Source organism: Glycine max, chromosome 14 (assembly GCF_000004515.6).
Source record: "Glycine max cultivar Williams 82 chromosome 14, Glycine_max_v4.0, whole genome shotgun sequence".
NCBI lineage: Eukaryota > Viridiplantae > Streptophyta > Magnoliopsida > Fabales > Fabaceae > Glycine > Glycine max.
The window spans coordinates 703979-987034 of NC_038250.2; the positions used below are offsets into that span (position 1 = coordinate 703979).

Here is a 283056-nt window from a genome sequence, read left to right on the forward strand (position 1 = left end):
ATTTTAAAAAGTTGAAACAATTATTTGTTGCTTTGGCTTTTAACTTGATTTAAAAATTGATTTTGAAAGAATTAAAAGGTTAATTCAAACACACACAAAGAAATTCATTTTCAGATTCGAGTTTCACTCGTCGGTATCATCATATGCGGCAACCCAACAGGCAATAAGATAAGAAAAAAGTTTAATGGACACCATAACTCTTATGTAATACCTAAAAAGTTTAATGGAAAAAAATATAAGTATAATAAGATTTTTTATATGATAAGAAGAGAAAAATAAAAGGCATTGGTCAGACAGATATTTATATATATATCATTACTCAAAATATAATTTCTCTAATCCCCCATGTCGTTTTTAGATACCTAAAAAGACAGAAAAATAGAAGAAAGAGAAAGATAGGCTATGATAAGTAAATACAATATGGTAAGAGAAGAAATAGGAAAAAAATAATCATGGATGTCATGTTTACATGATTGGGGGGCTGTGAAGTGCAGGACAACAAATAATACTCTATTTTTATTTATATCATGTTATCACACGCATCACTTGATTCTTTGATAAGAAAGAAAAAAGAAAGAACAAAGTAAAAAATAGATAAGAAATATAATAGAAACAAAATTTTTGGTTTGAGAACAATAGTGAGAAAATAAAAAGGAAAATACTAGTATTTATTTATGCTCATTTTTAAGGAGAAATAAGATAGTGTGAGAGCCTGGTCTTTTTATTTCTCTTCCAACTTATTTCTCCTTTATAAAAAATTTTTATTTCTTATCTCTCTTTTGTCTTGTTTTCAATCTTTCTCCTATTTTCCCTCCATTTCCTTCCCACCAATCAGACCTATGCACTAAACAGTACAGAATAAGGAAGAATCAATTAGTGGGGTTGTGAAGTCCCCTTGGTTTCTTGAAGTCATTTTATACATCAATATTTCTACATCTCATGTTTACATGAATCTTTGAGGTCCCTTTTATAACTCTATTGCTCAAAAACTGTATTATTAAGGCGGATTTCCACTTATTTCTCTACTAGTCTTTTAATAATTCTCTATTCAAGTCGAAAAAACTGAAGAAAAATAAAGTAAAGACAGGTTCTAGTTAAAGAAAATAAGGAAAAGTAATTGCAGCTAATCATCTCTTTCACACAGTTCCACATATAGTATTATACTATTTGAATGAATAATTCTTGCTAGCTACTTCAATTTATTAAAAAACTACTATCTCCTAAATTCCAACAAGAAAAAAAGTTCATATTTGAATCAAGTCGTAAAGTGATCCATCCATTGTTCAAGTGCTCCTAGAAGAGTCAAAAGGACATAATTTCATATTGAGATAATGAAGCTGGAATGACATGGTCAGAAGTTACATTCCATTCTCAATCAATCTATGCCATGCGCGTATTTAAAGCCTAAAATTAAATATGAGGCAGAGAGAAACATCGAAGGTGCAGCCAGCAATATATATTAGTATATCAGAAGCAGGTCTATATATATAGCTAGGGTAGCTAAGGTATGCATTGCAGCAGTAGCATGCAGCAGCAGCTACGATATATCAGAAGCAGACAGAAAGACAGACCAGCAGAAGAAAAGCATTGTCAAGCATAGAAGCAGGAGAGACTAGGGACTAGAGAGCAGTAGTAGAGGCTACCACCATGCATGTCTCTACCCTCACTTTCTCCTTATTCTTTCCCTCTTTTAAATGCCCTAATAAAGAACTTGTCATTCATTTTTATCATAAGCTTTTAATTTCGTAACTGTTCATGCTTGTACGGCCTTTATATTTTTGGCTATTCTGCATAACTAAAACTTCAAAATTATTTTCCTGCTTACTTGCACTTGCGGCGTCTCTTGCATTTACACTTACGTAGTGAACAGTATTTATATAAATTAATAGAAGCATGTTTATAACCAACGACTCAAGTTTGGCACCATAATGGTGTACGTACTCCCTTGCAAACGCGATGATGATGTGATAAATAGTAAATGATGGGGTATTTTTAAAAAAAAATCACACGTGTGATCAACTTTAAATTTAGGTGTTGATTAGGTTCTTTTTTATTAGGTATAAATACAAATTTTGAGATTTCTGACAGGGAAGAAAACTTAAAACCTCTTCTGCCTTTATACATTTTTTTTCATTCGGTTCTTAATTATATGGAAAACATTTAGTTCTTATACATACCAATATAGAAGAAAACAAAACATAACAAAACTCATCTACAACAAATGTATACACTAGATGTCTCAGCAAATTTAATCACAAGTTTGGACCTTTAAAACGATGGAGTCTCCTGAAAAAAAAACACCAATGTCGTTTAGCACCCCAAAAATCAGATTGCATTCTCTCTCTTTTTTTTTTATCCTCCTTTAAGCTGACTTTGAAACATCATCTTGTAAAATTGTCATACTCACCTCAAGTTATGATAATATTGTTCAAAGCTTGCTAGTAAATCAACCTTCTTAATTTCTCATAAATCACTTTAACTATTAATTAAGCAAAACTACTTTTGATATACTCTCACTTACAAGTTCCTTGAGCCACCATGTTAATCACACCATGAAACTTGTCATGAGTTGCTTGTATTTTCTTCATTCATAACCACCATATCAAAACCAAGTAAAATCCAAACATCTTTGTCACATACTCAAATGGTTGGATAAGATAGCTTTACTCGATTGATATGGTGATTAATAACAGGTAATGAAATGTAACTTAACTACTAGCATGGAACAAGATATTATTAGCTTGAGATAGTATAAAGAATAGTATTAGACAGTTGAGTATAGGTGTTTTAATTTGGTTCTGTTTAGAATGGAAGAGAAAAAAAGGAAATTCAAAACAATGTAGTTTGATTTTGAGTGACAGCCATTAATTTCTTTTTATTTGATCAGGTTCTATTAAATAAACTTCCTTTAGTTAAATTTATAGGTCAAAAGTCATTATCAAATTTGCTCAGATGCGATGAACACGTGTAATATAGTAATAGACTCCTGGGAACCATGTTAAAAATAGTTTTATTTAAAAAACGGAACTTGATGAAATATAAATGTAGTTTTATTCCTCCAAGTTCAGTGGACAAAAAGATACAGTAATTAAAAATTATAAAAAATGGGTATCAAGTTGAACACCCGACAACATTTATAATTGACTATTGGAAGATCCAAGTGAACGCATGCATGCTAGATTCCCATGTTTTTGGACTTACTAAACTCTCAACATCTACTAGGTGCCTGCCTCGGCCTGTCTACTACGTAGAACAAATAGATAGTGACCAAGGGAGAGAAGGAAATATTAAATAATAATAATAATAACAGTGGTAGTAGTAGTAACAACAACAATGGATGTGAATTTTGTGAGAAAGATCGAAAGAGAGAGATAGGTACAAAAAGGAATGGGAAGTTAGAATGAATGAGAGCATAGTACTCCTAGTAATAATAATTCCTAAACCTAAGTCTAAGGCTAAGGATCCTGTACACCAAAATCCAATAAGTTAATGTTATTGTCATTGGAAGAGATAGCGACGTGTCTGTCATTGGCCACGAAGCTATTCAGCTCTCCAGCTCTGAGGCCAAGTGTGACACACAAGCGTCCTATGGCTTGCTCAATGTCCCAAACCCTCAAGGAAGGCGAAGGCGAAGGCGAATAGGTTAACGCGTAGCCAAGGTTCATGCAAGCCCACAAACCCTGAACCCATAATAACCGGTTCAACCGAAACCGACTCAACCGCTCCAACGTGCTCACTCGCCGAACCGTTCCCACGCCGTTCCTCTCAACCACCACATACGCCTCCTGACTCGCGTCCAGCGAACTCACCACGAACCCCGTCGTGGACCCCACGTCACGCAACAACACCTCCGGGTTCCGAAAACTGAAACACACCAACCTCGAACCCGTGCACGCCACAACATACTCACGCTCCGTCACCCGCACGCGCCCCACGGCTTCAACTAACTCCGTCAGCATATGCCACCCCATAACCGTTTCTGGATCCGTCAAAGAACCACCAACGAACACGCGCTCCTCGCTCCGCGCGTCCCATATCTGAAAAGCCCGCCCCGCTATTCCCGCGAACAGGCCCACCCACCACCGGCCCGTTCCAGCGAACCCGACCAGCACCCCGTTGTTGACAACGTCACCCTCCACGGCCCGGCGAGCTTGGCTGGGCCCAGGCCCGGGCCCGTTCACGTTATCCACGTAGATATCCCCGTCCAGCCTGGCGAAGGCAATGTTAGAGTTGAAGATAACAATGCCCGAGACTGAGCGTGAGAAAGGCCCGAAGAGGTGGCCGTGTAGGGACAAGAAGGTGGTGACGTGGGCCCGGGTTTCGAGGTCGAAGAGGCGCACGGTGCCGTCGACGAAGCCGCAGGCCAGGTGGGTGTCGGAGAGGGCGAGGCAGCGACAGAGCAGGTTCTGGAGGAGGTGGTGATCCGAAGGGTCAAACACCGGTGGGTCGAAAAACCTGTGTCTCCCTGTCGAGAAGTTCCTGGCCGTCCGATGCCAATACATGTACTCCAGCTGCCACGTGGCCCTCAGTCGATAGGTGCGTCGCCATATGCGTCTCGTGAGCCGCTGCCACAGCAGATCCGACCGCGACACCTCTCGCCACGTGGAACATACCTGCATGCACAATTTTTCAACCAACCTAGCTGTAAGTTAAAATAGCTTGCACGAGAGCTTGATTGATAAATTAAGCAAGTCCCTAGAATTATTTATCCAAAAATAGAAAGCAGAGAAATCGTTTTGTTTATAAAATCCTGTAGCATAAAAACAAAAGAATATGTATATTTGATTTTTGTGGGTTTTTTTTTTCTTAACTATAAGTAGGTAGTAATAGATGAAAAGGGTGAAGAGAGAAACTATTGAAGATGGCAGAAGCAGGTAGCTACTATTAGCTAAAGCTTGCAGAGAGCTACTCGGGACTAGAGATTATTTGCCTTCAAATGAAGCAATGCTTACAGTACCTAGTAGTAAATGGCTTCTCATTTAATCTTTATTTATTATTATGTCAGTGTACTTATTTTCAGTTAGATACTCTAGAATCTTAGATAATAATGACAACACTGCTATATGGCATGCCTTACGTATGAAATATGCATAAGCTCCTCCTAAACACAGAATTAAATTAAAGAATCCACCATGAGCTAGCTATAAGCTTGCACAATCTTAATTTGTAACAATGACAAGTCCATATAACAAAGTGCAATTTTTACATACTAGAATAAGCACAGAGAAAGATATTCCATGGATATACTATCTCATAGAGGTAGCCAAGTAATTGTCAAATGGGTCAAAAGGGTGAGCTAGGTTCGACTTGTCCAGCTAGAATATGAGTTATCTATCAACATGCCCTAGAAGAGAAAATTTAACAGAATAAATCCGTAGAAGGATTAAAATATACGACAATTTGAATTGAGAGTGGGGAGATCTAGCAATGAGTGAAAAGAAGACACAGATGACATCAGATCATGGCTTGTATACATGTGGTCCATGCCATAGCGGGGATACGGCAAAATAACGAAACTAGTCAATATCGTAGTTCCTGTTCGTGTAGGCATGTGTGTGTGTATAATGTAAACATGGGTATGAAAAGCGTGCTTCCCCACAAACATTTCAGTTTCATTTCCAAGAAAGGTGTGGCCAAGGGGCCTGTCTTGTTTCAAACAGCGAATCTCTAGTTCTATCCACGCACACAAGGACCAGTCCAAGCGCCCTGAAGGGAAACTTAGATTAACAAAATGAAGGAGGATTTTTTCTTAATTAAATACTGTGATTAAATGTGAAAAAATAAATTTTAAATATGGTTTGCATATTTAATAATAAAGGTACAGGTGAAATTCTTAATAAACAAAAAAGAATTTTTCATAGGTTTATATGAGTACTTTATACATTAATAATTATAATGTTTATAAGAGACGTTGGTACATAATTTTATCCAAAAAGATCCACCTTTATAGAGCTGTTATAGTTTTTAAGTACAACTAAAAAATATGCATGCCCCAACTCCCGAGTCCCAACTATGTTGTGTGAGTGGTGTGCAATTATTATTATCATAACCTATATAGTACACACCATATGATATTAGTATTTAATTTATTGGGAAAGAAAGCTAAAATTATAATAAGTGTGAACTTCTCAGATAGAAACAAAAGGAATGGAGTGTCGCCACGACAAGAATAGGGTTCCATGTGCCTTTTGGCATTACACAAATGCTGCTTTTTGACCGCATGTATACATGCCAGTTTAGATTATAGGATATTAAAGCAACGACTAATCACCGGTTATTTCAAATGTTTCAAACCTTGATTGAGACTAGAGAAGGTGCAAAGTTTATCCTGCAACCAAATGCAATTGGTATTTTCTATCAGAAAAAATATACTCCTATATTGTAACTAATAGAGTAGGAACTTTTTTATTTATCAGTAGGAAAATAAATACCAGAATAGGACGACACTCTAACTAAATAATGTAACTAAGAATCTCTTCTTCATTTGTGAGAATGTAATCAAAATTTATTTTTATTATTATTATTATTGTTGTTACGAATTAATGTAATTTCAAATCTATTTTCCAGATTTCGATTGCTTGGAAGTACATCGACTGACTAGTTTAACCAGACAAGCTTATTCTTTGAACACAAATGAATGATAAGAGAAAGCTAATTAACTTTCATACTATAGTTAACCTTCTATCAACTATCTTAATCTTAATAATATATAATATTATTAAGATTAAGAAAAAGAAATGGTGTGCTTCCGAAATGGTGTCCTTCCGAAATATTATAAATTAATTATATGCAACAAGCAGGATAAAAAAAAGTGTACATTATGAATGTTCCAACTATATATGGAAATGGTACACTTACAAGGACGCTAGGAATGAGACATAAATAACTATATATGCCTCCCTCCTAATGTTATTATTTCAGAAAGCAACTTCTTTTAAAACAAAGTAAAAAAGCTAGCATCCACATATTTTGAGATAGAAAGGCATGCAATGGATCTTCTAGCCTAGATAGCAGGGAAAAGCTCAGTCAAAAAGGATTCATGCCAAGAAAGGGAAACAGCAAATCGAAGCCAATGTAAGCCTTTTCATTGGTTGTGAAAAGGAGGTCCAAAACTAGACATTTTTGAAGAGGAAGAGAGAACAGATATTGGCAAGAAGGAAAAAAACACCCTTTTTTGAAAGGGACACACATTTAGTTTGAAAAAGACCCACGTAAAGTAGCTGCTTTCGCGGAACAGTTTCTTCTCGGATGCTTGAAAGCATCTTCAACTAAAACCTAAATCGGCACTCATCTCCCCTTATCCACTGAGTTGAATAATGTATGCCTCTCTAAAGTTTAAACAATACACAAAAAGAAAAAAAAATCCGAATAAATAAAAGAAACGGATATGATATATACATATAATATTATTAATTAAGTTAAATCCATAATGTCGATATTATTATTAAGATGAAATAAAAAGAATCAGCATCTGCAGGTTGCAATGCTAGGGTTCACGTCTGACTTGACCAATATTTTGTCTAGTTTCGGAACTGAAAAAGCTATCCGTTACGCATGCTGAAGATTCTACAAATCTTCATTTTAAGCAAACTAAGAATCCATCATCAGATTAAGTAAGGCAAACACAACCAACCAATATGAGCAATCATAAAAAATTTATCTTTTTTAACAACTCTCATAGCAAGCAAAAAAGTTAAATGGGGCTAAAGAAACTAATTAAGGGGATATATATATATATATATATATATATATATTAAGGTGGTCTTCAACCTTTACATTCGTACTCGTGAGACTTCACTCATACTTGTATTTCAAAGAAGAAGAGAGAAAAGTACCTACCTGAAATAAAATGGCAAGGGCAGAAGCAGCAGAAAGACGACCATTGTAGTTGGCAGCATCAAGGGCAAGTTGGGTGGCCAAAGCTTCAAGAAAAGGCTCAGGCAAGACCTCATTCATAGCACGTTGACGCTGAGAGGAGGAGGAAGAAGCTTCAAATTGACCACTACGGGTGGTTCTCCTCGTACTAGGGCCAGGGATATCAGGGGCAACAGCGTCATATGGGGTTGAAGAAGAAGTTGATGATGATGATGATGACGAAGAAGAAGTAGAAGACATGAGGGTGTGAGTGAAGTGTGGAGGCTATAAAAGTGGGGAAGGAGGACCAGACCAGACCAGACCGGAAAGGGAACAAGGACAAAAAGGTTGGAGATAAGGACACAAAGTGAGGGACCCAAAAGGAGGAGGTGTCTGGGAATTCTTCCTTATACTATCATACTATGTCTATGTCTTGTGTATCTCTAAATCTCTACACCTACCTACAACTTTAAAACCAAACCTCTGCATACACCATACACCTTTCTCCATCAAATTTGTACTATTCAATAAAATAATCATATCGTTATTAATAACAATATAATAATAGTAATAATATATTATTAATACTATACTATGCTTTTTACACTTATGATATTTGTGGTTTCTGGAGATGTTTCCGCACTGCGAGGACGGCTGTGGGTTGGTTTTTCAATCCAGCTATAGCAACTCAACTGGTGCCATGGTCTTCAGGTGTTTTTCAAATGCAACGTGGTGGTGGTGGTCCTCCTCCTCAAACTCTCCCTCTCCTCTACATTTATTTCTTTTTCTTGATCTTCTACTTTCTTTGTCTTCAAGTGCATTTTCGATTCGTCAAATTAGTTTATTGTTTTAAGCTCACTTTTCGATTGGTGGAATTTATTATTGTTTTTTAAACAAAAGTTGGCATGTGTCTAGATTAACTTATTTTAAAATTTTTTATGATTAAATTATCATGTGAAAGATCCCACTTGCATGAAAGTGGTTTTAGCCATGTATGTATAAATAATAATAATGGAATGGAACTGTTCCACTATTATTTGTTTTTTTTTTCTTGTTCACACTTCACAACACAATCATACTCCTCTTAAAAAAACAACCATACTTTGTTTTTGTAAATCATATAGCCTCTGTTAAAAATAAGAACATGTCATTTTTTTTTATCTCCAATCAATTTTTTTATAAACAATAAATATTTATAAGTAAGGATGATAAAATGACAACTCGACCCATTTTAGTTTGCTTGGCCATTAATCTGCCAAAAATTGGCTAGAATGGATTGTTTTATTTTTAATATACGGTTTGAAAAATAGAGCTTGCTCGGCTTAAGGGTGGATTAGCTGATTGACACGCAAAAGTATAATTTTTTTTTATAAAAACTAAAGAATATAAAATAAAATGATGTCCTAACACATAATACTAATTTCTAAACACAACACTACTTTCACAAGCCAAAACAAATTGATGGGTTGATACCTTTTTCTCAACCCATCTAAGAAAGTAGGTTCAATAGACTTTCTAATAGTCAAATCTATTTTGTCCCCCATACCTTGTAAAAAAAATAAAAAAGGAAATAAAGCATTTTTTTTCTTATAAGTTCAAATTAATTTATGTATAAAATTTTTTTGTTTAGAAGACAAGTTTCTCTTTTAGGTTAAAAATCGCTTATAATAAAATCAACTTTTTGAAAAGTTAAATGAATTTTTTTTCATTTTATCTTTAATTACGAGATAAAAAATTTATAAACCATTTTTAACTTATAATAGAATAAACTTATTTAATTTATTTTTTAGCTTTGAAGTATTTATGAAAAATTATCCAAATAAAATACAATTGTAGAATTTTATCACTGCCTTCAAATCTACAAGTAAATTCAGTTCAATAGATAAAGCGCATGTTTGTATTACAAAATTGCCGGCGGTGTTTGAGGCAGAATTTAAAAGAAACACCTTTATATTAATAATAATAAAACCTTACCTTACAAGGGTATTTAGCTTTTGCTTTCGTTTGTTTGGGAAAGAGAATACCAATGAGCTACAGAGAGAGAGTGTTAAAAAAAATACTGCTAGTAGCAAATGATAATCATTTCTCTTTCTAAAAATTATCCACTTTTTTATAAAATATTTTTTTTCACATATGGAACACTGGGTCGGAATTTAGATGTACCAAGGGAAGGTGAGATTCGACACTTATTCCCCCACTTTCGGTGGGAAGATTCAATGCAACTAACTTGAGCCGATCTTCACGATCATGAGCTAATAAATTTTAAAAAATAAAAGACTTAATTAAAAAATTTAAAAATAAAAAATCTAATTAATTTTTTTAATAATAAGAAAAATAAATTAGAGGGTCAAATAAATAATTAAGCCTAAATTAAACTAAGCTAATTATAAATTCATGAACAATTTGTTCTATCGTACTTAACTCTTATCATTAAGCCATAAACCTTAAACTTTAAATTTTATACTAATTGTAGTTAGTTTTTTTGGTTCGGCCTTTTCTTCTTGTAACAAAAAAAAAAAAAAACTAGTTATTACAACATAATTAACATATAACCCTATTTATTAAGTATATGATTAAGGATTTGATCTTAAGTTTGTTTATCAAATATATTTATTGAGAGAAGCTAATTTCTTATATTATCTCGAATGTAGGATCTTAATACCAATTCTTACAACATCATATGTAAAATTTGAAGTGATATGTTTAACAAGGATGGATTCTCATACAATTCATATGGTAATAGAGTGCAATATCTAACTATAGCCTTGCTTTCCACACTTGAGCGTCTTTCATTCCGAAAATTCCAATTAAGTTTTGCAACACTAGCGAACGTGGCCTTTTTCCTTTTAATTGTTTCCAACAGAGAAAATCTTGGATGGTGAGACCAATAAGCGCAAAGACAAAAGTGAGCGTGAATTTACTGTCCCTCATTTTTGTGCCACTATTATGACCAATACATATGATTTACAATAATTATTATCCGTTCACAATCGACTATCTAGAGTATAGAATCTATTGGTTTGGAAAAAAGTTATATCTTCCAATGATAGTTTCAATTTTATTTTTTTTATTGGAATTTTTTTCGGGTTTCAGGTTTTGATGTTGGAAGCACATGCATAACAGCGAAAAGATCAATAACTTTGCAACTCTTTGCTTTGAGTTTTCTTGAGTGTAAGTGCACGGACAGATTGAACTGGGGTTTCCTGATTTACTCTAATGCTCCTAATTTTTTTTCTGTACCTTATTTACTTCTATTGATCAGAATGAGGTTTCTATAGAATGTGTACATATAAATTATAACCTTTAGAAAGAAAAAAGTCTTGGACCTTTTTACTTATTCAGGTCCGTTATTGGACCTAGTCTCTTCACTTTTACATCATTAGAAAATCTTCGTGAAGTCAAGATTCTAATCCTATCACCTTTACCTTTTATTCTTTGAAACTTTTGAATAGAATAACATCTTTATCTTCTGCTCTTTGTCCCCCTGAAATTTCTATTGAAGGAGAAAAAGAATTTCTAGTTCCAACACTAAGGTTCCATTTGTCACTGCTGCCAATTTATATTATTTAATTTAATTTGTTTAAGGAAAAAATTACTATTTCACGGATCATTTTAGCTTTAGAGTTTGGAGTACCAGCTCCCTCTTTTCTTTATAATCTTTTTGTATCCTGGCCTCAAAGTTCTTATAGATACTCCATCCAAGCTTGACCTGCGTTCGAAAATTTCATCTCAAAAGAATGGTGGTGAACACCTAATTTTTCAAATATCATTCATCAATAAACGTCATATTTAAAAATTAGAATTTTTAAGTACTGTATAAATTCAAAAGAAAACAAGAATAGGTATATCCAATTGATTTTTTAATTTTATATTCTAGTTCTACGTATTCAATTGAATAAAACCCCTAAAACACAAAGTTACACAACGGAAAATAAAGATAGTGACCAAGGAAGTATATTAGAAAGTCATCCCTCAGCAGTTTTATCACCGATTTGTTTAAACTTATTTGTTAAAATAAATATTTATTTTAACAAAATAAAAAGATATTTTTTAATATATTTGTTTAAATTATTTTTTCTTAAAAAAGTAATTTTCTATTTATTTTAAGATTCACTTCTCAAAAAAGTATTTATATAAAAAAATATTTATTTTTAAGTTATTTTTTAAATTCATACAAATTTTATTTGCATGAATCTTGAAGAAACCCAAACCAATATCACATCAACAAGAGAAAAAACAAAATTAAATATCTCATCCTAAATACCTCCAAACAACGCACCTCATGCCCCCCTTCACATTCATTATTTTCTCGTGTCACAACTCATAAAAGTACATTTTGTTTCTTTTCTTTTTAGTATTTAAGTTTAAATACAATTTATATTATGAGTCCATATTTTTAAAAAAAAAAGGAATTTATATCAAATCCTCACTTCAAAACTTTGCAATGTTTCATAACTATTTTTTTATACTAACTATATTTTTCATGCCGAAAGATAATGTTCGAATCAGATGACATTATTACATGCAATAGACTCTTATAAATATCTAACACAATTGTATGTCAAAAACTTAGTGTGTATTTGGATTAAAGTTTGTGAACTTAAAATTGAATCAAAAATATGTAGAAAACTTAAATTTGTTTATTTTTAAAAGATGAATTTATACAATGACATTTATGTTTAGGTATTTCTTTGCTCAAAAGTATGTTTGACGAAATGAAACTTATTTACATAATATTAATCAAAATTATTTTTAAATGTGTAATTACTTAAAAGGATATGAAGTACAAAATTCATAATGTATTATTAAATAAGAACTAGTAATATATTGTTAAAAATAATCAATAAATCACTAAAAAATATTAACAATATTAAATAACTTGATTTATAAATAACAAGACTAACAGAGATTTTATTTTTTTGGTAATGATAGAGACTTTTGGTTTCATATTATATGTGTAGACATGGCTGTTTTTGTTTTTGTTTTGGGTCTCAGTAGTGGAATGGGGGTGCATTTAGTAATTTTGTGTTGATGGTTGGGTATTTTTCGTGTAACAGCTTTATATTGATGCTGATTAGAGTGTGCAACATTTAAAATTGGGCACACCGCACACCCACCTTATATGCATATACAGACTAAACAATAGACTGAAGGAACAATAATGAAAGATGACTGAAAAGAGAGAGGGTTAAAATTGGAAGTTAAATTTCATAAAGAGCCCCTACAGAAATTGAAGAAGCAAAACCAAAAGCAAAAGATTGGAGTCAAACTTAAGTGCAAGGCTTATTTTTAGGGGTTTCCAAACATCTGTTGAAACTGAGTTTTGTGCTCTAAAAGCATGTTTGAGGTTGCCCACTGAAGAACCAAACATCTCTTAGTATGTACTTGAAACTCATTTTCTAACACAAGTTCATGTCTCTGCATGTTGAAGACCTACTTAAGTGAAAGTTGCTTTTTCTTGTTTCCTGTTGGACATGAATCTCGATCATTGCTCCAAATGCATAAGCAAACATGTAATAAAATTTAAGATTGTTGATTAAACATAAGCAATCTTACTCTAATTGATGTACGAGTTTGGATATAATTCTTTTACTTTTAAATATATTGTTTTGGACCATTATACAGAACAACACTACCTACACATACTTATACATATACATCTTATATTTACTTAATATCTGACCCATACTTAATTTTACGGATTTTTTTAGTGAATATGTATAATTTGAAATTAATTTAAAATATATTATATTTTTAAATGATTAAATATTTTAAAAAAACAATTATATATTTTAAGCAGAATTTAGGAAGTTTAAGCATGTTCAGGGTTTCCACTTTTGTCTTCCTGATTTTCCAATTTTCTTTTCTCTTCGTTCTCTTGTTACAAATAGAAACGTTTAGGGAATTTTTGTAAAATGAATATTTACCCAGATTCAATTTTTCTTTAAAGTTTTTTAAAAAAGTAATTATTTTAAAATTAAATTAAATGTAATTTATTTTAAATTTAATTAATATAAGTGTTTGTTATTACCAACAAAATTTTAAGAAAATATATTCTAGGAAAGGAATTCAATTTTGGAAATACTTAAAAAAATTACATTTATTTCTTTTTAAAGAGATGAATAAAGATTTAAACCTTTGCCTCCCTCTCACAAAATATTTTTGCTGCAGTTATTTTATTTTTTGAAACAGGTTAAAATAAATATGAATATAATTACCCTTTTATTTTACTCGATATGCGACGAGTTTTTTCTGTATCTAAACTTTATTCTGTTGAATAAAGTACGGTATTGATAGAGGCAAATGCAGTCATGTGTGAAAAGTATTATTCTTTTTACGTACCCATCAAATCGTTCTTTCATTTGAAAAGAATCAAAATATGATCACTGGAGTCTTGACCACCGAAATGCATCTCGTGAGCAGCTTTCATAGCCACACACAAGTTACATGTGGGAAACAACTATCCACAATAAAGTTTAACGGTAAAAATAATTTTTTTATTTATTTCAACTCATTAATTTGATTTTTCTGTCATTTAATTTATCAATTGAATTTTTTGATTTTTTTTTTAATCTGACTATTTGAATCTCTAATCCCAAAATTAGATTAAGTATTAATGAATAACGTTGACTATCTACCTTCCTTCATGAAAACTCATTCTCCTTGTACCTCAAAACGACGATGAATCAGACAAACCTAACCCCAACCCTATCTATCACCCTATATTAAAATTCTCCACCAGTTTAACGAGAACCTTCGGTGCAATGAAGGTGGAGGTTCGAGTTATCTTCTGATAGATAACGATGTGATAAGATCATTTTTCCTCATAACAATAAGGGTTTGCTTTCCATAACCAGTAGCCAAGACCTGCGTCTCTCACTTCAGTCCTTGCAAGACTCGATTTTGCTTCACCAGAATCACCACAACAATGAGCACATACTATTTGCTGGAATTAGGTCTAAAAACATGGTAGCGTGGAATAGTAATAATAATAATATTGCTTCTAATGATATATGTGGTGGTGGAGGAGGAGGGAAGTTTGTGTTTAACGCTCCTTCGACTTTGATAGGGCTGGCGACGGTGGCATCAATGATGTTGGTATTTGGTCAAAATTATCAATGAGGGTTAAATTTCATACACCTTTTAAACATCCAATAAGATTATTCCACGGAATAGTCAACATTATCCATTAATAGTCAATGTCCAATTTCAGGATTGGAGACTAAATTGGTGAATTAAATTACAGGGAACTAAATTAGTGAGTTGAAATAAATAGGAGAACTATTTTTGTAATTAAGCCCCATAATAAATTACCATAATAAATTCCCTACAAAATTTAAATGTGTTGTTTTTTTTTTTTGCTAGAACGAGGTTTGGGTTATCCAAACCTGGTGACAATTTTTTTGACATTTTTTTAAAAAAATAGGATGCGTCTTCCTCACCTTCATTTTCATTGATCTCTTTTAGTTTAACCTATATCTTCTTTCACCTATTCGACCCTCTTCAACCTCTTTGACGTTATTCTTCATCTTTTCTCTCGTAAACCTTCACCTTTCATCTCCGAACTATGACATGATACAATTGCACAATAGAATATAGAACACAGAGCGGTTCTTTATTGTGCTCAATACAATACAAAAAAAGTTGTAGGATCATAAAGATCACAAAAAGGGAACATGGAGAACATAAAAATGCAGCAATTAAAGCACTTAATGTCCAATTCTCACATATCCAAAAGCATATTTTGGGGTTGTTGACACTCCTTGATGCTAGCAACAACATGGATAATTTGTACCGGCACTTGTCATTCCTTGCAGATGAAGACGTCGACAAACTTGGACCACCCCAACGCCGATGAGCTCCAGATCTGCAATTATATCAGGTTACAATTTGGAGGTGGACGGTGAATGTTTACGAGAGAGAAAATGAAAGTTCACAAAAGAGAAGATGACGACGAACGTCGAAGAAAGTTTAAGAGGTCGAAAAAGATGAAGGTGAAAAAGACAAAACCGTTTTTTAATGTAAAAAAAATTATCACATAGATTCGGTCCTAAGACTAGCTCCAAACCAAAAAGCAACATATTTAAATTTTATAAGAACGAAAAATATATCCAAAATTTTACAAAGACAAATTTCAAACCTTTTCATAATTTATAGGGATTAAAAACATATTTTAACCCGTATATATATAGATATGAAATTTATACAAACACTTATTTTTATATGAGTGTATTAATAAATTACATAATTAGTATATTTTTAAACAATCTATAGTTATAATTTGTCAATACAATTCATACTAAAAAAAATAAGTATTTTTAAACATTAACAAATCTTAAAGCATTTACTAATTTACACATATTTATTTTTTAATATGAATGTGTTAACAAACTACTTCATTCATGAAAAAAATTCACTCCATTTCTTTTATTTCTGTAGTCATTTATTTCTGTAGTCATAAAAAATAAATGATACTCTCCTTTTAACGTGTAACATGTTCATTTTATTTATTTTACCAAAACTTAAGTAATAAAAGAAATGAAAAGAAGAAAAAATGGAGAGGATATTACCCTGCAGTTAGTTGATGTATTATAAGATAGTTTTTAATTATAACTTATTAAAGTATTCATACTCAAAAAATAAAAAAATAAAAAATCTGTGTACATTAACAAACTCTTTACTCTGTATATATAATTTCGGAGGAGTAGATCCGTGCTTGAATTTAGGCTCCTTTTGTGATATTGTTCTTAAGTTTATAAGATTTTAAAAAAGTAGTTTTCAATTTCTAGTTTATATTTGCAATTTTATTTTTATAGTTTTAAAATCTTGTAGTCAATCTTATAATTTTATTTTTAAAAATCATTAAAAGAGTAAAACAAGACAAAAAATATTTAAGTTGTCATACCTTTGTGAGCTAAGCCCAAATCACAATTTTATTGAACCATGCTCAAATTTAATTTATGCTCAAATTTAAAGTTAAGTTTTGCATTTCATCAAACAAGTTAAGTTTTGCATTTCATGAATAAGATAAAATAAAACTTATATTCAATTCAAATTTCAAAAAAACGAGATCAAAATAGTGAAGAAATTTTTAAAATTGTTGTGGGTCTCATCCAAAAACATCTCTTCGCTAGTGTGATAAGAAATATAAAAAAAATTGTCTTGTTCTGTGCGTTGCTCTTTTTCTACAACCACATGTAGACAAAACAAAAAAAGAGAGGATAATTTGTCACTCTTGTCATCACAAATTATTTTATTAATAATTTATTTTTCTCTCTATAAAACCAAATAATAATAATAATAACATTTATTTTTACTATCAAATCACTTTAATTTAAATATTTATTTTCAATTTCATCATATTTCTCTTCTATCAAAATGGCTTCTCTTTTCATCCTATTTTTTTTTATCTATTTCTCTTTTTTTTTTCTTTTCATTTATTTTCTTTCATTCTTTTCTCACAACCAAACAAATCATTAAGGAACAATCAATACATCACATTAATCGAGATCAAGTTAGGTATGACTTAGGTGAAATGTAAATATGGCTACACGGAGTCAAACCAAAAAATCTACCCATATTCAAGGTTTGCAAAGTAATATCAAAGTTTTGTGAAATACCAATTTGCATAAGTCTTTTCTAGGTTAAGCCCAAATCGTTCCATGACCATATTAGGCTAAAAAAATTAAATTTATTTTGTGCTCGAGATTAAAGTTCAAGACGTAATTCATTGAGTGTGCTTCAAGTTAGGTCGTTTGCATGCTTGACTTGGGTCACAATTTATAACAAGTTGAGTTAAAAAGTCAAAATTTATTTTAGATTTCTAAAATGAGGTCTAAACGCACTAGAAACCTATTTTATTCGGACCTAATAAAAAAAGTCAAATTTAATTCATAATCAAAATTTAGAGTTGAATCCTATATTTTTCAACATGTGGATTAAGACAGAGGCCGAGTCAATTGTTTGAGCCTCTTTTGTCACCTTTTTATTAAATTGAATACTTGCAGGAGGTGGAGAGTGTGGACGAAAGTATCGAAGAAGATGCGATAATATCTAAAATGTTAAAGTTAGAATACTTTTTTCAAAAATTATTTTCACTCTTTTTTTACCCAAATATATTTTATTTTCAAATATAAATTTGAAAACTAAAAAACGAACAACTACTACAACCGCCACACAGTAAGATCTTAATTGTTTAGCAAAATTTTCTTTTTTTATATAATAGAATAATTATACCTTTTATTGAAAATGAGATTTTATTAAGTGATCTGAATCCAATTTTATTAAGGGGAATGTGATATTGGTATAAAAAAATTATTACTACATATTAAATACGATATCGGAGTTGTTGTGTGTGTAGTAGTGAAAAATCATAGGAGGGTTGGTTGGTGGTGGGGAGTGTCTAAAAAGATGCAATGCAAGGTGAAATAGGGAATTGAAGAAAGAAAGAATGGTGATGAGGTCTTAAATTCTTAATCACATGCGGAAAGAACAAAGAACAAGAACATCGAAGGTGGAGCCATGGCACAGCACAGCACAGCACAGCACAGCAGGGCTGGCTGGGAAGCTATGGCAGAATGTGACAGCCAAAAGCATGAGAGACTAGGCACTAGAGAGCAGTAGTAGCACTGTCAGCTTCTGTCTCTCTCATTCATACTACTACTATTATTTTGAGTATTGTTTAACAAATTTAAATGATTTATTATCTTAAGAGTACTACTTTATTAAAATTAACTTCTCCATAAACAAATAATGAGAAATTCTCAAAACACTTTTACTAATCAGGGTCTTCAAAATATAGTTAAAGAATTGAAATGACAAGAGTATTTGCTATAAAAATTATAAGAGAACACAATTTTTTTTTATCAACAATACAATTTTATGTATTTTAATAAAAATATTTAATTCTTTAACCTATATTTTTAAGATACTGATTATTATTTATCTTACTGTTAATCATAAAATGTATGAATCAGTTAGTTCAATATTTTCTAATTGGCAATTTAAAGTAACGTGGTGAAAGTATGAGGCTCATTAAAGTTTTCTCTTTCTTTTTCTTTATTCTTCCCTACTAAAATGACCATTAAAGTATTATTTGTAAATAAGAAATAATAAGATTTATTTTTTCGTCTGTGTATTGATATGAAATTGTCAAATGCTTTCATATGTTCAGAGTCATTTTCATATTTTCTACCCACAATGATAAGTTTTTGTCATATAGTGATAGTAGCATAGCTAACACTAGAATATTGGCGTACTATGACTTTCTATACGTTACGTTACGTAAACAGCACTCTTTTATTTTGTCATCAATGTATTTGTCAATTTAGTGGAAGTAGCATAGTTTTTTTTTTGGTTGGATCCGTGTATCACAGCTAAGACTTTTAATATTTATGATATCGGAGTACGTACTACAACTTCTACATGGTATATATGTAAAGAACACTGTTTATTTTGTCAAGATTTATTCGTCAAATTTGGGACTGTTTGTTATAAAATTAAGCAAGATTAATTTTGATAAAATTAATTCTAAGCTATTAAAATATATTAAATTATAATTTAACATTAAATTTTGGACTCACAGTGTGTTTGGAAACACATTAAAAATTGCAAAACGTTAACCCTAACATAATAAATAATTGCTTTTGCATCACTTTTAATGTGATTTTGCTCCGAACATGGATCTTTAAAGTGGAACCAAACACGTATTTAGTTTTTAAAAAAGATATCCCATTGTAAAATTGTAAAAGAATAAAACAAGAAAAACATAATATTGTTTTAGTTATTGATGATTAGTTTTATAGTTTCAACCAACAAAACAAATAAAGATAGTACTGTTTGGCTTCTAAAAAGTTACTATATAAACTTTGTACTTAACAAGAAAGTAATAATTCGGAGCCAAATTTATCGTACTCCTCGTTCGCATGACTAGAGAAAAAAAGATGAAAGATACATAAATTGTTTATACTATTCAATTCAATTCATGTTACAGAGTGAGGTACACCAAGTACAATTTTCACATACACAATGAACATTCAAAATCAGAACAGACAACAGACCAACACAGACATCGTATTGCAGTCCATACACAGAGAGAAGGCGAAGTCAAATGGGTCAAAGGTTTAGAGCGGTTTCTGAGCCTAAAAAATACTTATTATGATTTTAATTATAATTTTTTAACATTATATAACATTTTTAATCATAAATTAAAAATTATATCTAAAAGTGGATCTAATTCAAATGATTCAACAACATGCATTAGTTATTATAAACCTTTAATATTATCGATTTCTAAGGGTAAAAAAGTTAAAAACTATACAAAAACACCTTTGTTAAATTTTGGATGAATTTATTTAAACTTAAAAAAAACATTAAAATAAATATTTTTATCTAAGTGATTTTTTAAGTAGCAGATAGAATTTGTTTCATAAAATAAGGAAAAAATATTTTTTTAAGTAAAAATAATTTTAAAAAAGAAAATAAGTTATTTTATTAAAATAAACATTTATTTTAATAATAATTTTAAACAAACTCACCGTATAATAACAACTTACAATATTGCATGTTTAGATATATAATTAATAAAAAAAATATTTATTATATGATATATAGAATAAATAAAGGAAAAGAAACATTAAATTTATCAATCCTTCAAAGGTTTCACAACAATAAGTAAATTTTATAATATACGACATATATATATATATATATATATATATATATATATATATATATATTAAAAATGTATATTTTTAATTATAAGTCTCAGATGAGATAATAAATTAAGCATTCAATCCTTTAACATATATAAAGTGCGAGGGTGACAAATCAATTTTCTTTTTGGTGATAAAGGTGACAAATCATTTCATGCCCTGTGTATGTGTGGAAATTTCATGCCATTTTTTTTACAGTATGGAAATTTCATGCCTTAATGTGCGAGTTTTGTGGTTTGGCCTTATATTTTTATTTCGCTTTAAAAAATATTATGACTAAATTGCAGAAAATAATGAATTATCAATTTTGTTACTATGGTTTTATATTTATTTGACTAGGTTTAACTTATAATGTCACATATTTTCTTTAGTATTCTTTTTATTTAAATCAAACAATCCAGTCCATAACTTTAAGCTGTGGAGCCAATTACCATACATTGTGAGAATTAATTTCCATGGTATTTTTATGGGTATAATATTTTTAAGGTGTATTTATCAAATATTAACTTTATACTGAAAATTTAAGAAATATATTTAAATAACAACTACTAATTATTTTATAACTCATTTAAATATGACATTTCAAAAAATTAGTGCAGGAATACTGCCCTTCTTTGTTCGAGTGATTAGCCTGTTGTATCTACAGTTAATATATTCAGGATTCTAATATCACTGTTATTGATAGACAATCATGTCTTATTCTAATGTGGTTTCATCTTTGATTATGTATAGAAGATTATTTATTAGAAGATATCAATTTTCTTGAAAGATTTCACATTTTCAAGAATTTATTTTTAACTATGAAATTTTCTGAGTTAATATATATAAAGAGGGATTAAATTACATTGGTATAATTTTGATAATTATTATATCATTTTTATAACTTTATAGGATGTGATTTTTATTTATTTACTCATTGAATTATATTTATATATTATTAATATTGTTTGTGTCAAATTTTGTCAAAATTAAGTAACAACAAGAATGTAATCAAATAATTAATATTTTTGTATATTTTGAAATGTTTGTATTACGTCGATTTTAATTTATGTGAAAAAAGTAACAAATGATTTTTGATTGATATGAAAATTTGTATATATGATACGTGTAAAAGTAACTTTCAATTCAATAATGAGCTTTAAGAAAATATTATTCAGATGAAAATTATAAAATAGTATAATAATTGTCAAAGTTACATTGGTGTAATTTGATCCCTCCTCTCTTTATGTATATATAATTAAAATTTTATCTAATGAGAAAGTGATTTGTATATTAGAGAATAAATTATATTGATACTTTTGAGATTTTTTTTTAGATTGCACACTATTTTTTTTATCTCTAAAATACTTTAATTGTTTGAAAAATATTACATCATATATCTTTTTTAAAGAATTTTTTGCAAACATTAAAATAGCAGCCAAGTTATGTGTAGTTTGAAGAAACTTAAAGGGTGTGAATATAATTTACTCTATTAATATAAATAAAAATGAATTTATATCATACAATTATAAATAAAAAAATAAGATTAAAAACTTTTAAAAGTCAAATGATAACTTAAAAGGTATCATATTCAATATGAATAGAGAAAATAAGATTTACAAGAGCGATTCAACTAAAGGTGAATTGTCAAATTTTCAAACACAGATGAGTGATAAACAAAATTGATGATACAATACACATTGACAAAAAAAAGAAGCAATGTAACTTTTATAAAACTCACTAAAAAATAAGGGTGTGTACCTTAATAAATATTTGTGAGATTTGTTAAGGTAAACACTCTAATTTTTCAATATGAGCATGTTAACAAATTATAACCTAAGAATATCCTAAAATATACCAATTATGTAGTATCATGAAAGTCATATTTATAACAATTTGATGATAGTGTAAAACTATTTAACAATATTATTACATGATTATTAAAGTTTTTATCTCTTCATCTATCTACACAGATGTGCACACAAAAAATGCTCGTTGGCTACCTAAAAATCAATTGCTATAGGTAGTGAAGCGGTCGCTAATTTTCTTAGCCATTCAGAGACCGAACGTAGTGGTGCTAAAACCCAAATTGCTATTAGCAACTGATTTCTGATTTGCTTATACTGAATATTTTGGCCGCTAACAAAATGGTCCGTCATAGAGTCTGCGGTTGCTTCTACATTTTAATACTTGCAATTTTTATATCAGTAAATAAATATAATTTAGTAATATCTAAGTGTTTATTATCTTTTAATAAATATTCAATGTTAACGATATAAAAAACTAAGTTTAATAATAAGTTATATTTTTCAAGAATAAATTTGACACTAAGTTATAAAATTCAATAACTAATTAGTCATTAAGTTATATCAAAAATGTAAATCTCACACCTTTTACACATTTAAGGATTAAATTAAAATTTTTATTTTTTCAATAATTAAATTGTCACCAATATATACGTTTAAAGATCAAAATGATTATTTATATTTTTTTCTTTTTTAGATCGATATATTGTTCATTTCTTAACCATTATACATTTTATTAATTTATAATTATTTTTATATCTTAAATTTTTTAATTACCTTGTGTCGAGCTATAAATTTATAATAATATCTTTTATTTTAAAGTTTTAACTTGAATTTAACTATTTTATACAAGGAATTTAATAAAAATATCTATATATAAATGTGTGCCACTGTTTGTCTTTTCATATTTTCACTATTCCTCCCCTCCCTTCTCTCGTAAGTGATAAACTCTACTCTCGTAACAGCATGCATATGATATATTCTTTTATGTTTTTAATATCAAGTGAATGGTTTATTAAGTTACAAATGGATATCATGAATCAATTTTAAATATATATTTTTTTATCTTCAAAATGAAATATATTTCTAACTTACATATGATATATCATGTTATGCTTTAATATTGAATGAACATTTAACTTAATTTTTTTTTATCTCTTTTAATCTATCATTTTTTATATATTTAGTTCTAACTTGAATTTGAGTATATATATTTTTTTTAAATTATCAACAATTAAAACAGTAATATACAATAGAATCGTGATTCCAATGTGTAAAACATTAGCACACCCTTTTGTACAATAAAAACATGATGATGTAATGCTTTTAAGGTAGGAGAAAAAATATACAGGGGGTGGGGGGTAATATGAAAGCATGATTTCGTTGTACAGTGGAATCATAATTCCATTTTGATTTTGTTCTTGGAAAGAAGAAATGTATAACAGAATCAAACTTCTGTTTAATATTTTTCCACTGAAAAAAATGTATAACGGAAGTATCAAATTTTGCATAATAAAATCACGTATTTGTTGTGCATCAACAACACCAAAAATAACAAAATTGTGATTCCGTCATGCGAAATTTTACAACAGAATCATGATTTCGTTTGACCACAAACAAAAAATAAAATACCTAGCAACGAGTGTAAGGTGGGATGAGGAAGGATAATTTGGTAATTATACTTAGCTGATAGGGGTCAAGAGCAATTGGGCCAATGGTAGCACCCAATGGCGAATGATTGTTGGACGGGGATATTGGATCGCCCAATTAGGCCGTATAGAGCTGCTGTTTCCTTAATAGAAGATTTTTCAATATCTTTGTAACGCTTCCTTAAATCCCTTCTGACAATATAATTTAAATTCTACTTTTAACATGGCAATTCATATTATGTTTACTTATAAATAGTATTATAGTAATATTTCAATTATTTTAGATGATAAAACCTTGATGGAGGCCACCTTGCTCTGAGGTAAGTTCCATCCTTGATTATGAGGACGTGCCAAATAACATAGCGGAATATAGTCTTTTAGTCGCTCTAGTCATTATTTGCATTTTTGTTTCTGTCAACCATATTTAGCTGAAATTTGTCCAACCAAAACTTGGTCACCCTTGCAATATATTACTATAAAAGAGCATGCGTGTATAGTATAGTTAGTACGAAATAAAGAAACTTGTTTTATTGAATTGATTAACGAACTTTACAGCGTGATTGCTCATAGCGGGCCTTCTCTTCCGCTATTATTTACAAGCCACTGCCCAAAAATATATATCATGAAACACAAAAGCCTATCTTAGACGTGGAAGCAGAGCTTGATAAACTCTCCTGCGGTAGTAATGAGCTTCGCAGTCACCATTAGGATTTGGGGTACAAGAAATTTTTTGGGGAGGTGGTTGTGTTTAGATGACTGTTCCACTAGGAATTAAAGCATCCTTGATTACTGTGACAATCCCACTTTTTATGAAATACCCATCTGTTTCCCTTGCAGCTTCTTGGACATTGTCACTGTTAATAATCTGAGTATTGGAAACAAACCATAGATTAGATTTAAAATATCTCGTAACATGTCACATGAATGAAAACAATGTATGGCAACACAGTATGAAAAGAAAACATGGATATATTTAGTGAGAAAGCCATTTTTATCCCAATGAAGAGCAAATCCAAGTCATACAATTGTATATGAGTGATCATTCTCATGATAGAGACTAAAAGTTTTTTGAAGATAGATTATTACTTAAAGTAGTTACATGAATTTTTTTAAATAAGCACATGACTGTATATTTTAATCTTGATCATTCATGATAAAATCCAAGGGTCAACATTTATTCTTTTCTCAATTGATATGTCCACACAAATATATTGGAGACATATTAAATGAAAACTATTTTTTACTGTGAGAAATCAAATCTATAAATTTGAACCATACAACCAAATATAAATGATTAAGATTAAAAGTTAGTTAGTGTCACATGACCACTTAAAAAGTCTTAATTATTGTATCATTGTGAGAAATGAGAATATTTAACCACAATCACCAGATAAATTTAATGATTTAGATTGCATATTTAATTAGAAATCTACCATGATCTTTAATTAAATAGAAATAAAATTACACAAATTTTATAATTAAATATGCAATCAATATTAAAATTATCAATTATTGGACATAACCAACAACTTGTCAATCAATGTTAACATATAAAAGAGATAGTTTCTTAAGTGGTTTTGATACTGATCTTCAATCATAATTAAGTTTGACTTCAATAACCATCAAACCTTAACTGTGTAGGTTATTGAGGTGAAACTCCAATTTTGATTCACAAAACAATGCCAAAATCACCTAAAAGCTACTATGCCTCACCTGTTGTCTTGGGAAAAAATGGCTTAGAATGTAAAACAACGAACAAAATTGTATATAATAGAAGATGCTATAACCTTGACATTTTCCCCAATTCGAGCATTCTTGTCAATAATTGCCCTTTTGATATGAGAGTTCCTGCCTATACCAATTGGAACACTGCCTTTGGCAGCCAGAAACCTCTTATCAGCCTCCGTCTGGAACACAACAATCAGAAAACCAATGTTGCAGTTAGAACTGCTAGTCAAACTAAAGCCAATCCTATTAATCTTATCCACATGCAATTGCAAACTCACAATCGATGAATTCATCTAAGTCTTTCAACCACTTTGACATTCCTTGTTGGCTATTAAAACTTGGAAATACTAGGTGTAACCGAGCACAAGTTATTTAGCCACATTATTACCTCGTAATAATCTGCCCCCATTAATAACGTGTCTTCAATAATTGCACCTTCTGATATGCAAGATCGCAGCCCAACCACAGAATGGTGAATTTTGCAGTTCTATGGCACAAAGTATGGAATACAAGGTTAGTTTCCTATAAATAAATTAATCTCATTATATTTGACATCTTTGTTAAGAATTGTATAAATCTCATGTACAGAGCAGATCAGTAGAATGTGAAGGTTCTGAAATGCTTACCTTAATCACACATCCTTCACCAATAACACTATCAGTGACATCAGCATCAAGCATCTTAGAGGGAGGCAAATATCGTGGTTGGGTGTAGATTGGAGATGAACGATCATAGAAACTGCAATCAATATGCCAAAACGCATGAACACATAAACATCAGAACCACAAAACACTATCATTGAAATACATTTGTCAATATGATGGATATATCAAATAGGCAATTTACCTGAAGTCAGGCACAGGCTTTTTGGTGATTCCCAGATTTGCATTATAGAAAGCCTCGATTGTACCAATGTCTTCCCAGTAGCCATCATACAAGTAAGCTTGCACCTGTGAATACACACAAACATGCCGTACAATATTCTCAAAAAATTGCATGCTAAATTTACCATGCAAGAAAATAACAGGAAAGTTTTTGTAATATTAAACAACCGGAAGGAACACATACTCTCATTCCAATAGAAGTAGCACCAGGAATCACTTCACTCCCAAAGTCATTTGCACCAGGAAACTTCTCACGGAGCAGGTCTAACATCACATTTTTGCTAACAACATATATACCCATGCTAGCAATATAAGGCATTTCTTTTGCTCTCTCGTCATCAAGACCCAAAATTGTAGTATCAACCTAGAAAAGAAAAGTGGCATTTTTAAGCAATTGTTCAGGTAATAATTTCCAGATAAATAACAACATATAATACATCTTATATGGGCTTGCCTTCATAGCTTTCAACTGTTCTCCTTTTGGCTTTTCAGCAAATTCAATTATACGCCCCTCTTCATCAATCTTCATCAAACCAAATGCAGTGGCACGCGCTTCATCCATTGGCAATGCAGCCACAGTGATATCAGCATCAGTTTCCCTATGCGCTTGGATAAATTTCTCGTAATCCATTCGATACAAATGGTCACCAGCCAGAACCAAGAATTCCAAAACATTGTGCTCTTCAAAAAGCCACAAATACTGCCTCACAGCATCTGCAGTACCCTGCAATGATCACACCAAGTTTGTTAAAACATCAAATCAAGGGACAACAACAGTTATCATCGCAAGGTACCAAAATTTAGAGTCAAGGCAGTGCTGGCATTACCTGGAACCAATTAGGATTCTCAGGACTCTGCTGAGCAGCAAGAACCTCAACAAATCCCTCATTTTTGTAGCCACCCATGTTGCTTGCATAAGCACGAGAAAGGTGTCGGTTTAACGACGCAGAATTGAATTGAGTGAGAACATAGATCTTGGAGACATTGCTATTCAAGCAGTTGCTAACAGGAATATCAATAAGCCTATAGTTAGCTCCAAGAGGAACAGCTGGCTTTGCCCTCTTCTTGGTGAGTGGATAAAGCCGAGTCCCAGCACCACCTCCAAGTATAATGCCAAGCACACTCTATAAACATTTTAAATTGGAATCAGAATCAGAACCAGAACCAATCCACATCCAATACAAATATCACAAGATCAAAATTCAAACTATTGTGATCTAAAAAAAAAAATCCCTGTTTTGAATTTGATCCACAAATACACCCTAATAAACATATGATTGGGGATTTGAAATTTCTCACTAATTTTATGTTGTAACAATGGAACAAAGACAGAGACAAAAAAAAAAAATGAAGAAAGGAGGTAAACGAACTCTGCTAGCATCGGGATCAAGGCACGTTTGTGAGTTTTGGGAATCAGAAACTGCTTTAGGAGTAACGATAACTGGACTGCGACCTATTTTTGGTGCCAATAAAACTGAATCTGTGGGAATCTTGTCTCCACAAAGTTGTGATGCAGAGAAGGAAAGGCTGCGTGGAACGCTTTTTCTTCCCACAAAGGATGAACGGGAAGAAGCAGAACGTGGAACATTGAGAGAACCTATAGCCGCCATAGATGCCATTGCTATGTGTGTGTGTGTTGTGACTTGTGAGTGTCTCGGTTGAAAGAAACAAATAAGTGAGTGTGTGGTTCAGAATTGGTTTGTGACACTGTTAATATGAAAATGGTGTTGGCTATTATTATGTGCCGTATAGTGTAGATACTATTAGATACTTTGGTAGATGATTTTTTAATTTATTTAAAAAATTAAAAAATCTGTCGTTGGGGGAAAAATAACGACAAAGAACATTTTCGTAGGATAGAGATGCAAAATTGCAAGTGGAAGGAACGATTTCGCAATTTGAACCGTTCTTTTATTCGAAGGAGATGAAAGGGTAATTTCATGGTTGAATGACCACCGTTGAGATCACTTCAGATCTCGTCCCCATGCATCTGTCTCGGTCTATTCTATATCTAGGTATATTTGATTCTCAATTTTTAAGATTTTCTTTTTTCTTGAATGATTGGATTGTATTTGGGTTAATTCACTTTTTTTCCAACCAACTTAATTACGGCATTTGATTCTTTATTTGGATTTCGAGATTCTCATGAGCTTCCAACTGGTTATAATATTAATTTTTAGTTTGAAACTTACTTATATTTAAAGTTTTTTCATCTTTCTTAAAATTATATTTTTTGAAAATTAAATCTAGATTTTCTTCCACAAATTTAACTTATGTTTGTCAGTTGAGTTACACCCGTTAATTGGATTAAACCAATTTAATACTATTAGAATATGCTAATAAATATATATATATATATGTGGGTAGCTACAGTTTACTAAGTAAAACCATTTAAAATAGAGTTGCTTGCACTTGAAAAGGCTCGGTAATTATAGACTTATTTTATTTTATTTTTCCTCGTTATAAAACAATGATAAAAATGCTGGACCGACTTTGGGGCAAAAAGCCCAAAAAGTAAAAAGAAAAAAGCTAGGGCCTTAGAGTCATAAAGCCAGAAGGGTCAGCAAAATAAGCTAACGAAGCAAAAGGAGGAATGCTTTCAAAATAGTGACAAGAAATTATGTTAATGAACCTATATGACATTTCGAGGACTACTAAATTTGTTGAACCATATGGCTTTGAAGACAAATTAAAGAAGAAAAAAATAAGCATAAAGAAAATTTTAGATGGTCATTCATTGTATTTAAAATACAAAACAGCAGTTCGTTTGGACTGATAGTTAGTGAAATTGTTCAAGGCTTTCTCTGGCGTTTGGTGCTTAAGTGGGTAGTTAATATATGCAACACATTTGGGAATCATGTGATCCATATCCATTCTTCTTGCTAACCTGATTTGGGTGTCCCTTGTGGATGTGCATAGTCATTGTGCCCTTATCTTAAGGAGGAGTTTGTTTTAAGGAATATCATGTTTTCACTCTTCACTGTGAGAGTAAAAGTTACCTAAGACATAGGAATGTAACTTTGCTACAAATAAAAGATACTTCAAAATCTCTTTTCATAACCTTTTTAATAAAAATGAATTTCGTATTGCTAGAAATTAATAGAAGAAAATGGCATAAAACAAATGCCTCAAAGTTCAGGGTATCTATTTAACTAATGCTGGATGAGTGGATGAGTTTGTTTTATTATAATTGTCCTTAGTTTCTTGTAGTATATTGTTATTCAACATATATCACGGTTAACAAAAAAAGAGTGCCATAGCAAGATGATCACATGGTTGGCATTGCATTCTTGTACTGTTTCTTTAGCAAGATGAACCATGCACTGACTAGGTTGCCTTCTCATTTTCCACGGGAGCAATTGTATGCCACATAGGTATCACGGCTTCAATGAAAGGAATGGACTTCTCTGACATACACGAGCTTATACGGGTTGTAGCTTTCAAGCACGGACTTGAGGGGACTAGTGGGGGCTACAGCCTACAGAAGAAATATTAAATACTATGAGATTAACATGTATTTATATATAGTTCTGATCAATTTCTCTATAATATATTTAGATTTTTTAATTTATATGAAAATAATAATATTTTAAACTTATGTGATATGGGAATTAATGGGGACTATTATATTTCCTAACTACTTAATAATTTTTTGAGATGGAGGAATTGGTACACCTCTTGTTTTTTTTTTATATATATTATTTATGTAAAAAAATTTCTCATTTATATTTTCTTTTTGGTATTTCGGGTGTTATGGTTTTGGAACTTTGGATTGGCAGCAATTCAATTTGCTTTTCTTTCTTTAAAGGCCACCAACCATAGTAGGGTGGTAATTATTAAAAATGGGTGCAAAATTTCTTTATAAGGTATCTTGCTCGTGAATGCCATCAGTGCATTGATTAAATCCTTTCTTTCAATACAATTCCATGTTCAATTCACCTGTGTAGCACCTCTAGAAGGACCATTTCTTGAAGTTTTCAAGTTAAGGGTTGGTCATCAATTGTATGATACGATAATCGTTACTATCGAACTTTTGGAAGCAGAATGGAGGCATAGCTAACAAGGAGTGAAAACAATGACTTCTAGTGAATCGGTGATGCTAAGCTTGAGTCTAACTTTATATCAATTTTGTTACCGAAAGGAGTAGTTTCATAAAAGGTATCATTAGTTTTCTCAAAAATTAAGAAGAATGCGGGGCATATTTTCTTACTAAACTGTGTAAATTAAGTTTGGTGCAAGTTTTTAATTATGCCAAAACAAAGTTTAGTGAAACTTTTCTCTAGAATCATTGTTCAATTTGTAATGCTTACGTGCCTCACTCAAATAGTCCAATATTATTATTACATTTCAAAGGGAAAAGGGTTACGTATGGGAAAAGATGGGCAATAACAAGGCCCGTGTATATTTCATTTTATTTTATAAAAAAAGATTTTTTTTTTAACTTGGGAATATCCTTGGTCTAAAAGTAAAAGATTAATTTAATAAAACATTAAGATAGAACGGTATGAGAAGTGAGATTCACCAAAATTTATAATTTTTAGTATATTTATTTTAGTTTAAAATAGAGAAAATGTTAGAGATAAAGACTATTAAAGAGAGTTAACATTTTTCTTTATACGGTTGTTATTATTAGTTAATTTGGTGTAGTAGTAACTAAGATGTGTTTTTACTTAATGCATTAGATTTTAACTCTGTTGGACAAGAAAAAACTTTTATTTTTTTACAAGGTCTCTAATTGTTTTTTACTTTTATTAATTTTAAAAAGGCTCCACCTCAAATTTCCTTTGGATTAACTTATCAAAATAGAAGTTGAGGCAACTACTTCAGTTAATAACTAACATCTAATATCCAATAGTTGAGAACTTATGCCTGATATAACAACTGACAATTGATGACGGGTGATCGTTGATTTTTGACGGTTAGCCGTTGACGATTGATAAATGATACCCGACAGCTAATAGCAAACTTAGAATTGTTAGAACAAAGTTAGGATCCATTAAAATTAGGTTAGTGATTCAAGTGTTCAAGAAGGCGCAAATTGTGTGAACGCACGACGAAAGCAACAACATGACATGGTCAAATGCACTTCCCTAAAAAATAGGACAAGTAGGCATTGAAAGATAACTACTTCTTTTTTGCACAATAAGAAGAAAACATTGGCCAAAAACGTTAAAAAATGTTCAAGAACATCTTTCAAGCCCATTACCCATGACGGAAGCCATTCCTATAATTCTTTAAATATATTTTTGGTTCTTATATAAGTTAATATTTGTTTTTAATTTTAGTCTATAAATTTTTCTATTTTTAATTTTGATTCCTGTAAAAAACATTTATTCATTTTTAGTCTTTGTAAGTGTATATTTTTTATATTTTAATTCATATAAATACAAATTTATAAAGACAATGAATAAATTAAAATCTTATGCGGATCAAAATTAAAAAAATGTAAATTTTTTGAAACTAAAAATAAGCAAAATATTTTAAAAGAACCAAAATTAAAAAAAAAATTAAAAAAATAGAAAACATTAATTTATATAAACCAAAACCTTAAGCAACCTATAATTGCCATACTGACTTAGGCACCAGAGAAACTACTATCAACTGAATTAGTCATTTTTGGGATAGATGGTGCAGGCTCAACAAAGGTGGGCCCAAAATGGCTCAAAGAATGAACAAGGCCTAGAAGTAAAACAAGTTAATAAATTTTGAACATGGATAGCTATCATTTGTATGACATGCATAATTCTAAGTTATATATATATATATATATATATATATATATGAAAATTAAAAAAAGTACATATTTATAAACATCTTAATTTTTAAAAATAACAAATAAGTGCAAACAAAGTCGGTATTTATAAGCACCAAATCACATGTGAAAAGACAGGTTATTAATTGTTACATTGGAGCCTACATTGTTTGATTAGTTCAGCATTATTAACTCACTGACCCCACTCCGTGGTCCACCTCAGCTGCCACCATCTTTTTTCTTATTCTTATGTTTCCTCTTTTCTCTTTCGCACAAACACGTCTACGTAGCAATAAGCAATGACCAGAAAGGTGTCGAATTTCTCCGATCTGATCCAAAGGGTCACCACCTCCTGCTTCCTCCACCCATTCGACGATCACAGGTCTGACGTCGGCGACAGGGAAGAGGAGTACCACAGCGGCTCATTAGGAAACAGACACGAAGACGAAGATGCCAACGAAGAAGGTTACTACGGTGAAGAAAAAATGGTGATGGGTTTGAAGGTTTCAAGAGAGGAAAAGAAGTTGAAGAAGATGAGGGCGTTAATGGAGGAGGTGTTCGAAGCGGTATCGGCAATGAAGAGTGCGTACGTGAGCTTGCAGGAAGCACACTGCCCGTGGGACCCGGAGAGATTGAGGGAGGCTGACGTGGCAGTGGTGGCACAGCTGAAGAAGCTTGCTCTGTTGAGGGACAGGTTCCATGGGAGTGTGAGTAGTGTTGAAGAAGGCAAGGGTAGAAGGAGAGGAGGAGGGCATGCACCCTACGAGACACTACTCATGAAAGAGGATTTGCTACTTCAGAATCTTAAAGAGAAGCTTCAGTGTGCTGCCACCCTCTCAACTCATCAAAACAAAGCTCAGCCTTACACAAAGAGAAACCTTGCTTCCAATAGTCATATTCAAGGTAAAACAAATTAATACATCACAGTTCACTTTTGAAATGAAAAACTCAGCCACTTTCACTTTAAAATTGACCCAGGCGGAAAATGATTAGATGGGTCAATTCATCCAAGACACATATACAGTCGAGTTTTTTTTTTTTTTTTTATACGTTTATAATAAAAAATTTAATACAAGTCAGTGGTGTATTAAATGAAGATTGACATATATATATATATATATATATATAGAATCGTGTAATATTTTTTTATGGTGTAGTTTCAATAATTAATGAAGAGCAATCTGCTCATTTTAATTAGTAGAGTTTCTTAGGTGATTTATGTTATTCATATAATATATACAATAACACTTATTTATTTATTTATTATATTTTATATTTTTCTCTCTTTTTTTCTTCCTTGTAAAATTTGTTATGCAATTTATTGTAAAAAACATTTTTCTTTTGTATACATATATTAGAAAAAATAAAAATTGTGTTTGGTTAGCCAGAAAATTCAATTGGTATATATGTTAACTTTCTTGTTCAATGTCTAGAAAAAGAAAAAAAAAGAAGAGCATCTTAATTATACCAATTGCAACGTTTTGACATTGGTGTCATGAAATAGCGGCAGGGTTTGTAGCAGCACCATCCCCGCCAGAACTCTTGGAAGCAACAATGGCGCAAGTAAAGGAAGCATCAAAGTCCTTCACATCTCTACTCTTCTCGCTCATGCACGACGCACAATGGGACATGGATGCCGCAGTTCGTTCCATGGGAGCAGCTTCAGCCACCACCACCGACAAATACTATAATAATAAAAATACTTGTTCAGTAACCACCACCTCCACCACGGTCTCAACTCTTCATGCCAAGTACGCCCTTGAATCCTACATCTACAAGAAAATGTTCCAAGGATTCGATCACGAGAGTTTCTACATGGATAATAGCACCCTCTCCTCCCTCCTCAACCCTGCTCAGTTTCGCCGCGATTGCTTCAGCCAATACTGCCACATGAAGTCCGTGGACCCTTCTGAGCTCATTGGAGGAGTTTTAGCAACGTGTAATTTTGGGAAATTCTGCTCCAAAAAGTACCTTTCCATTGTGCACCCCAAGATGGAGGAGTCACTGTTTGGTGATTTGGAGCAGCACAGTGTAGTCTCTGAAGGGAAACATCCAAGGACTCGGTTTTACAAAGAGTTTTTGGGGGTGGCAAAGGGAGTGTGGTTGCTTCATTTGGTTGCGTTCTGGTTTGATCCTGTGCCAAGTAAGTTTGAGGCAAGTGCTGGAGCTGAGTTCCACCCGCGTTACATGGAGAGTGTGCTGAAATTTGCTGGTGGGACTGTGCCTCCTCGAAAGATTGTTGGTTTCTCAGTTAGTCCCGGTTTTAAGCTTGGAAATGGGTCTGTTCTAAAGGCTAGAGTTTATTTGATGGCTAGAAACTGAGGCTATATAGAGACTTAATTTAAGTGCTGTGTTTCAAAGTGATCAAATTAATGTTTGCTTAATTAGCAGGACTTATATGCAAAGTTGTGATACATTTGTATATCCTTTTAACTAATTTAATTTTCTTAAAAATAAATAATTAATCATATTAAATTTATCAGGTAATATTATTTTAAAATTATTATTATTTATTTATTTATTTAATTATTTCTCATTAAATATTTAAAGAAAAAATTAAATAAAAATATATAAAAAATAATTAATACATTTAAAAAATAGAAAAAAATCCTATAATTTTTTTTTATAAAAAAAGTCTTATATATAACCAACGATAACCTTATTGAAGTGATTATTACGATGCGGTTCATTCTCGAATATGTTATCTGTTATTGCAGCTAATACTTTTCTCCGAATATAAAAGGTAAAATAAATTATTAGTTCATTATACTAGTTAGCCGGACATTTTAGTGTTTGATATTTTAAAATCTTTTTGTTAGTTAGTTTTTAATTTTGTGAAATATATATCATTCATTTCAGTATTCATTTATGCAAAATGATTCTAAAATTAATTGAAATAAATGTTTTCTTTTTACAAAATTAAAAACCAGTGAAGAATTCTAAAAATCACATTGTAGCTTCACACACACACACATATATATATATATATACACACACACGTATATTATAAGTTAGTTGTTAGCTCAAAATGGTAGTCAAAATAATGATTTTAAATAAATGATTTTTTTATACTAAATTTAGCAATAAATGATGAAGAATTTTTAAAATCTCATAAATTAAAATATTTGACCTATACAGTTTAAGGATTTCCTCTCTCACTGGGCACTCAGTGTTTCAGCTATAACAAACAATCATTACGAGTTTTGTTGACAATGTACCCCACAACAACGTTGGATGAATAGAAAGATACTACTAATTATTGGGCCTTTTAAGATTCACGACAAACAGAATCTTTTAGTCAAACTGTCAAATTGAAAAGTTAATTAGTAGATGTTTTAAAATTACTATTCTTTTCGCAATTCAATGTTATCACAATTCAATGTTATCACAGAAGATCAAACTCACAAAGCAGTTAATGATACCCTTATTTTTTTATTTTTTTTGTTGTTGTGATTTTCTAGGAAAAAGTGAAATGAATTATCAAAAGTAACCAAAGATGTAATTTTATGGGAAATTTCATTATTGTTTTCATCGATTGTTCATCTCAAGATGGGATGGGACCATTCTGCTTCTATAATGTGAGATATAATTTTGAAACAGTAGATCCACTTGATTCGGTCGAGACCAAGATGAAAAGCGAAGTTACTGAAGAGGTTCGCTGCAATGGCCATATAATTAAATGTGTTACCGAATGGTAATTAATATATTTAGTTACTTGTCCTAAACAAATGAAATTATATAGGATTCTTATTAAGCTATAGTAGTGTTTCTTGCGTGATGAGACACAAGAGATGGTTCTGAAATGAATATCTTGATTTGCAGCATCTATTATTTAAGAGATTGTGATCATGATCTTGTACTTCGCACTTACATGAGTGTTAATATATATGTGAAAGGAAGGGTTCTCAAGCCATGGAAAGCATTAATGGATTGTGATAAGATAATTGAGTTTAGAGTAATGATACCTAAACACATTATTTTAAATATTTTTCCAAAAGAAACAAAAGCCAATGAAACTGATTATTTTTTTTACTATTTGTTTTATAATAGATTCATTTGAATAAGTTTTTGGTTAGTATTTTTAAAATCGAATAAATCCACACTTAATTGTTATTTTTAGGACTCGTGTATTTTATAGCACACTAATTTAACATTTTATTGTATTTTTTTGTTATCAAATAACAAATGACGACCAATGACAAATATTGAAGGGAAGGGGGTAGGGGGTGCGAACGGGAGAGAAGAGAAACGGGTGAGAAGGAATGGAGGGTGTGAAGGGACATAACTACATAAGTAATATAGGAAATTCAATAAAAAAAAGTGAGAGTGAAGATAAAAAATTATGGCATTGATACATTTAAATCAGTTTGTTATTATTATTTTTAATTATAAATTTTCCATTGTTATCATTGAAAAATATCATGTAATCCCCAAAATGATAATGCCTGCTAGTATTTCATAGCATCAATTTGGCTGCACAACTCAACAAGGACAGAGATTGAATTCACATTAACCAAACAAAACATTCATTGATTAAAAATTAGAAAAATATATAATATTACAAATTCCAAGACTTAAGATATACCTTGTATGTTTCCAATCTTCCTTGTCAAATGGATCGTGTATTTAATAAATATTGTTAACTTGACGTTATAAGATATCATGTTGATGATTTATTGTCCAACTTAATTACATTTTTTTGTCTCTTATGATATTGCAGTCGTGAGGGATTAAAATTAAAAGTGCAAGTTATCATGCATGATCCAATGCAATGTTAACAAAATTTTAAAATATTTAACTAAATATAGTTTGTTTTACAAAAAAAAAAAAAAGTAGAACTAAGTTACTCAGATAATAATAAAAAAACAGAATGGTAATGTTTATGAAAAAGCTTATTTTTTTAAAATGTGATTAGCATAATTAAAAAATATGAACTAATTTTAGAATTAACGGAAAAATAAACTAATTTTGTTTTTATTTGAATTCAGAGAGTATTGTATATGTTAACCCAATCTTCCTTATAATTAAATGAATCTTGTATTTAAGTACAGACAGTAAAATCAGATGATTAGAAGACAAAAATCAATTAAGTATTTAAGTGAATATGGTAATTGGTAATGGCGGGAATTAATTAAAGCAACGCACCGTGAGGAATGCTGCAGTATATAAAGGACATTCCATTTGGTCGTTATTCGTTCATTCGAAAACAGAAAGAAACCCTAATTAAGGAAGAAAGAAGATGGTGGAAGCTCGTCGGGTGCAAGGTTCAGTCCTGAAGCACATGGTTGAGGCCATAAATGAGATGTCGGTGAACTGTGCAAACTTCAATTTCTCCCGCGCTGGTTTCTCCCTGCTAGCCATGGACCCCACCCAAACGGCAATGGCGGAGATTTTCCTCCGCTCTGATACTTCTGCCGCACCATCTCCTTCGGCGTCAACCTCAACCACATGGCCAAGATCCTCCGTTCCGCCGCCAAAGATGACACCATCACCATCAAAGCCGACTATGGCGCCCACTTCGCCATCTTCATCATCGAAAGCCCTTGTACGTATAATACGTTTGTTTTCCTTCTCTCTCTTGTTAGTTTAAGATTTATGCATTTCCCTTTTCTTGATGAATGAAAAGATAGAACGTAAGCTAGCTTGCTGTTCTAAAGATTCGTGTGCTGTTGTGTGTGTTATAGCCCAAGACCTGATATCTCATTTTATGATGAATCTGGTGGATATAGACACTAAGCCCGTTCTCATTCATTCCGAGGCTCAGTATTACCATGCCATTGTTAAGATGCCTTCAGCTAAGTTTTCAAGGATTTGCACTGACCTCTCTATTTTTGGGGACACTGGTAATTCGTTCCTATATATATTTTTTCTCATTTCCATGCATGCATTACTTTGCGTTCATTTTCTTTGGCATGCATGTTTCTAATCCTTGCTGCTTCTTCATTCTTTGCAATTAATTAATTTTGTCATATGTGTGTTGCTGTATTTTAGTTTCCATTGAGGTTACCGAAGAGGGTGTGGGGTTTAGCACCAAAAGAGATATTGGGACTTCAATTATATTCTGCAGGCACAATACTTCCGTCCACAAGGTAACATGTTCACTAGCACCAAATTCTTTCATGAGGGTTAACGTTACAATAAGTAATTTGGGCTTATATTACTCTCTGTGAGATTAGAATGTGTGTATTTGTTTATGCAATTAATGCATACAGGCTGATGAGGAAGCTACTGCGATAGAGATGACTCAGACTGTGAGCTTGAATTTTGGATTGACATTTTTGAACAGTTTCACAAAGGCAACGCCGTTGTCTAATACAGTCACTATCTTTTTGTCGAACCAGCTGCATCTGCCTGTTGTGTTTCAGTACCAGATTGGTGAGAAGGGTCATCTTCGCTTTTACTTGAAGCCAATTAAACCTGAATATTAGGTGTTCTAATGGATTTTAAAGTCGGTTGTAGGAAGATATTTTGTGGGTTAACGAATATGGTACTCTTTTACGTTTTGTATAGTTGCATTCCTTTCCCTGACAACGTTATTTTCCACATTAATGGATATACATTTTGTAAAAATACAGAACATGACTGTGTTTGCTGGTGTTGATGTAGCATATTCTGTAGTTAAAAGGAATCAGGCTTTGATGTTGGGACTGCTTTACTTTGTCTTTAATTTCATGTCCTTTGTGGTAGGAAAAAGAGTATATATGTAAAGCACTTTTCAGTTTTAGTTTATAAGTGCTTTTCCACTTACCGCCAAACAGAGTAATCATAAACAATATCTAACTAATGGCACGTTTGTTTCGTAAGAATTCGGACGGATGGATGGAAAGAGCACCAGATTGTAAACTTCAAGTTTTAGTGTTTTACAATCGTTGTCACGTTTGAATTGTGCAAAATAGTGGAAGATAAAAGAATTCTAAGTGAAACCCACCTTTAAAAACAAGTTTCTATACTTGGGCAGAGAAGTGGAGAAGTAACTTTTTGTTTATACATTTATCAAATTAATTGTCCTTATTTTATAATATTTTTTAAGAATATTTATATTATTTAATTTTCATGGGGTTTTAAGGATTTTTTTTTCCATAGATATTCAAAATCATCTATAAAAAAAACTAGTTTCATTCATTCTCCCTTATGTGATGATTTATAACAGTTTTAAAGAAATCAATTACTTTATAGATATGATTGCAGTGTGCAGGCGGAGAGGAAAGGTTAGAAAGTTATACCAAGCCCAACTCCCCAAACGAAATTAGGTATAACACAAAATCACAAAGCAATGGAAATAGGGGTGTGTGAAATAAAAACTCACAAGCCGTGTAGTGAAGAAATAACCTTAAAAAGTATAATTAGTAGCTCAAGGGAGATGATATTAATTTTTTATAAACTTTTATTTTAAAGACTTAATCAATAATTTTTATTTCTTTTTATTCCTTCCGTCCTATTACATCACATTATTTATCATATTAATCTTTCTTTCTCTAATTCTCTCAAGTTTTCAATTGGTGTTTGGTGTAAAAAAAACTTTTTCCATAATGAAACGTAATGTTTGCAAGCTATATGGACTTCCATAAAGTTCACGGTTCCCAAGTGTTCGTACAAAAATTTTAAGAATGAAGAAAAATGCTACACAATAGAAGGGGAGGAGCGCCGAGGTTGCTGATAGTGACAACTATTCAATCCCTTGGTGTGCGGTTTTGATTCTGAAAAGGGTGGTTTTACCAATCTGGCTTCGCCATGCATGTTAGATGGGTGCCATTACTCTTCAACAACCACAAGATAGGTTATAGGTAACACGAAACTAGAACAAAATCATTACTCTCTATGGTCTCACACGAACATATAGAAACTGGAACAAAATCATCTATGAACATAAATGTCCCAATCTAGCTACATCCATAGAGATCGAGATAAAAGAGAGAAGTGTAATCAACATACGTAACATAAACTTAAATATGTTTTAAGTTTCTGTAAATATAATTATGTATAATTCTGGTTCTTATAAATTTTGTTACTTTGATATTCCTTACATTTTCTTAGTAATCTATTTTAGTCCTTACCATTTACTAATTTACTAAATTTAACTTAATGCGAAAAATGAAAAAGTGTTGGCACGATCTAGTTTGGTAATTAATATTTCAAAGGATATAAAAACTGTTCATCGGTGAAGAAAGGACTTAAAAAAGGTATAATTAGTAGATGAAGTTGATAATCGGATGTAAGGTTTGCACGTTTACCAACTTCCATAAATTTCAGGGTATTATCGCATGGCCTTCTGCACTATGTTATGTTAAGAGAACAAAAATAGCGAGTTAATCCTTATTATTGGGAAAAAAAATTACAAAATGTATAGATAATATTGGGAGAATTTTTTTTTGAAAACATTAATGCGAGGAAACCAAAATAGCCTCCCTCTATTGCTCATCACATATCAATTTAAATTATAAAGGCACAAAAAAGTAATAAGTATAGAATTAAAAAAAAAAAAAACTAATTTTAACCATTGTCTTTTTGTTAACAAATTAGAAGGAGAAATCTTTTTTTTTTTTTTAACTTTAATTACTTATGATGTTTGTCTTTATAGGACAAGTAAGTCCAATTTAAAAAGAAAAAAAAGTCCAATTTGATTAAAATTTGCATTCACCTGGCTTCATTTTCCGACTATACGTGTTTGTGTTTTAGTTACAGAGGAGGGTGTGAAGTTTAGCACGAATGGAGAAGGAGATATACTCTGGTGCAGGTACAAGGTAAGATCTTGTTATGTTTAGCACCAAACCAAATTCTTACTTACTGTGTACGAAATTCACCTAATAACAAATTAAGATGGTTAGGACTGCTATGACGCACAGGAAGTTAAACTTATTCTGTTTGAAGTCACTAAGGTGTCCTGTGAACTTGAACGACGCACTAGTGATCCCATGATGACCCTCAGAGCCCTAGAAGGAGCGCTAGTCGTCACCTTCATCTTGTTCAGTTCTAAAGACTGTTTAATTAATTTGTGTAGCGCAAGACATTATCATATCTGAAAATAAGATGAATATAGACGACGATACTGGGTAGTGGGTACCTGCAGCTCAATATTCCCGAGGCAGTGCCCATTCTTGAGATGCCTTCAGCTTAATTTTCATTAATCCGCTTCTATTTGGGACACTCGTAGTTTTGCTTCCTAGCTACTCCATTTTTCTCTATTTTTCTTTTTTCTTTCATTTTAATATTTTGTTATGTTGTAGTTAGCATTCATGTTACCGACAAGGGTACTCTCATGTTTAGCACCATTGGAGATTTTGGGATTTCAACTGTACTCCGCAAGCACGAGGTATGTTCACATGTTGACTAATTAATTAATTAATTGCATGTTTATAGTACACACTAGCACCAAATTGCTCTTTCTCTTTCTCTTGCATGTGGGTTTCTCAATTCACCTAATAACAGAATATTATGGTTAGGATTCTTCTTCGATCGATTGATTTAAACTGATGGGTGGAATTTATTTATTTGTTTATTTATGCAGCCTTTTGAAGTCACTCTGATAAAGATGACTCAGCCTGTGAGCCTGAAATTTGAAATGAGATGTGTGGACATGCTCAGGAAGGCAACGCTGTTATCTGATACACTCACCATCGATCAGCTTGTCAAAGGAGCTGCCGGCGGCTGTGTTTGTGTACAAAATTGCTGCCGAGATGGGTTGTGTTCGCTTTCACTTGCCGCTTTATTTTTTGCACACGTTTTCTGGATTTGATATAAAGTAGGACCTGGCACGAACAGTGTTTGCTGGGGTTCATGTGTAGCTAAAAGGAATCAAGCTTTGATGTTCTGTTGTTTTCTTGTCATTTGCGGTTGGAAAGCACTTTCTACTCTTGGTTTATAAGTGCTTTTCCAATTACGGCCAAATACAGTGAAAAGGCATCTTCAATCATGAATAAAATCCAAAGGCGTATATTTTTAAGCGCAAATACTAACAGAACAGTAAAGAAAGCATTGTGAATCTCCCTTGCTGTGATGAAAACCAAATACAAAAAAGTGTTGCCACGATCTAGTTTGGTAATTGTTTCAAAGGATGTCCATCGGTGAAGGAAAGGACTTCAAAAAGGTATACTTGGTAGATCAAGTTGATAATGGGACGTAACGTTTGCAAGTTTATCGACTTCCATAAATTTCAGGGTATTAATCTCTCTGCCTTCTGTACTCTGTTATGCTAAAAGAGAACAAACATACCGAGTTAATCCTTATTGAAAAAATATTACAAAATGTCTAGATAATATTGGGAGAAAAAAATATGAAAAACATTAATGCGAGGAAACCAAATAGCCTCCCTTTCTCCATTGCTCATCACATATCAATTTAAATTATAAAGGCACAAGAAAGTATTAAGTACAAAAAAGAAGGTAAAAATGATAAAATCTATCTAATGATAAATCAGGTCTGTAAAAGGAGGTGCGCTGGAACATAAGCAATGCGAAGAATTGGATGACTATAATCAATATCACTTACCCAGAACAATTTTAACTTCAGCATTAAATTAGTGCAAGTTTTTATCCCCTATAACAATAGATAAATAAACAGGCCGCACTATCTTGTACAGATTGTTGAATACTCGTTGAAACATTCTCCAAAGCCCAATAGCACAAAACGATCAAAGTTGAAGTAATGGCAATAGAACATCAGCAGTTGATGAATATGGTACAGTGATGAACTTCAACCACACGTATCAAACTTCAAGAAGAAAAGCATATCTTAAAGACCGATATGAAGAAAATTTTCATTCTTATTGCCTCCAATCTTCACTGGCATAAACTGCTTGATCTCCGAGCTCCTCCTCAATCCGAAGTAACTATCAAAATTCAGATGGTAACTGTTATGCTTTTCCTTCGTTTCACTTTACAAACGAGAATACATACACGACAAATATCAACTTCATCTCTACATGAGACTCAGCTATTGCTTTTAATATGCATTTTATTATTAAGAGAATCATATACAGATATTGCCATCAAGCCACATAGGGTGAGAAGCCTAAAGAGGAATAACATCTACAGATTACAGGTACTAACTAGTACGACTGCTATTGCAAAAAAACGACAGAACAAATTAGCATATTTACAACCAGCAATGAACAAAATTACAGGTTATAAAATCATCACTTAAACACTACTGATATCACAAATATACCACCTATCATAGAAAACTGCCACCACCTTTCCATGGGAGAGGAATTGGTGAGTTGACAAAATAAGTTTGGTAAATGAATTTTTTTGAAGTATTCAAGAATCATGACCATCATGCATGCAGTAAAACCATCAGCATAAGAATCAGATAGAGACCTGGTTGTACTTTTCTAGCCGTTCTCCTCTGCAAGGAGCACCTGCTTTAATTACACCAGAAGCAAGGCCAACAGATAAATCAGCAATGAAAGAGTCTATAGTTTCTCCACATCTATGAGATGTTACCACCCCCCAATGTGCTTCCTTTGCCAGCTTCACCACTTCAATGACTTCTGTAACAGTTCCTACTTGGTTGACCTAGATTACAATGGTAAATCACCACATTTTCAGTGTTTATTTTCTTCAATAAAAAAGAAGAAAAAGTACAGAGCAGTATATTTAAAATACCCTCCCAAATGATTTATAAAAATAAATAAAAAGTGGCAAAACTAAATTACAGGCAAGCTATGTTTAGATTTCTTTCTCTTTTACATAAACTAACTTTTTAATTTACGATCTTGTATTTCCATGAAAATGATATTTGTGGATATCCAACACCTCAACTTAGATCTGAAACAAGATTGCTTCCAGTCCATGAACAACTAAGTTTACTATTTATTATTAAAAAACAAAATAATATCAAAAAATTAAAACATGATAAGATTAAATTTGTCATTAGGCAAAACAAACACTTGAAAGTTAATTGAAGAAACAGCAAGTTACCTTAAGAAGAAGGGCATTACAAGCAGACTCAGTTATTGCTCTCTCAATGCGTTTTGCATTTGACATCAAGAGATCATCCCCAACTACCTGCAGAACCATTCAAAATGAAGGGAAACTATAAAAACAGAAGTTCCAATCAGTAGCCAATAGATAAACTTAGCATCTCGGTGGTAATATGCAAATAACCTTTCTAATGCTCACAACCCCAATAATGTGACAAAAGACAACAATTTTATATGATATTGTTTTTCCTCCCTTGTTCACATAGCCTGCTAATGAGTGAATATGGCATTGATACACTAACAATCAGTTGGTTATTATTTTCTATTAAAAATATCCATTGCTATCATTAAAAAATATCATATAATCTCCAAAATGATAAGGTATACTTCATAGCATCAATCTTCTTTGGCTGCACAAGTTAACCAGGACAGAGATTGAATTCACATTAACTCAAACAAAATATTAATGGATTAAAAAATAATACCTGACAAATCCCAAGACTTGAGATATGCTTGATATGTTCCCAATCTTCCCTGTCAAATGGATCTTCTATTGACACAATAGGGTATTCTACAAATTCAAAAAGAAAAATCCAAAATAAACACAAAGCATAGGCTAAATAATTTATAATGTCCCCCATCAGGAAAATACTAAGATAAACTGGTTTACCAGAGCATAGTTCCTTGAACAACTCTATCATATCCTCTGCTGACTTAAAATTCTGTCCAGACTTTTGAGGAGATTGGAAGTCCAGATCATATCTTTTACCTATATTAGGGAAAACACATATACACAACAGTAAAAACTGGTTAAAATTATTCTAAGGCAAAAGGTGCCCAAAAAGTACTAGGGGGTTTTAACACCATGAGATGAGGCAGGGTGCATCACAGAAAAAGGTGTTAGAGGCTGTTAGCAACTTAGCATTATATATTATAATATTTTGCAGCAACTTTCCATATAAATTAATTATCTAGTATTAATATTAAAAATAAAACATTAAAATGATAAACTATGACAATAAGTTGATAACAAGCTCTACAGATTAAAGTTCATAACAGTCGCTCATCATGCTCATCCTATTGGCTTTTTAATCTAACTCTTACAAACCCTTATTTTATCTCTCCCTTATTTTATCTCTCTGATTCTCTACAGTATGAAAACTCAACCAATCCAAAAGTGGTTACCTTGTAACACCCCCCCCCCCCTCCCACAAAAAAAATAAAAATTACCACATACTGGGTCACATAATACTTGTGAAACCAGAGTTGCCAGATTCAGAAACAAAGCTGAAATGACACCCCTAAATAGAATATAAAGATGACATATTACCATGGCCCAGGATGGTCATTTGTATTTATGTCATTATTGAAGTACTATTATCAAATAAGAGTGCTATTTTTGCATCTCTTAGAAAGACTAGTTTTATTTTGCTACGACAGCAAAAGATAATTAATGGTTCATATTTTCATAAATGACGCAGTTAGCATAGCACTGCTGCAACACAGTCTCTCATTACAATAGCTATAAGCAAAATAGTAAAGCAAGTATCACCAAATTCCATCTTCTTAAGAATCTAAAAGCACACAAGTGAGAGAAACTTAGAAATACCTATGCAAAAATTTGTAGCAGCAACATCAAGAGCTATCTTTATTTTCTCATTATAACCAGTTCTGCTAATGGCCTCCTTCACAAGATCCAGGGCTTCTCTAAAGCTGATGATACTTAAACACAGTCAGCTAAAAGGTAGAAGTAAAATCAAAATGCTTAATATAACAAGAATTATTTGAGTGGAAAAATACTTAATGTCACAAGATTAGCCAAGTGCAAATTTCATAAATATCAAGTGATTTTATATTTAAAAAACTATAATAGTTTGGTATTAAATCTTTAGTTGCTTAAAAATTTAGATAATTAGCTTCAAATAACATTAACAATAAGCAAAAGCAAATACATAAAATTAATACAACCACCCCTTTATATTAAATTTGATAATATATTCTCTTGAAAGTTAACTTAATCTATTAATCTACTCTCTCTTCTTTTTCATTTACAACCCATATTCTTTGGAATTAATTCTTCATATCATGCTTATAACTTTAACTTTTTTATATTTTAATCTAAACATCTTAGATTCTAGTTTTATATTTCACCTGAATTTAAAAATATTCATGCACATAGGACACTAGCTGGTTTTATTAATCTTAAAAAACAGATGTAATCATAATTCATAACATGCATTTACCATGTAGAAGAAAACATGGTAATTATAACATGCAGCAGTTCAAAATGTTGACTAAAAGAAAGTGCAAGTAAGATTAAGAGGCAAAATACAAATGAAATTCTTTTCATCACATATTTATCATAGATTTCAAAGGAACAGATAGATCATATCAATGTATCCAAGAAATCACAATAGACAGTAAGAGAAATTACAGCAGTAAAACCAGTAGTTTGGAGATATTTTTTGTTTTTCTTTCCTTTCTTCTAACATGGAGACTTTTTACCCCTTTTATATTATTCATTTAATGGTGAAGAATTGTACAGAAATTTGTGGTGCAGTGGTTCCATGTAATTGACCCCATAAAGTGGAAAGGCTTTATTGTTGTATTTAACAGTAAAGAATTTTCAAAAGCTGTAGAAATCCAATAAAAAGCTTGCCTGGAGATATTAGGAGCAAAGCCACCATCTTCACCAACATTACAGTTATGTGCACCATATTTTTCTGTAATGACAGCCTGCCCTTTTGTCATCAACAATAAATAAATGTATCAGCTTAAACACGATATCAGCAAGTGGCTATTAGGATTTTTAATCCATCATTGATCAAAAAACATATATATGGGCTGGGAAACAACAGATTGGATTGTCAAATCAATTAAAACCAAATACCACCACCGTAGGAACAGTAAGCAACAACAAAGGAAGACTAAAGTAGTAATAACATAGGATCTACCGATCTAAATCATTATAAGCCAGGTAAACGACAATGTAACCAAACTCAATGCAACTAAACTTGATACGTTTCTAGTTTGGAAACATTGCAATGAGTGAAATTATGAGGAGAAAAAAAATCCCTAAAGATAGAAAGTAAAAGCAATAGGATTGGGTAAAAAAAAGAAGAAATAAAGCAAAACCACCTTTAAGTGATGATAGGTTTCGGTGCCCATTCGCAATGCTTCCTCAAATTTGCTTGCTCCAATTGGGAGAATCATGATTTCCTAATAGGAATTACGTAAGAAAGATTTCATAATTAAAAGAGTTTAAATCACTATGAAGCAGAAGAAACACAGATTAAAAAGAAACTATATCTGTTTTTGCTTGCTCAGAAAATAAAGAACAGAATTAAACACAATAATAAATTGCAAAAGTTATGCCATAAATAATTGAACAGGTGTTAAAAACAACAAAAATAATTGAACATTTGTCATTTAATTTCACTGTTCATTAGTTTCTTTAGAGGAAAGGAACACATCCCTAATGGAGGTAAGATTATTAAAACACTAATGAGAATGTCTAAGAAATTAAACTTCAACAGAAACTATACCTGAATGGCCAGGTTACTCCCAGCATGTTTTCCACCACTTATGACAGTAAAGGCAGGAACAGGAAGTGTTGGGCTGGTTTTTCCAGACAGGTCAGCAATGTGCTTGTAAAGTGGAACCTGTATATTTTTGTCTTTATTTTCATGATATCATGACTCAAACATATATACTTATTTTCCAGATTAAAAGTTAAATGAACTTATAAAAATATTAATTGTTAAAGAGCCATGCCTCCTTTTCTGCAGCACCAGCTTTACAAGCAGCAATGGACACAGCTAATATAGCATTGGCTCCAAGTTCCCCCTGCAGAGAAAATCAGAAACAGAACAGATAATACACACACACACACACACACACACACACACATATATATATATAATCTTACAAAAATTCGGAGAACTATATTGCTAAGATGAATTATTCAAACATGGATGCGCTAGTATCTGATCGCAACAAGTGTTTGATATAAAAATCAATGACACCCACTGCCTTCATCAAGCTCTCCGAAGAATATAGAAGAAAGACAGTCACTAGGAATTATCTTTTTTAAAAAAAATATATTATGAACTTGAACCATTAAAAACTGAAAAGGAAACTAAGTATGCACATACTAAGTGAAATGCAAGTATGCAACTAATGCTTCCATAATATCTTGTATGAATTTATCATATTTCCAACAGCCAAACAAATTCTCCCACTAGCCTAAGTGAGCACTTTGTAAAAGAAATGGAAAATGAAGAGAGAAAAAATAGAACAGTGAAAATATATGGAGATGGAGAAGGAAAACTACGACCTTCACCACTTAGAGTTGTTTCCGAGTAGCAACCTAGCAAGCACTAACCCAATTGTATCCATCAACATAACTAAGAAAAGCTAAACGTTATGTATCCTGGACTAATGAAAAAGACAGTAAAACCATACTATAAGACTATTCAACCTTTTCATAGCATTTTTCCTAATCACTAACCAAATTCATTTGGAAATGTAAAATAATCAAAGCATTGAACAAAACAATATGTAATACGGTAAATTAACAGCCAATTGATTGAATTCATAGCAGGGAGAGAAAGAGAGAGACGTTAAATTACCTTCTTCTCAGTTTTGTCGAGGTCAATCATGGCCTGATCAATCTGCGACTGAAGCGTAGGATCCATACCGATCAACGCCTCAGATATTTTGTCATTGATATTTTTAACAGCTTTAGCCACGCCATTTCCGAGATACACTCCTTTGTCACCGTCGCGTAACTCAACAGCTTCATACCTGAAACGAATCATTAACAAACCAAATCGATAATTGAACGAGAGCGATTGAAAAATAAATAAATAAAAGGCTTACATGCTGGTGGAGTTGCCGCTGGGAACTGAAGCGCGGAACACGCCTTTGTTAGTATGCAAGTCGACTTCGACGGTTGGAATTCCTCTGCTATCGAGGATCTGTCTCGCCTTGATTTTCGTTATGACCGATTGCACAGCTTTTCTCATGTGATTCGACTGCGGTCACCGGAAAAACGCATGCTGAGAAATTCCGATGAGAGAAACGGGAAAAAAAATGAAAAGAGATGATGAGAGGTAGAGAGATACGATGAAGAGAACGGGATCGGAGGTTTTGGCCCTAACGGCGGCATTGACGGCATCTTCGAGTTTCCGGGAAAGCATGTGCTTGTCCAGGTAATCTTGCACTGACATTTCCACAATCAGCTGCGTCTTCTTCTACTCTCCAAATTCTCACTCACAGCTGAGAAGATGTGCGTGCCCTTGCTTTCTTCTTCTGCTGGGAAAACGAGATTCAACACTGATGCTGCTGCTGCTTTTTCTTCTTCTTCCTAGTGTAGCAGATAGCATAGACTAGAAAACCGTTCTTGTTAAACGTCGTCGTATAAGTATAAATAAATCGAGTTTACTTTTAAATTTTGTTTATTTCCTTTATTCCACTAAATTATAATTCAAATATTTAAAGAATAAATTGTCATATATAAAAAGTTAGTTTACATTTATAATAATTACCTTCAAATTATATCTACTCGTCATGGTTTTTAATTAATTTACAATAAAAAAAACTTTAAGCTAATAAAGTATAGAAATTAAACTCTACATTTAATAAGGATAATTCTAAATATTAATGCTGTTAAAAAAAATTGATACTAAAAGCCTTTTAAAAAACACAAAAATGCATCAATTTTCACAAAATTAAACGATTTATAATATGAAAATTTGTTTAGCTCTAGATCATTATGTGGTCGCGATCTTAAGCAATTTCCATATGGTGTATAATTGAGTTTTTTTAGTTTACACCAAAAAATAATAAAATTCAATTATATGTGTCGCGTGAAGTGAAGTTTGACCAAGATCATGACGGTCCGAAATTATATAATAATTACTAAAAATAATTAGTTTAAGAACTTACAAAAAAACTTTCATGTATCACCAATTAAAGATGGGAGTAATTAGCAATGTTATAAGAGCAATTGTAAGCCACAAATGACTTGATTAACTACTCTGATAAATTATTATGTTAACTCAAATGAAAATATAATGAAATTGGCAAGTTGCAGAGAATTTCTAGGAAAGGAGACAAATGATATCCGGTGGAATCATCCTTGATTTAATTTTAATGTATTCTGCCACAGTTCAGTACAATAAACCACAATATAGTAGTAATGGTGTTCGAACCATTAAACACGTTTAATCAATCAGTATGCCCCCCTTTACTATGCAACTACAAATGCACTAGATGAACCAGTAAAGTGATGAATTGATCCTAACAAGCCCTTTGCAGCCCCAAAATGTTTGATTCTGTATACACCAGGAGTTACATCCTGTGGGATTCTCCATTCTATGGTAGCTTTACTGTGAGAACTGAGTTTGAAAGGCCTAGACCACTTGAAGCGCAGGCAGAAATCATCATCATCATAAGCAGGAACCCAAGTATCCTTTCCTTGGAGAAATTCCACCAGGGAAAATGTACCTTCAGTCATAAGGTCGTTACGAGGGCACGCAGACCAGAAAGTAACAGACACCATGTCACCTCTCTTAAAGTTCGAGTTCTTGGGAACATCAGAGCTACAATCCCCAAACTTTACACCAATAGGGGTTGCATCCATCACAACTGGTGTTAATAAGCTTATTTGCTTATCAAGGAGGTCAGGGGGTTGTGGACCTGGTTCTACAGGCTGGCCACTGATGAGAGCACGCGCAAGCTTCGTAAACTCCTGAATGTAAGCACTCAGTGTGTGTGGACCGTACAGCGTGGAAGCACCCTGATAACATGAAAATTGAAGTTAAATAAAGCAGCACATAATGGTTACATCTCTTGCCAATATGAAGTTATGTTATTTGATGATAAGTTGCATCCCTAAAAATGTAAATTTCCACTAATGTTACATTTACTCTTGCTATAGCAATCTAAAAAGGTTTGCTGCATGCTTCATGTCTCTTTCCACAACACAACAGTTGTAACTGACCTCATATCTCTGCACCTGGTACTCTTCGTATGTAGTCACATACTGTGAATAAGTATTAGTCAACCCCGCAATAACAACATGAATGTTGCTACCAAAGCCTTTGCTACCACTTAGCACTGTCTTCACAGCGTCACGAAGACGCCTCCCAGCCATTGTTGTAAATTCTGTCAGAAGTAAAAACAATTACAGGAAGCATGAAGCACCCAAAGAAATACATAGGCCAGATTAGATTGTCTCACAATTCACAAATACTTGTATAAAAATATAAATATAGATCTGCAAGGAAAAAATATGACCATACAAATATATAATATAATAGCACAACATATTAAGCAACACATTTGGATTATATCGGATCTTAAAACATTTAGACACACAAAAATAAATAGTGAGAGACTCGCATAACTAAGACGCAGCCATCCTTTGAATTGAACCCAGTATTGTTGGAATAGACATCATCAAAATATTATGATCCCAATAACAGTTCAACATATTTTTTTTCTCTGACTCAATATATTCTCATTCGACCAAGGTTGTTGATGTTGAAACTTAAATGTTTCAAAATGCAAAGGATAGAAATTCCAACAATAACATCATTTTAAGAAATTAAAAATAAGAGCTCATACCTCCTGGTACACTGAGAATAACAAGCTGCCCAACTCGGAGGATCTGGATAGGAAGTATTGAAGGCTGCAAATGAACATGAGCAAATAAAGGTTCAAATTAGTAGAAGTTATAAAAAATCACACTCTTTGTTTCAGCAGTGAGAGCATTTGCAATCAGGGCCAAATGAAGAAATATTTCCTTTGAAAAAAAGATGCCTTGTGATGGTAGCATATCTTTATGGCAGAAATGGGTGAAGAGAAACATGAAACTACCATCATCAAAGAACATCACGAGTAACTTACCGCCCAATCATATGGTAGCTTCATTTCGCCAGTATCAAGCAAAATGGGCTTTGGGTGGTGACAGTCTACTTGTTCCTTGCCTGGCGTTTTAAGCAAGTTACGGACCAGCATCCAGAAAGGATTTCCCTGACATACAATTAGAAATAATAAGCAGAGTTTCAAAGATATTTAAGAATACAAGGCCAGGATAATAGGTAAGCATAAGGTCTTATCAATGGTTACCTGATCATCACCTTGCTTAAAGTCAAAAGCTCCAGGTCCATCTGTTGTTCCAGCAGCAAATGCAAATCCCATTGCAGCAGGGCATGTCTTTACAACCTCAGAAGCTCCTACTTTAGAAGGATTTACCTCAAGCTGGGAGAAATCTATGAAAGCATGTCGAAAATCAACCTTCCCTTTAATCTGTTCAGATGCTCCGTTGAATAGCTCCACTGCTTTTTTAAATTGTCTCTCCCCTATAATACGTGTGCTTTCAAATTCATCTGGATAACTGCAACATCAGTTTATAGGAGGCACTTTAGCAACCATAAAGGCTTAGGAAAATCGTAAAAAAAACAAAGAAACATTGAGCATGCAATAAAAATTACCCAGGTCCTCGGCCATAGCATAATTCATTCTTTCCTCCACATGTACTATGATTGAAGTCACAAGGTAGTTCAGTGTCTATACAAAAAGCTCCAAGTACATTTGGACTAACATCACCGCAATTTGTTTGACAAAATGCAGAAACAAATCTAGGCTTGTCAACCTGCGTAAGGACACCTCTCACACGTCTAGCAACGCTTGAAGTTTTGGTTGCAGGTTTACCAGGAGGAGATTGGAATGAGGCAGCAAGTTCCAGTAATTCATGGTCTGGACCAATAAATTTAAGTGAGGTTAGAAACGTATTCATTTATTAATTATTATTATTATCATCATATATTCACCTTATTGATAAACTATTTATACCACATATATAAAGCAAGATATCATTCATGTATGTTTCATTAGTTTGCTCCATCAGTCATTTAGGGTATTTACATCTTGTCTTGTTCGTCGACAGCTCCATTAACTCCACCAATATTAGGACTTTTATGAGAAGACTTGTAAAACTCAGAAGCACCAGATCAGAGTTCAGAATACATGTAACTAACTACACAAGGCAATCCAGCACGTTGCCAAAGTACAAATTTTCCTCTTGTTTGGTGGTTGCTCTTACTTTTTGGACTGTTTTAAGGCTTGTTGATTTTCTACAGCAACTATTTCTCTGTAAGGATAATCAAATATATTCTAAAATATGATAAGATGTTTTTATATATTCTAATTTCTAACACAAAAGGGGGGAAATCCTTTGGTCAAACCACATTTGAAGCCTTTACCCTGCAAGGCAAAAACATGCTAGAACAATGGACCCACATCACATGGCATATAAACCTATAAATTCTGAAGCTATTAAATGAACATACTGTAATGGAAAAGAAGCTACTTAATTTATCAATGGATGCATTGTAGCCAAAAGCAAACAGCTTACGATTATCATGAAGGCTGGGAATTATGTTTGAAATTCTTCGGGGGATTCCATCATTTTCAAATCCAACCGAATCCATTCTTACAGACCCTTTTCGCTCAAACCAGTCTTCCATAAATCGTGCAGCTGCACCCTTATTATCCCCGCTAATTAATGAGTTTGTTCGGCTCATTGAAGTACCATGAGTAGCAAACCAATTGAAACTTCCCAAAGGACCCCATTCATCATCAACAAACTTTAACAGAGTCATTTCTTTATCAACATCATACTTAAATTTGCTTCTCTCTGCAGCAGGATTGTTGAGATAAGCACTAGGACTGCGATTTACACCAGCATCTAAGAGCTCTCCTGCAAGTTGAAGATAATTTATCTCAAACCATGCGATATTATCAACAAAGAGAGGGAGAAATGACATAATAATTAAACCATATGACTACCAACTAGTGCACTTACTAGAAATCACATTGATAGCTTTAAAATAATACTACTAAACAAATTCTTAATAAAGTTAACGATGTCAGGAAAAGTAAAGATGGGAAAACCCTACATCCTATAAGAAAAAGGTCAGGCTTGCCTCATTCATTTATTTCTAGACAGTTGGTGCAACTTGCTTCTTGCTGTTTTTCATCTTTTTCTGACATGTTTCAACAGTATGCAAAAACTACCATAATTATAATAATTTACACAACATTTAAATTATCCACCTGTGCTCACATCTGTATATAAATATAAGTACCCAAGGGAGAAAGGACAAAAAAGGAATGAAAAGTCTTTCCCTTACCCTTATTGACAAATATTGATCCTGGGCGGAGATTTTCATGGGCCTGAACAATGGTTTTCTCAATGCCATCAACAATGACATCAAATGACTGGCGAACAAATCCAAGAGATGTCACAATATACACAACATATTGGAGATAACCCCCAGGACCAGCATGAGTGTGAATTCCACTAATAGCCACATTCTTTTCAGTATATAGGTCACCATATCTGTCAAACAAAATAAAGTACAAAATCAGGCACAAAACTTAGGGATCAAACAAATTAAATGGAAACATCAGCCGCTTTTCATGCTAGAGAACGCAATCGCCGGAGAATCCTAAAGCTCAATGTGAACTCAAGAAACCCTGGTGAGACTCTACCAAGCATACCCTAGTGTGACCTGGGTTAGTCATGCCTATTTAACAAGTGTGTCCTCCTATGGTTCCTGCCTTTTTTTCTGGAGGGTGGAGTGAATGGTGCCTTAGTCACGCGTGAGGAGGATCTAGACCTTTATTATATTGGGCCTTAAGATCCGAGAGGTCCGTTGACTCCTAAAGCCTTAGGGCCTCTCCATTGTTAGTGCCCTAGAGTGAATTGGCCATAGTAAATGCTCCTCGGAGTTACAAGTGTAGGTCAGCCATCTACGACCTACTTACTCGGCCAAATGGTCCATAGTCCCTCAAGCTCCTAGCCTGAAAGGCGTAGGCAGTTATTTGGTCAACTATGCCACAGCAGCTTATTTGGCCGGGTGGTCCAGCTGCCACTCACAGATATATAAGAAAATCTCCCATATAATCAATCTTCCATAATTTCTACAAGTTATTATCATAATAGTAATTTCTTGAGAGCAAAGAAGTCATTATTGATACCTTGCTTTCAGCCTCTCAATTACTTTGATGACTACGAGCTGTGAAGCCATGCAAGCGTCGAGGTTCACAAACACTACCCGGTTACCCTTTGGCTGAGCAACAATGAAAGCCCGAGCCCGCAGCCTGAAGTGAACCCCAGATGCAATTTGCTCAGTGTTGGCATACCCCATCATGTTAACATCAGCTGCAGGACCGGTAATGTCATAGCTTCCAAGACCAATCAAGGAATCAGAAGCCGATTGCACAACATCACTCTTCAGAAGTAGCAGGAACAAGAAAAGGGTCCAAACTCGCATAGTAGGGGAAGGGAACTCCATCACACCGAAATTCAGAGAAAAAACAAGAGCAGTTTTTTTTTTTTTAAAGCTCGGCCAGTTCTTCTCATCTCCCTTCACAAATCACACCCACAAAACTTGCAGTTATTACAAAAATAGAAATAAAAGAACTTCCAAAGCAAGCAATTCCAAATTCGCAATCAGTGATAGCTAGAATATAAAATAAATATGGTTCAACATATATACATATTAAATTAGAAAAGCGTAGGAAGCAATAAAGGGCAATTTAGTTTCTCACCACTCAGATGAAAAGCTGGGAATGATGAGATGAGCATGTGGAAGTAATCTAAGTTATCTGTGGATTGCAGAGAGGCTGCCCCAATAAAGGAAAAGGGAAGAAAAGCCAATTGAGAGAGACAAGAGGCAGTGTCCAATGGAGAGAAAGGAAAGGAAAGGAAATTGGACTGGTTGGTAGAGTGGCGGAACTGGCACGGGAAGACACACCCTCCTATTTGAAGGTTCGCACTTTGGATTGCATGGAGTACTCTCTCTCTCTCTCTCTCTCTAATAATTAAGAGATATAAGTTATTAACATTTAATTCAACATTGTTGATATTACAGATATTATATTAATATAGAGTATTCTAAAAAAAACTAGTAATATATCGTATATCATTATTTTATTTTATTTATAATAATTATATACCAAAAATGAAAACTATTATCCATGCTTATTAAACTCTTTCAAAATCACCACTTGTCAATTTTGAGCTAAGTAATAACAAATTGTTAAATGAACAATAGTTTACATAATTTTCTTATTTTATTATTTAAGATAATGTACATATATTAAGAAATTAATTTATTATATTAATTTTATAATAAAATAATTCTATCTAATTAAAACACCATTATTTCTTAAATAATTAAATTCCTAGCTTATAAAATTGTAGTTATACTTTTACTAGTCTATTTATTTTTTAAGAGTGTTATGGAGAATGCGTCCACCTTTAACCTTAAGTCAGTAGTGTTACTTGCATCAAAGTAACACTAGCTTGCAGGAGAAATCACCTTGGACGTGAAACCTTCACAATCATCCCAGCTCTATCCTATATCACAACGAAGAGTGTTATTATAAAACTAATTAATATTTTTTTTAAAAAAAAAGTGATAAATAAAATGAGATAGAGATATCAATGAATTTGACACACTATATGATCACAAGTAGATCTAAATTAAGTGGATGACATATTTGCAGTTAGCCTATAATAAGTAAACGAAAGTGTTGAAAATTTGAGGGATAAGAATGAAGTTCACATGGGCTAAAAATAATGCTTTGAAGTGGGCGCAGAAAATTAGTGGGAACTGGCATGATGAATTATTTTGATTAAATATTGTTGCCAGTTGCCACATGGAGTAATGGAGTTCGATCTCGGATCTTGAAGTTCCTAGTATTAATTCTGTCTCCCACTTATCTGGGTTTCTTTTTATATTTCTCCATTGAATGGGATCAACAACTTTCTATAATGATATAAAGGAAAATAAAATATGTTTACGGTTCATGTACTTGATAATAATGTGTTGGAATAGTAGCTAGACAACTGAATTTGATACAAAATATGTTTTTTTTAGAATGTAATCAAGAAAACTTGGGTATTTTATAATTGTGAGTGTAATAAAATATAACTTTTTTTTTCTTTTCAAAAGTACTATTCTCATTGGGGGAGGCAAAATTGAAGTTTGTGTAGTTATATTTGATTAAATAAAACAACACTTAGGTGTTGGAACTTAAATAACGATAACAATTGAAAGAGACCATACGAAAATTGTTCCCGAATGAAATAGTAAGCTTGAGATATGTTGACAGATTCATGGGTTTGAAATTTATTAACGATATGTTCTTAAAAAATGTGGTGCATACTTTAGGCAATGAGGAATGACACATTCTGGCCTTGGAAAACATTCCAAGCGATGCGTCCAAGTCAAGGCATTGACACAACACGTGTAGAGATCCAAATATGCTCCATTAAGAGTCAACTAGAAGCTGTCGTGGCCCATTTCCTTTAACTTTTTCATTATATTTTGCTTTTGTGCTTTTAGAACAAGTAACAACTCACATTCAAAATTCAATATCATAGGATAACAATAATATATGCACATTCAAAATTCAATATCATTGGATAACATATTACTAAATTCTTTCATGTGCGTTACAAAATTTCTATAAACACGCGAAATTGATTAAAAAAACCCAAAAATGTTTAAACTGAAAATTAAAAAAACAAAATTTCAAAAACAGTATATTTTTAGTGATTTGATTCAATTTTTGGATCTTGTCATTAAAATTGAATCAAATAACATATTACAATTATATTATTTTTATGTAATGGATGTTTAATATTATATAGATATTTTTTAAATTTTAATTATTATAGTATGCCATTTATAGTGTATTTTTTTCATAATAATTAGTAATAAACATTAAATAATTTATGATATTTCTTTTGTTTTGTAATCAAGATACATATATTATCTTTGTATGTTAAAAAAGATATCCAAATATTATTTAAAATTAATATTAAATATAAAAATATATTATTGTGTTATGAAAGGATTATTTTTAACTAAAATATGTTTTTTAAAATTAATAAAAATAAAAATTATTTTTAAAATAATATAACATAATAATTATGTAAATTTAATTAATAAAATTTAAATTGTGATAATAAATTAAAAAATATAAAAAATTGTAAATCAAATTATAAAAGATTAGTTTTTATATAATACAAATTAGATGATATATCAAAATCAAAATCACATTTTTATTTTATATTTATTTGTGATTATCCAAAGACGTTACTGTCAACGCCTCACAATTAACTAAAATAAGTATTTATAAAAAAGAGTATAGATAGAAACGGAAAGTGAAAATTTCGAAATTCTAGAATGGGGTCCAGCTTCAACAACACTAGTCCAATTTCTCTTAGTCTCTATTATCCGTTAATTTTAAAAATAAATAAATTGGCCTTCTCGTCGTCATCGTAATGGTAGGCATTGTTTCTCAAATCAAGAAGATGGTCAACGATCCTTGCATGGATGTGCAGGTCTTTTAATCTTCATTTCAAACTGGTCTTGTTCTATACTCTCTTTGGACTCAAACATAAGAATAACTAATTCACACTAATTAAGAATGTTAGTTAACTTCATTTAATTTTCTTAAATCTCATTTATAAAATGAACTTCATTTCCTAAATCATCGTTCATGCTAATTGATGGAAGACTTCAATTCTAGGGGAACTTGTTTCAAATGGGAATACTCCATTTTAAAAGCCATGTGATTGATATCATGAGAACAAAAGGAGTTGTTGAAAATTAAATTTGAATTAAATAAAAGGCATTTTGGGAATGATTTCATTAAATAGGGTGGAATCAATTAAGATTTGCTTATATTTTGGACCACTATACCTGAGTTTAGATTTACTTATATTTTGGACCACCATACCTGAGTTTAGATTTGCTTATATTCGAGTCTGGAGGAAATACTTAGTCATTTTGTAAAAAAAATTTTGTTGATGCAGCTTCGTGCAAGACAAGCACTTGGGCAGATTATTACTTCTGGTGATAGTTAATTGTAATCAGTTACTCCATTCAATTAAGGTCGGAATTGGGCTGCAGGCAAAGAGAAATCTCGATAGAATTTATTTTCTCCCAATTCCCACCTTATATGTAAGGTGTATCGGCCTTGTGCTTCAGCATCAAGTATGGTATGCTTCAGTGGATGTATTTCAGTGACTTCCTTGCTGTCTTTCCTAGAGGTTCATTTCTATTCTATTTATGCAGGCCACTGGCAAACTTTATCAAATATGCTATTGAAAATTGCAATTGTTGACTGTTATTTAGTTGTTAATACTTGCTTAACTTTAATTGGTTAACATGATATAAAGTTGGTTGTAGTTAAATATTCCTATATAGGCACTTCATAAAGATGATGATTCTATTTCTATCTTTGAGATTTGTTCATATTTATTTAGGCTCAACTGCGAAGTAGTCTTTTAGTTGGGGATTAAGATTTATTTTATCCTCATTATTTTTCATATGTGCTCGCCCCTGTTTTTAGATTTATTTTTTGTTCTGGTACTAGTTTATCAATAATATGTTTCTCTTGAAGTTTTTTAACAATATGTATCATGTTCTACTGTGTCAAATTGATACATGGTTTTTTTCTTGTTTCGCTTTGCAGGTGTATATAATTACTTGTATTTTTTTGAACCAGTCAGAGCAGTGTGAAAGATTTTCAATTTTGTAAGCACTCCTGACCAGGTTGCCCCGAAGTCTCTTTCTCTTTTGCTCACATCTTGTAAGTCGGAAGATCGAAGTAGATTTACAGGCTTTAGTATTGTACTATGAGTAGTAAATGCCAATTTTAGAACTTAGTTTCAATTTCATTCTGATGCTGGGATATTGACAAATGGTTGAATTCTATGTGTAAGCAACATGTCAAGGGGTAATGATTGAGGTGTATTTTGTAAATTATTGTGATGTTTTTATGAACATTCTTTGCGAACCAAACTTAGCACTTGTACTTTATACGTAACAACGTAAAAATTTACAAAAAATGTTTTTTAGGTATATAATTTAAAAAATGATGTTGTTTTTTTTGCATTTAATTAATGTTATATACATAGCCATCAATATAATTTTATTTTAATTTAAAGGTAGTCCAATTATATTTTATTTCATTTTTGAAATAAGAGGCATTTAAGTTTTTAAATTTTGAAAGGTGAAAACAATCAACTTGTTATTATTCAAAAGAGTAAGATATGATTCCCCCCAAAAAAAGAATAACATAAGATCTATTGCTCAATTTGTGTTCATGCTATTTGCATGTGTTGTTTTGTACAGTGGTAGCATACAAGTAAAAGAATTAAATTAGAATTTCTCACTTCTGTTTGATTTTTTTTCTTTAAAGAATGAATCTAAAATATTTCTTGTATCATTTTTTCTTAAAAAATCTTCAATTGAGTAATTTCTTTGAGTTAAATGAGTAGTAAGTAAAATACAATAATGTCTTCAGTTTTTTTTTTTAATGATAGTCTAATTTTGTTTCTTTATATGCAAAACATTTTGAGAACTTTATTTTGCTTAATAAAATTAGAAAAAAATAAGCATTTATTGGTGAGGAAAATTAATAATTGAAAATAAGAATGTTTTTAACTTTTGAAAATTACTTTCAATTAAACTGCACTTCTACTTTTTTTCTGTTCGTGATAATTGTAATTCTGCTTGAGGTTGAATCATACATCGTGCAATAAAGAAACAATTGGTATTGAGTAAACCAACCCTGTGGAAAAAAAAGATAATTTCTTTACTTTTCCATAAACTTCGGAAGCTAACATGGCTAATAGATTCTAGCGATTGGTTACACTCAAACAAATGCCTAAAATTTTTAATCGCTATTGTAAATCCTTCATTTCAAACTATCTAAATAAGGGATCGTATATGGAAAGGTTTAGAGATATACACAATTTACAGATTGCCATTGAAACCAAAATTAAACCTAGATAGACTAGGGAGAGGCAAGATTAAAAGACTGAAGGGAAAAGAAGAGATCGAAAGTCCTAACTTATCAGCCGATTTTTTCTGTGTTTGTGTCATCTGAAGGCCATATTACAGTTTCCATGAGCCGTTCCCTCATCAACTCCAAGTTTTCATCAGATATTTCTTGATATATCTCAGCGTGATTACATTTCTGCATGGCAATAAGAGGTGAAGAAAGGTTATAATTTTGAGTGCATCACCCCTTTACAGAAGATTATCACATGCCTTGGAGATCAAACGAAATGATTGACATCGATAATTTTGAGTTCAATTACCTTGATCCATTTGCCATAAAGGTGAAGCCGCGTTATCATCACTCTTTCAGCAAGTTGATGTTGCTCCTACCAATCGAGCCAAAAAACATAATGACATCATTTCCAATGTTATCAGGTAACACATTGTGAAACATAATTATCAAAACAATATGTTTTTATAGAAAATTATATGAATAATATATCCTGTGCAAAGGCATTAGACATGAAAATTGGAGGTGTGGAATGGAAGGAAACACAAACTGATCAGTAGTTTATTAAGCTATACACCGAGTCATTCGGTAGTAGCTTATTTTAAAGTGTTTTCAGCACTGCAAAAAGACCACAGCATGCTCACGAGGATGATTTTTCTTTTAACCAGCATAAGTATTGGAAAACATTGTGGCAGTTTAACATTTGGCATAGGAAGAAAATGAACAGAAAAAGCAGCTTAAAATAGCAACTCTTGAGCTGCACTTGAAATGTTGTTTATAGTACTTTTTTGTTTCAAAAAATTAAACATTCAATAGTTCACAAAATTGTAGTAAATTTTCAAGAGCAATCAAAAGACAAAAGACTCAACTACTTACTCTCTGAAAATTTTCAACAAATGATATAACTGAGCAGAGTACATACCTTTGCGAGGGATCGTATAAAATGTTTCCCATCTGCTGGGTCGTTTGTTGCAACGAAACTGTTATCATGGAAAACAACTCACAATTATACTATGTGTACAAAAAGTTAATTAACTTTATTATTTGCTTGTAATAATCTATTAAGGTCCAAATAAATGTTGTAGAAAACTAGAAATAGCGAAAGGTATCGATGTGGATTTACTACTTGACCGCTTTATCGATCAAGATTCAAGACTTGTTATGGAAATAGATTTCCTGTATTCACACATTCACATTTCGGATACATATTTTAAGCTAGATTCATCGAGATAAAGTATGAGTCTGTCCGATTTTCATTCAACTGATTAGTCGAATGCGTGAATGTGAAAATTCCCCAACTGCAGAGAATTCTAATTAGACTTTTCATAAAGAAAGATTGACTGAAATCAACTAGGATCAAGAATCTAACTATGAGATACCAGTTCAAGTATAATAATCATACCGAACCAGAGCACTTCCATTGCTGGCAGTGGCAAGTTTTGAGAGTAGTAAACGCACATAAAGAATTCTAATTTTACAATAATTAAAAAAAAAGAAGAGATACTTACGGTTGAATGTATGTAATCTTCTCTTTTTCACGAGTTCAATCAGTCAACAATTTAGAAGCTTACTTAACATGTGACTGAATGGAAACAATATTTTTGAAACTAAAATAAATAGTAATTAGAAGAGCATAGAAGTGTGAGTGGAAATTAGCAATACATAGATTTCACTTACTTATAGAACCACCTATATTGAGGTGGGTTCATCTCATACAACTGTTGAAGAACAGTCCTCACAGCCTTGTATGTGAAATAATTGAGTATTTGCTGCATCCAAATTAAATATGAAGTCAGTCAAATTGCAAGCAAGGAATAGTAGTAGCAAAATAATTAATTAATTAAAGATTCATTCACATGCCATTGAAATATTCCTAACACATGATAGTTTGGGACTATTTAATAATTTCTGAAGGGAGTGACTATGTTAAGTACTAGTACCTTTTTGACATCATGAAAAGTGTCCTCATATTGACCACCGAGCTCATTGACAATAGTGAGTCTCTTAGTCTTCTCCTTGTGTCTGCAATGCTTGTTGAAAATTGTATTAACACTGTGACTCTGAACGAAGGAAGTGGTGAGGCTCAGCAAGTGCTTCCTCTTGAGACACAAAACACTCATACTAGGGGTGGTGGGCAGAGCATCCACATACAAACGTGGGCAACTCTGCGACTCCACCGCCACAGATACACCACCCACCATCCTATCCTATCCTCAAACACAGATGAAAGATGGAAGATGCATGCTCTTTTGGAAAACCAAGCTCGGATTTTTAACTGAATCTTCACCAAACAATTATTCTGAGGTCCAAAATTTTCAAACTAATTACGTCGCCTTTTTCAATTAGTTGGACACTTGGGTTTGCCACCAATCCACGCACACACATCGCGCGTGACATTTAAATATGATGAAGGAAAAGAGTCAACTGAACATACATGGCTATTGCCCTGCTAGCAACTACCAAGGATAACATAATGGAATTGTTCAAGTATTATTTTCAGAAGATTCTAATCATCTCATAATGAATTTAGAGCTAGGAAGATCTTCTTATAATTTTTTTAAGGATATTATTAACCATTATTCTTAATATATTAAGATATTAATTAACAAATTAAAGGAAAAAATGTTTATTACATAAATTATAAGAGAACTTAAAATAATTATGTATATTGTAATTTTTTGTCTCCTAATAAAAATATTTTTATTTTAAGTTTGTTGACTAATATTTTTAGGATATAGTGATTAACTTAACATTTGTCTTTTTTTTTAATGAGGAATAAGAATGAGATAAACGTTTTGACTTTTCATGTTAAACCTCTTTCTTGTTTTTGAATATTGCTAGAATGAGTATAAAATGAGGAATTATTGTGTAATCACTAATAATCCCCCTTTTTAATCAACATTTTAAAGTTATCCCAATTTAAAAGAATTTAGAAAGATTTTAAACAAGCAAGCAGATGAAAGCTTATAAATGAACTCTATACTCTTTTACCCTTTTTTTCCATTTCCCTCTCCTCCCAACCTTTTTAGTCAATCATTTTATTTATATAAAAACTCCTTTTGACTTGTGTTTACCTATCCAAAATTGATTAGAACTTGCACAAAATTGTTGGTTATTGTACCTCAACAGTGGTAAATGTGACATGATATGCATATAATATATGTAGGAATTAATGTATAGGAGCAAATGCATGACGCACGTCTGTCCAAACAACTTCTAGGATCCTATATATTGAGAAGCAACAAAAAAGCAATTTGAAAACTGTGAGGGGTGGTGTGATTCTGATTAGATTAGGTGATGCCACGTGGACTAGAAGACAAAAAATTCTGAGAACAACGCTCCTATTTTTGAACGCTCTTAATCAATTAAATAATTCGCAGTCAGTGACAGTGGCTGAATAGCTTTGGATCAATGAACAAAACTCACTCAGCGTGAAGAGAGCAGAAAACAAGAAACACCAAAGAAAAGGGGCATGGATGCTGCTGTGTGTTCCACTCCCAAAGGTGATAAGTTTCAGATAGCAGAAGTTTCAACATGCCCTCCAGCACCAAAGAAGCCAAGGGTGCTTTCTAATTGCTCTTTGCGTAGATCACCCTAACCATTCTTTGCACCACCAGACTTAGAGACCTTCTTCTGCTTTGCTCTTCAAGATCTTCCCGTTTCATTTGTTTGCTAATTAATATATATAAGTAGACGATCTCGTGACACTTTAGAAGATGCATGGACTTTTGTTATGTGCTTTTAGTTTTTTCTACACCTCTTGCAAATGAGAGGTATATGCTTTGAGAACTTTAGAGGATTTTGTAGTGATTGATCTTAGGAACAGTTATTCACCCTATCTTTCTGCTAACTTTAGGTGGGTAACAACTTGTAGGATTTGTCTGTCTCTAAATTTAGCTAGGGGTACGTGTGCTCTCCTAACTAGATATAGATTTTTAGTTTATTTTCTTTTTTCTCTGTTATATATACAAGATATATCTTCTGACCTTAATTTGAAGGGTGCTGTGATGAGTGCAAAGAATAGTGGTTTTGGTTTTAGATTTGAGCGTCATAGCTTGGAATTCTACAAAACAAAACATAGTTTGTCAAGTGGTTGCTCTGAGAGAAGTTAAAGTCGATCATATTATCATATATACTTCCTTTCTGTTCAATTTCATCTTTTATTTTATTTTCTTCTACTAATTTCTTCTGCACAACTGATGATGATTATAAGTTTGATATTTTTAGTTAGTCGCTACGTTCCTTTTGTCTTTAAAAAAAATTGTGTGGGTAGAAGACCCTTCCATCAATAATGATAAAATGATTTTCGTTGGCAAAATTAATCTTATCAAATTAAAGAGTTAAAATATAATTATAAATTCTATAAAATATTCAGGTGATCATATGCCAATAAACGAATTGATATAATATGGGAAAAAATAATTAATATATTTAATTTTATAAAATGAAACATGTTTTGAGACAAACCAAAATATAATGAGATGAGATGGAGAAAGTATTTCGTGATGTATTGATTGTATTTTGACACATCTAGGCTGTATTTTTAGGAGTTTAATTCCGGGCAATAATTTCTAATTGGTATTTTTTTTATTCATATGCTGTAATTGGTATGCCTAAATCCCACTAATAAGTGTGTGTATTTTGGTTTTTCAAACAGACAAATGAAATCAAAGTGAACTGTTATTAAAAATCTGAAATAATTTTGTCAGATATGTGACTGTACTATACGTGTCTCTGAGTTCGGCCCCACAGTCTATGCAAATCCAATGAAGGGGTCTCTCTGGTTGGAGAATGAGAATCTCAAGAAATTTCTCATACGGGAATTTATTTTTCTGATAAAATAAGAGTAGTGGAATTGATGATCTATACTTATATAGTGTCCCCCGAATATTACTATTTTTTTTTTGGCTACTTGGTTTATAATCATTATTTGTAGCTACACCCTTACGTGTGTAAATGTACTCATGCACACAGATAGATACTTTGGAATTAAGGTTTTAAATTACGATTGTACGTATTTTCGTCGTTTTATTATATTGTAAAAAATTACAGATAAATATATATATAACTACGGTTACAAATACTTCAAAAATCTTAACAAAACAAAATTAAAAATTATAGTCGTAGAATATCTTTTGAAACCTTATTCGGAGTAAAGGAATAGATCAAAGAAACGAATTGAATGTTGTGTGTGGTGTGCCATATGTGATATGTGGTAATATTTTTGTACATGTATAACGAAATAATTAAGGAATATCCTTGTATAAGGATGTATGATTCTTTCCAAGATCTATTTGTGTGGGGGTAGTTGTACTTACAAAATTTTTAACTTTATTTATTTATTTATATGATCTCTTAAAATGGGCCTAAAAGATGTACATATTATAGAGGCCAGAATCCATACTTTCTGACCTATTGAATTAATCATGTGTAAATTTAAATACAATATATAGAAACTAACAAAATTTGGCATATAGTTGACAGACAATAAGTTTTTTAAGCATACGGATTATGATTTAATTTTCTTACTATATATATGAAAAAAAATTGTTGAAAATAGTTATATCCACTTTAGTAATCTCTCAACTTTGAAAGAGATTAATTTTCAATTAATAAAAAAAATTCCTTTGATGTACAAAATAAAATTTAAGATATATATTTTTTATTTATAAAAATCAAATTTAAACAGAAAAAGTTTACAACAACTCAACGGACTAAAATAAAGTTTGCTAGATCCACTTAGTTTAAAAATATGTTTAAGTAATCATATAACATATAAGTAACTTTAGATATATTTTTTTAAATAACTCTATTACTGATAAAATATAAACATGCCTTATACCTTCGTAATTCATCATGCAGACATGGAGCTTATAAGCCAGTTCGCCACTACTATTTGCGTTTTTACTTTTTAGTGAATAATAACGCGACTAAATGGGAAGCAACAGTGCAACCTGAACACGCGCTATTGCGAAAAGGTAGCATGTAATTATTTTGTGTTGAAAAAATATAATTGAAATTGCCAATAGTGCCTGCAAGTTGTGTTACAATTCATGATAAGCAGATAGTGAAAGAGAGAAAATGGAAAAAAAGAAAAAAATATTATTATTAGAATATAAATATATTAAATCTTATATAATTAATATTAATAACACGAATAATTTATATCTCTGATAAGTTTAAGTTGTACATATGATACACATGCAAATGTTTTAGAGTTTATGTAGTGTCTATGTTTTAGAGTTTATGTAGTGTCTATGTTGGACATATAAGTTGATTAACTAGCATGTCCAACATAAATATTTTATAGACTTTTAGTTAAATGTTTTTTTAAAAAAAAAACAAAAATGCTTACATGTCATGAAAAAAATTACTTTGACTGGCATGTTATTTAAATCAATAGTCAAAACAAATCCCATATGGTTAATATTTGAAAATAATCCTATATTGGTTGGAAGTTTCTAAAAATGTTCCAATTTAGTCAATTAACCCCTAAAGTAGTGATATCTTTGGAAGCTAATTATCATAATATATAGGATGTTCTAAAACATTACCAAATTTAATTATTTTAATATTGATCAGGTTAACTTTTCGGTTAAATAAGTGGGTTTCAAACCACATCAACATTTCTATTTTTAATTTGTTTTTTATTGAGAGTGCACATGAATGTTGACAAAACATCACTATCATTAGCAAAATTCAAGATCCAAAAGAAAAACAACTTCGAGTTCACTACATGCATGTCATGTGTCTAGCTAGACACACAAAGATGGCATTACTACCAACTAAAAAAATAGGTATCTTTGACACATAACAACATCTAGATAAACCTGCTAGTTAGTTTACGACGTGTCTACATCTAAAAACGACACCATCATAAACAAAATTCAAAATCCAAAAATATTCAACTTCAACCCAAGACACATAACAACACCCAGCAAAATATGCCAACAATAACAACCATTTCTTGATAATTTCGTATAGTATTGATATTATATATATGGACGAATAGCGAGTTCGATGCATGTATGTTATGTGTCTAGACACATATGCATTAAGGTAACGAAAATAAAAAGAGTGACTTTGACACATGGTAACAACTAGACAAACTTGGTAGTATGCTTACAACATTAATAACTCACCGTTGTTGTTGGCAATAATAATAATAATAATACCTTGTAGACCAGTAAAAGGATTCTTTATAGAAAGCCACTAAGCATTAGCTAATTGTTGACTATTTGATATGTGGGCAAAGCGTAACTTTTATTTATTAGTTAGTATATTTTCTTCTCACAAATAATACTAAATACGTATAACAACTCATCGCACATTAGTGTCAATATAATATAAAGTATTTATTTAAGAATACAATAGAAATTATTTAAATAATGCTTGATTTCAATAACTTCCATTTACTTTAATTAATTTTTATATTTTAAATTATTCAAAATATTGCTTATAAACTTAAATATTATAAAATCTATAATTTTTACAATATAATTATAAAATAATTAAATTATTATATTATTTCACTTTTAAAATTGAAACACATTTAAATTTATAGAGTAAATTCATTATTTTCTTCTGATTTTATACCAGAAAGAAAACTACTTTCTTGTGATCTTCCACGTGGAACTAGTCTTTGCATTCAACTTATTGTAAATCATATATATATATATATATATATAAAGGGAATGGATATCGTCCGAACTGAATTCGACCCTACAAAGTAAATAAACATGATTAAAAGGTAAATTCTTACTGCATAGTAGTAAATAAAATAAAAGGCAAGTACTTTTAAAAATAATTAAGAAAAATATACGAAGCCCTTAAATTACTCGGAGAAAAAGAAGAAGAAAAAAACGACAAGGACTTAAAAAAGTGCTGCCACGTTTTGCAAGCAATCTGAAGTTGTTTAATTTAGAAGTGAGTAATAAAATAATAAATTGAATTGTTTATGGGCTGTGACGTGATAATAAGTGTCACCTCAGTCCTCACTGGCAGGTAAGGCTCAGCTTTCCCCCTTTTTTAAAGTAAAGAAAATATTATTATGTGGTGGAGAATCAATTATTGATCCGAGGAAACTAAAAAAAGATGTTTGCAAAGGAAAATGGACACGTGTCTCTCATTGCTGTCAATTCTCGGACGCTATGGTCCCCACCCTTAGGCCACGCGTTCACCGGATTCTGCTAGTCAAGTGCGTGTCACGTGCCCCAGAAATTGTGTTCCTTTTTCCTTCTTCAGGGGCTCTGCTATCCTCACCCACCCTTCCCCTCTCCGTGAAACGTGATGCTGACGTCATCACAAGATGTCACTTCAAATTTAAACATGCAAGCCAACACTGGACTACATTTGCTAGTCTTGTTAAGATTTTCTTACTTTTTTATTTTCACTTTGACTCATGAATGAATTCCTTTATCCTCTTACATCACAACTGAAGTGAGATATCAACATTCAACACCCCAAATTCTAGTTATAGAGAAAGCTAAGTTCTTTGATTTGCCTTCCACCCCCTTAATTTCCTTAATTGATCAATTGGGAAATTTGGTCTTTGGGGGATTTTGAGGATTAGGGTTAGTATTTGCTTGATTGGGGAAGTCTTTATGTAACCTGAGTGGAATGGTTCTGTGTCTGCATGTGTGAATTCTGGCAAGGTATCACCCAAACCTATTTTTTTTCTATGGCATGTGATGTGTGAATGTTTTTCTGGTTGCAAATGTGGGAGAATTGGGATTTTGGTGCATGTACTTGGATCAGATAAACTCCAAATTTTGGTGGTTTTCTATTAAATGTAGCTCACTAGCTAGTGTGTATCCGCTTATGTGAACAATAGCTATGGTTGCATGTTGGAATATCAGTATATCACCCGGTGCTGTTTGGTTGTGTGACTAAATATATGGCAGAAACAACTGTTGCTGATTATGATTTTGTTCTTCTAGGGGCATTTGGTTGCTGGGCACTGACCAAGAGTTGAAAGATTTTATATTTACCTTTAAACAGCTGCGGCTCCTGCTGAAGATCAAGTAAGACCAAAATGGAAACTATTTTTGTTTTAAGCCTCTGTTTGCTTAACAAGTATTACCTTTTCATGATGAATTTTAATAATTTTGAATATGGGTTTCTCAATTTTCTTTAAGTTGCACTTATAACTTTACACATATGAGGCTATGAAACTTTTTAATGTGGCTTTACTATCAATCAGCATGCTGCATTTTAAGAGCCTTTCATTCATTAATGAAGCTATGAACTAGCAGTAGCACTATTGTAACTTTCTGTGAGTTGTGCTTGATATCATATTGATCAATTTGTACCTCTAGAAGATTTGGACATCTACGTTCCTGAGACAATTATGGCTATAGTTTTCACTTCGCGTGATTTTGTTTCAGAAATACCTTGTTTATCCATTTTTTTAATTCCATTGGAGGGTCTCTTATTGTAAAGGGGAATAACCACTGTCATTATCCACTTCTATTTATCTTGCCTTTTTTTTGTTTTAGCGTAAGGAATAAAATTTGTAATCCAATATTCATTTGTAGGGAGCTAGGGATCTGAAGATAAGATATGCAATCCAAATCTGAAACTGCAAATCAACTGAGGTCTGATCCACGTTCCTTTGCACCTAACCAATCTTATTCTGAACCCTGGTGGCGAGGTATTCAGTGCAATCCTGTCCCCCAAGCAATGTCAGGAGTGAATATATCTAATTCATCTTCACTTGAACGCCCTAATGGTGATTCAGAATCCAGTGAAGAAGATGATGATGCCACTAAAGAACCACAACCCACTGCTCCTAATCAACCAGGTGCTTTAGATTTATTGTAAAGAAAAATATAAGCATTAAAATAAGGAAAGAAAAAATTTGCTTATATATAGTGGCCCGTATTATGTTGATTTGATTTTTATTATTTTAGTCCAAGTGTTACAAGGTTACGAGGATACTGAAATACAATATTCTTTTCTTGGAAGGAAATTATGGACAAGACCACCAAGCGTTGCAACATTCTTCATCATCTGCACCTTTGGTGCGTGATGATTGCCTTACACAGGCTCCACAACTGGAACTTGTTGGCCACTCAATTGTAAGGCTTTGCCCTTTTGTTATTTTTTATTTTATTTTTTAGCATGAAGAGAGGGTGCAAAGATCATAGCTTTATGACTATGTTTAATAGAATAAATGTTTGCTGATTTTTGCATGTCAATGATGAAAATTCAATTATTGGAAAAATTATTGTCGAATGTTGCATGCTTTTGTAATGGATCCTAGTATGCTTCAAATTCTTTTACTACAGGCATGTGCTTCAAATCTTTATTACGGGGGCATGATGATAGCACATGTGCACCAACAGTTGGCATGTGAGACTAACCAGTGCTCATACATAAATTTTTTTTACATGTAGTTTGTCAAACTCACTGTTTTGCATTTCCCATAAATCAGTCTGGTTAGAAATGTAGTTTGTGAATAAACCTGAAGGATAGATTCTTATTACATGATAATTTTGTTTCATGCAATTTGGTTTATTTTCCTGTTTCAAACAATGGTGACATTGGGATATCACTGCAATGGTATATAACCATATTATATTTTCACTATTAGGGATACGCTCCTTTTATAGGAATGCCTCATGCCAGAATGGCTTTGCCCCTTGAGATGGCTCAAGAGCCTGTTTATGTGAATGCCAAACAATACCAAGGAATTCTGAGACGAAGACAGGCTCGTGCCAAAGCAGAGCTTGAAAAGAAATTAATAAAAGTCAGAAAGGTACAAATGTCCACCAGCTTATGCTTCTGTGGGCATGATTGTTACTCTATAGTTCTGTAGTTAATTGCCTTATCTATTTTGGAAAGTGATATCTCAACACATTTCAGGTTTGGGATATTTGTTCCCTTATTTTATTTTACATTGTTCTACAACCAATTTCCTTTCTGCAGAGCTAAAACTTTAGTTCGTCATGAAGGAATTTTAACTGTGTTTATATCTACAGAGGATACCAAAGTAAGATAATTGGAAATCTAGTAACCTCTGAACCGTTGAACATTTTAAAATCAGTAGAAGATTTTAACAAGAGTGCTGCTTTACCTAAATGTGAAATGCTATGGATCTTGAAGACTCAATAAATTAAGGAGAATAAGATGTTATCTTCATTCAGGTTTACACCAAACATGTGTCAAAAATCAAAATTTGTTTTCAATGAGACAGATTGGCTTCTAGTATAATACTGTGTACTTAATATTGTGTACATGCAAATCTGTGATCCTCGGGCATACTATACTAACTTCTATTTCTTCACAGCCTTATCTTCATGAATCCCGGCATCAGCATGCTATAAGAAGAGCACGAGGTAATGGAGGGCGTTTTGCAAAGAAAACTGAAGTTGAGGCTTCAAACCACATGAATGAGGAAAAGGATATGGGTACTGGCCAAGTCCCATTGTCACGGTCAATTAGTTCATCTGGTTTTGGATCACTACCCTCTGATTCTGCCGAGACCTGGAATTCGCCTAGTGTGCAACAAGGTGCAAGAGGATCTCAAGTGCATGAGAGATTTGAAGAACGCAACTATGCAAATGTTTTGCAGTCATCATCTACTTCTTGTTTGCACTCGGGTGAAAGAGCGGAGGAAGGGGACTGTTCAGGTCAGCAACGGGGAAGCATCTCGTCGGAGCACACCTCACAGAGGCGTCTTGCTATTCAGTAAACCATTGCATGGAGTTTGATGCTGAGGTTGGTATATAATTAGTGTAGTAGTAGGTTGAGTACCTTGGTTATCTATCTGTAAACATTGGCAATTTGCATGTCAAGCGGCAAATCATTCTTGGCTGTGTTTCTGCTGTTCATGATATGGGGAGAAGAATATGATTGATTGGACCATCATACTTGTGTTGTTGAAATCAACCCGTCCTTCATTAAATTCTCTTTTTCATTTTGTACAAAGATAGTAGTGAGCAAAGTCAAGCCAACGAATCAGAAGACTTGATGAAAAAAACTCTTTGCTCTACTGACTCGCTTTCCTATGGCGGCTTTATTTTATGTAACTCACCGGTTATTAATGTTAAATAAGAGACATCTTATGAGAGATTTGCTGCATGATTGTATTCGCTTCTTCTTAGGCTTTTGACATTTTACCTTTCTTTTGTGTGTCATCAGGTCATTAGTTCGACTAAAGTTTGAATGTTTGATCTTATATCGTTAACGAAACTTGCAGTAACTGTTGGCTAATCAAACACAGAATGCTTCACGTTTCTTGAAATACTCCAATTTTGTCATGCTCTGAATGGAAATGCAGAGAACATGCACGTTTTGCAGTTTAACAATAAATTTAAACAAAGGGAATAGATTGTTTAGTACATCAAATACTGTATTTTTTACCAAAGGGAATCCTATCCAAAGCTAAGATCGGGTTCCACCAAAGTTACTGAAGTAAAAGGTCAACAACATTGAAGGGTCACTTGTGAGGAGCTTATAATTATAGCAAGCTTGGCTTAATCTAAATATTATCGATAAGACTTGAAACAAAAAATCAATTAGAGCTGAAAATTTCCCCACGAAATAGAAAAAAAAGTCCACTTTCAATTTGTTTGTATAACATAGTGGAAGAAGAACCGAGGAAGTAGAAATGTTGAGTTTGAGTTCATTCATTCAGTAGTGGATACCTTCCGCATGTGACCAAATACAGAACCACTAGTCCTATTGAAAATATGAGAGAATCTGCACGTTTAATGTCCAACTGGATTCAGTGCAGTCTCCTATTCCTTGCATTTGCAACAGTTCAATAAAGATCGTGTCTTCATCTAATGGTTCCAAGTTACTAACTGAGTTAATGTGTGGAAAGGCCATTGCAACGAGAAAAGTGGAAGAAAAAAATGTAGGCTACCTGAGTCTAATTCCTTGGAGAGGTCTCAAAGCTTCTCAGCTTATTTTTTCAGTTACTATACCTTTAATACATCCAATAAGAGTGAACAATCCAAATAAAAAGCCGAAAATGCTGAAAGTTCGAAGCAGTACCCACTTAGTCGTCCATGATACAGTACTGGACTGAGTCAAGTATATTTCCACCGGAAAATATATGGTCAATGGCCAAAAAATGATGCTACCCAGAACCCCCAAAATCTGATTGAAGTAGGGAAATATCATTGCAATCACAGTTGTTGATGCAACATAAGCAGTTCGGAAAGACAGGCTGAGAAAATTAAGTTCAAAGGTTGGAAGCAACGGGAGTTTCAACATATATGTGTGATTCACAAATTCACTATCTGGGAATCTAAAACGGAACCAATTCTCAACAGTGGCAAAAAGAGGCTGGCTATACACCTGCACCAAAACAAGGTATATCACACTTAAATGAACATGCATTCTAATTTCTATAATGTATAATAGTACATACAAGTAGACTATATGATGATTTCATAACACACTACCCTAAGACAGGTGATGGAGAATATAGGAATTGAAGAGATATAAAATGGGAGCACCATACAAGAATTATTGACATGGTATCTCTATATTTATATGTACCTGATATGAACCAACTAGGTGAACCACTAAACAAGCATTAGCAAAGTTCACAAGCCAATAAAACTTGGAGGATCCAAAACCTGTTAAAAGGTTTCCTGGTGTATTATCACCAAAGGCAGCATATCCAGCACCTCCACAACTGAGGTACACGAATGTAGTGACGGTGACCGCTATTCCTGAGGCCTTCTTCATGGTTTGGTTTTCTGGTGGAGGTGATTTCAAAGTATCCTTCAAAGATTGCAGTAGATTATATCAGTCTTTATAATAGGTAAAATCCCCCACCGCCCCCCCCCCCCCCCCCCCCCCCCCCCTCTGGTTATCTGAATTCACGGGGTATGTACCTGTATTTCCATAAGAATTGTGGAGAACGGATATGAGAATGATATGTCACCAAGTGCTTGAGAAACCAGCCATAGCTTTTCAGCTCCACTGGAGGTACTGATTCCTCCAATGCTACCCTCAGCATGTCCTTTTTCTGAGCAAATTTTTTTCATAAAATTATATTTTCTACATAATAATTAGTCCAACATATATTTTTCAAGCAAACGTCCATGCATAAGCTGTGAGCCTAGGCAAAGACTCCCCATACGCATACCTATGATTTGAGCAATGGAAAGCCCCATTCCTATGAAAGAATAAGTAAAGGACATAATTGCAGCAACAACCGACAGCCATTTGATGTTATGGAAGTTGGGTATCTGTGAGAGAACAATTTGGATAGCCCCAAAAAGCAGCATATAATATGCATCTACAGATTCACATGCTGCTTCAGGCCCTTTGTTGTGGTAACAAAATGAATTTTGGATTGTTCTGCAGCCACAAATAAAAATAGCAGTTCAAGTTTAATATTGGCAATCATAGGGTGAGATTCTTGGGATAGACTCATGCTTCCTTAGTGGAGTACCAGTGTAAAAATCTTGTTTTGCACAAACGGATGAAAAGAAGAACAAAGAAAAGGAAATGACATAACAGGAGAGGAAGCAGTAAGATAAGTGATGAATCAACACACCTTAAGCTGATAGCTGTTGTGATGACGAAGGCAATTGCAAAACCATACAGACTTATATTCACAAGAAGGCCGCTGAGCCGTCCATTGCTTATTCCTGTTACCACCGAAAGAGGATCTTATTTTATAAATAAAATTCCAGCCAATATAGAACCATATTAAAAGTTCCAAATGAGTAATTGTAAGGAGTATTCTCGATCGTTCACAAAGGTGAGTTAATCCCTCATCACCACCAACCACTTGTTGGTGGTGGTAGCATGGATATGATGTTATATTGTAGAAGAAAAGAAAGGGAACTGTACATGGTAGGTACCTAAATGCAAATGAACAACATCAAGGTAGGAGGCACTCCTATTGGGACCATATTCGGGATGGGGATGGCGATAAGTGTTGCATAGGAGAAAAGAAGAGAAGAGAGTGATGGAAGCAATGAGAAGGATGGAGAATGGGCCTGCAAGCCAGCCAAGCTGTGCAGTGCTCCATGGCAGAGACAGCACTCCCGATCCTATCACCCCTGTCACTATGTGTGCCACTGCTGTCCACACCGTCCCTTCATCACATGTTAGTGAGTTAGTTAGTTAGTTAGTTAGTTATACTTCACTTCTGCACAAAGATGAGAACACAACACAAACCTGTCCTTTTGAGAGGGTCAGCAGATTGGGTGAGTAACAAGGGAAGGTTGTCCTTTGACTCAGACTTAGCTGCCACATCCATCTTCACACCTATATCAGATCAGATGCTATCTTGTCACTTCATTTCCCGAGACCACAGAGAGAGGGAGAAAATGGGAACACACAATTTGGAATTTTCTGCAAAAATGTCAAAAGCCCATGTGTAATTACTGGCAAAGCCGAAGGCTGCTACTACTAGTCAGCCAAATTAAATATCTTCTGTTTCTTTATTATTTTTTACAAACGCTGATTATTAATGAAAACAACATTGATTAATGATTAAGAAAGTTAAAGGGAAATAAATGCTTTAATTGGAAAGAAAAAAATGGTATTATTTATGATTTTTTTTTTCATTCTTTATGATTTATACAGTAAATAATTTTTCCTTTTAGATCCTTGATAATGCATTAAGAAACAAGGCTCGTTTTTATTTATTTATTTATTTAGTTCAATTATTTTTTTTTCTTCCATTGATTTTATAGAAGATAGTCCTCGCACTCTGAGACAGTCCTAAGTGTTTGTTGTTGGTTTGGGCTGCTCGCATCGTTGTTTGACAAAGAACGAGAAACATGTTCCATGTTCAAAATCTACACAGGACAGTACTGCACATTAGACCTTAGTACAATACACATAACCCGAAAAAACAATTTAGGATTTAAAGTGTATTTTTAAATTAATTTTTGTATTTTTTATTTTTTGAAAATACTATTTTTCATAATTAAAAAATACTAAAAAAATGTTTGATAGATAAAATAGAATAAAACAAAAAAGGAATATAATTAATTTTTTGTTTTATGTTTTATACATATTAGTATATGATCCATAAATGACATTTTTAATTTAAAAAATAAAATCAAAGATCACACAATATTCCCCATAAAATATATTTCCGTGTAATAAACGCAACAATAAAATAGAACGAGACTAAATGATTAAAACAATATTATATTTTAAGATGATAAACGCAACCATAAAAGTAGAGTTCCAAACAAACTTTTGGATGTATATTGAAAATTAATTTTTTATCATTAACCTATAAATGATTAAATTTAAAGTAAAAGATTGTATTTTACTAAATTTTTAACATTAAGTATAGATTGCATTGCAGGTTTTTTTATTTCAACTTTCAAAATAATTTACTTGGTGAGGATTTTTTCTTAGTAGAGAAATATATAACACATATGAAGAGAAAATGTGTGAGAAAAGAGATTGTAAACTAAAGTCATTTTGTTAAGAGAAAAAATGTCTTTGTGTGAGAAAGTATTATCAGTAATAATTGAGTGAGATATTTAAGTTTGTAAAGTAATACATTATTTAGTTGAGATAAGTTACAATCTTGTAATCATTTTTGTGATAGTGAAATATTTTTGTGACGGTTCAATGGACGTAGGCAAAAGTATTGAATTACATTAAATTCTTGTGTTTATTATTATTTTTTTAATGTATAATATTTATTGTTCTCACGATATTTTATAAGAATGAATATTTTTATTTATGAGAGTATTGATTATAAAAAAAAAAAAAAAAAAAGCTTCTATAATCTGGTCACAAGATATGGGTCCATAATGGACCATATGTTTCACTGGTTCACCGGAGTTTTGTCCTGGAAACCACTGTATACTTGCTCGTATATGGAAAAATAAGGGGTGACTTAAAATGAGATGCAACTTTTTGAAATAACTAGAGTGCTGGGAACAATAAATGGTCGATTAGATTTCTGTTGAGACTGCCTCTTAAACAAAATCAAGTAAGAATCCATCAATAACTTTTGTGAACAATGTTTAGGACAAACTGCCTCAAGTCAGCAATCTTACATTCTTAGAATGTCCCATTCTAACAACATAGCCAATAATATGCCATCAGGAACAGATCCATTTCAAGTCATCAAAGAACATTTATCATTCTCTTCATCTCAGCAGATCTCCTTGGATCCGATTCTTCAATTGCTCTCTCGGTAAGTACTTGCTTGATGCAGCACATTGACTTTCTCACCTGACTTCACAAAATAAATTCACAGAATTACTGATTAGTTTCCTTATTTATCAGAATATTAGTTTCTAATAAGTTCTATTCCCGCATAATATATTCTTGGGAAAGAACGAGAAACTATATGCTCCAGCTAAGGATTAGTTTCATAACCAATCCACAAGGATTCAAGCTTTTGGAAATATCTTAATGTATCATTGGGGAATTAAGACCCTAATTAGGGTGGTAACAAAAAAAAATATTAATTTATATATTCTTTCTGAGGGCGAGCCCTGGTGTAGCGGTAAAGTTGTGCCTTGGTGACTTGTTGGTCATGTGTTCGAATCCGGAAACAGCCTCTTTGCATATGCAAGTTTTTTTTTATATTCTCTCTACTTCCTTTCCTACCTAAATCCCTATAATCTCAACACTATCCATTATAGAGTTTAACAGGCAACATTCGATTTCTCTCTAATCAAAACTATACAAAACACTGTTCATGAAAAGAAAATAAAAGCACCACTTCTGTGATTTTTCTATGCCAAACGTTGGCATAACTAAGGGTAAGAAAAGGCCAAGAGCAACATTTGTGCAACACAGAACAAGGGAAAAGAAGTGAAGTAGTACCTTGGGGATGCGCTCAGGGTTAGGAAAACGCAGGTTCTGTGCATTAAGCATCTGACGTTGAGTCATCAACATGTTCTTATCCTTTAACAACACATACCACAACTTATGAAGGTCATCCCAAGATTTTAGACGCAATTCCGATGCCTTCCAACTCCGACCTAACAACAAATAAATAAAAAAGTAAACAGATTCATAACCAGAGCAAAAAAAAACGGCACAACTTTCAAAGGCCAATGAAGAAAATCAGAAATTTTTGTACTAGACAAGTCTGATCATAATGAAAATCAGAGAAAAATTGTCATCCCAAATCCAAATGAACAAAAGAGGTGCCTAGTGCATACCATATACAACAGGTTTGTCATCATCATGGCTCCTGTCTGCCTCAAAGAACTCCTGAAGGGGGTTGCATAAGGTTTTGATCTGGCACTCTGGCAGCAGCAGCGGCAAAAAGTGTTTGTCTAAATGCTCTTAACAAAAACATGGCTGCAATGCTGATCAGATTGATTATACAATGTTAGTAAGAAACCAGAACACAAGTGACTCTAACCAAACCATATAGTGCATACATTTAAGCAGCACTATATGTCTAAACAAATGCCTAAGGCATTCTTATCTTAGCACTCAATCAAGTGACTCTAACCATCATAACCAGGCACTAACTAGGTTCAGTTTGGATGACAAACCAATAAGGCATTTACCACTGTTACTAAAACTAGGGCTTTTGTAAACAAAAGGCTAATAAACTACTCGCCAACTTTAGTGGTTAAAAACTTAAAATACATGATATAATCTTATTACGTTACTGAATTCAAGGTGAAAAAATCTGCATATAATTAAATATTGTAGGAAATATAAGTGATGGTAAAATGTTAAGTGTATCTAATGAATTTATTTAATTTTCCAAGAGGGCAGTGGCATGAGATCAGATATCTTTGCTTACAGCTGTAGGAGAAAGGGAGTAAAAGTCAAAAGCCTAGAAGAGGACAATTTTCTAAGAAACAATAATAACCAAGTTCAACATTCAACAGCTAAGTTTCTCCGTTTATCTTAAAAAGTTGAAATAATACAAATGTGATAGATATTGGAGAAGAACTGAGATGTTCTTGAGTTTGAAAACTATGCAGCAGGAGTTTACTTAAAACTAAAAACAGCAAAACAGAATGCAGTCTGAAACTAAAACCCTACTGGAGGAATACTGAGAACAGAGCATGACACCATAAAACAACAACGTAGTATAGAGATAGAGGAAACAACAACAACGAAAAAGAAACTCAACTTCATGCATCATCCTCCATTAACCCAAGGGCTTTGCTATTCCCACCCCCATTTTCGCTTCTTCTTTTTATTCTCATATTGTGTTTGTTATTTTTTTTTTTCAAAATCCATTATGCAATGGGCACATTCAAGACGTGTTTCCCTTCCGTTGCGTCAGGAGTGTGCCCTTGATGTACAACGAAAATGATATTCCATTAGAAGATCGTGCCTCCTAACACCATGAAAGCATGTTTTTCTTGTGTATTGCATAATAAAAAATTGTTTTCGTTGTGCATCTAGGTGCATTCCCTCACACAACAGCAACACATTTCCATTATGCAATAGCCACAACATAAATGCATTTCTGCTGTGTATTTTGACATATACCAGTATTTTTTGACAGACAAACTTTGCTATTGAAAAAACAAAAAATAAAATGACAAGACCAAAACCAATTCCGTTGCATTAATCATCATAGTTCAAAATAAGTCTAACTAATCAATCTATATATTATGAAGAAGTAAATATAAATGAAAAAATGATTACAATAAATCTCTAGTTATATCTATTACATAGTCATCTATTCTAATTTGAAATAAAGAATTGATTTGTTTGTTGTATGTGATTCAAGCTGTCACCGTAGTATCTATGCATTTGTGGTGCAGTAAGAGTTAGGGGAGCTTCCTCCTTAAATAAGCCTATAAGATGATACAATTAAATAAGGTTAGCAAACAAATTGATAGAATTTCAATGCTAAAAATTACAAAATAATTGAAAAATGTATACTTGCACAAAGTGAAAACCGTGAGCCTATCCAATAGCAATGATTCAATCATGTGCAAGAAATGAGGGTTGAGGGTTGACTACTAAGTGGAAAGCAGACTTGGATAAAGTGAACCAACACAACATCATACCTGTTAGTAATAACACAATCCATGTCAAGAATAGATATCCAATTATCAAAACTTGCTTCTTATTATTTTAAAACATACAAAGAGGAGATTACTTCAACCTTGTTTTGTGCCAAAGAGTATGTATCATCGCTAAAGTTCCCAAATCCAATCATCACGAACTAGAGTCCAATAATCCTTACCCTTACCCAGCAAAGCTGCCATTGCTCGATAATTTCCATAAACATCAAACAAAACTTCAATAATTAAGAAAATAATTGTTTCACGTCATCTTCTTTTATTTCCACGAATATGAATGTGATAATTAATATTTTCATGTTTGTTAAGAGATTATGATAATATATTTTGGGATATATGTTATTCTCAAAAAAGTTATACACTCTTACTGGTTTTAAACCTTTTTTATTCATAGAGAATGATATTAGAGAGAATGATATTAGAAATAAATATGTATATTCAAGATTCCATTCATCCTTGTTATAATCTTAATAAAAAATTATTCTTTATTTTATTATCATATTTATTATTTTATTAAATTATTAATTTGACAAATCATTGATTAAAATTAAAGAATTGTTATTATAATAGAGATCATGATAATAAAAAATTAAGTCATTTATAATTTTAATTTTAATTATCCTTGATCATAAAATTATTGTGAATAGAACATCAATAATCTGAATACATCAACACTAAGTCATGAATTTGAAATTCTATGATAGAATTAAAATCTTGGACTAAACAATTAAATGAAAAAAAAAATAGTTTTTTTAAGTCATTCACTGATTAATCATAATATTAACTTATTAGAGTTTGATAGAGTTGTCTTCATTATCCGAATGTTAAGAAACATTGATAGACATCTATTTTAATTAATAAATTAATTATAATTAATTACTACTAATTTAATCTTAAACTGATGAAAATCATATAAATGAATATTTTAATTTTTGTAAAAAAAATAATTTATTTGATAATTAAATTAAAAAATTTAATTTAATCAAATAAATATTTTAGTAGAATATTATTATATTTTTTGCTAACACAAAAATATAATTAATATAAATAAAGAGTATTATTGTATAAATATAAAAATTGTATGTAGAAATAAAATAAAATTCTATTATTGCATATAAGATTATATCATGTGATTATTTTTGTCATAATTAATCATGTAATTATACGATGGGGTCCTTCCGTTTCATGCTAAATACAGAACCGTAATATCTTGTTTCTTCTTCTTCAGCTTCCATTTTGGTTCAACGAGCGAGCGCTTTTCGTTATTTCCCTAAGCATGGCGCATAGGTTGCTCAGAGATCACGAAGCCGACGGTTGGGAACGCTCCGACTTCCCCATCATCTGCGAATCCTGCCTCGGCGACAGCCCCTATGTTCGAATGGTCTGTTTCGAATCCTCTTCGTTTGTTAGGTTTTTTATTTTTATTTTTCTCTTTTGTTCTTGCGAGATTGAATGAGTTATTGTTTGAATGTTAATAGTTATAGTAATAATAATAATGATTGTTTGGTGAGGAATTAAAGGTTGAAGGAACAACTGAACTGAGTCAGATTTTGATGTGTGGAACCTCGTCATGTGACCAGCTACTAAGAATTGAAGAGTTAATTTATTCAATAGTTTTGGTTTGCGCTTTGCAGTATTTTTATCCTGAGAATGAGAAATTTCTAGATGGCAACTGCTAAGTTTAAAACCTTGTATGTTATTCAGGCTGGCCAATGGTTTTGTTTTCAAATGTGTGAACTTGGATTCCTGGAGCATCTTAGCTTAATTCTTCTAGGGCTTTTCAAATGAAAGAGCTTAATTATTTCAATTTTTTCATCTTTGAAGTATGAAACATTAAGCTTTTTTTATCACAGAGTAGTTAATGTTGAAATTTAAAATGGTATAGTTGATTTACTGGTGTACTATGAAAAACTATGGTGTCGAGGGAGTCCATGAATGTGCTTAGTTAATAATTTTCAGATTTCAGCATCTTCCATTAAAGATGAGATTGTGGGAATCCAATTGTTTGTTCAATTGCTTTTCATTATGCTTATCTTTCGGTGCAGACAAGAGCTGAGTATGACAAGGAGTGCAAGATTTGTACACGGCCATTCACTGTTTTTAGATGGAGACCTGGTCGAGATGCAAGATATAAGAAAACTGAGATCTGTCAGACATGTAGTAAATTGAAAAATGTCTGTCAAGTGTGCCTTCTGGATCTTGAGTATGGACTACCAGTTCAAGTCCGGGACACAGCTCTCAATATTGATTCCCATGATGCCATTCCAAAAAGTGATGTTAATCGGGAGTATTTTGCTGAAGAGCACGACCGTAGGGTATGTTTTTCTCATGCTAAGTCATGTTTTAGTTGATGATAGCTGAACATAATTAATGATTGGAAAACTAGTTATGGGTTTAAAGTCATTCTGTATGTAGTCATGAGTGAATTGTTATTTTTGTGGCTTGCATGGTTTTTGTAATATTATGGAGTTTTTTTTTTTACATGAAGAATTTCTCAACCATGGAACTCTAATTTTCACATTCTCATTTGACAACAGCTATTAAAATTTCAAATTGTCTTTATCCATTTTTTTTAGAATCTATAAGACTATACTATTTTGACTCAGTTCTCTTTGGCCATTACTTGACCGTGATCCTTTTACTAAGAATAAAAGCATGGTGCAGGCTAGAGCTGGTATAGATTATGAATCCTCTTATGGTAAAGTACGCCCAAATGATACTATCCTGAAGCTTCAAAGAACAACACCATACTACAAAAGAAACCGGGCACATATTTGCAGTTTCTACATTAGGGGTGAGTGTACCAGAGGAGCTGAGTGCCCTTATAGACATGAGATGCCAGAAACTGGGGAATTGTCTCAACAAAATATTAAAGATCGTTATTATGGGTATGTATGGTTAAAAATGACTTCCTTCTTTTGACTTTTCTTACTCAATCTCTCTTTCAATTGCTCTTTTTTTTCCAATTTAGTTTTTTTTATGCATTGGCATTTGGCACTGGGCAGCAACTCAAGCATTTTTTATCTCTGTGATGGATATAGTTGTTGGTTTATTAGGCACTCACTTAGTTCTTTTGTGGTTGTTCTGTGTGAGTAACTATTATGTAGCTAAGATAATAAGCTTGCAGGTTTTTTTTCCAGCAAAGTCATGTGATAGTTTTACTTGTAGGAAGCTTTGTTTTAAACAACAATAATCAAGCCTTGTTCCACCAAGTGGGGTCAGATATACAAGTCAAAACCACTAGTTGACATTAATATTTGGGGATCCAAAGTGGTGAAATTTTATTGCTTACTAAGTTTTCTTAATTGTTGCTACAAAAAAAACAAGGCAGCTGATTCAGTAGCATGGGCTGCAATAAGAGCTCGGTGTCATTATGTTAATAAAAAGTGGCTAATAACTTCCACTTACTTGCAATTTTGGCTTTCTTTTTTTGCCTTCTATATGTGGCTAAACTGAAGTCGTGTAATGTATTGTTCTCAGTATTTAGTGAAGTGGAATGGCTTATCTTGCCTGCATTGTCCTTAGCCTGTAATTTTTAGTACTTTTAAGAACGTTTTGTTTGTACTTTGCTACTTGTCAATATTTAGAAAGAGAATTTTTTGACATGGAGGAAGGATGATTCCTTTATAATATGTTACCTTTAATTTTCCATCTTGGCCAAAAATGATATAGCAGACAGTCAACAGCCATCAAATATCTTATTGTGAGGATAACCTTTTGGTTCTATATTTTTGTGCATCATGTGTATAAAGATCATTCCTTTTCAATCTCATATTAATGCATCCTCTACTTATTCTTAGTTTTCTCTGCATGATTTCCTTGTGACTACAGATTCTGATGATATTTCTAGTTGATGGTGTTTTTAATTTTGCTTAATGCTTTTGACTTCATTAGTTTGCTGTTCATGCTTTAAAACGTTCAGGGTGAATGATCCAGTGGCCTTGAAGCTACTTGGCAAGGCAGGGGAGATGAACACTCTGGAGGCTCCTGAAGATGAGAGCATTAAAACTCTCTATGTTGGTGGACTTGATGCTAGGGTCACTGAGCAGGATTTGCGGGATCACTTCTATGCGCACGGAGAAATCGAATCCATCAAAATGGTTCTCCAACGGGCTTGTGCTTTTGTAACATATACAACCAGAGAAGGTGCAGAAAAGGCAGCTGAAGAACTCTCCAACAAACTGGTCATTAAGGGCCTAAGGCTAAAGCTGATGTGGGGCAGGCCTCAGACATCGAAACCTGAGTCAGATGGCTCTGATCAAGCAAGGCAGCAGGCTTCTGTGGCTCATAGTGGATTGTTGCCTCGGGCAGTGATATCACAGCAGCAGAACCAGGACCAAACACAAGGAATGGTTTACTATAACAATCCACCAGGACCACCACCTCTTCAGCAGGAAAGAAGCTACTACCCATCAATGGATCCTCAAAGAATGGGTGCTCTTGTTGCATCTCAAGATGGTCCTCCTGGTGGGCCTTCTGGGTCAGGGGAGAACAAGCCTAGTTCGGACAAGCAGCAAATGCAAAATTATACCCATCCAATGATGCCACCTCCACCTGGCCAATATCATCATCAGTATTATCCTCCATATGGTTATATGCCACCAGTTTCCCCTTATCAACAGTACGCATCTCCATACAATGCTGCAGTGGCTCCATCCCAGACACCAGCTGCAAATCATCCTTATCAGCATTCTATGCAGCCAGGGTCTGGACAGGCTGCACATGCCCCAGCTGAATCTGGAACATCAACATCAGGATCGCAGCAGCATTAAACTTGCCCATATACTGATGTTTCTAGCCATGTTTAAGTTTTTCCTTAAACTAACTATGCTGTCAGGGAAGATATTTTCACTCAAGTTGTCAATTTACTATCTCTACTAGCTGGATATTGATTTCCTTGTGGCATGAACGAGTTATTTTATAATTTGATTTTATGCTTTTGTAACTCTTGGCTTCCTGGTTAAATCATAGTCATGCTCAGCTTTAGTATTACTTATTGAATTCTAATGTTACTACAACTGAACTTTTGTTGTGGATATAAAGCATTTGGTAAAGATGACCAATTGATTTTATACCGTCTATTAATTCGTGAAGATTGTAGATTGTTTTAGAACTCTCTATTGCCGAGGGTTGTGTTTTTTCTTAATTTTGAAAAGCTCCCATTGGTTCTTTCTTTCTTTTCTCTTTTAGGTTGTAGTACGCTCGTGTTGGCACTCGTGTTAATCTTAATGATAAAGTAATATATGAATGATTAAGATAACGAGGGCCTTCAATTCCTAAACTGTGCATTTGCATCTGACATTTTGACATTCATCTTTCTGTATACCCTTATTAATGCATTACTATAGTGATTTTCGATGCCTTTCAACATTTTTTTAATAAAAAATATTTATTAATTTTTTAAGCAACACATTAGGAAACTAGTTATTTGGTATGACTTTATGTTATGTCAATGTAAAACAAAGTTTAATGTGACATTACACAAATTTTGAGTTAAATCTAATAATCCAGAATCAATACAAGTGTTAAGACTTTGGCAAGTGCACCAAATCGTGACAAGTAGTAAAGCTCGGAAGTCCGAGTATCGTGTCCACAGGGATTTTATTGCACTTTTTCAATACCTCTCAATTTGTAAGTGGGAGTAAAGTAGAAATGAAAGTAAGAATAGTAAAGAGTGCTATTACTAAAACAAATAAGTAAAGGGAAAACAATTGATAGAAATGCCAAGACCAGACAAACCCAATTGGCCTACGATGCATGTAAATAAGATATTCATTATCAATGAAATGGTATTAGTTCTACCCACATCTGTTGACTACTTGCCCCTGATGTCTCACGTTGGCAAGCCTATTTTAACTACCTATCTCCCAAATGCCTTTGCGAAGATTCAATAATTAAAATGCATTAAGATTAAGTTCTAGATGTTGCTTAAATGCATGGGCAGTGAGTTATCATTCTATGCCTAGCAATGCTAACCCAATGATTCTTTTCTTTAGATGTTCTATTAGGTGTTACCCTTTCCCAAGCGATTAACCCCTAAAACTGATGCATGCATTGAATCTTAAATATTATTGAGAATTACCCTCTCCCGAGCGATTAAAACCCAAAAAGAGATTTAAGAATGAATGCAAGAATAAAAGAAAAGAAATAGAACAGAAAAACCTGGAATAAATTCTTTTGCATTGATAACTCTTGAAGCTCAGTGTACATCGTTGGCTTTTTAGGCCTGCCAGGCCCTAGCTAGGGGTTTAGCCACTCATGGCCATTGAGGGCTTACAACTGGGGATGAAAGAAAGGCTAGGCTAACAAAACAAAACAAAGAATATAGAGAGGGAAGAAAACTCAGGCTTGAAGTACTGAGAGTGATGCTCTGAGATGGAATGAATTTTCCTTGGGACTGCCTCTCTATTTATAGTGGCTGAAGTGGGCTTATGGGCCTTCGTAGTCGCGCTCAGCGCCACACCTCGCGCTTAGCGCGTTCAGATCGCGCGCTGGGCGCGCCATGCACGCTGGGCCTGTGCGTCTGTTGGATCGGGCGCTGGGCGCCTGGCTGGCTTAGCGCGCGCAACGGTTTCCGCCATGCTCAGCGCCTTCAGTTAGTTGCTCGCTTAGCGCCTGATGCGCGCTGAGCGCCCCTATTGGATTGGGCCTGCTTCAGAATTTCTTCTTTTTTTCTTCCTTTCTGTGCCACTTTTGCTAAATGCGACCTTATTTTTCGTATCTGCAACCAGAAATTCAATTTAAATTAATTTTCTCACTTTTAATTACAAATAACTGCTAAATAACTAATTTTAAGCCAAAATTTGACTAATTAATTCCTATAAATTCACAGTTATTTAGCAGTTATCAACAAGTTTATGTGGAGTTGTTTGTGTAGCATTACACTTTCTTTAAAGGGAGTTTTTCACCCAACAGAACTATTCCACGTCCACAACGCCTTCACTTTGACACATCCCCACATAATTGTTATCCCCTTTATTAACTCTCAATAGTAAATAGTAATAGAATTAATGCGAAACTGAATTACATGGAAGATATGGCAACAAGACAATAAACTCAAACAAATGAAGCACCCTTCATTAGCTTAGTTTCTCACTTATGATTCCTTCAAGTGATCCAATGAGGGCCACTAATGACACCAGAAAGCAAATAAAGCTGAAGGTCCTAAGGACAATCCATTTTCTAGACCAAGCTTCAATTTTCCTCTGCACAAAGTACATCTCTACAGGGAAATATATAGCCAATGGCCAAAAGCCTAAGGCTCCTAACACTCCTATAACTTGATTGAAGTAAGGAAATAGGATAGCGAGTCCAGTCGTGGAAACCACATAGGTTGTTCTAAAACATATCCTGAACATGTTTAGCTGAAAAGCTGGCAACCGAGGCAGTTTCAATTGGTAGAAATTATTCACAAATCCACTGTTGGGGTATCTTTTTGAACACCATCTGTCAACAGCTCCATAGATCGGCTGACTGTAAATCTGTTCAAAAGATCATAAACAAGAATCACAACTATGATTTGTCTGGTAACATGAAAAGAATTCAGATATTGTTGCATATGGACAAGAATTCATATAGTTTAATATTTATTATTTTATTTTTATAATAAATGTCATTGGAGCATTTCATAAGCTAAGTTAGGAAGCTAACTGTTTCCAGCCAAACCTTTCCTAGTAATGTATTAATTTAGAACTTCTCTTGTATGAGTTGTTTTAATTTCTTCCTTATGGTAACTTTTACCTGTTACAATTGTGCTTTCGGTATGAATACCATCATTTCCATTAATTTTACATTAAGAAAGAATGTAGTAGTTCAATTGATTAATAAGAAGTTACGGTCTTATGTATATAATGTGAACTTCGATTAGTAGCACTAGTACCTGATATCCTCCTACCAAGTGAAGAACAATGCAAGCATTCGCAAAGTCAATGAGCCAGTAAGGCTCGTAAAATCCAAACCCTGTCAAGAGGTTCCCTGGTGTTTGATTTCCAAAAGCTGCATATCCAAAGCATCCGCAACAGAGGTAGAAGAATGTTGTAATGAGGATAGCAATCATGGAGGCCTTTTTCATGGTCTTGTTTTCTGGTGGAGGAGACTCTAGAGTGTCCTTCAGTAAAAAAAAAAAAAAATTCAATACTTGGCTTCAGCTGTAAATTGTGTCTTCTTTTAGAGTTTAATTTCTATAAACTGTTAATGTAAAAAAATAAAATTGCAGTCAACTGATAATAAATCATGTTTAATACGACTTTTAAAATAGTTATTATAAGTCAACAAACTTACCATAAATAGTAATTTATTATTAATCACAACATGAAATATCTTTACAATTTACTTGTGAGTGCATTTAAATTAAATTCTCCTTTACACGTTCCTCTCCCACCCAATTGGAATATGAAGGGTACCTGTATCTCAAGGAGGATGACTGTGTATGGATAGGCAAAGGCAATATCACCAATTGCTTGGAAGACTAACCATAACTTGTCAGCAATATTTGAAGCCGGTACTCCTGTTAAACTACCCATAATTCTTCCATTTTCTGCAAAAGCAACCAAAATATAGTTTGTTTCTTCATTAATTCCACATTCCATATATTTTGGCATTTAGTATGTTTTTAGCAGCTACGTTTGTGTTTTAGAATAATATTACTTGTTTTTTTTTCCTTCATCTTGTTGCTTCAATGATCAGAAGGCTTGAATGGACAAGTAAACAACACTTTAAATTCTAATTGTGAAAATGAACCTTACCTATGACTGTTGTGATTCCAAGTCCAAGTCCAATAGATGAGTATGTAAAGGACATTATGGCCGCAACAATTGAAACCCATGCCATGTTGTGGAGATCTGGTATGAATGACATTATGACCTGAACTAGTCCAAACAGCATCATATATACTACATCCCCATATTTACAAGGAGCCTGATGCCCTTCCTTGTGATAACAATTTGATTTCAATATGGCTCTGCATTTTGTAGAAAGACCAAACAGACCAAACATTGTTAGAACATGAACACAAATATCATTAAGGTAGACTAGTACCTCTAATATTACATGAGATAAAAAAAAGCACCAAATGATACAAGTAACAAACTACAACACAAACTCAAAATTGCATATAAACAATGATCTTCTCATTTTACATGGGATTTAACGGGAATTGTACCTCAAACAGGTTGCTGTGGTAATTACATAAGCAGTACTAACCCCATACAAGCTCAAATATTGAAGGGAACCAGCCAACCATGTCCTCTTATTGCCTAAACTAACAGAAAACATAATTAGTTGGCATAAAATACGGTAGCATTTTACTGCAACCATATCCTGAATTTGAGACTAGAGTGCTTGTACAAGAACAAGGAACTACCAAGATAGACTCTAACAGCATCCATGTAAGAGTAGTTTCTTTTCACAGTTACAGGATCCAGAGTTCTGTAACAATCGGAAAGGAGGAATGAAGAAACATAGGTGACAATTGCACAAAAAAGCAAGCAAACTGGTCCTGCAATCCATCCCAATTGGGAAGTACTCCAAGCTAAAGACAGAACACCAGCACCGATAATGGCTGTGATGATATGAGCCACAGCACTCCATAAAGTTCCTGATAAAATTGATGGAAGAACTAAAATTCAGGAGTCAAATTCATATATATGAATATGGAATGGTCCTAGAGATTTTTACCAGTCCTTTTAGCACGCCCGTCATCGTCATAACCACCACTACCACTTCTAGTTATTTGGAGAGAGTTTTGAACAGCCATTTTTATCCAAGCATCCAACTCAATTGGTATTCATGGAGTTCAGTGCAATTGAATTCCCTGTACAGTCTACAGCCAACTACAATCAAAGGAACTATATGGCACCTACTTGAATTCAAAATTATGTTTGTTTGGTAACTACATAATTTTGGTTTGCATGTAACATGCTTATTAAATTAAAAAGGAAGATGTCTACGACAACTCTCCTAAAGTTAAGTAATTGACTAGCAGCATAGAAGAAGTTGCAGGAAATAGTGTAAATAAATCTAAACTATGCTGATAAGCATGTGTGTCTGTGCCAAACCAAAATTAAAATAGCTAGTTTCTTAAAACTTTTGGAAGCCATGTTCTTGATAATTAAGGTGTGTACTAAAACAGACATTACTAACGACAGGACACAGCATAAAATCAGGAAAACTTTATTGTACTAGATTTCATTATAAAAAATACAGGCCAGAACATGATGCGAAGAGGAAGGAGATTCTTTGAAGTTTGAAACTGCATGGTGTATGACTGTGGTAGCCTTTTGATAAAAGATATGCACTCGTCATCATAACTTTCTAATAATGGAGCTGTCGTGTTCTTGTGGAATATATTCTCTCAATGCTCAACATAGTGAAAATGATTCAGTAATCAGTATCTATCAGAGGACCAGAGGTACGTGAGTGAAATAGTGGGGCTAATGTAGGAAGATTCAGAATATTTGAAAATGTACAAAATAGATAATTTAGAAAACTTACATATTATGTTTAACATCATGTCGAGTATTGCTCACCTTAGTCAACACACCAAACACTCCAACATCATCTCTTTCTCGTAGTTTTTGAGTACAAACTTTATATACATCACAATACTTCATACCTTTAAGATCACCACGTATCCATAGTCTCCTCTAACTTTTAAGTGTCATGTATTCAAAATTTTCAATTTATGAAAAATAATTAATAATATTTTATTACATACATGTCACGTGGAAATTAATTAATGAAATGATAATAGTTTTGACCCACCTAATAATTCCTCACCCCCCCCCCCCCCCCCTCAAAAAGAGAGACAAGAGATTGTTAATTTTCTCTTTTTTCATTATGCATATCCCGTACGAGAAGGACTCTATTATTTGTGCTTCAATATAATACTACTATAGAATTATTTTCAAAATGACAGTCTTCAAAAAACTAAGTGAGTGGATATTTGAAATTATATTGGTTTTGTCATTGAAGTTGAAAGCACGCCAAACGTGGAAGACCAGAGCGTTTTATGCTCCTATTTTCAACACTTGCTTATCATACTTATTGCCCATTACGTGTAGCTTCTTCTTTCACTCCAAGGAGCGTATAGAAAATATTGGATTTCATTGAAGAATATGTAGAACTAGAATCGGTTGCGTAAAATGAACGTATATTAGCAACATGGTTCAACCCTTCCTTATCACACCTAAGGGCTAAGGCCCACTAACGTTTAGCTTCATTCACTTCGAGCTCAAGGAACTTGGAGAAAATTTGTGATTCCATTGAAAAACATGTAGAATCATTTGCGTAAAAGCACCATCTTTATTCAGTTGAGTAATGTCTTTTGCTACTTTAATTGATTGGAATATCATTTGGCTCCTCCTTATCGTAAGCGAGGATTGTGCTAATTTTATGGGACTTTGTAAACTTCCCATTTACTAACTTGATTATTCTAGACTAGAGAATAGACACCAAGAAAAGAAACAGTACTATAATTAACACTATTTAGGATTCCAATGAACTGATACCAAAGTTGGCAGGGAGAACCCTTTAGTAACACAAACTAATTGATCATCGAATTGCATGTAGATTTTTGATGTGGTATTGTGCCATAGCATAGATAAAAAGATAAGGGTAACAGTGCAAGAAAATGAGTTTTTGTATGCTTAAAATGCTGTCCCAATAACATCACCCATGATTTTAATCATGTAGGATTTTGTTATCTAACTACATTCAAGATTAGTACGGTGGGTTTTTTTTTAATCAGAAAAAACTAATATAATTAACATAGGTACAAGGGGTACCGCCAACCCATATGCAAAGATAAAGTATATAGTCTTTTTTGTGCAGCACCCACAAAGGTTACACCTTATTAACGCCCCCCCACAGAACATAAATGAAGCCCAACCAAAAAACCAATGTCATACATCTTTACCCAGCTAACCATAACAATATACTGTCCCCACTAGATATATTAATACCATTATGCCCTTCACCAATTGCACATAAATGCTGCACCAAAATTCCACCAGGACTTATTGCACCCCACCACTGAATTAGTATGGTGGTAAAGGAAAGTAGATATGAATTCCTATTAAAATAAATTGTTAGATTAAATGCTTTGAAATCTCTAGGTAAATATATTTTGCGGTTGCCTCTCAGACTCAGATGGACCACCTGTTAATCATCAAATAAAGGAAAGTATATACGTATTTTATGCCAAAATGTCTACCTCGCTGAACCAGAATTTCTCATAAACTGTGGCCTATGTAGCAGGTTGGACCAGTGTCTTTTAACTCAATAGGAATAACGTCTGTTCAAAATAACGTATATACTCTCCTTAAAAAAAATAAGGTCTGTTGAAGCCTATTTTGGAACTTAGTCTATGCTCCAGAATGACCATTTCATAAGACTACTATATAGCTTCCAGAATCGTGTCTCCCAAATAATAGTTGAAAATAATAAAACATTCTAAAATTATCATTTCAGAAGACAAAACATCATGTTTCGAATCACATTCTTACCTTCAATGGCGACACACAGAGGAAGGAGGAAGGGGGAGGACATTTTGTGGCATTGTGACTGGTGAGGAGGAGGTCACGATGAAGAAGGAGAAGTTGTCGTAGGGTGAAGGAGGTGTTGTCATGGGAGTAGTTGGCACAAATAGAAAAATGATAGGGTTAGAGAAGGGTAATTTGATATTTTCAAACAAATATGGAGGGATGCAGGAAGTGCAAGATTCAAATTCCAAACAACAGTCTACATTTAAACTTGCAAATTGGGCTAGGCTGAGCAAGTATTATGGCTAGCCCAGCCCGTTAACGGTAACTTAACTGATATATATATATTAGAAAGGTCAATTACTTTAAAATGTGTCAATTACTATATTCATCTTTAACTTCCATCACTTGGACTTAAAATTTATGATTGAAAAAAATGTAACATGATAATTAAGAATATTGATATAAACTCCTTCATTAAAGGTTTAAGATATCAGTTTTATTAAATATTTTTAATTAGTTATACATTTCAACAAACACCACACTCATTAGAAAAGACAAAGGTGCTACCAACGGCCATTCACACACCAGTCAGTCCAAATCTCACTACTGCTGTTCAAATTCAATACCATCTGGCTGCAGAGAAAAGTAATGGCAGAACTTCCAAGGAGGAAGAAGAAAAGTAATGCCTTTACATATACAAAAGTACTCTGATGGGAGAAATAAATAAAGCTTTCATATTATAACTGATTAAAAACAGATGTTACCACTTACCATCCAGTTCTCCTAAATGTCACGTCAAGGGAAGGAAAGCCTTGAATCAATGGCAGAATAATCTATTTCTTCCTCACTCATTTTTGTATCCCTTCAAGCTTGATCGATTTGCTTCTCAAAAATCACACAGGGCACAAGAATTATAATGAAAATAATCAAAAGGGTTTATTATGAGTAAGCATTTTTCGAAGGCGTAACATATTTATATTTATATTTATATATATACACAAGCAAGCCTCTCAAATAAACTTCATTCGAAGATCCACGAGACACCTAATCCATGTTTTTGACCTTTCTAGTATTCATGAGCCTTTTTTCATTTTTTTTTTCGATAGCTTGAACCTTTTTTCATTCAACCACGTCATAAGATAATATGAATTTAGCGTCGAACTGTTATAGAAAGTGGAAACAGCCTTTTTACGCGAAAAATCATAAACCACCTACGTCGTAGTGCCCTTTTATTCCACAATGTAAGTTACTAATACTCATCGCAAAATAAAATAAAATATTAAATTTAGTTCTAGATGATTACTGATGTATCAAAAAAACTATTTATATTTTAAAAATTAAATATCTATGTCCCTTATTTACATGTAACAGTTAATTGAATTAACTATAAATATAAAAAGTATAACTAACTTATTTTTCTTTAAAAGTATAAATTACATGACATCAATTTATTTCAGATTCAGATTGTCATACGTATTACTTAGGGTGAAGAATGAGTTTTCCAAGGGACGTCGACGCCTTAAAATGAGTTTAGCTTAATTTTTATTTGACTTAAAATTTTGACAGAATTGTTTTTTTTTAACTTAAACTTGTCTGTCCAAAACATTAGTGTATAAAATAAAATTAAGTCAACTCAATCTATTAAAATCTTAAAATATAATTTCTTGAATTTCATGATATATTTTATGTTAAATATTTTTAATTCAAATTAAATTTTAAAGGATATTATTCTCTCTCTCTCTCTATCACTCACACTGACACATACACAAAAACAAAACGCCTTATTCTATTGCATGGATTTTTTTTGTTTGTTTGATAAAAGGAAGAAGCATCTGATCCAAGGCTGTTGCTTTCGACACCCCAAAAATTGTTTCTTCTACCTTTCCGGAAAAAAAAATTGTTATTCTGACAATGATCATTGTCATCTGAGGGTTGGTGAGAGTGTTGTTGACCATTTCATGAACCTTGTTTGGAGAAGTGAATTTTGCAGCCAATTCATAATAAATTAAACATGATTGTTCACCCGTGCTTATTTTTCTCCCATACGGTCATATGTTCCAATATACTATTATAAATTTTAATCTTAGTTTAATTTATTATTTTTGTTGTCTTTTCCCTTTATGGTGAAATTGAGTTGCTTTAATTTATAAATTTATTATCTTAGTATAAATTAATCATATGTTCCAATACACTTGAGTTGCTTGTAAATCCTTATTCCAAATAACATCGCGTTCATTGGTGAAATTGGCCTTGATGGTGAGCCTCGCATGGTGAGCATGTTCTTTGTGATTTTAATGTTGCTTTATGGGTATTTTAAGGCCAATTTAGACTCTCCAGTAGCATAAAGTTGTGCTGAATAAGATGTTGAACTTGTGATAAAAAAAATAAATAGCGTCCTATGCTTTTTTAAGATTTCTATATAGTGATAATGCTGTAATTGTGGAATTGAACTCTGTTGTGAGCTTGAATTTGGTTAGTTATAAGTCTGAATAAACCAACTCAAGTGTTTAGCTGCTTCATTTTCAAAATATTCATTTGAGGTAGCCTCCACGGCTCCACCCTGGAAAAACCTTGGATATCATATTATTCTTTGGTTTCTGGTATCTTAGCTATAAAATTTTGCTTGTGCAAAAAAAATTGTAATTCTGTTTGTATTCTAGACAAACAGTAATTTAACGGATCAGTTAAATTACAAATTTTTTATTCTCTTCCTCCGATCACAGGTTATACTTTTTAATAATATGTATCTGTTAATTACATAATCAACAGATCGGTTGCATCATCATGAATTTTCATGCTTCAAATGTACAAAACAAATACAGAAGATTCCAACAGTGGAAAATTGGACAAGGAGCTCAACACAAAATTTAGCATGGAAAAAATAATAGTCACAGATTTTGTCAACTTAAAAAGTCTAATCCTTGATGCAATATAATACCGGGAAACAATTAGTGTGCTTTGACAACTTGAGGCAGAGATTTGAGAAGGGACAAAGACGGTCTTCGAACCGTGTGATTAAGAAGTAACATAAATGTCAGAAGTGTCAAGGCTCCAGCCTGATGTGCAGTGCCCAGTGAAACAGGTACATATGAAAGAAGCGTTGAAATTCCTAAGGTGACCTGAAACCATGCAAAATTAATTACATTATATACTTGATGACAACAGCCTCTGGGAAATCATATACTAGACTACTAACAAAAACAACCACCATAAAGTCTTTCTTCCTATTTCTATTTTATCTATTTATCATCATCATCTTCAATTAGTTGAAGAATCAGACAAAAACACGTCGAGTAACAGGTCTGAGTACTCAGTTCGACAAAGGAGGCAATATATTGACAGGCAGAGAGCTAGCTAGAAACAACAATACAAAATGATAATTATTATAAAGTATATAAAACTGGAAATTGAAATTAAGACCTGAAGAGCTGCCATGCCAACAGCACCTCCAATCACAGATCGTACTGCAGGATGTATCTCCAGCTTTCTTGTTGACCACCATAAAATGCCCACAGAAATCAGAGTTGCAGTTGCAAGTATACGGTGATCAAGCTGTTCAGAGCAATGCAAAACACCAATTAGAACTTCATGTTGTGAAAACTTTGGCCGCCAAACCACACTTATGAGGATAAATTTACTACTGACCAATCCAACAATAATGGCTCACAAAGTGTTTCAAAACATTTCATTCAGTTCAAATTTCTCAATTCTTGAAAAGATAATAAAAATCCATCCAAAAAAATCAAGAAAACAAAGGTATTATTACTATTTAAGCTTTTCAGAGATATCAGCATGGATTACCTGTACAGTTGATGTATTCTCAAAGAAATTCCGAATCAAAGGCTTCATTTCAAAAATGTCTTCCGGTATCCATGTATCACCCATCTTTGGGAAAGTATTAAAAGCATGCCCCTGGGAATAAACATGTGAGCAGAATGATTATCTTTATCCTCACCAAAGGCTCAATTATCATTTCAAGTATAAATATGAAAGGCAAGAAACTATTGAATACGAGAACATACAGCATCATTTCCAGCAACAAATGCACCAGAGACAGCAGTAAGACCAACAAGTACGCTGATAGGCAATGCAAGTCTCCTCACTTTAGCTGCCCCACGAACCCATGTTAGCGATTCAGCTGGTGGTTCAGGCATAACAACAGAAAGTGCAGTCCAAAAGAGGCCACAGTAAATAGCGAAAGCTGATGTAAGATGAGCTGCAAGACGATAAGAGCTTACCCTTGGCTGAGAATATTCAGATGGTGGCTCCTAAAGAAAGAAAATGTTATTAGAATCTGACAAGGCTGGTCAATTTAACTTCAAATAAAGAGAGGAATTTATATTATTTATGTTTCAACCTCTAAACCACTTTTGACCATCCACCAACCAATAAGACCCTGTCCGGCACCCAGAGCAAACAGAGCAGAGAGTCTCAGTCCTAATCTCAACGTAATATACCGCTTATGAAGAAAATATGAATATGGCAAAGCAAACATAACTCCTAGCGCCCTTCCCCACATCCGATGTGCATATTCCATCCAATAGATGAATTTGAATTCTTCAATCTTCATGCCTCTGTTAACACTGCAACAAGCACAAAACTAATTATCATCATGACATTCATAAGAACTGCTAAGCTCTTTGAGACCGAGTGTCAACTCACTTCCACTTAACCAATCCCTTCCCTTGTTTTTCTTGCAATAAATACACGATCAGCACTAAAAATTGTAGATTGGAATTAGAACTTGAAAGGTAAAACAAGCTTGTCCATGGGCAAAGTTACAGAAGATCTATTCCTTCAATTATTCTCCATCACTGTCATATTAATTATCATCCCCATACTCTGAAACACACAATCATGCCAATTTTTCTTGCAGCGAATAAGTTTAAACTATTATTTAACCGCATTAATTTTATGGCAAAGTTTGAGAACAGTTGTTTAAAACATTATTCCTTAATTTTTAATCATCTGCTTATTATGATTTGATTTCAATCATTAACAATTAGTCAGCCAACTTCAAGAAGACATATTTACATGTGTTCAGGAATGCGTATCTTTTCTCGCAGAAAAAAAAAAAAAAATCCCTTGGTACATTTCATAAGTTAATGGGAAATTAAAAAGGTGTAGCAAGTGTTTTCAGTTTACCGCTTGTACTCAGGTGACTGCTTATATTTGTCAAACTCTTGCAACCATTCGTCATCTGAGAAAGGAGGGAGCGTGCCGGTGAATTTCCAATCAGTCATTGAAAGACCAGATCGAGTGAGTCTGGTTAAACCCCCAAGCACCACCATGCTGAACACCCATGCCGCTGACCCAAAGAGCCATATTCCAACCAATTTCTGAGCACGAGAACCCCCACTCACTAGCAGCTTCAATCCCTCTTTTTGTTCAGCAGACACCATCTTAGAAAAGTTCCTCATTTGTGGCACATGAACATGATGACCCTAAATAAAAAGCATCATCCCAACACAATTTCCTCAGAACTAACTAGATATAGTAGTAACTAATCATTCACACATAATAGCATCATCATGGAGGGATTAAAAAGGAAGAATAGTGGGTATTTTCCGAGAATGACATACAGATTAAAGAATTAGGAGTGATTGTGAATATAAAAAGTAAAGGAACAGATGATGACCCATAAGATCATACAAGTTTAAAAGGGATAAAAATTGAAAATTGAAGGGTACCCAGATGAGAAAGTGAGGTAACCTTGGGGAATAGTTGGGATCGGAAAGCATGAATGTAATGGGTGGCGACGGGAGGGGTTAAGAACTTGAAAGGTGGTGGTTGTGTTGAAGAAGAAGAGAAAGGCGTTCCTCTTAGGCATAGCTTGTGAATTTTGCATGCTTCTTTGCCGCGCTTCCACACTGACCACACCATTCCCCTACCAAACATCTCTGTTTCTCTCCTACAAATTGCAATGCAATTTTGAGTTCAGGGTTTAACCAAGGTTTTGTTTTGCGAAACCCAAACTCAACTACTAAAACGCTTATTCCCACCACCGACGTGTCGTTTTGTAGGCCTAACCATTGTATTGAAACTCCAATGTTATACCCTTCTCTACCCTCAAATATTATTCATATAATTTTTACACCTTTTTCTTTCATTGTTGTACAAATTTATATACATATAATTTCTCAAACAATGATTAAAGATGAAACAAGACAAATTCATCATTGAAGGTTCTTGAAGAATAAAAATTTTAAATTTAATTCTTGAATATATAAAAAGTATAATAAATTAGTCAAATTAACAAATTGATCTTTAAACTTTGCAACTCAAATTGGTCGTCGAAAAATATAATATTATCAAATTGATCTTTAAACATTAGAACTTAAAATGGTTTTATAAATTTAAGTATTTAACCACGAGACTAAGCACTTTTTACCTATTTAAAGGTTAAATTTGTATTTTTCATCTTTCAAAACTAATTTGTCACTTTTTTTGAAAACAAATTTGACTATTTACCCATAATTAAATAAATAAAACACAAGCTGGTTGTGGGCTATGGGCTGTGGGCTGGGGCTGATGCCTTCTTTTCACTTTTTTCTTAAAAAAAAGAAAAATATTACAGTGTTCTTGGTTTTAGAACTTGGGCAGGAAGGCTTGATTGGTATTTGCTTTTCAGCTTCCAAACATGCTATTCATTTCATTACTTGATATTATAATAGCAGCACCGATTTCAATTTAGTACCATAAATTTATCTAAGTTTATCGCAGACTTCTTAAAAAATTATCATTTATCTTCTGAGGGAGCTTATTAATGAATTTTTTGGGTTAGATTTGGAGAATTTGCATCAATTTTTTTGGTGTAAAGGATTAGCAAAAAGCCCAACAACAAGGAAACGCCTAGGCTATTGCTAGTAAGCTCGGCATTAGTGCACTTGAAAATGTTTAAAATGTGATTGATGGCATTTCTAGTGAATCACTTTGGCATTGTGTAGTAGGGATCTCATGTCACAGAAAGAAAAAAATGAACTCATTTGGTGGTCTATTATGTGGTGCTCAAAAGGCCAAAAACATGTCCTTGCCTTGCATTTGGTTTCTTAATCTTGGTACTGGACTTCTGTTTTCTTTCACAGGTGCAAGAATGGAGACAAAAAGCTCTTCCATCTTTTTCTGCACTCTATCAAGCTATATCAGAAAAAAAAAAAAAAAAAAGTGCAAGGATTGTTCTAGTTATTAATGAATTTAGTTTGGGGATAAAATGGTTTGCTAAAGCATAGTTAAGGCCTAATTTTATTAGTAATTTTGATTCTTTAATTTATATACTTTTACTCTAGACTCATGCCACCATTATGTGAGGCTGGAATTCCTAGGGAGTGCTATAATCATTGAATCTTTATTTTCGATACATGCTTGCATTTAAATCAGACTTACATAGAGGAAATATTTGGTGCTTTGTTTAACATTTGTCTCCTGCAGAGTCCTTAGGTTTGTTCAGAAGTACTTGTTAGATTGAGAGGATTCATTCAGAGTCCTAGACCAACCCAACAAGGACTTGCTCTCAATGTGGATTTCTCAGTAACTGCTTTCAATGAGAGCATATCAGAAAGGAGTTGCATACTTGCAGAAACGCCTTGAGTAATATTTGCAGTGGAGCATAAAAAAATTGAAGACATGTATGTAATCTTTGAATTTATCAAATAATCAATTAGTTCTCCATTTAAAGGATATGCGGGCTAATCTTAATGCATTTCTATCCGTATATTTCTTTTCTAGCTTAACGAAACTACAATGAACTTCTTAGAAATGAGGCATAATGAAACCAAGAGCAACCAATTCATACTGTATGGGAACGATGCAAAGGCTGCATTTACATTCTGCTTAAGTATATCACAAAAAATAGGTAGAGAACTTCGTGATATTCATTCATTGCTTCTGGTTATTCCTTACAGGGAACCTCTAACATTTCCTGCCATTGGTCTACATACGCTCATCATATTGTTGCGAACTATGGATACATCAAGTCTATAACTCTAAACCCCTTCATCTTGAGACAAAGTCTCTGATTCAAAAATCAATAGAAATGCTCCATTGGTATAACTCTTTCTCAGGTACTCTCAAATCAATAGTCACCAATCCAGATTCTTCCTCATACTTGAATTCTACCTCTTCTGAGTCAACTGTTATCAACTTAGGCTGAGCTGATGAATAAGCACCAAATTGGCCACAACCACGGACTTTCATGGCTACATTTGTACTTTCATTAGATCCCCAATTAAACTCTTTGACAGCCCCTCCTGAATTGAACATCTTTATTAAACCAATAGGAGCAAATTCGACACCATTGCTCAATTCCTTCACGGGAACTATTGTGAAAACTTCATATTCTCTGGTTTTCAAGGTAACTGGGATGGATGCATCCTTTGGAAGGTAAACCACTTCTCCTGCAAATTGACATCATAAAAAGGCCATTAAACAAGAAAATTTGGGTTAACTTTTGTAATCTTTACAAGTGTCATTGTCAAAGCCGAAAAACATACCACCAAGATGGGAATAAATAATGGCATCTCCTGTCCATTTATCATCTGCTACCCTGGATAAATAGTCAACATCTTTAGCCCTAATGACACCTGTGACAACGCCTGGATTATCATCGTGGATAAGGTTCTTCTTGCCAACTTTGCACCACCCAGCTCCTTGGCAATTGAATACCGCAACAACTCCAGAAAAATCATTCATGTTCCAAATCTTCAGAAGACTGCAAAAGCAGCATCCAAGGAGTTAAGTAAAATACAAATATAAAGAAGCATGCATACTATATTTTGTAGTAGAGTGTAAAAAGTAAGATACTACATCAATTGGTCAAGTATATAACTATATAGGAAGCCAAATCATTTTGGATTCTTTACCTCTTTCCATCTCTGGCAGGATCAGTAAATAAGCAATCCTTTGTTGGTCGTCCTGGAAGTTTAGCCCTTAATATAGAACCATCAGGTAGTGCAAGCTTCTTCAAAAGATCAAAGTCATGGTGTCCGGGCTTGTCACTGCACAATATAACAACATCCAAAGGTAAGATATCATTTATCAAATAAAAAAAAGTACTGAAAAACAAATTACTACAAGCTCCACTCACCTGACATAAATTGGACATCCCCCTACAGCTCGTGCTGCACCATGATATTCAGCCATCGGATGTAGGCTCTGCATATTGCACAAGAAGTTAATTAGCTCTGGCAGAAGCAAGTACATATTTTTTTTTTCATGAAAAAAGAAGAAGGAAGGATCCTGTATTTGGTAACTTACATGAAACATATCCCAGTCTGGCTGCATAAATTCACCAAGGAAAATAGTATTGTAAGCCACTGATGCAATGTGAATCGTGTGGGATGCAGGGTCTCTTGGCCAGAAATCATCTGATGCCCTAATAACAGCTGAACGCTTTGCGCTACACAAGTAAATTTATAAAGAAAATCGTCATCATGAATAAATAAATCTATTGTTATTGTGTTAATGAAAGCATTCACTGAAGTTTTATAAGCAATCCATACCTGTATAATCCATCAGTGTTGTGACTCATGCAACAAATGATTCCATTGTCAGGGAAGTTCCTAGCGATTGATGCCTCCAATGCCTGGTGGTATTTCCTTGCAAGTTTCACCCTCCCACCATGTCCTGCTCCAAGAGTTTCAAGGATATTCTGAACATCAACTTTGACACCATCAATACCAGCAGATGCCAAATATGAGTGGAGTTCATCGTAAAAATGAAAAACTTTCTCAGGATTCACAAGGCCAAGCCCATTGATGGCAATTGTTGTCAAAGCTTCATCTGGTTGATTTGACTCAACTCCAGGAGATGAGATAGGGAAGGCCATCTTTGACTCGTAGTGCTCCATGCCCGGAACCCCGGGTTTAACACCCCCCCAATATCCTGTTATTGCATGCCACACATATACATGCCTGGGGAACATTTTCCAAAGATCATGAGTACTATGCGTGAACTGAATATCTTATGGAGAAATAGAAACAATAAAATGAAAATGGCAATACTTTATATTATGCTCTAGTTTGATTTCATTGGTCATATGACGAAGTCCCAAAGCTGGGTCCTCTACCCGCTGACCTTCCTTGCCATCTTTCTGGAATTTGTGATTCTCTTTTATGTTTGTTAAGCGATTTGCAAAGCTGTTGGACAAGAAAGCACAAAAATGGACTTATTCAACAATGTAAAATGGATGGAATTACAATCTGATAATGAAACTTAGAAAAGAAGTACCCACTTGGCTGAACTATCAGATTTCCATTCAACACCATTGGGGTCCATCCCAACAGATTGCCATCCATCATCAATTATAACAAACTTAGCAGGAATTCCACCTTTCTCAAAGCTGCAAAAATAAAAAATAAAAGTAACAGTCACAAATTTATGTTATGCCGTATATCTCATAACTATGTCTATTGTCCATGGAAGGAAGTACCACCTCTGCAATCCTTGCTTCACATTCTCTGAAGTGACATTAGTGTAGAAAGCATCCCATGTACACCATCCAAACCAGTTCAACATATCTGGCATCTAAATATAAGTTGGGGAAAGTAAAATTAGAGGTACTGAACGTTAAGATACAGTGCTCAGAAATAAGAATGTCTATGGAATTTCCATTTTAGGGAGGGAGAAGCTATGTACCTTCTTTCGCTCGCGATGTGCAAAGGTCTGTAAGTGTTTCTCAACAGTCCTGAAAAAAATTACAGAAAATGAAAATAAAATCAAATCAATAACTTGACTTGTTTAGACATATAAAACACTGTACATCCAAAAGTGCAGTGCAGTAATGTTAAAACAAAAATATTACTTCAGAAGACTAAACTTCAATTAACAAACTTTAAAACTCAATTTTTGTAATAACTAAGTGAATGATCCCAGCCCGAAGGCCTTACTTGTAGATTTCTATGACTGGTATAAACTAAAAATTAGGGGAAAACATAGATGAAATTTATTGAAAGGTTGTAACTCACTTGACAGAATTTGTTATGACTTCAAAAGGATCGGATCCAGCCCCAATATAAACCAAATGAGTCCCATCAAATTCCTCCACAGCAGGACAACCTGAAATCAGATACAAATTTCATCACTTTGCGAAACAGCAAAAAAATCCCCACATATATGTGAATAAACTAATGAAATGTTTCTTCTTCTGAAGATCACATACCACTTTCCACACAGATTTCAATCTCGTCTTGATCATTCCCCTGAAGAACTGCTCTGAAATCTCCTTCGAGAAGGGGTAAGAAAACTGCATAGGTAGCAGCACCTTGGTCTCCTCCTCCTTCAATATCAGAGCCATTGTGTGCTTCAACGAGCAAGAACTGCGTCTCAATGGGGATATCTTGTCCACAAGTGCCCATTCTCTGCGTCATCCACCACATCTTGAACCGGAAAACACACATAAATCGCAACCCCCTGAAACAAAATAAATAAAAAAACATCATCCTAGGATCAGAATTGCAGTTATCCTAAAATAAATATTATTAACTATGCACCAACACACATAATAAGAAACATCAAAAGTAATCCAGTACATGCGCATGCACTTCCTGATTGTGACAAGCAACAACAAAAAATACAGCATTCACCCAAAATTACAAAGATTTTATTTTTCACTAACAAGAAGAAGAAGAAGAAAAGAATTGAAAAGAGAAAAGTGAAGAGTACATACTGAAGCTTGCCAATTGGGAAGACTGTGCGGCTACCCTTGTGATGGGATTGAACCCCAATGAATGCCCCATTGAGCAAAGCACCACCACATGCAGGGGTAACAAGAACCTTGTCATGGACATGGCTCAGCACTTTGTTCCCCAACACCATCAAGTTCCCATCTGCAACAGATATTCCTGCCCCTACAGTCATCTTTGATGATTTGATGAATCAAACACAAGCTCAAAAGGAAATTGCAGCACACAGAGCACCACAACCCCTCTATTGTTGTTTGTTCCAAATCAAATCCAAATGAGTTAATGCAGCAGGGGAAGGAAAGGGAAGGGTATTTATAGCAACAGGTTACAGGATAATGATAATAACACGTAAAGCTGTGTCAGCAGGGTGCCCAATTTGTTAGGAACTATTACCATTGATCCATAATTTATGAATTATCAACACCATGCAATCAATCTAGTCACTCCCAGACAAAATTCTCTCTCTTTTTTGTCATTTATTTAAGGCATACTTTGTATTTTTTTTTGTCTTTTGTGGTTAAAAGATCGGCTAATCAGAAAGGTAAGCATCACTCGAGACATTCAAAAGCATAAGGACACTGCAATCACACATCTTTCAAGTTTCAATGACAATCTTTTTTCATTATTTAAATAGTGCACTGATTAATCTTTTGTTATTACATTACTCGTTTCTTATTTATTAAAGATTCGAATTGCAAATTGAACTATTATACAATTCTTAAAATATAGTAATTGACATAAATTTTCTCTCAAATTCTTAAGCACAGCAAATTGTGTGTGGAGCCCACAATAGTGATACTTGAGATTCGAGAGTCGTTGATTCGCTGAGTGGATATGATAATGGCATTGAAGTGTAGATGGAGTGATGTGAGGGCGAAGCAGCATATCACAATCGGGTGAAGAAGAAAAATCTATGCGTCGTGAGTGGTGAAATAAGCTACGTGGCAATAGAAGATTGGGTCCACGTGACACCTTTTTCGAGAAAAATCGTTTTTGATCAGACAAAAAAACCGGTAATCGGGTGAAAGGCGATGAATGATCCAGTACAACGAAGGCACGCGTGATCCCATGGAGTGGCATCGATTTCTCTGATATTTATAGTGCAATTTGAGTTGAGGCTCTGCTGTGCATGTCTTTCACTTCAATTCATTCAATGCCTTTGCATGTTACATTATTATTTTTTTATGCAACATGTTAGATTAATTAAACGAATAAAAATAAGAAAAAATGGATTATGAATTTACAATCTAAACTAGTAGATTTTAGTTTATATTATTTAATCACAAAATTATATATATAATAAATTTATTAATTTTATAATAATTATTTTAGAAATCATTAATAATAATTTTTAGTTAATAATATAAAAAATATTTTATATTTTATATCGTGAATACATGACTAAATTCTAAAAATAATGAAAATGCAGGAATGGTTCATGTTTACAAAATCGAGGAGTACGACATCACTCAGAACAGTGTGCATGACAGTGAGGTGGATGATAAGATTACAACTCGTTAACAGCTCAGATCTGACTTGGTATTTGTTTCCTAGAATTTAATTGCATAGATGAAAAAACTAGACAATAAGAAGTGTAAAAAAAATTAGAAAAAAACTAGACAATAAGAAGTGTAAAAAAAATTAGAAAAAAAGCTATCATCTAATAAAAACATCATAACGTAGAGTAAATTTGTTAATTTTTATAATAATTATTTTAAAAATTATATTAATAATAATTATATTAATTTATTTTTAAAAAATAATATTTTTTTTATATTACTCATAGTTAATCATTAAATTTTATTTTTTATATTTTAACAAAATAAAGAATTATATATTTTTCCCATTATATTTTTTAATGAAATTTCCTATTTTTCTCTCTTAAACTAACAGAATATAAATAAATAATAAACATTAAGAAGTTATCACCAAATACCAAATTAGTTGGATTTATTATCTAACCATTTAAATAATGAGTGATCAGCCCAAAAGAAAACTTCCAATACATTGGACTTGAAGAATTAAAAAATTTAAATTCTCTCTTAGTATTCTTTATTAAATTTTATTTATTAAATAAAAATATTAAACATTTTTTATATTTTTTTATACAATATTGAAATTAAAAATATATAAAAGATACAATATTGTAAAAATTGAAATTATAATAGTAAATGTAGTTATTTTGAAGCTTACTCCATTTAACCCTAACATTACAACGCTTTGACATTATTAGCCGTAATATTGGTCACCTGAATAAAAATTATTTCATTTCAGCCATTCATTTATAACATGAGCTAATCAACGGCTGAACAAAAGTTGATTGAGTAAAAAGTAAAAACTTAAACGGAAAATATTCGCTTAAAAATTATAATTTTGATTTTTTTATAATTTTATTTTTTTTATTTTAGTTCTTTTATTTATAAATCAAGTCAGTTAATTTCTCGTATATTCAGAATAAGATAATCAAACACTAAGATAATAATTTTATTTAATTAACTTTACTCAAGAATTATTATTATTATTTTTTTACCAACAAGTGATTGGTTTGGTCCTTCTAAGTAAAATCTTAAGTTTAAATAGACGAAAAAAAGTAATTAGAAGTAATGATTTCATTAAAAATGATCAAGTTTTCTACCAGAGAATCCTCATTAGTAAAGTTGAAAAAAATACTCTGCATCAATGTTACAGTAATAGAAAATTTATTATTTTTTAAAATTATAAAAATGTATAAACTAAGAAAATTTAATATATATATATATATATATATATATATATATTGATTTAATTTTATATATTTTTGTTTTGAATAATTTACATATTTTAACTTTAATTTTAGCAATTTATAATTAAAATTCACAAATTAATATATAAGTTATTTAAATAAATTATTTTGTAAATTGATTTTCATATAAAAATTATTTTTAATATAGTTATATAAATCAATATAATTACGTCAATTAATATTTAAATTATATAAATTACCTAAATTGCAATTTAACCTTAAAACTTATCAAATATTTATTTGTACTTAATGCTTCAAGTTTTCCTAGTCAAACTTATAATTAATCTTTGTTGAAAAATAAGAGAAATTCTCGGTCAAAATTCAGTTTCCTTTTCAAGTGTTGAACGATAAATTTGATAAATTCTCAATATTTGATAAAATGAAATGCATCTACAAATACTCACCCCTTGCACTTATTTAATCACACTTTCAAACTCTAGTATACATTGATACTATTTTTTTTGTCTTTTCTCCTTTTATTTTTGTTCATGTTCCAACTTTTTGTCATGGAGTTCATATATCATGATTGCCAAAATCAAAGGACACCATCTCCAACATGGCACCCTTTTTCCACAATTGCCTACATTGCTAGATGATTATTACAAGGTAACACTTGTTTTTCTTCATGTTCCTATCAAGAGACCCATTTGTTTAATGTGTTGTTTATTAAAAAAAAATTGCTAACATTAGTTCATTTTTAGGTTGTGTTTACACCAAGTGGTTTTCCCGTCAATATTTCAACACCTAGTGTTTTTCCAATGTCATTATTGATCAATGTTGAGGAAGCATTTCGAGAGAGTTGAAGAATGAGCAAGTATGACGAGAGCTGGAGAAGAATAACCGCTAACGAGATGACATTAGCCCAACAACAAGAGTTAGAAGAGAAAGTCATGAGAGAAACGAGGTCGGAGAAGCAATCTTGGCCCCAAAATGAATTTTGATGTCTTTGAATCAAGATTGTCGAGGTAAGAACTCTAACACATTTGGTGGTCCATGATATAATGCGCAGGATTGTCGAGGTAAGAACTTTAACACATTTGGTGGTCAACAATATAATGTGCAGACCTGTAGGGATCAAATGATCACACTGGTTGTATAGTGCTATGTTTAATTTATCCTAGCCTTCTTTTCTGTTTTTATCTTTCTCTTTTTTATTTTTTCTAGTTTATTCTTTAGTGAAAAATATTTTCTTTTTTTGTTTATCCATTTGCAGGGTAAGCCAAATGTTGATGCAAAGCAATGACACTTTCTGCCATTGATAACAATTAGCATCGGTTCAATTAGTTTACAGAAGAAATTCAAGCAGTAGTGGGGTTGCATGCACGCTGTCAAATTACCGTGACAAGTGAGAAGGGATTGAACGATCATTTTTCAGGAACAAAAATACAAGGCTCAAGAAACATCCGTCAAAACTAAAAGAAACAGGCAAGGACATCAAAAACATTATTATAATTAAAGAAAAGTTTAAAAAAAAAGTGTGTTAAATCTAATGAATTTGTTGTTAAGATGGATTCAGGATTGGATTTAAGCCTTGATTGTTAGACATTTCAACAATGGCGGTGTTTGAGATAAAAGTTTGGAATTGTCTAAATATATAATTAACATTATAATATATCCCATTTTGATGTACATTTTTATCTTTAATTTTTATTAAGGCGCATAAAATGCACATCTACTAGTTGGTGAGACCTTATGATATGTGAGATGTCTATTTTGTAAAAATAATTAATTATTTTTACATTGTAATACATTTATAATAATTAATAAATATTGTACACAATAAACTATATAAATTGATTATATACTTGTCTAACCTTCAATTTTATTTTTAAAAATATTTGTATAAATTATTGAATGTTTTATTCTCGCATCTGCATATGCATACTTATTAGTTAGGGAAAATTAATCAGTTAGATGAAATTAATATAATCTTATAGTATTTGCTGACATTTTAGGACAAAGGCTATCTATTCAAGGGTATCATCTGATGAGTGTTGGAGTAAAGGACGAGGGTGTGACAATCATTTGAAATGTTGCATGGACATCGCGAGACAAGAGTTAGGAGAAAAATAGTTGTCAAATAGAGCTAGCCACATGCCACAATTGGGTGAATGGTCGCCTTCTTCATACTTCAAAATCAATCTCTCAAATAGGAATCTGTACACCCACATTCACATTTGTATGCATGATTATGCTAAATTAATGCTTCTGATATATGTGATTTCGTCGCTGCTGGCAATGCAACTTGTGGAATTTAATTTAATTTCAAAACCAAAATGAATCAAGATTTGACTCGTGGATACTGAATGTGAATATATGACTTATAATCTTATACCAAATTTATCTTAGAATACAGAGAACTTCCACCCTTCACCTTTTTGTTTTTTGTTTTTCTAACAAAAATAGTGACCGTGCATACCTATTTGGGCGAGTACACGGTTTTTCTCTGTTAAGCCACTGATTATTTTTATCAGCCTTAAGCTACTGGATTAGTGAATTATATGAGCACATTCACAAAAGAAAAAAGTGAATTATATGAGCACGTTGGTTGTGATTTACCAGACTAATAATGTCAACGACGCCCACAGTAATTGAGAAAGTGTCCCCTCACTCTTCTAACTTCTGCAGTTGAATCTTCAACTGCATCAATCCCTTACAAATCAAATTACAAAAATAATAAGTTAAAATTTATTCACTGTTGGATTCAAAACTGCATGGACCCGTTGCTCCATTTGAACAGTCAGTGATCTTGATCCCCAGTGAATTATCAATTTAAATTCCCTTTTCCCTTTTTTAGCTGGCGCCAAAATTAATTTAGTACTTAAACATGCTGATTTTTTCTCAACACATATTAACTACGATACCAAAAACTTTTTCTTATATATCACTATTCTGAAAGATAACATCGTATGTTTTGTGAGACAAATGTCAATTACATTCTTTTTAACATTTTTTCTATGATTGTCAAAAATTTGTTGGAAGTTATTAATTTTGGTGGAATTTATTTATCATTTAATGATTACCTCTCTTGATTTAAATATTAAATTCACCAAAATTGATAATAACCAATAAAAAATGTTAATAATAGAGAAAATATTGAGAAGAAAATGTTACACAAAATATGATTAACATTTTTCTACTTTATGAATATGAGATCAGTTTAGTATTATTCTTCCCCTTTATGCTCAACATCTTAAATGTTCAACTTTTAATATGCTATTAAAGATTGAAATTGTTTTACACTGTTGTACATTAGATGGATCAATCTATGTAATGAGTACATTAATTGCAATTTTAGGTGCTAATGGCGAACAAAATTTGCAAGTGAAGAAGATTTGTCAAGTATATAACTCAAAACCTTAGTAGCAATGCCTTTTATTCTATTTTATCGGTACATTCTTGGTGATAGCATGAAAAAGGCATAAGGGCTGCCATATAATTTGCAGGCGCAATATATGAACGCAAAGCACCTGCCAATTAAAGAGAAAAAGAAAAATATTGCACAATCTTGAATTCAAATACGAATTTTAAATATCATTATTCAACATGTATAATTGACTCCTGAGACTCAGAGGCTATCACACGAAATCAAACTTCAAAATGGTTCATAAAAAAAAAAAATTATAATTTTTGTATCTCCTTTTTTATATTTAGTTAACCTCCACGACTCACTTTATTTTATTTTCCCTGGTTTTGTCGTACCCATACGCATCTCTCATTTTCCTTAACACGTTGCGAAAAAACAATTATTCTAAAACTTTCTCAACCAAAAAAAGACGACGTGGGGTGGGACAGCTTCTAGAACCTTTTGCAAAACCAAGACGCAGTTGCTCTTGTGCACCAACACCAATACCTGGTGCCACTTAAATGACCACTATACCCTTCTCTCTATCTTGTGCCATTCTCCATCTTTGACCGCTATATAAAAACCTCTCTCAACTCTCATCGCACTGCACAAAACAAAGCTAAATTCAACCAACAACAAACGCAACATTTTCATTTCCCATTATACCCCTCTGCGCAGAAGACCTCAGAAAATATTTCGATGGCGGGAACCCTAAATCTCACGCCTCTCACCGGTGCCGGCAGGACTCTCCGGCCTCCGTTCAGGATCTCAATTCGGGCATTCACGGCGACGGCGATCGATTCCCGGCGAGCGGCGAGCCTCTATGAGGTGCTCCGGATCAAGCAGAACGCTTCGGCGGTGGAGATAAAGTCGGCATACCGGAACCTTGCGAAGGTGTATCACCCTGATTCGGCGCTCCGTCGGTCGGAATCGGACGAACGGGACTTCATCGAGATCCACGACGCTTACGAGACGCTGTCGGATCCGTCGGCGAGAGCACTGTATGATCTGTCGTTGATGGCGGCGCGCGATGATAATCGCTCGTTCTCGTCTTTGGTTGCTGCTCCGAATGGCTCTTCCGGATTCTACTATCAGACCCGTAAGTGGGAAACGGACCAGTGCTGGTAGATAGCTTCCAAGTATAAGAAAGAAAAACGAGAAAATATATTTTCTGACATTAACAAATTTACACGGCAAAAAAAAAAAAAAAAAAGAAGAAGAATGATTCTGTAAATTCTGTTTCATTTTTATGTAGTGCTGCTTCCAGGTCATTTTTTCCATTTCGTTTGGGAGAAAATTCTGCTGCAATTTCGAAACCATACGTCTATCGGCCACCAAAAAACTTTCCGGCGACTTAAAAAAAATTAAAATACAAACTCTTTTGGACCTTTGCCACAAAATGTATTACGAAGTCAAAGTACAAACTACGAATTATTTTTTTTTAAAAAAAAACTAGATCACTTAGTTAAAAAAAAAAAAAAAAACCTATTTTTTTAATGAAATTTATAGAATGGAGAGAGAGAAAAAAAAAACATACAGGCAAAAAAAATTGATATATGTGTTGACACCTATTCAATTTCTTGGTCGTCGCATGAACCTTTGTTTATGGGTGTATCAGTGCTGCAGAAGTAGAAGTAGAAGCACCCTTTCTTGGCTCAAACGAGAGAAAAACAATAAAATCACAAGAGCTTAAACTGTTAATATTGAATATTATCAGGCTTGAATTTTTTTATTTCGGTGTTGGACAACTCAGTGGGTCATGTTTTTGGGTCAAAGAGTAAGCTTAACCCGTTTTTACTACAGTTTTTACGTAGCAAGCCCATATTTTATGGGCCCATATAATAATTTTTCAGCTACGGGCATTAGTTAATACTACTACTCTAGTTATGTTTTGATTGTCGGGAAAGGTGCGTTAAATTTTTAATGCACTTTTTTATTAAATAAATATTACACAAATCTTAATAAATGAAATTTTATTCAAATAAATTAATAAAACTCGCATCAAACAAATTTAATGGCAAAGATATTAATTGATTTTCATAAATGATCGGGGAGAGAAAATAATTAAGATATAAAAAAATAATTAATTCATTTAAAAATTATAAAAATAGATAAATAATTTGTTTTAAAAAAAATAATAGGTTTGTCATCACTACTTTCTTTATGTTAATACTACATTGTAAAAACTGGAATTGATGATTGAAAATGGAAGAAAGAGACGTTAAAGTATAGCATATGAGGATTAAGTAAGTGGTTAGTATCTTTCAGGATTAACGCCACCCGCCCACGGTCAACTTCAGCATATGGACCAATCACCAAATTTATAGCCTCCCAAAGCTTCTTGTTGTAACGGACTCAACCACTTCACCACTCTCCTTTAACGCATCACCTTCCACGTTACCCATCAAACTTCACAACAAAACGTTCACGTTTTCATTTATTTTTTTAAAGGAAGAAATGTTGATGATTTCATAAAATATTCCTCACTTATAAATATTTAAACATTACAAAATAGTTATACAAACATTTTTTAAGATATTGAATTCGAATAATTAAAAAAACAAACAGAAGCCTAAATAATTTTTACTCTCTAGATGAATCTATTCAAATCAACTTAAATTAGTGGTTTTCTATGCTTGTTAAATAATTCCCTCATTCATTTGAATATCAAAAGTTAATTTTAAATATATGTATTTTGTCTTGAAAATTTAAATATGTTCCTAAACTAGTTACTATCGTTTAGTTTTAAATACATGGAATGAATTATCAGTTTTACTTATGTGATATGGGGCATCGAAAAAATTGAGAAAAAGATAAATTTCTTTTGCTCCTTTTTTATTTTATTGAAGGGAATCTTGTTTTAATGGATTAGATGATAGCTTTCCTTATAAGCGAACAAAAGCGTCAAATCAAAACGTCTTGAATTGATGAAAGAGACACCAATGTTGCCTCCCCTTCCTTCTATTTACCACTTTTACACTACTTCCTATTTCCCTTTTCTTTTAAATTCCGCATTATCTTTCACAATTTTCCCCAACAGAATCAGCACCCGAATTTCCCGGATCCGAGATACCCAGAAGGAAAAGATTAAAACTTTGGTGTTTTCATCGATCTCTGGGGAAAGATGTGTTGTGGGGGGAGAATTTGCATGCTTTGCACGTGTCTGGTTCTGGTGGTGATCGCCATCGGGTTGGTATTCGGGTTCGGAGTGTTCAAGCATGGATTCCACAAGATCAAAGACACTGTTAGTTTCTGCGATTCTTGCGGCGGCGGAGGAAGGCCTTTCATCGGTTATGCACCGCCGCCATTGTTCTAGTTCTCAGCATCCTCTTGTTCCATTTCGTTCTTGTTAATTGTTCTGGGGATTTGTTTGTTTCCTTTTATAAATTAGTATTCGTTAGGGTTCATATTTGTAATTACCTGCTTCTTGGGATTCATGTTTGATTTAATATTCAATTGTCTTTGTTACAATGCTGTTACTATTTATTCTGTTTCTCTTCGGGGATCATCTTTATCTCATTCGAGTTTGGTTTTATAAATAGCGAATTGCAGAATCCATGTTTAGAAAAAAATAATTAATTAATTAATTATTTGAAGAAAAAACTCAATGCTTTTCTAATTATTTTTCTTTGGAAATAATTATGTTAACATATAGTAATTGAAAAGTCATTTTCTTTTACCAATTTTTGTTATCACGTTAATCATTTGCTGTTCATTCAAATATTAAATAAATAGCTTTTTTCTTTTTTGACAGCATTAAATAAATAGCTTTTGTTTCCTAAACTTTGAAACATCTTATTGTCTAAGTAACAAATTGATGATACATCAAAGGGGTAAATACCGATATTTGAACTATATTTAGTTCATAAATTTGATTTTTATCTGAATGTAAAATCAAATTCAGACCATCAATATATAGTCATATACTATTGAATCTCAATGAATCAGCCCGAAGTGAGAGTAAGAGATTCGAGAGAAATGGATATGGATAAGGATTCGGATTGCATCGCTCTTCTTATGTGAGGATGAAGATTTTCAAAAGAATTACGTGGCTATGTCTGTCTGTTTGAGTCGTGCTCCACATGTATAGACTCTTGTTGTGATGGTTTCCTACTTAATATTCCTACTTTGCGTGTTTGACATTCTCGATTAACCATACATGCTTGATTAATCCTTTGAATCATTTGAACCACTACGCTTGATACTAGTATGTCCAGAAGCCGCCACATATTGTTCGGATGTTATCACTTTTTTATTTTGCTTAGAAAAACCAAATTCAATTGATTCTAGAGAACAAGAAAAATAGTTTATTCTTCCTTATTTCATTTCTTTTGAGGGGCATTTCCTCCTGTATATCTGGCACTAGCTATCCTATCGCTGATAACCTAGAATTTTTTCTACAACTCAGATAAAAAATTATATATACATTCTTATAAATACGATTTTTCATAAATTTTAAAATAAATTATGCGATTTATCATTAATGTTGATGTAGTTTAGTTTTAGTCGTAAGAAAACAAGGGGCCACAAAGGCCCAGAGAAAAAGGAAGGAAAAGATAAGGCAACCCAACCCAAGAGTTATATAATCAGTTACAATCCTTAAGCCCAAATCTGAATAGCCGAAAGTAAGGGTGTGCCATGGACCAAAAGAAAAGCTTGGAAAAAAGCAGCTTGGGTAAATTTGAGTGAAGCTGACTTAATCTTTTAGTAAGATTTTGTATATACAAAAACATGATTTAAATAAATAAATAAAAAATAACATGGTTTAACTTGAATCAATTGGAAAAGCCTTTCAATACACAAAACAAAAAGATAGGAAAAAATAAGGCCATCCTATCTAATACCTAGCATGGGATCAAACTCCTCAAGGAACTCTCCATTTCGTAACATTCTCATACTGGGGGAGGAAATACAATTCCAAAGAATATCAATAGACTTGGCCAGGCAACCTATGTCATACAAAGTATCATTCACAAACTTCCATTTCAAGTCATATATAGACTTTCTCCAAATCAATTTTAATGATCATTCACCCCTTAGCTCCTTTCTTCTTTCTCATAGAATGAAAAACTTCTTGAGCAATCACAATATTATCAGTACTCTATCTTTTGGGAATGAAGTTGCAGTAATACCGGCAGATTAATCTTTCCATAAAAGGCTTCAAACGATGAGCCAAAATCTTTGTAATTATTTTATAGGAGACATTACTTGACCTAAAATCTTTCATCCTAATCACGTGCTCCACTTTAGGAATAAGAGTAATAAGATTTTCATTAACCTCAGCAATCACATTTGGATCATCCAAAGTCTTCTGAATCATACTTACCACATCTCTCCCCACTCACTAATTTTCTTTTACATCTGCATCACTGTGAAGAATGAAAAGGTAAACAATGAAATCATATATGTGTGTGTGTCTTCTCTTTAAGTTGAAAAGTTCTTCTCATCTCAATAACTTATGTGTACAATACTATTTAAAAAAACAAATTATAGTGTAAAAATAACAGGTGTAATAGTAATTATAACTTTTTAAGAATTCTTAAACAAGTACCTATTGTGAATGATTTTTTTTTTTATAATTCTCAAAATCGTATCTCTTAAAAATTAAGGTCACACACTTACCATTAGTGAGAACACTTCATTTGTCAATTTCTTGCATCTTAGAATTATACACTTAAATTCATTAATTGTCGAATAGTTTAACTCAGGAAAATAGAATGTGAATTGTTGTAAACTTTTAATACTTATTTGTCTTTGATTTCTATTTTCTACTAATAAAAAAATAATAATTAGTAGTTAATTACAAGTATGAAATTGACATTCCCAACCGAATCTGGTCCAAATGTGGTGGGCAATGGTTTGGTTTTGATGAATCGAGTAGGCAGCGATCTGGTCGATTCTAGCCTTCTAGGAAATGGGGAAGCCTAGGAAGAGACGATCATTTGTGGAAGGAGAAGATTGTTTTCTTTTTTTATGGTAATTTGTGTATCCAATACACTACTGTAGATATTCCGTAAATACAATTTTGCAATTATAAAAAATGGACAAATTTTGAAAGAAAAATTTATTCCCACGAGCAAACACAAGATATAGAGGATGAACGTCACCCATAGAAGGAAGAAATTTTCTCCATGAAATACTTATTATTGGCCTATAAAAAAAATGAAATACTTTTATAGATTTGTAAGCTCTTCTACTTGTCTCACGTCTGTGTAATTTTTGCATCATTTATTATCTCTGGTTTTCAGTCCATAACACAGTTATATAGTACATTATAATTTCTCATCCTCTAAAGTCTTAACATGATTTAAGAAAAAAAAATCCACTAGCATACAATCAATTTTAATATTTTAGCTTTTGGTTTTAGGTGCTTCAAGTTATCATTTTCCCCTATTAACATTATATAATCGAGGCAGCAACTTGCTTTTAAGGACCTTATCTTGGTCAAATAGAATAGAAGAAGGAGCACTAGTTAAACCATTTGTGATTGAGACTCAGCAGAAAGCTCACCCATGCTGGATCACTATCCAACATGATTGATTGATTTCTTGCTTTTAATGAAACATGAACCTTTACCGGCTGGCCTCACTTACCACCTGCCATGCTTTCTTAGTGCTTAAACATCCAACGCAGCACGTCCTTAGTTTGATATCAAGGGACAAAACCATGGTAATAATTGGTATACACCCATAATCTAAGCCCTTAATCAAACTGACTATTCTCATATACATTCACATTTGACAAAGTCTAAAAATTAAAACATCAATGTGAGGGAGCTCTGTTGAAGTCATTCTTTTAGGACCTTCCCAAACGTTGCCGCATATATACCAAAAAGCATAAACATTAAAAATTAAAACATCAATGTGGTGAAACTTTAGCTCACCTGTGTCACCTTTTGATAATACAAAAAAAAACACATTGTCCCCTCCATTATTATAACTCAACTACAAAAGCTTCTTTTCCCTCTTCACTTCCATTGATCCATCACCCCATTTAGAATAAATAAACATATTACTTCTATCTCTCCCACATTCACTTCCATTGGCCTATTTTAGTAGTGCACCTTTTCAAATATGCTAGCCTCTGTCGAAGAAGAACTTGGCACACCAAAACAACCAAGGAATCAACATTCTCAGCAATCAGAAGCACCAAATTCCCTTGCCAACACTAGAGCAATTTTCGGGCAACCTCGACTTCAAAGGACAAAACCAATTATATGGTGTGCTGCAATACTGTGCTTCATATTCAGCCTAGTGCTTATCTTCTTTGGAATTGCAACACTGATTCTCTACCTTTCCATGAAACCACGAAACCCCACGTTTGACATTCCCAATGCAAGCCTCAATGTGGTGTACTTTGACTCACCACAGTACCTCAATGGTGAATTCACTCTCCTTGCAAATTTTTCCAATCCTAACAGGAGAATTGGGCTGAGGTTTGAGTCCTTGAACATTGAGCTTTTCTACTCAGACAGACTCGTGTCTTCACAAACAATCAAGCCTTTCACTCAAAGGCCAAGGGAAACCAGGCTGCAATCAGTGAACTTGATATCAAGCTTGGTGTTTTTACCGCAAGATGTTGGTGTAAAACTTCAAAGGCAAGTGGAGAATAACAGGGTCAATTACAATGCAAGGGGAACATTTAAGGTGAGGTTCAATATTGGCCTTGTCCATTTATCTTACTCTCTGTATAGCACATGCCAGATAGAGATGACTAGTCCTCCAGCTGGTATTCTAGTAGCAAGACAATGCATAACAAACCGATGATGAAGAGCCAACAAAAATGATAGAATTCTTTGTGGGTTTTTTTTTTCTAGTTTTCTACTTTATTAATTAGGAGATATAGCTAATGGTAAATACCAGTGTGCAAAACAGTGATATGATTTTATTTTTTGTGAGGAATGAAAAAGAGAATATTAGAGGATATATATATACCATATGATTTTAATTGATATTTTATTGTTTTTATTTGTAAATAGAGACTTGAGTGGAGGGTGTTGAAGCCCTTCCATACCAGAAATATGTTGTGGATGGAGTTTTTATTTTATCTTCATCTACTAGTTTGTTTTCCAGAACGCGCTTTTGCTGAATTAACTTTTTGATACTGTTCTCTTTTACTTCCTTAATTGGGTCATGTCAGCTGCACTAATTGGAATGCCTTTTGACTGTTAAAAGCAGAAAAGGACTTGTGAGAGGTTGATCATTGACGTGGTATCAACTAAGATTTCAAAAGTATAAATACAGAACTTTATGACTTAATCCAGAATCTTCATATATATGTTGGCTCAAAGGCCACTAAAGCATATAGCGGAATATCCATTGTTATTTTCTTTTTATACAAAAGGGAATATCCTTGTAATGTTACTCTTCAACAATGCCATAACCAACCCATATCATGTAACGTCTGATCCACTAGCAATACTACTACTTATCGAATTGGCAAGTGAAACTGGAGGGGTGGAAATCTACTGCTCTATTATGACACATATAAAAGCGTATTATTTGAGATGAGAAACACATGTGTGGACACAACCCCAAATGTCAGAAAAGCCGGCTTGGTTGAACTCACTTTTTTTTTTTATATTGTCACTAAAATCATCTCTTAATCCAGAATCTTCCTAGCTTTTATTTACTACGATAGTTTTTCTTTTTTGGCAAAGCAGACATTTGAATCCTGCACATCTCCCAATTTTAAAATACTCCCAAACTACCCTTTCTAAAGTCTGGAATAGTATTTTTCCTATTCCGGAATAGCCCAATGAGGAGGGTGCAAGGACTTTGGAAGGTACAAAGGAAGGAGGGGCGTGAGGGTGAAGAAGGACTTCGCAAGGCTTTTGTCACACTTCTGGGGTTTGGGAGGTGTCAGGTTGGGCGGAATGAGATAGGTGAAAGAGCCAATGAGGTGTTAGAAAGGTTGGGGAAGGAAAGTGGCCTCATAAGGGTAATTTGGTCTTTACCAAATTGCTTGGAAGGTGTAGGATTCAAATAAGGGAGTGCAGGATTCACAATCCCCTAACACAATGGGTATGCATCAAAAGGGGCATGTACGACTCTTAAGGAAAAAAAGTTTAATCCTAATCAATTGACTTTATCGATCAAGATTACGTTTTTTAGGTCAAGAGGTTGATACTGAAATATCAAATCAACTAATTAATCTTGTGGTATATCTTAGTATAGAAGGAGAGAATAAAGATTTGGATCTGTTTATAAATTGTAGGCTGGATAACAAAATCCTTTAAGATAAAATAACAAGCCTCAAAAAGTACATACATGTACATACATGTTTGCTCAGAGAAAACTGAAGTAATTAATAAGTCATGAGTCTAAATGATATTGGACTTTATTTATGTAAAGTCTTAATTCAAGTTTTGTGAATAAAAAAAATATAGTTAAAAGGGGAAATCCTATTAAAATGATCCGTTAAATTTTTGAATAGAGATTAATCATCAGTAAAATCGATAATATTCCGCACTAATGTTGATATATAATAGAAAATGTCTCTAAAACCTGAAATGGAATATATATATATATATATATATATATAAAACAATAATGGACTTTATTTCTGTAAAGTCTTAGTTCAAGTTTTGTGGATAAAAAAAATATAATTAAAAGGAGAAATCCTACTAAAGTGACTAGTTAGATTTTCAAATAGAGATTAATCATCAATAAAATCGATGATACTTCGCACTAATATTGATATATAAAAGAAAATGCCTCTAAAACATAGAACAGAATATATGACCCACCAAGATTACTATTATATATGGTTAACACCACAGCGGATTTTGTGCTATCAAATATAATTTGTAGAAAATTAATTATCTGAATTCTCTGAAGCTAAATCATTAATTTGTAAGAGGTGCAGACAGTAACTAGGTGGTACAATGATAATTGATGAATGTCCATTTGAACAAATCTTATTTTGTTTTCTTTGATTCTTTTCTTTCTAGTTTTTTTTTTCCTTCAAATTCCTTTTGTTCTAGCTGCTGCTAAAGAATGTTCGACGGGTAAAAGTATGGGGCCATTATTACATGGACTAATATAATTGACTGCTTTCCATCATCCTGTGTTAAGTAATTGCACATTTTATAAAGTATAATATTACTGTTTCTGACAATATATACCAGCCTCACTCCAACAATTATTTTTTAGTGGTACGCACCATCACCATTTGACATTAAAATTGGCTCCTATAACATAATAACTGATATTTGTAAAAATATGTAACCCAAAAATAAGCATGTTAATCAGAAGCAAATGCTTCTTAGGCTGTATCATACATATGCCAGACCACCCCGAATCAGTCCCCAAGTCCATTTAGAGTATGCTTGTTTCTCCATTGTCATACTTTCTTATAGACCTCAACGTGACTGAACCAAAAGCATGGATTGACGTTTTCAAAAGGAGAAACAAACACACTCTTTAGAAGTTTAATACTTGTAGTTCTTGACATACAAACTCTCAGAAGTCAAGCCACTTCCGCTTCCACCAACATACTTTCCCAGAGTAGCATCAGAATTGGCCTTGCATCTTGCCAGAAATGCCTCTTGAGCTTTGGCGACATTCTCCTTCTTTCCACCCCATGTCTTGAGTGTGCTTTGTTGCAGTGCTCGCCCGAATGAGAATGAGAGAGTCCATGGCTTCAACACCTCCAACTTGTTCATTGCATTCAGGTTGAGGGTAGCTTCTTCTTCACTTTGCCCACCAGACAGAAACACAACCCCTGGCACCGCAGCTGGGACAGTCCTGCGGAGTGCTTGAACTGTGTACTCAGCAATCACCTCTGGTGGTACCTGCATGCACACAAATTAAATTCTTTTCCAAGTTAATAATATGTATATTTTTTTTTCTTCAAAAAAGTGGTAGAACTGGAAGACACCAGTAGTTTCACCTAATTGCAACTACTTAACTAGCATCTAAGCTCCAAGAGAGCTTCCTGAAGAAGGTTGGACACCAAGCAAGAAAGTGGCTTCAAGGAAATTTGAATCCATACCTATGTGGAAGGTGAGAGTTCGAACTGACCAGATTTTTAACTAGTGCCAACTTACATTCACTTCCAAGTTAATCGAACAATGATAGTTAGACACCCTTTAATTACTAATGCTCCATCAACACCTATCTTTTCTCTCTTCCTATCACATCATATCATTTATCATACCTCTATTATTCCTTTTATCTGTGTCAAATAGCATATAAGGTGTCTACAAATCTTTTTTGAAGTCAACAATATTGCACCATACTTCATTCATTCCAATTTTATTTCAAAGACTAGTAAGTATTCAACTATAGAATGTATCCATACATAAGGATGTATGATTTTGAAAATGTTAAGAGTTACCTTTGGGCTATCAGAGCCGGGAGTAACCATGTTGGGCTTGAGAAGAGTTCCTTCAAGAAGGACATGCTGCTCATTGAGTGCCTTGTAAACAGCTGCAAGCACAGTTTCAGTAACAGCAGCACATTTGGCGATGTCATGAGCCCCATCAGTCAAAATCTCAGGCTCAACAATGGGCACAAGGCCATTCTCCTGGCAAATGATGGCATAGCGTGCCAAGCCCTGTGCATTTTGCTGGATGGAAAGCTCAGAGGGCTCAGTTGGGCCAATTTTGAGGACTGCACGCCACTTGGCGAAGCGTGCACCAGCCTTGTAGTACTGTTGGCACCGAGCTCCGAGAGAGTCGAATCCCTGAGTGGTGGTTTCACCATTTGTGCCAGCCAACTCAACAACACCCTTGTCCACTTTGATGCCTGGGATGACATTGTTCTCTTGAAGGACCTCAACAAAAGGCTTCCCATCGGAGGTTTTCTGGTAAAGAGTTTCCTCAAAGAGGATGACACCAGAGAGGTATTGGAGGGCATCTGGAGCGGTGAAGAGAAGCTCGCGAAGAGCTTGGCGGTTGGCCTCAATGTTCTCAACGTTAATGCTCGATAGGCGCTTCCCAATGGTGCCAGTGCTCTCATCTGCTGCCAAGATGCCCTTCCCAGGTGTGGCTATGTACTTGGCATTCTTGATAAGCTCATCTGGAATTGATGTAAGTTATAACATACATCCCATTTGGAAACCAAAGTCTAAGAGTTGTAAACATATAAAAGACTTCGAAGGAGCTTCTTAGACATGAATGAATCTTTTATAATTTGAGATTATGTTCCAATAACTAATGAGAATATGATGATGCATTTCTCGGCTACTCGTTTCTTGTTAATCAGTGCATTAAAGTGGAATGTTTGACAAGCTTGTACTTCATTCAATGAAGAAATGTTCTTGTTTACGTGTGGGTGAGAGATGTAAGAGTGAGTAATATTAAGAGAAGAGGAGGAGATATGAGATACTACCTGCGTACTTTCCAACAAAGGCAGACATGGTTAAAGCTTATTGGATATATGGCGGGAAACAGATAACAGACAACAGCACGAAAAAGGAGTTCAGCCAGACCAAAGCTATATAGATAAAAATCTCAAAGGAATATACCAAGTGGTATCTACCCAACCCATGCAAAGGAACCACGTGTCCAGTGATTAGCCTAACGAAGGTTATCACTCTTGGATAAAGCAACGAGTGATCCTTCCCTTGCCCAAGTGGCACCTCATCCTCCGTTTCAATAATATATATTCCACTCACCTCATGATATATAACAAGGAAATTTTGTGGAAAGCTCTCACCCGTCACCCTCTTGGACTTGGCTTTACATATTAAGATATCAACCTAAAGGCTATTATGAAAATTGTTTGCAGAACAATGTCTCAGCCACATTATTTATTCATTTTTTTGTCTTTTTTTCAGAATCAAGTTCCATCCTCAAGCTACATCTTCATGCAATTTACCCTCGCTATATATTCTCAGTTTTGAGAGTGATAGATATTTAATTAAAGAACTTACATAATCGTTTATATCTATGAAGTAAAAATCTCTGGACGGTAAACATGTATCTTGATAAGCCAGTGTCCGGCAAAGAATAAGTTCAAAGAAAAATTCCGGTATAATAATAAAAGGTAATACAAAATTTGCCTTGGAATATTCCGATTATGCATATGTTTGTAAAATCAAACAAAATATTATGATCAAAATTGATTTAGAACAATAACTCGGAGCCCAGCAGAATCTTAATTCAGCAAATTTTATTTCCCCCTTCCGCAGTAAAGGTCTCATTAATGATGACGAACCAAAAAATATTGTGAATTTCCTCCCAAGTATAACTACTGTGAAGGGGGTACCACCTGCTGGTCATCATTATCTGTTCCAAAGTACCGGTCCCCAAACTCACCCATGCCAGGTATGACACGGAAATCTTCATTCAAACCAATCTCAATCTCAGATGTCAGGATTTTTATTCTTGGAAATCTTTTACAGACCACATGAACACCTTGAGGTGCCTGGCAATATGAGAGCATATATATATATGCAAATCATTAGGTACAAGAAAAGAAAGAAGCAACAGAAAATAACAAAGAAATGGCAAGATATATGATATACAGAGGAACAACAACAGGCACAAGTAACTTACTGATACGAGATTGAGAAATATAATGTTGGACTCTGGTACACCCTTCTTTAAAAGCAAAGAAATTGCTTGAACAGCTGAATTACCTAAAGACGAAGATATTCTAAAGTTAATCAAAATGAAAACCAACAAATTAAATATCAATTTTTTTATATACCCTTATCATGCTAACTGCTATGTAACTTAAGTAGCAGTTGGCTACTGAGGGTTCGTATAGTAACATAAAAAAACACCATAAAAATAAACATTACGAGAATGACAAACCTGTGCCTAAGATGGGATCCAGCAGTAATACATGCCTATCTGAGATGTCATTAGGCAACTTCTCATATATTAGCTGCTCAATAATCAAAGGACAAGTTAGTGAATCACCAAAAAAAACAGGACAAGTTAGTGATCATGAAATGAATCAAAACAGTATACCCAAGCACACGCAAATGACAAACCTGTTGACCATTGTCACCTTCTCTATGAATAAGAATTTTCCCAATCTTGATACCTTTGCAGCATGCTCGTAAAGCATTTTCCATACTCTCCCCACTGAAATTAGATTGCATATCAAATTTAAGGACAAATTCTGTTTATAAAAAATTGCAGTGATCATAGGTTCACATCAAACTGAGTAATTAGGAAAGAAGAACTAGTTTCTTAGAATATAGGTTGGATAATATTTTCAAGGAAAACAAGTAGAGTATCATATGCAATCTAAACAATTTGGTAATTATAAACCCAAATCAACAATAGATCTTTCTCTTTATTGAAATGTTCAAGAAAATATTTTAGTCAAAACTTTGTTGTAGCAAGGATAACAATATTTAAACAAATGCCCAAGTGACTTCTGATCTGGACTAAAACGATACCTCCGGATGATGGAGACACCACACAACCTCTTACAGAAATCCACGCCACTGTATACCGATCCTGCATTGAAGGACAAGTATTAGCTTAGCTGTGACCATAAAAAGGTTAAGACGTGAAACAAATTAATTCTATTTTGCAAATATTTGAAGGAGAATATCAGCTAAGATGCAGACAGGAAAGTTTATCATTTTCAGTATGGCAATCGCAGCAATTAACATCATGAACAGAACATGTCTCTCTACTGTAAAATAATATGATACCCCTTTGTTTCCCATTCTATGAAGCATTTCTTAGATTGGGAATTCAGACAGCAGAAGTTATTCGTAGTCCTTCCAACTTGGCTGAATTATGTCTATGTCTTGGACAACTTGGAAGTTTCAAGTGGTCTAAGACAGACAATTCTAAAACAAGGCTGGAAACATGTAGTTCATGTTACTCCTCATTTTTGTGACAATAATATGGCAGGATTTTAGAAACCAGAGATACCCAACAGGCACATCATCCACAACACTTTCTAGTGCAATGAGAAGAGAATATTGCATCCTTAGAGGCACATAAAATACAAGCAAAGGCAACCATCATTGAAAAAGAACAGCTTACCAGTTGGAGTGATTACTTGCTTTTCTGTAAATGGAAGATGCCCTAGGCCATGTTCTACAACCTGGTCAAGTGGGCGAAATTTAAATGCTTGAAGAAAATGCCATGCCATCACTAATATTAAGAGCAACAAATGAACCCCATTTACATACCAAACGAATCAAACGGTCAGAATAAAATACAAAGTCATGTTTCGTTGTTTGAGAATCACGTATCAGAGTATGCATACCCCGTATCTGCATCGAAGCAATTATCGTGATGATTCAACTTTTAATAAAAAAAAAAAAATCGAATTTGGAAGTTCCAGATTAACGGGGAAGATGGGATGATTGATAAAGACCATAAATAACAAGAAAGGGGTACCTGAAAAGTAGACTGAATGACATATAAATTAGGATATATTTTACACAAGTCATGCTGACCAAGCTTCGTGCGAATATGTTGTACAATCAAATCAATAGCCACATGATTATCTCCTCCACGGGGTATAATGATATCAGCGTACTTCTTGGTGGGAAGAATAAAGTCATCAAAAGCTGGCTTCACAAATTTAGAATACTGCATCAAGTATATATTATAAGAAACAGTTACTAATATACGGTAAACAAAAAAAGGGAATTACTAATATTGGTAGACATAAAAAAAACGAAATATGTTAGCTTGATTTATAATCATAACCTCAAAACAGATCATTGAAGATTTAATTTCATAAAAACTGACTTCTTACATGTTTTCTAATCAATGAAATTTCATAACAGCCTCTCAGCAACATGAACTAAAACAACATTTCCAAGTCTTGAAATGCAGTACATGTAAGAAACGTGAAGGCAAAAAAACCAGAAGATAATCAAAATATGATAATGGAAGTGCAAATGGTGTGGCTGACGGTAGCTACCTGATCAAGCACAGCTCCAATTTCACGAGCATTGTCAGCAGTATCACGCTTAATTCTTCTAGCCAGACGAACATCAGCATCTGCACTGAACATTTCACAATGTAAAGTGATAGCATAACTTAGTAGTGCAACAAAGAGATATAAAATATGCATGCTTGTAAATAGCTAGAAGGAAGACATAGGCAATTATTAATAAAAATAGAAACCAACAAAGAAATGGGGGGAAAAAAAGATGAAGATATAGTGTCATTAGCATAATTTGAATATGCATTTTTGTAGATAACGTGAAGAATATGCATTCTCCTATATCATAATGTGGATTAGGAGGGGCGAAATTTAAGTCCATGGGGCTAAAAGGAAAATGAATCTGACAACAGATCCATATAGTAAGAAATGCCGCAGAAAAATACAATACAGTAAGTTATAAAAGTTATATTGGAACTTAAATAATAAGGGACCTGTGTCAACAAATATCTTCATATTCATCAATGCCCGCACTCGTGGATCATGGAAAACAAGGATACCTTCCAAAATAATAACATCCGCTGGGTTTACCTGCAAAACACATTAAACCAGCATAAAAGGGAAGTATGGCTGAAATTGTATTCCATATAATTTCCCCTCTAATGGAGATAAAACGCAAGAAGAAACATGTACTGCATGATTTGGCAATCATTAGTACATCAAAGTATTCGTATTCAACTATGAAAATCATTGTCATGTCAAGCCTATGCAATAAAAAACTATTCTTTAGCATGATAATAAAAACTCAAAAATAGAAAATTATATCAATCTTGGCCTGTTCTGTTAAGCATTTCAAGAACGAGTAGTAAAGTTACTAATAAAAAGTTGAATGTTCCATATACCCGTCTTGCTGGAAAAACATCATTCTTGTAACCCTTAAAGTCATACTTTGGAATATCTACTGCTTGGCTATGCTTCAACTTGTCCATGACACGTAGCAATTGCTCAGTATCAAAAGCTTCTGATGACATCAACAACATACATTAGGAATAAAGTAGCTATAGCAGTCTACGAACCCTCATTCACACACACACATATATATATATATATAAATTTAAACGTTAAAATTTCCATATCAAAAGTTGCTACCTTATCAGTTTTTAGGTGTATTATACTAATTATGCTTGCTAGGTACTCAAGTATCGTACCATACAAAATGAACTTTTGTTCAACCTTTGGAATGGCTCATAATGCATATAACACAATTTGAGTAACACTCTGACATGTAAAATTTGCAGTGGTTTCACCAACCATACTCATCTCTAGGCTAAATGCGAGAATATTCTAGCTCTGGAATTTCATTAACACTTTCATGTCTCTAATCAGCTAATTTTGAGGTAAATTCTGCTTTACATCTTTCAAAGGTTAATTTTTCCCTGACACCACCCTTGATATTCCTGAAGCATTCTTAGAGTAAGAAAGATGGAGTTGATACTCATTGAATGTATTGAACTTGTTTTGCAAGAAATTTAAGTATCTACGTAAAAATATAAGACCTGATAAAAACAAAACAATACTAAAACGTGAATATTATTTTAGGCTTTCTAACCCAATTCTCAAAAAGCATTTTAGGAAAAACAGAACTCCAGATATAGGAGAATAAGTAGATTTAGAATAAAGGAAATAAAACAAGCATCCAAATAAATTTAGTGCATGTTTCATCCTATATAATTTCTTCTCTCTCTGTTTATTTTTTATTTATAAAAGGACCCAAGAGAAGGCCGAAACAACAAAAACAAGACTATCTAAAGAAGGATTTTGATGTAGCTCCGGACTTTTTTATCCAATCCTCTCCTGAGTGATGATCCTATATAATGTCTTAATGTAAAGAGAAAGTTACTGATTAATAATGAGAGACTAATGGGTACAATTGAACTGACCAGGATGGTCAAAGTTGTAATCTTGTACTCTTGTAAGTTCCTCCTCAGTCAAATTATGGTAAAAAGAATCCTGTTGTAAAATAAATAATTCATTTATTACGCTCAACGTATCATCATGTACAATAAGAAACATCAACCCAAATTCTGGAACACATACCCTCAAAAAAGATAAAAGAAGGCCAAAGTACAAAAGGAACAAGTAAAATATGTAATAAATAAATAAAAGGTTAAGGGCATCTCCTTCAAGCAACTCACACGATTTGCTATAATTAATACTTTATAATTTTTCACTTCCTCACTGACATAATGTTTTATTACTTTAATAATTCAATAAAAAATTTCTCCAATCTATCAACTCTAAAAAGTAGGCTCCACAATTGATCTTTCTCTTTTATATTTTATTATTCATCTTAATTTTAGTTTAAAATATTTTTATGTCATTTGTTTTAGTGATAAATAAATATATAATAAATTTTAATTCCATAAAATGTTCACTTCCAAATAACTATGCGCTAATTTTTAATTAATTAATTTTTAGAATACATGAAAAAATACTATGTACTAATAATTTAAATAAATAAAATCAATTATAAATTAATAATAATTTTAATATGTGAAAAAAATATAAAGTAATATATTATGAAAACGTAGTTTAATTTATAAACAATACACAAATCTAAATTATTTATTAATTAGTGTCCGTTAAAACAACTAGTGCTTTCTAATTAGAGTTCGTTAAAAAGTAGAAAGCACTAGTTGTTTCATATAGTAACGGTGCTTTCTTTGTAACCCATGAAAATTGCTCTCCAACACCCGAAGAATAAGACTCGAGTTACTAGACACTTTTAATGCCAAAAGAGCAATCCCATTGAAGATGGCTTAACAGCATAAATGTTAGAAAATACTTCCAACGAATTTTTTACTTTTGTCAACTAAAAAATGGTGTATTCAAATGTATTCTGTTGTTGACAAAATCATTGATATTTGGATGGAAATTTTGAGGGAGAAACACATACATGTTCATGATAAAAGAGGTGTTGAGAACAACATAATACTGAATCTGACTTGAAAAAGAAATAGAGGTGGAGAAATTTTGGTGAATGGTAGCCAATAGAATGTCAATGTTGCAATGAAAATATAAGACGAAGATGATAAAATCATTCCAATAAACAAGGCCGAACAAAATACCAAGGGGATTCAGATAATGGAGGATACAGGATGCTTATAAGGCTTGAAGCATTAACCGCAAACTATTAGTTGTATTCCCTTAATATCTGACTCACAGACTTATATACTTATAAATTCTCAATTTGATCACCATTCCCCAGTACGTTTAGAAAAAATCAATGGTTATTACAAGCATACAGATACTCTCTCTTTCATATTAATTTCACTTTATTTTTTCTCTTTTCTACCTCATCATTTATTACATTTACTTTCTCTTTTATCTTTCTTTTTTTCTTCTAATCTATTCCTACCGTTTCAATCTACACCAAAATGAGATAGACGATTGGTACTTTGCAAGAATTGGATACCTGATTAACAAGTACAACTCGTTGGTCATGAAGCTGCTGAACAATCATATCACAAACTGATGTCTTACCGGATGCTGCTCCACCAGCAACACCTGTCACATACCCAAACCAAAAAGTAAATAGAAAATGAATTAGAATCGTAGATACCAAATAAAAGTTGGTAAGATGTGAAATTAAGACATAAAAAGTTGTTACGATCTTATTTTCAAAACTCGTTCTTCTAAACTTTGAAACAAAGAAAACTTCAATGTTAAGTGTGTGAGTTTGCGGGAAGCTCTTCTTTTATATGATTAGGTGTTAGCTGTGTGAGTTAACCACAATTTCCAACTGTAGGATGACCAAGTAAGAGGAATGATCAGCTGAAATGAAATTGTGGTGCAAGAACATGGACTAGATCTTATTTGGTTCAACTTCTCCGTAAGTACTTATGGAAGAAAAAATGAAATAAAATTTTCTCATAAGATAAAATTAATTTATGCCTAAGTTAAAATTAGCTTTTAGAGAAGATAAAATAAATTGTGAAGTATGATAGTCTTCAAAGCTAACTTTGTTCTTCTTCACTTAAACTCAAAAACTAATGGCTCAATTGAATCATATGCAAATACGGGGAGGAAAAAGAAAGCTGCTGAGATTTCTCTGCCAAACAGAACAGCACAATCCACATATGGGATCTAGAACCTCAGTTTATATCATCCCAAAAACTTAATATATTTAGTACCCTATTATACATTAGATGATACCCAACAAACACAAGACAAAGTAAATGTACCAAGTACAAACATTGAATTCCAGGACACAAATAGACAAATCAGGAATTTATGACTACATAGGCTGCTTGGAATGCAAAAACACACACCTATCACAAAAGGTTGTTTATACATGTCAGTTGCTGAAGTGGTTGGTTGCTCTGTGCCAGCCTTTCTTTGCTCTAAGCCATCCATGTGAAATCCAGAAAAATGAACCTCGGATAAAGACTCCATTAAGTCAACAGCTGATTTAGTACCCATAGGCAAAGACCTGGATAAATAATACCTGAAAATCATAGAGAAATCAATAACATGCAAATACTAGTCAATAAAAGAATATGAATAACAATAGTTTTAACAGCTTGCAAATTTGTCTGATTGGATCAAGCCAACCATTTCACTCTTTGGTAATGTTACTAATTTTCACTAAAAGACTAGCCAGTAGAACAATGCTCTAGATGGATTCACCCTTTAGGAGGCATCATTTGTCATCAAGTTCACTTCAAGAATTATAAGGTTAACTTTGTAGTTGAAGAGAGAAGTTGCAGGTTCCAATTCCTTTTCAGACTCTCACTAACATTGTAACCAAACTAACAACTAATGTTTATCGATAAAAAAAAAAAAAAAATCACTTCGTACAGCCATCTACATATATACCAAGGGCTTTTTTAATCAATAAAACCAAAGTGTTATTGTAAATTCCTCAAGTAATGGACAAAAAAATTATTTTCCAATCTCATTCTCTCCACGCCATGATCTATCAAATCAAATTAATCAGGACATCATCGACATATACATGACACGCTTCCATCCGATCCGATGAACAAAAGACATGATATCATCACCATGTGGTGCACGTAACAATCCATCCAACCAGAGTCAGCGAGAGGTTATATATGTGTGTGTGTGTGTGAGAGAGAGAGAGAGAGAGAGTATATATATTTGCGTGCAAAGTGCAAACAAACAGATAAATTGAAACTGGTTCAGTTCCAACGTGAGCGAATTAGCGCAGCCATTGTACTAAAGACAGAGATAGCAGTGATGAATGAATGAATGCAGTTAAAAGTTAAGAAATCCAGATCCAGATAAATGACGAGACGAGAATATCAAATAAGCAAATGCTGAACGATGGCAAAAAGTACCTGATGAACTTAGAATTGTACGAAATAGAGAAAGAGGAGCGGAGCGAAAGAAAGAAAGAAAAAAGGGAAAATATATATTTATATATAATCGGTGAGAGACAGATATGATGCTTTATTTGGTGCACTATCAGACGCTGCCTTTTTACCTTTTTTTTTTTTTAGTTTATATATATAGTGACGTCCAATGAGCTATAAACGGAAAGAGATGTAGAGACCTTCATCTTCACGGGATCTTCAAATTACCACCTTCTTCCATCCTGAATTAAAACTTGAAAGTACTACACTGCTTCACCCAAAAACATGCGCTACGGACAAATCATTTACGCTGATTTTTATTTTTTTACTAACTAAATACTTATTTTTTAAATAACTTCTAACTTTTTTTTTCAAGTAATTTCTATGATTTTTTAAAATATTATTTCAAATAATATTTTTTTAAACGGTAAACTTTTAACATCTGATTTTATTCTATTTTCATCTTTAAAATTATTTTTTTTTATCTTAGTTCTTTTATGTTTTTAATTACTTCAACGGTTAATTTTATTAAATATTTATAATTTAATAAATTAACTTAAAAAAATTAGTTTTTAATTATTAACTAGTTTTCCAGCTTTCCAACTTTCAATTATTTTTTCCGTTAGTTTTACCATCATAACCAATATGAATAAGTGCTAATGTCCAAAGTTTATTTAAAACTATTAATCGATTTCATTAATGTGTTCATGAATGCAAATGAAAAAAATATTAAATATGTTATTAAATATAAGAATTAATTGCATTCTTTATCTTTCAAGGTAATTGGGTAATTTTGGTTCATAGGTTTTAGTTGCACAAATTGAGTTGCAAGTATCCTCCAAACTTCAAAAAATATAATTAAATTCATGAATCAAACAATCCCTAATATATTTTGTTAACGTAGCACTTGAGTTGAGGATGATATGTGGAGATAATGTGAAGTCATAATTAACATCTAATTGTGAGAGACTAAAAGTACACTTAGTTATACTTTTAATCTAATAAGTATTGTAATTGTGAGAGACTAAAAGTATACTTAAGTCACATTAATATATGTGTTGGAAAATATATAATTATCGAGTCAATGTTATATCAACACAGTTTATTAGAAATGTAATAATGAAATATTGACCAAAAGACTAAAATCATGCAATTATATCATTTGTGTAATTAGAATATTTGGGATCAAAATCACACAATAAGAATGGTTTAACATTGTGTGGGACTTAAAGTAAATTTTAAGAATTTTTTTTACTTTGAATGAGATTTATATATTAAGTCTTTTTGTTAGTTTTTTTTGTCAATATGCGAGATCTTTTTTATTTTATAAAACTAATAAAAAAAATTGTTGGTGGGTCTAAAGATTGAGTTTTAATTCTTTTACCTTTGGGTTAACCATGCTCACAATTGCTATACCTAGAAAATCAAAAGTGCAATTAAGTTTTTAAACAAATGATCAACAAGCAATGGGTCCAAGTGGTGATGGATTTAGATTCCTTGAGCAAGTAACTAAGGGTTCAAATTTTAATTTTTGTGTATAAAGAAAATCAAGTTAAAAAAGGCAACTTACCTTTAAAACCTTTAGCTCTTCAAAGAAGATTAATCTTCTTATATTCTACAAATTCCGTTTTTTTTAGAAAATAATTTTGTTTATAAAATAAGATTGTTGTCTGGGATCCTAGCTTAGATTTAGAAGAAGAAAAAATTGATAAAAAGATAAGATGTTTTTACAGCTTATTTTTTTCTTTCGACTATATTTTATACTATTTTACTATATAAAAGCTGATTTTTTGTTGCATTCAAAAAAATTAATTACTTTTAAATGGCTTTTCAACAAACTTACTCAAATAAAAATTGATCATGATTATGATCAATTATACAAATAATTAACTGTACATATAATTAATTATTCAAATAATATAATTTTTACTGTTATTCCAAACATATATAAAATATTCCTTATAAAATTAATAAGCTTATAGTAGGGATTCAAGATTTGTGAATGAAAAAATAATATTAAAAAAAAAATCTATTAAAAATAATCAATTGGATTTTTCAATAAAAATAAATCATAAGCGAAACAAGGCATGAATATTCTGTACCAAATAACAGAATACTCTTACAATCATACGTGTATTTTGTTAAAAAGATATAAACAAATAAATTATGGAATAGCATATTTTATATAATAATTTCTTAAATTAAAAATATTTTTTATTTCTTAGAACAATGTGTATTGGGAATTGGTATAGAATCAAATAGTATACGTAGCGTATGGGTATGGAAGTGGTAGGGAGACAGGGGAGTGTGGTATGGTTAATTAATGACTTAATGTGTCTTCTGTTTGAGGGCCCCACACCCGCAGGATCTAATATTTTGAGCATCCACCTTCACACTGAATCTCATGACTGGCCTAAGGCCCTTTCCTTCCTTTTCTACACCTTTCATTATTTTAAATTCTTTTTTGATAGTATGAATTTAATTATTAATATTTAATAATGTACAGATTTTTTAATATATATGACCTCCTTTCTAAAGTTATTGATACTTTAATTTATTCTTATTTTAAACTAACTAAATACATTAATATTTTATTCTTATCAAATATTTCTTAATCTAGGTATATTAACCCTAAATATCAATAGTTTTACAGCAAAAAATATATACTTTTTGTGGACTTAAATATAAGAAAGGACCTATTAAAAAAAATATTTAAGAAAGGAATGTCCAATTTAAAGAACTGAATTATAGCAAAATAATATTTTTCGTGGACTTAATTTCAACTAATTTAATCTTATTTAAATTATTATTCTAAGGATATTCTTAATTCAATTCAAATGTAAAAATTATCTTTGATTAATATGATTAAAAGTAGTTAAAGAATGTAGTTATTTTTTAAATGAAATTAACTAATAACTTTAAATAGTATAAAATTAAGTATTTTGTTTTCATTTCATTTTATAGGAAGTGTGTGTTAAAGATGATTAATTTTTTTCTAATTGTGTTGGAAAAATAATTTATTATGCCAGACAAAACTTATCTAAAATTTTAAAAGAAGTTAGTTAGTTTTTAAATATCAAAATATCTATTGTGCATATATATATATATAGTAAATAGTGTATGAAGTATGCTCTCACAACACAAAGGGACTAATTGAGACTAAATGGTTCAAAGGAGAGAAAGGATTTTAATGGAAAGAAAAAGAGAAGAGGGATTTTAATTAGACATTTTGTTTGGGTGAGACAATAGGAGAAGAAAGGTTTTCATAAAGGAAGGAGATCAATGTAGCCTTTTTTTTTTATTTGGTTCATAAGAGAGTATGAAATTTTAAAAATTAATTTACTTTCAGACAATTATAATTTTAAATTTTAAAACATAAGTTGGGATAATTTACGTCTTAGGACACTTTAAATTATTTAAATTCTCTCTTCATCCCTTCAAATCCTTAGTTAGAAGGATACAAAAATTAGAAGAAAATGAATATTGTTTTCCATCATTTTTTTCCATTCTCTTATATTGTCCCCCAACCAGCGAAGGAGATTTTACATTATTGTTAATTATGAACTATGATGCACATTAAATTTGTCAATTTTTATATTAATAATCTTAAGAATTATATTTATGATGATTTTTAATTCATTAGAAATGTAAAAAATTTAACACTAACCATACATCGAAATTAATTTTTTTATAATAAGCATTTTAAATGTAATTCTTAATTAGTTAATAGGATGAAAAAATTATACTAAATTAATCAAAATTAAAATTCTTCATTGTATTTTTTTTAATAAACATCCGTATCCAGTATAATTATTTTATATCCTCAAATAATAAAAATTATTTTTAAGACTCTTAAGCTAATTATTAAAAATCAATAAAATACATATAATAATTTGTTATTGAATATAATGTAAAATATTATACTATTATTTATGAATATAGTATTTATTCATAAAAAAATAAATATGTGTATTTTATATTTTAATTGATTTTTTTTATAATATTTAGAAAATAAAAGAATTGTTAATTTGTAATTTGTTATAAGATAAATGACATTATTCTTGATGTAGGTCGTGTCGTTTCCGTCTTGCTTCTCATCTTGCCCGCCTCCACTTGGGTCCCACTAATTGTCATCCACGTCTCGGGCCTGATTCACAATTCATTCATGCCTTGAAAATCGAAATTGTTGAAATCGAGAGTATTCTCTTGGGTTTAACACTTTAACTATACTATTAAGTTAAATGATCATTTAGTATTAGTCCAATAATTATAGACATGATTATTTTAATGGAGTACTATTATTATCTCTGGTCTTATGGACATTGTAAGCAACAGATTGATATTTTCTTTCCTCTTAATTATAAGAAATTATTATTTTAAATCTTTTAAAAATAATTAATTTTGGAATTTATTTAGATTTAACTTTCATTTATATCTTTAATTTATTATTATTTTAATTTACTAGATATTTGTTCATTAAATTATGAGTACTCACATATTAAATGTGATGATTACTTATAACATTTAAATTTAATGATATTTTTATAATAAATGTTGAATTTATAATAATATTAAATGTGATTATCATTTTTATTGATTTTGATGGTTCATCGTATATTTCTTATATATAGAATTAGAGGTAATATCATTTTATGTTTTTAACTATTTTCATTCAATTATTTATGTAATATTTTCTTTTAATGTATGAATATTCTTTTCCTTTTAAAATAAGGACACGTATTTTATAAGTTTTCCTTTATTAAGATTTTTTTGCATTTAAGAAATATTAATGTTTTATTTTATTCATACTTTATATTTTTATTAAGGTTGATAATAAAAATATCAATAAACTAAAATTATGGAAAAGATAAATTATAATATTTTCATATTTATGTAAAAAAAATGGTAATCCCACATCAATTAAAAATATGAATAAATTAAGTTAGATCAAATCTCAAATTATGAGAAAATATTAAGACACACTAATAATATCTACAAATAAAAATATATAAGAGGAAGAATAACCTTCATCTCATAAATTGATTTTGTAGTATTAAGTTAGATCAAATCTTGAGAAAATATTAATAAATGTTAAAATTGGGTATGATGCCTCTTGCTCCTCCAGGAGCAACCTCGCTCAACAATGTAGTCAAGCTTTGTATCATTAGCCATGCCAACTTATCACTCTTATTGTGTTGTCCCTAGAGCCCACTTGACCTACTTGTCCAATATATGATGTACACAACATAACAAACTTGCAAAATAAATATAAATTTAATAAACATATAAAAACATACATTAACGAAAACTTATTTATGTTGTGTATTTGATTGGGTACATGACAAACTTTTTTTTGTTGTGCACCTCATTTAGGTATATAACGAAAACAAGTTCCATCAAATCTTTAAGACAGAAAAAATGAGCTTGAAATGCTCTCTTGTGAAGTCAAAATCAATGGAATTTTAAAACACTTTGGTTCAACAAAATTAGAGTGTGATGGAGGGAAAGTTCAATGGGGAAGAGAGGGATTGGGAAAGGGGGTGTGACACCAAAAACAATAAAGGGGTCAAGAACGTAGAAGAAAAACTAATAAGTGAGGGAAAGGGGGTGGGGGGTGTTCTAACTAAGGTGTGTCTTAATAGAGGGGTAGGGGAAGGAATAAGGGTATATGCATCTTTTTAATGTATTGTGGTAAATAGCAATTAAGAGGGTGCCAATAGTTATTCCTTGGGAGAATAAGCCCACAGGTCATAATTGAATTAAACAGTTTCTTGTGCTTAGGGCGCTAATTTGAACATTTTATCTAACAAATATTACGCCAGGAATTGTTATTGGACCTGAAACGTTTATAAGCATCATGTATCAAATGCTACAACTCAAGATGGTCATTCTAGAATAACAAAAATAAATAATTTTATGGACCCAAAAACAAAACATTAAATGTCTTCATGGATATTTAAAAACAAAATAAAAAACAAATATATAGTAAAAAGATATTTTCATCTGACACAGTACTTTAAACAAGAATACTTAAAAAACAATACCTGCCATTAAACAAAATACAAACAATACTTCTTTGAATTTTTTCTTGAAAAAATCGTGGAATGTGGACGGACAGACAGACCTGGTGTCTCAATGGAAAATACTTTATTCGTTGTTTAAAGATTTTTGTAATTATTTTTCTTAATTTAATTTATTTTTTAATTACTTTAGTTGATCAGCAAAATATTTTGCTCTTTAATAAAAAAATGAATTCTTATTTTTAAAAATAATAAATAAATGGCTTAAGCTATTGTTTTATTTTTATATGAATAAAAAAATTAACAGAATAATATGATTTGTTTTATGTGACTGAAAACAATGAACTAAGATTAGAGGGTGTGATTCCGAGATCACCATGGAAGAGTTGTTGCTACTCGAACTAATTTTAGAGGCCCATGTCTAACAGTTGCAGAAGGAGAAGATTAAAAAGATTAGAGAAATTGATAAAAAAAAATGGTAAAAAAAGATAATTTAAACATGACAATAAAAGGACGGAACTAAATAATTAGAGAAGTTAAACATGAATGATAATAAATAATAAAAACATGAAAATAATAAATTTAAATTAAATTATACAATAATACTTGTACAAAAATCTAATTTATATGTAAATAGATAGATAAAAAAAAAAAAAGAAGAAGCAAACATCTAACATATATAAATTGGGGAATCAACGTTCGGAAACATGTTTGAATTTTGGAACATTTTGGCTCTCATGTTTAACGCATGTCCTGGATAGAATATAGATTTATCATATGCCTTTATTCCCCGTCAACAATAGGTCCCATAATCTCTCTTGGCTATCAATTTTTATTTTTAACTGTGGTGAGTTACGCAGAAATAAACTAAATTTAACTGTGGTAACTTGACAACAGGCCGGGAAAATTTTGCTCTTTTCTCCTTAAATCTAAAATATATTATATGATGTATTTTAAACAAAAAAAGATATACTTATAATTTCATTTTATTTATGTATTTAAATTATATATATATATATATATACTATTATCTTATAATTTTAATTTCTTCACGTTCCATGCTTTTTACTTAAATTAAAGATACCATACAATATATGAGATACTTGTCAGTTGTTTTACATATAAATTGTATTTACTCCTAACCTGACTTGAAAATTATTTGAAAATATATTTATATATTGGAAAATATACACCCGTAGAAAGAAGTATAAGAAAATAAAGGAGGAAAACAGGTAAATGTTAATATGTAAATAAATGATTTTATACAAAAAGGGAGAGAGATTAAAAAAATGATATGAAATGTAAAAAGAAAGTTAGAAAAAAATATTTAGTTTTTTCATTAATAGTCAAATTTAAGAGGACATTTATTTCACAAAATCTTATTGGATTCTCAATAACATGGAAATGAAAATGTGTTATGGAAATGAAAATGTGTTTTTTTATGTGTTGTTACTCCCTTGTCCCATTTCTTAATTGTGGTGTAACATAAAATAATTATCTAAAAATAATTATCATTTTAATTTTTTAATGTCACATTAATTATATTTTTTTCACTTATATCCTTTATAATATTAATGGTGAATAACAAAATTTATAAATGAATTAATGATGATACAAGATTAATTTTATAAAAATATTATTCTATTTCATCTATTTGTTGATTTTTGTTAATTTGTGTAAAATAACTTGGGAAAATAATTTTTTTAGAATGGAGGGAGTATAAGGTAATAAAAAATATTTTTAGAGATAATTCATTCTAATGAATCCATAGTGTACATGTTTCTTCATCTTCATATTCCCATCTAAAGGGTAGGAATCCTACATTTCCATGAAATATTTTAAATATTTATTTATTTAATTGACAATTTTATTTTAAATTAAATTTAAAAATATTTTAATGAATTAGAAGTATGTACCAAACGTGGTATTCTTCTAGCTTAATCAACATTCTTGAGTGTTTGAGTTTTAAGGAGCATTTATTTCACATAATGATATTATACTCGTAGGAATCATATTCTAAGAAATATGTTAATTAGGAGTATATTTTCATGTATATTTAAAAGTGTTTTTGATTACATTTTAATATTCTTATAATTTTTTTTAAATTTAAAATAATTTAAATAAAAAAATTAAAATGAAAGTTACATATGAATTAGATAATATCTTTAGATATCTTCAAAAAGAGTATAATATTTTTTACAATGGTATTGTCAACGTGCTTAGAGCTGATATAGCTCATGTTTCGTTTCATAGAGGGTTAGAGGCTTCTAGTCCTCTTTTTGCTTGTAATTCGCAAAAAAAATAAATAATATCTTTCCATATTTCCATAGAAATAATATTCTCATCCATCTTTATGGGAATAAAAATATACAAAAATAAAAATAAAAAATCAAATAATTATAAAATTTACGGGAATCAATTCACCAAAAAAATAATTTTCAAAATTTATTACAAACATAAAGATGTTACATTCTAAAAAATAAACTTTTAATCCGCCAAATAAATATACTTTTAGACATGCAACTACGTTGGGAGAAACAATTTTTTAAAAATAAAAACAATAATTTTTAAATGCTCTATTTTCTTAAATATTCTATCAACATTTCTATTTTTTATTTTTATTGTTTTATCATATTATATCATCCGGTAAAATATCTACTAATGATAATTAATCTTTATAAAAAAATATAACTTATTATTTTTATTGAAATTTCTCTTTTTAATTATATTTTTTTTCTTTCATTGGAACCAAGTGATGATTGTGTCTATTTTTATTTTTTTAAAAATTAAAACTCTTAAAAGTTAAAGAAAGCAAATTTTGGGGAGCAAAAAAGTTATGAAAGGCAATATTTTGGTACGACGTCATTCAGGGCGAATCGTGCCGTTCGTGGGTCCCACAAAGGACCACAGTTGCCACCTAATCAGACGCCACATCGGATACATACGCCGTTAAGACGCCGTGATCCCCCGAGGACACGGGAGTGACGGAGACACCAACGTTCAAAATGCAAGTTCAAGTTTAAGGTGGTTTTTTGTTTTGTTAAAGTTCTCTTTCTTTCTGTTTCTCTCTCAACCCTCACCACATTCAAACCAAGCATTTAATATAAGCCTCTTCGCATTCTGTAACGCTCATTCATCATCAAATCAAATCCACGAGAACCCTGTTTCTCCTCACGCTTCTGCCTCAGATCCGATCTTCATAACCCAAAGCTTCACTTTCCCAGGTATTTTAAATGCCAAGTTCTTTTTAAACTCCAAACAATTTGAATTTTATTTTTCGGTGGTTGGATTCTAATACTATATTAAGAACTGCATTGAAGCATTTCTCCAACTGTTGGTGTTGCAGGGAAACATGCCACAGGAAACCTTACCAAACTCTAATTTCATATCTCCTCTTAAGAGAGGATTGAATTTGAAAGGTTCGGCGGCTTCAGCATGTAACAACAATGAGACTTTACACAGTGTGACGGAGGAGACCATCAACGATCATGAATTGGCTCAGAGAAAAGCAGAGGAAGCAGGTATCAACTTTGATTACGATTATGTCATCTAATGCTTAATCACAAATAAACAATGAGTTGGGAACTTAGATTTTATCAGCTAGTACTTTTTAATATTTGTATTCTGAAAATAATATCTTTGAGAGCATAGGAATTTAAGGTTGTCCCCCAAGATTGAACCAAAACAGGGGGGTGAGAACTTAGTTTTAGAGCTAACTGAAACTAGAAAGCACTGATACTATCTGTGTTTAATTTGAAGTAGTTAATAATATTTCTTCCAAAAAAAATAAATCCAAAGACCCATTTAGGAATAATGAACAAGTGATACTTATACTAATACTCCGCAAAAAAAGACTTAATCTTCTGTTAAGATTAAATAATGAAACATGCTTGTTGCTTGAGTTCAGGCACATTTCTTGGAAAAGTTTCTTTACTACTCTTTTTTTTAATAATATTTTTCATATATACGCATTTAAAAAATATACCCTATAATTAAAAAAACACCCTTAAATAAAAGTGAACAACGTTTTATTGTTTCACAATAATGTTTCTCTTTTTTTTGGCATTATAATAATGTTTCTTTATAGTCATAGAAAAAGTTTCTTGTGTTTTTTCCCCATTTCCTTTGGTTTTCTTAGCGAAATTGATTTGTTTCTTACATTTTCTTTTCTATTCTATCTACTAAATTATCACTTGCACATTATTTCTTTGTTTAAGAAAAGGAAAAAGGGAAAAAAGTACTGTAAAAATAAAGACAAATAATGAATAATAAGTGTAACTAGATTAAACAAAGTGAGGCTGGAAAAGAGAAAAAGAATGGGACAGAGGACAAATGAAAAGATCGTGGAGCACAAAATTATAAAGCGCATTATGCATAGCCTGGGATGTGTTGTTGCTCTAAAATGGGATCACTCCCCCAGCCCACCAGCATTCAATGGTGGCGTGGGCCTTTGAGATTGTCATTCAAATTTTGTGATTTCAAGTCTGGTCGTCTAAAGATATGTGCCAACTATTCTATTAATTTAAGAACTAGTACTGATTGAAATTAAGATTTAAGAACCCACCAAAGTCTTGTTCTATTGGTGGGATAACATTTTTGTTTCACTGGCGAATGTAACTCACTTTAGTGTAGGTTTATCTATTTTTAATTTTTCGGCAATTATTTATGTAAAACTTTAAATGAAGAATGTTTAATATTTTCTTTTAAATTTATAACCCTATTTTATAAGTAATTTTACATGGTATTCAAATAAAGTCAAGTTAATACATTAGTATTTATTACAGTACTTTACAATTAATTATTCTTTGACTTAACAAAGTAATATGGCCTAATTTCAAACAGGAAACACCATGATTTTGTTACCCATTTAATGCAACACTGCTGTAAATAACAATCAAGACTAGACTACTTTAACTTTAACCTTTGATTAATTAAAATTCAAACTTTGTCCTTTGTTTAATCAGAATTCATAAATATTTTGATTGTAATTGAAGTTAACAGAATTCAAAGTCAAAAGCATAACAGTAAACGACATTTCTTGAGAGAGTATTTTTTTTTTTGGTAACATTTCTTGAGAGAGTATGAAATGAGAGTAGACATGTTAAATTTATTTATTTATTAATTTAAGAAAAAAATTCTCTCTTATGAATCACCACTATACCTTCTCAAAGAAATTTAATGCAAGTTTGACATGATTTTTTTTTTTAAAAAAAGGAAGAGCGTTACTTTTTAATTTTAAAATTCTTTTAATGAAATTTTGATCGAAAGACTATCACTAAGGTTGTTCTTGTTGTAAAAAAGGTTGTTCTAAAATGTGAAAATTGGGAAGTGTGTACAAGATTTTAAGTTCTAATTTTATTTTTTTATTATAAAAAAATATACAACATTTATCTAGCACATCTGAATAAAATCCATCAATTCTCTTCTTAAAAAAATGTTGTGTTATTGTAAAAAAAAAAGAAAAAAGAAAAAGAAAAAGTGTGCATGAAACGGTGGCGTATAGACAATTAGACATTACCCGCCATCTCTTTGTTGTTTGTTGTTCAAATGTTGTTTGTTTATGCTTGTGAAATCAGCTTCAAGGAGGTACGTAGCAGCAGAATGGCTTCGGCAAATGGACAATGGCGCGTCTTCATCACTCTCCAAAGAACCCTCCGAAGAGGAATTCTGCCTCGCACTCCGCAACGGTCTCATTCTCTGCAACGTCCTCAACAGAGTCAACCCCGGCGCTGTCGTCAAGGTTGTCGACAATGCGGTGGTCGATAACGTCGCCGTTCAGTCTTCGGAGGGGCCCGCCCAGTCTGCAATTCAGTATTTCGAGAACATGCGAAACTTTCTCGAAGCTGTCAATGACATGAAGCTTTTGACCTTCGAAGCTTCCGATTTGGAAAAGGTGACCATGACCCTCCTCTCCTTTCACGTCAAGATACTAACTTTGCTCTATTTTGTTAATGGGGTTGAATTTTGAAGCACCGATACTTTAATTTCGTATCTGTTTGGATACTTCACCTATGGCTACGTGTATATGTCCAATGCATGAATTTCAAGAAACATTGTCTCTTTCATGAACCAAAGATGGAAATTATTCTTATTTGTAGACAATAGGATAGGAAGTGATTTATGATTAGAATGATTTATTGTTGGAAAAACCACCTAAATTGTGATCACCCTAGACTGAGAGGTGTGTTGCATGGTGAGTAACTGTGCGCAAAAGGGAGACATGTTAAAGTCTCCCATTGTCTAAAGTTAGTGCCGAAATACATTATATAAGTGGGGAACAATCCGCTCCCTAAAACCTGGTTTTGTAGGGTTGGGTTAGACTCTTAACTCGCTTTTTGACATTTATAATTTTATTTTATTTTTAGTAATATATAAGAAGTATGTTCTTTGGATTTGTAGAATTGCAATTATATATTTATTATGTTTTATGATTTTTTATACATATCTATATGTGTATCTTATACGTATTGTATCTTATATATTTTTAGAAAATTGTATCGTATTGGATACATGTATCATGTATGTGCATCATAGGGGTTGAGTTTTTTTTGTAGGGGGGTTCGTCGAGCAAAGTTGTGGACTGCATTCTCTGTTTGAAAGGGTATTATGAATGGAAGCTATCGGGTGGGATTGGAGTGTGGAGGTATGGTGGAACTGTCAGGATTACTTCCTTCCCTAAATGGTCTTCTTCCAACATACTGGGCACTGAAAGTGTTGTTGATGAGACTGAGTCATCGCAGTTTCTTCATCTGTCTGGAGAGGTTTCAGTTGAAGAAACCAAAGCTGTTAATGCTTTGGCTTCTGTTTTTGATCAGTTTGGACTCAAACTTTTCCTGGCTTACCTCAGAGAGGCTGATGGGGTTGATGATCTGCCTTTGAATGCAATGGTAGGTAAGATCCTTTCCTATGTGGTATGATTTTTGTAATTTTTAGGACTGGCAAATTAGATTGTTGTTTGAAATTTGTTTTGAGAAATTAAATATATGCATGGAGATTCATTTGATTCATGTGATCAGCAATCTTATTTGTGATTGGGTGAAATTGTGTAGGTAATTGATACTTTGCTCAGGAAGGTTGTCAATGATTTTTCTGCATTGCTTGATTCTCAAGGCACTCAGGTACTTCAGAAATTAATGCATCTTTTTTGTCTTGCTATCACGTTTGTAATGTAAAATCACTTTCAGTGTTTGTAAGGTTACCTAAAATTCAACAATTGTCTGCAGCTTGGACATTTCCTCAAGAAAATATTGAAAGGCAATACTGGTTGCCTCTCCAAGAGAGAATTCATAGAAGCTATCACATTATATCTAAATCAAAGACGTAGTTTGGCATCAAATGAATTCTCTAAACTATGCACTTGCGGTGGAAAACGCGATAGTAATCAGCACAATGCCAGTTATTCTGCCAAGCATGCTGAAATAAGTGATGCCCAGCAAAAAGAGCTCGAGGTATAAAATTGGGAAATCCAATGTACTGCTTTAGACGATTTATCATGCGGTATTAGATTAGCATCATTCACTGTAATGGTGTTTTTTTCCCTGGTCTATAGAAACTGAAGTACTTCTATGAAGAGATAAAATTGGAGGTCAAACAAATTCAATCCAAGTGGGACCAAGAATTGAGAAGGCTTGGTAATGATCCAAAGACTTGTTTTTCCATGAAAAATATTCTTCATGTATGTAAAATCTTTTATAATGCAATATTCTTTCATAATGCTAAGTTGAGTTCTATGTACTTCTTAGAGAGTCATATAAAGAGCCTTGAAGAGGCCTCCTCTTCCTACCATAAAGTCTTGGAGGAGAACCGCTCTCTTTACAATCAAGTACAAGATCTGAAAGGTACACTAGAATCCGAGATGCTTTGTCAAGGATCTACTTACATTATTTATGTATTTTAATAGATTTGCTTCCTTACAGGAGCCATTAGGGTCTACTGCAGAGTGAGGCCATTCTTACCAGGACAATCAAATGGACAATCTACTGTAGATTATATAGGAGACAATGGAAACATAATGATTATGAATCCCCATAAGCAAGGAAAAGATGCTAGAAGGGTATTTTCATTCAATAAGGTGTTTGCAACAAGTACCACCCAAGGTATTTTAATTTTTTGACATATTATTGCAAAATGTATAGGGCCAGCAAATACTTTGTTCTATGTGATTATTCCTAAATGACTATCTGTAAATATAGTAAAGATTTGAAAATAATAATGGACATTTTTTGACATATTGTTTTAGATAATAGAGATTTGGTTATGTAATGAAGAATGAACAAAAACGAGTATTTGTATAATGGATTGTTAAATGATAATGATCATGATATCATATGTAATGTATTTGTTACAAATAAAATAATCTTTTTTGAAATTTATATCTTCTCACTTGAAACTTTTATGATGATTTTTCTTTGTCATGTGCAGAGCAAATATATGCTGACACTCAACCATTGGTTAGGTCCGCCTTAGATGGCTATAATGTATGCATCTTTGCATATGGACAGACTGGGTCAGGAAAGACCTACACAATGGTAACATTACATACATAAAAATTCTATCACATAGAAGCAATCTATCACAATTTTATGCATTTACTTAAATTGAAGTGTTGTCCTCATTTTAAATTCTCTGTTTTTATTGCATGCCTCATAAGAAAGATCAGTATTTATGTGTTTTGCAGTGAAATTGGTGACTTTCTTTTCATGTACTAGTAGAAAAATGTAGATTTTTGTCCATTGTTTGTGGTGCATGTTATGGATACTTGAAATCAAGAATCTTATGATTTGTTATGGTACACAATTCTTTTAGTTAGTATCTTATCTTGGTTTGGAGATGTTTCTTCTTAAAAAGGAGACAATTAAAATTTTAAAAAGACCTGTATGTTATTAAATATGTTTTCATCAGCACAAAGAAAACTGATTGTATTCTTTATGGACTTGATCAAACCTTAACCACATTGAAAGTGTGATATCACAAAATCATTATAATATTGTCTTATCATTTTTCTCATGCATGTGTGTTTTACTGCTTGGATAGAGTGGCCCTGATCTGATGACTGAAGAGACATGGGGTGTAAACTATAGGGCTTTGCGTGACTTATTTCATATTTCAAAGGAAAGAGCAGATGCCATAAAATATGAAGTTGGTGTCCAGATGATTGAAATATACAATGAACAAGTGAGAGATTTATTAGTCAGCGATGGCTCTAACAGAAGATATCCTTCAAGTCCATACTTTCTGTATTTATATTAAATTGTAATCATTTTTCAGTTCTGTATATCAAAACTTTTTGCATACTCCAAAAAAAAAAAAACAATATGATATATTTTTTTGGTTTGTTCATTTCCTTAACAAGACATACATTAGATATACGAAACAACTCTCAATTGAATGGTCTTAATGTGCCTGATGCATCTTTAGTCCCAGTTAATTGTACTCAAGATGTTCTTGATTTAATGAAAATTGGTCAGAAGAATCGTGCTGTTGGTGCTACAGCTCTAAATGAGCGAAGCAGCCGTTCTCATAGGTAAAATTTCTTCTTCATAAATATTGATGGCTACTCTAACCATATAATATATTTTTCTTAAATAGATTTCTTTACCATCCAATTGCAGTGTGTTGACAGTTCATGTCAGAGGGAGGGACTTAGTGTCTAACTCCATTCTTAAGGGTTGTCTCCATCTTGTGGATTTGGCTGGAAGTGAGAGAGTGGACAAATCTGAGGCTGTTGGCGAGAGACTAAAGGAGGCCCAGCATATAAATAAATCTCTTTCTGCACTTGGGGATGTTATCTCTGCTTTGGCACAAAAGAGTCCACATATTCCTTATAGAAATAGCAAGCTCACACAAGTTCTACAAGATTCATTAGGTAACAAGCAGACTTAAATTGATTTTTTTTTCTCTGTACACATTCCTCATTATAATAGGCTAGAACAACATTAAAAGTTGGGATTGTTTTCTTTTTCAGCTTCAACCACCATCTTTTTCTACTACAGATTTTTGCCCTCTGTTGTTTTAATTGTTTTTTAGTTGGGAAGGGGTTGAGATGGGTTGATTAATGAATTGCAATTTAAATATTAATGTATTTGTATAATGCCATAGTAATTTTATATTTTTAATTTCTGTATAAAACAACTTAACCTGTGCTTTTTTCCCCTATATCAATAGGTGGCCATGCAAAAACTTTGATGTTTGTTCATATAAATCCTGAAGTCAATGCTCTTGGAGAAACAATTAGCACACTTAAGTTTGCAGAGAGGGTTGCAACCATTGAACTTGGTGCTGCTCAATCTAATAAAGAAACTGGAGAAATTCGGGAGCTAAAGGAAGAGGTTTGGTTTTTGGTCATAACTAGAGCAATTTTTAAGTTAACTTTAGCCAATATTATAACAGTTTCAGAATTTTATAGATATCAAATATCAAATCAGCATTGGAGAGGAAGGAAACTGAACTACAACAATGGAAAGCTGGGAATGCACGAAATGCCATAGAATCTCAGAACGCAGCACCAAGAGCTGTTTCACCTTTCCGTTTGCCCAAAAATGGTACCAGTGACAACATGAAGCCTGAAAATTGTCAAAGACCCATGGATGATAGAAGCTCTGAGGTTATTGCATGCTTATATAAACTTTAATGATAAATTTGTGTCAAATTATATTAGGAAATTGTATCACAATGAAGTGTAATTTGTACTCTCTAAATCTGAAATTATATTTACAGGCTAAAACTTGTTCTTCGGGTAAGCAAAGAAGATCAAGATTTCCCTCAACATTTATAGAGAAGGACTCCATGCCAAAAATGTCTCTTCTAGCTGAAGAAAAATTAGTGAGCTCAGGGAAAGGTAGATCACCATCACCTCCAGTCAGGAGGAGATCAATATCCACTGATAGAGGGTCTGTCATTAAAAGCAAGGTCAAAAGTGACACATCAGACAACCAACCAATCTTAAAGCATCCATTTCCAACTAGAGTACTAGTAAATAAATTGCTTGTCACAATGCCAATGGCCTCATCTACAGGCAATAACTCAAGGGTGAATCTGCATTCACAGGAGCCAGTGAAGCAGGATAACACTAATGAAACTCTCTTCAACCACCAGAAGGTCAACTCCAGGAAAGTTCATCAAGAACACGAAGAGGAACAAATCAAGCAAGCTCCTGGTTCAGTAAGACAAGGTGGTACTAGGAAAAACAAGGCTGAAAGTAAGGCCAAGGTTAAGCATTTTCAGCACTTGCCCTTTAGGATTCAAAAGGCTGATATGATACCTGGTTCTGACATGGAAATTGGCCGAGAAATGACCATGGAGGCACCTCGGAAAAGCGATTATTTTGAGTCAGAAAATGATATACGCCTCATGGAGTCTGCAGTCAATGGTGTTGTAAATATTAAAAAGATACATCAGAACATCTCTAGGAATTCTCAGAACATTGGATCAAGGTATGGCTTAAAGAATCATTAAAAAATTATGCTATGCTCGTTGATTTGTTTCTTCTCATTGAAAATGACATTATTCATAGCTTGATTGATAAATGAGTATTGTTGTCACATGCAGAGGAATAATGCAAGCAGCTGAGCCTTTATTGTCCAGCAAAGTTGAAAACAAAATTTTACTACATGGTACAGGTCGCAATCTTAAGGAGGGCACCAATACTACATTGCCTGAATTTAGAAGGAGCCGATCTACGCCACGTGGGAAGTTTTTTGTTTTCTCTTGAGGATTTCAGCTTAAAATTTGATAATTATTTATTTTTGTACAGTGACAACTATTGATGTTCATGTTGGAGTGCCGGCTCACATAATTTTGTTGACTGAGGTCTCGAGGTCAGTTTGTGCGACCTTCCTCTGTTTTCGTGTTATGTTGCTCGTTTGTAATTTAAATTTTTGGATGTCATTATACTTCTGAAATCTTGAGGTGTTGTGCTACATTGATAAGAGGTATATTTACTGCATTTTATGAATTCAGCTTCCCATTACAAATTCAACAAAAGTAATGGAGGAAGGTAAATTTTTTTTATTGAAAACCTTGTTATTACAATTGTACAAGGTTGAATATTTTTTTATTATAAAATATTGTATTTTTTTTTATATATTTTACAAATTAGTCCTGTATTTTTTATTATTTTTGTGAAAAGCTTCTACTGTTAGCATTCCGTTTCATATCAACTTTCAGATTTTAGCGTATACATGTTTCACATTCAGTCAAATTATATTTATACTCCCGTAACTCCCCCACGGAATTATTGAATTATAATTTCTATAGGACGCTACATGTGTACTTAATGGTTATAAAAATGAAGAGCTTACAACCCGGTCCATATTGGGTCAGTGAGTTAGAGACTCAATTAGTGGATTACTTACTTACTTATTGCCAAAACAGAGGAAATGGTCAAAGAATAACCAGGAATTGGAGGCAACAAGATGATGATTTCCAATATGATAATTGATGTCTATTATTGCTTTAGAAATAAATTTAAGTTCAATCTCATCAGAATATTCAATTAGTTTTTATAACTTTTGGCATATATGGTTTTCTCTCATGGATATACCATTTTTTCAGTTGGTATAGCAAGGTGCATAAAAATTTACAACAGAAAAGCCAACTTTATCTTTTATCCTAATAATCTATCTCATTATTGGGATACTATAGTAATTTTTGACGTAATTTATTAAGTGCTTCTCTCTCCTACGTGTTTTCGGATCTGGACTGCACCCCCTTCGACAAATCATCCTCAATCGCCGCTTCCGTTTTGCTGATTTGCACACAACACGGTTTTGCTAATATCCTCTGCATAAATATGGAACTATCTCAGTTGTTATTCCAATTCTCACCATATGCACACACCGAATTAAATTTATTTTGACATAAAAATTAAAATGTTATTGAGCGTGATTGCAAGAGGAAGTATGAGAGAGAAATACGTCTTTTCTTTATTTTTAAAACAAAAAATTATCTCTAGTATTCCTAAAAAGAGTTTATGAAAATAAAATATAAGGTTGACTTTTTAGTTCTAAATTTTCGGTTCACCTTACTAATGCACACTGAAAACGTGGTCTGTGTGCATATCACCAAACTCCACATATTAAATATAATTTCAACCTCATCAGAATATTCAATTTAACGTATTTACATAATAATAACAATGGAAGGATTTTCCAAAAGCACGCTGTATTAAAACCTGATAACATCTCGACCAACGCCTTCCTTTGATGCCTTTTTTTCCAAATGTGACACTTACTAAATTTAATTAGGTTGAAAATAATGCAGAAAGCGGCTCTAGTAGGGTTAAAGTTAGAAGTGCAACTTATTTTCATTTTCATCTTTCAATTTGAGAGAGACATCAATCTATTAATAGATAAAAGCAATAAAAAGCATCATCAATGTTCTGGTGACATCTCATTGACAACCTCAACCTAGATTTTGTTCCTCAAAGCGTGTCTTAATTTTCACATAATTTCTCAACATTACGATTCATTGGTCATTTAACCTTGTGATTAAGAATCCCTTTGAAGCTGTTCAGGTTTTGAACCAATAAGATGTGAAATTAAGATGATGGTTCATTATTCTATTATTAGAAGCATCTCTGATGGGTTTATCAATTATAATTCTCTCTGATCATTAGAGGCCAAAGAGGATCAATTATCGATCATATAAGAAAATAAGAAAGTCATATACATTTGCAAGCTTAATACAAACTTGTCCAAGTTATATAGCCAATGACTAATTTTCTTGTAGAATCTGTGATGTTAGCCATTCCAGAACCACATTCCAGGAAGAAAACAACATGCAAGGATAATAAAGCCATGAAAATAGATGCCCCTCAGAGTTTTGTCACCTTTGTTTATCAAACCAAAGTAGTAGAATTGTTACGAAGCATAACAGTTTCATGGTGCAAGGACCCCATAGATCATTTCCTTTCCATGAGCGTCGACAACACTTTGGAAGAGAACAAGTACACCTGCAAGATTGATTTGGGATCCGGACAGTCTTGGGGTAAAAAGGGTCTTAGATCATTTGAAATAGCAGGTGCAAGAGTAGACATTTTTTGGGATTTTCGGCGTGCAGAATTCTCCGCTACAAGTCCACAGCCTTGTTCAGGTTATTACGTTGCCTTGGTTTACAAGAAAGAGGTGCTTTTGTTGTTGGGAGATTTGGAGAAGGATGCTTTTGAAAGAACCAAATCAAAACCATCCCTAGATGAGGCTACCTTGTTGTGCAAGAGAGACAATGTGTATGGGAAGAAAATGTTTTGTACCAGAGCCATTCTAGAAGATGGTAAGATAGAACATGACGTTGTGATTGAGACCTCCCTTTCTGGGCCTGATGATCCAGAAATGTGGATTAACATAGATGGAATGTTGGCCAGTAGAATAATGAACTTGCATTGGAGATTCAGAGGGAATGAAATAGTGATGGTGAATAATTTTCCTGTGCAAATCTTTTGGGATGTTCATGATTGGCTTTTCACCAATGACCTTGGTTTAGGCCCTGCTTTCTTTGTTTTCAAGCCAATCTTTTTGGAAACTACTAGCGATTTTAATAGCATAGAATGCCCAGAAAGAGGTGGGGGTAGCAGCAAACATGAATTACTAGAGGATAATTCATCCACCCAAGGTTTTTGCCATTATTTGTATGCTTGGAGAATTGCTTGAGATTCATTGTATGTTCTTGATTTTTTTGGTAGTAAAGCAAAAGTGTTACTTTCATACATTTTCTTTAATAGCATTGACATAGAATTATTGAAAACAGTGTCTCTTGCCCCTTTCTTATTTTTTTCTTCCTTGAGGTATTTGATATATATGACCAGAAAAAATACTAACTAAACAATTAGCTTAAATTTTTGGGGTATAACCTATAATAAGTTAAATCATAAAATGTATCTTTTGAATTAGGATGTACTTCTAAATCTATTTATACCTTTCTAAACATAAGTTTTTCCATATCTCAATACACAAATGTAGAAGAAAAGAGAAGGACGAATTGACTATTAAATTAAACTAAACATATTTCCAAACAAGTACTTAGTCACACACACAGGATAACACCATCTTATTGATGTTTCTAATTATTTAAAAAAGTTTTAGCAAAATAACTCCTGTCAGCTTGTTCGAATGTATAATTATTTCTTTGCGGAGAAATAAAAGAAGACTCTTATTTCCCCCCTTAGATATAGCTACTTCTTTTTTGGATGTCAAGCCAAATTACTACTTAACAAGAATTTACATTCCTTGAAAAAAAGGTGATCCAGTTGTACCATCTATATTTTGTTATAATTGCACTTTAGATAACAACTTGTGTTTCAATACAATAAACTTTTCCTTTTAATAAAAATAATTATTTAATTTTTTTTTATCATGTGTCCTCATACAAGCACTCATTAATTTTTCTTCTTCTTTAATTTAATATGGTCCTACAAAAAGTTAGAACCCATAATCTATGCATACTATCCAATCCCTTATCACCTGTTAAAAATTGATTCTAAAATATGAGTGGAGATTGGTTCAAGTCTGAAGTTGTGAATATGTCATTATGCCGACTATTGTATCCTGCATTTCCAATTACATTCCAGAGTTAATTTTGGAAATAAAAATTGGAAGGTGTAGGAAACAAATGCCCATGATGCCTGCTGACTGTCAGAGAGTGACAGGCCAAGCCCAGACAGCCCGTTTGGGGAAATCAGCCCGATTCAAAATTAGCCCAGCCCACGAGGGCTAATCCGGGCCGACCCAAATGTTAGGACCCCGTACAGGAAAACAAAATTTGGACAAAAAAACAGAGGAGAGGAGAAACGAACCAAAAATGGGGAACCCCTTGGTTTGGTAGGCACAAATTATGGTTGCATGAACATGGCAGGTTTCGCGGCAAACATCGGCTTCAACATCTCGTCCCACTTTCCCTGTCGCGTTTTTTCAATTCACCGGTAATTTCTCTCTCTCGTTTTTATCTCTAAACCTTCTTTGGTTACTGAAACAAAATGGCAGAAAAGCTTGATTCTTGTGAGAGTAAATGAGTAATGGAGTTCTAGTTTAGCTACCCTATTGGAAGCATTCTACTGGGTTGAAGGAAGTTCTTCAATTTCTTTCTGTCTCTCCCCCCGCTTACATATAAATATAAGCCTCAGCTTTCTATACATTCTGAAACATTTCGACCATTGTTCTAATTATTTATTTTTTAATTTGGTATTAAAAAAATAGGAGTATTTGGAAGTTTCAGATTGTCTGCTTGAAGAGAAGAGAGTATAGTTCTTCTGTTCCTATTAGGTACATTTCCAGCACATCCTGCAGGGTGAAAATACTTGAAACTGCACTGCCAGTGAAAAGCCTTGGATATTGTAGCTGTCCTGATGTTAATGTGCTCAAGATAAATGGTGGAAAAGATGTGCAGGCAACAATTGCACATTGTGAAATTTCTCAAGACCCGAATGAAATTTGCCCTGACTTATTATTTGATGACAGTGAACAAGGTGAACTTCTATGTTCTATCTAATATGATATGGTTTTGATTCATCATTTGGGAGTTAGTTGTGCTTCGCTATGCAGGATGCAGGGGAACTACGTCACTACTACGTATAGCTAAATACAATAAATTTATTTGTGATTTTAAGCATTCTAATTCAATTTGATGCCTGGCATGGGATTGTTGACTCGGATTTAAGTGTGGTGATACAATGTTCTTATATTGTGGTACTCGATAAACTCAGCTAGCCATAAAAGTAATAAGAGATTGTTCACGCTTTTGAGGTTACATTGTGATTTGTGATTGATGGCCTTTGTAATTGATAAATTGAATAAAAATAAGCTTCTTACAAAAAAAATGACGATTATTAAGAAATTAATGGGAAAGAAAGGAGAAGCGGTGTTTGTCTTATGGTTAACTAAAGTTAATTTTCTCCAGGTTCTAATAGGATCGATCTCCTTCTACCATTAAGATTGGGGATGGATAATAGGTTCATGCTTCTAGATTCAGTGATTCACATTGTATGTTTGTTTTCACCGATTAAAAAATTTACATTCATTATCTTGTTTTAACCTGTTTTAACTCTTTAAAACTTGTGGCTTCTCTCTATCAATTTGCTATAATGGAATATTCTGCTGCGGAACCAAACATTATGATTAGAAATGAAACAGCACTTACAACTTGTATATCTAAGAAGTGAAGTTGTTCTGAGCATTGTAATTTGTGGATCTTAGATTCTTTTGATCAAATGGAAGAGGTTGGAGAGTTGACAATCCATGAGGGAGGAGACTCTTGTGACCAGGAATTGATACAAATTGACAAATTTACCAGTGATGTCGAGGAAGCTGCTATTAAATTACTTGCATCTAGGTTAGTTGTTGTCTCCCCTTCCCTCCTCCCAGAAATAGAATTTATTCAGTGCTAGACTAGTTATAAACTGTATTGTCAATCCAATTGAAGAGTTTCTGAACCAAATGTGGGCGAGCATAATGTTTGTTCATTTTTTTAAGTGCAACAAAAATCAATTTTTGCCATGCTATTATGAGTTTGCAGTTAATTGTTGCTGTTTTCCCTGTTGAGGAAACTTCCTTTTTAAGTTTTACCCAGTGTGTCAAGTATTTACCTTCTTTCAGCTCTTCCATTATGAAATTGAAGAAAATGTCAAGTATTTCATCTAATTTGAGTTTGGGGAGGGTACATACATGCATCCTTATCTCCTTAAGGGAAGGCTGTTTCTTAGATTTGAACTTGTGACAGTTAAGTCACAAGGCAAAAACCTTACTATAGTGCCAAGGCTCAACATGAAAGCTAAAAGACAAATTTAAAACGTAGTACGTAACTTTGGCATTGCACTCACTATCTACTTACAAATATCCCATATATTTTTTTTAGAAATTTCAACTTGATTGAAGTTGTTTGTATATTTTTATATTGAAGAGTGAGGTTATGCAGAACAAAGGCTTATTTGGCATGCCTTTGGAAACATTTTAGCAAATTGTCATTGACAATGAATTTCTTGGAGTTGAGTTTGCTTATAAGTAAACTAATATCTTTACCCTTTTGGAAAGAGGAGTGTGCATGTTTAAATGTAAAAATTCAGTCTTTTCTTTTAAGCATGCTTGTCTCTCTGTTCCATAGGGCACTCACAGCACTTGAGTTGAGAAAGAAATTGCTTGGAAAGAGATTCTCTCCTGATTCAGTGGAGGCAGTGATAAACAAGTTCCAGAGAAGGTATGTAGTTAACTACATAAAAACTGTGGTAGTTATTGTTTATTAGCCAATTTTAATTGCTTCCTTACTTGAAGCTTTATTGCTTCCAAACAACTACTTCCTAAATTTGGTTTCCTTTAAGTTTTTACCCAGTTACAACAAATTGAGAGTAATATATGTTATGTTATGTGATTTCTGGCCTTAAAAATGAGATGTCTGCAATTATAGATACAAATTGCTATCACAAAGGTGACTTTGAATGCAGCTCTAGCCAACTATTAATTCAGTCATGGGGTCTCCATGAGGAAAATGGCTAGATAACTGGATATTGAGGAAGAATGAATGTCTTGAGAATTTGAGTGGCCCATCTTATATAATTCGACATATGGTCATTTACCAATTTAAGTCTTATGTAGTATATATGCATAGAGTTGTTTACTTTTTTTTACAGCACGTAACAACACTTATTCTTTCATTTTAATTTATTTTGTGTGTCAGAAACTGATGAACTATTTTTCCACCTTTTTTCATTAAAGAGCAAATGGATATAACATATTTGGATTTCAGAAAACAGGGAAAAGGAATCAAGAAATTTAAAGTGTGTTTGGTATGGCTTGTTTTGCAGAAATATCAAATAATATTTTTTTTCGGGCTTCCTGAAAGTGCTTTTGAAAAAAAAGGCAATTATTTCTCCCCCCGAAAAAAGTGTCACCTATTCTATGTGTTTGGACTAACTTATTTTGTATTCAAAACAACTTATAATAAAAAGGAAATTATGTAAGTGTGCAGATATTGTAGAATGAAAAGGAAATGATCTCTGCTTTTACCTTGACATTATAATTTTACCAGGTCACTTGTGGTGAAGGGCGATTACTTGTGGAGTTTGTTTTGGGAATTGAATTTTGTTTTCCATTTTAGGATGTAGTTGTTTGACAGCAAGTAAAGCTTCAAATAAAGGATGCATTTGAAAATGGCTGATAAACAACAGATCCACAGTTTTTATATGAAGTTAACATGTTTTCTTTTTCCATTTAACTTTTCTTGCTTTAGGAAGGATAGAGACTCTGAATTTTTTAAAAAAAGAGTATATCCTATGATTAATTCTATATTAATTCAAACACTATTAGTTTATATATGCAGATAAAGTAATTCTGTTCTATTCAGAATAAACTGTCTGGTACATGCATCTCAATTTTTTTTGAAAGTTTGCATATACCCATTTATATCATGTTAATTTGATATTGTGTAGTATTTTTCAAAATATGCTTTTTCAAGTTCATTTATAAACTGAGTTTGCAGACATTTTTATACTTTATGTTTACTTATGGTGATTGGTTTAACCTTTTTTGTATTAGAGGGTTCATCAATGATAGGTTGTACGCTGAAACATTTTCTCAATCTAGATGGACTTCATCAAGTTGGGGGCCAAGGCGGATCAAACAAGTTAATCTTCTTTGCATTTTTTGTTTGTCCTATTACTTTTTGCTTTCTTACATGTTGCCTGTTCCATTCTGTTTTTTTCTCTTCTTGATCAATACTTCTTCCCCGTGTTTTGTTATTAACCCCATTGCAGTGCAGAAGAGGAAATAATTGTGTTAGCATTATGCTTATATTGTGCTTTCTAAAATTCATCATCATTTTAACTCTAGAATATAGAATTAGGAGAAAAAGATGATGTGCATTGTGACAGCATCTTGCTAATTCGGCAGAGTTGTGTGCATTCACTTTTTTTTTTTCCTTTCCACAATTACTTTTTTGAGAACACAAATGTGAAAATCTGAAAATGTATACTTGCATAGGAGGACAATGTTAAAATAATAATATATCATTTACTATGTAATTATCTGTATCTGAAAATTTAGCTTGTGCATGTAATCTATATTTTGATTTTTCCCTACATCTAAAAGCTTTTGAAGTTTAATTATGTCTTTTGCCTGCTTGACTTGTGTCAGAATTTGGCTTATTTTTCATAGCGAATTGTTCAACAAATGCAAAGTTCCGACCCAATTCTTTTCTCTTGTAATTTATCTGATCTAATAATTTCTTCTATTACTTGGCTACTTGTTGAGGGCTCAATTTGTTTCATTTTAAAAATATCTGATTATTTTTTTTCCAAATATGCAAAAATTGCCTAGATTGAATTGAGTCTAATCCCTTCCCCTCCTCCAGAAAAGGTAAAATCGATTGATTGAAGGCTTCAATCTTCTCTTTTCATCATTTTCCTTAAGTTTAGATGCCCCAAACACACTAGGGATGCACAAAAGCAGTGCTTGCTTAAAGGTTCTTTACTGTTGTTGTGGGCCATGCAAGGCCAAGGCACAGACCTTTCACCTCACATGCCTTCAATGCTCAATAGCCAATATATACTTGCTATTTCATCCAAGGGAGATACTTTTGTGTGATGGATTGCAATTGTTGTGGCAGGCACTGTTCAAGAAGGGAGTTAGTCAAGCTGATGCTGAGAAGGCAGTTGAAGTGGTCTTTAAGGACAATGATTGTGCCGAAGATCACAAGTCAGTTATTGGCTTGTCAAAACATTCCATGGATCATCTTTATACTCAGGCCTCAAAGCAGTGGTTCAGAAGTCAGAATGTACTCAAGGAGACAAGGAAATCACGAATTGTTCGGTGGCTTCAGTACCGTGGCTTTGACTGGCATGTCATTAACATCATACTAAAGAAATTAGACAGGCAGGACCAGAATTCTCCATAGTGCACAATTGGGACATCCAACATTCATATCAATCTGGAAATTCATTGGTGGGCTCCATACATGTTTCTTGAAAATGTAGTGTGTAATATGGTAGGGTTGAAGCCTCCTTTGGCTCTTAATGCTGTTGCAAGAAAACTTGTAGTTCATTGCTTCAATTTGCTCAAGGCCATGTGGCATTTGAACACACAAGACTACACTTGTCTGGGTACATTGATGCTACCTTTTTTTTTCTTGTTGAGGCTGAGACAAAAGCAGCAAGCACCACTAAGTAGGTGCTACTTGTTGTGAGTCCACTGTTTCAATTCTTGTAGATATGGTGTGATATGATATGATCCAGAAACAATTGATGCGTGTGCTTATCTTAAATGTGTGCTTACGCTAGAAAGATTATCAACATGCCTATCCAATAACAGTCATTCATCAACTAGCATTCAGGATTCTAGAGCAGAATGAGTGCCATTAATGATATGATATAATGGCATGTGTTGAATTATTTCATAAAGCGTAGGAGACTTAAAGGGCTAGTTGGATGCAGACGTGCAGTTACCAGAACTCTTCAATAGCACCGCAGAATTTTATTTAATTTTTTCGTTTGAAATATATCATTTTATTTTCACATTGTTTGTTTGGTATAGCTTTTTTGAAAGAGTGCTTATGAAAAATAAGCAATTATTCCCTCAAGAAATAGGTCTCTCAAATGTGCACTAAGTTTTTCCTTAAACCATAAAATTTGTGTAAACTGCGATTATTCTTTTTTAAAATCTGGAACATATTTATGAGGAATTGCATAGAAACCTATCGACTTTAAGTTTTGCTTTTAGAAACATTTTTAATACATTATTTATTATTAGGTTAAATTTAATGCGGACTTTACTAATTAATAGTAAATTTAAGTTATTTATTGAGACTCTTATAATAACAAAAGCAGTATCAAAAAGAGAATATTAATTAATATTTTTGTAGAAAATTTTCAACTAAATATGTTAATTAAATGAATTTAACTAGAACGTACGACAATGTAAATATTTTTTATACTGTTAATTAATTATATAATTAAAAATTAGTAATTTTGTTATAACTACCTTATTAGTCACACATAAAATATTATCTAATTGATTAATAACATAATTTTGTTCACAATAATAATGTATTAAAAATAAAATTTAACCATATTAGTGTTGCTTGAAAAATATTCATCTTTCTTTTTTTTAAAGAAAGAAAACTAAAGGGTGGAATTTAGTTTCCTCTTGTCAAATTAGTACAAATACACGGATGATTACAAATTAGTACAAAATAAATGGATGGATTTACAAAAAATAAAATGTTATATCCTTTTACAATATTTTTATCAAAATTTCTAAAACTTATAAAAAATAGTTTTAAATGAAAAAGTAAATACATTTAATAATTTGAAAATATAAAAAAAATATTTTTAATCTAATAAATGAAAATATTATTATAAAAGGATTAAAATTTGTTCATAATACAATTTTCAGTGTTTACCGTCAAAAGGAAAAGCAGGAAAATAATATTTTGATGAGAAGAAATGTTACTTTATGACAAATCCATGCTCTAATTTTCTTGTGTTCCTCCTATTGTTGAAGACATTCATTAGTATAAAATAATTGAAATCTTCTTGCAACTTCATTTTAATTTACTTTATTTTTTGTGGATATTTTAATGTACTTAAATCGTCATTCTCGTACTCATTCTTTTCACATATAATGCAATGCCACAAACTCTGCTCCTCAATTATTTCCAGTCCTCTTTTTACTCTTCCTAGAAATGCCAAAAAGTTGTTCAAGAAAGAATCTTATAAGATATAATTGAATAAGCTTTTTGGTCAGTTCAGAGAATTTTGTGAACCTTGCAAATGATAAAAAAAATTCCCTTGTTCGTATTTGCAATCTGCATATGCTGCAGGACTAACTGGTCTATCTGTTTTACATGTTACCTTTCACTTTTCCAGAATAATAATGGTCCTGCATATACATGTGTGTGTGATTAAGATACACAGACTTTCATTCATTCCAAACTTAATATGTGCTTCTGAAGGAGTTTCCAATTGTTGCAAATGCAAAGTCTCTTTCAGACAGCACATGGGACATGTGAGGTATTGAACGTGGGACCATGTGGAATTGAAAGGCTGACTTGAGTATGCGTGCGTGTGTGTGAATAAGTGAAAGAGAGAGAGAGAGAGAGATGTAGCCTAAGAATCTTATTTTCTGTGTGTAATATCCAAAAGAATTCCAATCATTGTAATTAATATCACTTGTTGACAGATTGTTTGGATAAACTTTCCTTATAAAAGAAAAAAAAATAAGAAGGTGAAATGAATTAAATTTGTCCAATAGGTTAAAATCAACTTATGGGCTCCAGTTTTTAGAAAAGTTAGATGAGAGAAGTTCCATTTTTTTCCCTCTTTTAAGTACTTATGTAGAAGTTTATTCAAAATGGACTTTTAAGTCTACTGTGTTTATTAGAAATGCCCCAGTTGGCAGTAACATCTGAGAAGTTTCAGCACTTGTAGACCAGGAAATTATCATCAATTGCTTTCCATGTTGGTTAATTCACCACAAAGACTAAAATAAGAACATCAAAATTTGAATTCAGGTAAAAGCACAAAGGTTACAAAGATATCAATGAGGCCAAGGTGACCTTCACATCCGATTGAGGAACCAACTAGTCTGAAACTTAATTAATTTGTTGGGTGAAAGGCTCTAGTCTCTAGATTCTAGAATGTTTTTTATTATTATTATTTAAATTGAATACATGGATTCGTGAAATATGCATTACATATCTTGGATTACATTTGAACATCTCTAGTAATTCTTCTGGCCAGCTCTAGCTGACATTCCATTTGTATGCACATGTTATGAATCATACGTTCTCTAGGAGTTGCATGCTTGCTCAACAGATTGAGTCCTCTGAGAAATGAAAGGAACAATTAGAAGTTCCATGTGAAACACCTTTCATAGGAGGTGCTGGAGAAGTATGCACTGATAAAACTCCCTTTAACACATCAGGACCTGTGGTTGAGGCCTCAACAGGTCGAATTTCCTTGAGCATTGCAACAGTGTCCTTCATTGATGGACGGTCCTCGGCTCGGTTGCTGACACATAGAAATGACACGGCTAGAGTTTGTAGCATTTCATGCACACTAGAATCAGTTCTCCCTCTCAGCTTTGGGTCAAGAAGGTCATAAGGGTCTCCTTTGCTAGCTAAGTGGTTCCTAATCCACGGAACCAAGTGTGCACCCCCAGGAAGTGTTGGGTCTAGGGGGTGTCTTCCTGTCAGGACCTCAAGTAGGACCACACCAAAACTGTACACATCACTCTTCTCAGTGATCCGTTGCATAGATGCATGTTCTGTACATATACCAAAACAACAAAAAATTAGTACTATTTCAAGGGGTTATGCAAGTACTGAAAAATAACTAATTCTAACTTAGTGTGAAAAAAGTACCTGGAGCCATGTATCCATAGGAGCCAGCAAGGTAGGGTCTTTGAACTGGCTCGGAATTAGTATAATCACCATTTTCACTTGCAATTCTTGCTAGGCCAAAGTCAGCAAGGTAAGGCTGATAGCTAGGACCTAACAAAACATTCATGGCTTTGACATCTCCATGCAATATGGAAGGCACACAATCATGGTGCAAATATGCAAGTGCATGAGCCACTCCCAACATAACATCATATCTGGTCTCCCATTCTGGTTTTCCCTTTCCTGAACCATGAATTAATGAGCTCAGGCTTCCATTAGGGAGGTACTCATAAAACAGAAGCTTCATGTTCTTGCTGGATCCCCAACCCAGAAGCTTGATGATGTTCTTGTGCCTAATTGAACCTAGTGCTTGAATTTCAGAAGTAAATGCTCCTGACTCTGCTGATGACCACATCTTTTTAACTGCTAGTATTTGGCCATTTGGAACTGTGACCTTGTAGACAACTCCAGAGCTTCCGGTGCCAATCACATTGGATGATGTCAAGTTCCGGACAATGTCATCAACAGAGAACTCAAACTTTTGATACAAAGTTATCAACCAATTGTTGTTTCCATTGAGTGCTTTGTTAGCAACATGAGCACGGATCAAGACATGGATCGTGAGAAGTACTAGTATTGCACTGGTGCATAAGAGAGTGGATATTATAATCTTCATAACCAATCTGGCATGACCCTTGGCTTCCTTTCTGTCAGCTGGAGTTGCAACACCACCAACAATGTAGAGACCATCATTTCCTGTGAGATCGTTGAGAGGGAGTTTCCGGAAGAATGGTGTGTTAGGCAATTCTCCAGAGAAGTCATTGAAGGAAACATTCAGTGAAACAAGGTTCTGAAGGTCAAAGAGAGCATCCAAGTTCCCTGAGAGCTTGTTGTGGGAGAGGTCAAGCACTCCAAGTTTTCTAAGACTGGAGAACTGAGTTGGGATTTCTCCAGAAAACTGGTTACAACTAAGGTTGAGAAAGATTTCTAGTGAAGGAATTTGAGCAACTTCCTTGGGAATTTCTCCAGAGAAACTATTGCTTCCCAAGTCCAGAAGTTGTAACTTGGAGCAAGATAGGATCTCTGCTGGGATGCTTCCACTGAGTTGATTCTTTCCCAAGTTGAGTTTGGTTAATTCAGTTAATGAACCAATGGAATGACTCAGTTCACCTGTTAGCCTGTTGTCTGAGAGGTCAGTTAACTGCAGGTTTTTGGGCAGATTCTCTGGAATTGAGCCAATGAGACTATTTGAATGGAGGTCCAGAAACTCAAGATTTTGACATCTGGATAGTGTTGAAGGAATCTCCCCTATAAGATGATTGCTGCTCACATCCAAAAAGTTCAAATTCTTCAAGTTGGTGATCTCAGATGGAATGGTACCTGCCAATCTATTGTGATTTAGCCTCAACCTGTAGAGGCTTGTGCAGTTACCTATCTCAGGTGGTATAAAGCCTGACAAATCATTGGAAAGAAGCAGCAGTTTAGTGAGGTTTCTCAGCCCAAAAAGTTGTTTGGGTATTGGACCATTTAAATTGTTGTAAGAGAGATCAAGTGCCTGAAGATCTTGGCACTGTGAAAGACTATCTGGGATTTTTCCTGTGAGCTTGTTCTGCCATGCAAAGAAGAGAGTCAAGCTTCTCAAGTTGCCAATAAGAGGAGGAACCTCCCCAAAAATAGCATTGTTGTCAACTTCCAGTTGAGTCAGGGAAGTGCAATTTGTGATTTCAGGAGGTATAATGCCTGAAAGCTTATTAACACTTAGTTGAAGCCCTTGCAGATTTGATAGCTTACCAAAACTGGTTGGTATGCTACCTGTGAGAAGATTTTCTGACAAATCTATGACTTCAAGCTGTGTGCAGCTTCCAAGCTCTTCTGGGATTATACCTACTATATTGTTTTGCCACAAGAGAAGATTCTGAAGCTTGCTGAGCTCTCCAATTTGAATTGGGATTGAACCAGATATGGAGTTCTGATACAAGTACAGGTTCTGCAACTCACTGCACTTCCCTATCTCTTCTGGGATAGGGCCTGACAGCTGAGTTGTGTAAATGGCTATGGTCTGAATTTTTTTCAGCATCCCTATTGAAGAAGGAAGACTCCCAGAAATGCTGGTTTCTGCAAGGCCTAACACCAACAAGTTGGTGCAGTTTCCAATGTCCCATGGCACCTCACCCTTAAGGTTTGTGTTCCCTCCTACTCTCAACACTTGGAGCTCAGTTAAGGAGCCAATACTCTTTGGAATTTCACCACTTACTTTGTTGTCATAGAGTGTTAAATTCACAAGACTTGATAAATTTCCTATGTTGGATGGGATGTTGCCTTCAAGAAAGTTGGCATGCAGAGCTAAAGTCTGCAGTTTGCTCAGTCTGCAAATTTCCTCTGGGATTTCACCAAAGAGAGAATTGCCACTGAGATCAATGACAATGAGCTCCTTATAGTCTCCAATTTCCTTTGGAATCATGCCTGTGATGTTGGTTGTTGAGAGGACAAGAGTCTTCAAGGACCTGAGGGGTTGAAAATTTAAAGGTAGTGAACCTTGCAAGTTCACTGACTTCAGGTTTACCTCAACCACCTCTCCTTGTAAGTTGCATTGCACCCCAAACCAATTGCATGGGCTTGGGTTGGAAGGATTCCAAGATGCTAGTGCATCTGAAGTACTGTTTAAACTGTTCTTCCATGCTAATAGAGCTTGGCCTTGCTCATTAAGGGAGTAACAGCATGGAAACAAAAGAGAGTTTAATAAGAGAAGCAAGGTGAGGGAGAAGATTTTGGGAGGAAGTGACAGATTTCTTAAGATGACAGACATTGCTGTGAAAGAAGAGAAGTGGTGATCTGTTTTGGGATTGTAGAGGGGGAAATTCTATGATTTTTTTTTATAGAGGAAGAGAAGAAGCTCTGGTCAGAAGAGCTAGCTTCCTTGTTTTTTTATTGTTGTAATAAGCTCCTGTTCAATGACAATGACATCTCCATACCCATGATGATGTTTGTTGATTTTTATTAAGCTAAACTTCTCTTTTTATTTATTTATTTCAAGATGAACCTAGGGTATCTCTAGACAAGAGTGAAAGACTAATCTCTCATTATATTGAAATCTATCTAAGAGTGTGACCTTTTCCAATATATGTTAATTCATACGCATAAACTCTGGGGATCCAACCTCTGACCATATATTTAAGGAGCATAGTTATCCGTCAATCATACTACACTATGTTGGTAAACTCCTCTTTTTTATTGGTTTGTTGTGGTTAACGTGTCAAGTAGTGAGTTGAAATTTTGAGAAATTTGCTATCTAAATGTAATCCAATTTGTTAGTTCCTGTTAGATAGTGTTTCATTAATAGTGAACCGTGAGACATGAAACTGGTGGAGGGTGAAAATCATGTAAAGAAGATTTTGCATTTTTGTTCCCCACGTGGACACATATATTATATTGTTTCCTGCTTTAATTTGGTAATAATAATTACTTTTCATCTTCGTGTATTTATTCAACTGTTGAGATTAATTAGCAGCAAACAAGGCATGGCTAAGTAAGCACTAGGGCTAGTAAAATATAGAACGGAGAATGACTTTTAGCACTTTTTTGAAATTGGTTATTAATGTAATTATCTTACCTAGCTCTAGATAGTGATGGATGATTAATCAAACAGAATAGACAGTTTGATGGTTGAGTGTAATAGCTCTCTGTCCGGTTAATCAAAAGATAATTTCTTCCTTTAATTAGCTAGGCCCATTTTGTGGTCCATCGTTTTTGTGTGGCTGCTGTTTTTTATGAGCCACTGATGTGGTGGTTGCTGCATGCTACCCTTTGAATTTCTGAACTTTAAGCAACTAACTTGCATATTTGGATCAAATTATCAAGAGTGCAACGAAAGGATTTGTTTCCATTGTCAAAATCTAAATTGGGTATCCATGATTGGTGTCAAGTTTACTCAAATTACTGAGATATTCGTGGTGATTAATTTTATAGGAGCAAAATGGACATAATTTAGTTCACAAATAATAATAAGACCCATTTCGGTTTGTTTATATATACTTAAATGAAGGAGTGCGTGAGGAATCTCATGGACAAGTGAAGTGCACATGGAAGCAAGGGAATACATGAAGAACGATATTATAATATGTGCAGGATCTGGTCATAAGTATTTGGTGGTCTTTGCTTTAAAGAAATAAAAAGAAAACCATGAAAGGTATGCTGACCAAGAGTGGAAGGTACAAATTTACAGTAGATTCAACTATTGAATAGGAATTATCCGCAAATCAAAGCTAGATAACTTGCAAAAAAAAAAGTCCAATTAAATACATAAATCTACCTTCTTAATTTGCACCAAAGTGGTCATCATGTGTCACGGTTTAAAACTAGAAAATACTGAGATTAAAAAAAAATTCGTTCTTGTTTTTATGTGTTGACAGAATTACAGGTACAGAAGCCACGTGTTCCATAGTTGCCATTTACTTGAAGATGCCTTCTGGAAGTAAAAGGTATTTTCAACATCAATTGGAAGAATGTCAAAACCATTTTGTGCTTTTGGGGTGAAGCATGTGCATGTGTAGTGTAGATAACTACCAACAATTTGTAACATTTTTTATTTTTAATATAAAAAAGAGAACTATACATTCAATCAATAAACAGATAGTTAGTTAATTTGTACAGTACGTACCGTAACAAGTTTAACTATAGAGGCGGTTTAGATTGATGGGATTCAATGAAAGAAGAAAAAAAAAGTTTAGATTGATGGGACATGGCAAAATAAATAGGATTATGATTACCTTATTGAAAAGAAAGTAATTAAGGCTTGTACGTTTAATGCGACAAAGGAGAAGAAAAACAAAAAGAAATTCTGTTGTAGTGTCTTCGGGAGTCTGCAGTCCATATAAAACTCAAATGATGCAACTCTTCTTTAAACAAACAAAAATTGGAAGCCAAGATAATCAACGATCCCTAATCCAGTATATATCTTATTCACCATACTTAGAGAACAAAACTTAAAAGAAAGAATTTAATTAATATATATATATATACTTTATAAAGATATGTTATTAACTTTTTTATAATGATTACTTAAATAAACGTATTTGAAATTATTTTTAATTGACAAGAGATTAATTTCCATAAATTCTCAGTGTAATTCGTTTACGATCGGGATCAGTCAATTAGAATTTACTATCAATATAACTTTTAAAATAATTATTATAAAAATTAATAATATTTACATACATAAAAATTTATGAAAATTTATAATTAAATTATAATATAAAAATATATATTATCAATATATTTAAATTAAATTCTAATCCATATGGCTTAACACACGCATATTTAAATTTGAACCTTTCAAATATCTTGAGAGAATATAATTAGGGGTGTTTGTCAGTCGATTTTGATCAAATTCAAGAATTAATCCAATCAAATTTGATCAATTTGGTACGATTTTACAATCTTTTTGAAATCCAACTTAATTTATTTATGAACAATTTGATTTTGGCTATCATGTTACCCATTTAAATTTGATATTTTTTCCTCTTCTTAGAATTACTATTTTATATCATGATCCATCTACATATTCAATACAGTTAACACAATATCATCAAATATCTAAAAGTAGTAAAATTGATTCATTTAATATCATCAACACAATATTCTAAAGGAGACTAATACCTAAAGTCAAATCATATAATTCTAAAAAATTTGATCGATTTTGACTAATTCGGTTCGATTTTAATACAAATACATAAATGATCAAACCCAAACTATTTGAATCGGTTTAAATTAATTTGGTTAGAGGATAACTCGTACCCGTAAACACCCTACATGAAATTATTTTGGATCCCTTACTCTCAATTTGAAATATAATGTTATCCTAAAATAAGTTTGTCTATGTATAAAAAATAATTTTTTACTTAATTTAAAATATAGAATCATCATAATTCACTAAAATTTAAAGCTAAAGACACTTTTATTTATGTTCTTTAGACACAATCATTTTTAAAAATAATAGGCTCCATCTGAAAGACCTAAGCACTATGAAACAATTTAATAAGTTTGTTTATAATTATTAAAAAGAAAAGTAAATGAATAACTAATATATATATATATATATATATATATATATATGTATATATATATATATATATATATGTGCTGTTTCTACTCTCTAGACACATTTACAGCTATATCAACCTTTTCCAGACACACACAACTTTAGGGTACCGCTTTCCCCACCTATCTTATAAATGAATCTTGAAGATGACTGAAGATCCTTATGCCTTATCTAATTTGAACTTTTATGACTCTGTTCTGTGCATTATGAATCTTGCAATTGCATGATACTGTCAAAATTAATCTTCGCCAATTGTCCCATCTACCATCTCCTTCATTTTGCTGATAATCGATCGATGGGGAAGTTTCATCTACACCCCTAATACATCATGAATCATCAAATCGAAACTGTAGACTTAGGACAAGTTTTATTTATGATATGCATTCGTGTAATGTGTAATTGACAGCTTTTGATTCATTGAATTCAATGAATGTGACTAGCTTTAATTTAACGGTTTAGAACCGAATAGGTGCATAGATATAGGCTTATAGTCCACATACATTTGACCCTAAACTTAATCTTTTACTAATTTAGAGATGGTTGTGCATACAGAAAAAATAATGGAATTTCAAAGTAAGCATATTAATTTATTATGATGTATGATGATAGTAGATTTATAGAAAAGAAAAAGCAATATTTCATGGTAAAGGGGAGATCAACGAGGCAAAAGAGGGTGAATAAAGGGACCCCAATGACATTAAAAAGAAGAGACAAAATGCACCATGTATACATGGATGGAAATTAATTCTTGCATTAGTATGAAACGATCCATCCTCTAACCCCACCATTTTATTAATTGTCGGCTTTAAATCTCTTTGTAAAAAAGTAGTCATAAAGGTCTATATCCAACCCCATAAGAAAAAGAGAGCAAGTCATAAAGGCTTCCCCTGGGGGCATCTTATGAACAATCAAGTTTACATTACACGTATGGCATGATGTCATTTTTCACCCAATAGCTATGAAAAACAAGAAGGCCCTTTTGGATCACTTGGTAATCCCATGCAAGATGAATTCAGTAAATGAAAAAGAAAGATTAGACAATAGGAACTAAAATGTGGTGATGATTTCCACTTCCACTATAAGTTTCTTCATCTCTAACAAAAAAAATCATAAATAACCATAGATAAATAATTAGCTCCTCTTGAAAAATGTAATTACGCAACGCTTCTAGCTATCACTCCCATTTACACCAAGTTATATAATTGTTGATTCCTTTCTGTGATTCTGTCTTAATTAATTAACATATCTTATAACCCATTTTTAGTTTTTACTTTCATGCTTGCCTGTTAAATTCAAGAATTTCTTTTTTTTAAAAAAATTACTAATTTTCTTTTCGTTTTTTACTGCCCCCCACCCACCCACGCACACTTTCCCTTCTTCCTTCTGAGTATTTGAATTCCATTATCTATGTGAATCATACCACGACGGTTTTCGACAAACATGAACGAAAATTATTATTTGTATATATGAATAATCGTATTTTTTTAAAATCTAAATCACATTCCTGCTGTTGTATATCGTACTACATGGATCCACCAACATTTGAATAAAAAAAACATGAGGAATAAGTCATAAGCTAATCCTAACAAAGAAAATAGCCAGGCACATGACATGAAACAAAACATTGCTGGATTTTCTATGGAAATAATTAAAAAGCTAATCCTATACATGCTGCTGAGGCTGTCATAATGTGGTGCACCTTATGTTTAGATTGAAGCATTGCTTATCAACATATTATGTGATATTCCTTTCCATGATTATAATACTCCCCCCCCCAAGCTCCCTGGTTCTCCAATATTTGTTTATTAAAAGTGAGTGTCAGCCCTCAGCTAGCTTTTGTTACTTTTGGGAAAACAAATTAATTGCATAAGGAAAAGAGAGTTGTAATTATTTGTAAGATAAGTAGCTTCTCTTTAGTGATAGGTTGTTTGTTAGCTAGGTAGGAGCTCATGCATGCTCACGAGAGGAGAATATCGATCAATAATCTATTTGAACAACATCAGTGGAAAATTCAAATTTGACCAACAATATAGTGGTCACAAATTATAAATGTAGTACGAGTGACTAAACATTATTAATAGAGCAGCGCACTAATATTGCCTACGAACACATTATCACCACTCCATTCGATTACAATATCAGCCTTCTGTCCATGTTCTTATTGTATTGTCGGTAGCCATCTTATCACTGATATAGCCGCAACTTCTACTACGTACTAGTGCTGGAAGATGGGCCATTGATGTGTATGGAAGAAGTTGGCCATTATAGAGCAAGGTAATTCCACTCATAATAATTAAAATAAAGCTTAATATCATGTCACTTACAAGATTGATCGATAATAATTTGAATAAATCTGTATGAAATTATTCTAATTTAATAAGTGATATCAAGTCTAAATATTAAGTATTTAACTATGTTAAATATATCGAAGGAGAATTTTGTTATCTAAATTAGTCCTATTTAATTTGAATATTGTTTTATTACATAAAAAAGACATGTAATCTCTAACACGGTTTTTATCAAATTAATGATTAATGATCTTCACATTATTAAGCTCTCTTTTTTTTTGTTTATTTATTTATTTTTGTTGTTTTTGCCTATCTAGTCAACATTAGCTCTTTGGCAATTATACAAGCAAGTGTAATCATACAATAAAAACAGAATGGCTTCCCCGTGCCCCAAATTCTGGAAATATGAGAGGAATAGAGAGAAAGATAGCGAGAGATTTTATGATTTGCATTGAGGTGGACCCTTTGAGAGGTCTACTAGTATAGCATCATAGGAACTGTTGTCCTTAATGCATGGCACACGTGCAATAGAGTCAGCAAGTGGTGAATTCGATGCACATCAAGTGGACTTTTGAATCCCCAATAATAACACGGATTGATCGAAACAAGCATGATTTGTTAGTGACATAATAATGAAATCCCATCAACATAATATTAATTAATTAATAAGCCACAGGGTTCATGAGCATAAAAAATCATGTAAGAAGAATTGCCAAGTTACACTTCCCGAATTCACACGTTTGGGAGGCTCCATCCCTGATCAATATCACAAATCCTTTACTATTTAGAAAACAATTGAAATCTTTGTTTCTTTCTAATTATTTGGCCAATTCCTCCAACTTGTGATTGCTTCCCGAAATCATAGAGATAAGACCATATAGGTCGACATCCTAAGCAATTTCTCTATAATTGAGATTTATCACCTACCGCATGAGCAAATTAATTCAATGTGAAGGGAGCTTAGAGACCATTGCCACTCAATGAGTGAATGCTTTGAGTCATATATGGATCCATTAATTTTAATTGTTTTTTCTCTAGATCTTCACTATACTAATTTTTCAAACCTTTCAAAGTGCTCCAGTGAGTTTTGGCTTGTTTTTCCTCCATGAAGATGATGCCGTGTGCCTCTCAGTAGTTCCATTATTAAAAAGATTTTGCCATAACCCCGAACATAGCTTTATTGCTTGCCCATATATACATATATATAATCTTTCTTTCTTTCTTTCTTTTTTTGATATATTATACAGAATATAATCTTTCTAAAGCTCCAACAAAAAAAATAAATGATATTAACCTACTAATGGATTATATAGTTTGGTGATACATATAGTTGTGATATTTCGTGCTAATAGTTTGGTATAAAAGAACGAATTTGTTACTAATCACCAAATAAGAAAAGATACACAAAATAACGAATAATGCACAGGAAAGTAAATAATTAACATCACGTCATTTTATATTATCTGTGCGAATAGATAGATTTCGTACAAAACATCATTTCTCGGTTAAAAGAAAAATATGGTCTTCAATTTCAGTCTCATTCCAAAGAGTCAGTTTCACTCTACATATTGTTAGCTTGAAAAAACTTCGTCTTTGATAAAAGATAGTGGTCCTAAAGAAAATCACATTAAATCAAGTGACTGTTTGATCATATCATAATTCATAGCTGTCTAAATATATCCGTAAGTTCTGGTTTCTGTTCCCAAATCACTTTCCAAATGCTATAAATTATTAGATGTAATGTGTGCATGGAAAGTTAGAATATAATAATATCATCCTTTAATTTACATATATGAACCGCAGTACTTTGAACGTGTCCTATCAACTCCACCCACCAGTCATGAATGGTATGCCAAGGTATTTTGCTGTTAGTACTTTGCAATTAAATAAACTGGCTAGCTTTGGGTCTTCTTGAGGTTAGTGCTTTTTTTTTTAATTTTTCTTGACCATTTTTTTTAAAAATAATTATATATTTATATTACTGTGCTTGAATTTATTTATTTTGAAAAATAATATTTTTTATTTGAAAAAACAAACGATTATTTTTGTAAAAAAAATCCTCCTGCTGCATGTCAAAGTCATCAGGATTAGTCTGAGCAGGACATTTTTATTGTCATAACTTTGTTTGAACGCTAAAAAATACAAAAAAAAGTAAAATAAAATAATAATTTGTTTGGATAAATAGAAATGATAAAGGATAAATTAAAAAAAAATCTTTTAACTTATTTAGATCATAACACTTTTATCGAGCATAAAAAAGATCATAACATTTATATCCTTAGGTTAAAAAAAAAAAGGGATGGAGCATGTAAAATGAGAAATGACCTGACTATTATTTTGTGGATCTTACGTAAAGAAATCTCTCCTTATACTGAGGAGAGAAATTTTCTATAAACCTCACATTGGAAAAAACAACTCCTTTCTTATTTCTATTTTATCTATACCAATTGAGTAAAATTACATATTTTATATTAAAAAATATCTTTTTTTTTCAAATTCTAGTTATATTGTACAGTAAATATATTACGTAAGCATGAGTAAATATCTATAAAATTGTACGCCCAGTTAAGGAGTAAATATCTTATCTATTACGTACTATAATATTTTTTGTGGAAACTCATTGATTTTAAGATCATCTCTTCGTTAGAGTTCACAATTAAACTGCACTTACCATCCAATGGTAAATTAGCTTGCAAAACAAGTTTTCATATTTTATTTTAGTAGAAAAAGGATCATTTTCAAGGGTTGCAATGTATCTTTACAGTTAAAAATTTAGCTTGATCGGATCATCTTGCTCTCATTAATTATCTTATATATACTTTCATCATGGCCTATGATCGATAAACTAGTTCTATTCTCTGTTTCCAGTCATCATTACAAAGTGGCCTCCTTCCCATCATCAAGATAGCTACAAGTCATTTTTGAGATAACAGTAGTTAGGTAGAATCAATATTGTGATGGCGTCCACTGAAACATAATTAAGAGCGTCGTCTCGCTAAATTGTTCAAAGATTCGTATGCGATTCCAAAAATAAAACAAAGTCATGCATTATTAATTAATTATAAACCACGAACCAGAATAATTTAACCTATAGGTAATGTGTTATCAAACAAAAGTGGGACCATTACGTGCCAAAAGTTTTGGTCTTGGACCTACATATTTCAATCCCTATAAAACTAAAAATAACTAGAGTTTTTGGAACCATTATGTGTCTATAATTTTGATTGATATATATATATATATATATATATAAATTACATAGCACATCATGAAAATAATTAATTAATAAAATTCGGCTACATATTACACGAAGATTAGTGGAAATTATAGACAATGTAATGATCTCCGCTATACTACAATTTCCCCTTTGAAACAAGTATTTCACTTTAAGAAGAAAAAAAAATATAGGACTTAAATAGTTACATCGTCCATTAATTGTTCAGATTGGTTAAGGTCCACATAACCACATATATATATATATATATATATATATATATATATATATATATATATATATATATATATATATATATATATATATATATATATATATATATATATATATATATGTTTTTAACCAAAATCTCAACCGTTTAGTATTTTTTGTATCAACCCTCATAGATCTTCTCTTTTATCTCTGACATGCATGAATCATTCACTTAAATCTAATAAAAAAAAGCCAAAGCTATTTTACATTCCATTTTGGAGAAGGGAAGGAGCTACGAAGCAACCGGAAGAAATTAAGCAACAGATTTCCGTAGCCCATCAATTGGATAGATAATGTTGGCTAGAAAAGAAGAAAGTGTTAACTTGCGATTAGAAAGTACGATGCATGAATACTACTATTTGTCATGGTACTCCTCAATACTTGTACCTGTACTAGGCACTATTCCGTACCACGGTACCAGCATTTAAAAGGTATATACATAGTTACATATAACATTATGAAAATTGTATATATATTGTGATTGTGATTTTATACTTCGTCATTATATGTTTTTATTTTTTTTACATGAAATACATCTTCTCATGCACGTATCTTTGTCTTGTCAATTTTGTGGAACCATTGTACCCGAAGCTGTACCAATGGACTTGAGTTGTGTTCCTATATCCATGCAACACGAATGAATTTGTTGCGCAGATCGATCTAGGTGGCAACAAACATTGAGATCATAGGAAGAGTTAGATAATCAGCAATGTTCATGTTCATGGGTCGGTTCCAAGCTTCAGCTGACAATTCATTTGTTTGGACGGAAGAACATCTTTATGGGATTGTTCAAGAATCTCTCTTCACCATATCTACTATTATACACGTTCAGTTTAGAAGTTGGATTCCTCCTCAAAAATTGCTCCCATTTCAAAAAATATTTTATAATATATCTATTTTCAATTGATTGATAAAATATATTTAAATGAGATTGATTGTAAGATCTATAAAAATGACTCAAAAATCTAAAGTGTAATCTGCATTCGAAAAAAAAAAGAAAAAATTCTTATATCTTGTATGACACCATAAAATTCACCAAAAATTATTCAAGAACGTACCTAAAATTGATTCTACCACTGTAAGGTAGGTCAGACATCTCATTCCAGCGGATCAGCCAGTTCAAAAGCCTATTGTAGTTTCAATAATAAATAAATAAATAAAGCCCATTGTAGGTTTCAAGAATAAACTGTCATTATTTTAGTTTCTGAACAAATGTATCGTAATACTGTTATATAATTACTCCTTGAAATCTCACGCATCCTCTTCGCGCAAGTAGTTGGGTTAGGACTTACGACTGATGAGACTTAGGAGAGTGAGAAGTATTTTTTTTTGTTATGTTTTTGTTGACAGATTCGCCCTTAGGTGCTTTCGGCCCAAATCAAAGTGAAAGGGGAAGGGATATTCTTCCTGCACCTTTAACTTTTCTTCTACACCCAGCATTAATTGTGCAATTCCATTTTCGTCCTTCACTTAAAAGCTGATATACACCAGCTACCGTGCACCCACCCAACATTTTTGCCTCTTGCCGTTGTGCCTCTCCTCCTCCTCCATGCTTCCTCCTCGTGTCTCTTCTCCTCCAGCGAGTTTGTTCTCCTCCTCCACGAGTCTTGTTCTCTCCGCCACCATGAGCAATGTTGTGTCATCAATGGTAAATTTTTATTTTTGGAACCTGTTTACTCCAAACATGCAAAATGAGAATCCGTATGACCATATGGATTGACAATTTGTATGAAATTTATGAATTGTCAATCCATATGAAACTTACGGATTGTTAATTCATATGAATCATACATATTGTTAATCTGTATTAAACTTACGAATTGTTAATCAGTAAGTTTCATATGAATTGTCAATCCATATATATATATTACAGATTCACATAGATCCAACTTCAAGTTGCTGACGAAAAACACTTACCTCCTCCACCATTTTGCCGCAACACCCACCACGAACTACGAACAAACCACCACGAGCATCTCGACTAAACTAACCACAACAACGAAGGAAGAGCTCAACCAAAACAGAGAATGGTGTATGAAAAAAAAAACAATGAGCCAAATAAGAAGAAACAAATAGGAATAAGGATGGAATTTTAATAATTATGTTGGGTATAGAAGAATTTGTGTTGGGTGCAGGAAGAAAAACCCAAAAGGGAAACACACTTATTTGGGCTTCAACGACTCATCCTTGGGAGTTACTTGGGGCACCCAGCATTTTTGCCGGGGCACCCAGCAACTTTCCAATTAGCGAAAATACCCTTATGATATTTTCGGTTACAAATAGCAGTTACATTTTTTAATTTCTGCAGTGTCATTTTTTTTCGCAAATTTTTCGTAACTTAGTGTAAGTTGCTTTTGTTAAGGGCGGTTTGGAAGCGTATTCGGTCTCTGGTGGTGTACGTGAATTTTTTAAGAGTATACGGTGATTTTTTGGTCGGTTTTTGTGTTTGGAAAATGAGAGGAGTGCTAAAAATAGTTGACGTACGTACGGATTGTCAATCCGTATGGCCATGGATTGTCAATTCGTACGTACGTCAACTTTTTTTTATACCGATATCGACCTTTTTTTTATACGGATTACAATTTTTTTTAATAAAAATAACTAAAATTTTAATGATTAATTTTAATTCAGTTATTGCTTAAATTTAGTTATTAATTTCAATTTACTAATTGGTTAAATTTAGCAATGATAAAATTTAATTTAGTCATTAATTAAAAATAATTTATTTCAAAAACATGACCAAAGTTTTTCAAAAATAATGGGATAATATTAGACATTACAAAAAACTATTATATATAAGTTGCAACAAATTTAGAATCAACACATGATAAAACAATTATTATAAGACAACTATTATATAAATAAATTGTTCATAATAATTAAAATGTTCATAGTAATTAAAATATTCGAAATCCTAAAATATTTATAAACATAGCCAATAAAGCACACGATTAAGGGTGAGATCAATAAATTCAAAAACAATTTCCATGTCAGCTTTCAAGGACAAGATTTTGCAGAAATGTTTTCATCCAACTCCAATTTTAAGTGTCTTCCTCCAATGATTGAACACAAACTGACATTCTGCAACGTTCTCCAAGTGCAAATGAGTCCAGCCTTTGTCTTTAAGAAAATAATACATGCTGCTTAGAACGTACTGATATTAAGAATAGTGTTTTGTCAACAATTTATGTAATGAAATTTAAAACTTGAAAAATAAAAAAATGCTGACAACTAAATTAGGAAGTTACTTACCAGACTGTTATAGGTAACTTTCTGCTCAGTGAGATAAACCTAAAAGGTGACAAGACCTGACACTTGATGGTATAAAGAGTGTCATTTTGGGAATGATCTGGGCAGACAACTGGTCTTGAATATGGTAAGAAAAAATGCACTCTTATCATAATGATGTAAGGATACAAGATGATCTCCGATCAGCTGGTAAAAATCTCGTAGTGTTGTCCACCCTGCTACAATGGCTGGTTGGTCCAAATCTTTATTGTACACAACATTATAATAATTTTCGTCTTTGTCAACCAAATGTCATACACCGTCCAGTATGTCCTTCTACTTGACAACATATACCTTACCAACTTCACCGAAAATCTACATGTTATATCACAAAATAAAGTTGGTTAGTTACACGAAATAACAAAAAAATCAAATGCTAATTAAATCAAAATGAACATGACCTGGTCCCTGGCATAAATGGTCTGGAAAAAAGCCTATAGTGAAGCTGCGAAATTCTGCATCATGTTTGCCAATTCCCTCCATTCCCCGTGCTCTTCCATTTTTAATTTTGACATGATTAACATTCATGCAATTAACAGACATTCAAGCACAAAACAGAATTAACATTCAAGTAACTATATGTTAATTCTTACTAGGCACATTCGCAAGAAGCTGTTCCAATTTCTCATTGAGACTAGTCCAACGTGATGACGACGCACAAGAGCGTGACATTCTGAAATATATTTGACAAAATAATATTATAATATAATCCTACTAACATTTCTTAGATAAACTGAATAATAAATAAATCATTCATAAAATCAATAATAAACAAATTAATGATACATAAATCAATAATCAACAAATTAATCACAAACTAAAAAAAATCAATAATAAACAATTTATAAAATGATTAACATATAAATATTTTTCGTTTTTCCTTATTTTTTTCTAATAAAAATCAATTTTTTTTAAAAAAAAAACCAATCCGTAAGGGTTTTCACAATTTTTTTTAAAAAAACCCATACGGATTGCCAATCCGTATGGGTTATCAGAAACAGAAAAAATCATTTTTTTTTAAAATCACACACAGATTGCTGATTCGTATGGTTCATACGGATTGTCAATCCGTATGTATTTTTCACATACAAAATACATCATCAATCAAGAACAAGACAGAAACGAAGAAGAAGATGCAACAACGTAGAAGAAGAAGCACCAACAAGCAACATACGGAAGAGGCAAAACACAATAAACATCAACAACAACCAACAAAATGCATCATCAACAACTGTAGAAATTCAAATGGAAACCTAAACACTTACCTCGAAGGAGGCAGAAACAAAGAAGATGCAACAACGATGAAGAAGAACCACCAACCAAGAAGAAGCAGTAGCAACGAAGCAATAGAGGTCCTACAAAAAAGGAAGAAGAACAAAAAACAAGTGAGAAGAAGGACGAAGGACGAAGAAGACAAACCTGGAGGAGGAAGGAGAAGCGAAAACGTTGCAGGAACAGTGACTCATACAGACGAGTCACTGTGTTGAATTTATATGAAAGGGTGAAGGGCATTTTCGCCCTTTCACTCGAGTTGTTGGGTGCCCCAAGCAACTTCCCTCGTCCTTCACTCTCACAATCTAATTGAACTAACCAAAATACTTAGTTAAATCTAACACTCTAGCATTTAATTATCTACACAATAAAATAAATCCTAAATGATTATTTAACCACATTTTAATACTTAAAATTCCAATTTTTTTTACCTTACACACAAATTCTTAATTTATTTAAATTTATAATAGTTTTCTAAACTAATTAATAGGATTCTTTTTAATTATTTTAAGTAATATATATATATATATATATATATATATATTACTATTCATTGTTTTTAAGTTTGATAAGGAAAAAGGGTGAACTTTTAGTCCAAAGTAAATTGCATGTATTTTTCATTTATTCCATGCCAAATTTAACCTAAGCTTTGATAATATGAAAAGATATCATTGAATCATAGAGTCAAAAGACAAAAAAAGATAAGTGTAAATATTAATGATCTCCAAAAAACACATGTAACAATTTATTGTAATGTTACATGGAGTACTCCATATTAGTTGGGAAAGAATGAGAAAAAAGTGTAAAATAAATAAGTGATATGGCATGATGATAAAATGAAATAAATAGAAAAAATACACAAATTTTTTATAATATAAGGTGTTGATATGAGTGTGTATAATTCTTACTTTTATATTTCATTCAATACCTTTAGGGTAATTACAATCAAATTGATCTTGTAAAATTAATTTTGGTTTATTTTTTATTAAAATGAAGTGTTTTATTTATGATTAAATGTTTTTATTTAAAATTTTAAGTAATAGTAAAAATTGATATAATTTTTTTCATCTAATGTAAACCTACCTAACACATGCTTTAACTAAAAATCCATTATGAGTTCATAAATAATTTTCCGACATATACCAAACATTGAAACATTTATATAAACTTAACTAAAATCCAACGCTTTTATAAGTGTGTGTTTGATTTTATGTTGAATTATCTAAAACCATGTTGAAATATCAACTAATGTTATTTTAGATAATCCTTCACATATTTAATCTCATATGAATAATTGATTATGGATACAAATCGAGTTTCAATTTCTATAGGTAATTTTTTTGTTGGATAAGAAAATTACATTAAATTTTAATGCTAATTTAAATTAATTTCATTCATAATCAAATTTTAAATGATCATAAAACACAAAGTGAAATTAGATCAGTTTAAAATGAAAAGTATAAAAAAGGTCCAATGTTATTTGTTCCTTAAACATGTTGATTGGGATTCAATATTCATTTTTAGTCTCCTTAATTGTGTACTTACATTAACCAAAATTAAAAAAAAAAAACTTACAAAAAAAAGACAAAAAAAAAAACTTACATAACCTAAATTAGAAAAGTACAAACTCACATAAGCTAAAAATAAATAAATAAAATTTATATGAACCAAGATTAACAGAACACAAATTTAGAAGAACCAAAAACATATCGAGATCCTAACTCTTATTTTATATCTTACCTAATTTAAACCATCTTTATATCATATCTTGTTCACACTATCTTCTTTTTCTTATTTATAGACATAGGTTATTGTAAGGACAACAAACTGTTTTTTTTTATTATTATTGTGATCCTTGGTGAGAATTGCATGAATTAGGATTACTAAATACGTAATTATTAGATCTAGATATATTTAATCTTCTTCTGTAAACAGATTTATTAAATTTCATCAAGATCATTTGATATATATTGATTTCAATTATATGATATGAATAATTTGTAATCAATCAAATGGCTGAAAACGAACTAAACCAGGTCCACGGCGAAACGGTGATGCAAGATGATTAGTTGGAGCGTAGAAGGATCTAGAAGACATAAAAACCCTAGCCAACACTTGCTATATAACTCGCCACTTTCTTCCATTTTTCTCTAAGCGTTCCTTCCTTTTCGTTCTGTTTTGGCTTCTTCGCTGCAACTCTCTACCTTCCCTCTTTTTCCGAATCTGAATAGAAATGGCTTCGGAGACTGAGACGTTCGCTTTTCAGGCCGAGATCAACCAGCTCCTCAGTCTAATAATCAACACCTTCTACAGCAACAAGGAGATCTTTCTTCGTGAGCTCATCAGCAATGCCTCTGACGTAAGATTTTTATCGATCCTTGTTAGCCTTTTCTATTTCCTTTTGTTGATTACGTCCTTTACTGCGGTCGTTCTTTATTTTCATGTTTATTGCTCAAACACATGTCGGGTTTGTTGGACATGTCTTTTTCTCCCTTTTATTTTCATGTTTATTGCTCAAACACATGTCGGGTTTGTTGGACATGTCTTTTTCTCCCTTTTATTTTTCGTGATTTCTCTTGCGTGCGTTTACCTGTTGCTGTCTTCATAGTACAACAATTGATGTGTTTTTTTTTTTTAAATTTGTTAGGGTTCGTGCTATGATATTGTGCTTTTTCCATTGTTAAGCAATGCTGATTATTCTCTTTATTATTATAAATAGCATAATTGAAATTTAATGATTTTCAGCTACTTAATTTTTGTCCCTGTTCCTGTTGTCTCTGTTTTGTGAGAATTACGTGGTACTGTGCCGTTTTTTTAACTGCAACCATTGCCTCTTGATTGAGGCAAAACTGATGTTGTTAATAGGTTCTTCTATTTGGGAAGGGAGTGGGTCGTTTGCATTTGTTCTGAATTATGCTTTATTTAGGTTTTCTCTTATTCTATTCTTTGGGCATTATATCTGATTGCTGACATATGTTATTACCTTTACAACAATGTAGGCTTTGGACAAGATTCGATTTGAGAGTCTTACAGACAAGAGCAAGCTTGATGCTCAGCCAGAGTTGTTCATTCACATTATTCCTGACAAGACCAACAACACATTGTCTATCATTGACAGTGGTATTGGCATGACTAAGGCTGGTAAGATTAAATATTTTGTTAGTCTTTGTGAGATTATCGCCAACTGTGCTTGTTAGTTAGTCTGTTTTCTCTAATGCTTGTGCGTTTGATGTTCCAGATTTGGTGAATAACCTCGGTACTATTGCAAGGTCTGGGACCAAGGAATTCATGGAAGCCCTGGCTGCTGGTGCTGACGTGAGCATGATTGGGCAGTTCGGTGTTGGTTTCTACTCGGCTTATCTTGTAGCTGATAAGGTTATTGTTACCACAAAGCACAATGATGATGAACAGTATGTCTGGGAGTCCCATGCCGGTGGCTCATTTACTGTGACAAGAGATACATCTGGTGAGAACCTTGGTAGGGGAACAAAGATAACTTTGTTTCTTAAGGAAGATCAACTTGAGTATCTTGAGGAACGCCGTCTGAAGGATTTGATAAAGAAGCATTCTGAATTCATTAGCTATCCAATTTCTCTCTGGATTGAGAAGACTACTGAAAAGGAGATTTCTGATGATGAGGATGAGGAAGAGAAGAAGGATGAGGAGGGTAAAGTTGAAGATGTGGATGAAGATAAGGAGAAGGAGGAGAAGAAAAAGAAGACCATTAAGGAGGTATCTCACGAGTGGTCATTGGTGAACAAGCAGAAGCCTATTTGGATGAGGAAACCTGAAGAGATTACGAAAGAAGAATATGCTGCTTTCTACAAGAGTCTTACCAATGATTGGGAAGAGCATTTGGCTGTTAAGCACTTTTCTGTTGAGGGTCAGCTGGAGTTTAAGGCTGTCCTCTTTATCCCCAAGAGGGCACCTTTTGATCTCTTTGACACCAGGAAGAAGCCTAACAACATCAAACTGTATGTCCGCCGTGTCTTCATCATGGACAACTGTGAGGAGTTGATGCCTGAATATCTTAGCTTTGTTAAGGGTATTGTGGATTCTGAGGATCTTCCTCTCAACATTTCTAGAGAAATGCTGCAGCAGAACAAGATCCTGAAAGTCATCAGGAAGAACTTGGTCAAGAAGTGCATTGAGATGTTCTTTGAAATTGCTGAAAACAAGGAAGACTATAACAAGTTTTATGAAGCCTTCTCTAAGAACCTGAAACTTGGTATTCATGAGGATTCTCAGAACAAGACAAAGCTAGCTGAATTGCTCAGGTATCACTCCACTAAGAGTGGTGATGAGATGACCAGCCTCAAGGACTATGTTACCAGGATGAAGGAAGGACAGAATGACATCTACTACATTACTGGTGAAAGCAAGAAAGCTGTCGAGAATTCCCCCTTCCTTGAAAAGCTTAAGAAGAAGGGATACGAGGTTCTCTACATGGTTGATGCTATTGATGAGTATGCTGTTGGCCAGCTTAAGGAATTTGAGGGAAAGAAGTTGGTCTCTGCTACCAAGGAAGGCCTAAAACTTGATGAGAGCGAAGACGAGAAGAAAAAGAAGGAAGAACTAAAGGATAAATTTGAGGGTCTTTGCCATGTGATCAAGGATGTGTTGGGTGACAAGGTGGAGAAAGTTGTGGTGTCTGATCGTGTTGTGGATTCTCCTTGCTGTCTGGTGACAGGTGAATATGGGTGGACAGCCAACATGGAAAGGATTATGAAAGCACAGGCATTGAGGGACAGCAGCATGGCTGGATACATGTCAAGCAAGAAGACGATGGAGATTAACCCTGAGAACCCCATCATGGAGGAGCTGAGGAAGCGAGCAGATGCTGATAAGAATGACAAGTCTGTGAAGGATCTCGTGCTCTTGCTCTTTGAGACTGCTCTTCTAACTTCTGGGTTCAGCCTTGATGATCCCAACACTTTCGGTAACAGGATTCACAGGATGCTGAAGCTTGGACTGAGCATTGATGAAGATGCTGGTGAAGCAGATGCTGACATGCCTCCTCTTGAGGACGCTGATGCAGATGCTGAGGGTAGCAAGATGGAAGAAGTTGATTAAATCTGACTTAATTGCCTGTTACGTTTTTAGAAACAATGATTGGAGAAACAGTCTTTTTACTATGTTTTATGTTTTTTGAATTTTCGAAATTTTGGAACGTTGGCTAGTTAGGTGCCGTATGTAGTAGTTTCTTTATGGTAAATTTGTGTCCGCTCCCTGGCCAATGAATTTGTGCTTTCTTCGTATAATCGTGTATGCTGATTGCGGAAGTTTCAGTTCGGGAATGAAAATGTTTTTACTTTAGTGGAATTAATCACTTTGAGGTGGGGATAAGAGGATGGGTCTAATGACACAATGCTGAGTTTAAAAATGTCATTCCTAATTAACGTTAATGATTTTTTAAAATAAATTTAAGGTTTAAATATAATTTTTTCCATATAATTTTACATTTTTAATTACTTTACCCTTTAATTATTTTTTAAACTTACTATTTGTTCTCTCAAACTCATTTAAAAGATAAAAGAAATTAATAGACAGATAAGTGCACCATTATGTTAAATATGTAAGCACCTTTATATATATTTTGTCACTTTCTTTTTTATATTAAAATTTAAACAATGTCAGAATATTTTCGTTTTTGAAAAATAGCATTACTCCTTGTCATAATTCATTCTCACAACATTTTTGCTTTTTAATAGGAATAATTTTATTTTATAAATATTTATTTTGCTTTGAAACAAAGTTATAATCCGTCAATTCGGCAAAAAAAAAAAACAGGTAGTAATCCGTATGCACCTATAATATATATGCTGATGTTTTAGCTGAACGTGAAGCGTCTTCGTCTCAACATATTTTAGCTTTGCAGCACTTTCTGATGTTCAAATGCTTCTCTTGGAAGATGTAGATTCTGCTAGTTTTGTTGACTATATTATTATGCTGAATGATAAAAAAAAAGATGGCACAATATTTTTATTCTCATTATTTATAAAATTCATAAAATTTAATAATTAACATATATAAAATAAATTGATATAGTTAATACTTAATTATTAAACTCTTTTTTAAGAATTTTTTCTTAGGCCCCAATAATTCTAGACAAGGCTATGCCATGGTCTCCGTATATCCAACTTGTTAAGTAGAAGAGATAAATCAAGTAAAAGCTTATCCCACAAAAAAAATTAATTAAAATAATATTTTTGTTATTAAAAAACTTATTTCATTACAAGTAATTTAGTTAACATGAGAGTTCTTTCCATTGAAACTTTGCAGTATTCACAACATATTCAAGCACAGAAGCCAGGCAAGGCTAGTATTGAGATTGGAGTGAGTCGTTGGAGCTCATTGCAGAGAGATTGGAGCCAACAGAGCTAGCATGGCTCATTCCTGAACGGTGGTGCCGGCACCTGAAGGATCCAACATGTGTGGTGGGTGAGCATAGACAACTCCTCCTTTCACTCGAAGACTTCTTCAATGCAGATGCAGCTTGAGGTGTTGTTGACACAGACACAACCATATTTGACTGCTTATTGATATCATCCATATTCAAGCCAGGCATTTTTATTTCTTTACCATCCAGCTTTATTACATTCATGCAAGGGGACTTTTTCTCCATATTTCCCTCCATCCCTTTCCTGACCATGCATATTCAATTAAGAATTAACCATCAAAATGCTCTAACATTTGAGCAAATCAACTACTAAACAATTTAACAAGATAATTGCATGGTTGGACTTTACACTTTTTTTTTTTTTGATGAATGACTGGGGCAATCAGCCCCAAGAAACTAGATTAAAAACCACAAGGGAACACAGTCGAGCTTACGTCTGCCATAACGGCAGGTGAAACAGAATCATAAACATGCCAATCATCATCTAAAGACATTGCATGATTTTCCATAACAGCAGGTAAAACAGATAATTGCACGGTTGGACTTTACATAACAGCTGCACTTGTTAGATTCTTAAAAAAGGTGTTAATTGCTAATAATATATCCTATGCCTTGTGTCTAAGGACATATATGCATATGATGGAGATCAAAGAAGAGAGTTAGTTACCTTGTGATGCGCTTATCTTAATTTCCTTGTGTTATGATTTTGTTTGGATGTGTGCTATATAACACCACTATATGATTTGCTTATGAAGCAAGATATCACGAATTAAAGACATGGTACATGCATAAATGCTAATGAGATAATAACATTAAATCATGTTTCATGACAAGAAGCTTGATTGGTTTCCCTCTAGGAATAATGTATGTATACTTCGTAAATGTTGATTTTAGGGTGAAGCCATATATAAGTGATTAATTTATACCTAGATAGTTGAGAAGGCGTGTACAAAATATGATGTCCTTCCGCAGATGAATTGCTTGGTTCACTTGAGGCTTTGTATTCTCTGCAACAATGTAGAGAGGGAGGGTCCCTAATATGATGTTATGTTTCCTCTGAAGATTCAGAAAAACTCAGCTCTTAGATAGCACAAATCTTGGGCGTTAACCATCTCAGCTTTGTTGTTTCAAATATGTGGTATTTTTTCAATCAACAATTTATGGCCACAAGTTCTCAAAATGCTCTGCTGGCGTTTTTTCTTCTCAACCTAGTTGGACACGATATTCTATGACTATGATAGGTCTTTTCCTTGATATGATTGACAGATTGGCAATAATTTTACAGCTTCCGTGACGCTGTACTTCTTTTGGATATTCTTTATTTTTCACCATTTTGATTCTTTATTGTCACGTTGACAATCTTAAGCTAATTTTACAGCGATGATGCCTTCTTGTTGCTTGTTGCTTCATGTTATTGTGCTTTTTTTGGGTTGGTTTGACAATTTTTAGGCTATTTTAGGACAAGAATAACAATACTTGGATAAATTTATTTAGTAGTTGGTTTTATTTAGTGAATTCCAATACTTGGTTTTATTTAGTCGTTGGTTTGACAATTTTGTGAATTCTAATATTAGATATGCAAAATAAATCATATCTGTTCATTCGATATCAACACAGCCTATATCAATGGCAGTCAAAATATTCTGGTAGAAAGCCGAAAAGTAGCAAGTGTACAAAGACTATACTAAAGAGTGGACATTTTTTTTGGTAACTTTTTTAGGGGAAAAAGCCCTAAATTATGGACATTTTATTGTTTAAGAATTAAGGAACGAATATATTACTTGCCTTAATTTTTTCCCTACAGAGATGCAGATGCTTATCTCGCAGTATTTAGATGACAATACAAGAAAAATCACTAATTTGAATGGTTATGGGATCCATTCCTTACAACCACACATTATAGTTTTGGTCACTGGTGAGCTATTCTGTACATATACAAACTCACTCAAGTGACACGTGTAAAGTATATTAAACCAAAATTTAAGGAAAAAGAAGAAGAAAAAACTGAGGGTAATATCAAGAGTACATGTGACCAAATAAGATTAATCCTTTTGACTGTTGTTTCTGCTATTTCTACCTCTCTAATCCTTGTTTGCAAAGAGGGCAACATGATGTAATTTTTAGCCATTGATCCACACATTTTAGGTGGAACATATGGGAACAGGGCAATTGTCTAACTTCCTCTTTGTCTTTGTACTTGGCTAAGCAGATACAGCATTCCTGTAAGCAGATCAGAACATAACAAATCTATCAATTCAATAGAAATTGAAATATGTCAAATCTTAAAATGAATGGAACTTAAAAGCATACATCCAAATTGAGGGTAAAAATGCCCAACTACATTACTAGCTGTTAAGTGGCTAGCTAGCTGTATATCAAGTCAAAGGGCTAGTAAACAACACACTTGTCATTTTTGTGTCAGATTTTTGGGTTGCATTACTTGAGCTCTATTTTTATACATTTCTCCATAAAACACATGAAGTGCATAAGTTCATTTTAATTTATAGGAGAAGTTTAATTTATTTGTAGTCTATATGTACTAATGGTACCACTTACTGGGTCTTCATTGATCAATTTTTTACTGCCTTCAGAGCCATTGCCAAGCTCTAACTTGACACCGGCTTCTTTATGTCTCCAACTTGGAAGTTGTGAAATTTGATCATCAGAAGCTCCTTTATTGGAAGAGGCCATGTTCATGTTGTAGCCGAGGAGGGTGCTAATTAGTGGCACACAGCAGCATAACAACACAAACAGTAGGAAAGGGAAAGAGTAGCACATTGCATTCCAAGCAAGGAGAATGATGCAGAGCACATGGAGCTTTGGAGCATGATGAAAAGATCCAAAACGTGAGTCAAAAACCCAAACATTTCCCATCACAAACCATATGGCGAAGAAAAGCTCAAGTGAAGTCCGGCATTTATTCATCAAGTGTGACATCCTGTACAATAGAGTGCAAATTAAAATTACAATTTCAAATTTCAACCACAAAAAGGTTGCATGGCTCTAAAAATAAAAATAAAAAACTTGTTTCTCTGATTGAATCAATGACTATGGAAGTTATTCCAGACAATATAATACAAATAGAGTTTACAATTTATTTTTCAGTTCCTATTTGGTACTGTTAATTCTTGGATATGGTTTTCGTCAACTTGAAATTACAATACATTTTAATAGAAAAAGAAGTTGGTAAAACTTCTATATTAGGCTTTTCAATTTTCACATGATTTATATCCTCAACTAGATAAAAAAAATGCAATAAACAAAAGATTCTACTCTTTCAAAAGTAAATGCCACGAACTGATCGCAGTGACAAAGGTATGTGAGGGTATTTGATTCCTCCAAGCTCTTTTTAAGAGAATAAATTAAAATTACGATAACTTTATGATTACTTGACACTTGGTATTTTCCTATCTTCCAACAATCCAACTTGTTTTGTCCAAATATTATTTATAATCAATTCAAGGAGAACAATTTATTTTTATATAACAGTTATATTTAACCAACAAAACGATGGTATCAAGCTTTTCTAGCCAATTTTAGAGCATACTCATGCCATTAGTACACTATAATATAGCCAATGAGTACAATAACCCATTACTAATAATAAAATTGACTGAAATAAAGTTGTTGAAGCGCACAGGATACCTGGTTTCTTCATTGTTTCTCTGCTGTTCCATATCAGAAAGACTGAGAGAATCTCCTTGAGTTAGATAAATTTGACGGTAGCGTCCATAAAGTAGAAGCAGATTAAGAACACAGCCAATATCATATCCAGAAATCCAAATCCTCATCGGCCAAATAGGTCTCTCCCTCTTGGAAATGGCCAAAGTGAACGTTGTAATTGTTATTTGGAGAATCAAGGCAATAAACTCCAGCATCATCCAAGTGCTAGAATTGAAAGGGTTGGAGCCAAGGTTGGACCTTGATCCATTTTGGTAATGAAAAACTCTTCTCAAAAAGGTAAACCATCTTGCTCTAGATATTCTCATGGCCATCCGAACCATAAAGGAAGGAGGGGTGACACGTGGAGGCCTGTTTCGAGCACTAGCCACTCTATCTTCTGTGGCAGAATTTGAAGAAAATGGAACCATGCTATACTCTTGTTGCGGATGAACAAGGAAGCACCTAGAATTCATTGGAAATGTTCTCTTTTGCCCGTGTGTTGAGAATTTGTCAAAGACTTGTATCAAAGATCAAGTAATTGAATCCAGCAGCAGTATTAATTTCTTAAAAGCACAGGTTTGCATCAAAAGAACCTTGAAAATGAAGCATCCCAATTGGCAACTTTGTTGATGGATGGAACTAGTACCTTGATTGGAAGATCTTTTCTGGGTCTGCACCACCTTTAACTCCTAGCAACATAATCAGACAAATATCACAAAAAGCTTCAATAACATGATCCTTTCAGCAAACACATACTGTAGAGAAAGGTTAAGAATAGAAAAAATATGAAGAGGGGATAGAGATGATGAAGTGTATATAGAAGAGGAGGAAGGGAAGATTGGTGTGAAGGATATGTCAGGAAGGTGAGGTTGTGTCTCAGAGGGTGACCAAGAATCGAACTGCTAAGTTTTGCTTTGATTCGAAGGGAATCACAAGGTTTGGAGGGAAGTTAACCGTTGGCCAACTTCCTCTAGGCTTTATTTTTATATGAAGCCAAGCTCAGAAAGCAATTGGACTCCAATTTCCCTTCTTTTCTCTCCCTTTCTTTGTTGGCTAAAATATTTTGATCAGTAATCTTATTTTTTGTTTTAGTTTTGTTCACATAAGTTCAAAACAATTTAATTTATTCCCTTAAAATGCATCTGTTAGTTCACGTAAGTTTGTTATATTTTTTTCCTTTTTACCAATACTTTGTTAGTTTGAGTGGAATTTAACTTGAATCTAAAAAAATAAAACGAGAGACCCAAATAAGTTATTTTAACATTGTTTGTTTGTCTCTTTATATATCAGAAGATTATCACAAACACATTTTTTTTGGGTGAAAATAAAGTGAAGTCTATTTCTCTTTGAAATCAAGTGGATAAGACTTAGAAGTTATTATCTGATACATACGCTGGGAATTTGTTTATATTATGGCCAACAAAATTTCAATCTTTTAATTCTTTATATGATAAATGAATCATAAAACATGATTTGAATTCTGGCGGGTACAGTTGATATTTTGGGATTATGTGGTAAACGGTTGGCCACCTAATCCAACCAACAGTTTGTGTCACATTGGAGTAGTGTGGCCCTCCTTGTGTCTAGGAATAATTTCTATGTTTTACGTATTAACCACACAACTCCAAAGTTTATTCTTTTTATTACCTGTTGTAAATTGTTATAATTGAAGAAAAATCTTTGAATTTCGGTTAATTAAGAGTAAGATTAAATCTTTTGTACAGGAGCCAAACTAGGTTCACTGCAGTACGGACAGTCGCCTTCCGAGTAAATAAAATTTACTATCGTTCCCATGAATTCTAATATTGACCCCCCCTCGATGAATTTTACTATTTGTTCTTTTTTACCTTGATGATCAGTTTATAGTTTTATATTTCTACCAGAAGTTCTTGTTATTATCTGTATCTTTTTCCCCCAAAGATTCCAGTATTATCTAGTCAACACGCGTATAAAATAATAAAATTTGATTTCAAATATTAACTACTTATTTCATATGATATAAATAATTTTTAGCAATTATACGTTAATTGATTTTAATTACATTAATTTTTTGGTACAGGTTCAACTATGTTAATTATTTTCGAATATGCTTTATCATTTACTTATTAGGTTTTAAATTAATTTTTTATTACATTTTAAATTACTCTTAATTTGATAGATAAAATAATTTAATTATGAGAAAAATTAATTTTTTCTATAAATCATTGTCAATTTATGTGTTAAATTTTTGCCTCTCTATCACTTTTTCCTGATTCTGCCACTGGCCTCATAAGTGGCCTAACCTAAGTTTAAACAGCCCCACCAATATTTTTTTTCAGATAAAATAAGATGGAACTACTAGTTGTTTTCTAAAGATGATTGAATGTAGAGTTGTATGAATACCAATATTCTTGTGCTACAGTGAATAAGTTTATTTATACTTAATATTATAGGTCTTTGTCAAAAATATGTTTAGCTAACAGAACATCGATCAGTTGCGATTATTTCTATAGTCGTTAATTTGACTCATAAATTATATTCGTATTAGCCCATAACTAATCTTCTAGTTTCAAAATTAACTTGTGGGATCACGCAAGCCTAACGGGTCACCATCCGCTAATTAATGTAGGAGAAAGTAGGGCTAGCAGAAGTAAAAACAAAATTTGATCATATTGCTAAGCAATTATTGGAAACTAGATATGGACCTATGCATTGAACATCTTAAATTAAATTTTTCTATTGATTTTTGTATTTCTTCCTATGTGGTCATTTTGGTGCATACATGCACTTGATGTAGAGCTAGTGTTAGTCTCCATTTATTTTAGTCATTCAAAAAGCATAAACTAATTAAAGAGATTAAAATTGTTTTAAAAAAAACAAAGAGATTTTTTTGGTTACATGTTTTTTTGTTGCAAAAAAAAAAAAAACACTGCAACGTAGAATTGATCATTGATCAGACCACTAAAATATTAACATTGCAACGCACACCTTGGCCCTTAAAAGGAAAATTAAAGTATATAGGTGGAAAATTAAAAGGAAAAAAGAAATGAAAACGTAGAATTGTCGACCCAATCTATCAATTATACCTAATTTTCTATTTGGTTACCATAAATCCAAATCAAACGTGGGAAAGCCTAAATTAGAGGCCAAAATTTTGACGGCTAAATTAAAGGTCAAATTCATGCGTTGTTAATTTACGAATGGAGCAAAGTGTATAAATTTCAAATATACATTTTATATGATCCTTAGTTCTAAATCAGAGAAAAATCATTTTGGGATCAATATTAATTTTTAATTTTTAAAAAAGAAAAAAGGTTCCGTCAAGTTTAAAATCAACATAAAATAAGTGGCTCACCCCTCACGACTAAATGCTACATAAAAGGAAATCAATCAGATAGGGAATCTAAAAGGAATCAGCGAGATGTTTAATCAGCATGTTAATTAATATTGTTACTTGAATGACTAAAATTCAACCATGTGTTAACCATTAAGAATTTGGCAAGTGTTGCTGAAGTGATTATATTCCAAAGAAAACACATAATTAACAAATAAAACACGTCGATTAAGTTTGTTGTGACGTATTAGGATCAAATTTGACCCCAATTTGGGCGGTGAGACATGCAACGTGTTAGTGTTGACGTATCTTGCAATCACTTTCGGAAAATGGATAAGAAATGGGAACAATTGAATTTGAACCCGAAACTCTATCTTCATGTATACACGGACAAATCAAAAAGCCTTCAAAGTTAAACAACAAAATGAAGCAAAAAGGTTCATTATGTTAATTAGAAAAGTATGCGAAATCAAACCAATTTCCTCAAAATTTCATGTGCTTGCCCCGGTTGTCCTCGTACCAACTATAAATTTCATGTGAAAGCAAAAAGGTTGATTACGTTACTATATGCTGTGAATCAGTCACAAAATTATATTAGAATTTACTTTTAAAATTATTATTGTAAAAATTACAAAACTCCAACATCTCGATTAAAAACTATTTGACTTTGACCAGCTTCGAACAGTAGTACACTTGGATGGTTCTCCAATAAAAGGTGCATGTCAAATTCTGTATAGTAACTAAAGAATTGCTTGAGTTGGGTAGGTTAGATTTGTACGCGCATACAAATATTCAATATAATTGAGTAAAAGTCACATACATGCAGCTTCTGATTTCAAGACAATTATACAGCACGAATTTGTTTTCTCTTCTCAATTAATTGTATCATCATTAAACAGTAAGGAAAAAAAAAAAGTTGTTGCTAACGCGGGTCTTACCGCTTCGTCTATCATAATATTGTGAATAATAAAGTATATGATTAATTAACTCTTTAGTCCTTGTGCTTTGAATTTTTGGTTCTTAAATTATTATTTTTTTTAAAATTTGATCCCTAGAATATTTGTTGTTGTTAAAAATAATTTATGACATTAATATTCTTTGTTAAGTGATGAAGTATTTTCAATTAAATATCACATACATGTTATATAACTTTTATTATATTTAGATAAATAATTAAAATATTATGTTATTAAATACAAAATGAAAAGAGAAGAACTTTTGTTGAGTCCTAACGCTTCAAATATCCATAAACGCACCTAATTTTTGTTGACACTGAGTAAAAATTTATCCTAATTTATGATGATATTTGTAACTAAGTAGACAGTTCAACATTTAACATAGAATATTAATGGGAAGAACTATTTATAATAATAGAAAATTATTTAAGGACCAAATATTTAAAAAAAAGTTTAAAAATCAAAAATTGAAAACCTCCGTTTGAGGACTAAAAAATTAATTAATGCTAGAATATATTTGAACTTCTTTTTCAAAATTCAAGTTAATGATCAACGAATTACAACAATTGGTCCACTACAAAACTGACTACAATAATTATATTGATTTATCTATTTTCATTTTTTATATAATAGAAATATAATTTATTCTCCCCTTTTCCATATATTTTTAATAAGATTTTTGAAAGTTCTATCATATTGTGTCCCTTAGGTAGGATCATGAGGTGATGCTTAAGAACCAGTTAAGCTCTTGGAGATAACAAAAGAAATCAGAAATAACTTCAACGGAAAGTTTCTGCATAATACATCAAATAATACTATGACAGGACTTAAGGTTTTGTTCTAAAAGGAACTTGGTGGGTCTATGCAGGCCATGGGATGTACATACATATACATGCGTGATATTAAGTTCTTGACACACATGTTGCTTGTTATAAAATTCCATTTAAAAATTCCGTAGATGTTATTTTGACTCCTCACTCCTATCCCATGTGTTTCTTGTGCTGTGCTCCTTCGATTCAGGATAATGCTTAATTATTTAACCTCACGTAGCACTTACAAAACATATCATATTTATAACATGTATAAATTATAACATATATCCTACTTATATAATTATAATTTTTATATTATATTGTTTTTAAATGAAAACATGTTTAAATATTCTATTTACATAATCCCTAATTTTTGTAGGATTGTAGCGTATATTTTTAACCCGCACAACACATGGATAAATATCAAGTTTAAATTCAATTTAGCTATTATGCAAAAACAAAATCAATTTAATCCTTATTTGTAATTATGTCCTCACTGATTGCTACATTTATATCATCATTTATTGGAATTACAACAAAGTCCAATGTAGTAACTAATTTAGTTACAACAAACCTAATCATTTAAATTTGTAAATTTTTTTTTGACTAAAATGTATCAAAATTAAACTCTTTTATGTAAAAAAAAAAACATTTTTTCCTGCATGTAAAAACAAACTTAAAAATAATTATTCTGGACATTTTAAACATGTGAATTGTGAATATCTGATCCAACGTAAACTTTGTGTACTTATGTGCATATTTTCTTAGGTCCATTGAAAAAGTATGAACAGTTAGACTTTATGTCTGACAGTAATAGTAGCTCTTAATAATTAGACAAAAATAGTTTTTGTCCAAAGCATACTTTGATTTTTCTGAATTTTGGTTCTAGTAAGTGATTTTTAAAATATTTTTGAATTTTTCGTTCGATCCCTGAATATTTTTTTTTATTAAAGTCCTCAGTATGTTTACTATCAGATGGTGGAGTTTACAATTAACATGTCAATGTAATGACAGAAGAAAATATAAAATAATTTTTTTAGAGACCAAAAATAATAATAAAATTATTAGAAACCAAAAGATATTCAAGTATACTTTCGAAATTAAAAATATATTTAAGCATGATAATTAATACATCCAATTAATATAGAGCTGATATTTGTAACCAAATAATAATTACAATTCGTTTTATATAGCTCAATTGTTTGTTCACTTTGCCTATTCTATTCTATTGTTGATTTTTTTTTTCTCTTTTACAAATATTCGGATTAGAGAGAGAACGGCAAATACCTTGATATAGCTCAATTGTTAAAGCTATGAACATGCAACAAGAGGATAATATGCAATTCAAAGCTTCTGCTACAAACTATGTTACCAATATTGATAGAAGGTTGTGCATCTATATCAGACAAAATTATGGAAAAAGTTTAATGAAGACCCCCAAATTCCTATGAAACACCTAAAAAAGCAAATAGTCTCCAAAATTATATTTTTATTTGACTAATATATAAGTAAAAAAAGACCTTGTATGTTGAATTTATATTAAATATAAGTAATTTTAACTAATTTTTTCACATTTAATACTATCATTTCTAAACACATTTCGTTTAATTCTAATTTTATTTTCGATGACTACTTTTTATTCATGATAACAAGTTCCAATAAAAATTATTTTAAAAATAACCTTATTTTTTATTTGAGATTAGAAAATATAAATTATATGAACTAATTTTTTTAATTAGTGAGAAATTAATTATTTTTGTTTATATACAGTCAAGAGGCCGTATATGGTAAAGTGGAAAAATGTTACATGAATACTCCTATCACCCATTAACCACCTAGAGAGAAAAAGAAATATATAAGTTTAATAAGATTTATGATGTGATAAAATAAAATAGAAAAAATAAAATAAAAATGTTATAAGATGTTTGAAATAATAAGATATATATTTGTATATATGGAGCTGGTGGGTCTAGATGCGCAGGTGCATCGGTGCACCTATCAAACATAGCCACCAAGTGAAAATATTTGTGACCCTTAAAATGGAGGAAGAAGAAGAAGAGGAAAACAAAGTCCTATTTTATCAATCACAATAATCAAATGATAGATGAAAAGAATAATTACAAACAAATGACGGCCTAGACAGGCTCCACTGGTAGAATGGCAAAGAACAATGTACTAGCACTCTAGCAGACATCTTCAACCGCAAATATATACAGTCATAGACACAAATAGAAACCTAATTTGCCTTCTCCTTTACCTTGTCATCAGGTTCGCCCAAAACAAATTCAGCATATAAATCCTTCAGAGCAATCATGACTGTAGTTATCAATGGCCCCAAAATAGCTCCCTGTGGAACAACAGAATCCTTCAGCAATGTTACGGAATACAAGGAAAGTGCATCCATACAAGTTCACTAATAAGCCGAACCACACTAGAGCTACTACACCTATACATTGGATCCCACATGCTCACACACAAAAGTTACAAAAGCAGATAACCATTTGAAACGAAGTTGTGCAGGCAAACCAGTCTAAATTCTAGAACAAATATAGGTTGGGAATTTTATGTTAATCTAAAAAATGACAATGTAAGACAATTACTAGTTCAAATTGAGTAAGAAAAGAATAAATAGTCTATGTACTCTCATAGTATAAAGGGTTTTTACATTGTCATATATGATAAATAAGTTTATTAATTTTTTTACAATAAAGTCATACCTCTATGAGAGTGCATAAAAATTAAACACTAAAGAAAAATATCAGAACATCAAAACATGGAGGGGTAACAATTTACCTCTAGAGCTGATGGAAACAAAGCCATTCCCCCAATGATGCTCAGTCCAGTAAGATATGCACTGTGTCCAGGCACATCTTCCAGAATCTCAGTTGCCCCATAATCCATGAGGAAAAGGTGAGCAACAGACAAGAAAATGGCCACTATGTATCTGCCTTCTAGTACCAGCTGTAGTGTTGCTGGAATTGTTGCAAGCCAAGATGGAAATATTGGTAGCAAAGGGCTAAGGAAGGCAATGACAGTTGACACATATAAGAAATGTATTTTGTATAGCCGAAACAAAAGCCAAGTCAGGCATCCTTGGAAGAATGCAATCTCAGCAGTGGCCAAAAGGACTCCTGAAATAGCCTTATCCAACACTTCAACACACCTGACCCTAGCCGAGTTTGACATCGGAACCATGTTCATCACTTGTTCTGTTGCCCCACCTGACTCTGATGTGATGAGATAATACAAAACCCAGAAAAACACCATTGCCTGAGACACAAAATTGAAAACCTCCGCAGCACCAGAGACTATGGAATTCAAAATGGAGATCACAAACTTTGCACCACTTCCAAGCACACTTGTACCACTAGCCAAAACACGCTGACCAACATCCATCCCTTTAACCGCATACCCTTTTGCCTTCTCAACCAAATCCTCCCTAGTAATTATAAGCTCTTGGAAAAGGGTATCAAGTTCTGCATAAATCTCGCCCCACTCCTTATTCCTAACCCTACCCTTCAAACTCAAGAGCTTTTCTGTGTATGGTGAAGGCACCATTAACGAATTCGTTGAAGAAGAGTTAGCACTAGCACTAGCAGGAGCAGTTATCACAAACTGCTTAATAACCGTCACAAATTCAGTCATATTGTACTGCATTGCCAACCCATCAATCTGATCAGAAACCGTCTCATAAAACTGACTAGTGTACTTATCCACCATCCCAGCAACATCATTCTCCTCCATCCACTTCTTCACACCGATTCTCTCAGCGTAATTGTTCTCTTCCACTCGAACCTTCAGCGAAATCACTGCCTCTTTCCCTTCGCCGCCAATCTTGTAAGAGAAGAATATAACCCCACTCAAGAACCCAACAATCATGCCAACAATCAACCCAACAGCCACAACGGTTTTTAACCTCTTCAATACCCCTCTTGTGAAAAACGCACCAGAGGGAAAGAAAAGTGAGAAACTGAAATCCATGTTCTTGGAACTGAAAACAAAGCCTAATCCTAGAAGTGACAGAGACCCAACAGCACCAAGACTCTCATAAGCAGCAACAAACACCCCAAAGGACAAGAGCAAACGAAGCACGGTGGAAAAGCCGCTACGCTTATTTGTGTTGTCATTCTCATTCTCAGGCTTCGGCTTCCTGAGAAGGGTTCTGAGAGAAGCTTCACGAATCTCAACAAGGGTTGTAATGAAGAGCGTGAAGACGGTGAGGGGAAGGGCGAGGAGGGTGTGAAGGAGGCCTAGTTTGAGAGGGTGAGACCAAAAGCAAACGATGGTTTGGTGAATGAGTCTGAGAGGGATGGAACAGAGAACGGCCCATTGAAAGGGTTTGAGGTACTGTTGGAGGAGTTTGTAGAGAGAGAAGAGGATCAGAATGGCCATGGCGAGCCCGGCGTGGGCCATGGCTATGTAGAGGGCAAGGCGCGCCTGAGACTGAGAGTCGCCGGAGGGGTTGACTTTTTGGTCGGCATTTGACGGCGGCGGAGGAGGAGGAGGAGGATCGGAGGTGGGTTTTCGGAGGGATGCGGATCGGAACATGTCGTGCCACGGTGGGGTGGTGGTGGCAGAGTTAGGGTCAGAGTAAGGGACAAGTTCCATCGCAGAACAGAAAAGAAATAGAAGTGAAGTGCAAATAATGTTAGTGAATGAATGTGTTGTGTTATGTGTGTGCTGGCTAAGGATGTTGTGTCTGTCAGTCAGGATTGAATGGCTAATAAAAGAAAGAGACACAGTAATAGTAGCAGTATCATTTGATTCCCAAGTTTTGTGGTAAAAAAGTGAACACTGCAGCTTTTTAATAGTACGAACTATGAAATGAAGTGAAAAGATTGGAAAAAAAGTGAGGAAGAACTGCTACTTGGCTTCGTTCGTGTCTTGTCTTGTGTTCCATTGCGGCATTGCATTCTTCACGTTCCTCATAAGTCATCCCAATCTTCCTCATAACTAAATTAGTATGAGCTTTCGTAATCACTAATAGTTTTATCTTATATCTTTAAATTACTCTACTCACGAACAATAGCGTATAATCTTACTGTAAAGTGTATATGTTTTTCTTTTGTTAAAGTGAAAAATTAACCACCATATTACTGAAGAGTTTAATATACTAAATATGAATAAATATTAATCTAAAACATATTAATAAATATATATAATGTTATTAAGGGATTTAGAAAATAAGCATGTAATTCTTTTCTTTTAATCGAAAATGATAAGGAAATTATTGATAATTTTAAAAGAGTGTTTTAGGGAAGAATTGAATTATTACTCAATAAATTTAAATTTTATTTTTTTTAAGGATGAGATCAATAGGTACTTTTTAGTATTTATTTATTTAAATAAATGTTAAAATGCATTTAATTTTAAAAAATATTAGAAGAGACAAAATTCAATGGGTCTAATCCATAACTAATTTATAAAATTGAATCTTATCTATCTTACAAATATATCAAGGGATAAATAATTGACCCGATCGTTAGATTTTTTTTAAGGCTTTAAAAGAGTCTTATTAGGTGAAAACTTTAATTATGTCCAATTCTATTACAAAGATTGTAACAATAATGTCATCACCTACTATGATTATCTAATTTTTTTTTAAAGCATAATTGATATAACTTATGCACAATCAAAATATAATTTTTGGGGGTGGAATTTCTGCCATCAACCTATGGAATATTTTATCGTTTTTTTAATATCTTCTATAGCAAAATGTGAAAAATTACCTTTTAATTTACCGGAAAGGGGAGAAGAATTAAAATATTTAATGTACCATAATGATCAAATAAAATGTATTTTAACTAAAAGGTTGTTAAAGTATGGGGCAGCTACTTTTTTTTCTTTTTTAAATAAAATTTTATTTTTTGATCTACATTTTTTTTAATTTGGTTGCTAAAGTTAAAAATATTACTTTATTTCCTTTAAAATGTTTGTTAGAGCAAATTGATCCTTAGGTTTTTGTCAGTAATAGTGTTAATTTTGGTTGACATTACATTTTTTACAGTTTGCCACATATTAGCAAGTTAATAAATTAGTATGATAAACTAATAAAATGGCCAATTCAGTTTAGCATAGACATTTTAAGAGATTAAAGTGATAGCTTTCTAAATTTAAGAGATCAAACTGAAATAAAATACGTAAATAAGTGAACAAAATTTTATTTTAACTTTTTCTTTATGGTATATGGGTCAACTAATCTTTGTTACAAAAGAAGAAATGAAGAAAAAAAAAGATTAATTTCATTTGTAGATTGAAGCATAAGCCGTAAAAAAACATAACTCAGTTATGAAGCACATTTCTTTAAAATGGTTGGTACTTGGTAGAGCTTGAATACAGTATTAATTTTTTCTTGCATTGTGTTTTTTCAGCAACTGCTTATCCTGAAAAGGCAACTAGACAGTAGACACCAGCAGAGACACACTTTTTTTCTCAAATGTTGCTGTTTAGTTAACAACAGCATAGAAGACATGTTGTTCATTTCATGAGAGACTAATTGCAAATGTCAATTCTTCTGCGGAGACAGAAGTAAGCTAACACGCGGAAGCATAGAGCCATGGCTACCAGAACCCATGCTTCAGTTAAGCCTCCTTCCAAGTTTACAGTGTCAAATGATGGTGAACTCTGCAGTGTCCTGCACCCTCCTTCGCTTTCACACTCGTATGGTTGCTCTCCTGAATACTGCACTTTTAGAAGAAGTCTGAACCCATAGTACACGAACGACAAATACTTCAACCAATGCATCATCTTCGGTACGTGCTGCATGCAACACAATCAAGCATTCTGTGAAGGAAAGCTAGCTTTTGAATAAAAAACGAGTACAATTGAACTCTTACCAAATCATCATGCATGAATATGTCACTTCCAAAACAAACTAATTATTGGTTTATGTGTGTTAAGGCATGGATGTGCTGACGTGACAATGCATTAAGTTAACATATGAACCAAAATTGTACAATTAAAATAGTAGGGATGAAATTCACGAAAAAAAAAAAAAGATTGAGAGGCAAAATTCGTGAAATTGAGAAAGTAGGGAGACAAAGTTGCAGTTAAGCATACAAATTACAATGTTGCTACTCCTTGTGCATAGCATACATACCTGGACATAGTAGCCACCTGTGAGAAGGAATAACATTAGTATCAAAGAAGCAACCATCCCTGCTCTTTGAATGCTCATAACTGCAGCTCCAAATAGTTCTCCTGCCCCCTATTAACAACATTATATTCATTAAAGCTTCAAACAAAAATGATGACACGTCGTCTACTTATTATGAGTCTCAACATAGCTTACTTGACTTGTTATAGCTATTAAAAGCACCGCGAACAAAGTCAGGAAGAAGCAAGCAACAGTGCTCTTAAATCCGGCCATGAAGTACAAGATTAGCATGAAAAAAGTAGGGTAGAAAACATGTGCCACCATGTCACACAGAGTGCTGCTTGCATAGTACACACTCAGTCTATACATGTCTGCTTTTCTTTCTTTCACCAAGTAGACCTTTTCAAATGGAAAGACATAGACTGCTCCAAAAATACATGAAGATGTCCAGAATATACATATATAGAACATTAAACCAACCTGCACCAAAAATAGTAGTTCATTATAATGTTAATGTTGAAGAGACAGGTAGAGCAGCTCAGCCCTGAAAAATTTGAAATCAATATCATGGAAACTACCTGATCTCTAACTTGAGCCTCTGTATTGGTAGAAGATTTCCACCAAAGTAACCCCAACAAAAGTGCAATGCCAAGTGCTTGAACTAGTCTTAATTTATCAAAATAGTCCTTGCTTCTTGCTCTGAATGTTCTCTTATAAAGAATAACGAATTGGTCGCACCAACTCACTGTCCAGTCCCTTTTAACCTGAATGGCTAGCTGAAGATGTTCTGGTGTGTTTGCTGCTCCATGATTCTCTTCTTTTTCTTTTGGCTCCAGTGTGTCTTTGTACTTGAGTTGTAGATACTAACATAAAATAAAGGAACAATTATTAAGTAGGAATGAGATAGAACAAGCATATAAGACTTATATAATACATAAATCTAACGTTAATAACAGCTTTTGAAGAGTCAACAGATTCTTGATCTTTCAAAATATATTGTGGAACGCTTATGTTATTCACTTGTCCAGTTGCCAAGTCAAGCAAGAACTCTGCAGGATTCATTGGTATTTCCGGGATGAACCTCAAGGATGAAAAGTACTGCATTGAGTCCTTAGCCTTCCCATAGTAAATGGGACAGCCTTCTGATATAAGAAGAAGTTTGTCAAACATGTGAAAGATTCTGCTGGATGGCTGGTGAATTGTTGTGATTATGGTCCTTCCACCCTTTAGGCAAATCAAAAGTAAATTGTGGGGTTATAGAAATGAAGCATGTTATCAAAATGACAGTTAAATATAGTTACTGATACCTTGGCAAGCCCCTGAAGAGTTAGAAGGAGTCTGTTTGCTGAGGTGGAATCAAGGCCTGAAGTTGGTTCATCAAGTAGCAGCAGTGAAGGGTCAACAAGGATTTCATAGCCTATGTTGGTTCGCTTCCTTTCTCCTCCAGATATGCCTTTCAGATATCCTCCACCTATTTTTGTGTGGCGGCATCTATGGTTATACAAGAGATTATTTAGGGAAGCAGTTTTATTTCTTTCTTTGGTTGCAGCTTACTCGAAATCATAGTAACTAATTTTTAGTCAACTGTCGAAGATTCAAAGAATCAATTAAAATACAATATTTGTTTACGGAACCTATTTTGAGCATTCAATAATCACATGTAACACACCTTTCAAGGCCAAGATCCTTGACAGTGTTCTCCACTCTAGCATATTTTTGTTGCTTGCTCATATTGCTTGGCAGTCTTAAGAATGCAGAGAAGATTAATGTTTCCTCTACTGTAAGTTGTGGGAAAAGCACATCCTCTTGTGTCACAAATCCAATCCTATAAGTCGGAAAAAGAAGAAAATAAAACAAAACAAACAGAAGAGTGCAACATCAGCATATATTTATGTTCTGTTAAAATATCAAAGCACATGTCATGACATGGATGCTGATGTTTATGAAGCTTTCTAACCTCCTCTTGACAGCTGGATTAAATCGAACATCATTATAAGTTATCTTCCCCTTCACATTGTCAATTAATCTTCCACCTACAACTCTCAACAAGGTTGTTTTCCCACTACCAGAAGGACCCATCAAAGCAAGAATTTCACCAGGGCCAATGCTTCCTGTGATACTCTTCAAAATTTTCTTGTATCTATCTTCCTCCACGTGGTGTTGTGTGCCTACTTTTGACATCATTGTCTTCACAGGGTTATTGGGAGCCGCTTGGCTATCCCTCACCTTGAACTCTACATCTTCAAACTGCAAATTAATGAGAATTTTGAGAGCAAATGACAGTAATCATAACTACACAATTAAAACACTGTTGATGAGAATATTCTTATTGAAATCAATTTTCAATATTAAGTGGTAAATAATCAAGATCCTCAATAGCATTGCATGAAGAACTATGATTCTCATAAAAAGAAAAACTGTGCTCTAATGCAATCGAAGAAAATAACATATGGTCCATGACCATCACATGTCCATGGTTCTGACCCATTTTCATGTAATACACCTAACCGAATTTTATTGACTCTTGTAAATTGAAAAACTCGATTAGATGTCACATGAAAATTGGCCGAAACCATTTATATGTGGTGGTCCTGAACCATACTATAATTTCTCCTAATGCACGTGGAAAGAAAATTCTAATGAAATTGTAGAATTTAGCCATTTTTCTCTACCTTGAGATAAATGGGGAGGGGGGGATCTTGGTCGAAACCTGAATCCTCAACTTTTATGTCAATCTCTGTGTACATATTTGGAAGGTATGCCTGAGACATGAACTCCATGCTGTGACCAAAGCCATTGCTCCCTGCAATCTGCATGGAGCCAATAGATGGAGGTGACATTGACATGTCCTCAATCTCATCTTCTCTTTTGTTCTCCATGATCTTGGGTTCTATGAGAACTTGTTGAAGCCAAGTAGTCTAATAATGTAGTTTAGATATATACCGTGAGTCAACTGCATCAGACCAAGACCTTGCCTATATATTGAGGCAGAATTTTAGTTGGTGGGCCACGTACTTTTCATGACAAGTTCTTGGTCCATGAAAGGCATGGATGTTATTCTCACATATCCTTTCAATTCAACCATTATCATTCGTCATAAGAACATGAATAAATTGGCTTGGTAAGTAATTGAACATTTATGGAATACACTTCTGCATGTCTTTAATCTCGGGTCTATCAAATTGATGCAATTGGTTTCATTCAAAAAAATAAAAATAGTTCATTTACAATGAATAATATGCTAAATTATGTGATTGATAACAGTCATGTCCGTGACGGCAATGCCATTTTGTAGATTCACTTCTCTTTTTCAAGTGTTTGGTGCTTTGAAGGCCATCTAATATTTGTCATGTATACTTTTTTCTCACAAAACACTGATGTGTAAATCAGTAAATCTATTTGATGACTCTTTTAGTGTTGTGGGATGGTCAACCGGAGTCACGGGTATAATTTGTAGACACCTTGTTTTAAGTTCAATCTATTGTTTTTTAATTATGCTCATTAATGTTTGGTTGAGTAATGTGTGATAATATTGTCTGAATTAATCATGGTCATTGTCTTGTTATTGATGCAAACAATTTAATATTATATTTCTAAACATTCTAAGTTTGATTTCGTTAACCATTACTTCAGGGCATAAGTTAATTAGAAATTAAAAATTAAAAATTTAACATTTAATTAGAAATGTTAATTATAAATTAAAAAATTTATAAAGAATGTAACATTAAATGTTACAATTACATTTTTGGTGCCGTCATTTTGTAGAAAGTCTATCATTTATTAACTTTTTTAACGATCAATAGATAATAAAACTATTTTTAATTTTAGATAATTAATATTAACTTTAATGCACTGTTGAGAGAATTAACAGACAGAGGTGTTTATTAAAGGATTAAAGGCATTTCATATTAATATATTATCAATCAATTCTCAGAAGATTCGAAAAGAAATATAAGTGAAAAACATTTAAGATATGATAGGAATAGAAAAACTGAAAAAGAATAATATGTATCTAACTGATAGTACAATGAAAACAAGTAGCATTAATCAAACTAATTTGTTAGCAGGCACAGTGGCACACGCTATACAAACTATATAGCAGAGCCGTTGTGTTGGGCCCGAAATCTGTGTTTTCTGTCGTGATTTGGTTTTTTCATTTCATGGGTCATCCTTCATGCAGTCATGCCACAATATACACTTTGACGTTGAAGAAATTTAAAAGGAAAAGTTTACTAGTAACCCACTTTATCTTAATTTTTTTAACACATCTCAAATAAAATTTTTATTATTACTTCTGTAAGACTGTAACCATTATCCTTAAGTTATACTTCCTCTCTCTTATCTCGTATATAAGTAAAAATAATTACTTTCATATTAATTAAGAAAGATAATTAAAATCATTTAATTTTATTAATCTCAAATAAAAAATAAAATCATTTCTATAATATTTTTTATTAAAACTTGATATCAGAAATAAGATAAAGTTCTTAAAAATAGAATTGCATTTAAATGAAAAAAAATTTAAGAATGATATCATTAAATATTGATTAAATTAATCAGATTTGTTTATACTTAAACCTAAGATATCAAACAATTATTTTACTTATGAGTCTAGAGAGAATATTTGACCATACTAAAAATATGATCATATCATCACTAATGCACCTACTAAAAACTCCAAGTGTGTTTGAGAAAAGGTTAGCAATACTAATTGATCCCTTTACATTTTGTGGAAGTAATTTATACTTGAAGGAAACTTGGGGCATGTGGACTCCCTTTGTCAATAAATAATTTCAGCAAAGACTCAACACACCATCCTTAACCTTTCATATGAACAACGGAATGAAAACTACCTACTGTCACACACAACACGAATCCATGGACTTGTTAATTGAAAGTATAAATTGGATACCTAAATTGTATAATTTGCACCCTGTCCTGTCCCCACCCTCGGAAAATGAAAAAGAAATGTATAACGTAAAGACATTAATACTCTGTTTAGTTTAGAAAAGAAAATAAAAAAAAAATGAGAATGAATTTTTTGTTTTAAAGTTGGATGATATTTTAATTGTTTAATAAGAAAGAAAATGAAAAGAAAGTTTTATGTGTTAAGAAAAAAAAGTTGTATCTAAAGTGACATAAATAACCTTAAAATAGAGAGAACCATGATAAATAAATAAACATAATATCATTTTAGTCCTTTTATAATAGAAAGTTTATTTTCGCCCTTTTTTCTCTAATTTGGGCAAAACAAATTTGTGGTGGTCTCAACAAAAAATTTCTTGTTTCTTTGTCTCCTCTCTTTTCAATTCAACCAAAGAGAGTGTAACTTTTGAATGGAAATAAAAAAATTGTAATTTAAATTAAAGGTGTTTCGAAGTAGTTTGAGTCCAATTCGTATAATATTTTTTTCATGGGACAGTATGAAATTACAAGTGTTAGTAGTAGGAAAGTAATTTATACTCATGAATAGTGAATCATTTCTTGTTAGGAGTAAAATGACCTTGCCACACAATCACAATAAGATATAACTGTCCATGTCCATGAGAGATTTTGGTTCCTATTTCAGGAATTCAACCTAACCCTGATGGCTATCTATACCATCAATCCAAATGTAGCAAATAAAACCTAAATTACACTAAACTTGTTAGTATATTCTTATATCATAAATTTGTGTGTGTGTGTGTGTAAAATTTACAAAAAATAAACATTTTAAAATATATAAATTATATTGTAATTCAAATCATACTAAATAGATATACTTAATAAATAAGTTATATTTTAGATTTATATGATAAACAATTTATATGCTGATACAAGATTACTTTTAACTTCTGATAATTTCTATTAAAAATTGAAATTCAATTTAGAAATAAAGATAATAAAATAAATTGAAAGAGATAAATGATTAAGAAAAGTCAATTATATGTATAAAAATAAAATGAAAGTGATTTAAGATGGTCAAAAAAGAATTTGTTTTCACAAGATATTAAGCCAACCATCTCAAAACACTCTCTTTTTATCTTTATCCATGTTTTATTAATTATTTATCTCTTTTAATTTATTTTCTATCTTTATTTTAAATTAAAATTTATAACTTTCAAAAGAAATTATAAAAAATTCAAAATAATCTTATATTACAATATAAATATTTATCATAAATACAAACTATAATTTATATACTAAACAATATTTATTTAGTGTAAATTCTAATAATAATATAATTTATATTTTCAAAATTAATTATTTTTTATAGATTTAATTAAATAAAATAAACATTTATCCCATATAATATATGGACTAAAATACTAGTTTAATCTACAAAAGAGAACACAGAGTTTGCATCACTTTAACGGTTAATGCTATCAACCGGTTGTTAGAACATCTTCAAATCTGCATTTGGATCAGTAAGAGTAAGATGGAACTTTTGCATCAAGTTTAGTGATGATATATACCCTATCACAAAAGACGTTGTATCCATAAGATTAGGCAATCTTACCTAAACTAAAAGAGTGCATAGTGGTCGTTGCTACAAGTGTCTTGACTATTTCCTAATGATATAACAATAATTCATGATGTTACATTAACTTCCCGTAAATCAACAATTACATCAATTCCTAGTACACCAGATATCATAGACAGGTGTTGCATGCTAGTAGTACCTTCTTCACCTACAGTTCTAGTAGGCTTGAATTGAGAGACACGTGTTGCCAAATTGTTGGCACTCTCATCAAATACTAAGTTCTCTTGGAACACAAAGTAAATTCCCTTCACTTTTCTCTTGTCTTTTTCTTTTTTTATTTTCATGCAATTGAAAAACCCCTCCTTGAAGAATGTCAATTTTCTGTTTCCCCAGAATCACCTAACATACATTGATTGTATTTTAAGCAACATGGCCTATTAATTCATATTTATATGACCCTTTTTTTCTCTTTGCCTTTCTGTTTTGGCTTCTTTAATCTAATTGGTATAGAATAGTGTTTTAGAAAGAGTGTCTAGCATTTTGAATAAATATGTGATCCAAGTCCATGAATAGGCCAGATTGTTATGGGGTGGTTGGATTCAGTGTGGGGAAGAGGACGAAAGTTTATTAAAAGGAAAGACAGTGATGCTGGCGATGCAGGTCTTTCTGAATTTCTTAGCTGATTTCATTGTGACTCAGTTTTATTTCATGCAACTGAGTGGTTTTATATCTAATTTGCATAATGTACATCCAACTTTTGTTTTTACCTATGTTCATGTATTTTTTTTTTCTTTTTTCTGGGATTGGCTTGTGAACTTTTCATGTTCAACTCTTGGTGAATAGAGCTCAACTATCTTAATCTTACATTAATAATTATTTTCCCCTGCTCATTCTGTGTGAAATACTATTTATCGTTTAAGAATCATTGGATACTCCGGCCTTGGCGGTTGTAAATTATAAGTTTGTTACGTTACTTCTCTCTCTCTCTCTCTCTCTCTCTCTCTCTCTCTTTACGTTCATAACCTCTGTTGTTTATGTTATGGTTTTACTGATCCTAGAAACTTTCTGAGACCCATTTTGATTTTGAATTGAACTGACACTTCTCTGTTTATTTTTCTGCAACTTGCATTGATGTTCTCTGTAGCCAATTAAAAAAATGACACTTGAAATGAAAGTATATGAATTTGATCTAATATTCATCTTGTTTTCATTCTTCCTTCTTTGGCATCTGCCCTTATGCTCCAGTCTTCTTTTTCTGTTGAGTGTTGAACTATAATGCACTTCTTTTATTTCCACAGCTGATTAGAACTCAATTTATTTGAGTCTTCTTTAGACAAAATTATCATAAGTATTTGTAGGAGAGAAAAAATAAGAAAAAGAAAAAAAACAAGTTTCTCCATTAATTAATTTGTAAAAATTATAGTATTAGTTTTTTCGAAAGTTGATTTTAACTTTATACACAAGCTAATTTTGGGCCCTGGAGTAATATTGGGGACATATTCAATGTTTACAAGTTTCCCTTTTGCAATGAAATGATTATAAGATATTACTCATTAGTCATTACCATTGATTCCAATATCCTTGTTCCCAATACCAATATAAACTAGACTTGGTGTACGATCCAGCTATTGATTGAAACTATATCAGGTAAAGCACTGGAAGAACTCAGAGCTTCTCTCTACAATGAGATCCGAACATCAGAAGGAGCCAAGCGCCAACAGCAAAGATATTGTGGACCAGTGGTGGCACTGTCCTTCAATTTTATGGTTTCTGTTGGGATTATCATGGCAAACAAATTGGTCAGTACAATTTGCTTCTTTTCTATCATGTATTATATAATGTGATGACCCGAATGTCACAACTAGTCATTACAAGCCTATTGATTGTCAAGCACCCTTACATGTATATGTTGTTAACAGGTGATGGGTAAAGTTGGCTTCAACTTTCCAATTTTCCTCACATTTGTACACTACATCACTGCATGGCTTCTCCTTGCCATTTTCAAGACACTCTCAGTGCTTCCTGTGTCCCCTCCATCTAAAACAACTCCATTCTCTTCTTTATTTGCACTTGGTGTTGTTATGGCCTTTGCCTCTGGCCTTGCAAACACCAGCCTCAAGTATAACAGGTTCATTCACTTGCTTTAGCATCTTTATGATAAAAAGATTTGGAACTTTACTTTTTGCTGACAATCCAGCTATTGCAGTGTTGGTTTCTACCAAATGGCTAAGATTGCTGTTACCCCAACGATTGTTCTTGCGGAGTTCATTCTTTTTGGAAACACCATTGATTTTAAAAAGGTGAGAAATTACTCTTCTTCCCTTCTTTTTCTTTTCTACTCTTTTATAAGCCATTTCACATATCTTAAAAAGGACTATTCCAACCCCCTTTCTTTGTTTTTAATGCACTAATCATGTATGTCATTGCAATGATGCAGGTTTTGGCTTTGGCTGTCGTGTCAGCAGGTGTAGCTGTTGCAACTGTAACAGATTTAGAGTTCAACTTATTTGGTGCTCTAATTGCAATTGCATGGATAATCCCAAGTGCCATAAATAAGATTTTATGGTCTACTTTACAACAGCAAGGCAACTGGACAGCTCTGGCGTAAGTAATATTAATTAGAGTGCATTTGGAAGAGTTTATTTGAAACTTACTTGGACTTATCTTACAACATAAATATTTGTATTAGCATTTGACTTAGTTTATGAAAATAACTTACAACTTATATAAAAACTGTTTAGCCTTGGTTTCTCTTCGATTTTATACATAACCACGATACAACATTTATTCAATAAGTGCTTAATTAAACTATTTACTTAAAACTTTTGTGATTGTAGATTGATGTGGAAGACAACCCCGATCACAGTTTTCTTCCTCGGGGCATTGATGCCGTGGATAGATCCACCAGGAGTCCTATCCTTCAAGTGGGATGTGAACAACTCAACTGCAGTTTTTGTATCTGCTCTCCTTGGTTTTCTCTTGCAGTGGTCAGGGGCATTGGCATTGGGGTACAGAGACTACATTCCTCTTCCAACACCATTTTTTGACACATAATGTTGTTTTCTTTTAATGTTGCTAGCTAACATGACACTATGAATCTATGATTGCAGGGCCACTTCTGCTACAACCCATGTTGTTTTAGGACAGTTTAAAACATGTGTGATTCTGTTGGGAGGGTATCTATTATTTGAGTCAGATCCTGGGGTTGTGAGTATTGGTGGTGCTGTTGTTGCTCTCTCTGGGATGTCAGTTTACACGTCATTGAATTTGCAAGAGCCTCAGGAGCCTTCATCGAAGCCGAAATCAACAAGTGAAGACACCAAATCCACAGATTCAAATGTAAATACTACTACCACTACCACTACCTCTACCACCATTGTCTGTGTCATATAGTAGATGATGAATCATGAATACAAGAACATCCCATTTTTCAGACACTCATCTTAAGTCCTTGGTTTTAGCAATTAGCGAAACTTTATGTATAGACAGTAATGGAAATTCGTTGAGATTTTTTAAGGGTAGCTTGCTTTTCACAAAGTTCCATCAGTCTCTTTAATTTCTTAAATGAAAAAAGCATTATCAACTAAATGATGTTCAAGGGCTTTAGCTTTAGCACACATCTTATGTAAGTTCATCGACCACCACTGACACACAACTCTGAGATGTCTGGTTAAGTTAGAAAAAAGAAACGAGCACGTTCTAGCAAATGAAAGCCACAAAAAACAGAGGAGTTTCCACGATAAATTTAGCCGCTATTGTATTCGTTATTTAGGGAATGTAACAAATCGTTAATTTCGAAGCTTTAACTCATTTTCACAAAGTGAACAAGCAGTAGAATCATTACACCATCTAATGTTTTTGATGGTAGAGCAACTTTGTTTGAAAATGTTACATTCCGATAACCTCGAATCTTATACTAACACTTTATGAGGAAGGTAAATATAATGGTTAAAAAATAAGAAATGTTTGTATAAATACACAATACCTCAGGTGTATAACTCTAATTTTCTTTTGATATTAATATTAACATCATAAAACTATTATGTGGAGATTTTTTAATACTTTTTAAAATTTTGTATAGTAATTTTAAAATATTAATATTTTGTTTAATAATGACACACATATATCAAATGATAAATTACTAGAGTTTTGTAATAAAAAAAAATTGAATGACTAAATTATTAAAATAAAGTATATACATAATATAAGTAATAATGTTAGTATTATTATAATTCAAACTAATACTAACAGTTCAAATCAATATTATTTTTTCCTTGATTAATTATTCAATTAAAATATTTTTATTTTATTTTTTAAATTCATTTAAAGAATACTTTAAAAAATTATGTATAATATTAAGCATAAAAATATTTCAAATAACATTAAAAATTGCCATTAATAGAAAATTGTTATCTAAATAACACAAGTCAGGTTGGTAATTGTATTCAAGCTCTTTTTTCTTTTGACACACAAAGCCATTACATTTATGAAATAACAGTGTCGTAAATGCAAGTATGTAATAAAAAATCTGAGATTTAGCATAAAGTTACACCAAATAAGTATGAGCAACATAATTAACTTATCCTTACACACCCTCCATGGTACTCAAATTCTCTTAAGAAATAGTTTGACTTAATTACACATTTCATGTCTCTAGTTTCTTGATTTCGCAAATTTCATTTCCCAAATTTCCTACATGAATATGATTCTTCACTGTTTTAATTTAACATCTAATAATCAACCGAAAATATAATGTCACATTATTTAGATATCATATTTAACATCTAATACTCGTGGGAAAAAAAATTAGAAGATGAAGTTTTCTGGATTAAATATATGGATTTTTTGGGTTACTAAACATATATGATTTGAAAAAAAGTTATCTATTAACATCTAAATATTCAACAAAAAATACTAATGTGACAATATCACATCAACAAATTCACATATACCATACTATCACATTAATATTATCATTAAATACATAAATTAATTAATAGATCAAAATTACATAATTAAAATATTAAATAAAATTTGCAAAAAAAATGCAATTCAGAAAATTGAGAAAATAAAGAAACCAAAAGTGCAATAAACCTAATAATTTTAACTTATACCAAACACATTAGACTATAATTTATCATTGTCATTGTCCACGCTCACGTAATCATGGGATCAAGTATGCAAATTAACATTTTTTTTTTGCCTTCTTTAAATGAGGGATAATGATAATGGATAACAAGTTAATACAGGCACCAAATTGTACAATTAAAAATAAAACTAAAATCGAATAATTAAAAATTAAGACCCACATCAAACTTGTGCCAGAATTCCAACTCCACATCTATGAATGTTAACAAATGAACCAAAATTTACAAATAAAATATGAAAAACCAAAATCACCTAAAAACTATACTACAAGAACCAAAAATACAATTAAGCCCAAATTATTAAGAGTATAAATAATTAACATTGAAGAAAATAAAAGCATATAATTCTATGATTCCCGATAATTTTAAATGCATATGAACTATTAAGGTTTCAAGAAAGCTGTCACACGAGACCTGTAGCAAACAGTAATTTCTCAATAATTGGTTGTGTTGAAAGAAAAACTAGAATCATGCTGGATAGAAAATAGAATTTAAAAATTTCAAAACAAAAGAATCAGAGAAAATAGATCCATAAGCATGTTGGTTCCTCCATGCAAAATCAGGTAAGGCTTGTGAAGGGCTTATAGATGAGACTAGAAATGTGCTAAAGAAAAGCATATATCACAATTTTCATGCTCCAAAAAAAGCATATAATTCTATGATTCCCGATAATTTTAAATGCATATGAACTATTAAGGTTTCAAGAGAGCTGTCACACGAGACCTGTAGCAAACAGTACTTTCTCAATAATTGGTTGTGTTGAAAGAAAAACTAGAATCATGCTGGATAGAAAATAGAATTTAAAAATTTCAAAACAAAAGAATCAGAGAAAATAGATCCATAAGCATGTTGGTTCCTCCATGCAAAATCAGGTAAGGCTTGTGAAGGGCTTATAGATGAGACTAGGAATGCGCTAAAGAAAAGCAAATATCACAATTTTCATGCTCCAAAAAAAATTGTATAATTCAATGTTCTCTGATATCAAAATGTAATATACAGGTGAGAAATTTAGAACGGAAAAATTGGTATATCTCACCTACCAATTCTTGGCTTAGTATATTATCACTGGGACTTACCAAGTTACTTATATAGCAACAACTAAATGTTCTCTCGGGTAAAAGAGGTGAGGGATAAATAAAACTTAAGGCTCAAAAATTTAATAAAAAAAATAGAAAAAGAAAACCTGCAACTAGCACCCTTCAAAATCGTTAGCACCAAATATCCCCACCGAAAACAGTTACTAATTTTCCTTTCTCATTCTTTGGCCGCATTTTTATTTACACTTCAGATCAGGCCAGTGTTCATACGTTCTGCATCAGAGCACACCATGTGTGCATATGAACATTATCGCATCAAGAAAATGTTTTCCAGCCTAAAAATTAGAGTTCCAATTGATCTGTGCAGGCTGAGGCTGCTGATAAGATCCTGAAGGGGGGCCTACAGTTTCAACGGGCCCAGCCACAGCCTGAGACTGTTGCAAAAGGGTTGAAGGTGAAGCTATTGTCTGCCCTGCTTGATACATACCAGCAAATGCCCCCTGAGCAGCCTGTGTTGGGGGGAAGGTGAGATGTTGTCCCTGAGGGCCAAGGTTATACAGAGAATTAACTTGCAAACTGGACATGTCTTGGCCTGGAGCAGGTATCCACACTGCAGAGCCTTCACTCTGCAGCAAAAAAAAAACATAATATGATTAGGAACTCCAGAAAGTCCAAGAATTTCATTTCAAGCTGATGAAGCAAACATAAACTCTTGACAAAATAAGATTGATACTATTGAAAACCAGGGACCAAAATATGGAACAAAATTTCCTATTTTATCAAGAAATATGCATGGGTGAAATAAAAGGACATTAAAAAGGAAGTAAACCAACCAGCTGTCCTGTTGTATAGATCTGGTTTTCCTTTAACTGAGACACTACCAGATCTTCATTTCCAGTGGAGCTTCCAGTATTAACTGTTTGACCTGGCGCATATCCTACAGGTGGAGTGATAAATGATCCAGAAGGAATTCCAATATGAGCTGCATTTCCTGTGTTGGCTCCAGCCTTGAATTGAGGGAGAGGGAATTTGATCCCAGCAGCTGCTGGTAGATACATGCTGCCAGCTGATGGTTGTTGAGGGAAACCATTGTGGTTTAAAAATTGGTGGATTGGAGACACATAAATTGGAGGGTAATAGTGGCCATATGGGAAGAAATTAGCAGGGTATGGTGGCCTGAAAATAGAAACCGACTGTGGAGTCACAGGTATAGAATTCTGCAGGGGTGGAGTTGGGCTAGGGGACACAGCCTGAGAACTTGCATTCTGCAATACAAAGTAAAAAAAAAAAAAATAGAATCATATAAAAGGAAAAAATATAGTCATAATAAATAATATATGCACTTGGCAAAGAATTTTACATTGTCATCCAATTACAAACAGCTATGTATGATAAATTTGTTGACATTTATAATAACTACTTTAAAAGTCATACCAAGAATAATTTACTTTTTACAGATGTTAATCCTTTCTACTTGAATGAGTAAATTAACTTCGGAAAAAAAAATGTTAACCTTTTTACTTTTTACAAGTTCATGAATGGAAAGAAATTTAAAAGAACAAAGGGTCAATATCAAAACATCAAACCGGAAAAGAGAGCATTCAAACACAGGGAGATTCGGTTTTAGTAAATATTAAGCAGGGGAAGATCTTAAGAAGTAAAAGACGGAGAAACTTACAACAAAGTTAGGAAAGCGAGATGTATCTTGTGACTGAGGTTCAGTTCCCTCAAATTGAACTTGCTGAGTGCCTAACATGGAGGAAATGAAATTCAAACCATAGTTTTGAGCAGTTTGAACAGTTGGAATTTGTTGGCCTTCAGGAGCCAACAAAACCTCCTTCTTTGACTGATCAACCTTTGTGTCAGTACCAGTTATAGGATTGCCATTTGTAGCTGGTGCCTTTTCAATCAAATAAGATGAAGAATGTGGATAATCAAGATGATCTCCTTGTGCAGTCAAGGATGCACTTTGATTGCTATATCCAGACAAGAAATACCATCAAAACAAAAATTACATGAGCACACCATGACACAAGTAATAACTTTGGTAACAAAGAAAAATCAATTAATTCAACCAGAATAATTCATAAAAGAAACAATAACTCAGCCTTATGATTGACAAAGAGCACGGAAAAAGGTATAATATTATCTCCAAATAGAACCTTCCCACTTTCCTAGTACTATCTTTTAGGCAGATTATAGTTGTTTTGTTAAGAAGTTTGATATAAGAGAACAAAGCTAGGATAATACAACCATTAAAAAGAGCAAGAGGGAACATACACACACACAGGGAAGGAGATAAAGAGAGAGACGTCTGTTATTTGATATGCAAGGCAAAAGCACATAAGGAGCAAATGAATTACAAACCTTGAAGTTGCAGCTTCGTCACTCAATTCAAGGGCAGGAGAAGCATTATTGTCACCATCAGTTTCACTGTTGGACTTTTCACTTGGGCCTAAAGTATCAAAGCTTCCAAATGTCAGACCACTTTTTAAAGCCTTGGATACTTGGAAATGGTTTGGAAAAGTAACATGTTGCCTCAACTCTGCTGAAGATTGCACACAAGCTTCTGAAGTTGAAACCTCTGTGGTATTAGCTGTTTTATAAACATGTATGAACACGCCAAAAGGCATTATAAGGGATATAATTAGAGATATATTGAAAAGAAATGAGAGAAAAATTGTAAGTAAATAAATAAGTGACTCTAGATTGTCAGGATGATTCCTTCCAGCATGGAAGAGTATCTAAGCAAGTAAATTTGGGGGTTAGCACACAAAAGCAGAACCCATACAAGTGACATGCTTATTTAAATTATAGGCTTAGTCATGCTGCTTCTCACTTAAAATACCTTCAGAAATAGTTTCTAAGGTTCTTCTCCTGACCTAAGTCCTCCTATTTCTGTGGGCTTTTCTTCACTATCTCTTCTGAAAATTTACATTGTCCTCCTTTCTAGTAGGGAGAGCAATGATAGTATCCATATGGTAGAATTGTTTGATTGGAAAATTCAAGGAATACTTCAACCCAGTACATTGAGGGAAACAGGACATAAAGCAACCCTGTTACTCATAAGATTAAACAGATATAAACAAAAACTTTACCTAGAGGTGACTGGCTACCAGAACTGGAAGATGGCCTCAATGAATCATTTGGGGATGGAGATGGAAGTTGTGAGGGTTCAGATAAATGATTATTTTCAACTTCATTTAACTTCTGTGGGGAATTTGTTTTGCTTGCTGAATTCATGGACCCATATTTTTCATTCTTTGATGCCGATAAATCATTAACTTCATGAACAACTTTACTTCCTCTAACATGATTTGGTCCAGCAGATATTCGGTTGCTCACAACTTCCCTACTAATAGCACCACTCACACCAAGACTCCGGGAGACAGATGATGCCACTACAGGATCCAAAGAAGAATGAACATCGGATACAGAAGTTTGAAGTTGATCAGAACTTGACACAGACATTCCTTGGTTAGAGCTGGTAACTGAGCCAAAGGTTTGAGTAGAGGAGGATGCTGCTGCAACAACAGCTGCTTGAGGTTGGACATTTTCTTGATGGCCAGTGTCCTTAGCAGCTGAAGTACTTTTAGGTACACTAACTATGGGAGATTGGCCACCAGAATCATGACCTGACTTCCCATTGGATTGATTTGCAGCACCTTGGGGTGCAACAGCTGAAACTCTGCAATTTAAGAAAAATGATTTTGAAGAGGATACATATATCTAACTATAAAAAAGAATAAGTAATCATGCCAATAGTGACACTGGTGTATTTCTCATCACACCAACAAACAACTTTATATAAATGCATTTAGCAATCCAGGTGTACAATCATAAGATATAAGATGTTATCAAGTTGATCATGCAGGTCAAACTTCAAGCAAGTTGATTATCAATAAATAATCAAAAATTAAGTATGTTCTTAATTATTCTATTCATTGTAGTTATTATTATTAGACATTGAAGTTATGAAATAAAAAAAGAGTACAATTTGATTTTTAATCAACATAAAATTTTAAGCATGACTTCAATGTGAGATTTGGCTAGAATTTTAGGCACAAAACAGGAAAATAAGAGTGATGTCATTTTTCACCTTTCTGTCACTTCTTTTGGAGTCTTGCTTTGCTTTTTTATCAAATACATAAGGAATAAATAAGCCATTTCTTTCCACCATACATTTTCTCATAATAAAAAATTAATCTGGTGAAATAAACAAATTAAAGCAAATATGAAACGAAATTGCTACCTTGTAGCTTGAGATGTTGTATTAGTCTTAGTTTTCTGTGAAAATGGCTGAGTAGAGGGAGCATGACTTCTCTCTGCAATGTGATTGACTCCATTTTCCCTTCGATTAGCTTGGTTCCTCCCACCACCACCATCTAACAACAGACATCAAGACAGGGTAACAACTTTCAAGTTAATAAACTAGTAGGAAATTTGATGATGCTTAGGACAGGTCTCTGCACTAAAGCAGTTCATCTTATAAAAATAATCAATGAAAAAAAAAACTAAAACAACATCAAAGGATAAATAGTGGCAACGGAAAGGTACTTTATCATGACATGCTGGATTCAAAAGGAATGTAATAGGGCTCATTAAGCAGCAAAATAAAAGCATAATTCTTAATATTCAGATAAAAAAACTCAGTAAGAAGGTGATTGAAGGAAAGGATCACCAAGTGATAATATCTTTAAAAAATATGGCATTCCAAAAGTATTGTTCTTTCAAGAGACAGGGAAATGATGGTTTCCAGGTAACCATTTGTGGAAACGAAACTCCATAAATGGAAGAGACAAGTAAGTTAATAACAAAGCCCAAAGTCAAACCTCTAAAAGGTGGGGAAATTGTACCAGGAAAGTTAGAGGAATATCCTCCAGAACCACCCCTTCCCCCCCTCCCTTGTCCGCCTTGCTTTAACCTAGGCTCATCAGAAGCTCTGCTGCTCAATCCCTGCAACAATAAAAATAAAAGAAATTTCTCAGGCTAATAAAAAAATATTAAGGAGAAAAGGATGGGACAATGCAAGCACATTTACTTATAACTGCAAATATACAACTACAGAACACACAGAAAAAAGTAAAACCATATACATGCAATTATAAAACAAGACCCAAGTCTTTTACTCTCAGCCAATAATATCACATGATCCCACAGTTCATCATAGGCAGGAAGTAGAAACCTATAACAACCACAACTGTTCAAACATTCATAAAAAGCAAGGATTCTTATAGAATCTCAACATGGAGTTGCCAATCACAGTGCTCATAAGATGACACAATGGCAACTCATGACACAATGAAAGCTTGCCTAGCAGCTCACAACAATCAAAATAATAAATAGACTTCAATATAGTGGACAAACAGATAAAAGATTCGTCCACTACAATTGATCCCCTCAATGGCAGAAGAAGTACCAAATTAATTCGATTCAGCAACTCAACTTTCAAGAGCAAGTAAGGAGGGACGGGAGAATCTTACCTCCTTCTTGCGGTCACGTCTCCTTCTCACCTCATGAAAAGTATCTGTGAACAAAAAAAAAACACTCAACATTAAAAAAAAGAGAGAGAGAGAGAATCTCAAATATGCCATAACACATTTCTTTTCAAGAAATCCTAAATGATTATAGAGTGTTGAAGCCATTAGTTAAGAAACACGTGTGAGCGAGAGAGCCTGAGAGATAAGATACCATCAAACACCAACAATATCATTAGATTATTATTATATTCAACTATTATAGCTAATTCCTCGTCACATAAACAAAACCCTACAAAGGTACTAGCTTTTATCTCCCTGAAGCGCACTGATACACAATCTCCTTGTTGTTCCCAAACATTGAACAAAGTTTCAATGTCCAAAGAGCCACAGGCACACACAGACGCAGCTCCCCTCACCTCAGCTTCTTAAAATATATTTTTTTTATAAATAAAACATGAAAAGATGAAGTGAAGTTTGAACAGCAACCCTAACAAACAGAGACAGTGAAAGTGAAGCTTAAAAAGTGGGGGAAGTAGGGGAGAGAGAGAGAGAGAAGAAACGGATCGCAAAGAAGATAAGAGACCTAAATAGAGAAGCTTCTGAGCGGTTTCATTGGGATCCATGGAACATTCACGGAGGACGGCGTAGATTTCGTCGTCGGTGTGCTGCTTGCCGGTGATCTCACGGATGTCCTGGATGATTTTGCGTACATTGTTTGGGATCGGAACCCTAGCACAACTCGAAGATCCACCACCGCCGCTCATCTTTCTGTAACACACCAACGAAGAAACAAAGAACACACTGTCTCTGCTCCCCAAACTTATATATTTTTACTATTACAATCAAAACACAACTCAATCACTTTGAATCATTAATATACGCCAATTCCATTACTATGCCTATTTTTTTATTTTAAATTTCAATAATAACTGCTTCAAAATCTCATCTATTTTATATTTGTTTAGGCTTAAATAACAGTAGGTCCTATAAAATATTTTCTGCATCCTGTTATAATTATTTTAAAAAAGAATATATTTATCCAAAAATAATTCTTATTTTATCTGTTCAATGTAATATTTATTATTTTTTTATTTATATCAGTTGTTGTAATATTAATGATATGAGCCAGAAAAAAATAATTAATAATAAGGACATTGACTTTATAAAATTTATATTCTTTTTTATTTATTTATTGATTTTTTTATAAAAAAACCAAAAATAATAATTAAAAATAAGACAAATAATCTAATTCATAGTATCAATAAAAGTGATTAAATTTATTGATTTTAATTAATAACATCATAAATTTTAATTTTATTCTTAAATTACTCGTATCAAAAACTTATAAGTTATACTTATTTTTAAAATGATAGGTTTTCAAACTAATTAATATACCTTATTTTCTTAATAGTCTAATAAATATATTCATTCTCATGAGAATTCAATATATATCAACAGATCTCATGAAAGATTAAGAATAAAAAAATTAACAATTAATACATTTTTAGACAGTAAAATTTAAAAAGATAATCATATGTTTCTTATAATTGGAATAAAAAAAATATTATTTTATGTTTCTTATATAAAAAAAATTAGTGATAATAAATAAAAATTAAAGTCTTAATATTTAATTTAAGTGTCATATTTAATATAATTTTTAATTAATTGGCTGAAAATTGCATTAACAAGGTATTAAAATTAGAGTCATGTGTGTGTGAATTAATCAAATTATACTAGTATATCATTTAATAATTTAAAATTGTACAATTTTATTGAAAGTTTCATTAAAAATTCATTTCGCATGGATCTTATTTAGGAAATTTTTTATTAATACCAAATTATTGTATAGCTCATTTATGTACATCAATATTTATTTATATATGTTTAAAATATATAAAAATATAAATTATTTAATTATCTTATTATCATTAATTTAAATAAAATTTATAAAAACAAATAATTTATGAGTCTTGTATGAACTTGAATTATTAAACATAATTTACATATAATTCATTTAATTATAGGATAAAAAGTATTATCATTTTCTTTGTTAATGTATTCATATTTTTCGTTGGGATAGTTTCGTTGACCTAGTAACACCAATATTTCAATCATCATGAAGGATTTTGGTCAGGCTAACCAACATGGCTTCTTGAAACGCCATACAACAATACTAGAACTAAAAAATCAACTATGTCAATTATCGGAATTAGAGAAAATATATGAGAATCATAAATTTGTACAATATTAAGGTGTGAAAGAGAAAAGTTCATAAATCATAAAAAGTTATTTTTTATGACCAACTTCTTATGAAAAAACATATTTGTGTCGATTTAGGTGATAGAGATTCAATTTAGAGAGAGACCATAAACTATAATTGGATTGTGATGGTAATTTCGAAGCAAAGCACGATGATGAGAAAGAGATCATATGGGCGAATTAAGTGCCTTGATAGACTTTGATGTTAAAGTTAATAAAGACTTAAGATGGAATGTTGTCTTAGTTATGATACCAATGTTTGCTGATTTATATAATGTTTATGGCAGAAAAATCAATTATCCAATTGTAATCACACATATGATGCGTGCCCCAAAGAGGAGTGTCACACGTTCAACATGAATACCTTCTTAGTTTAGCCGAGAAACTTGTCTCTCTTGACGGGATTATGATATCCTTGAGAGTGACTGATATAGGTGAGAACGGACACTTGATTCTCATGGTCCGAGTTATGTTTGTATCATAATTTGCACGGTATTAAGGTCCCACTTCCAGATTAGTTATTCTTAAGTCGATTATTTTTTTTGTAGAAGTTGTTGACTTTTATGTGTTTAAAGTGATTTGACCAATTTGTATAAGTTGGGTTCATATGATATCGTGTATAACTCAAGTTTGTATGATATTGAGATTTCTCTTTTCAGAATAATATTGAACCTGAATGACAAAAAATTTAATGAATTTATTCAATCCTTATTTAAGAAAACAAGGAAAATAGCTTTGAATACTTCTAATAATAATTTCTTTTGTATGGATCAAAAGTGTTTTATGATAATATTGACAAAAAAATAATCATTTTTTCAATATTATTGTGAGACAAAGAAAAAGGACACGTATAACGTATAATATAATATTATCATAAATTAAGCAGGATTATTAACTATAACGTAAATTTTAAAACTTTAACCTATTAAATAATTTAAAAACAGTAAACAAAATTGGCGAAAATAATTGTTGGGCTCTGAAGTAATTGGGCTCAACTGCTAAAGTCCAAAAACTACTGACCCAGGCCTGTTAACTGTAGTTTCGGATGAGTGACAATACGACATCGTTAGAATTGTGGGAATTGGCAAAGTGCGAAGTCCACGACAGTTGGTGGTAGCTGATTGCATCTGCATCTGTTTGTGTTCGACAGAACAGGAACCTCAAACCTTTGTGTCGAGAATCTTAGCCATGGGTAGCAACGGTTTGAGGTACGAAATCGCACAAACCGCTTACATCAAATTCATCCTTCACTCCCTCAAACACCCAACCTCCGCCGTCAACGGCGTCTTGATCGGTCGCATCTCCGCTTCCAACGACGTCGTCGAGATCGCCGATGCCGTCCCTCTCTTCCACTCTCACATCCCTCTTCTTCCCCAGTTGGAGATATCTCTCATCATGGTTCTCCCTCTCTCTCTTCTATAGGGCTTTATCAATTATATATTATTTTTCATTCAATTCTGACCCCATATTGTAATTTACAAAATTATGCACAAAGATGTATACTTTCTTAATCAACATGCAACCTAATCAACTGGGTTTATCTTTTTTTCTTCTGGGCATCTATTGATTTTCTGTTTGCTTTGTGTTGCCTGTAGTTTTCTGATTTTTTTTAAATCACAATTTTTTTTTGTGAGATAGATAGAGGAATATTTTTCTGCTAAAGGGTTGAACATAGTGGGCTATTTTCACGCGAATGAGAGATCCGATGACAATGAGCTTGGTGGTGTGGCGAAGAATATTGGTGACCACATATGCCGCTACTTTCCCGAAGCCGCCGTTCTATTGGTTTGTTGTTGAATTTTTATTTTTATTTTTTGCTAATTTTGTTTTTAATTATCTTATTTTGTTTATCGTCTTTCTGTTTTTCTTCAATTATTCGCAGTTAGATAACAAGAAGCTTGATGCTTTGAAAAAGAGCAAGGACCGTAGTGCCATAATGCAGGTTAGCAATTTCAGTACTGGATACCGCTTTCATTAAGATCAATAATCATTGTGTTTATCCACTCCATGAATTGTATTTGGGCTTCTTTAGATGATACATTTGATCAAACCATCAAATGTATAGAATTGAAACCATTCTGATCTATATGAATATAGAAATCCTCAAGGGCTTTTGTCAGTGGACTAAAATAACCCCTTATTTTTAATAGAATCATGAAAACCTGTGGACTCGTTAGAATATGATTTAGATGTGAGGGGTTTCATTGGTTGTAACTTGTATCATCTTGGATGGCTAGAATTCAAATTTCAGGCTTAATGTCATGCTTCAATTTCTCTTGTTTTCATCATAGCTCATAAGTCAAAAGAGAGGAATATTCTCATAGGGACTCAGATATTATGAGGTACCTAAGTCCCACCTCAAGTAGTATGAGATATTCGGTGAAGTACTTAAGTGGCTTGGTTCTCTCCCCCTGCCAACCTTTTAACAGCTAGCTCTTAAGGCTTCATCCAACATTCGTACTAATTATAAAGATTCCTTGTCATTTGTTTCTTAATGTTACAAATCTTATGGTTCTTTCAAAAACACTTTTTTTTTGGTGTTATAAAAGAAGAAATTCGTTATCTGCTTGTTATATAAGTATGGTTCCAACTTCCTAGGGTTTATGCTATATATAATATATGGTTCCCCCATATATAGAGTCATTTTTTAGTTAGTTACATTAACCAAGATTGCCTTTTTCTTATGGTTTAGCTTTATGTTAGGGATACATCTAAGAACTGGAAGTTGGTTCAGTCAGATGGGAACAATCGATTCTCTCTCAAAGAGCCATCAGCAAATCTAGTCTTGTTGGACTATATTGCATCTGAGAAGTGGAATGACATTGTAGATTTTGATGACCATCTCGATGACATAAGCAAGTAAGTGCTTTTGGCTTGCAGTATTTCTTTCTTTCCATAGTATTTTATTTATCTGTGCAGCTATAACTGACTTTACATAATACATATTCTGTTGTTTTCAGGGATTGGGTAAACCCAGGGCTTTTCAACTGATCCCAGCCCCTTTGTCTCCATTTTTGCCCTATTTACTTTGCAAGTGGAGGATATTGAGGCTTATTATGGTGCATATGCTGGATTCTCAATGATGAACATTTAGGGACTATATTTTGACCCTAGGAAAGTTGCTTCATGAAGCTTTTTCAGTTGTATAAGCAGGATATTTACCACCAGTCCGTAAAGGATTTTGGTTGCAGAGCCTCTCCTTTTTTTTCCCTCCTTGGATGTAGGTATATTTAAGTGGATTTTTTTAAACTTTCTTTTTGCTTTGTTTGTGAGTTGTGACGAACTTTGTTACTTGGTAGAAACAACCAAACCATCACGGCCATTATCTTTGTTAATCCAATGGTTTTCTTATGTTTTTATGGTTGCAACGCATTTTCTTTTCAGATTTATGTTTTGTAATGTTTTTATTCATAAGATAAAATAAAATTGGGGTGTACATGGCAAAGGGAGTGGGGGACAGTTATAAGTGATTACTCGGGACCAAATAATTGTCTGGAGGTGATTATGATTAATCTTCTGAAAAAATATTCCTTTTCTGATCAATATGAAGCGTACAAGTTTGAGCAGGATTGGTAAGCGTGTGATATGCAAGTAGTAGCATTAGGTAACAATGCCTATGATGGTGAGGATGTTTTTATCAAATCGGTTTCCCACTATTTCAGATGTTTGTGGCCACCGTGAGTTTGTTGTGTTTGAACAAATTTATAATTATATTTTTTTATATTATTTAAAATTTTAATATATTATTAATTATTCAGTTTAAATTTTATAAATGTATGTTAGTGAATAAATAATTTATATAATTCACAGGTATTGTAGTTGATTTAAAATTTTATTAAAAATAAAATAACTATTAAATCGTTATTAATTAAATTATTTGAACTAAATGAACATGAAATGTCACGTAATATTGTTCCATAAAATGAAATGTTAGGTATATATACAGTAGATGAATGAATGGATGAAGGTGAGAGAATAGATGGAGATCAGAGAAGAGGACATCCATGAGCAATTACGCCTGGAGCTGTGGGGCATTTGGCCAAAGGACAGTGGTCATCAGCATCTTGACCCCACCATATTGGACCAAAAACACCATAATTTTGAAGGGCAAAATAGAGAATGACACCCATGAAAGCAACACCAGCATCTAAAGCAGCTGAGAGGATGTAAGTGTGTCTAGCCCACCATGCCTTGAACTTGCTGTAAACGTAGAAATTGAAGAAGATTCCCACAAATCCCCAAGTTATGTAGTTGACGGATCTGGCTGGTGGGATGCCACCACCACCAGCAATGATTAAGGGCATATTGATGAGCTCAATCCACTTATGGTTTGGGAATTTGCGAGCAAGCAGCCACACTGGAACAGGAGCAAGTAGGCCAATCAGGAAAAACCAATTCATCCCAGGGTAAATCCCATCCTTGGTAAACATTCTCTGTGGTCCCACTACTCCCCAAATGATTGAAGCATTGTAAAACACTTCGTCCCCAGGGCATGTCCATGGACTACCAGCTGGCAAGCTTGTTTCATCACATATGTGTGGAATACTTGTCAGAAGCCACCATGCTGTGCCAAAGTACACACCTGAAGCCACTATGGTACCTACCAACTGAACACGAAATTAACAATATTTATTTATTTGTCTGATCACCTTTTTTATGGAAAAAGATCGCCATTTTGATTTCTCAGCGATTAAAAAAAAAGTTGTTTTAGACCATATTTGCATGCATTTACATCCTATCATATCCTATACCTACCTGCACAACGAACATAGATTTTGGAGGAATTTTCATATAGTGGCCTAATTTGAAGTCTTGAAGGAACCCGAGTGCTTGTGACATGCTGATGTACCCATAAGTCTTGAAGGCTACATTAGCAAGTGGCCTTCCTGGGTAAATGTACCCAATTATTAACTCTGTAATCACGTTGAGTCCGACTTGCTGCAAAATAAGAAAAATACAACCTTTTGAAAGCCATACAAAACAAGCAAGGCATTGTTGCATTTTGCATGCAAAAAACTTTTCTCTACTTGGACAATATTGGACGTTACCGTGTTTGTTGTTGCTTGAATGACCCCAATTGGCAAAGTGAAAACTAACGCAATTACAAGAGACATTAGGACTCCCCACCATGGCAATTGGAGTTGCTTGCCAAAGCCTTCACAAGTTATCAAAGATACAACAATCATTAGAAGCAAAATGCTAACAAACCACCATTCAGGTACTTGTTCATAGTTTCTCTTCATAATTCTCGTGTGCACATCTCCAAGTTGTTGTCCTTTTAGTGCAGATGTTGTCTTCTTCCACATCTGATAAATCGTTCTTTCAAATAGATAGTCACAAGCATAAAGTTAGACGGTTTATTATAAAAAAAAAATGGAATGTAAATTTAGATACACTAGTGAATCATATTGTTCTCCAATCAAAGTTGACCAAGTTGTATTTTATCTTAAGAATCACTGCCAACCTTTGAATTGGAGAATAGTATCATCAGTACCAATAGATAATAATTTTATAGGTGTTTTAATGAAATCTTTTATTACATGGTCGAGGTGAAACTCTAAATCCAATTAGAAAACAACACAACTATGGAATATCATCTAAGTTTTATCCATGGTACTATATTTAAATTTTATCACTAACTAAACAAAGCTTACTTTCCATGGAAGAGGGCAACATGGGCAATAGTAGCAGTCAGAGTTGCAAAGCTCAATCCATAGTCGAATGCAAATGTGATACTGAGATAGAGCTTGCTGTAATTGTTATAACTATCCATATCAATGTCAAAAGTTTTATCATTCAAAACCCGAGTGACATTATATGTTGCGCCAGAGGAATCAAATGTGTGAGAACTGATGATGGGGAACTTCTTGGCATCATATAGGTTGTTCCAATAGGAAATGGGAACCAGAACATACATAAACAGCACAAATCCAACCAGAATGTTGATGATGGCAAAGCCAGGAACAGCCAAAGGACTCCCCAAGAAGCCAGCCACAGTGTTCCAGTCCAAGCCAAATGAACCAATGCCAAGGCCTTTCATGCCCGAACCAATTTGCTGTGCAGTGATGGAGTTTTTCCAAACCAAGCAAACAAAGGAGATTGTTGTTATTGCTTGGAAAAAGTAGCCTGGAATAACGTAATAAGCAAAGCTTGCTACAAAGACCAGGAAAAAGAATTGCAGCCTTGTGTTTCCTCCTTTAGGTCTTTTCTCCTTTTCATGAAATGCCCTGTCATTATCACAGACAGAATATCCCAAAATTAAAAGTTTCATGTAATTAATCCTTTTCATTCACATATCCAAAAAAATAAAAACGCCAAAAATCACCAAACAAGAAAGAATAGTTAAATTTAAATACCTGAATAGAGACACTTGGACAAGGTTTGAAGGCCACCACATGTACGGGGAATCTACAAGACATTTCCTGAAAATCCCAGCCCATCCATAACCAAGCATCTAAACATTCAACGACACGGTTTAGCAGATTTCATTTTTCTATAATAGAGAGTTCTATTATAGAAATTTTGATTGTAAAATACAAAGAAAAGTGGATTCCATATTAAAATAAAATAGATATCTATAAAAATAAATAATTTGAAACAAAATCAATATGAAAATCTTATTTTAGGGGGGATTTTTTGTCTTTTGCTAGAGTCCAAGTCCTATTCCTTCTTGTTTGTGTAGAAATAGAAATATTCTAAAAATATCAATAAAATAATTTTTTTTAACCCATTCTTCAAAAATCCTATATCTTAGTTTCTATTTTATTACATATAATATATAGTTAAGAGAGGGGGTTGGGAAATTTAATTAAACAAATTTAATTTCTTCAATTAACTTATAAAAAAAGAAGAAGAATAAAATGGAATTTTTTGAAATATCGGAAAAAGTAGACTAACCATATTTTTGAAAAATGCTTGTTATTTTGACTAATAGCCTTAAAAGTAAAAAAAAAAAAAACAAGTTTTTATATTCTTATATTTCATTTTGGAAAATGCTCTTCAGTGCCAAAAATATTTCGTGAAAAAGTTAAGAAGAGACGTGATTGATTAAAAACATAAAATAAAGATAATGTAAAAAATCTTTTCGCAACAACCCCATCTTGTATGATTATGAATATCCCTACTTTTCGTAATCTATATTTTTTTAAGGTGTTTTTCATACTAAATAACATTATTGTTTCATTTTCACCTTTTTTTTTCTTCTATTTCTCTCTTCATCTCCCGTCACATCATTTATGGGTTTCTCACTCTCTCTTTCCACCCATGCACCATATATACCATTAACTTTTTTTCCAACAAAAGATGTTTTACTGTATATTGAAGGAGCAGAGTAATGAATAATGATTAGTAATGAATGTTGACCTGGGTGGAAAGTGCTAAGAGAAAAGCGGCAAGTGGATGGATATTCCTGTGGTAGAAAGCCTTAACAATAGTGATAATGTTGATGGCATAAACACCACTAGATCCAGCGCTGGCAAAGATGGTGATGAGTGCATGTTCCTTCAGATTGAAGGGGCCAGGGTTCAGGGAGAAAGACCATTTGGTCAACGGGACACGAATTGGTTTGGTGGGAAGTGTTGCTGCCATGAGTTTCCCAACTGGGAGAGAGAGAATCTGTGCTGAGACGGAGGAGATGTAGAGAGGGTTGGTTCTGTAGCCGAAGAATTGGTTCACAAAGGAGAGGATAATGCATGAGGCCAACCCCAGAGTCCATGTTCTGAATGTCAGTGCTGGCTGTGTTGGGTCGTCGGTTGTTGGAACGGTGAGCCTCACTTGCTCAATAGGAGAGTCATCTACCTCCTCACTTTCATCTGCAACAACAAAACCAACATATAAGATTATTTAGATTATTATGAAATAAGGAGAAAAGGAAAAAGATTCCAAATTTTATCTTTTTCTGTTAACAAAAAACAAAATAATATCTATCGATAAAAGAAAATTACAACAACAACACATACAATACAACCTTCACCGTATAGCAATGTTGAAGAAGAAAAACACACACGTACGTACACGCTAAAAAGGATACAGGCATATACAAACAACACCACAAATACAAATTCAACGTGGCTCTGCACTCTTGTCTATGATCAAGAGAGAGAATATCTTAATAAATATTCACCAACTTCGATAAAATTACAAGTTTTCTGTGGATGAACTTGAAAAATTCTTTATTGCAAATTTCTTGAACAAACTTAAAAAACCACTCCCTTTCACTTGGTTGGTGATCCCTTTCAACAACAACAACACAAAAAAACCGAGGAGACAGAATTATTTGTTGGTAATAGACAATTTCACGCAAGCGGAATAGAATTATCATGGACCATAATGTTTTTTCCGAACATTTAATGCAGTTTTTTATTTAAGGTTCAATAATTTCATACCAATTAATTCATTCTCATACGCACGATAGTAACACCAAATAGCATATATGTTACAGCATGATAATCAAAATAAACTATAATGAATGTTAACTGAGTATATAAGACAGACAAGACAACGTAGGAAATATGTTGGCAAAAATGAAGGGGTGTAGTAACAGTAGTACCAGGTATGCCAAGTTTTGAGTCGTGCTGATTGTCGACGACCCCAGCCATTGCACCGGGATCTGGTTCTTGAACCCTCCCTCTCTCTCTCTCTCTCTCTTTCCTCGTTCACCCACGCGAAGACCTCACGTTGTTGGTATCATTTTATAGGGACGTGTGCACTAGCTAGCATGCCGTTCCAGAAAACGTACACATGTGCCTCCTGGACCATTCAGTGGTGTTAATTCATTCATGTTTGACGTAAGCATGATCAAATCAACTACATCATTAAATATCACAAGAGATAAATAAGGCGGATTTTAATGTTCTATCCTTATATTTTAGCAAATCTTGTTAATGACTCTAAGTTGACCTCCAAAATTGATTCTATATGCTCTAAGGAGTAAATAGAATTTGACTTTCTTCTCTCTCACTTTTTTTAGCCCGTCTGTTATGAATGAGTTGGCATAAAGGCAGTTTGAAATAATTTTTTTTGAAAAAATACTCATGCACATTTTTTTGATTAGGGACTCATGCACATTTGATATTTGATATATTAGTCTTCAATAAGATTAACTAGTACGTGTATTGTACATATTATTATTTTTAATTTACAAAAGACTGATTTTTTTTTAATGAAAAATCAATTTAAACCTAATTAATATATCAATATAGCAAATATGAATTGGAAATATTTTCCTTTTCTTTTTATTGTAATTTTAAATATTTTAAATGTGATGGTTTTTATTCTCAATAATTTATTTATTTATTTTATTATATATATGATAGATTGATTGATGATTGATATCATACTAAAAAAAAATAAGAATATTTAAGGAGATGGAAAATGTAAAGAAGGGTTTCATAATTTAATAGTACATTTTTTTTACATACCACAAATATCCTTTTTGATTTCTTATTTTCTCCATAAATATTCTTTACAAAAAGCAATCTTAATCTTAGTACTACCATGCAGGATTCAGAATTTGATATCTCAAACAGTTTGTTTTATTTTTAATGTCTGTTTAAAGTATATGTAATGAAAATTAAGCACTAGGTGCATTTTCATAAAATTAATCCGAATTCTTTTAAAGATTTGGAAAACAGCCGCCAAACTTGTAGTTTTTTAATATTAACTTTCAAATTTTAAATGAAACTTGCTATAATCTCCGTATATGTACAGTGTACCTGTCCGAATGTAATTTTTAATTTGAGTGAACTATCAGTAGGCCGAGGGGGTACATAAAATACATAACTTAAATTAAGTTTTATATTACCAATAAAATGAGTATGTGTGAACTGAATATCTTACTGGAGAAATAGAAACAATAAAATGAAAAATGGCATACTTTAAATGATGCTATAGTTTGATTTCATTGGTAATATGACGAAGTCCCAAAGCTGAGTCCTCTACACGCTGACCTTCCTTGCCATCTAGCTTTCTGGAATTTGTGATTCTCTTTGATGTTTGTTAAGGGATTGCAAAGCTGTTGGACAAGAAAGCAAGAAAGTGGACGTATTCAACAATGTATAATATTAATGCATCGAATTACAATCTGGTAAAGAAAGTTAGAAAAGAAGTACCCACTTGGCTGCATTTATCAGATTTCCATTCAACACCATTGGGGTCCATGCCAACATTAGTGGCAGTGAACTTTAAGATGCAGGGTTCAGAGATAAGTCTGTCTAAGGAATTTCCATTTTAGTGAGGGGAGAAGCTATATATGTACCTTCTTTCGCTCGCGATGTGCATAGGTCTATAAGTGTTTCTCAACCGTCATGGACAAAAAAAGAGTTAAAATATGTACGTGATTTGTTAAACAATATGTGAATTTTATATTTGTTTCTTAATAATATTTTTTTTGAATATTGTTTGATTCCTCTTTAATTTGTTATTCTTCTTTGGAGGTTTAAAGGCTGACGGACAATCGCAAAGAACATGCAAAATATATTCTTCTAAGGAATGACAATGACAACAAAAAGGAGAACCCAATCCCCATCTTAGTAGGCAATCTAGCATGAGCTGTTTGCCAAATAAACACTCGGACCCTCTCACTAGTTAGAAGCTACCATTTTTTTTTGGTATTTAAGCTTCCATTTTTTCCTCCCAAAGCCTCCATTATTTGAATATTGAAAATTATTATCCTTTTATATGCACTTGAAACAAAAAAATTGCCTATTCTATCACGTACGGAAGGAAATTGATTCTTTTTAAATTTGTTTGGATGATTTTTTTTCACGAACTGATCAGTTTGGTTTGATTTACGATTTATGTTTTTGAAATCGATTCAAACCAACCAAACCACAACACTTATATTACTTTAGTGTTATGTGTTTTATGTGTATGTCACTTGAATTTCACAATGTTATCTAATGTTATGTATATAAATTTATATAGTGTATATCACTTTTTTTTAGACAACTTTTTTTAAAATGTTTGATTTAAAATTGATGAAAATTGGACAATTTTTTATTATAGAAGGTTTAACATATTAATAAGTCTTATATATTGTTATTAATTAACAATTTTTAATATAATTTAATTTAAAAGTTGAAAAGAAAATATATAAATTTTAATGAAATGATATTTTTGTAAAATATGCAAAAGCTAAACCGAACCAAATAATAAAATATGGATTTGGTTTGGATCGGATTCTATTTTAAATCAAAATCAAACCACATATTTTTTAAGTTTGGTCAGATGACTTTTTGATGAAAAACCAAACCGAACCGTAACACCCTTACTTTTATCTGCACCAAAATCAGTGTAAACTATACATTTACATATATAAAATAACGATTCATACTTTACATCACAATTCACACAAGTTAAAAAGATTAATATATGAAAGATTTGCACAAGAAGACACATACCTTAATGAAGGTTGGTGCGTCATAATTTTTTTAATATCTAGTTATATTAAACAGGTCATAGTACATCGAACAAGATCATAGTACACCAGATGATCTATATAACACACACTCATAAACACATGCTGATTAGTGTGTGATTATTACATGAACATATGAATTCTACTGAAAACCATTTTATTTATGAGTCTACTTAAATTTCCATTAGCAATTGTCTAGATAATGTCATTTTCAAATATTCAATGACATATTTCAATTTGACCTGGACCAAACCCAACTTACAAGAGAATCCTATTTCCCTAGTCTACGTTTAAACTCCCAACCAAAACGAGTCATCCCATAGGGCCTCGCTGTTTTCATAGGTTACTATCGTAAGACCCCAACCAAACACAACTTACTAGAGAGCCCTACTTCTTGAGCCTACCTTAAGGGCCTGACCAAACACATAAGAGAAAAACGAGTCATCTCGCAGGGCCACCGCCATTTTCATAGGCTATGAACATAAGATCCCAAAGAGTCATCATTTTCGTCTCCAAGCATATGTTTTTTCAGGGGAGCATGCTTAAGGAAGGAAGCCTTATGCCGATGCTAGATGTAAGGGATAAATTGTCAAAAAGGTCATTTTTGTCCCGTTCTATATTAGCCAAATTGTCTTTCCTCATCTTCTTAGGGTAAGTTGGGTTTGGTTGGGGTCTTACAACCATAGCCTTTGAAAATGGCGGGGCCATGTGGGATGACTCATTCATCTCAAAGAGTGTTTGGTCGAGGGCTTAACATATGCTAGGGAAATGAGGCTCTCCAAGAAGAAATAATTGAAGGCAGAAGAACTAACCTAATTTATCTTCCTATACATCATAAAACTCCATAACAATACAACTCACTCCCTAGTGTTTTCTTGTGTGTGTGTGCAATATTGTGTGTGCATATGTGCGATTTTGTGCATGCATGGGTGCAATTTAACTCAGATCTTTGGTCACAAATCTATACAATAATGTCTACATTGTTAAGATCTAGGAAATCAATACAAAAATACACAAAATAATTGTAGATATGAAAGTCGTGTTCAGTGACAGCGCAAAAGCACTTGGAGATCTGAAACCTATTGTCTCCGTAATCAGTAAACCATCATCAATGTTGAGCTGACGATTACCTCGTCATTGTCCAGGGAAAGAAGAGCTCCTTCCATCACAAATGACGCCATCAATGATCTTCTTCGTCCTTATTGACGACATTGTTTCATTGTGAACAATCCTTTCGAGGGCCTTCTCCGGTCGTATGCTCCCTTTTTCTCAACCTCTAATCCCTCCCACAATGCCTCTGAAAACTTAAAACGTAGAGATAGGGGGTCACGAACCAAGTCACCAAGATTTGAGACTAGAGGCCCTGAAAAGAAAAGACTATGAGCCACAAAATTTGCTTATCTTCCTAACAAGTAACAAAGCAAATAACATAGTTTGGTGACAAATCTAATCGAAGCTTTATTTGTTGAACTAAGCTTCCGAATTCTGTGAAGTCCTTCTCTCCCTTATAAACTGCTAACACTGGATGCTGCCAATCAATCTCAATGAAAACTTGTTCTATCTGTTGTTCCTTCTCTCCCTTATATACAACTCAAAACAAATTACTTAAATTGCACTTATGAGAGATGTTCTAAGATAACATGATATTTTTAATAAAAATATTATTTGTTTAAATGTTTAAGTAATATAAAATAAAAAATTTAAATGTGAACCGATTTACAAAAATTTCTTTATATTTATGTTTTATTTAATGGAAACTCTATTATCTATATAAACAAGAAGATTTAAATTAGAACCGATTTACAAGTTTTCTTTATTTTATATTTACCCTCTCTATTTATTTTTTATATATTAAATATCACTTATTCAAATTTTGGTTAGGAGTTTAAAAAAAGAAGAAAGAAATGTATTGGGAAGCAAAAAGAAAAAGAAAGACGTGAAGGATTAAAAGTTAAAAGGTTGGGGAGAAGGACTTGACATTGTTGTAGTGATGATCTGTGAACATTTCCGGTATTCACCACTCTCCTTCTTATCTTTTTCTTCTCCTCCTTCAACTCGTTACCATCTCTATATACCTTCTTCTTCTTCTTCTTCCTTTTCTGTGTCTTGCTCTCTCATGGAGAATCAGGAGACCCACAACAACCAAGGCCGCAGCAAATTCATGGACTTTCCGTTCGTTTCATCTGCCCAGAAGAATCTTATGGTTGATCTCGTCTCAACGCTTGAGAATCGCTTTCACACTCAGCTTCTTCCTTGCACACTCCCCTCTGATGTTCAGTATTATCAAAGCCAAACTGCCACTGCCCAAGCTTCTCTTCATATTAGAGCAGCTCATAATGACTCCCCGGTAATTCCCCTTCTTCTTTCTCCTCCCAAAATCCTTAGCGCGTGTTTGGATTAGCGTTAACAAAATTGATTTTCATTATAGAAAGTTATGAGTAAAACTTAATATAATTTTTTTGCTCCAACGCAAAAGCAAAGTCGCTTCATACTTGAATCAATTCTGGACCCGGAATCAATTTTGAAATCTTCAGAAATCAAACATGTAAAAATTGATCCAAAATCAATTGTGGACCAAGAATCAATTCTTGTGAAACCAAACACATTTAATTTCAATGCAAAGTTTTCATTTTTTTTCTCTCTTTTTTCCAGCCCCTATATTGTTCATGTTCCGTTGCCAATCTCGTTTTGACTTATTTTTTAGTGGCTTATATGGGTTTCTAGATCAAGTATTGGCATTGTCAGAGTATTGGGTTGAGAGTTAGGTACTCAAGCTACTATGTCCGGATTAGATACTGAAGCAAATGGGCAATGTATAACTTTTGTCTTTTTCTGTGCTTCAATGAGTAAGCCATCAAATTTATCCCTAAAGTTATAGTATTTATATAAATGATCCCTAAATGATTAGAAATCATATTTAATAGTCCTTCAAATATTGAAAAATTCCTTTAAATTGATGAATATCCAATACTCTAAGAACTATTTAGGAGAGAGGGTAATACTTGAGAGTTGAGAGACTAAATTGATGGTTTACTCTTGCTTTAATTTGAATAGCAATGGAAAAGTGTAAACATAACCACTCGGTCAGCCTAGCAATGAGGGGTTTGAGTAGTTTGCAAGAGTTCCTAAGATCAAATCTCATTACTGTCATTGTACATAAAAAAAAATGGAAAAGGATAAACATACACTCGAATTTTGGGGTGGATAGTTGTAGGGAGAAAAGGCCCAACACGAACAGAAAAAAGAAAAGGAAGAGAAAGTGATATATGTGATTAGGGATGTGAATGTTTTGGTTCCGTTCTCTTGCTAGTTAGCTACTGCTGACATTTTTTCTCCACCCTTTTAATGGATTTATTTTGTTTAGAGAAAAATGATGACATTTGTTTTGTTCTGAATTTGGTCTTTTTTTGGTGTTTGTCTCAGATAGATTTTGTGTTGGGAAGCTGGGTGCATTCAGAGCTACCAACAGGAGGGTCCTTAGATATAACAAGTCTTTCAGCCTATCTTAACAGCTCAACTGATGCGCCAAATTTTGTGTTTGAAATGATCCGCAGTAGTCCAACAATGCTACTTCTCATTCTTGATTTGCCTCCCCGGAAAGACCTTGTGCTTTGGCCAGATGACCTCAAAACTTTCTATGAGGACACTCAACTAGACAAACATAGGCAGACTCTGGAGAGAGTTCCAGAGGTTCAACCATACTTTTCTTCTTCCCTTTACATCCGCACTGTTTCCTCTCCTACAGCCATAATGGTTCGCGTTCTGACGGAAAATGGCGGAGTGGAACGCATGGAGGAGATCATCAGGGACCATTTGGACCCCATTTCCAAGCAAGTGTTGGGGATCTGGTTGGATCATTGTGCTTGTGCCAAGCGAGAAGTGGGAGAGGCAGAAAGAGCTTATCTGAAAAAAAGGGATGGTCTCATTAGAAACAAGACCATTGAGATTGATCTTGGTTCAAGCTTTCCCAGATTGTTTGGTCCAGAAGTAGCAAACCGGGTACTGGAAGCTATCAAGGAGTACTTTACTGTCTGAAATGCAAATTTATTTGGAATTGTTGGATATTCTATGTATTACATACATGTACCTAATTTGCTGTGTAATCTAATGAGGCCTCAGTATTTTCTGAATCTCTCTAGTCAAGTATCAAATCTGTAAATGATTATGATCGTTTCTACTTTCTCCCCCATTATTGTCTGTGTATCAATAATCAGTTCTCTGCTTGTATTATATATATAGCTACTAGGGATGATTCATATGACAATAGCACTTATCTAATTGCATCTGGTTCAGTTTCAAGCTCTTCGAAGGACTAGAGTTGTCAAACGCCACGATTAACTCCCTGAACAAGTAGGAAAATTCTTGAATTGGAAGTATTTTAGCATGCTTGAGAGTTGAGAGAAGCTGGTGAAATCTGAAGTCTGGACCTAAAATAGGTCAAGTGCCATTCGACATGATTTCTATAAAAGAAATGTTATATGGCTTGCTTATGATCTATTTTTTACGTAGCTAGTGCCATTTTTTTAAACCAATATTTGGACAGATAGTGCCATCATATTTTTAACATTGCTTACTTGCGTTTAAATTCGTTGAAAATGCATAAAATTTAAATTTTCATTAATTCACCTCGCTTATCATAAAAAAGAAAGGTACATCTGGCAACTTATAATAAAAATTATTAGGCTCGTTAATTCTAGAAATGTTATGCACCACCTATTAATTTTTTTTTAGCTCAAACACAGTAAATTCTGGCATCATAGTTTTGACTTTGAGAAACAGTAAGAAAGAAGGGTCATCAATATTTGATTCACGATCAGCATCAGATACTGTAAAGCACATATATAAGGTGGTGAATATCATATACTATATGTACGACTTATATTTTCAGCGTATAATAGGATTCCTCACATGTTAATTAGCTCAAAGCTAATCACTTTACCTACTCCACAATTTTTTTCACCATATATAAAGATTAAAAGCCTTTTAATGATTCTTGGTGATATAATTTTCTTTTGATATTGGATTCTTAGTGATCTTATACCTAAGGAACCGAAATCTCAAATTAATAACGTAAACACGTAATATGATAATGGTTGCTCTTGGAGAAAAGAGTTTCAATTAGAAAGGCCCAAAATGAACTTCATGGCAGCAATACGTGTATGGGAACAGAAGGCACGAAAAAGCTCTTGTAAAGTTGCCATATATACGGTTCTAGTTGCTATGAATGAGAGAAAGAAAAGTAATGCTTATTCAAATGTCCTCTCAAATGCAAACACCCAAAGGCTTGGGTTGAATTTGATTGGTCAAGAGTGACATGTTGTTAGCACCAAGCAATTTTTGTAACTGACACGAACCTTTTGTTTATGATGATTAAGAGTTTGAAACCATTGGCAAATAAGTAATAACTTTGGCATGTGGTTAGAGGTTTTTAACATAATGTCTTGTGTATTGAAAAACAATTAATTAATCCTTTAAATGATTTTGGTCTTCCGAGACATTGGTTCCCATGTATCTTGAGAATTATATTTTGTAGGAGTAAAATTTGATTCATCATCATAAACATTTAAATAAGTTTCTTAAGAATGGATAATTATGTGATATTTTTATTAGTTATTTTAATTATTTACTATTTAATAAGAATAACATAATATTTGTATTGTAATAAAAAAAAACTTAAATCGAGGAAAGTAAGGTTATCACCTCTCTTATGAAAAAAAATTTGTGGGAAACTTATTAAAAAAATAGGAAATAATTCCCAGAAATCTTATTCTCTTAAAACAAATACCAAGCACGAGAAACTAAGGTGATACTTAGTTTGAGAATTTTTTTTTCATTTTTAAAGAAAACAGAAAATAAGAGTAAATATATTTGTTTAAAACTTAAAAAAAAACATTTTCTCTTGAAATATTTTTAAAAAATAAGCCCACAACTGATAATAACATGTCAACATTTTCAATCTTTTCTAAAGAAATGAAAATATAAAATAAACCCTTAAACCAAGCACCACCTAAGATTCGCAACTCAAAATTCCTAGAAAATTCAAAATTTTTCCCCTACCAAACAAATTTTAGTTAGAAAGGAGTTTGAAACTATTTTTTGTGCTGGCTATTAGTTTAGGTGAATTAGATATCGAGATTTACTATAGTCATGACATGTTTGAAGTATCAAAGAACACTTACAAAGATAATTATAAATTATTCATTAGTAAGGTTCTTACACCAATAACAAAAATTAAACTCATATCCTTTTAAAATAGAAATTTGTTCCTTATGGATTGAACAAATCTTTATTGATAATTTGAAACCATTTACTTATACTAGAGTAAATTTTGCTTATGATAATTAGAAGTGTAATAAAAGAATGAGACATGATTTTTAAACATGAGATAATAAAATAATATGATTGAAAGTGACACCTCAACAAATGTAGTAAACATTTGACATGACAATGTTACAAATAAATAAATAAATAATAGGTTGAAATTATGTGTTGTAATAAGCACAAATTGGAGGTACAAATTTTTTCCTGAACTTTATTGTAAATTCCATATAATTGTTACATACACCTTTTTCTTTCTTTATGTGAATTTCAAATAACACATTAATTTGCGGATTTTTTAACTTATCCATTTTTATTCAAGGTGAGACTTATGTATGAGTGGCTGTGTGAATAACACTAAGACAGTACAGATTCTGATGTTCTTCTTTGGGCAGCCACACCGTATCATTTCGTTATTCGGTATATATTAAAGTGAAGTGAATCTCCCTTTTTAAACAAGTGAACTAGATAATTCTGAAATATCAAGGCATCGATCCTTAACATGGAAAAAACTTGTCAATTTGGCATCATCTATCACTGTCTTAATTACTTCTGCAGAGTTTTTCTTTTCTCTCTTACTTTCGTTTTGCATTATTAGTGAGCATCTCTATTCTTAACCACCGAAAACTTCAAGCAAAAGGAAAAAAGGTAATCGTATATATATCTAATGAAAATTAAGCACTACGTGCGTTTTCATAAAATAAATCCACATTCTTTTCCATCTTTTAAAGATTCGGAAAACAACTACCAAACTTTCAAATTTTAAATGAAACTTCCTAATCTCCGTATATGTACCTTATATTAGCTTAAATTAAGTTTTTATATTATTCCGTTGCACATATATTAAGCTATTACCTATACAAATAGAAACGTCCCCAAAGTCCAAACAATCATTTATTTTCTTTCCGTGTTTGTTATTTATTCAACAGTTTCTTTATTTTTTTTATAATGACGATCACTCAGTTCAGTTCAGAATTCATAGGGAAGTTGCAACTAAGTCCAAGAAACTTGCAGGCTTCGTGAAGTGGACAAAACAAAGCCAGATTCTATACCTTTTTGTATTTCACATGCTATTGTTCATTTTAAATTTTTGTGGACAGTAGCTTCATAAAGGAGTTTGAAAGATCATTATTTCAAACCCGAGTCACAGGTTGTCCTCAAAACTTCTCATCCAGTTAGTTTCAGAGTTTCAATCTAGAGTCACCAGAGATAAACAGCAACATGTGTATTATTAATCAGGAAGCTATCAAGCAGTTGCAGTCCCTTATGGAAAACTGTAAGCATTTAGCATACACTTTTCTGCTAATAGTGTTTTGTTAGTGACAAATATCTTCTATTCTTTCCATGTTTTTTTTAATACGCTTTTCTCTTAATGTAGTGGATGAGCAACAGAAGAACACATTCCAGGTTTGGCTCTTTAGTCTCTTAGTTTTACTTGATCTTAGGTTTTGAGAAAGATAATGACAAAAAGAATCAGTGGAAGTTATAACTTGATGAATGTATCTGTTCATCTTGGATAAAATAAGTCGCCACAATTTATATTTTAAAAATTTCAGTTGGGGTGGGAGTTCTGAACCAAACAATTAAAATTTTGCTGCTAAATTGATCTTGATCACCAGTACCTCACCGTTGGCAAGAATTCTTTACTGAAGCACAGCTGCGAACATTATGATAATAGATGCTGATCATCATGAGTGTTTCCTTTATTCTGTTATGAAAGCTTGCTCTTTACATTTCAGATTATGCACCGGGGCTATCCAACAGAAACATTAGTACGGTTTCTCAAAGCAAGGGATGGGAATGTTGTCAAAGCACATAAAATGGTTAGATTGTGTGCAGTAAAAGTTGGAAATTTTCCCAAGTTGATTGCTTATAGAGTTATCATTGGATATGAACACTTTGCTGACGGTTTTAACTATAACAGTTAATTGATTGTTTACAATGGAGAGTGGAAAATGAGATTGATAATGTTTTATCGGTGAGTTCCTTTACTGTGCATATTATTGATTTTGGAAAAACATATCTTAAAGCAGTTAAGCATTATGTGACAGATGGAGATACGGATGCATGCTTTCTTTTCTTTTTATTTTTTGGGGGGAGGGGGGTGAATTCACAGTATCGTGTGTCAAGGACCAAACTTTAGAGATAACGAGATAAAGATGCATGTTATTGCAAAAATTATAAAATAAACCTTGTTATCACTATCACTCGAGAATGAAATTTACATGGTCTCTGTAGTTATTTGATCATATCACACTTCTAGCATAAACTAGATGTCTATCATATTTCTCAATCATTGTGAATTCATGATCATAAATGTCTATCATTGTTTAAATTTTACTTCTTTTTTGTGTTAACAGAAGCCTATACCCCCTGATTTGTACAGACGTTTGCGAGATTCTCAACTTGTAGGAATGTCGGGTTTCTCAAAGGAGGTATAAGTTTTCATCTCAGGCATAAATTTATTTTATTTTCCTCCTACCCAGCTACCCTCATGGTTCTTCTCTGCCTCTAACCTGTAAGAATGAATGATGTGTAAGAGATGACATCTTTGTGTGCGACTGTATAAACATCGCAGATGATCAATAAGATGTCATCCCTTACATAAAGTAACATGCATGATTGCTAATTTATTTTATTTTTGGCTGAGTTATGCCAGGGCCTACCTGTCATTGCTGTTGGTGTTGGGCTCAGCACATTTGATGAAGTGTTTGTAAGGACTACATACCATCTCTTAGCCATATTATCCTTACAATCATATGAATACATTGGTGCTGCAGTGTTCAGTGCTTCTTATCTGTCCATTTTCCTTTGTAGCATGTGAACTACATAATTATTTTTCATGATGTTAAATTGCCAGTTGTTTTTGTTCAGGACAAATATTATGTACAGTCGCACATCCAAATGAACGAATATCGGGATCGAGTGATGTTGGTGAGTATCTAGAGTGTCTTTTTTTGTCCCTCATAAATCCTCTGACACCCTGATTGTTTATTGGAATTTTTATTGCAGCCAACAGCTACAAAGAATCATGGACGACACATTGACACTTGTGTGAAAGTCTTGGATATGACTGGTTTAAAACTCTCGGCACTGAGCCAGTTGAAGGTATGCCAGTAACTTAAAAACTTCTTATTTCTCTTTCTCTTCATGTTTTTAATCATATGACCGTTCCTTGATTGGGCATTTATTGAAGTTTTTCTCTTCACACTCTATCTATCCACTAGATTATTTCCTAGTTGACACTTTCTGTTTGGCCACCTTCAGCTTTTGACAGCTATATCTACAATAGATGACTTGAACTATCCAGAAAAGACAGACGCATATTACATCGTTAATGTTCCATATGTATTCTCAGCGTGTTGGAAGGTTTGTGCCAATTTTATGTTGAAGGAGTTCATACGGATCAATCAAAATCTTGACAATTACAGCTAAACTCTTCAATGACAATGGCAGGTTGTAAAGCCTCTTTTGCAAGAAAGAACAAGGAGGAAAGTTCACGTACTGAAAGGTTGTGGCATGGAGGAATTACTGAAGGTAAACATTAGCATTACCCTTAACTATCTGCATTTTATGAGTTTTCCTTCTAGTTCTCTTGACTAAATTAAAGTCATATTGTCCATTGTTCTTGTTAATAATTAACCTGTGATATGGATGGAGACTTGAAAAATAGTACTACCAAATTGAATTTATTTCATTCTTCCTAGAATTTGTTGCAACTGCGAGGGTTTGACATACTCATCAATTTGAACAGGTAATGGACTATGCATCCCTCCCTCATTTTTGCAGAAAGAAGGATTCGAGGGTGCCCCGACATCATGTAGCTGGAAATACTGAAAATTGTTTCTCCTTTGATCATGTCTTCCATAAACAAATCTATAATTACATCACGCAGCAAGCTATATTCATAGAGTCCTTATTACCAATCAGACAGGATTCTTTCCATGTAGACTTGCCAGACCCAGACCCAGATGATGCCAAAATTGCCAAGACTATAGAAACTGAGTTCCACAAAATTATTATTATAGATTAAATAACAAAATGAAATATGATAAAAAAAAAAACTTGCGAGCATTGGATTATGTCTGCAGTGCCCTGCAGTTACTTTCAAACTGCAGGGAATTCTGGTCCTATCGAGTTACTTGTTCTTTGCAGTTGTTATATTCAGTTATTGGATGCAATGTAATATACAGTGATTACATCAAGTTGCCACAACCTTCTGGGTGAATAACTTCTAATCTAATTTTTATAACCCCTGGGACGATGAGCAAGTAAATTCGTTCAGTCTTGGAAGAATGACATCAAGTTACAGTTTTTTTTTCCGGACAATTAATGGTATGGTATTTATACAAAAATGTAGAACTACAGTGTTCAGAACCGTGTCTGCCAGACAGTATTATGCATGGAACTAACAATAGAACAGTTGGAGAAAATATTTTTTCCTCAAGTGTGGTGACTTATGAGTACTCTTATCCTGCAACAAAAATTTTCCTTTTTATATCAAATATATCAAGCCTAGGATAAAAAAAGGCCATGCCGTTATAAACTACACTACAACTTATTTTCTCAATTATATTCATGCTTCCTCCTTTTCTTGACAAAACTTAGGGCTAGCATTAACCTGAATATCTTTGCATACGGTGGTATTTTCTATTCATTTTGGAAAATTATTCATCAATCAGGTGCTAGATGATTTCATTTTCTGTTCCCAATATGGGTAAGAGACTCTCTGAAGGTGCTGCATTCTTTTGTATGAAAGTTCAGGCAAGACTATCGTCATTTGTCACCTATGCGCCACACAATTCTAGGATTAACTAGCAAGTTCGAGGAACACAAAAAGCTTTACATTAAATTGTAAAAGGTTACAAATCAAATCCTAACCTAAACAAAGTGTTAAAATATTAAATTTGAATATTCTGTGGCTAAGGTTTCTTATATGTACAAAAATAAGCTAACTGGCATATTACAAGTGCCTCAGCCAATAATACTCTGCAAGCACTAAAGCACACACATCCTCAATCGTTTCCCTGCAAGTTCAGTAAGGACTGGTCCAAGGAAGAACTGCACTAATATCAGACATGAAGCTAATATCCAGATATAGTAAAGGCTTAAGGTATCTAAACCACTTAATAATGCTGCCAAAGTTGATTTCTCTTATCTCAATTGTTTGTAGCAGTTATAGGCAACGACAACTGACACAGCAGCACAGAAAACAGCAAGAGCTGCATAAGTATCTTCTTGCTCCCAGCCAATGAGCCAAGTTGTCATGGACGGAAACTTGCGCGAAGCTCCTTTTCCACTATTGATCCTATTGATCCGAGAAATCACAGTCTCACTGCTCTTATCATCAGCTGAGAGCTTTGCCTCTGATTCAATGACATCAGGGTCCATTCTTCTTTCCAATAACACGTGATTCTGACAGAAAAAAGAGTCTCCATTAGATTGGCAGCAGCCAACTCCATTTGATTGGCAGCAGCTAACTCCGTTTGATTGGCAGCAGCTCACAAAATTGTCTTGAGCTCTACACCCTAGAGTTCTGTCTTCTAAGTTTCTCAAGTCATTCAACAGAAGCCGCTGTTCTTGCTTTTTCTTCTGTTCATCTACTGATAAACCCATCTGACCCCTGAAGGCAATATAAAAAAAAGTAACATACAAGTCAGCATATGTTCCATGGACCGACTATGCTCCAAAGTTTTCATAACCATCAGCCTGATACATAACCATGTAAAGAATTTCAGCAGGCCAATTTCCGAAGAGGGAATCTGTCACCCAATGCATCAAATTTTTTCCATCGCAAAAAAGGGGGCAGAAAGAAATGTACTTGAAAAGTAATGGGTGAAGCTAGGTTTCTGAAAATTTGGAGAAGGAGAAGGAAATAACATTACAATAGGAGTTAATTGTATTTGGCTAAGTCCTTGGTTTGGAAAACATGCTTTATAATTTTAATTTGTGAATAAAAAGCTTAAACAGTCAACAACCATACTGGTAGGTCACAGATGCCATTTAAAGGCATATGAAGCAAAGCTGTCATATCTTCAGATAAAGGGTATGAAGATGCCACTTGTTGCCTGAACACAATTTCAATTTGAAAATATACAGAAGCCTAGCTATATAGTCTTTTATAGGATGAAACTTAAAGACGTAACCTTTAAGCCAAAACATTAAAAAATAAAGCATTACAGGAAATAATTACCTCCATAATGGATCTAAAATCTCCCCTTTTATGATTTGGTGTTGAAGCAATGAAGGTACATCATCCGGGGTAACATAGCCATACCTGCATATTTTAATTGAGGAGAATATCAATTAGTTAAATAATCAAACATAATAACCAATCGTACAATGGTATTGCAAGATTTAAAACAATAAATAAAAATTTCTGTAACTGAAAGTAGCAGTTTTAGTAACCATTCAGGTCTTCTCCTTACCAGTGGCCAGTGACTTCTCCATTCATGCTAGGTCCAAATACAATGACATTTCCAGCATACTGACTTGCTCCAATGTGTGAACATGGGCTTACAAAGACTTTCCCTTGAAGACCATGCAACTCTACCTCCTCCCTGAATCTACTGACCAAGACAGGTCCACAAACCCCACATCTGCGATCACGGGATCCATGCGAACACACGAAAACATACGAACCTCTCAATGCCTCAGGCGTTCCGGGAAGCCATTCCCCATCCTTCACAAGAACCTCCTCAACAAACGTTTCAACATCAAAATGTGTTAATCTCCTGCAATTCCACTAAAACCTGTTGTCCACAATGATCTAAGAAGTGGAAAAAAAGGGAAACAATAACAGAGAACCTTTAAGATCAATACTCTCACCTGTATCTAACCATGTCAGGAAAGATCAACACATCCCCATTAGATGTCTCAGTCCCATCATGACCCTCACATATCGTTAACCGAGTCTAGTAAAGAGAGAACTCATAAGTCCAACACAATGTAAGACGAAGCAACATTTTCACCAGATATTCAATTAACTAACTCTTAACACATACATTTGATGAAGATCCCACATGGAAAAGTGGTATAGCCAAAATAGTGTATATAGGTGGACACAACGCTTGCTAAGATCAATTACCTTAAACAGCGTACACACACAAAATTCAAAAGGAAGGGGCAGTAGAGTATAGTATAGTACCTCCTTTTTCATGTGACTCTTCCTTGCGACAACGGCGGCATGGAGCAACCTCGGCAAGCGATCAAACTCGGCGGCTTCTATGCGCGGTGGCCAGACGCGGGGGTTCTTGTAGCAAAGGAAGACGTGGCGTCGGTAGAACTCGACGGTGCCGACGAGGGGGCTCTGCCGGAAATCGGGGCGGGAGAAACCGAAGTCGGGATCGGCGGCGGAGGCGTCTCCGGAGGAGAGAAGGCCGTCGTTCTGGAAGCTTCCGGAGGCGCTTCTGGGGTCGGCGAGGTAACTGTCGAGTTGGTCGGAGACGGTGATGGGGGAAGAATGGGAAGAGGAAGAAGGGATTGTGAATGTCAGCGATTCTTCTCTCTCTCTGTTGCTCGCCATAGTAGCAGAACACAACCAATCTCTTTCTCTCTCTCTCTCACAAAGTAACAACGTTGTGTGTGTGTGAGTGAGTCTGTCTCTGCTGTGCTTCTAATTCTGTAGTGTTCCTATTTCGAGGGGTTTGATGATGTTGGAGGAGGGTGCGTTCCTGTGAGGTTGAGACTAGTATTTTTCGGTGGAATCTGGTCGTGCATCAATTATGTCACACGTGTCATTCATGGGTTCTTTGTTTTCTTGATGGTGGCAACTGATGACGGTCCAATCCAATGCCCAAACCTTTCGGCATTCCTGGATCTACTGATTTCGGGGATTCTGTAGAGTTTTCTACAAATTACTGACTGCAATCTTCATGCAAAGAAAGAAATAAAAAAATTGTTATAAGAGAAACAATTTATAATAATAGGATTTACAAAAATGTTTATTATAATGATTTTTTTATTTTTGGTTTATTAGCTTATGTATTTGATAGATAGCATAAAAAATTTGAATTTTTTTAGGAGTATTATTGTATTTAAATATGGATTTGGCCCAACCCGAACCCAACATAACCGAACAAAAAATGAATTTGGATGGGTCAATGGATAAGTGGGTTTTAAATTCGGTCCCAAATAATTTCTAACGGTCAAATTTGGGTTCAAAATTTTTAATTTGTCGATGCCTAATCCAACCTGACATAAGAGTTTAATTTTAATTTTTTAGCATTTTGGCCATTTAAAGAGCCCAATACAAAATTTAATGGACATTAAAAAATAAAAAAAATTGGATGATAAAATTTGACTTGACAATATGGGCTCAAAGCTAATGAATAAATTAGGTAGGAATTTGAAAAATAAAATAAAACTCAAAGTGTCTTAGCCTAATATTGGTCCAACCTGTTTGGACTCAACCATAACCCGCCCAACCTGAAGACAAAAAAACATTCAAAATTGAGCCTGTTTTGTAATTTATCAAATTGGTCCAGATTGTCAGAGTTGGACCTAAACCAACTCATGCTCAACCCTAGGGTAAACATGACACCAATGTGTTTTGTCTTCCAAACATGCAAAGAATTTATAATCTAAATCATTTTCAATAATCTTATTTTAATTTTCCTTAGTCTTTGTCCTATTATTACAAATAAATTATTTTTCACTTGATATTCTGAGGGTGTGTTGTTCCTCTTCTTTCCTTGTCAAATTATCTTATTATCTAATGTAATGAAAAATATATATTCAATGGTGCTTTAATGTAAATTTGTTACCTGTTTTCTTGGAAAAACAGCTTGAAGCAACATCTCATTTTTGCCTCAGTAATACACAGTTTGTCAAGAAGAGAAATCCTAACCATGCATTTTTATTAGCATTTCATAAAGCATCAAATAAGCAATGCATGTATTCATGAAATTTATTCACTAATAAGCAATGTAAAAAGGGTAATAACAATTGTTTTATTAGCATTTTATAAAGAGCATCAAATAATTGAGAAGAATGGACAGATAGATTAAGGTATGATTTTTTTTTAATAGTTATTATTATCATCATTATAGTGATTGTCATAAAATAGTTTATCATACTACCACATGAAGTAGCAATATACAATAATATACTAAAGTTTCATTAATAAAATACTTGTGACCAAACTATTGACAAAAATCTGATCAAAATTCTTGTCCCTCATGCTATGTTGACAAAAATCTGATCGCATTGGTCTCAACTTTCACAAAAACCAGTGTGTATCTCTCACATTCATGAGCCGCACAAAACTGTAATTAGGCGAAAGAGACATTACATACAGGATTCTTCCTGGGAAGCTAAGAAGAAGAACCTCCCCCAACATGGTTCCTTTTCCTGTGAAAGATGCCACTGATATTAGGCAAGAGAACTTTCTCTGAAACTGACACCTTCCCTTTTTCTAACTTCTTCATCTCCACCTTGTCTGCATTTGAATCCTATAGTGCTGAGGAGATAGTTCTGGGGACATCAGTGTTTCAGCCAATATTCGAGATGCAGCTTCTGCTGCTTTCTTCTGCTCTTGTTCGCGCCACTTTCTGAGCTCACCCTCCACCGTCCTCTTTGCTGCTTCAGCCCTTTACAACGCTGCTTGTGTTTCAGTCTTCATATCCTCAATTTCCTTTTGAGTTTCCTCTAACCTTTTTAGAAATTCATTTTCACTAGCCTTTGCAACTTCAACCTGTGCTGTGGCAGCAGCCACTTTTATGTCTGCTAATTTATCAGACTCCTCAACCTTTTTAACTAAGGTTTCAAACTCCTCTCGTGAGATTGTAATTCTTGCACCAGGTTCAGAAGTTGATGAATGAGAAGGACTAGTCCTCATAGATAAAACCTTAATCTGATCAAGAGCACTTGCCTCTGCTGCTTTAGCAGCTTCCACTTCTTCCAACACTCCTTTAAGCTTTGTTTCTGCATCTTCTAACACAAGTTTAGTGACTGCATCTTCCATCTTCAATTCTGCTGCCTCACTCTTCATATCTTCTGTTTCCCTTTTTGCATTTTCAGTTTCAGACAACAACTGTTTTAATGTCAAGATCATTTCCTCTGATGCAACTCTAGCTTCGAGTTCAGACTTGCTTTTCCGGAGCTCTACCCTCTGATTCTCAACAACAGATTCAGTTTTAGATTCTTTCTCCTTCAATTCAGAGTGCTCTCTTTTTACATTCTCCAGCTCCATCCTAAGAGCTTCCACCATGCATCTAAGGATGGCTGCACTTCAAGATTTTTGGTAAGCTCTGGATTGAATTCCTTCTTTAAATCAAGCAACTTCTTTTTTGATTCTTCAAGGATGGCTTCATATGATTGTCTTAGAACTTTTTGCTTGGCTAATGTCTCTTCTTGCAGTTGATGTGCTTGGACAAATTCAGCATTCGTTTTCTCAACTGATTCCTGTACAGCCAAAATTTCTTTAGATAGCTCACATGCTCTTTTGGTGTTTGCCTTCATTGCATCTTCAGCTTCTGCTGCTTGCTTGAGAGCAGAAACTCTTGCTTCCGAGGATAAATCATACCCCTGACGAATTTTACTCAGTTCTTTCTTTGCAACATCAAGTTCTGTAATGACAGAAGCATAATTATTAACGGCAGTTTCTAACTCTTCTTTCCAAGCACCATTGGTTCCACCAGGATCACCACATTTTTCTTCTTTAAGCTGTTTTGCTTGATTTTTTGAAGCTTCTGTTGCCTGAATAGCTGATTCTCTGGATTCACCGAGAACTTTAAGCTTTTGTGAGAGATCCTCAACCACTCTTTTAGCCTTTTCAAGCTCCACCAGGACTTGAGCCTTGGTAGTTTCTGCATTCTTTAGTTGTTCCTTTAATTTTTTCAGGTCTTTCTGGGCTAAGTGAAGTTGTCTCTCCTTTGCTCAAACATTCTAATGAAATAACAAACCATAGAAACAATTTTCACTTTTGTGGTAAATGAGAGCATGTCATTCATGAATATGATACATGTTAACAAGGACATGTCATTGGCTACTGAATCAAAGCATGATACTGGATTGTGTTGAACAAATTCTCAAATTTTGAAGTCATAATTATAATAATATAGAAGAATTTGAACTAATAAGAATAAAAGTTTCCAATTTTTTTTACATTTCACCCACTCAACTTTTTCCATCAGAACACGTGGTGCAAACACAAATTTAGATTCATAGTAACCTCTACACCTAATTATAATTGTCAACTGAATCAAGTAAGCTACGCTGTCGCGCGCTCGCTGCATAGATCATGATCAATATTTCTTTATTAATTGATTAGGGTATGGTACCAGTAAACGAGTGAGTAATTAATGATGATTAATTGTAAATGATCAGTGTCATATAATGCAACCAAGATGATTCTTCAATAAAAAAATAAAAAAAAGCTAAGTACTACATTAGTTTCCAACTGGGTTAACATTAAGCATATAAGAAACTACAAGATAATACTATCTCCACCTCTGTGATTTACTTCTCCTTTCTACCAGTCTGCTCTATAAGCAAGAGATCATGCCTCTTGTAATTAATTAAATTTCCCACACTAGCTCTAAGTTAATTGAAGTCTGATTAACGGGTTTTGAGATTGATCTTAAATCTCATATATACCCTAAAAAATTCATCATAGCTGCTAGTTAACTAGATATTTATATCATGCAGACTCCATATTATTGTGGACTTTATATATATATATAGAGATCTGAAATGTCATATATTGGGATTAAATGAAAAGCATATCCAGACGTATAGATAACTGAAATTGTTGTAAGATCAAATAATAGTTAGATAAAAGTGTTTCCAACGCTTCAAGCCCAAAATTATGATTTATTTTGTATTCAAAAAGATATAATAATAATAATAATAAATAGAAAAAAATATAATAATATTCCACTAAAATATTTATTTGATTAAATTAAATTCTCTAATTTAATTATCAAATAAATTATTTTCTTTTATAAAGATTGAAACACTCGTTTGTGTGACTCGATAGATTCAAAATTAAACCGATAGTAATTAATCATAATTAATTTACTACTTAAGATAGGGTTTAGTAATACTCCTTAATGTCTGAGTAGCATGAGTTACATATTTTATCGTTCAAGGTTAACTCTAGAGTATAGTATTATTATCAAACTAATAAATTAATACATTATATTATTTAATGAATGATTTAAGAAACTCTTTTCTTCTTTTGCAATTTCTCTGGAGTTCAAACTCATCACCTCATTACCTAGAGTTGATGAATTTCTTCTTGATTCATTATTAACTCTACAAATATTTAATCATATTCAATATTCATTCAACTAGTGTCTTAGGGCATTAAATGTTCGAAATTAAAATATAAAAAATAACTAAATTACTACAATAATCTCATGCTAATGAAAATTATTATATTTATTCTTGAGAACTTCCTATTGACATATCAAAATAATATTAACTACTAGGAATTTTCAATTCAGTAAATTCAATGATGTCATCCACATATATATCATTTATATACACAATTCAATAAATGAGATTTATTAATCTTTATCCAATAAAAATTATTATATATGTATTGATCTATCCGGATTATTGATGTCCTACTCATAATAATTTTACGATCAAGAACAATTTAAATTAAAATTCTAAAGAATTTGTTTCTCATTATTATAATCTCTATCATGATAATAAGTCTCTAACTTTAAACAAAAAATTATCAAATTAACAATTTAATAAAATAATAAATATGATAATAAAATAAAAAACAATTTTTTTTTTACTTAACAATATATATTCATATATACTAGTGAAACTAGTACCCAGCAGGGAATTAGGTTTCCAATTAAAAAGAGCTAGTAATTAACCACACAGGGGACCAAATCTGACAGAAGGATGTCATAAACAAATATCAGTTTTGTGGTGCGCTTTACAAGAATGCATGTTAAACAGTAAGTGAAACTTTCGAGTCAACTTGTAGAGTCCAACACTTGACATTTCTTGGATTACTAATTGGGCGTTCGAATCAAATTTGATACTTACTCTCATGTTTTTATACAATTATCTTCTTTACTGAATGAAACCCAAAATAACTTAGTCTGATAGATACAGAGCAGATGGCAAAAGAAAAAAGAAAAAACAATTAGAGTATGACTAGCTAGGAAAGGCAATTGCGATTCTCATTGTAAATGCCACAAAAACACAAGACAACTCAGTTCTTAATAAAGCATCCAATCAAATTAAAACATCCAAACATAGCTACAAATGGGATGGATGTTGCTGGACATTCAAAATGCACAACAGAAAAAATAAGCCTAGATTTTTATGACGAAAATTCGTAGTTTTTCTTAATCGAATTCAGGTGACATATTTCATCATGTATTTTTTAACATTTTCTATTTTATTTAATTTTATGATAAAGGCTCCAATGAATCACACTTCATCATCATTAGTATTATCATATTACTAAATTTATATTTTTATTATTAATTTCAGCTACAACCTTTGTGCTTTAAGAGAATACTATCTTTGTGTCAAGTCTAAAGTTAGTAGGTGTTATTACTAGTCCCAACAAAATTGTTCTTGACCATATTAAATCAAAGACAATTATCAAATTATCCTTTTCCACCTCACCCCACCTCACCCTTCCTAACCCCACCTTGCACTCATGCTGCCAAGTGTTTTTTTTTTCATGGTCAAACAAATTATACTTTTGTTGTGAAATTTCACATAACGAAATCATAATTTCATTATTTTTTTTATTATTGATGCACAATTGAGTCATGATTCCGTTATATAACAATAACTCGTCGCGTAACGGAATTATGATTCTATTTTGCAATAAAACCTTTTGTACAAAAGAATTATGATTACGTTGTATGAAATTTCACACTTTCGTTGGATACTTTTTCTCTTCAAAAAAAGACTAAACGAAAGTATGATTTCATAATACAATAGAATCACACTTTCATGGTCATGTCATGTTTTGACCTTCCTTACATTACGAATCATGATTCTGTTGTGTTTTTTTTTTCCTAAAAAAAAGTAATATTGAAATTTTGAGGAATTATAAAAATCAATAACAACTACCTTAGTTATTAGTTATTTCAACTAAAACTCTTTTCGAAACTATCCTCCTCAATGCATGTGTGTAAGAGGGAAATGGGCAGGTAAAGAGAAAGAAAAACAAAAAAGAAAAGAAATTGAGTCCATACATTAAACTGTATTTGTTTAAACGTCGAGTTCGATTGAACGAGAAATAATATTTTTTTCTCTCACGTTCAATACCAAGGAAAAGTGAAAGAGCATACTGGTTACATCAGATCCCTTCCCTGCATTCCAGCATAAACATTTTATGAAGTTAATATTTTTTAAAATATTAATTTTTAATTTTTATATTTTTTTAATTTTTTAATTTTTATCCTCATTAGATTTATTTAATTTTCTAATTATTCTTTTTAAATAAATTATAATTTTATTATTTTCTGTCATTTTATATTTCTTACTACTTTAGCCGTTAGTTTAATAAATATTTATAATTTAATAAATTAATTTTTTAACTGTTAACTTTTCATATAGTTTTACCTTGCATACCCATAATCAATCCAAATTTTGAAGGCAATATGCAAATGCAATGCAAGGAATGAGACAAGAAGAAAAAACAAGATTCCCTCCCTCTTACATGCACGTGCTATAACAAAACAAAAATGCCGAAAACTGAAGGGTTGCATCGCCTGTACACAAAGCCTCACGCATTTTTTTATTTTTATTTTTTATAAAAATAACAAATAAATTTGTTAAAAATGTCATTTATCCAATAGCATAAAAATATTTTTCATATATTTTTTTTCTCATTTTTTCTTCCCATCCAAACAAGCGGAGAGAAATTTCTTTACTCTTTTCTTTCTTATTTATCTATTCAAACTACACAATTTTCCCTATTTTTTTTTCATTTTTTCAACTCCGAAACTAAACAAAGTATAAGTGAGAGGAGAGGAATACGTAAGCGGTAAATTCATTCTTCTACACGCTATTATTTTATATTTGTATTAATATAAAAGTTTATATAAAAATAAAAAATAAAAAATATTACATTGTGTCTTGCAGTTTATATAAAAAATTTATATTATTATTTAATAAAAAATTATGATTATATGACTTTTAATATAATTATTTCGAGAGTTAATAAAGTTATAAGAGAATGTAAACTTACATCGTCAACATAGTTTTTTTTTTTCTTTTATATTTCAGTAAGTTTTTGAATTGTTCATACTATTGACTTGACCAATTTCAATTTAAAATGATAAATGTGAAGTGAGTCTGTTTTTAATAGGAAAAAGGTTACATTCACAAACATATATAATAGATAAAATGTCATTTTCCGTATGTTTTTTTCTTCATTTTCTTGATTTACAGAAGATTCAAAGCACTATGAATCAATGACCAAATCATAATCTGCGACTGCTATTGACTTTATTTAAAATACAAACTGCTACGTAGTTTAAGATCGACACTTACGTCAATCTGATCCCTCTATATATAGAGAAAGAGACATTATAAATTAATATTAGCAATTAAACTTGTATATATACTTATATTATGCTTATAATAATTTTTTGTAGAATACAAAATTAACTAATCTAATAATTGAATCATTGGATATTATCATTTTGATCATCTATGTTACATTTCACATATATTAGATATTTTTTAGTGTTTTATCTAGTAAGTAGATATTTACTTATATTTTATAACAGATTACACGTGAAAATAAAATAGTGTGATAAAATAATATTAACTAAATTTTATTTAGATTTACTTGAAAATTTTATAAACTAGTTTAATATATATTACTGGGTACGTACGCATACCTATTAAACATTAGATATTTTTTATTTATATTTGTTAGATATAAAAAAATATTTTCTTAGAAAATAGAGTAGTACTATTTAATGTGAGTACATATGAGTAGCATTATTTGAATATGTATCACACATGAATGTTGCCTTTTTTATTTAATTTGGTAATGATCATAATTAGAGTTTTTAAGTTCTTAAATGAGATTTAAAATATTTTTATAATATAAATTTCAAGTTTTTGACCGATTAAGAAAATAAGTTTCGATAAAGACTTAATTACAGTTAAAACTTCAGGTGATATAGTGGTAGCACATCTTAATGTATGTACCAATGTGTGATGAATAAAAAACATTATTCTTAGTAAAAAAAAAAATTCTAGTAGTATTACAACCAATCAATTAAAGACACTATTAACGATAAGTTGAATTTAAAGAATTTTTTTATGAAAGTTTATATATTACATCTTAATGAGTTGAATTTAGTACTTTCGAATTCTCCACCACGTTTTGCCCATTTTGTGGAAACATATTTAATTGAAATTTTATTAAAAATAATATCTGGCCTGTGTATAAGATGTTAAGAATACGTGAAGAATATTATTTTCTTATGAACAATTATATTTGGAAACCTTGCTATCGAGTTCCATAGAACAATTTTGAGTTCGAGTTCTAATTAACATTTTTTGGGTTAAATGTGCAGAGGAAAACTTTAATTACCGTCTATCATATATATTTGAATAAAATCTCTACTATTTCTTTATCACACAAAATAATGACATAATAACTATTTATTTTAATATTTTTCTTATTTGGTCGGCCATAGAAATAAATACCATAGAGCATCAGTATCTTGTGTGAGAAACACAGAACCTGGTAGGAGAGAGAATGGGAGAGGAAGAAGGTGGGCATGTTGATGTTGGTTTGTTCGAGACAAAAGAAGCAAGATTCAGAGGAGTTTACAAGGTATTTGCATCAACAATATTTGGCGCAATATGTTTAATTTGGATGTACAGAGTGGGAAACATCCCCACAGTTAAAAGTGGGAAGTGGGCTTGGATTAGTGTTATGGTGTCAGAGTTATGTTTTGGATTGTACTGGATCATCACTCAATCTGTTCGTTGGAGAATCCTTCAGCAAACGCCTTTCAAACACACACTCTCACAAAGGTTACTTTCTCTTCATCCTCTCCGCCCTTTTACTTTTTCATTTCCAGGGGAAAATATTAAACATACACATACGTATACCGCTTTTTTGCTTTCTTTTTTTCTTACATTAGTTCTCTCATTTCTTCATTTCTCTCACTTCCTTCATTTCTACTCGTACACCTTAAAATTGGACGAATAAAAAAAATTACTTTCTATGAGCAATATTTATAAAGTTTAAATAACTTGGACGGGTGGTGTAAAAGAATTTACACGGTTAATTATAATAAGTGTATGAAGTATATTAAAAAAATAATTAATTACTCATTTGATCCCTATAATTTAATATCTTTTAGTTCTTATAATTTTAAAGTATTTTTTTCATCCATATAATTCTCATCTTAATTCTCTTTTAGTTCTTAGGTTTGAAATTGATTTTTTTAGTCTTTATAATTTATATTTTATTTCCTTAGTTTTAAAGTAGTTTTTTTAGTCTTTATATTTTATATTTTAATTTCTTTTTAGACCTTATCATTAAAATATGAGTAATATTATCAATTATAACTAATTATAAAATATTAACAAGTAATTCATAACTAATTTATCACAATATAATTTGTAATAAACAAATAATTGATAATTTATAATTAATCATTTTTGTATTTTTTGTTGTAAGAACTAAAAGATAATTAAATTACAAATGATAAAGACTAAAAATATCACTTTTAAATTATATCGATTAAAATATAATTAAAATACAAATTATAAAGACTAAAAATATTACTTTTAAATTATATGAACTAAAAAAAATTAAAATATAAATTATAAAAATTAAAAAATCACTTTCAAATTATAAAAACTAAAAAATATAAATCATAAAATTATGAGGATAAGATGAATAATTTAACTGAAAAAAATAATTAAAGATTTGGGGGGACAATTAGCCCCAAAGTATACCAAGACATGTACAATTATAGAAGGTGGAATAGTCTAGGGAAAATGAAAGAGAGAAAAAATAAAATAAAAATCGTGACAACTAATATAATAAGAAGTATATATAAAATAAGTTGGAAAAAGATGAATATATATATATTATCCTTTGAGAATGACGATCAAACTGAAACCTTGCAAGATGCAATCACCACACTGTGACTACAATGATTGTTTTTCTCCCTCCTCTCTTAATAATGTTGTTTCATTAGATGGAGTGAAAAGAAATAGAATAAAAATGAATTCATAAAAAAAAAAAATTAAAATAGTATACAAATATAAGTTTTACATTATTTTATTATTTATTATTTTTTTAACCTTCTTTTTCTACAAATGAACGGAACCTAAAAATCTTTCATTCTTAACAATAACCGGAAGTATTTCATTCTCAATTATATTATATAAGTCTATTTTCTTAATTTTAAATTCATTTAACAAAAAAAGTGAAAGAAACATGGACCGTTGAATTAAATATACTCATTAATTCGACTAAATCCCATTAAGAGCCACTACAAAAAAAGGCTAATGGAATCACGCTCAATACTACTACCTTACACTCTTTCGACTTTTCAAGACATCCATCGTTAATTTAAATAAATCCCATCAATAGCCAAGAAGAAACAAGCCAAAAGTCTAACTGAGTACTATGGTAAACCAATTACCAAATAAATTAAAGACCTAAAGACTAAACATTGGGTTCAGTATTAATAGTTAGGTAAATTGTGACCAATTCTCTTTGGACATTATTAAGAAATTAGAAGGAAATTTATTTTATTGAAATATACAAAATCGCTATGCAGGTAACATATTTTATGTTCTTTTATGATCTCTATTATAAATATTTTTTTTTAATTTTTTAACTAATAATTTAAGAACACTAGTTAACCAGAGATTCTAATGGTTACTCCCTTTAGACTCATATAAGCAAATGAATAATTTTTGTATATTGAACTTAAATATAAATAAATTTAACTAATTTTGTTATATTTAAAATTATTATTCTTAAAATATTATTTATTCAATTCTAATTATATTTTTAATAAATCCTTTTAATTTATGATAATAAATTTTAATGAAGTATATTTTAAAAATAATCTTATTTTTTATTTGTGATTAAAAAAATTAAATAATATAAAATTAATTATTTTTACTTATATATAAATTTAGAGAAAGTTTTAACCTGTTGCTTTGTTTGCACTTTGGAGGCCTGCTCGTTATGTATTCTGTCACTTTCAGTAATACCGGTACCTGATATATATTATGCTTTTGCTGACTTTTCTTTATAAAGAAAAGTAAACATTGCATTGCCAGTCAACTTTTTATACTGTTTCATTCCCCGCAGTGGTCCTATATTCCATTTCATAAATATTTTGTGAACATAAAGTGAATGAATTTAGAATATATTTTTAAGATAAGTGTATACGTATAATTATGTATATTATTAATTTTGTACGTTGAAATAATGTGATTCTTTCCGGTCTCTTTATATCTAGAATAGTAATCCATATCTGCTGCTTATATTTATTTATACATAAAAAATTATATTATTCGAGTATAGTGTGACCGACAATAAATTGACGAATGATGACGTACTTATCCTTGTTAGGTTTCAGCTTTTGTATATAGGAGGGTATGACCCATGTGTGCTTCGCCGAATGTTACGTTTCATCCTTGTATATATTAGGTTTCATCCTTGTAGTAACTTAAATTGAGCTATTGGATTGTATTTATTTTAATTTATTAAATCCAATTAAAATTGAATTAAATGATAAATTTTGAATTTTGAATCATATCAAAATTCGATTTAATTCATATATAATTAAATTATTAATATAAAAATTTTAAATTTAACACATTTTATTATTTATTTTAAGTTAATATATTATTTTATAATTTTTTTGTTTGTTTTAAGATAATACATTATTTTATAAATAATATTGTGATTATACATTTTTTACTGTTTATCGTATGAGTAGTATAATATTTTTTGATATTGATTTTTAAAAATATCTTTACTATTTTATTAAAATATTTTCTTATTATTTTTGGGTTTGATTTTTTTTAAATATGATAATTTGTTAATCATTGAATTGAGTTCGAAAAAAAGATAAATCCAATCTAATCGAACCTAATTAATTTAATTGAATTGAAAAATTGATAAAATTCAATTCAACGTAGGTTACTTATATCCCTAGTTATAAGATTAAACATTTTTTTTGTTTTTCTTTATAAAATTTTCTTTTATTTTTAGCTAGTCTCTTCTTTAATTTTTTTTTAAACATTTTCAGTTTTGTTGATAAATGAGAAGTGTGTTACGTGTCAGTATGTTTAATAGTTATATATCACTATCGTATATATAGACACCTTGTGTGATCTAATAGTCATGTGATGTTCATATTTATTTAACAAATTGTATGATACGAAATCACATGGCAATTAATGTGATGACGTATGGCACTGCATCTATAGGATAGCCACGTGATACCAACATAGTTATTATGTGACAAGTGTTGTTTTGATATTTTATTAGAATATTTTTCATCTTTAGAAAAAATTTAAATTTTGATTTTAATTTCTACAAAATTTTAGTTTTAATTTTAGTCTTATAAAGCTCAAACTTTCAATTCTACTCCTGTTTTTAATTTTTATCTTATTTGACTAATTTTAGTCATTTTTAAATATATAATCTATTATTCAGTTATTTTCACATTCAGCTCACTAAATCATTGTATAATCTTTTTTATAAGATATTTTTAACATAATCACATATAATTATTAACTTATTATGAGTAATATTTAAATAAATTTAAGAATAATATATATCATTATCAATAAAAGATACAAATACTTAAAGTATTTAATAAGAGTAATCGTAGAAAAAAAAAGTATTACTTAAAAATTATAAAATATCTTATAAAAATCTTCAATTCTCCTATATGATGTGTTATAATAAGGAATATAGAAAATATGTCACATCATAGTATCATCCATACCATTATTGAAATTAGTGGTGAAGGTGGAAATGTCAAAATCTCTATTGCATGCTCTCTAACGCTCTTTAGCAACTAATAGAGTTCCAATACTTAACTCTGATTAAAAAACCCTCACAAACTTTAGAAATAAAGTTTTGGATATATAATTGATGTGTTTCAAACTTGATATTTTTCTTTAATTTACATGATGTCAGTTATATATAATAAGACAAAGTTAAGTAGAGTTGTTCCAAACTTGAATTAGAGCTCAATGTATGTTGGATCTTTGAGTGTGCCTTATTAAATTTTATTTTTTCAAGTAATTGTTATACGTAAAATAGTAAAAATATGATGAATATTTTTTGCATTGGCATATCTTTACAGATATGACGAGGAGAATTTACCAGCAGTGGACATTTTTGTGTGCACGGCTGACCCCATACTTGAGCCTCCATGCATGACGATTAACACGGTGTTATCAGCAATGGCATACAATTATCCTGCGAATAAATTGAGTGTGTATCTCTCTGACGATGGAGGCTCAGAGCTAACATTCTATGCTCTCTTAAAGGCCTCCATTTTCTCCAAACATTGGTTACCTTTCTGTAGAAGATTCAATGTTGAACCTATGTCACCAGAGGCTTTCTTCGCTGCCCCTAATTCTAGCAATAATAGCACTGAGTATGGCCAAGCATGGTTATCTATCAAGGTAACTGACTTTTTTTTTTTTTTTACGTTGAATTATCAATGGTTATATATGTCCATATAATGCTATCTTCAAATGCACGTATGGCGTAATCTGATGTTACTAATATTGTTCGGGCAAGGTGTGCTTGTGATTACATGAAAATTCTTGGAGTTTGAACAATTGAGTGTTTTTAGTTCAAAGGTTTGTTATACGGAAAGAAATGCATTAATTAGAAAAAAAAACAAGTATTAAATAAATTAATGAATGCATATTTAACATTTGAAAGGTAACAATTAGTTAATTAATTGGTTTAGGTAATAGATATATAGGTACACTAAGCGCGTAGACAAACTGAAATTACTTGTTTTAGCATAATCAAGTTGTCTTGAATTTGTGTTTTAGGTATGCATGTAATTGCGTCAAATATACGGAGAGAAAATTTATTATGTGATCTATAAAAAAGTAGATATATCTAATTCTCTTAACTAAAATGTTAAATTTGAGTTTTATATATGAATTCAAAATTCCAAAATTAGGTTAGTGAATATTTTTAACTCAAATAAGATTGTATTTTATGTGAAAAATACATGTACAATATTAAAAAAAAACATTTTTTATTAATAAATATTAATTATTAATTTTTGTTAATCAGAAAATTCAAACTCACAGAAATATGAATGTTATTTGTTATTTGCTTGTTTTCTATATAATCAGTTTTTAAAATAAAAAGTTAAATACATATCTTATTTTTTTTTTAATTTGTTTTGCCTGATTCTGTAAATCTTACTCATTTATACGAAGACATGAAAAGTGAGATTACATTCTTTGATGAAAAATTTCCCCATTTGCCATTTCATATATGTCAGAAATTATACGAAGACATGAAAAATGAGATTGAATCAGCTGTAGCAAGGGGCAGGGTTCCAGATAATGTGAGGAATCAGCACAAAGGATTCTCAGAATGGAATCCAAAAACAACGAAGCAGGATCACCAACCTATCGTGAAGGTATGGACATTTTTAATTTTCACAAAATAAGAGAGTAAGAATTCACGCTGGAATTAACCTACTATCTTACTTTTCTATATAACTAATTTTTCAATATAATCTTTATTCTTCATTTTATTAGATAATAATTGACGGAAGAGACACAAATGCTGTAGATGAAGACAGATTTCAACTGCCAAGAGTCGTATACATGGCACGCGAAAAAAGACCCAACTACCCTCACCACTTCAAAGCTGGAGCTGTTAATGCACTGGTGAGTAATACTCACACCATTACATCAACAGTGTATGCTAGTTAAACTCATAATTTTATATTTTACTTGTAAAATTGTATCTCGTTTTAATTTAAAAGCATTAAATCTTACCTAACAATTTACAAATGCAAGCTAGCAATATTAAAAGAAAAAAAAGTTAATTAACTCTTTATCTAATATTTTTTCTTACTTAAAGTGTCTTAATACTTTAATTAGATACTACCCTAACCATAGTAGTTAAGCTAAATTTTTTTTTTGAAATAGTTAGGCTAAAGATAAAAACTTTGAAAATTAAACCCTTTTTAAGTTTTTTTATTATATATTATGTTTTCCACTCACTTTAGAAACTTGTCTTTTGTACATTGATGATGATATTTTCAAATTGTTCATTGAAAGACGTATTTGACTATGTTTTCCCAATAACAACAAACAAAAAAGAAAGAAAATTCTCTATTATTATTTGGTGTTAGTATCACATATCACGAGTTTCATTCTGCAGATAAGAGTGTCATCCGAGATAAGCAACGCCCCTTTCATTCTCAACTTGGATTGTGATATGTACCCCAATACTGCAAATACAATTCAAGAAATACTATGCTTCTTCTTGGATGAAACAAAAGGCCACGATATAGCTTATGTGCAATTTCCACAGAGCTATAATAACATCACCAAGAATGACCATTATGCAAATTCTTATCTTGTGAGCAGTAAGGTAGGTAATAAAATAATGTAATTACTTTATAGTTTATACAGTATACATATATATAAACTCACACATAAGGATGGACTAACAGTATATTGAGTCTGATTTTCTTAATATGTGAATATAAAGTTTGAGCTAGCTGGCATATGTGGATATGGAGCAGCCTTATTTTGTGGAACTGGGTGTTTTCATCGAAGAGAAAGTCTATCAGGAGCTTACTTGATAGATTACAAAGCAAAATGGGACATCAAGCCTAAAATAAATGATAATAGAACAATTAACGAATTGAATGAAGCATCGAAGGCTCTTGCCACTTGCACCTATGAGGAGGGAACTCAATGGGGGAAAGAGGTTTGTGCTCATGTGTAGATTTTAATTTATCTCAGAAATTTCAATAGTTAATAATATTTATGAATCTTGCAGAAGGGATTAGTATATGGTATTCCTGTGGAAGACATAGCTACTGGCCTTGTAATCTCATGCAGGGGTTGGAAATCGATTTATTACAACCCAGAAAGGAAGGCTTTTGTGGGCATAGCTCCAACAACCTTGGATGTAGCATGTCTTCAACATATGAGGTGGTCAGAAGGCATGTTCCAAGTTTTCTTCTCCAAGTATTGCCCTTTCATTTATGGGCATGGGAAGATACACTTTGGTGTACAAATGGGATATTGCAATTACCTTTTATGGGCTCCTATGTCTCTGCCTACTCTCTGTTATGTCTTTGTTTCTCCTATTTGCCTACTTCGTGGCATTCCACTGTTCCCACAGGTTATCTCATGCGTTTAATTAGCTTGATTTGATTCCTTAATTTTCTTGCACTTATTTACCTCTAATTCGTGTTTTTGCAGCTTTCAAGCATATGGGTCCTTCCATTTGCATATGCATTTCTCGCTACATATGGCTTTAGCTTGTGTGAGTATTTGATTTGTGGGTCCACGGCAAAGGGTTGGTGGAACTTGCAAAGAATTAAATTCATCCATAGGACCACCTCGTATCTCTTTGGTTTCATTGACACCATGAAAAAGCAATTAGGACTGTCACAGACAAAATTTGTCATCACGGATAAAGTGGTTACTAAGGATGTCCAAAAGAGGTATGAGCAAGAGGTCATTGAATTTGGAGGCTCTTCAATCATGTTAACCATATTAGCTACAGTGGCATTGCTAAATCTTTTTGGTCTCCTTTGGGGAATGAAGAGGATTATGATGGATTTGGAATTCAGCTCTAGCCAATTGATGATGCAGATTACACTGAGTTCATTGGTGGTAATGATCAGTTTACCAGTGTATGAGGCACTTTTCATTCGTAGTGATAAAGGTTGCATACCATCTTCAGTTATGCTCAAGTCCATTGTCTTGGCTTCATTAGCCTGTTTCCTAGCACCTTTCATTTGCTAATCTAGCTAAATGTCAAAGTACAATACTGAAAGTGGTTCATACTCACTAGTGATAAGAATCTTTCTTAGTTCCTAGTTTGGCTTCATTGACTTGAAGCTTTAAGTATGTGCTCTAAACATACATCTAGCCACTATTATTTGATCATGGAAACCGGACATTGAGATTCCCAATATTTGATTTACAAGAAATACTAGCAATGCACATTTCAATATTATATATTTGACATACTCTCTTCTGTTAGGGAAATTCATGAGACCCACGAATTATGTATGCATGCTTCTTCGTATAGAAGATATTATTTTCAAATTAGTATGATTTTAGGAATTTCAACTAATAAAAAAAATGAGTCGAAAAAAAGGTGTTAGATAATATATATTTGGGTTAATTAGACATGCACTTCTTTATATATTTTTATGCTAATATGTTTAATTTCTACATTTTAAGATTTACCTAATTAAAATTAACGTCCAGGCACTATATATTTGGTAATGACAATTATTTTTTGTTACATAAGCATTTGTTTCATTTTGTTCGTAAAATTAATATTTAAATTATTAAATATACTTAAAACATGTTCTAAACTAATTATAATAATAAGTTTTATATCAAACATACGGACTTTTTGACGAAAATGGGGATTTTGGAGAAAGGAAATATGCAAACGGATTCTTTTAAGAAATATTTCCATGTTTGAGACATTCATTCATTCTCTAAGCGTTAATAAGAAAGTAATTTCTGTATCAGTTATATATATGTATTCAGGTAGAAGAAGTCTTTTTTTTTTTTTTTTTACATTAAAGTTATACTAATAAAAATAATAATTTTTACATTGATTATAAATATAACTGATGATTGATGATGAAACATCTTTTATATTAATTATATATATAACATAGGTAAAAAGTAAAAGATTTTAGTATCGAGAGACATGAATGGAGCCTTCCACTACCAGATAAATAGGCCTCTAAAACCACCCCATCATATAAGTACTTCTCAAAAGAACTCATTTAGTCAAAAAGTCAAACATACATCGCTGATGAAATAATTAATTTTGATAGCAAAAGGAGGGTACAAAAGTAGCAAAGATTTAAATATATTTTAAATTTAGAAATAGAGGTAGGCAGTTAGCTTATTTTTAGCATTCTTTTTTCTTTCTTGGCAATATATATATATATATATATATAGTGTGTGTGTGTGTGGTTTTTGTGTATCGTGGCTATATGTACTGTCAGTGGGTTAGTCAGCGCATTCGTGATCACCCATTTAGCCTAGCTTGGAGGGTTGTACTGTCAATGCAACACCCATCACACAATATAAGAAATATCAATGAATAACATAATTGCTCCAATGAAAAAAAATTAAAATATAAGAAATAGAATTAACTCGACTGCAAGTGCAACAAGAACACAGGATAGAAAATTTGAATGGAGAGTGGTGAAGACTATTCCCTGTTTGAGACTAGGAAAGACAAAGGAAGGCACATTCGAAGGATCTATGCAATCTCTTTGTTTGTGGCCATATGCTTCATCTGGGCTTACAGATTGAGCCACATACCCGCATATGGCAAATGGGCTTGGCTTGGTTTGTTTGCTGCAGAACTCTGGTCCGGTTTCTATTGGCTCTTTGGTCAAGCCCTCCGCTGGAACATGCTGTTCAGAAAAACCTTCATCAATAGACTCTCTGAAAGGTTCAAGTTCGATCTACACCTTTAATTTGTTCCCGTGTTTAAGAAAACATTTTTTTAAAAAAAAATTATTAAAATTTTTATTTGTTACAAATATGTGTGTATGTTTTAGTATCTAGAAAAATTAGAAATTAGAAGTAATTATATATTACTACCCAATCCAATTACTTAGGATTGGTGTATTTATAAATCAATTTTGACCTGTTAACCTAAACAATCTCTTTAATTGAGTTGGTTGAACATTGTATTGTGTGTGAATTATTGTACATTTCCTATATAATGTGTGTGTTTTAATTTGACAGATATGAGAATAGCTTGCCGAGAGTGGACATGTTTGTGTTCACGGCAGACCCAATCATTGAGCCACCCATGATGGTGATTAATACAGTGTTATCTGTGATGGCTTATGACTATCCAGCAGAGAAGCTCAGTGTGTATCTCTCGGATGATGCAGGCTCAGACATAACTTTTTATGCTCTTTTAGAGGCTTCTACCTTTGCCAAGCATTGGGTGCCATTCTGCAAGAGATTTAAGGTGGAACCGAGGTCACCTGCTGCTTATTTTAATACCCTTGTATCAACAAACTCACACGACCATAACCATGCCAAAGACTTAGATGCCATCAAGGTGCGGAGTAATCACATTTTTTTAGGCTCATGTCACTTGTTGCCAATGGAGAACCCTAAATTTGATCTAAATCTTGCTATTGTTATGTACATAAGGTTTGACTAAATTAATCAAGACTTTTATACAAATTAACTAATTATTTAAAATTTCAAATTGTTTGGAGGTGGTTGACCTTGGTTTTTATTTATAATGATGCCCTTGTTAATTAGACTTATATAATTTTTGTTATAAATGACAATCTCATTAATTCACAACTTTTTTGTAATTAAGTTCCATTTAAGTATCTAAGTTGCATTTTTTTAGAATAAAAAGTTGTATAACAAGAATATGACATGAGATAAATTTTTAAAAAATCAAATAAAAAGGTTTGCATACTCTAATTATTTTGTGAAGGTTGCCTATTTCCTTCTCACAACAGTGTGCTTTTATTTTGTTGTAGAAACTATACGTAGATATGAAAAGACGAATAGAAGATGCAGTCAAGTTGGGTGGAGTACCCAGCGAAGCAAGATCAAAGCATAATGGGTTTTCTCAATGGGATTCGTATTATTCTCGACATGATCACGATACAATCCTTCAGGTCAATTATCAGCATTTTCTACAAGTATATATTTGAGAGAATTATATATATCGACATGTGTTATATATAAAATTGTTAAACAACTTTTGTTAAAAAGATATTGTCGTTCCTTAGACAAGAATGTAAGTTGTCGTGATCTGCGCAGTAACTCTTAGCATACTTAACAAGTTTGGGAGAAGTTAGTTAGCTACACAAAGTTAGTTAGTGTCCAGCTTATAGCCTCATTGTATATAAGCTTGTAATTACTCTCCTGTAACTAACAAATCATAATACAATTGATCATTAATCACTTTCTCTCAATTTCTGCTTTCTTCTTCCTCAAGTTATTGCTTCTTCACTCTTGATCACCTTCAGTTGAACTTCATGAGTAACAAAACTACTCGCAAAAGGGTGCGCACGCCCTTGTTTTTCAAATTTATACCATATGAAGTTCACATTTTTGTCAATAATTTTGAACTCAATTCGGGTCATGAGTTGTGTGTTGTCCTATAAGTTTGATGCATGGTTTGCTCTTGTGGCTTGATTTTCTTACCAGATACTACTTCATGAAAGGAACCCGCACAATTCGAAGGATGTAGATGGGTTTGTTTTGCCAACTCTGGTGTATATGGCTCGTGAGAAGAGACCTCAATATCATCACAACTACAAAGCTGGAGCTATAAATTCATTGGTAGTGTATATAATTAAAACCCGCCTCTATTTTTTATTAAAGAATTTAGGATGAAGAATAGTACCTCAATTCATGTTAGAAAAATCTTTCAACTTAAAAAGTATTTATAAGGAACTTAATTACATTTACTTCACCTAAAAAATTGATCGAATAGAAGTTTCAGCCTACTACTAGGTAGATGTAAAACTGTGTCTTAATCTACTCAATGAATCTCTTGGGGTTAAAACATATATAGTTTCATACGACTTGTAAGGAAAAAAAATAGCAAACAAGTAACATGGTGCTTATTATTTATTATTTACAAAAGGAGGTTCATAAATTAAAAAATACCACTGTATATATGAGTTGTAAGTGGTTGAATCATTCTTACGATCTTGCGTTATAGATTATAGATTATTTACATTGACACACATCATCAGCAATCTAATTAAACACCCATGTGCATGAGTGTGTCTATATATGCCGCCTAATTATGTAATTATGTGTGTGAGTAACTTTTTATGGATCATTTGCCAATCCATGTGGATTAAAGATATATAACATTCTTTTCATTGACCTAAATGTAGCTAAGAGTCTCTTCAAGGATTAGCAACGCAAAAATCATTCTAATTATAGATTGTGACATGTACTCAAACCATTCACAATCAGTGAGAGATGCCCTTTGTTTTTTCATGGATGAAGAGAAAGGCCAAGAAATTGCTTTTGTGCAGTTTCCTCAAAATTTTGAGAACCTCGGTAAGAATGATTTGTATGGGAATGCTATATCAGCAACTGTGGAGGTGAGTTAGATAATATTGATGGACTAGAATAATGTTCATCCAGAAAGATTAAATTCTTTCTTTTGCCTTACCCCTGTTTCTATTTGATTTCATTTGTAGATAGACTTTGGAGTATAACGCTAAGATTATATATACTTGTCGATTTGATTTGTAGATAGACTTTTGAGTATAATTTGTAAGATTGTGTGTCTTTTTTGAAAAGTACATAATTTTAGTGCAAAAAAAAAAAAAATTCGTTGTGATTTCTTTACTTTAGACCTAACTATCATTGCTATTATTAATAATGGCCACTAATTATTTAAATGCTTAAATATGATTTTATTCTTAATAAATATTTAATTTTTGTATTTATTTTTAATAATTTTTTATTTTACATTAAATATCTAATAAAATAAAAATTTTACTTTGTTCTTGATACTTATTTTTAGTTTATGATAAATTAGTGAATTTTGTATTTGTTTTTTAATTTTTTTTTATTTATTAATAGTCAGATCTAAAACAAAAATTTGTTAATTTATTAGAAAATAAATACAAATTTTTTTAGTTTACATTTATCACGAGCATATGAAGGTGGAGCTCCATGGTGCGGATGGTTATGGTGGCCCTCTGTTTATTGGAACTTGATAAACATAAAAATTAAATATTTATTAAAGATTAAAAATATATTTAAACCTTATTTAAAAATAATAATTTCACATTTATCACGAGCATATGAAGGTGGAGCTCCATGGTGCGGATGGTTATGGTGGCCCTTTGTTTATTGGAACTTGTTGCTTTCATAGAAGAGACGCTTTATGTGGGAAGAAGTTCAATTGTCAATACAAAAATGAGTGGAATGATGAGAATGAGAAAGAGGTGGTTAAAGCAAACTTGCATGAACTAGAAGTGGAATCGAAGGCACTAGCAAGCTGCTCCTATGAGGAAAATACTCTATGGGGAAAAGAGGTTGAATTGTCTTCTTTGATCTTTCTCTTTTCAAAATCACAAACACCCCCAAAAGCCAATAATAATATTAATACATGAGTGTATATATATATACACACACATTAAAGTACAATGAATAATTTTAAGTGTGTATAACTTATTTTTTTTGTAGATTGGTGCAATATATGGATGTCTTGTGGAGGACGTGATAACAGGGTTGTGGATACATTCGCAAGGATGGAAATCAATATACTACAACCCACCAAGGAAGGCTTTTTTTGGTATTGCTCCAACTAACTTGCTTCACACACTAGTTCAACAAAAGAGGTGGGGTGAAGGTGACTTCCAAATTTTGTTCACTGAGTACAGTCCTACATGGTATGGTGAAGGAAAGATCAATTTAGGCCTACTAATGGGATATTGGCGCTTTAACTATTCGGCAACCACTTGTTTGCCAATACTATATTACTCCTTCATCCCTTCACTTTATCTCCTTAAAGCCATTCCCTTGTTTCCAAAGGTAATAATTAATGACCTCCCTTTTTCTAAGAGAATAAGAGATTTGCAACATTTTATTCTCTCCCAAACTCCTTGTCAAATATAAATATACAGTATAAATTACTCTAAATTTATATTATTTTGAAATTGTCAAAATATAATAGAATGATGTGATTCGATTAAATATTTATTTTACATCTTTCAGAATTCCATAGAATTTTTTTACTAATCATTTGATTTCAAAATTATTTTTTTATTCCAATAAAAAATAATAGAAAAAAATTTAATGTTAAACCAAATCTCTATTATTTTATTTACTCTAAATTTAGTGTTCTTTTTCTATTATTTTATTTTACTCATTGTTAAACCATATCTTATGTAAAAAAAAAACATTTTTTTTGCCACTTAAATGGATAAGAATTAGTGGACTTTTAGAGGCCGTTTCGATTAATCGAGTTTTAAAAGGCCTTAATTTTTTTCTGAACTTTTTCTTTACTTGAGTTTTTTTTTTTTTAATTTGACCTTTTAATTATATTTTTTCCCTGTCAATTTCTCTATTTTATTCAAACTACAAATTTTTCCTTTGACATGGACTTTTATATCTTATTATCATTTTTTTTCGTCAAATATTAATTTTATTAAAAATATGTCAGTGAGGTATTAGAATCAACGTTCTCTCCTCGCCCCCTTTTCCTTTCATTTTTAAGTTTTTTTAACCATTAGGTTAACCTTAAATCTCCCTTATTATCATTTGTGTGTTAGTCCTTATTCAAAAATGTGAGACAATAGATTAATGGATTTTTAATTTAAGTAGTCTGTTTATTTGTAAATATTTTGATACTTTAGGCTTATTATAGTCCTTTTACTTATACATTATTTTGTTTATTTTTAATTCTGTGAGACTTGTTTTCTAATAATTGATATGAGTAAGAAATCGAAATGAAAAAAACTTTTCAACGAACTAAATAACTTTCCCTAAACCATAGATATGTTACCTTTGAATGACCCTCTGATAATTAGGTTTTACTACGTAATATACCTAGACACATGCATGTATGTGTGTGTGTATATATATATATATATATATATATTTTTTTTTTTTCTGTAAATGAATCTTTTGTGTTGAGAATGCAAGTAACATTTTGTGCTTAATATGTTGGTTAAACAGATGTCTAGCCCATGGTTCATACCTTTCGCATATGTAATACTCGGGGAGAGTTCTTCTACTTTGATTGAGGGTTTGATTTCTGGAGGCACAATCAAGGGTTGGTGGAATGACTTAAGGATGTGGTTGTACATAAGAACAAGTTCTTACCTTTTTGCTTTAATAGACATTGTCTGGAAATTCTTTGGACGTTCATATTCATCCTTTGCTGTCACAACTAAGATTGTAGAAGATGATGATGTTTCCCAACGTTACAAGAACGAGGTCATGGAGTTTGGAACCTCTTCTCCATTTTTCACTGTACTAGCAACACTTGCATTACTCCATTTGTTTTGCTTACTAGCCACTATAAAAGAGTTAGTCCTTTGCAAAGTTGCTTTGACTGGTGAGAAAATGGCATTGCAAGTTCTATTGTGTGGGTTTTTGGTTCTCATCAATTTCCCAATATACCAAGGCCTTTTCTTAAGGAAGGACAAGGGCAGATTGCCAAGCTCTCATACTATTAAATCTACTACACTGGCTTTAAGTGCATGCATCTTCTTCAAAATATGGAATTAACTATATTAAGGTAGTCTCTGCTTTTATCTTTTGATTGGATTTTTTTACAATTACAATGTAGTATTGTTTTGGTGAAATGTTAGCTTTCAAATGAAAAGCAATGTACTTGTGGTGTTTTTAGTTGGAAAAGAAAGGAATTTTTATTGTTTTTCAATGCTTTTATTTTTATTATTTAATGGCTATGCACTATAAAAAAGTTTACCCGATTAACCAGTCAAAAATTACTTTTGATATAACTTTTAAGGTTATTATGTAAAAATTAATAAACTTATCATATATGATGATTTATGATTTATAATTAGATGATACCATAAAATTATCATGCCCTATTAATGCATAGTTTATTTTATCTTATTTCTATATCATTTGTAACGCATAAGGTATTTGCATGCCAACTTGATTGCCAATACAAAATGGATGGGCCATGGACAAGGAGTCATTCTTCACGGGCTTTCAGCAAAAAGGATCATCAACAAAAAGAACAAATGGATAAAATGAATATACATTGAAATCAGAGAAATCTAAAAGTTGTGGAATTATAAGACTATATGATTAAACATGACTTAAATAAATTGATTACTATTACATATATCAACAAATAATTTTTTATGGTTCATCATTTAAAATTTTTATAATTAAGTATGCTTGACTTTTGAATAATTTTTAGATGGATAACTTTTGCTGAAAAGTTTTTTATAACTACATTTTAAGACTACATTTCTGTCAAAATATAATATTATATTAACCATTTTCTCAATCTAAGGAGGAAACAAATTAAAGTTAAGTTTATCGTATCTTATTTCACTTATCTTAAGCTAGTTTAGGAGCATTTAATAACCCCTAAGTTTGTAAGTTATTGACTTAATTTTCTAGAGTCTGGTTATTTCTAGTTTTGATTTTTATAAAATACTAATAATTCAAATAATTTTTTTATTTTTTTATAAACAATGGAGTTAATGAAAATTGAATTTAAGCCCTTATGTATCTACCTCAACTCTCCAATCCTTAGGCTAGCCTTAATGGGTTATTCAAGTAAATTCTTATTTTACATTTTTTTTTACTACAGATCATATTAATAACTTAACCTTTAAATTTTTTGTTATGAAACTTTCAATAAAAAATATTATATTAAAATTTTAAAATGTTACAACATTGTTCGTTTTGTTTGTTTTTTCGTTAATAATCAATATGTAAGTTATGCTAGCTAGTGGTTAAATCGAACAAGTAAATACTTGAACAAAGGTCCCCTAATCTATATCTATATTGATTGATAATGTAAAAAAAATATTATAAAAGTACATGTATATATATGAATTTTGGTATATTTTTATAAATTAAATATATTTTAGATAATTAGATTTTTAGTTTTTAGATAATTTTGAATTATTATAATTTATTATTTTATTTCCAAGATCAATATTTTGTGAAAAATTAAAAAATTAATATTTAATACCTTGTTCATATTATAATTTGATACAAAAAAAAACTATTCAAGAAAGAAAAACAATACAAAAGTGCCGAACTAGATTAATTTTTAAGATTAAATAAGTTTTGGGTCACTCAAACTATTTTATACTCTGATTTTTAATCTCTTCAAATTTATTTCATATAACTAATTTTAGTCCCTAAAAAATTATGTGTTCATTTTAATTTCTTATTTATTTTTATTGCTCAAAACTATTCCTTGAGAGGATCTAAAATTGAGAAGAAAAGGAAAAAACTTAATTTTCACAGGTCAATTTTAAGCAATAAAAATAAACAAATGACTAAAAATAGATAATTTTTTTAAAAAGAAATTAAAACTAGTCGTCTGAAATTAGATAGGATTTCAAAATTTTAAGAGTGACTAAAAATCAAAATTTAAAATAGTTTATGAAAAAAAAAAACAATGTGTAACAAGCAAATCTCTACACCAGATAGCAAAATGCGAGGCCCAAAAGGGAGCACCTTTTGCCCCCTAACAATAAACCACTTTTATATATTTGGATAAAAGTTTGTTTTCTTTACTCTTCCATCTCCATGTTGCAAACTCACTTTTATAGCATATAAACTAAACTAGAACATAATTCATCTACTACCCTCAACGCCTATCCTTGAGAAATCGTTGGAATTGAAGCAACTAGTTACTTATAAACATGGTTTTCTGTTGAAACTTTTACACGAGCAACCATGACTATGACTCCGCAGGAGGACTTTGTATGCAACAAAACCATTTTTTCTGAAAATCAAATGAACGTTATTCATGAGAGGGGAAATGTAAATACAAAAAAAAAAAATGAATATCAAACAAATTATTAATTATAGGCTCAACAAATTATCCCTATGCTAGATCAACTAACTATAGAGACAAAAATCAGATAGTTCATTCACCACTGGCAGACATCTAGATAAAGGTTCCTCAAACCTTTTGAATGCATGTTGAATGAACTATACCAATCATCTAGATATTGAATGAACCTTTTAGCAGACATCCTATCATCTAGATACAAACATATTAATTGAATGCATATTAAATACAAAAATCAGACTATACTAATTAATCCTCAATAAAGAGATCAATAAAAGTATCATATTAGGTTACAACATAAAGGGTGTAATTGAATTATTGTTGCCATGGGTCTTTGGATCCAATTAACTTTTTAGTCAAAGACAATGTTAGCATCGTATATATATTTTAGTTAGCTCAAACAATCATTCTACTGTTTCTTAATTCTTTTGAAACGTAAATACATTATAAACCAAGAAAAGAAAAATAAACATATGAATGCGCGAACACACACACACACTCAAATACATAGACCTGTAACGATATATTTATAATTGATTATCATAATGCAAGAATATCTTACACTTTGTGTTTTGCTTGGATCTAACGGAGGTCTTGTACGAGGATTATTAACCTTTGCAGGTGAGTCAGGTTTGCCACCTGTCTTTTTCTCATTTCTAGCTTTGTTGAAAATCACCGTGTAACCTTCAGCTGAAGCTGGATCATTCACATCCCATTCACCAAACTTTGGTAGTGGTCGACCCGTGTCCTGAGGGTTATTCAGATTTGTTGTGTAAAATATAATTACACTGAAAAGCCTTATATGTGAATAAACTTGATATGTTACATACTTTTTTTATCCTCAAATAAGATCATGTTACCAAAATCAAGAAATGGAAAACAAGTTTATACACACGTGTGACCGTAGAATGAAACAAAATTATTGTGAAATATGATTCATGGATATAAGGAGCAAAATTGAAATGAACAAGCAACATGAATGAGCAGTCATAGGGAACAAATTAAATGATCAGAAGTAATTCATAGAAATTTGAGATAGTAGGAGAAAAATGACGCATACCGACATGAATACAATGTTGGAAGATTTTCGGGCGGGGGAAAAATGAGTGAGGAAAAGAAGGAGAAAATTTAGAAAGAGAGAGGGCGTTTTAAAGAAAATGAAAGAATTTTGGCGTTTATATATATGTAACGTGTTGAACGGAAATCCATGTGCGGTGGTGTAGGGAGAGACTAAAGAATGTGTGTTGAAAAAAGTAATGATGTGGAATGGGGGAAGGAAGAAGAAATATGGGCTTACTATTGGAAGGTGGAACGTCTCTTGAATATCATAAATTGATTTGATTAATGTTAACAAAAGGTAATTTATTTATATAATAATTAATTTGGTTACGTTGATAAATGGCATTTTTTATATAATTAATTTAATTTTGATTAAAAAATATCAATTACTATTAACAATTATAAATTATATTACAATTAATTTTATTACTTTGAAAATGGTAACTTACAAATGAGAATAGGAGTGTATTGAATTAAAATTTTAAAAGATTATTTTAGTATTAAAAAAGTCTCGTGTAATTTAAAGATTATGTAAAAATATTATAATTTATCAAATTTTGTGTGACTTTTATGATAATTTGAATTTTAATATATTTATATTATAAGAATTTAAAGGATTTGAAATAAATTTATAGATTTATAAGAATTTTAAAATCACATTCAAAATTACAAGAGTAAGAAAAATAATAATAACAAATGATAGAGTTTGAATAAAATAAATAAAACCAACGTATTTTTTTAATCTTTCAACAACTAAATTAATTCTAATTTTATGTCCTCGTATATTAATTTTTTTTCAATAATTTTTATCATTTTCACTTTTTGAGTTGAACAATAGATTTAAAATTATATATTATTTTTTTAATTACTACAATTATTTCATAATACATTGACATGTTTAAATAGGATAGAAGAGAGTGGTGATGATGGAAAACTTATAGGAGAGTTAATGAGTTATGTGGATGGCAACATTAAAGGTGGCCTCACGAAAATATTGCGTCAGAACAAAGTGATGGACATAATCATAATCAGTATAAGAAAAATATGGTTAATCTTAATACATAAAACAAACATTGATTTAGAAAACAAACAGAAAAGTGCGAAGAAGATGAGTATATTTGACATTTGTTTATTCTAAAAAAGAATAACAAAAACATATATGACACATCTTGAAGAATATCAAAGAGAGAAGATGTGATAAGAGAAAAAAAAGTCTAGGAACCAATAAAAAAAGAAAAAGAGTTTAACCAAATCTCAATGGTTTGAGTGAGATTGTTTGATATATGTTTTTAATACCAAAAGATTTTTTCTAAGTTATAAAAGATCATAATTTGAATATCATTGAATTTTGTTGTCCTTACTAAAAAATTTTAAAAGTCTTAATTTAATATCATAAGACTTATTTATACAATTTAAAAATCTTGATCGAATACATAAGATTTTTCTTATTAAAAGATATCTTTTAAAATTCTTTAAAATCTCAATCCAATACACCTCTTTTAATTAAAATAAAGGTACAAAATGAAAATATGATTCTATTAAGTAATTTTTACAAAATAATAATGGTGTATATTTTTTACACCCTTCTCACACAACAAATTTGGGACAAAAAAATATATAATAAAATCATGATTGTGTTATTTGTGGTGAAAAAATATATGAAAAAAGAAAAAATATCAAATATCATGAAACATAAAAAAAAATCAAAAATCAAACACAAAATTTAAACATGTATTAAAGATTAAAAACTGAATGGGGTTTCTTGGTTGTTTTATACAAGAAGGGGTTTAAGAGTGTTCCAAATGGCTGATAGGTCTAGTCTTGCTTCATGTTCCAAATAGTTAAAGTCAATAGTTGATTATCAGAAGAGTTTGGTCTAACAAAATTTGTTAGTTGTGACGATGAATGTGACAAACCCAGAATGGAAATGGGGAAAAAAAAAAGAAAAAACTTATTGGTTGATTGAATTGAAGCGAACAAAGGAGATAAATCTCTCCTCCAAGGTTTTCCCCTTTCCCAGAATTAATAATGCTTAGTTTACAATTGATACATCACAGAACAGTCTCCCTTTCCTTACATCCTCCTATCCATATCTAGTTAACCCCTCTAACTAACTAATTAACTAACTACTTATACTATTGCTAACTAATTTGCTTTTATCTTTACTAACTCTTAACAAATTTTATTTACCATTTCTGGATTCATAGCAATGTTAATTTTATATTATTTTTGTTTATAAATGAAAGTTGTAGCAGGGATATATTACTCCAGTACTACAACTCACTCAAGGTGCCAATGGCATGCTAGAGATCCAAAGGCAGGCAGAGGACCAGTGTATAATGGATAATTTAGTGTCCAGTCAGAAAAATACTTTTTTTAATCAAACTAACAATGTAAAGATTAACAGAAGAAATTTTGCAATTTACTAAACTTGCTATCACCAGAATAACGAAAGCAAAACTTAGTTGAAACATTTTCTTATTGCTTCTTTGTAGTGGATGGTAAGGAGATGGACAAAATATCTTGGCCAGGAAGAAGCCATTAAATTGATGATATGGAACAACAGTGAACCCAGTTTCAGCTTAAGGCTAGTGAATATTTCTTCCATTTTTCTGTGCTCCACCCAGAGTAGCATGTAACACAGACAATAAAGAACTCAAGCTATATATTTATGCTAATTTCAGAGCAAGCCGTGCAAGAGGTTTTTCAAGAGATGACCTTGTGACACAGTTAATGAATTGAAGGTGCTACTACTCATGATTGAACATGGCATTTACTTCTGCTTATAACACTATCGGTTTTATTATTATTATTATTATTATTATTATTTTAACGTTGTTTTTTGAAATTCAAAAATTCTTGCTATTTGTTATGAATGAAATTTTCTCTTTCTCTACAGGTTTGAGCAGAAGTTCGCGTTATATTTGCACATTACAATTGTATTTTACCTCTTGCTCTCTGTCTCATCCTTGTCTTCCTGACAGACTTAAGTATTTCTTATTAAATATCATGTCCCACACAAAACTTTCATTGCATTTGGATGAATTTGTTCATATCAAAACTGGGTTGCAGGTATGTGAATTTCCTAACTTGTATAATGAATTTTTATGGAGTCAAACTCTGATTAGAGGAGAAAAGTTTTGCGGATTGAACTTTACATATTTTCTACCTTATGTAATAGCTAATAGTTTCAATATTGATAGTGTGAAATTATGCTTTATCCGGCTACTGACCTACTGTGGGTGTATCTTTTCCTTTTATTTTATATTTTATATTTTTCACATGGGAGGCAATGAAGTGATACTTGTTTTGCTGTATTATCAGTTATGAAGTAAGCAGGCCTTTCCCAAGGTGGACTGTTTGTAGTTTCAATATTCCAAAATATCATTCAAGCTGGGTCTCCTCAAAAAGGGTTTATGTTCAGTTCCGGGAGGAGAGGCAGGTTCAACTTCTCATCTTTTTCTCATAGAAGGAATGCCTATAAGCCTGTAATATCTAAAATTTCTTTTCCCTTCTTTTGTATTTTACTTGGACACTGGCCCCTGCTTTGCTAAGATGACTCACCAGGAATAATGCATTATTTTTATGTGTTTATGTTCATGTATTAGTAGCACCGAAGTTTCTTTGTATGATTCTCTTGTGCTTGATCGAATGTGAGTCACTAAGTAGCATTATTTAGGTCATTTGCCAAGCGACCTTTAGAAAGGAGACATGTGACCAAAGGCGTTCCATTTTGTATACACACTATTTTACCCAATATGCTAATTGAAGTATAGATTTCAACCAGTCTTTATTTCCTTTTTTTTAATTAAAAGGAATTTTTATGTTACATGGTTATATTCTTGTACAATGTTTCACACATCCTTGATTGCAGGTCTGGTAGTTTCTGTTGTGGATCCTCAACCTGGTGAAACTATTATTGATTGTTGTGCTGCTCCTGGCGGAAAGACCCACTACATGGCCTCTCATTTAAGTGGCCAAGGTACTACTTTTTCTTAGAATTTATTATAATCATAATGCATTTCAATTTGTTCAGAAGTTAAAATAAATGTTTTCTTGATTTTCTTTTTCTTCTGAGGAAGAAATTCACCTGAGACTTGTAGTTAGTTTCAGCGAGTTAGGTCTTTGACCCTGGGATTTGGAATTAGTAGCTTTGTGAAATGTGAACATAGTTTCAGATTCCCCCCTCCCCTCAATTCTCAACCCATAATATCTGACCAAATTTTTTTTTCTCTATTTGAGATAATAATCTCCTTAGATCTTCATTCAAGTTATCAGACAGTGTGTTTTGCTCTACAATGTACTTACTGATGTGTTGATATACTAGTTTCTTGTTTTTTAAGTTTACCATTCAGCCAAATAAAAGGAAAAAGCTTGTGTTTTCAGGTAAGATATTTGTGGTTGATGTAAATAGTGGTTGAGAATTCTTATAAAGAGACAGCAAAGTTGCACCAAGTGGATGGTATCATTATTGCCATCCATGCTGATCTTCGTACATTACCTGTATGTTATTTTGTCCTTATGTAGTGTTAGCTCCGAAATTGTTTATTTAATTATTTCTTATTGGTTTTCCTTTAGATTTCCCCAGGATAGCGGACAGCTTAAGAGTAACAAAGTTTTGTTGGACGCTCCATGCTCTGGACTTGGTGTTCTTTCCAAAGTGATTGTGTTAAATATGTTTACTCACTGTCATTGTTTTTGCAAAATTATTCAGTGTATTCCACTTTTCTTGTTTGTTAATCTGTTTTTATTCCTTGTCTTTTGAAGAGAGTGGACTTGCGTTGGAACAGGAATCTGGAGGATATGGAACAACTGAAGGAATTTCAGGATGAGCTCCTGGATGCAGCATCCAAGTAAGCCAGAAATTCTCTGATGTTCCTCTGTGTGCATTTGTTTATAGTTCAGTGAATTCATTAAGTGAAGTGATAAAAAGCTTCACATGCTGGTTGCTAATCATGTAATGAATCAAGCCTTGTTGTGTGCTTAGATGATAACTTGAGTATCCTAATTTTAAAATAAGTTCTGTAGAAGTAGTTGAAACTAATCTATGACACATTGTTTCCTCCTCATGGATTTTTTTTTCTGCACGTGTAGATTGGTAAAACCTGGGGGAGTATTAGTTTACAGTTCATGCTCCATAGATCCTGAAGAGAATGATGACAGGGTATTTCTTGTAACACATCCGGTAAGCATTATCACTGTTCACTAATCGTATTCAAATATTCTAATTTTTGGTTTCAAATACACTTGTCCTTTCTAAATACTTTAAGTTACCTTTAGTTGAATATTTATTATGCAAGTTACATATTGTGTATCAGGGTTCATCAGACACATCTATTTCAGCTGTTTTAAGTGCCAAATCCCCCTTTTAAGCTTGATGATGGGCTGCTTTAGAGAAATTAAATGCTATTTATATTACAAGGAAATTGTTGAATAGCATGAGGTTACCTGGAGTTTTAATTTAAGTATGGAAAGTCAAATGCTTTGCATGTCATGAATCATGATTACTCTCATCTGATATTCTATTTTGACACATAACAGTATGGATTTACCAGGAGCAGCATGTATATCATTCTCTTTGGATAAGTACTCTGGTTTCCAATTGCATTTTTCAAGTGCTAATTTTTATTCTCTGAATTTCAGGATTTCCACATTGATCCTGTAGACAGATATGTTCCTCCTGATTTTGTGACAAGCAGTGGTTTCTTTTTCTCCAACCCAGTTAAACATTCAGTAGATGGCTCCTTTGCAGCTCATTTAGTACGAGATTTATAGAATGAATTTCCAGGAAGTAATTCTCTGTGGCTCTATCCCCAATTACGTGACATTCAAATTCAATGAAAAATGAAGAGGCTGCTTATGAGTTGTGGCTATTCTGGTCTGTCTCTCCAATTCATCATGCTTTGAAATCAAGCATTTACCTTCAGTGAGATACTGCACTTCCAGAACAGACATTTTGATTACTCTCCACAGAAAAGATATATATGAGATTGTCAGCAAGTTCTATTTCACCAGGAACTTTGGAAGGATGATGAATTGATGACATTAAAATAAGCAAAGATACGAGAAGATTAAACTGTAAAGTTCCGAATGGAATGTCCAAGCTTCTAAGATTTCTCCAACTTAATACATATTCTGATGCAGCTTTAAGAAATTCCTTTAAGTGTAATGTTCAGTAGCTGTTAAGAGGGAATGCTGTTTTTACTGTTATGCTGCTAATTACAGTTTGTCTTTAAAACGATTAGAGGAATGGAAAATCTAGGACCTTGAATTTGAGAGTTAATAGCTGATCTTATTCCGTAATTGTTATGCACAGCAAAGGCTGGTTATGAATGCAAGTTAGAAATGATATGCTATTGTGGGAAAAATATTATGTTAACGTTTAAAAAACATGTTTACTTTCGTTTGGCAGAGTCCTTACTTTCGTTTTTGTCTTGGCTTTTTTAGTATATGATAGTAAACCGTAATGTAATCTTCAAGCGATTCGTTTCTGGTTACTTTTTGCCTTCCTGCGTAGTTTATATAATGTAAGTGATATTTAAATTATTAGAAATATGTTCTAAGTTACAGAAAGCAATAAATCAATTGTTCCCGTGAACCCAGTTGTAGTACTACTCAATTGAATACTAGATAGGACATTTAATCATGGGATTAGCTTCTAATGTATTTTTTTTAAGAAAATATTTTTTAGAGTAAAGTTTTCTATAGTGAATATTATATTAACACCTTTTTCGCTGAAAAGTAAATTATTTTTATAGTCGGAAATCATGAAACTAATTTTTTTGGATGCATAAAGATCATCAAAATGAATTTTATCTTTTTCTCAATAAAGTATTTTTTATATACATGATTAAGGAATCAAATGTCTGTCAATATGCTTATGGAACATAGGTATCTACTAACTGGGTTGGATCTTCTTGGTCATATTAGCACCTTTTTAGAGAAATGGTATCAATGCTTGTAATGAGTTGTTCCATAGAAGATGAAGATAAGCAGAAAGCAAAAGTTAACCGTGGCTGCATGTACATTTGGCTTCTCCGGATTATGCATTGTCATGCATAGGCTATAACTAAATAAGCAAGGTACTAATTGTTGTGCATGTCTACAACGTGTCATGTAAACTGTTATCCTCCCTGCTATGCTCTGCTCAGAAGTCACAAGTGAGAACAAACAAGCCTACACAGACAAACACCCTGGTCCCTGACATTAATTTCAAACACCAAAACAGCTAGGCAGGTTCATAAGGGGTGGTTTGGTAATAGATAAAGGATTTCATTATATTTTATGAGTTTTTTTTTCTAAGTCAGATATCACGGATATTTTTTAATCCACTAGATTATAAGTTAATTTTGTTCATGATGTAGAATTGTTGTTGACTCAAGAAATTTTACATACAGTGAGAACTAAACAGTTCTCATATTAAATAGATATTTCTCACGTATGTAAATTCAACAAC

General features: G+C 32.4%; 35 protein-coding genes and 4 pseudogenes across 49 annotated transcripts; 17 read left to right on the top strand and 22 right to left on the bottom strand.

Annotated features, from left to right (window-relative positions):
* Positions 1–3257: 3257 nt before the first annotated feature.
* Positions 3258–8358, bottom strand: LOC100807240 (transcriptional regulator STERILE APETALA). Its single transcript, XM_003545028.5, has 2 exons — positions 7840–8358; positions 3258–4613 (listed from the first exon to the last, which is right to left on the bottom strand). Exons 1-2 carry the CDS (start codon positions 8113–8115, stop codon positions 3456–3458), a joined length of 1434 nt encoding a protein of 477 aa, XP_003545076.1. The 5' UTR covers positions 8116–8358; the 3' UTR covers positions 3258–3455.
* A 16144-nt stretch (positions 8359–24502) lies between these two features.
* On the bottom strand, positions 24503–28368 carry LOC100799431 (glucose-1-phosphate adenylyltransferase small subunit 2, chloroplastic). Its single transcript, XM_041009160.1, has 9 exons — positions 27983–28368; positions 27440–27736; positions 27067–27336; positions 26797–26976; positions 26575–26678; positions 26355–26466; positions 26117–26215; positions 25788–25907; positions 24503–24865 (listed from the first exon to the last, which is right to left on the bottom strand). Exons 1-9 carry the CDS (start codon positions 28229–28231, stop codon positions 24749–24751), a joined length of 1548 nt encoding a protein of 515 aa, XP_040865094.1. The 5' UTR covers positions 28232–28368; the 3' UTR covers positions 24503–24748.
* A 4101-nt stretch (positions 28369–32469) lies between these two features.
* On the top strand, positions 32470–34750 carry LOC100808303 (protein GRAVITROPIC IN THE LIGHT 1). The gene is made up of 2 exons (XM_003545030.5): positions 32470–33267; positions 33869–34750. The coding sequence occupies exons 1-2, from the start codon at positions 32664–32666 to the stop codon at positions 34684–34686; spliced, it is 1422 nt and encodes a 473-aa protein (XP_003545078.3). The 5' UTR covers positions 32470–32663; the 3' UTR covers positions 34687–34750.
* Positions 34751–37582: 2832 nt separating this feature from the next.
* On the top strand, positions 37583–38792 carry LOC100808828 (proliferating cell nuclear antigen-like; annotated as a pseudogene).
* A 3958-nt stretch (positions 38793–42750) lies between these two features.
* On the bottom strand, positions 42751–49685 carry LOC100806538 (cytosolic enolase 3). The gene is made up of 13 exons (XM_003544459.5): positions 49411–49685; positions 49166–49320; positions 48916–49090; positions 48059–48130; positions 47830–47946; positions 47423–47503; positions 46944–47020; positions 45894–45997; positions 44955–45053; positions 44770–44855; positions 44283–44369; positions 43680–43877; positions 42751–43189 (listed from the first exon to the last, which is right to left on the bottom strand). The coding sequence occupies exons 1-13, from the start codon at positions 49513–49515 to the stop codon at positions 43124–43126; spliced, it is 1422 nt and encodes a 473-aa protein (XP_003544507.1). The 5' UTR covers positions 49516–49685; the 3' UTR covers positions 42751–43123.
* A 725-nt stretch (positions 49686–50410) lies between these two features.
* On the bottom strand, positions 50411–56216 carry LOC100810626 (neutral ceramidase 1). The gene is made up of 10 exons (XM_003544468.4): positions 55910–56216; positions 55337–55725; positions 54487–54695; positions 53709–54053; positions 52786–53050; positions 52421–52688; positions 52199–52324; positions 51917–51980; positions 51291–51454; positions 50411–51086 (listed from the first exon to the last, which is right to left on the bottom strand). Exons 2-10 carry the CDS (start codon positions 55651–55653, stop codon positions 50538–50540), a joined length of 2307 nt encoding a protein of 768 aa, XP_003544516.1. The 5' UTR covers positions 55654–55725; positions 55910–56216; the 3' UTR covers positions 50411–50537.
* Positions 56217–60918: 4702 nt separating this feature from the next.
* Positions 60919–63475, bottom strand: LOC100526846 (RbcX-like protein). Its single transcript, NM_001251802.2, has 5 exons — positions 63115–63475; positions 62852–62943; positions 62097–62154; positions 61485–61550; positions 60919–61360 (listed from the first exon to the last, which is right to left on the bottom strand). Exons 1-5 carry the CDS (start codon positions 63373–63375, stop codon positions 61238–61240), a joined length of 600 nt encoding a protein of 199 aa, NP_001238731.2. The 5' UTR covers positions 63376–63475; the 3' UTR covers positions 60919–61237.
* A 6053-nt stretch (positions 63476–69528) lies between these two features.
* Positions 69529–73266, top strand: NF-YA14 (nuclear transcription factor Y subunit A-14). The gene is made up of 6 exons (NM_001362946.2): positions 69529–69828; positions 70114–70197; positions 70711–70976; positions 71141–71253; positions 71769–71933; positions 72465–73266. Exons 3-6 carry the CDS (start codon positions 70736–70738, stop codon positions 72867–72869), a joined length of 924 nt encoding a protein of 307 aa, NP_001349875.1. The 5' UTR covers positions 69529–69828; positions 70114–70197; positions 70711–70735; the 3' UTR covers positions 72870–73266.
* A 406-nt stretch (positions 73267–73672) lies between these two features.
* Positions 73673–76565, bottom strand: LOC100809376 (probable amino acid permease 7). Of its 2 annotated transcripts, XM_041009161.1 has the most exons (7): positions 76325–76562; positions 76006–76242; positions 75696–75789; positions 75282–75496; positions 75028–75161; positions 74687–74914; positions 73673–74482 (listed from the first exon to the last, which is right to left on the bottom strand). In XM_041009161.1, exons 1-7 carry the CDS (start codon positions 76404–76406, stop codon positions 74081–74083), a joined length of 1392 nt encoding a protein of 463 aa, XP_040865095.1. In that variant the 5' UTR covers positions 76407–76562; the 3' UTR covers positions 73673–74080. The 2 variants fall into 2 exon arrangements, with proteins under 2 accessions (XP_040865095.1, XP_040865096.1); XM_041009162.1 differs by lacking the exon at positions 76006–76242 and having other exon boundaries at positions 76325–76565.
* A 1632-nt stretch (positions 76566–78197) lies between these two features.
* LOC100809909 (39S ribosomal protein L47, mitochondrial-like) lies at positions 78198–79436 on the bottom strand (annotated as a pseudogene).
* A 2848-nt stretch (positions 79437–82284) lies between these two features.
* Positions 82285–86083, top strand: LOC100810440 (zinc finger CCCH domain-containing protein 25). The gene is made up of 4 exons (XM_003545034.5): positions 82285–82519; positions 83184–83453; positions 83803–84026; positions 85061–86083. Exons 1-4 carry the CDS (start codon positions 82415–82417, stop codon positions 85908–85910), a joined length of 1449 nt encoding a protein of 482 aa, XP_003545082.1. The 5' UTR covers positions 82285–82414; the 3' UTR covers positions 85911–86083.
* Positions 86084–88130: 2047 nt separating this feature from the next.
* On the bottom strand, positions 88131–94593 carry LOC100781771 (probable amino acid permease 7). Of its 6 annotated transcripts, none has more exons than XM_041009167.1 (9): positions 94392–94593; positions 93642–93699; positions 90814–90949; positions 90500–90733; positions 90299–90392; positions 89883–90097; positions 89541–89674; positions 89018–89245; positions 88131–88619 (listed from the first exon to the last, which is right to left on the bottom strand). In XM_041009167.1, exons 3-9 carry the CDS (start codon positions 90890–90892, stop codon positions 88218–88220), a joined length of 1386 nt encoding a protein of 461 aa, XP_040865101.1. In that variant the 5' UTR covers positions 90893–90949; positions 93642–93699; positions 94392–94593; the 3' UTR covers positions 88131–88217. The 6 variants fall into 6 exon arrangements, with proteins under 6 accessions (XP_040865101.1, XP_040865099.1, XP_040865102.1 ...); XM_041009165.1 differs by having other exon boundaries at positions 90814–90958; XM_041009168.1 differs by lacking the exon at positions 93642–93699.
* Positions 94594–96490: 1897 nt separating this feature from the next.
* On the bottom strand, positions 96491–99670 carry LOC100784443 (cytochrome c oxidase assembly protein COX15). Its single transcript, XM_003544504.5, has 7 exons — positions 99333–99670; positions 98766–99064; positions 97978–98203; positions 97643–97888; positions 97422–97532; positions 97041–97172; positions 96491–96739 (listed from the first exon to the last, which is right to left on the bottom strand). The coding sequence occupies exons 1-7, from the start codon at positions 99516–99518 to the stop codon at positions 96569–96571; spliced, it is 1371 nt and encodes a 456-aa protein (XP_003544552.1). The 5' UTR covers positions 99519–99670; the 3' UTR covers positions 96491–96568.
* Positions 99671–101386: 1716 nt separating this feature from the next.
* LOC100785506 (probable galactinol--sucrose galactosyltransferase 1) lies at positions 101387–106366 on the bottom strand. Its single transcript, XM_003544506.5, has 13 exons — positions 105283–106366; positions 104776–105026; positions 104582–104672; positions 104253–104301; positions 104050–104141; positions 103849–103956; positions 103619–103753; positions 103118–103528; positions 102873–103014; positions 102703–102770; positions 102479–102613; positions 102110–102327; positions 101387–102013 (listed from the first exon to the last, which is right to left on the bottom strand). The coding sequence occupies exons 1-13, from the start codon at positions 105471–105473 to the stop codon at positions 101637–101639; spliced, it is 2268 nt and encodes a 755-aa protein (XP_003544554.1). The 5' UTR covers positions 105474–106366; the 3' UTR covers positions 101387–101636.
* A 5129-nt stretch (positions 106367–111495) lies between these two features.
* LOC100786034 (chaperone protein dnaJ 11, chloroplastic) lies at positions 111496–113326 on the top strand. The gene has a single exon (XM_003544507.5). The coding sequence runs from the start codon at positions 112126–112128 to the stop codon at positions 112552–112554; it is 429 nt and encodes a 142-aa protein (XP_003544555.1). The 5' UTR covers positions 111496–112125; the 3' UTR covers positions 112555–113326.
* Positions 113327–114407: 1081 nt separating this feature from the next.
* LOC102665099 (uncharacterized) lies at positions 114408–114894 on the top strand. Its single transcript, XM_006595615.4, has one exon. The coding sequence runs from the start codon at positions 114551–114553 to the stop codon at positions 114740–114742; it is 192 nt and encodes a 63-aa protein (XP_006595678.1). The 5' UTR covers positions 114408–114550; the 3' UTR covers positions 114743–114894.
* A 3605-nt stretch (positions 114895–118499) lies between these two features.
* On the top strand, positions 118500–119192 carry LOC100810975 (uncharacterized protein At1g08160). Its single transcript, XM_003545035.4, has one exon. It carries the CDS (start codon positions 118500–118502, stop codon positions 119190–119192), a length of 693 nt encoding a protein of 230 aa, XP_003545083.1.
* A 2305-nt stretch (positions 119193–121497) lies between these two features.
* Positions 121498–124155, bottom strand: LOC100792394 (fructose-bisphosphate aldolase, cytoplasmic isozyme 1). The gene is made up of 3 exons (XM_003544519.5): positions 123762–124155; positions 122767–123449; positions 121498–122221 (listed from the first exon to the last, which is right to left on the bottom strand). Exons 1-3 carry the CDS (start codon positions 123787–123789, stop codon positions 121859–121861), a joined length of 1074 nt encoding a protein of 357 aa, XP_003544567.1. The 5' UTR covers positions 123790–124155; the 3' UTR covers positions 121498–121858.
* Positions 124156–124386: 231 nt separating this feature from the next.
* Positions 124387–132747, bottom strand: LOC100798205 (uridine kinase-like protein 3). 2 transcript variants are annotated; one of them, XM_006595616.4, is made up of 15 exons: positions 132608–132747; positions 131576–131751; positions 130720–130811; positions 129185–129254; positions 128147–128265; positions 127739–127835; positions 127281–127360; positions 126749–126943; positions 126538–126621; positions 126389–126449; positions 125788–125848; positions 125374–125467; positions 125192–125264; positions 124931–125013; positions 124387–124799 (listed from the first exon to the last, which is right to left on the bottom strand). In XM_006595616.4, exons 2-15 carry the CDS (start codon positions 131724–131726, stop codon positions 124623–124625), a joined length of 1437 nt encoding a protein of 478 aa, XP_006595679.1. In that variant the 5' UTR covers positions 131727–131751; positions 132608–132747; the 3' UTR covers positions 124387–124622. The 2 variants fall into 2 exon arrangements, with proteins under 2 accessions (XP_006595679.1, XP_025981146.2); XM_026125361.2 differs by lacking the exon at positions 132608–132747 and having other exon boundaries at positions 131576–132586.
* Positions 132748–141679: 8932 nt separating this feature from the next.
* LOC100811516 (kinesin-like protein KIN-14F) lies at positions 141680–150795 on the top strand. Its single transcript, XM_003545036.5, has 17 exons — positions 141680–141866; positions 141989–142163; positions 144219–144535; positions 145197–145529; positions 145692–145760; positions 145866–146090; positions 146192–146273; positions 146385–146480; positions 146559–146738; positions 147064–147170; positions 147676–147854; positions 148001–148165; positions 148254–148507; positions 148807–148970; positions 149048–149245; positions 149359–150074; positions 150190–150795. The coding sequence occupies exons 2-17, from the start codon at positions 141995–141997 to the stop codon at positions 150350–150352; spliced, it is 3417 nt and encodes a 1138-aa protein (XP_003545084.1). The 5' UTR covers positions 141680–141866; positions 141989–141994; the 3' UTR covers positions 150353–150795.
* Positions 150796–154393: 3598 nt separating this feature from the next.
* LOC100803154 (regulatory protein RecX) lies at positions 154394–159856 on the top strand. Of its 2 annotated transcripts, XM_003544538.4 has the most exons (6): positions 154394–154555; positions 154830–155098; positions 155826–155961; positions 156730–156822; positions 158157–158244; positions 159226–159856. In XM_003544538.4, the coding sequence occupies exons 1-6, from the start codon at positions 154476–154478 to the stop codon at positions 159511–159513; spliced, it is 954 nt and encodes a 317-aa protein (XP_003544586.1). In that variant the 5' UTR covers positions 154394–154475; the 3' UTR covers positions 159514–159856. The 2 variants fall into 2 exon arrangements, with proteins under 2 accessions (XP_003544586.1, XP_006595680.1); XM_006595617.3 differs by lacking the exon at positions 158157–158244.
* Positions 159857–162105: 2249 nt separating this feature from the next.
* Positions 162106–166003, bottom strand: LOC100813139 (LRR receptor-like serine/threonine-protein kinase RGI3). The gene is made up of 2 exons (XM_003545039.5): positions 162979–166003; positions 162106–162881 (listed from the first exon to the last, which is right to left on the bottom strand). The coding sequence occupies exons 1-2, from the start codon at positions 165800–165802 to the stop codon at positions 162424–162426; spliced, it is 3282 nt and encodes a 1093-aa protein (XP_003545087.3). The 5' UTR covers positions 165803–166003; the 3' UTR covers positions 162106–162423.
* A 15206-nt stretch (positions 166004–181209) lies between these two features.
* Positions 181210–184686, top strand: LOC100807416 (heat shock cognate protein 80). The gene is made up of 3 exons (XM_003544546.5): positions 181210–181787; positions 182428–182569; positions 182667–184686. The coding sequence occupies exons 1-3, from the start codon at positions 181662–181664 to the stop codon at positions 184499–184501; spliced, it is 2103 nt and encodes a 700-aa protein (XP_003544594.1). The 5' UTR covers positions 181210–181661; the 3' UTR covers positions 184502–184686.
* A 933-nt stretch (positions 184687–185619) lies between these two features.
* LOC100813670 (E3 ubiquitin-protein ligase At4g11680) lies at positions 185620–190554 on the bottom strand. Its single transcript, XM_014767258.3, has 4 exons — positions 189474–190554; positions 188385–188766; positions 186755–188048; positions 185620–186072 (listed from the first exon to the last, which is right to left on the bottom strand). Exons 1-3 carry the CDS (start codon positions 189962–189964, stop codon positions 187902–187904), a joined length of 1020 nt encoding a protein of 339 aa, XP_014622744.1. The 5' UTR covers positions 189965–190554; the 3' UTR covers positions 185620–186072; positions 186755–187901.
* LOC100809020 (uncharacterized) lies at positions 185748–186053 on the bottom strand. The gene has a single exon (XM_014766640.1). The coding sequence runs from the start codon at positions 186051–186053 to the stop codon at positions 185748–185750; it is 306 nt and encodes a 101-aa protein (XP_014622126.1).
* Positions 190555–196647: 6093 nt separating the features above from the next.
* On the bottom strand, positions 196648–199532 carry LOC100814206 (uncharacterized). Its single transcript, XM_003545040.5, has 2 exons — positions 197366–199532; positions 196648–196919 (listed from the first exon to the last, which is right to left on the bottom strand). Exons 1-2 carry the CDS (start codon positions 199178–199180, stop codon positions 196809–196811), a joined length of 1926 nt encoding a protein of 641 aa, XP_003545088.1. The 5' UTR covers positions 199181–199532; the 3' UTR covers positions 196648–196808.
* A 1373-nt stretch (positions 199533–200905) lies between these two features.
* On the bottom strand, positions 200906–204568 carry LOC100815259 (ABC transporter G family member 26). The gene is made up of 9 exons (XM_003544558.4): positions 204341–204568; positions 203626–203915; positions 203338–203493; positions 202976–203159; positions 202614–202892; positions 202247–202531; positions 201864–202148; positions 201672–201779; positions 200906–201331 (listed from the first exon to the last, which is right to left on the bottom strand). Exons 1-9 carry the CDS (start codon positions 204545–204547, stop codon positions 201065–201067), a joined length of 2061 nt encoding a protein of 686 aa, XP_003544606.1. The 5' UTR covers positions 204548–204568; the 3' UTR covers positions 200906–201064.
* A 3909-nt stretch (positions 204569–208477) lies between these two features.
* Positions 208478–211719, top strand: LOC100814737 (nucleotide-sugar uncharacterized transporter 2). The gene is made up of 7 exons (XM_003545041.5): positions 208478–208791; positions 209779–209930; positions 210051–210259; positions 210338–210431; positions 210569–210735; positions 210969–211139; positions 211242–211719. The coding sequence occupies exons 1-7, from the start codon at positions 208716–208718 to the stop codon at positions 211522–211524; spliced, it is 1152 nt and encodes a 383-aa protein (XP_003545089.1). The 5' UTR covers positions 208478–208715; the 3' UTR covers positions 211525–211719.
* Positions 211720–214220: 2501 nt separating this feature from the next.
* Positions 214221–220652, bottom strand: LOC100815261 (GBF-interacting protein 1-like). 4 transcript variants are annotated; one of them, XM_041009146.1, is made up of 9 exons: positions 220379–220652; positions 219799–219842; positions 219172–219271; positions 218568–218700; positions 217414–218003; positions 216683–216884; positions 215994–216291; positions 215149–215580; positions 214221–214941 (listed from the first exon to the last, which is right to left on the bottom strand). In XM_041009146.1, exons 1-9 carry the CDS (start codon positions 220557–220559, stop codon positions 214651–214653), a joined length of 2271 nt encoding a protein of 756 aa, XP_040865080.1. In that variant the 5' UTR covers positions 220560–220652; the 3' UTR covers positions 214221–214650. The 4 variants fall into 4 exon arrangements, with proteins under 4 accessions (XP_040865080.1, XP_014622476.1, XP_003545090.1 ...); XM_014766990.3 differs by having other exon boundaries at positions 219148–219271; XM_003545042.5 differs by having other exon boundaries at positions 216683–216911; positions 220379–220651.
* Positions 220653–223118: 2466 nt separating this feature from the next.
* On the top strand, positions 223119–225185 carry LOC100306212 (uncharacterized). Of its 2 annotated transcripts, NM_001248555.1 has the most exon segments (5): positions 223199–223452; positions 223693–223839; positions 223937–223996; positions 224747–224913; positions 225015–225185. In NM_001248555.1, coding segments are annotated over 5 exon segments (615 nt in total). In that variant the 5' UTR covers positions 223199–223242; the 3' UTR covers positions 225046–225185.
* A 756-nt stretch (positions 225186–225941) lies between these two features.
* LOC100776230 (oligopeptide transporter 1) lies at positions 225942–232355 on the bottom strand. The gene is made up of 9 exons (XM_006595620.4): positions 232168–232355; positions 231929–232066; positions 230603–230802; positions 229417–229865; positions 228411–228508; positions 227709–228281; positions 227103–227373; positions 226810–226992; positions 225942–226661 (listed from the first exon to the last, which is right to left on the bottom strand). The coding sequence occupies exons 3-9, from the start codon at positions 230649–230651 to the stop codon at positions 226041–226043; spliced, it is 2244 nt and encodes a 747-aa protein (XP_006595683.1). The 5' UTR covers positions 230652–230802; positions 231929–232066; positions 232168–232355; the 3' UTR covers positions 225942–226040.
* A 3090-nt stretch (positions 232356–235445) lies between these two features.
* On the top strand, positions 235446–237985 carry LOC100777640 (red chlorophyll catabolite reductase, chloroplastic-like). Its single transcript, NM_001317605.2, has 2 exons — positions 235446–235817; positions 236894–237985. Exons 1-2 carry the CDS (start codon positions 235461–235463, stop codon positions 237503–237505), a joined length of 969 nt encoding a protein of 322 aa, NP_001304534.2. The 5' UTR covers positions 235446–235460; the 3' UTR covers positions 237506–237985.
* Positions 237986–240608: 2623 nt separating this feature from the next.
* Positions 240609–243987, top strand: LOC100815791 (SEC14 cytosolic factor). Of its 2 annotated transcripts, XM_003545043.5 has the most exons (11): positions 240610–241064; positions 241167–241195; positions 241528–241611; positions 241713–241766; positions 242149–242223; positions 242448–242501; positions 242663–242722; positions 242801–242896; positions 243056–243157; positions 243245–243325; positions 243543–243987. In XM_003545043.5, exons 1-11 carry the CDS (start codon positions 241010–241012, stop codon positions 243819–243821), a joined length of 969 nt encoding a protein of 322 aa, XP_003545091.1. In that variant the 5' UTR covers positions 240610–241009; the 3' UTR covers positions 243822–243987. The 2 variants fall into 2 exon arrangements, with proteins under 2 accessions (XP_006595684.1, XP_003545091.1); XM_006595621.4 differs by lacking the exon at positions 241713–241766 and having other exon boundaries at positions 240609–241064.
* A 623-nt stretch (positions 243988–244610) lies between these two features.
* On the bottom strand, positions 244611–247437 carry LOC100816329 (uncharacterized). The gene is made up of 5 exons (XM_003545044.5): positions 246936–247437; positions 246617–246702; positions 246217–246522; positions 245982–246065; positions 244611–245411 (listed from the first exon to the last, which is right to left on the bottom strand). Exons 1-5 carry the CDS (start codon positions 247311–247313, stop codon positions 244943–244945), a joined length of 1323 nt encoding a protein of 440 aa, XP_003545092.1. The 5' UTR covers positions 247314–247437; the 3' UTR covers positions 244611–244942.
* A 1665-nt stretch (positions 247438–249102) lies between these two features.
* On the bottom strand, positions 249103–252805 carry LOC102666688 (WEB family protein At5g55860-like; annotated as a pseudogene).
* A 3639-nt stretch (positions 252806–256444) lies between these two features.
* On the top strand, positions 256445–264983 carry LOC100816849 (cellulose synthase-like protein E6). The gene is made up of 8 exons (XM_026125322.2): positions 256445–256780; positions 261103–261427; positions 262273–262413; positions 262535–262666; positions 263166–263378; positions 263499–263720; positions 263793–264140; positions 264221–264983. The coding sequence occupies exons 1-8, from the start codon at positions 256500–256502 to the stop codon at positions 264767–264769; spliced, it is 2211 nt and encodes a 736-aa protein (XP_025981107.1). The 5' UTR covers positions 256445–256499; the 3' UTR covers positions 264770–264983.
* A 1070-nt stretch (positions 264984–266053) lies between these two features.
* LOC112999362 (cellulose synthase-like protein E1) lies at positions 266054–272402 on the top strand. 2 transcript variants are annotated; one of them, XM_041009148.1, is made up of 8 exons: positions 266054–266456; positions 266756–267080; positions 267520–267660; positions 268196–268330; positions 268897–269109; positions 269827–270054; positions 270206–270553; positions 271700–272402. In XM_041009148.1, the coding sequence occupies exons 1-8, from the start codon at positions 266194–266196 to the stop codon at positions 272252–272254; spliced, it is 2208 nt and encodes a 735-aa protein (XP_040865082.1). In that variant the 5' UTR covers positions 266054–266193; the 3' UTR covers positions 272255–272402. The 2 variants fall into 2 exon arrangements, with proteins under 2 accessions (XP_040865082.1, XP_040865083.1); XM_041009149.1 differs by lacking the exon at positions 268897–269109 and having other exon boundaries at positions 266111–266456.
* A 1614-nt stretch (positions 272403–274016) lies between these two features.
* On the bottom strand, positions 274017–275673 carry LOC100817920 (protein NOI4). The gene is made up of 3 exons (XM_003545047.4): positions 275602–275673; positions 275104–275289; positions 274017–274472 (listed from the first exon to the last, which is right to left on the bottom strand). Exons 1-3 carry the CDS (start codon positions 275605–275607, stop codon positions 274428–274430), a joined length of 237 nt encoding a protein of 78 aa, XP_003545095.1. The 5' UTR covers positions 275608–275673; the 3' UTR covers positions 274017–274427.
* A 3606-nt stretch (positions 275674–279279) lies between these two features.
* LOC100818463 (probable ribosomal RNA small subunit methyltransferase B) lies at positions 279280–281883 on the top strand (annotated as a pseudogene).
* Positions 281884–283056: the final 1173 nt, after the last annotated feature.

Coding starts and splice junctions, on each gene's coding strand:
- LOC102665099 (XM_006595615.4), top strand. CDS start 114,551: ATGTGTTGTGGGGGGAGAATTTGCATGCTTTGCACGTGTCTGGTTCTG.
- LOC100815791 (XM_003545043.5), top strand. CDS start 241,010: ATGTGTATTATTAATCAGGAAGCTATCAAGCAGTTGCAGTCCCTTATG. Junction 241,196..241,527: donor AACAGAAGAACACATTCCAG/GTTTGGCTCTTT, acceptor TTTACATTTCAG/ATTATGCACCGGGGCTATCC. Junction 242,897..243,055: donor CGGCACTGAGCCAGTTGAAG/GTATGCCAGTAA, acceptor GGCCACCTTCAG/CTTTTGACAGCTATATCTAC.
- LOC100810975 (XM_003545035.4), top strand. CDS start 118,500: ATGCTAGCCTCTGTCGAAGAAGAACTTGGCACACCAAAACAACCAAGG.
- LOC100816329 (XM_003545044.5), bottom strand. CDS start 247,313: ATGGCGAGCAACAGAGAGAGAGAAGAATCGCTGACATTCACAATCCCT. Junction 246,066..246,216: donor GGAGAAGTCACTGGCCACTG/GTAAGGAGAAGA, acceptor TAAAATATGCAG/GTATGGCTATGTTACCCCGG. Junction 245,412..245,981: donor ATTTTAGATCCATTATGGAG/GTAATTATTTCC, acceptor TATTGCCTTCAG/GGGTCAGATGGGTTTATCAG.
- LOC100807416 (XM_003544546.5), top strand. CDS start 181,662: ATGGCTTCGGAGACTGAGACGTTCGCTTTTCAGGCCGAGATCAACCAG. Junction 181,788..182,427: donor TCATCAGCAATGCCTCTGAC/GTAAGATTTTTA, acceptor ACAACAATGTAG/GCTTTGGACAAGATTCGATT. Junction 182,570..182,666: donor TATTGGCATGACTAAGGCTG/GTAAGATTAAAT, acceptor TTGATGTTCCAG/ATTTGGTGAATAACCTCGGT.
- LOC100306212 (XM_041008737.1), top strand. CDS start 223,243: ATGGGTAGCAACGGTTTGAGGTACGAAATCGCACAAACCGCTTACATC. Junction 223,453..223,692: donor TGGAGATATCTCTCATCATG/GTTCTCCCTCTC, acceptor TTTGTGAGATAG/ATAGAGGAATATTTTTCTGC. Junction 223,840..223,936: donor CCGAAGCCGCCGTTCTATTG/GTTTGTTGTTGA, acceptor AATTATTCGCAG/TTAGATAACAAGAAGCTTGA.
- LOC100814206 (XM_003545040.5), bottom strand. CDS start 199,180: ATGGAACTTGTCCCTTACTCTGACCCTAACTCTGCCACCACCACCCCA. Junction 196,920..197,365: donor TGTTTCCATCAGCTCTAGAG/GTAAATTGTTAC, acceptor GTTGTTCCACAG/GGAGCTATTTTGGGGCCATT.
- LOC100777640 (NM_001317605.2), top strand. CDS start 235,461: ATGATCTGTGAACATTTCCGGTATTCACCACTCTCCTTCTTATCTTTT. Junction 235,818..236,893: donor CAGCTCATAATGACTCCCCG/GTAATTCCCCTT, acceptor TGTTTGTCTCAG/ATAGATTTTGTGTTGGGAAG.
- LOC100807240 (XM_003545028.5), bottom strand. CDS start 8,115: ATGTCTTCTACTTCTTCTTCGTCATCATCATCATCATCAACTTCTTCT. Junction 4,614..7,839: donor CCCTTGCCATTTTATTTCAG/GTAGGTACTTTT, acceptor TTGTGCATGCAG/GTATGTTCCACGTGGCGAGA.
- LOC100786034 (XM_003544507.5), top strand. CDS start 112,126: ATGGCGGGAACCCTAAATCTCACGCCTCTCACCGGTGCCGGCAGGACT.
- LOC100815261 (XM_006595619.4), bottom strand. CDS start 220,559: ATGAGCGGCGGTGGTGGATCTTCGAGTTGTGCTAGGGTTCCGATCCCA. Junction 219,272..219,798: donor GACGTGACCGCAAGAAGGAG/GTAAGATTCTCC, acceptor TTATTGTTGCAG/GGATTGAGCAGCAGAGCTTC. Junction 215,581..215,993: donor CTCGCTTTCCTAACTTTGTT/GTAAGTTTCTCC, acceptor TTTGTATTGCAG/AATGCAAGTTCTCAGGCTGT.
- LOC100810440 (XM_003545034.5), top strand. CDS start 82,415: ATGGCGCATAGGTTGCTCAGAGATCACGAAGCCGACGGTTGGGAACGC. Junction 83,454..83,802: donor CTGAAGAGCACGACCGTAGG/GTATGTTTTTCT, acceptor AGCATGGTGCAG/GCTAGAGCTGGTATAGATTA. Junction 84,027..85,060: donor ATTAAAGATCGTTATTATGG/GTATGTATGGTT, acceptor TAAAACGTTCAG/GGTGAATGATCCAGTGGCCT.
- LOC100813670 (XM_014767258.3), bottom strand. CDS start 189,964: ATGAATTCTAGGTGCTTCCTTGTTCATCCGCAACAAGAGTATAGCATG. Junction 188,767..189,473: donor AGAAACAATGAAGAAACCAG/GTATCCTGTGCG, acceptor TCTATTGTACAG/GATGTCACACTTGATGAATA. Junction 188,049..188,384: donor AATTGATCAATGAAGACCCA/GTAAGTGGTACC, acceptor ATCTGCTTACAG/GAATGCTGTATCTGCTTAGC.
- LOC100808303 (XM_003545030.5), top strand. CDS start 32,664: ATGACCAGAAAGGTGTCGAATTTCTCCGATCTGATCCAAAGGGTCACC. Junction 33,268..33,868: donor TTCCAATAGTCATATTCAAG/GTAAAACAAATT, acceptor GTCATGAAATAG/CGGCAGGGTTTGTAGCAGCA.
- LOC100776230 (XM_006595620.4), bottom strand. CDS start 230,651: ATGGCTGGGGTCGTCGACAATCAGCACGACTCAAAACTTGGCATACCT. Junction 228,509..229,416: donor TCTTAGCACTTTCCACCCAG/GTCAACATTCAT, acceptor TTGAATGTTTAG/ATGCTTGGTTATGGATGGGC. Junction 228,282..228,410: donor GTCCAAGTGTCTCTATTCAG/GTATTTAAATTT, acceptor TGATAATGACAG/GGCATTTCATGAAAAGGAGA.
- LOC100798205 (XM_026125361.2), bottom strand. CDS start 131,762: ATGATTTTCAGGTATTATTTATCCAGGTCTTTGCCTATGGGTACTAAA. Junction 127,361..127,738: donor GAAGATATTTGTTGACACAG/GTCCCTTATTAT, acceptor TGTTCAGTGCAG/ATGCTGATGTTCGTCTGGCT. Junction 125,014..125,191: donor GGATCCCATCTTAGGCACAG/GTTTGTCATTCT, acceptor CTTCGTCTTTAG/GTAATTCAGCTGTTCAAGCA.
- LOC100784443 (XM_003544504.5), bottom strand. CDS start 99,518: ATGTTTGGTAGGGGAATGGTGTGGTCAGTGTGGAAGCGCGGCAAAGAA. Junction 98,204..98,765: donor CAGTCACCTGAGTACAAGCG/GTAAACTGAAAA, acceptor TGCTTGTTGCAG/TGTTAACAGAGGCATGAAGA. Junction 97,533..97,642: donor TTGTTGCTGGAAATGATGCT/GTATGTTCTCGT, acceptor GTTTATTCCCAG/GGGCATGCTTTTAATACTTT.
- LOC100810626 (XM_003544468.4), bottom strand. CDS start 55,653: ATGGAGTTCCCTTCCCCTACTATGCGAGTTTGGACCCTTTTCTTGTTC. Junction 54,696..55,336: donor ATTGAGAGGCTGAAAGCAAG/GTATCAATAATG, acceptor TTTGTTTGACAG/ATATGGTGACCTATATACTG. Junction 51,981..52,198: donor AGCTACCATATGATTGGGCG/GTAAGTTACTCG, acceptor GTTCATTTGCAG/CCTTCAATACTTCCTATCCA.
- LOC100799431 (XM_041009160.1), bottom strand. CDS start 28,231: ATGGCATCTATGGCGGCTATAGGTTCTCTCAATGTTCCACGTTCTGCT. Junction 26,977..27,066: donor AACAGTTGAAAGCTATGAAG/GCAAGCCCATAT, acceptor TTTCTTTTCTAG/GTTGATACTACAATTTTGGG. Junction 24,866..25,787: donor GAATTGGGGAAAATGTCAAG/GTTATAGCATCT, acceptor TCCAATACTCAG/ATTATTAACAGTGACAATGT.
- LOC100526846 (NM_001251802.2), bottom strand. CDS start 63,375: ATGGTGGGTGGTGTATCTGTGGCGGTGGAGTCGCAGAGTTGCCCACGT. Junction 62,944..63,114: donor CTTTTCATGATGTCAAAAAG/GTACTAGTACTT, acceptor ATTTGGATGCAG/CAAATACTCAATTATTTCAC. Junction 61,361..61,484: donor TTTATGGCAAATGGATCAAG/GTAATTGAACTC, acceptor ATTGCCATGCAG/AAATGTAATCACGCTGAGAT.
- LOC100814737 (XM_003545041.5), top strand. CDS start 208,716: ATGGGGTGGTTGGATTCAGTGTGGGGAAGAGGACGAAAGTTTATTAAA. Junction 210,260..210,337: donor ACCAGCCTCAAGTATAACAG/GTTCATTCACTT, acceptor CAGCTATTGCAG/TGTTGGTTTCTACCAAATGG. Junction 210,432..210,568: donor ACACCATTGATTTTAAAAAG/GTGAGAAATTAC, acceptor GCAATGATGCAG/GTTTTGGCTTTGGCTGTCGT.
- LOC100809376 (XM_041009161.1), bottom strand. CDS start 76,406: ATGGATGTGGCAGCTAAGTCTGAGTCAAAGGACAACCTTCCCTTGTTA. Junction 75,790..76,005: donor TGTTGTTCATTTGCATTTAG/GTACCTACCATG, acceptor CGGTGGTAACAG/GAATAAGCAATGGACGGCTC. Junction 74,483..74,686: donor ACCTAGTTGGTTCATATCAG/GTACATATAAAT, acceptor GTTTTGGTGCAG/GTGTATAGCCAGCCTCTTTT.
- LOC100811516 (XM_003545036.5), top strand. CDS start 141,995: ATGCCACAGGAAACCTTACCAAACTCTAATTTCATATCTCCTCTTAAG. Junction 148,971..149,047: donor TTCGGGAGCTAAAGGAAGAG/GTTTGGTTTTTG, acceptor AGAATTTTATAG/ATATCAAATATCAAATCAGC. Junction 150,075..150,189: donor TCTCAGAACATTGGATCAAG/GTATGGCTTAAA, acceptor TGTCACATGCAG/AGGAATAATGCAAGCAGCTG.
- NF-YA14 (NM_001362946.2), top strand. CDS start 70,736: ATGCAATCCAAATCTGAAACTGCAAATCAACTGAGGTCTGATCCACGT. Junction 71,254..71,768: donor AACTTGTTGGCCACTCAATT/GTAAGGCTTTGC, acceptor TTTCACTATTAG/GGATACGCTCCTTTTATAGG. Junction 71,934..72,464: donor AATTAATAAAAGTCAGAAAG/GTACAAATGTCC, acceptor ATTTCTTCACAG/CCTTATCTTCATGAATCCCG.
- LOC100816849 (XM_026125322.2), top strand. CDS start 256,500: ATGGGAGAGGAAGAAGGTGGGCATGTTGATGTTGGTTTGTTCGAGACA. Junction 262,667..263,165: donor CTGGAGCTGTTAATGCACTG/GTGAGTAATACT, acceptor TTCATTCTGCAG/ATAAGAGTGTCATCCGAGAT. Junction 263,379..263,498: donor CTTATCTTGTGAGCAGTAAG/GTAGGTAATAAA, acceptor GTGAATATAAAG/TTTGAGCTAGCTGGCATATG.
- LOC112999362 (XM_041009148.1), top strand. CDS start 266,194: ATGGAGAGTGGTGAAGACTATTCCCTGTTTGAGACTAGGAAAGACAAA. Junction 266,457..266,755: donor ATCAATAGACTCTCTGAAAG/GTTCAAGTTCGA, acceptor TTAATTTGACAG/ATATGAGAATAGCTTGCCGA. Junction 267,661..268,195: donor ATCACGATACAATCCTTCAG/GTCAATTATCAG, acceptor TTTTCTTACCAG/ATACTACTTCATGAAAGGAA.
- LOC100781771 (XM_041009168.1), bottom strand. CDS start 90,892: ATGGCTGTTCAAAACTCTCTCCAAATAACTAGAAGTGGTAGTGGTGGT. Junction 89,675..89,882: donor TGGAATCACAACAGTCATAG/GTAAGGTTCATT, acceptor TTGCTTTTGCAG/AAAATGGAAGAATTATGGGT. Junction 88,620..89,017: donor ACTTGGTAGGAGGATATCAG/GTACTAGTGCTA, acceptor TCTTTTGAACAG/ATTTACAGTCAGCCGATCTA.
- LOC100817920 (XM_003545047.4), bottom strand. Junction 274,473..275,103: donor ATCCAAGCAAAACACAAAGT/GTAAGATATTCT, acceptor TTTGATTTTCAG/AAAAAATGGTTTTGTTGCAT.
- LOC100806538 (XM_003544459.5), bottom strand. CDS start 49,515: ATGTCAGTGCAAGATTACCTGGACAAGCACATGCTTTCCCGGAAACTC. Junction 49,091..49,165: donor AGCGGCAACTCCACCAGCAT/GTAAGCCTTTTA, acceptor GATTCGTTTCAG/GTATGAAGCTGTTGAGTTAC. Junction 45,054..45,893: donor TGCTACAAATTTTTGCATAG/GTATTTCTAAGT, acceptor TCCCTAATATAG/GTAAAAGATATGATCTGGAC.
- LOC100815259 (XM_003544558.4), bottom strand. CDS start 204,547: ATGGAGAACAAAAGAGAAGATGAGATTGAGGACATGTCAATGTCACCT. Junction 202,893..202,975: donor CTCTTCAGGGGCTTGCCAAG/GTATCAGTAACT, acceptor ATTTGCCTAAAG/GGTGGAAGGACCATAATCAC. Junction 201,780..201,863: donor TAATAGCTATAACAAGTCAA/GTAAGCTATGTT, acceptor TGTTGTTAATAG/GGGGCAGGAGAACTATTTGG.
- LOC100813139 (XM_003545039.5), bottom strand. CDS start 165,802: ATGTCTGTCATCTTAAGAAATCTGTCACTTCCTCCCAAAATCTTCTCC. Junction 162,882..162,978: donor CTATGGATACATGGCTCCAG/GTACTTTTTTCA, acceptor GTATATGTACAG/AACATGCATCTATGCAACGG.
- LOC100803154 (XM_003544538.4), top strand. CDS start 154,476: ATGAACATGGCAGGTTTCGCGGCAAACATCGGCTTCAACATCTCGTCC. Junction 155,099..155,825: donor ATTTGATGACAGTGAACAAG/GTGAACTTCTAT, acceptor TGTGGATCTTAG/ATTCTTTTGATCAAATGGAA. Junction 156,823..158,156: donor ATAAACAAGTTCCAGAGAAG/GTATGTAGTTAA, acceptor TTTTTGTATTAG/AGGGTTCATCAATGATAGGT.
- LOC100792394 (XM_003544519.5), bottom strand. CDS start 123,789: ATGTCTGCCTTTGTTGGAAAGTACGCAG. Junction 123,450..123,761: donor CTTTGTTGGAAAGTACGCAG/GTAGTATCTCAT, acceptor CATCAATTCCAG/ATGAGCTTATCAAGAATGCC. Junction 122,222..122,766: donor CCGGCTCTGATAGCCCAAAG/GTAACTCTTAAC, acceptor GTGTGCATGCAG/GTACCACCAGAGGTGATTGC.
- LOC100809020 (XM_014766640.1), bottom strand. CDS start 186,053: ATGGAGAAAAAGTCCCCTTGCATGAATGTAATAAAGCTGGATGGTAAA.
- LOC100785506 (XM_003544506.5), bottom strand. CDS start 105,473: ATGACTGTAGGGGCAGGAATATCTGTTGCAGATGGGAACTTGATGGTG. Junction 104,302..104,581: donor GTCATAACAAATTCTGTCAA/GTGAGTTACAAC, acceptor AATTTTTTTCAG/GACTGTTGAGAAACACTTAC. Junction 102,614..102,702: donor GGATGTCCAATTTATGTCAG/GTGAGTGGAGCT, acceptor TATATTGTGCAG/TGACAAGCCCGGACACCATG.